The sequence below is a fragment of the Botryllus schlosseri genome, chromosome 14, assembly GCF_051294905.1.
Source record: "Botryllus schlosseri isolate E-star chromosome 14, Bs_hap1, whole genome shotgun sequence".
NCBI classification, from domain to species: domain Eukaryota; kingdom Metazoa; phylum Chordata; class Ascidiacea; order Stolidobranchia; family Styelidae; genus Botryllus; species Botryllus schlosseri.
The window spans coordinates 15807756-16083215 of NC_137249.1; the positions used below are offsets into that span (position 1 = coordinate 15807756).

Here is a 275460-nt window from a genome sequence, read left to right on the forward strand (position 1 = left end):
TTATGACTAAAGCAGCCGGGTAACTAACCTTTTTGCCATTCACGGCCGCATTTCGACTACTCGTGTAACCTACGTCCGCATTTCGGGGCATAGTCGTAATGAACGAGCTGCTGGATGCCAAATACCCAGGTTAAAGTGTTTATGTCCATTTCTGGTGAACTGCGGACTAATGTATTTAATGATCGGCTTACTATGCGCACCAAAATCGCGAGTGGTCACTGGTAATGTTAAGGAAGGAAGTTCGCATAGTCGCGCGAAGCGCGAAAAAATTCAGATTCCCCAATGGATTTCGTCATTTATATTAGTAGTTTATTTACATATTACCCTCAAACATTTATCCTTTCTCATCCCGTGTGATCAGATTCACTGGCATAGAGTTGATGTAAGGGTGTTTACGAAAATTTAAAGCAAGTTATAAATTATGATTCATCTTCGGGTGAACCAATTGGTATTAGTCACTTTGTAGCGTGCTGTTATTTCTTGACCTCCCATCAGGATTTTTAGTATAGTGACGAGCACACGATTCCGAGCTGATATTTCCATGTAAGTCGCATCATTTTCCACTGATGTTCGCATCTGTATTGTGGGGCTCTGATTGCAAAGGGTGCTACTATATTAAAATCGAAAAATGTAATCGCATTGAATCGCGCGCAGCCCAAAGAAAATTCCAAGATTAATCAAAATCTTCCAAGAAATGGGAGTCAATTCGTGAATTCGAGTTGCAAGTCGACGACCACCAACACATACTAATTGAATTGCGTGTCTACGGCCTCACAAATTCCCTCTTACGGCCGCAGGTTGGCCACCCCTGGACTGAAGCAAAGGGAACACTTAAATATGTTTACTTGTATCGCCGGTAATGCCATTGTTTTCGCGGTTCTTAACCTGAACTAATAACTCCCTTCGATCGAAAAAAGACAGAATCGACTCGCGTACCACCTGGAAGACCTTCGCGTACCACTAGTGGTACGCGTACCACAGGTTGGGAACCACTGCTCTATAGTACCATACGTATAGAAAAACGCATGCATACATTACATTTTGGGTTGGTTGCAATTTTTTAAGGTCCACCGGTCCTCCAAATATCGTATGAAATTTTACCGGTCCGCGAGGTGAAAAAGGTTGAGAACCACTGACTTGGACAGTCTTATTCGACCAATCAAATATGTCGCACTCAAAAAAAAAAATGGAGAGAAGGCAATCTGGGATGTATTTTCCAAATGTATCGATATACGCCTGCACGCAGATATCGAACTTTATATAGTTGTCAGCCGATGCTATGAATGGAATGTGTCGCACACGCCCTAAGTCCTAAAGAAATAGAATGCACTAAAGGCCTGATTTTGACATAAATCTCCTGACTGAACATGCTCCGTTGAACGCGGTATCTATAAACCAGTGGTTCTCTACGACGACATCCCTGCCGGTCCGCCAGATATTTCACAAATTTTACCGTAACTTCGAGATGCAATGTTGAAGGCTTGTTCATTGATAAAATAAATGAAACATCCAATTTTAAACTGATTCAGAAATTCCTGAGCTAACATTAGGGCTGGAAACATATACGATTTGACTTTAAGTTTAATGCGTGTCATATGACGACATGCGAGCGATAAGTACAGAACAGATAAGAGCGGACTCTTTGCTAAACAGCGCAGTTTGCGCGACTATATTCGTTTTCGATTCATTCATTTTGTGGAGGACCGTAATTGGGGCACCCTAAACCTCCCAATTGGAGAGGGGCCGAGCTTAAAAGGGGCTCCAAAATTATTTTACAAATTAACATAAATCATAACGTATTTTTATTCTCCAACATTCCTCAATTTCCTTTCGCGCTTTGCGCGATTTAGTGTCACTAGCTGTGTTGCTTATTTGGCGTCCTTCTACTAGAAATAGCCTATACGCATGATTTATATAAATAGGCATTTCTGCATCAGCCATTACTGCGCCACGACATACCAACACATAATGAAGTTCAGGCTAACATGGGACTCGGAAAGGTGTGCCAATAATTCGGCAGCGAGAAAAGTGATTCAGTCATGAATGATCGAAAATCTTCGCTATTGGCGCGATTAAGCTGCATAAACTCTCTGCTTACATTGAATAGAATGAATGTGCTCAAAAGTAGGCTACAGATGAAAACAACCACCCAACTGGGGGGTTCGGGGGAGATGCCCCCGGAAGTTTTGCTTAACGCCCTGTGGGGGCCCAATACCACCGTGTTAGGGGTGGGCTATCGAAGTGCTTTTCGGCCCGGATTTGCGCGTGCCGATATAGCTGCTGTAAGGTGTTTTCGTGCGGCACATTGTATTCGTAGTTGCCAGAGTAGCCTGCGTCTGGTGGTAGTGGGTAATGAGCAAGGTAGCACGACAAGATGCTGGGTTCGACTCCGAAACGCTTCTTCTGCCGATATTGAGAAAAGAATAGAATATTTGAGTTGGCAGTGACGGTTAAATCTACGACTTTCGGCGCGAAAGACTGTAAACTATTCTCGGCGGTAGCACGTTAATCTAGACAAGACAATTTTACCTCGACTTTACCTTCTACATGTCACTCTCTAGCCCCATATAATTGCAAAAAATCCGTTGCATACTTTAAATTTTGACATCATTCCAATTTTTGAAAGTCCATCGGTCCGCCAGACATATTTTGAAATTTTACCGGTCCGCGAGATGAAAAATTTTGAATACCACTGCCTTATACCACAGACGTGCTATCGTTCGTGATGGTACTTGTATAGTTTACCAATATCATCGATGGTATGGCAAATGCCTGGTAACATTGTGCTCATGAGATGTGTCGTTGAGGTGTTGACGAATAAATGCAAATATGTATTTTGGAGCAGCATAACTTTCTTGCAACAGTGTAATGTACTCTCCAATTTCGAGCCATAAAGTATAGACAACTTCGACTATACAGATATATTAAAATATGTAGTAGGCCATACATGGGAAACAGATGCGACTGAGGAATATTGCGGGATCGACGATCCTATTGTATAATCCGTGGATTCAGGGAAATCTGGAAATGATAAAGTCTTGAAAACATCGTGCATATGATTTATCATCTAATAACTACGGGAAATTAGCTTTGCATGGCTTTGCACTGTGTCTATGGGAAACATCTTGTGAAAGAAATCATCGGATGATATTGCGTATATGGCGCAGGCAGAAATTACATTTATCGCAAATTTGCTTGAACTTAAATATGGCACCGACTCCTGTACTCGTATTTGCAAATGTCGACCATAAATATTTGGTCAGGGGCAGGAAAACCAATATATGCTCATTGGTCACTTGAAACAGTTGCACACGGCAAGACTTCATCTCATTGTGCGGTGAGTCTGGCTGCGGCGCTACGTAACCTCGAGCGAGGATTGTTATACAGAGGATTACTCTAATCGGTTTTTCCAGGTTACAAGGTTGCTGTTGTTGTTGTTGTCGACGACTAAATTTGACATTTATACGAACCCGGTGCTCTTGATTGCTAAGATATCAAGATTTTTGAACGAATAATGATGAGGTCGAATAAAAACACTTGTACATGAATTCAGGAAGCTGCTGTCTTCCGTTATTCTACCCTCATAGGGTGCATAGAAGAGCAGACATAGCATTCTGATATAATCCACGTTCGTTTTGTAAGACACAGCTTCCTCAGATCGGATTGCACGGAGGAGCCTATATAGATTTCATTCCGTCCTTTCGGTAGGCATGTGCCCATTTCTGGAGTAGGCCTTGACCGAACTTGAACTGGCATCGCCGTTGCTGGTGCAGTAGTAAAACGTATCACTACGTCACCTCTCTATTGTCAGGCTATGGCTGTAATGATTGGTTGCAGGCAGAAAAATTACTCGGCGACTGCAATTTGACTGGGCAAACTTCCAACAATTAATTTAGTTTCAACCACTATTAGTTATTGGAATCCAAATTTAAGGGCATATCTAGCTGAATGTTGAATTATTCGCGATTATGCGGGAGGGTAGGCGTATAACATCCGGTATCATCACTGTTTTTATAGGGAGATTTCGCGGAGACAAGGTATAACCAAGAGTTTTGATACGACATCCTGGTTTAAGAACCAAGGAAAATGCCGTGTTACGTTAACCTCGTCAGGTCCTATGGTGGATGAGAAGTAGGTATATACCATTCGGAATAATCAGTATCTCTACAGCACGGGTCGGCAACGGCCGATACTCGTGTTATTTGCGGCACGCGAGATGATTTGGCACACATAAGATATTATAACCATGTTTTTGCAAAAAGTGAAACAGATATTTTTTTTGATGTACAAAGCTGGTAGCCGATCCCAAATTATCTCGTAAATCACCATAATGTGGAGTATTTTGGGGCAGATTTTATTTATCTTGGAAAATTTTCCGTAGTTCGCGCGATTTACGGCAACCTGATTTCTTGATTATAATATGGGAACCCCCCAAAAATATATATAGATATATGGAAAATATTTTTTAAATATGCTTTATGTGCAAAAATGAGTCCACCCCTACACTGTAAATATTCTAGTGTCTTTAAAAGCACAAAAGATATCACGTTTCATGTTCAAAAAGATATCACAATAAAATGTGCTTGATGCTGTGTATATTGTGATTCAAGATTTATGTGCTATATATATAGTGCTTCATGATTAAAGCGCTATCTGAGCTGTGCTACGGCTTGATATGGATTACTAAATAATCTGGCGTACTCGACGACTTATCCTGTTCGAAACCAGCAATATATGAACATTTTACTATAAACGAAACAAGTGATGTGCATGCTTTCAAGAAAACATGTTATCAAAACAATGCACTTGTAGACATTAAACGAAATTTACAAATCTTGCACATATACCTGAATGTATAGCATAGAGGCCAAGATTGAAGAACAAACTTGTAAATTAACGGGCTAAGCAGCACTGAACTATTTGACAATACTTCCATTATATCATGTCAAGTCATGCCAGACGTAGAACTTCAGAGGTGCAAAAAGTTGTAGTACTTACTACTTACTGATATCTAGATGTCATGGCCAAAGTGGGAACAAGTATAAACAAAAGATAAGGGACACCGAACCATCAAGTTCCTGGGATACTTTCCATACTAGATTGCTTGTACCAGCCAGCACTAGAACTTCAATAAGTACGAGGTGGTGCAAATTCAAAAGTATTGACTGCCTTCACAGTTAGATGCCAAGCTAAAAGTAGGAACTAGCAATCTAGCATAACGAAAAGATAAACGACACTGCTGGAATATTTGCAATGTCAGATTACTTGCACATTATATGACAAGACGTGAGTAGAATTGCCAACTTCAAATGCGAATGGACCAACGAACGATTGTAAAACCAAATGGAATGCTAACAAAGGTCTTCTGCTGCAGCAGACTGTTCGAATTTATGAAAAAAATCAGATAGTTTGGTGGATACATATTGATTATTCTTGTCACCGACAACGACATACTGCACGAACTCCAGGAGCTGGAATTCTGTGGGCTAAGACAGGTCCCAATATAGATATATCGACTTTCCATTAAATAAAAGGGCAAAAGAACATAAAGATAATCAGTTTTGGGGCCCTTGTTGAGCGCCTCCAGCGTGGACGATCGTGGGCGTCTTCGGGCGATAGCCCGCGTTGCGCTAGCTCGTTCTCTATTGTCGAGCCCCATGTGGTTCTATTCCAGCCACCTCTGCGCCATGGCTCCGTCGGAATGTGGTTGATGATGGCGGCAACTTGTTGATCGTATTGATGCCGCACTAGAGGACTGATTAGGCGGAAGCGTCGTTCAGCAGCCAGCAAACGGCATGGGACCGTTTTTGTGAGTTTGCGCAGTGCATTGGTGGATATGTGCTCCGGGTGGTGGATGCCGAGTGCGTTGCGGAGGAGTACATCGTAGTTGGCGTTGAGCGTCTTAGCCAGCTTTTCTGTCAGCGTGAGTGCTTCTATTCCGTAGAGAAGAGCCTGCTCGACAGTGGCATTGAAAATGCGGGTCTTGAGCATCATTCTTTCGTAGTATGTTCTGATCTCTTCAACTGTGGTTGGTGCGATCAAATTCCAGTTATCTTCCCTTACCTGTAAGAGAATGTATGTGTCTAAAAGAATGATTAGAATATGATCAGATCTATGAATATATTCATACAACGGGGTTGTAATGACTCGAGTCACGATTTTCTGATGACTCGACTTGACTCGAGTCAATATGTGTATCGACTTGACTTGGACTCGAGTCATTACGCATGACTCGAACCTAGTCATATGACTAGAGACTCCGACGGCCAAGAGCGACGTTTCCATATAATCTCGAGAGTAGTAAAGTATAACCACCCAATTGAGAGTTCATCTATTGGTACTGGTACTTGAAAATGTAACCAGATAGATACCAGTGTTGGGATCAAGTCACTACCTTCGAGTCACGAGTCATTGCAGATTTTGACTCGAGTCAAGTCAAGTCAATCGATTTTCAAAGGTGACTCGAGTTAAGTCAAGGCACTCGATTTTTGGCGGTGCCTCGACTCAAGTCACATTTCAAGTCAAGTCGCCTTTTCGAAGTATGAGGCATGATTACATCATTGCATTTTGCTAGCTGTCTAAAATACAGATTGAGTGGTCATTGATTCTGAACCGATGAACGAATATTAAGTTAAATATGCACGCAACAAGGCGCTGTATCGCTCGCATAAACGTAGAACTGTTGAACTACGTAGATAATTGCATAGCCTCAGTTTATATAGTAAACAGCAAAAATAGAGAAACGAATTGATAAGATGCAATACATTACCCATTTACAAATAGATATGATACAATTCGAGCATGCGCTAATGGTTGAGGACAATATAAACCAGTGGTTCTTAACCTTTTTTCGTCCAGCGCCCCCTTTCAAAAATTATCGTGCTCCAGCGCCCCCTCAACTTCATATTGTAAGGAATGTAATAAAGACAATGAGTAAGAGGGAGGGCCGTAACAGCACTTCGTCAACCCCCCTAAAAACGATTGCCTTGCGCACCCATAGCGTGATAAACCGAACTTCTGAGGGCTTCGCCCCCACGAACCCCATATCGTGATTTTGATGGTCAGCAAAGTTTGTGTGGCCTGGTCCCCCTAGGTACCAAAATTTGCTATAATGCACGGTAATTGCATATTTTCTATAATGCATGGTAATTACATTTATAAGTCGCTATAAACTTTTTATCCTCTCAGCCCACGTAATCAGATTTACCAGTAGCACTGAGTGAGCTGTTGTATAGGAAAATAAGGGGCACGTAATTAATAATTAAACATATTCGGGCGTTCCCGCAGGTACAATTATTCGTTACCAGGGCCGTAACAGCACTTCGTCAGCCCCCCTCCCCAAACATAAAACGTTGGTCCTGGGCCCCCATCGGGTGATAAACCAAACTTCCGGGGGACTTCGCTCCCAGACACCCATTAGGCTGTCCGCTATTTGCTGATAGCCTATTAGGTATCTACATTGGGTGTACATTTACTGAGGGAGCTATTCTCGCCTAGTCGCGCGAAGTGCGAAAAATTTCACTAATTAATGATTGAATTGGTCAATATCCTCGGGAATTGCATGTAAATTGAGATCAATTTTTATCCTCTCTCTGCTCACGTAAACACATTTACCGGTAGAGCTGAGTTAGGTGCAATGTTCCCTCTAAGCTGCGCACGTGCGCAGTGCTGACACGGTCTCTGCGCACAGAAAATCTACGTTGCGCACAACAAATCCGGAGTTATTACCTTTTTTTAGTCGTTACGCACTGTTGTCCAAGGGTCAGCGCAGTGAGTTCTTGAGTGTGCGCAGACTCATCAAAACTTAAAGCGAACATTGTGAGGTTTCTTGGAAACTGTAGGGCCCGTTACCAATAATTAAACATATTCGGGCAGGCGAACCCGTTGGTATGACCTCGTTGCATGATGTTATTTCGTGACCCCCTGTCTGCAATATCAAAAAATATAGAATCGCTCAACGGGGATATCACCCAACAGGAATGTCCCTGACGCCCAATCGTACTAAACTATAAGACGCACACGATTTCAGATTGGTATTTCTTCACTGACATATAATTTTTCCCTGCCAGATGGAATTCGTCTTCTGGGGTTCAGATTGCCAAGACAGGAACATTCGGTGTCAGTCATTTAGGCGCCCATGGACAATTAAACCTATATGTATTTTGAAGGCTATATGTAACGAAGTTTTCAGTGTTAATTTGCTCTGAATACTCATTAAGGATATGTCCTATCACCACATCATCTACTGCGAAGCCATTTTTCTCCATCGCCCCCCATACCACCCCCCGAGCCCATCGCCCCCCATATCGCCCCCTGAGCGTTTCCGCCCCCTTCAACATCGCCAGCGCCCCCTGGGGGGCGCTGGGGGCAAGGTTAAGAACCACTGATATAAACTATGTTCAAATTCAATTTCAATAAATTAAGAGGTTTGGTGAAGGTATGAACAGAGAACAGAACTGGACATTTTTCCATTTTATTGGTTTACTACTAGAGTTTACGACAATGTAGCTGTAAGCTTCGATCACTTTGTTTGCGGTCAATCTATTTGTGAGAGAACAATCGAGGCTAAGTGAAACGCTCGACCATTGAATGATTGGTCACTTTCAAGGGTTACACCAGCGTTTCGCGAACCATCCGAGCATATGCAAGATACAGTGATAAATATCGACACCGATTACTTGATGACTTGAAATTGGCTAGTGAATTTTGCTCACGAGTCACGAGTCAATCCGCATTTCTGATACGCCAAGTCAAGTCAAGTCATTTTAGCAAAGTGACTCGAGTCAAGTCATGACTCTAGTCATCCCAACACTGCAAGATACTATTAAAAGTGAGGAAAATTAGTATATCATAAATGCGAACCATTCGATATCATTAAACAGAGATATAACAGTGGGTTTAACAAGACTTTATCTGGAAACTGAGCAGTCAACACAATGACTCAGACTCGGACTTGAGTCATAATTTCCATGACTCGGACTTGAACCTCTGCTTGATGACTTTGACTGGGTGGTGGCAATTGAAAATGACTCGACTGGACTCGAGTCAAAACTAAAAAAGTGACATTGACTTGCGACTCGGAGCCTTGTGACTTGGTTACAACCCTGTCATACACATACAGTGAAGAAACAGCCTTGGCACATAATCTCTATAACAAAGCAATAAGAAGTTGTCATAATTGCATGCATACTCACTAGTCTGATGTCGCCCATGGTAGGGAACGTTCCAAGAAATCTCTTTCTTCGTTAGCTGAGAACGCCGGAGCCCGTATTGATGCTTGAATAGAGACAAGCCTTTGTGCCAATTGCGGTCTACATAAGCTGTACGAGTGTACGTGATTCGAGCGCTTGCTGAACTTTGAAGCTGAATACCAGCAAGGGCATCGGAGCAATGAGTTCAGGGTCTTTGGGACTGCACGACGGCTGCAATATTGATGGAAATATAAAATAGAATCTTACTAGAATTATGCGGATAAATACCATAACATCCACATGGAGATCTGCATTAGTTGCTCCGGCATCTCCCCGAGATATGAGCAGCAGACACAGACAGTTTAGCTCAATTCATAGCAAAATATTACAAAATAATGATTACCGGTATTGGCGTGGCTGAAGGTCCTATATCCTCCCGGACTGATGGCTCTATGGGTAGGGTGGTATCTGACTGCGCGAGTGATTCTACATCAATACGGAGCGACTCATCCACAGGCAACGTGGTGTCCGACTCTGCGAGTGACGCTGATTCACCGCACGGATTGTTTGGGTCTGCGACTGAGAAAGATTCATGGCGTGTATTGTCTGGACCTCCATTAGTTGCTAGTTTCTCCCATAACTGTAACAACAAGATTCAGTTGCATGAACGGAGCTTCCATAGTTAATTAGCTGGTACTTCTTGCAGTCTCAACAGACGCCAGACGATACGTCATTTGGTACGTCATTTGCCAAAGGTCTTTATCACGAAGCTTGGTGAAAATATCCGAATCTACGTCATTCTCTGAGATATGAAATAATTTTGAACATAACATTAATTGACAGAGCTTGCATGTACAAATCAGACTTGACGTTTCAGCAAATGTTTTGTAAGCCGATCTGAACTCCCAACAAAGGGGCACAACCAATAACAAGACTGTCCGTTAGACATTTATCAAAAGTACACGCTAATAATAACCTAAGCTGCATAGTAGCCATTCTAATAGATCACAATTGGCACCAGCATTCAACCAACTCCACACAAGATGTACTGAATATAACTGCACAAGCTGTCTCGATTAGCTAGTTAACAGGGCACATTGCTGAAGCTATATTACTTATATACTTACCTTCCAATGTCTGGATGTGCTGCCATGCAATACCGTTACTCGCCAAGAAAGCTTCAAAATCCGCATGCTGATTCCCTGTCATCGCGATCACACCACATCGCAAAAGAGCGAGAAACGGCCGAAAAAAGAGGAAGTTTAAGAACAGCACTAAAGGTCACTCCCGGTCGTGGCGCTTTAGCACGATATTGTGCTGCCACAAGCGGCAGATTTGGCGATTGCGCTTTATCTCATTTACAGTGTAGTAACTATGAAAGAACGGCAACCTAATATCGTATGACACCGTTCGGACGCTTTAGTGCAGCCTGCGGGAGCGCGACTATAGTAGGCTATAGGAACCGGCATTTCGGCGCTGGGCATTTCCACGCTAGGTGACAAGACGTAAACATAACGAATCTAGTGCCAGACCAACCCTAACATGACATCAAACCGACTTGTTTGATACAGGTGTGGGCACATTTTTCATCATCAGACCACATCATCGTAACGACATTGATGTGCTTGTCAATTAATTATTGGCTATGGTACCGAACACAGCGGATTTGGAAACGACCAAAGGAACCTAGGAACCACAGAATATCGATCATAGCGCGACTATAAAAATAAATGATGCAAATATTACGTTCATTAAGCGTTTATTAGTGCGGGAGCGATCAAACTTTATACCCTTCGCGACCGAAACTTCAAGATTTACCAGCGTAACCGATGCCGTTGCCAACTTCAATTAATCGGTTGGTGGGATTCCTTGCTTGAAACGCTAAATATGACAAAATTATAAATATCTGGAATGCGAGATGGTAATATTTTGACATTTTTCGACGTTTGCCACGCTGCATGCGAAAGGTTGACGAGTCCTGCTCTATAGGAAGTTGAAAAAGTTGCTTAGTATCTTCTGGATTGATGGGTATTTCAAATGATTTGAGACGTGTTCGCAGTCAGTAATATCGCCATTGTATCGAAAATACTATCAGTGTAGCAGCAGAAGACTTAGGCTACAGTCTGATGTTCAGTGGATTGTGAGTCAACATCAGGCATTGAACGACGGACAAAGGGCTATGGATTAGTCTGGTCGAGAAATGCAAAATCATTTTTGATTGCAACTGGCATTATATTTCTTGTTGCTGCGAAATCGATAATACTTGAACGTCATTATTGCTGTTAATACCAGGAGTTTCGTAAATGATCGACCCGAAGCTTATAGTTCGAAGCTCGAGTCGGAATCGAATCCTATTCGATATTACTTGAATCCTACTCGTCATGACATGCATGACCCACAAGCTTCTGGAAGTACAGAACTTCAATATTGCAACAAACAATATGTTGGTTCATATTTCAAATTTGGTTAACCGCGTTTACTGGCGTACTCCCCCGATGAGAATTGGTCGAATAGCTACGAGTGGAATAAATTTGGCATTTTGAACAATGAACACATTGCGGCATAAGTAGCCTAACCATAAATATCATGAATACGTTTTCTCGAATGGTGGTAATTATCATGGTTACAACATGTTAGATATCAGCAACAAGACTTATTCCATTGGGATTTATGCCCTCGAAACTATTCTTTGGTGTCGCTTACGCATCCGTTCAACCTTTTTCGAATGTAGAAATGTGCCCATAAGTTAACTGGTGCTAACAAAAAGACCAGGAGAATGAGTGACGGTAGCCCGAGGAACTCCATTGGGGAAATGGATATTGAGGTAAGTTGGGTCTGTTTGTTGCTGTATAGACGACTACGTGCAATGCTATAGGAATCTATAATGTATATAACCTACGCGTGTAAAGTGTACAGAACGTACTGCATAATAATTGAGATCTTGAGTCTGGCCGAAATAAGCGCATTGCGCATGGCCGCGCCAGCCATCGTGTATTAATTATTTTCATAATCAGTAGGTCTACCGCATTAGCGACACCTCCATTACAAAATTATCTATCTATTACCAAATATCCCCATCATTGTTGCGATTAAAGCACAATGAGACGTGTGATTGACCTGTGTCTGCTATATACAACAGTTTAGGACACTGTGCTGGTACGCCTCGTGGCACCGGTCTTTACCCACCGAACCGCCTCGTAGTACTATAAGTTCTTGGTAAGGCACATGATGCTTTGTAAATGTGTGCTGGAGTGTTTTTTCGGTTTAAGAAACAGCCGTATAGCACATCTTAAACTCTAAACTTGTAATATTATTATAAGTCAAGGCGCAAATGCGAGGTCTGGCTGCGCGGTGTCCGTGCAGTGTGTATCGCTTTGTCGTAGACAGGCCTCATTCTCTCATTACGTCATGTCGCGAAGGCGAGAGCCAGGGCGAGATGCGCATAACGCGATCAAGTCACTGGCACGTTCATGTTCGACAGCCTATAGGCTAGAGCCATCTGATCTAATGCGGAATCATTGTAGGAACCAACGGGTACTACCAGTTCAAATGGATTTTTGGCAAATGCCAGTAGCAGCCGGATCTTCCTTCTGTTTACCGGAGTGCTCGCCGTAGTGGCGGTTGTGACCATGGCCATTGCATTGCCTGTATACTTCTCCAATGTCGGTAAGGATTTTTCTGCATCTTATGCTCAAGCCACTGCACATGTGTCAGTGGAATTATGACAAAATTTCCAAATATTTCGTGAGTTCCGCTAATTCCACAGCATATAAGAGCATGCTTTTGATACTTGTCCTTGCAGCTATCTAGTATGTGCATGTAGCTGTAATGAGCAATGATATAAACATCACCATGTAAAGCTGTGCAGCTGAAACTGCCTTTCTAGTTCATTGAAAGCTGTTCAGCTCATGGACAACGTTCAGATCTTTTCGTTCTTTATATATATATTTTTCAGTGGCGGCTCGTCCTATAGGGCAACTGGGGCATTGCCCCACCTAAAATTCTGTTCAATACCAATTTAACCATTTATAGACGCACAGCGCTCAATATATATCGAGATCACAGCGAAACCCGCGTTCTTCTTGTGCTTTCGCTTGCAAATGCCCATACATAGCGAAGTCTCCGCGAAAATCGAATTCTCTTCTGTGTTTTCGCTTTGTGAATGCCTAGCCGGGGCTTGCCCCGGTAGCGCTCATAACAAGCTTTCACTATCTATTCTCTCAAAGCTGCGCACAATTAAGAAACGTTGCTTTACTCTCTCCTATTCGTAAAATGGCCGAGCAACCGGGGCAAATATGCTTGCTCGCCCCTAAGGTGTGATGTAACAATCGTATCTATATCTGAACTCGGATACCGTGATATGCGTTGAGTCGACCGTTGCTGGTACAGGTCGATTTTGATGGTGTTTCACACCATGATAATTCTTGAAACTTGGTATGTCATGTCGTGATGGTGGTATTTAACACTGTCCCAAGTTTCAGGGTTTCTACTCAAAGTTTAGGGTAGTAATTCCGTTTCCAAAGTCGAGTGTGTGCTGATCGGTCATGTATCGCAAACATATTTCACACAAAGCCGGTATTGGTCTCCATTGATTTTAACGATGCTCCTTAGCTAGATCCGTCATGAACTTTTACATGGTATGTCTTGATTTTAGTATCGAACGCTGTGCCAAGTCTCAAGGTTGACACTCAATGATTAGGGCAGCAATTTCGTTATTAAGTTCGAGTATGGTAGAGATGTGCGCTGATCTGACACTTAGCCTACCTAACGCATTGCGGATTTCACGCAAAAGCCGGTGTATCTGTGTTCCATACTGAGATAGGTGATGAGATGATGATATCATGAAACAGTTTACTAACATCCTCGGTTTGCATTCAAATATTTAGTTTTATTTTATATTCTCCAATGTCAATTTCACCGTGGAATGGTGGCCTTCGGGCCATTTGCTCACAATTACAACCCCTGTCAAGCGCGATAGCTGTTTCGTTTTCGATGGCGGCTAACAGCTGATCGCTTGATCAGCCGATTCCTCAGTAAATATTACGCAAAATTCGGCGTTGATCTGTTCGTATTAATTTTGACAGTGTACCATACCGAAAACGGTCATGAGGCTATACTTCTCGATGATTTCATGTAACAGTGTACCAAGTTTTCGGCTTTCATCCACGTATTTATTCGGTAATATATTTTCCGAAGGCGATTTTGCAGCAGACATATAGACACTATAGACCGTAAGCCGTATGTGTCGTGTGACAGTCTCCAGCCTCAAGGCCAGAATCTCCCAAGCTGTACCGGGACCGAATTTCCGAGGCTGCTATCCGTAGTTCTTCAGAATGATGTTTTGGATTCAATATGACATTTCCTTGTCCAATCTATGAGATAACAATTGCGTATGTGTCCGAACTCGTTGACCTTTCCAGTTAGGCATACGCAATCTCTCGATTTATAGTCATTTCCATTTCTGCAGATAAGTAGTCAGGTCAAGTGCGAACATGAATCGTGTTGAATCTTTGCTCCGTACGCCGTTTAGCCAGCTGCCTTTAGAGCAAAAATTAGAGGTAAAGCGACTAGGTCCGTATCAGCCTAGAAATTGCCCATTGATCCAATCGTACGCCGGAGGAAAACGCACTCGTGCCTTTTCTTCAGCGCATTTCGATAAAAATGAATGGCGTACTTATGGCGAGGATAAAAACGCCTTGTTTTGCTTTTACTGTCTTTTATTCGACAGTGCCGGTACCGAAGCAGTGGCTCTTGTTGGAACAAAATTGGTTATCGCGATCTGAAGCATTAGTCAGAGCGTCTGAAAACGCACCAAAAATCCCAAGTGCACATGGCTAGTGCAGTTAAATATAAATTGTTTGGCAGAGTAAATGTAATGTCGCAGCTCAATGAAAGTTATCGCGTATCAGTCTGCAAGCACAATGAGCTTGTAGATAAGAATAGGCATGTTCTCTCTCGGGTGATTGATGCCATTAAATTTATTGGAGTTCATGAATTGCCCCTTCGAGGCCACGATGAGAAGGAATGCTCTCTCAATAGGGGGGTATTTTTGGATCTAATTAAATACACGGCTTCCATTGATAGCATTTTGCGCGAACATCTCGACACCGTGACAGTAGCTAAGGGTACCTCAAAGACTATTCAAAATGATGTGCTTGATTCGATATATCACATCTATCTACAGCATTTGTTTACCGAGATTGTTGACGCTGAATTTCTATCTATTCAGTCTGACGAAACAACTGACATTACAATGAATGAAACATTTGTTACCGCACTTCAAGTCACGCCACCGGCAAACCTCTCGCGGCACCTACGTTAAAAATCATTGTTTACGGGAAATTCATGTGGCCATCATGAACGTTGAAAAACGCTACTGTGACATCATATTGATAACAAGTCGCTTGCGGCCCTTGCCCCACCACCCGATATTGTCACGAGCCGCCACTGATATTTTTGGTGACTGACCAGAATTACTCAGCTGTTTATTTCGAAGCCACAATAGGTACGAGTTGTTAGTTACTTACGTTACACCCCATGTAGACTGTATGTGTGTCTCTCTACGTCTTTTGGTCTTACTCTGTACGCCACACCCCAACCCCTTTGCTTTATCAATATAATTACACTTGTACATTGTACAATGCACATTGCACATATGCATACCATAATGTGTAGTGTGTACCCGATCACTCAATCGTTGTGCGTTTTACCGAGGCTCCTCCATTCTTATATCACAAGTATATTCACCACAAGCGGTGATCGGACCTTACAGCTTACGTGGTCGTAAAATAGAATGAAGTACCGGTCATCTAATAGGAATGTAGCTCTGTTCTATAAACTGTTCACAGTGCCCATTACTCATATAACCAACCCTCATGTATGATTTTTAAATCGGACGAATATCAGTTATACGTTTATATTACTCGTCAACAATTGGAACAGGCTCAAATTGAATATCATGGATGAGTACGTGGGTATTGTATTGCATCACAATTTGTTTCAACTTTTGAGGTTTTGCATTCCATCCTGTATTTTGGCTGATAATCATATACTGGGGATATACCTGCATAATTTAGCCATTCTGCGTGTGAGTGAGCTATAGGCCTACAACACTTTTTTATGTGTACCATATATTCAACTCTGATCCTCCTTCCTATTTAAAACAGCTAGGAAGACTTTGAATCATGCCTCGTACCGGTACTTCGAAAATTCAACTTGACTTGACTCTTGAATTGACTTGACTCGAGTCACTTTAAAAAACCGAGTGACTCGAGTCGCCTTCGATAATCCGATAGACTTGACTCGAGTCAAAATGTGTAATGACTCAAGAGGCTTTGTGATTCGAAGGTAGCAAATGGGTCCCAACACTGGTCAGGGTCTCTATACTTTATTTTGGCCCTAAATGCACCCCGTAATGTCAGAAATTGAACCCTTTCTCTAGTGAGTTTAGAGGCTCTGACTATCTATATCTGGCAACAACCGAAGAAACCCTAACATTATAATATTATATGACTTAACTTCTTCTTATCACAAATGTGATTCCAGAGGATCCAAAGCCCACTGAAAAACCTTCAACAACAATATCAACAACAGTAGGGATCATTGATGACAACCCAACAACGGCCATGCAAATGCCCAGTGAATACCCCACAACTGCAGCGGAAGTGAATCCGACAGTCGCCGTAACTCCAACAGCGCCAGTTGTTGATCCTACAACACCAATTGTCACAAGCCAAGAACCGCCTACTACGCAAGTGGATTCAACTACAGATAGTGTGGAGACAGTTGCTGAGGATGAGAGATTTGATTGCTACCCCGATAGTGCTGCTGTTACACAAGAAATGTGTTTAGAAAGAGGGTATGTCTCGTCAGTTTTCGATTACCCGACATTAAAGTAATTAGGAATTTGATTTCTTTTTTGTATAAAATCATCATTTCAAATCATCAAAATTCAATGTCGAAATGTTATTTTTAAATGTAATATCACCCCACAACTTGATAAATGCATAGTCTTATTAAGTTCCATATTTGCAAACTTTATTGATACCTGCATCCCTATGTTAGAGTCACCAATTGAAAATGGACTATAAGATCAATGCCATTTAAATAATATTGATTTAATCGACAATCATAGTTGATCATGGTTGGCGAATTCATCCTTAGGCATTACATGTATATCTGCTTTTATGCGCATGGTTACATATGTTATATTGAATGTTGTAGAAGTCTTATAATTGCCTTCCAATATGTTTCGAAATATACTAGTTCACACCATTGTGTATATGTATATGTATCTTTATACTGTATATAATTATATACATTTCTATGGAAGATATAGCCACCCATTGTCAGAGGCAATATTACGGACACAATTTCGCGAAAAGGAATCCTGAGAATATGATTTTCTAATCCTTGTCTCTACATACAGGTGTCGATGGGCTGGTGTGAGCGTTTCGGCACCCAGCTGTGTGTATCAGAGTGGGAACATGTACCAGATAAGTGGTGGACCGTCTGTCAGTCCCAGCATTATTACAAGCAACCTTGAGAGGTCGGAATATGGCACAAACCAGACTCACTTTGGTGAACAGTTCTCTACACTTACCATTGAGACCACTTTTGTGTCCAGTACAACTCTGCGGATTAAGGTACATAAAATGATAACTGATATTACTGAACTGAGCTGAAGTGAAGACATAAATAATGATTAAACTCATCGCACTCCAACAGATCAGTGTTTTGATGACATATACTTGGTGTTAATTGAGAATTACTTGTCTTTAATGGGATTTCATGATATCAACTGATCTATTTTTTGTGTGCTGTGGAGATTTGGTTGACTATACATTTTTTGATTGCTATGTACTGGTTCAGTGTCGATATTACCGTAATTCAATTCCATTCATTTTATTGTGATCAATTTCATAATTTCAAAACACCGCAACACCGCTATACAATAAAAGATAGGAAGGTGTCAAAACGACTTGGAATAGTCTTCGAAATCAGACACCCACCCGGCATAGACGATGTAATGATAGTTGTCAGCCGATGTTATTAAGAAAATATGTCTAAAGTTCGTTCTCTGCGTGACTGCCTTATCGCGTCGAGCATGTGCGACGATGAAGACATCGTGCCATGTCACGGGTAAAGCAGCCGCGGCAGCTGGAGCGTCAAGGTCCCGTGGAAATTTCAATAAATTGCAGCTCCATTACGGTGGCGTTCTGAAGAAAATGACTGCGGCCAAAATATTTTTTTTCGTTTTGCCCTTCAATTTGAGACCACATCATTTTTTGAGTGCAGTGCTCCTTTAAGGATATGCCACAAGAGCGGGCTTGTTTTTCCCAAGTCTTTTATCTTCACTGTTATTGTGGTTACTGATTCGCATAATATATACTTTTAACAAATTTTCTGTTGTTGCCTTATGTACCGTGCGGCATTGCAAATAGTTTGAAATGGATTTTCTATGCTTCGTGTAAGTTAACATTCTTTGCATCGAAATATCAACTCAATATAGCATTACACAAGAGACAGTAAAACAGACACAAAGACTGCAGGCCATCATAAAAATAGATATGCTTGGAATTTATGTAGGATTAATAGTGATCCTAGGATTGATTCTGTAATGTGTCCCGTTTGGTCTGAATCATGTTGGTTAAATCTGAACAAGTGAGTATTGGAATTTTTATGGTTTCATTTCATGACTAAAACTGTTTGTAAACCGCGAAGCTCATGTTCCTGCTAAACTTATGAATACAGCTCAATGAAAGAACTAAGCAGTGTTTTATGAATGTGTATTTCTATTTTATAATATGTTGATCACTACATATGATATGTCATTTTAAGAGTTCAAATTGGATGATTTTAGTAACCTGTATTGACTTTTTGATAGTAAAATTTAACAGATACCAATGTGGTAACTGAATTAGCCTGTTGAATGTTGGATTTGAGTCACTGTTTGTATGTTCATCTCATTATTTGCCTATCAATAGATCTACCCCAGTGAAGAGAGGTTTGAGGTTCCAATGAATCATCCGCCAACTATTGACCTTCCGAATAATGCTTTGTATAAAGTAGAGCACACCGATGACGGTGGAGTGACTGTCTGGAGAGCTTCAACGTCTACTGTTTTGTGAGTGCAATTTATTTGAATGTGTTTCATTATACGGAGTAAAGCTAACGATTTGGATTGATAAGTACAGCAGGTGCTTAAAATTAGTTCCACTTCTCCTCTTCCACTTTTTGTAACTGTATTTTGTGAAGCATTACTTTTATTGGTGATTATAATTCTCATGCATAGTTTCATACACTGCAAGGTCTCGTTTTCCAGGTATCACACATTGCTTTGATGTTGTAAATATAACAAACAAATGTACGAACAGATGGGCAACTCTTTCTTACATTTCAGATTCAATTCCAGCATCGGTCAGCTCATGTTTGCCGATCAATTCCTCCAAATTTCTACTTCGGTCGCGTCGAGTTATGTGTATGGCTTCGGCGAGCAAATGCATCTCAGCTTCAAGCACGATATGAACTGGAAGACGTACGGAATGTTTTCGAGAGACCAAGGAGTGGATGTGAGGATGAGGATTTGATTTTTTTTCGTGCTAAAATTTGTTTTGCATGGCATTTCTGATAACAATTCTTACCTTGATGTCACCAAAGTCCTGTCATTTACACGGACAGACCTAATTTTATTCTGTAGAGAATTGCAATTTATATATCATGACCAGAGATGGTCAGGTCAGTAACGAATTAAACGTGTTTGGAGTACACAAGTAGGTTTGCCAACCTGCTCTACTTATGTATTTATGCTTTTTGAATACTTCCACTTGTACTCGAACAGTTTTGGGGATCAAACTGCTTACTTTTTCCATTCTGGAATTTTGTGCTCAGTTTTCATGACTTTTACAATTGAAATTGCCATAAGAACCTGGTGAATATCCATGTCATTGTAACTGAATATATTTATGAAGATCATCATTATCGTTGCGATATACTGAAAAGATGGGACGGTGCCGAAACGACATGGAGTAGTCTTTTAATCAGACACCCACCTTAGCCTACAGAATGTAAATACGAGGCATTCACGCTGGATTTAAGTAATGATAACATAAAAGGAAGCGACAAAAATGAATGCTGCATGTGTCGGTAGGTGAGGTCGATATGTCAGGTCGTGGTGCGGTAATGTTAAGGGCTCACTAGTATTGATTCAGTAGAAATTGCTTGTATTTCAATTTCAATGTGCAAATGCTCGACAACTGTTGGATAGCCGGCGAGATGCTATTCCACACTCTGGGTGCGGCATACTTGATAGAGCGTTTTCCTGTATTCAGTCCTGACCATACTGCAGTTGTGCGCTTTTGTTTTCGAGGTAAAGCAGTCTTTGAAATTTTTATGATTGTGACCACAACGGAACTGATACATAAACTTGGCAATTTCTAGCTCCCTCATGACTTCTATGTCGCATGCTTTGTTGTGTCATCAGTGATGTTGCATTAATAGCGAAGATACATCTTGTAATTTCAAAGTTGCCATATCTGAGTACCTGCTAAAAGCATTCGACATTTTGAAACTACTTGAGTAGTTTTGAGATCATTCATTCTTTAATTTCAATTAAAGTAGTTATAAAATGTCTTGGAAATTGCTACTTTTAGTTGTAATTGAGTGGGAATGCACGGTAGTACTTCTACGTCTATTCGAGTACTTTGACAATCTATGCTGCTAAATGCCAGCCTGAGTCTCACCAGCAGTTCAGCATACTTACATTGAACAATGTGAAAATAGCGCTGATTCAAAAACTTGGGCTTTAAGGGTTATTTCTGCTTTCCGTTGAAAATACTATTTGTGAAAATACAATTATTCAGTAATGTTCCCACTAGAAGATATATTTTTACACGGTTCCAATAACAAATTGGAAGTTCATTACCGACTCATTTCAGGCGGATGTTAATTTGTACGGTGTGCACCCTTACTTTACTTGTATGGAAGGCGATGGAAATGCGTACGGTGTTTACCTTGTAAATAGTAACGCAATGGGTGAGTATTTCAATGTTAATTGTCAATTGGTGATATGCCTGTTTCAATGATGACATAGCTCTGTGTCTGAATGTTACTGAACATTTTTCTATTTTGTTGTGTTATGTGTTTTGTTGACAAAACTATTTTCGTGCAGATGTAACGATGCAACCCAATCCTGCCATCACTTATCGTAGTGTCGGAGGCATTTTTGATTTTTACCTTTTCCTGGGACCGACCCCCGAGGAAGTGACATCACAATACACCGAGGTGATCGGAAGACCGTATTTTCCTCCGTATTGGTCGCTCGGATTTCAACTGAGCAGATATGGTTATGAGAATTTGGAGAATTTGACCAGGGTCTTTGAACGGAACGTTGGAAAAATCCCATATGTGAGTATCATGTTCTGATTATTTAGTGTTGTCTATCAATCGGAGTTGCGCAATTAAATGATCGAACTGAAATTTCAGGACATTCAATACAGCGACATCGATTACATGGAGAGGCAATTGGATTTTACTATCGACCCAGTGGCGTACGCCGGACTAGAAGAATTTGTCAGACAAGTCAAGAGTAATTATTCGATGAGGTATTTATGCATTGGAATGCTGTGATTTTGTGATAGGATGTCCATTATTCGGCTGATACATGTTACCAGTAGCCAAGTACATTTGTCAACAGCTATAGCTATGCAAATTTCTTCAGCAATGGTGCTGGTGAAAGGATTGTATAATGAAGCAATTTGAACAAATTGGAAAACAAAGGAAACCATGTGTGGGGAAAATACGTAGTAGGCTACATTATTACTGACTACAGCTGGACACTCGGCTATTTAGCCATGGAATTTGTGATATTTTCGAAGCCGTGATATATTACAAATCACATTTGTAAAATTCAGATACATCATCATTCTCGACCCTGCTATCAGTGGTAACGAGACATCAGGCACATATCCTCCTTTCGACCAAGGAGTTGAGGATGGTGTCTTCATAAAAACGCCAGACGGTGGCATTGCTTGGGGCAAGGTCTGGCCGGATTATCCCAATGTTACCGTTGACGAGACCCAAGACTGGGAATATCAAACGGAGGTATAACGGGAGACGTCTATTTGTATCACATTTCACCATTTTTTTTTTACCTTGTCAGAATTATCGAGCGTATGCAGCATTCCCGGATTTTAGCCTGCCCGCCACTGCGCAATGGTGGGGTAACCTCACTGTGGACTTTCACCAAAGGATTGAATTTGACGGATTGTGGATTGTAAGTTGGGAATCAAAATGTCATTGTAATATCTATTCTTGTTCAATCTAGTTAATAGCCAACGGAATCAATTTCAGCTATTTTCTCACTTCAAACTGGATGATGTGAATTGTTGTGACTAGGGCTACTACTGTGACAGCCCAGCACTATTGTAACTGTTAGCCAAAAATATGAATATTCGGTTGATGTTTGTGATGCATGAGTTCACATTAGATAGTGCAGTGTATGAGCCACAAATATGAAGCCATAGAATTTTGGATAAATAGATAATAACACATTAAATTGTCAATGGACGTGTAATTGGTTGTCACAATTTGGTTAATCATTTCTGTTTCATATAAGTATTTATTCCTAGTTATCCTAATCATCCCACTTCTCTCAAACTTCTTGATAGAGAGAGAGAGAGAGTCTTTATTTTCATCAAACCAAAATACATAACACACGGCAGTGGTGGTGGTACAGAAAATATGCATGCACAGTATTCGGTATTAGATAGGAATGATCGATAAGACCGTGAAGGTCATCTAGTCTGATCACACCAGCATCAAACAGGTACACTTGACTCTAAACAGTCTGGCTGTAAAAAATGTTACGGTAGTTGAAAAAATTAAAACAGAAGAAAAATTAAACGATGGTAGCAAATGATCAATGAAGCAATGTCTGGGCGAGGTAGGGCAACAGTGTTAGTGTCACGACAAGCGGTGATCAAGTAGGGCTTTTGCGAATCTATTATAGGGCAATTCACAGATATGTGGTGGTAATGCATTCATTCCAGATGATAGGTCCCAAGTAGTCGATAACAAATGTAATAATAATAATAATCTGTTTTCTCTTTGCTGATGTACATTGTATCGTAATCTTGTGGTGTTTGACTTGATAAAATTCTTAATTAATGGAACTGAAGTGTTTAGTGTTTATACACACATATGATTTTGAGATAAGCTCTGACGTGTCTGGTTACAGGACTCTTTGAGTGACGTCAGTTGGCATCAGACTTTATGACAGATAAATGATGCCATTAAAAACTGTTACGTGGTTGTGAAGAAGTGAAACAAAGCATGTAACTATTAAAACACTATGTTCACCTGTTTTAGATTTTATTACGTTACACTCATACTGACACTGCTACAGTAAGGGATATCGCAGTCTGAGAGAATGGACATACGCACCTTTTTCATTTCTGAATTCGATTTACTCTAGTTGCAATTATGGATGTTGAACTTTCAATGCTCTTTTAGGATATGAATGAACCCGCCTCGTTTGTGCATGGGTCTCCTGACGGCTGCCCTAACAACGCACTTGACAATCCGCCTTATGTACCGAGTGAGTCGTCATGCTGATGTTATCAGTAGTAAAACACCTTGTGACTTTTTCATCCCGTTTACTCGAAGAGCTCGCTTCAAGTACCATTTATGATAAAACACTCTGCATGAGTAGTCGGCAATACGATCCGTTGACTACAAGCGATACTGACCATTACAACATGCACAGCTTGTACGGAAGAAGCCAGAGTCTACCATCTTTAAATGCATGCAGGTAAACTAACTCGTCTAACCCTACATGGGGAAAGCCGATTGACAAAGAAGCAAACTAAATTCTTGAAAACTGACGTATAACCAGTTGATAATTGACTATCACTATCGAATATATACAGTAGCGATAATCACTACAATGGGACATAATCACGCATTGTTTTCATTACAATGAATTTATCGTTATGACTTTTCCTTAATTCTGTTGATGACAATTTTAAGCAATTTGTACACTTTCAGGGCATCGACAGGGGAACGATGCATCGTTATATCACGATCCACCTATCCAGGTAGTGGGAAATATGTCGGTCATTGGCTTGGCGACAATAAAAGCACTTGGCAGCATCTGAGAACGTCCATTATAGGTATAGATATAAGTCACATACGCCTCTATATGTATATTGTATATGCATAAAAGCGAATACGGTTCATTGGAAACAGGAATGCTGGAGTTCAATTTGTTTGGAATCCCGTATATCGGCGCTGATGTGTGCGGTTTTTTCGAAGACGTCACCGAAGAGCTGTGTATGAGATGGATGCAGTTGGGCGCTTTTTACCCGTTTGATAGAAACCATAATGGCATTAATTGGCAAGATCAAGATCCCGGATATTTTGGGGAACAGTAAGCAATCAGTACCAGAGTTTAACTAATGTCTGTTAGCTACACGTAAATTTTGCACTCTCGAAATTAGAACGTAGTATTCTATAAGATGGGTGTGCATGTGTGTGTGTGTATGCTGTTTGGGACTCATACAGTTTGATAGTCGAAAATGAGCTGTTGGTCCAATTGGAATATGACAACACGCCAGGGTTGTAATGACTCGAGTCATGACTCGACTCGAGTCACGATTTTCTGATGACTCGACTTGACTCGGGTCATTTTCTAAAAATGCGGAAATGACTCGACTCGACTCGATTCAATATGTGTATTGACTCGACTTGGACTCGAGTCATTGCGATTGACTTGAACCAACTCATAGGACTCGAGACTAAGACTGCCAAGACCGATATTTTGTCGTAATTTTAAAGAATAGTAGAGTAACCACCTTTCGTCTATTGGTACTGGTGCTTAAAAATGGGACCAGAAACTATTCAAAGTGAGGGACATTAGTATTTTATAAATGTGAACCATTCGATATCACCAAACAGAGTTATAACAGTTGGTTCGGTGGTGAATTGAAAATGACTCGAGTCAAAACTATAAAAATGAGATTGACTCGTGACTCAGAGCCTTGTGACTTGGTTACAACCCTGCAACACGCTTTGCCATACTAGTTCTTATTTGAGTCAATTTCTCCCTGCAGTTTTTGAATATGTCTGTCGCATGCCACCTCATTATGTCGCTTGTCTTTTTGTATTATCTTCTTTTACTTTTTAAAGATTTCTAAATAAATCGTTTTGACACCCTCCTATCTTTTCATTGTATCGCTGTCTTGTGGTGTTTTGAATTGATGAAAATTCCTAATAAACTGAGCTGAGCTGAATTGAACTCTTCCATGAGGGGCATTCAAAGTAGTTGTCAATCCAACACCCATGATTAGTTCAAAGCATACTTATAGCTATCTACCATCGATCAGGTAACACAATGCTGTTATGTGATTGTCCTGCTTTTGCGTAATCATTGTTGTGATTTACTTGGTGACAAACTACTAAGTTATATAATGATGAATTCCATTTTATGTAATATGAATTGATAGAAGGAATGCTCTTTCGCGAAGTTAAGTACTTGTTTAGACACGTTGGAATGATAGCAGTGAAGTTTGCAACGCTAGGAGTTCAAGCTGATGTCGCAAAATTTATCTTTTACGATAGGATATCTTAGTTTGTGTTTGCTGAGAAGTTTGCCGATGTAGTGACGTCTTAGAATATTTCATGATTTGTTTGCGTAAAGCATTTGATTGGCGATTTAAATTTAACAGTGCTCCTTATACAACTCGAAGTAGTTATGTAACACAAATGTTAGCTTATCGCTGCATTCGGTTTACGGAGATATTGCCGACTCGAGTGCGTCAATATTATTTCAAAGGGTGTCTGTCAATTTCATGGCGACCAATCGCAGACACAGATAGGCTTTATCTGCTATTTTCTCGCAGGTTTTTGCTGGATTCGAAAAAAGTGCTGGACGTGAGATACACTTTGTTGCCTTACCTGTACACTCTCTTTTATGATTCTCACATGACCGGAGCCACTGTGGTTAGATCTTTGATGCACCAGTAAGTTTTATGTGGCACTTATTTGAAACTTGCGATGTCTTAACATCAAATATAATATGCCTTATGGTGTACTGACTTGATAGCTTATTGAAATGAACATGCAAAATGCATATGCGGTCTATATGAACATGAAAAATGAAAACAAATGAATACACACTGACACAGCCTGCCATGATAGGTAGATGGGTGCTGTTAATTTGAAAAGCTCTGTCTCAAAAAGTAATACCCAATATCAAGGCATGTCAATTGGTGTTTCTGCTCATGACAAACTGATGTTGTTGTATATATCACAGAATAAAGACTTCCAATTCTGATGTATTTTTGTCAATTTTGTTGAAGCGATAGTCAAGTACCTGAACAAGCATATCTCTGAATCCATCATTCATACACATTTTGCCATCCTAAAATGTATCTTCCTAATAAAAGATTGTACGGCAATAAGATCTCGTAACGTTGATAAAAATTGGAGGAAACTTATCCCTCCAGGATGAGAGATACAATTTGGAGTTTCATTAAATTTAGCGTTGCAGAACATCAAGTCTAGGGGGCCTGTGAAGGAATGGGCATTGACCTTTTACGTTAGAATGCTTACAATCATGATTCGACAAAGCTTTTTCACAAAACTTTTACTACACACAACAAGGGTGGGAAATTCCAGCCCAAATGAAAGAGTTGTTGTGTCAGTGAGTTTCGGGATCGAATTAGTTTAGCACCCCTGCTCATCAACAATCCTTCCCAGTTCTCATTTACGTGAATACAAGAAAAATGAATTGACATATCAACTTTGGCCTGATACAATCCACGGCTCCGAAACTATGCTCAAATGCTGTCCGGCTGTGGTAATAAGAATCTGATGACTCCGATACATATTCTGTACAGCGGTTTATGTCGCAATATATTTCCTTAGATTTCCAGAAGACATTAACACATACGAGGTAGATCGTCAATTCTTATGGGGACAGGCAGTACTTGTCACCCCTGTGCTCGAACAAGGCAACACATTTGTCGATGGATATTTCCCCGCCGGTAGATGGTATGACTACTACAGGTAAAGTGCCTTTTCCGGTCATTTCTCATAATTATATGCAATAGGCCATGTTTTTTTGAATTCAATATCTAATATTTTTATAGCAATGAATGACGCTGTCTAACACAGGTTCCTTCTATTGTCGTGGCCAACTTAAGTTTTTCAAATGTCCCATGTCTCATTCTCTCCAAATTCCGACTGAAATATGCGAAGAATTTATGTGTGTGACATAATAATGAGAAGTAAACCGACTCACGAATGGCATATGACATTATGATCCAAGTCTGATCATTTTATCAGTGATATGTTCGTTTACGGTTATTTTATAACAGAATCTGTGCATGTTACTGTTACTTGTGGATTATCAATGTCATTGCGAGTAAGCTCACTTTTCCTGCATATGGTATAATAATTGTAGTCTGTTCGAATTTGGTTTAGCGCATTTACTGATCTTCGCTCCTGCTGCAGTCAGCAGAAAAGCTTGGAGTTGAACAAATTTGCTATTACCTTTGTATTTTTTCTGGACACACTGGTTAAGACGAACCATTTTCAGTTTTATCGTAATGCTTATCTGTTTAGTCTAATGTGGGATCAACAGCTATGTGTCTCTCTGGATCATAATTAGGAATGTGCTCATACTACTCATATTTTGACAAATGGAAACCATTTCAGCGGTTCTGGAATGGTGTCTCCTACAGGAGGCAGCACTGCCACTTTGGACGCACCATTGGATCATATCAACGTTCATCTGTACGGAGGGAACATCATACCCACTCAAGTTCCTGCCTTGACAACGGCAGAAAGGTTATCATCTTACACGTACGAGTTTTTTGCTTGTGGTTTGAGAGTTCTGTTTTTGCCGCAGCCGGAAAAATCCATTCGAATTAATCGTGGCTTTGGATGAGGCGGCTAGTGCTTCGGGATACCTGTTTTGGGACGACGGCACTTCTGTGGATACGATCGATGGGGGCCTTTACAATATCATCGACTTCACCTGCGAAAATGTAAGGATGTGGCTTTGCATATTTTAGTACTAACAATCGTTCCGCAGTGCAGTGTTTGTAAGTGTCAAATTTATGTTTGTGAATGAGCAAGCTAGATAATAACAGCGACAAAAACGCAGAGATTAAACTGTGCTATGCAAGTTGTAGCGATCAAAGTGTATCAGAGGTGGTAATGCTACAAAGGTCTGTAACTTTTCGCTCAATAGGTCTCTGCTTTGGAAATCTATTTTGTCTAATTCTACCCATTACATGTGCGCTTTTAGAGGATTACAGCTCCGGTTCAAATAAATACTTCGCATATTCCACTTTCGTTAGTGTGGCGAGTTGGCTCAATGCCTTGGCTCCATAACTATTTTTGCTGTGACGCAAAATCATATCAGTAGAAACATGAATGGAGAATTAATAATTGTGACCCAATTCTAGGCGTCTGCGTTTATAACCAACACCACATCCTGAATAAAGCATGAAAAGTGTAAAAATATGCAAACTTGTATTGTCGTGACCATGGTTTTAGAGGTTCACAACGTCATTCTTTTCATTTTTACTAACGACACTGTTTCCGAATAAAGTTTTGGCGCCCTGAATAGAGCCCCCTATTACTAACACCACTTGCCTCACCTATTTTTTCATGTTATTGTTATTATTTATGTTATGCTATGCTGAATTAGATAATCCCAACCAACTGTAACCAAATTTATGAATAATATCTGTAATTGTTAATGCAGGGTGTGATCAGACTAGTTGACCCTACCCAGAGTCATATCGATTACACCCTGTCCTACACCGTTAAGTATATTGTTATAATTTCATGCTTCAATGTTATTTTCGTTTCGGTTGGACGAATCAATAAATATTTCTCTCTTTGTCCCTGAAGATACGTGATATTATCTTTTAGGTAGAAGTTTGAATGGAGCTTGTAACTTGAAAAACGAAGGCCTTGAATAGTTGGTAACATTTTCGCATCAGTTGAACAGTCTGACCTGCAAACGATAAAACTGTTTGAATCTGGCCCGCAACCAAAAAGGCTGACTAAAACTGATCTAAGCATATATAGAAAAATGAGTGGTTTTCGTAGCAATCTGGAAGGCAGCCTGGGAGTTTGCATCGAGCCGAATGCTTTTCCTGTAGTTAACTCTAACCCGGAATGGAATTTCAGAATGAACTTGACGTCAGCCCAAGACCGATTGGTATGACTGGTGAAGACATGGTCCTCGGTAGTGTACGTGTGCTCGGACTTGTGGAAAAGATCACAGAAATACGAGTCGATGATGTCGTACACGCTGATTTTACGCAAGATAACGTAACTTTTGAGGTGAGTGAGATGAAAACGCTTATGGTTGACTAAAATTGAGTAGATATTTTGGATCGTAACACTTCTTGATCTGTGATTCTCAGTTATTTTGATACCGGTATCACAGGGATACTTCCACTCAATTTCATTCATAATCTAATAGAAATCCATAAAACCATTAATCACAGAAAAGCGTCGAGAGTCATACGACTAAAAATTATGTTGCCATTAGAAATTCTAATAACAAAATATTAAACAATATTGTTACCACTAAAAACTGTTTCAGCTGAGAATCAACGGCATGACGAGTGATATGAAGACACAGATAACAGTGTCGTGGACCGGAACAACAGAATTCAGGAGAGTGGATTGCTACCCAGATGCTATGACCGGTAGCAGTGCAGACTGTGAAATGAGAGGGTGGGTGGATTAGCGAATATCATGTCGATGTCCCAAAAATGAAAATTGTACTAAAAAAAGCAAAATAATGATGTCTAATGTCTAATTACATTGTCAGTGGCCTAACCTTGAAATTAATAAAGTCCATTCTTGATTCAGTCGTAAGCTGATGGCTAAAAAAGGGGTCCTAGCTTTTGCCCTGTCCTAACCACGATGTAGTTGCCCAGCATATGAACAAGCTTGCCTAAAATACGGACGCACTAAGGTGTCATAAATAACGACAAATAAGTAAGGACATCGCCAGTTTTGTGAGACATCACCATTCAACATGAAGACAAATCTTAGATATAAAAGCGGTATTCTAACCCTGATTATGTTACTGACTGTTCGCGGACGTAATTTTCTGCACAGGTGCACATACGCGGGTAACATGAATCCGATCGGCTCCTGGTGTATTTACGAAGGAGAGAGTTTGTACGAACTCTCCAACGGTGTGACCACCAAGAACACCGACACCGGCACCGGTATTGCAAGCGTCCTACAAACCACCGACGACAGCCTTTTGGATCATTTTGGAAAAAATTTTCAGCAGCTTCGAGTCGAGACGAGCTATATCTCGGCGACGACGTTAAGAGTCAAGGTAGGGTCATTTATTGATGTTTTTATCAATTCAAAAACACCACAGGAATGCGATATAATCAATCAGTTTAAATAACATTTTGCTCTAATTCGACAATTAAAAAAGATTTATGTAGTTGACCAAGCCTGCCTTTATGGTGGGATGAATTTTGGATTCGGATTTCAATTCGGAATTTTGGATTCCTACAACCATCGCTTGCGGTCTTATTCTGGTATTTATTCCGTGCTCGCATATCATTTCGAATTGTAGATTGTTCCAGACGGTTCCACAGCGTCTCGGTTTGAAGTGCCGATGGAACACCCGGATCCTGTGGCTATGCCGTCCGACCCGTTGTACAATGTGGAGCATGCGATCGGCGAAGAGGGAAGATTTGGAGTTAAAGTGGAAAGAACGTCGAAGCAGCGAGTACTGTGAGTTTAGTTTTAAAGAAATTGGAACGGTGTTCAAAAATTGCCAAAACCAAAATCTGAATCATGACCGCTTTCCAGTGCCTGCTTTTTCTGTGTGTAATTTTCAACTTAATTTGGGAAAATAAATAAGCATTTGGCGATGATGTTGTGGATTTCGCTTGGTTAATGTGAGTGGGATAATAAACTGTACATGAATTACATAAGAAAATAGACCTCGTGAGCTTGTTTTGGTAAGCGATTTGGCTGGAAATCTAGTTTGACATGAGTGTAAAGACTGGGTAAAGACTCTCGAATCCCAAGTGTTGGCTTTTGCTTTTGAATAGACTTTTCGCAATAATGTTCAAGGTTCGACACGTCTGCCGGGGAGTTGATGTTTTCCGATCAATTTCTGCAAATCACGACGAAAGTAGCTTCCGAGTATGTGTATGGTTTCGGCGAACATATGCATTACACTTTTAAACACGACATGGCATGGAAGAGTTACGGAATGTTTTCGCGGGATCAAGGCGTCGGGGTGAGGTTTTTAACCATCGTGCAATCTTTCGACCGGAAATAACTAATTCAGGGCATGGTTTTAATGCGAACGCCATTTTTCTTTTTATCAGCCCAATGTGAATCTGTACGGCGTTCATCCGTATTTCATGTGTATGGAAGGCGATGGAGATGCTTACGGCGTTTACTTTGTCAACAGCAATGCGATGGGTAAGTAAAGATCGCGCAGGTTTCCTTTTGCTATCATACCAGCCGAACATATTTCATTTTTGCGTGATTCAATTCACAGTCATTTCGCTGCGTGTACACAACCAGCCAGTCGTTCTTAGGGACTAAAAACCAATACGATACCTAACATGGCGAAAATGTGTGAAATTTAAGCGATAAATGAACGTTCTATTCAACACAAATTGTGTGATATCTACCACTGAAGTCCCTTGGTAGAGATTTAATGACGGCTATGACCACCTAGATCACGGGTCCCTTGTAGGTCTGCGGACTTGTTTTAGGGATACCAGAAAGGCCAATGTCTGAACTACAACTATAAACTATAAAACCAAATTATCATTATCTAGCTACAAGACTGGTCAATATTTTTGATACAAACACTATTACTTGCACTCCAGCTTGGGGGTGAATGTGATGACCTTTTTTTAAGTCATATGCTGTCCAAATTCAGAGTTTTTGTGGGTCCTTCATTTTTGATCGAGGCTGTATGTTCCAAATTTTTGTTAGATTAAGTCACAATAGGGAGTCCACACAACTGCAGGAAATAATTAGTGGTATGTGCTAAAAGTTTAAGAACTTAAATTATGTCTGCGTTTGATTGTAGCGACCCGTGTTAAAAATTAGAAATTGTGTCATCAGTACACGCCATAGGTATATATATAGCATCAACTTTTACATTTTCATCATGAAATGATGTTGTTTATTATGAATCATTTCAGATGTGACTTTGGAGCCAAGACCCGCAATTACTTACCGAACCGTAGGGGGCGTTCTCGACTTTTACATCTTCCTGGGTCCAACCCCAGAGCAAGTAACGGCACAATACACCGACATTATTGGCAAACCCTATTTCCCACCTTACTGGTCTCTGGGATTCCAACTCTGCCGGTATGGATACGAAAACCTGGAAAATCTGACCCGGGTGTTCGACCGAAACATAGGAAAGATTCCTTACGTAAGTGGTCTCTGCTTACTGTGTGCACTGGATCGGTCGTACCAATGCCGTATTTACTTTTGAAGTTATAAGGGTCCGGAACAAACACATTTGCGTTTATTGGTCCATCAAATGTATAATTCAACTTCTGTAAATGATTAATACCCTAATAATAGCTACTCCGTGTGACAGCTAGCATGTAACCATTGCTCTTAAATATTTCAACTTACGGTGATCAAACAGAAGGCTGTTAACGTTCTGTGTGTATTTTAAAGTTTGATATAATGCACGCTCGAGTTTAGAAGTCAATAGACTATTACACCGGCATATTTTTACTGGTGTGTGTATTTCAAGTCAAGATAAAACATGTCGCTTGTTTAGGCTTGTGGCTGTGAGTAGGTTTTCAGTCATAAGTAGGCATCGGCATTGATCGTGACATCACAAGTCATGATGAGCAGATTGGATGTTGCCATATTGTATGACGCAACTGTTTTGAAATCCAAGTATAAATCCACTTAATATACACAATGGAATCCAGTGGAGCCAAGTCAGATCTGCCCAGAATTTGGAATTTTTCAAAATTTTCAGTTCAAAATCATTCGTAATTCAATTTTGCCGGGACGCTTCATAATCAGGCTATCTTGTGGGTGATCCTGGAATTATGTTTTAGAAATCGCAATTCATGTCAAAACATGTCTTAAATGCCCATGACATGATATCCTAAAATTTCACACCCATGAAAGTATCTCTAGCATTATTACCTTTTGCAAGAAGACGGTCTTCGAAAATTTTCAGCTATCAGACGTTCTGATTTTCCGTTATAAATTCAGGAAATCCAGTACAGCGACATCGACTACATGGAGAGGCAGCTCGATTTCACGATCGATCCTGTTGCTTACGACGGACTGGAGGACTTTGTCAGCAAGGTTAAAACCGAACATAACATGAGGTGAGGCAGCGATGGGTGTATGGGAGCATCTACTTTATCCTCATCCTCTAGTACAGGTGTGGGCAAACTGCGCCTCTTTCAGCCTTTGATTGAGGCCCTTTGATGATTGCACTGCACATGCCTTTCGATATTTTGCCAGAGGTTTAACCTGTTAATAAATTGATGTATTCTATAGCTTATTAACAATATGCGTATTGTTTTTGTGTTTTATCTTACGCTAGACTTGTAAAATTTAGATAAGGTGACACTACGGTGTTAGAATTTGCAATTGAACTCTCGAATCAACTTCACATAAACGTTTCACCCACAACAGTGGATGCCTGGTCATCAATCAATGATAAATCACTGTGTTCAACAATGAACTTGATAATTTAGTACGCCAGCGCTGGCCATAATCATTTCCGGGCTAGCAATGGTGAATACGCCTCTTCCTTTCTATTGTAAAGGCTAGCAATTGCTGCTGGGTTTGGCCAAGAAAATGTCGTCAAGATTACCGAGCGGAAATCGTCCTTAAATTCTTATCAGCAATTGAAGGAACTGCTCCGCATTACATAGACCAGTGGTTCTCAACCAGACATTTTCAGGGGGTCCTCGAAGAGAAAAAGGTTTAGAACCACTGGCCTAGACGTTATACCAACATCGTATCACCACACATTAATAAACTACATAGCCTATATTTCCTTGTGATATCATAAATTCGTAAATTTGAATTTTTGTGTTGTGCCTCCTTTAAAGCTAAGATTTTTGATATGCAACTCCCGCATGAAGCCGGTCTGCCCACCCCTACTCTAGTATGTCGGCACTGCTCACTACCTTTTGTAACCGCATGAATAAGTACTTTTCAGATCATGATTTTGCCACTACTGCTGAAGTACCTTTTACTTGGGTAGGCACCGTTTCTACTGTGAAATTAACGTTCCTACGTTAATCGCAGTGTTTCGATATTTGGAAGATTATAGTATTAGACGAGGGCTTCTCAAACCGAACTCCATTGACCCCTTAGGGGTCTGTGGACTTGTTATCATTAGTCTATAAAACGCCGATGTGGAAACCACAACTATAAAACCACATTGTCTTTATAAGATCTGTCCATTTTTTCGATTTGTGTTCTTATGTTCCCTTTTCTAAGCTAGCCAGAAATAAAAAATACTCAAAATCTTTCAAAACAGTTTGGGGAACCGAAGGTGGCTTGTTATTCTACGATTACATTCATTTCTCCTCAGAGTCTTGCAACCAATTACTGATACTTTTTCCAAGTACTCATTAGGTTTTCTCTACTATTAATAACTGAGTAGAAATCTATGGCGTTAGTCCTACTCCCACTTCTACATGTGCAGCAACGCTGACTTCTTTGATCGCCTCTGGCTATCATCCAGCGATTCGACAAATGTCCGCTTTCAGGTACATCATCATACTGGATCCGGCTATCAGCGGAAATGAAAGTGCTGGAAGCTACCCGCCTTTTGACCGGGGCCTTACCGACGACGTCTTCATCAAAACACCAGAAGGCGGAATCGCGTGGGGCAAAGTCTGGCCGGATTACCCCAACGTCACCGTCGACAGCACCCAATCATGGGAATACCAGACTGAGGTCTTTGTGCAATCATGCTTAGCAACTTTGCTGTATCGTCAAAAGCGTGTTGACTCTGTGCTCATGACCACATAGGCTTAGGCTACCTTATTTTATTCATTTAATTCGTCATTATTTTACACGATGTTGTTTCTATAGATTAATATTTTTGAATACTGGTAATATTCATATCGAAATAACCCCGAATATTTTAGGTTTGCACTTTTCAGGAGGAATCGTCACCAAATAGTAGAGAATTTAAAAGAACTTCATATGTACTATATATATTATTCAATTGGGTATCCTACTGAAGTTCTCTATCTCCAGGAGTCTCTTGTATTTTAGCATAATGTACTCATATTGAAATAAACCCGAAGATTTCGGACTGAACTCGTTGTTAGCAACTATTAGAGTATTTAAGGAACATTGTATATATGTCACTGTCATATGTCAAATATGTCAGTTGGAATTCTACTGGTTTATTTCAATATGAATATAGCATTTATGCATTTATGAATTTATGCACCAGAAAGGGCATCTTCACATATTTGTCGCTCTGTTAGTTAATTTAAAGTTTATAGCGTTAATTTAGATTTGTGAGTGTAACGACATCTATAGTAAGATGCTCCTGGCCTGGATGGCTCGTCTTTGGCAGCACCGTTATGTTGAGCATCGCGTCCATACCTTGCTTATCTGTGTATCATGTTTCATTCTATTGCAATTTTTGTATACACTACTGATCTGCAAGGTTGGCAAATAATGATTCAGTCTGTCTCTTTTTTAGAATTATCGAGCATACGCCGCTTTTCCGGACTTTGCTTTGCCGAAAACAGAAGAATGGTGGACGAACCTCACCGTTGATTTCCACAGCAGGATAGAATTCGACGGACTTTGGATTGTGAGACGCATTCCTTATACGATTTTGTCTAGGCTGGTTGAAGGCGCAAAGCATGAACTCGCAGGTGCCGCGACCTAACAGAATAGTTGCTTTGTCACTCTGATTGCAGTTCGAGTGGTAAAGAAAATATATCTGACGGTAACGCAAACATTCTTTCGAGAATCCCAAGTAGCCTGAATGGCACGCCCGCTTATCAAATGCCGTCGATTATTATTTAAGGCGAAAGATTTGCATTCTAATGTCAATTTAACATTGGTGCGCATTACTTGATGCTCATTGCACAGTTGTATTTAAATTAATGTAAATTGTTTTACTCTTTGTATTTGTTTCAATATTTACTCGATACCCGTGATCTAGCATTAAGTTCATGGTATTTATTTGCTATATTATTGGATCTACTTGTGTTTTGATTTTTTCGTAGGTATACATCCGCTTGAGCTGCCGTAATTTCTTATGTATGACATCTCCATTCCTCAATGCTAATGTCTTTGTTTTGGAATGAATTGCCTAATATAATAGAACGGTGATCATATATGCCAGTGGTCGGGAACCTATGGCTCGCGAGCCTTATATGGCTCTTTTGGGTATAAGATATGGCTCTTTGACAAATATTTACTTTTGTGCTGAATTGATCAATATTGCAGCGATTTGTTGGTAAATTTTCATCATGGGCAGTGTAATTATTCTCGTGCCAGTATAAACATGTCTTTGAGAGGTAAAGACAATGTCGTCTTCAGGTTTAGGGGCTCGGACCCCCTCTTTTCAAAATCATCGAATTTAGGTTACTGTCACGCCTTAGGCCAATATCACTCGCGAATTCTATTCACCCGACTCGAAATCTTGAATTATGCGATACGTTGATTAATCAAAGAGCATAGCATACATGGCGACGCCCATTTCAAAACGCAGTTTTCAAATTCCCATCGTCTTCCTTATCTGCGGCGCGAAATGAACTACTGTGGATGTCACATTGTCACAATTACAAACTCGAATTACAAACAACGTCATAGCTATTCACATCCTTGATTGGTATAGCTTTGTGTAGTACCGGCGATAAAGTGTAGGCGTGTAGCGCGACGTTATGTTACCGCCGAATACTTTGAGATTCGAGAAGTCGATAAGTATTTCGTTTTCAGAATCAGTGTGACAGTCACATTCGATTAATATCAGTTATAATAAATTCCACGCTACTTACGATGAATTACGTTATCAATGGTAAGGCTTGGCCCATTCTTATGCATTACCTCTCGTTGCGAGCTTTATTTTCGTTCAATAAATACCATTTTTACATGAAAATATGGCGCACACAAGGAATCGAATGTACCGAGTTCGAATTAGTGCTATCATGACGTCACGAATTTTCAATTGTGACGTAACAGTTGATTGGATTGGCATGTATGGCTGTTTGGGAATTGAGATGGAAAAAATAGGGCCAATATGACTCTTCTGACAACAAAGGTTCCCGACCACTGATATATGCGATGCTCTACTGTGCTCTGATCATCACAGACATTGAAATAATCTTTACTTCCCCATGAATAAAATTTGACAATTTCAGAATGCTTGACTTCTTGAAATCATTATTCTAATTGCGGCAATTTACGTTTGCCATTTACAGCTTTCATAATGCATATTATTACATGAACATATCAAGTTTACTGCAGTATAGTGGCTGTGTCGCATAATTTCAGCGACATGGTGCCAGTCTAATGTGTGTTGCTATCCTGCTGGGAGAGGTTGACGATGAAATCATCTTGAATGTTAACAGGATATGAATGAACCGGCTTCGTTTACACACGGCTCTCCTGACGGCTGTCCCGACACCAGCGTCCTGGACAATCCGCCATATGTCCCGAGTAAAACTGTTTCGAATATTGACATTTGACCGTCTAAATCTTAACATGAACTGAATTTGACAGACCTTGCATCGGAAAGAATCTACGACAAAACGCTATGCATGCAAAGTATGCAATATAATCCTGGTACCGGTACAAACACAGAACACTACAATATGCATAGCATGTATGGAATTACTCAAGGCCCGCCTACTCTTAACGCTTGCCGGTTAGAATTAATGTTATCACTATTGGTATATTTGTTTCGAATCCAATTTTCCATGTTTTAGAAAGTCAACAGGAGAAAGATGTATTGTGATATCGCGTTCTACTTTCCCTGGAAGTGGAAAACATGTAGGACATTGGCTCGGTGACAACGCCAGTATCTGGGAACATCTCGCTACCTCTATTATAGGTTGGTCGTTTGAAGTTATGTATATTCTGTAGCTGGTAATTTGCCGCGTTCAGGAATGTTGGAATTCAATTTGTTCGGTATACCGTACGTTGGTGCTGACGTTTGTGGATTTTTCGTGGACACGACCGAGGAATTATGTATGAGATGGATGCAGCTGGGAGCGTTTTATCCGTTTGATAGAAACCACAACGGCATTAATTGGATGGATCAGGATCCTGGGTACTTTGGTGACGAGTAAGTTGAAATTGCCGATGTACTAGAATTATGAATTTGCTTCAATTCACATTGCCATATTTCGAAATTGAGTCTTGAATTTTGTAAAGACCCTTGAGAGTAATCAATTATTTGACAGTGAGTATCTTTGCATTAGGGAATTGTTGTTTACAGGTTTTTGGCTAACTCGAAAAAGGTTTTGGATGTCAGATACACTCTTCTACCTTACCTGTATACTTTGTTTCATCAATCTCACCTGACTGGGGCTACAGTTGTTCGGCCGTTGATGAATCAGTAAGTATGGAAATTTAAGCATTGTTTTCCATGGAATTGTAATTTGTGAATTGGCTTGAGCAAAATTGATACCTGAGAGATTTGGTTTGCTTGAGTTTTTAACTATTGCTCACCAGCAAAGGTGATACTGACATTTGGCTTTATTGAAAATAACAGGCAGCGTTTTCCAAGCTGGTCGCACACTTGATTTGATTAAAATGGTGCTTCACAAAGATTTGTTTCTATGTGGTCTCATTTGTGATGTTGAGATAACTGGTTTCGATTGCAATTGAAAGCTTCACCTCCGATTTGATGTTGAAATGAGGTCTAATGGAAAATTCATGTGTTATAGGTAAGTGATTGGCATTGGAGAGTCAACTGGTTCTAGCCATTTCAAATAATTTCAACCAATGCCCGACTCGAAACCTTGGTTGGTTATTTATTTATTTGCGATCTCAAATAATACATATGCCCAAATACTGAGAAACATGCCAATACAGCATACTTTTAATAGAAAATAACAAAAATGATAAGACATCCTGTTGTATTATGCCGAGATTTACTAACACCAGATGTCTTGACATTGATGTCCGTGGTATTTGTTAGATTCCCAATGGACATGAAGACTTACGGAATCGACCGTCAATTCTTATGGGGCTCGGCACTTCTTGTGACTCCTGTGCTTGAACCAAATACCACGTCAGTTGAAGGGTATTTTCCCTCGGGAAGATGGTACGACTATTTCAGGTAAATAGTTTGACTGTGATTACTGTATCTACGCATGTAGCCAGTGTTACGACTTTAAGACAGTAACACTAAAGTTGATGTCTGAATTTCTCCAGCAGCAGACATTATCGTTGTATTTTTCTGTTGCAGTGGATCTGGCATGGTGTCCCCCAATGAAGGGGTCTCCGTTACCTTGGATACGCCGATGGACCATATCAACGTGCACTTGTACGGAGGTAACATAATCCCTACTCAAGATCCCGCGTTGACTACATCGGAAAGGTGATTTCGTGTTGAATTTTCGGCGCATTTTTCTCATAAGCTTGTTAATCTTTTCAGTCGGCAGAACCCGTTTGGGTTGATTGTCGCTTTGGACGCCGATGGGGCGGCTTCGGGGTATCTATTCTGGGACGACGGCACTTCCATTGACACGATCGCTAACGGGGAGTACAATATCATTGATTGTGAGTGTGGAAACGTGAGTGACATTACTTGCATTCAAGCTATGTTTTTTCTCTTGCTTTCCGAAGAAACTGGCAGGTGCCAAACGTTTGTCACGCCATCAACTTTAATTTGAGGCCTTATCGTATTTAGAAGGCGGTGCCCCTTTAAAATATGCCAAATGGCGACAAATATACTGCATTTATTGCAACAGACGTTTCCAAACCTGTTAAAAAACATCCTCGTATTTGTGAATAATGTGTGAAAATAGGTCACACATTATATAAGGTTGTGATGTTGGGTATATTTTCACAAATTCTATTCTCGTTGTGTATAACATAGAAAATCGATTTGTTTGCAATGTAACGTTACCAGTTTTGACCCATTTAAAAAGCAATATTCTGGTACCTTCCCAGTCAATTTTTTAATCCCGTCAATAAATTCGCAATCTTTTTCAGAACCAACTTATCGTGGATCCTACATTCGTGAATCTCACCGACGAGAGTATGATGTTAGGCAGCGTGCGTGTACTGGGACTAAGTGAAAAGGTCACGGCAGTAATGGTCAATGGTGTGGATCATACGAATTTCAGCCAAAATGACATCACCTTCGAGGTGAGCACAGGAAGATAGTAATGAGCTGTAAATAGTACTGTAATAGTTAAATTACGTGGATGTATGGCAAATTTGATACAATATACACTCTGTACAGATTTCAAATAGTCAGCAATGGGTCGCTTGAGCGGCTTTTGCAGTGTAATGTATCTGTCTCTTTTTGCCATTATGTCTCTTACATTAAACATTGCAACATTATTGCTTCAGTCTTAGTTCGATTCGTATTTGTGGGCTTAATGGAAAATCAGATTTATTTGGTTTCTGCGATCAAATTTTAGCAATGTCAGTACTTTTGTCTTGAGTTATTCAAATTGTATTTTGTGTGTTACTCAAGTACTACACTGATGAATAACATTATCTCTCTCTCTCTCTCTAGTCATACATCTTTGCTTGCTCTTGCGTATATCTTGCTGCCTTTGTGTCACAAAGTAGCATATGGAGACAGGTTGTTGCCAGAAGTGTAGGGAATTGTGAAATGAAAGACATCATGGCCTTTCCCACAAAAATTTTCCCTGTGTGTTGGTTGCCGAATTCAAATGCTAATTTATAATAATTCACCTATTTACAGTTGGATATTATCGGCTTGAGTAGCGATATGAAATCAATGATAACGGTGTCATGGACAGCAACGACATCGTTCAGAAGAGTAGATTGCTATCCGGACGCTGACACAGGAAGTAGCCAAGAGTGTGAAATGAGGGGGTAGGGCATTTAGTGATTGCGCAATGACTGCATGTATTCATAGTTGTTTCACTATAATCACTCTTCTTGTGGTAAAAATAATAAAGTACTGTTTACTATGCCATAACCTAACGATAGGAAGTGCGAGCCTGCGTCTGATTTAAGCAGAGAATCGTCTGAATTAAACGGAGTTTTTCACGTGCAATTTTTACTTCTGTTTCGTTCCTGAGCATTTGGGCCGAAAAAAGCGGTTGCCCGGGTTATCCTGTGTATTTTTAATCCGTCTTGTACTGATTTTTTCGAGTTTTGAACATTGAACTGTTGATTCAGAAACATTGCTTTGATCAAAATTGAAAAAAAATCATGGTTCAATTGTCATACAGCCTCCTGTATGGAGTAACTTACTACTTTGAAACGGTAACAGGGTGATTTAAGCGCCGTTGTAATCGAGACTGGCCGCGCTCAATTCCATCGAAAAAATTACGACTTTGATTGCAACGAAAAATAATAACCGCAATATAAAGAGAGTGGGTATTTGCAATAACATTTGGTGTGGAAAAATTGGCGGAAGCGGATTGAAAAACATATGTAGAACAATATCAAAACATACAAACATACCATAAGGTTTCATCATACGTTGAGATTTTCTGTAAAATTCAAGACTCAGTAGCATTACGGGCAGAAAATGAAAACACTGGGCCACTCGTTTCTTCCAATCAGTACATAAATTTTCAATTCTTATACTTTATATCTATTCAATTAAAATTATCGTAAAATGCAGCTGACTGCCTCATAGATAATTTTCGGTTTGGAAAATTCTGTATTCTCGGAACGAAACTCTTCGAAGTAGACTTGAAATTTAATTATTATCATTCTGTCACCATTACGATGACTCAGTAATAGAGATTAATACGGTGAAGTAACCCCCACAACTGTCATGTCATAGGTGCACGTACATTGGGAACATGAACACAGTCGGACCGTGGTGTATTTACGAAGGAGATAGCGTGTATAAGCCAGTAGGATCGGACACTGTTTCGGACGACAGAATCGAAACTGCCTTGGAAGCGAACAGCGACGTTTTGGACCATTTCGGGCAAAATTATGATCTCCGAGTCGAGACTAGTTATATCTCAGCGACTACATTGCGGGTCAAGGTACGAACATCGCATATTCGTGGATTGGAGCAGCAATAAAGTATTGTCGAACATTGTAGATTGTTCCTGACGATTCTTCAGCGTCGTCACGGTTTGAGGTACCAATGGAACACCCAGACACCGTGACAAAGCCTTCCGACGCCCTGTACAATGTGGAACATACGATCGGTGATGAAGGAAGATTTGGAGTGAAAGTAGAGAGGGCCTCGAAGTCACGAGTCTTGTAAGTCGAGTTTTCGAGAGGTTAACAAGCTGCTGCAAAATTGTCATGGTTTCCTTGAACGGGAATCCGGACGATGTATTTTATCACCACTTACCGGCACAATTTTGTATGTAGAGATGGTCAAAGCAGTCATTGTCGCTACTGTAGAACAAATAGAAGTACTGCTGTGAATTTTACTCATTAAAAGTAGAAGTAGCAGCTGTAAGATATGTTGGAACTACCTAAAGTGTAAGTAGACAAAGAAAGATCTGAAAGTCCTCTAGTAAACTGGTTTAGAGAAGTAGATTTGGTCGAGGGGTCGAACACTTTCGGCAGTTCCTGGGGGGTGGCTACTTTGGTGATTGCAAGATGTATCTTTGTGACTAATGCAAAGTGACTAAGAATGCTACAAATCGTCAGAATCTCCCAAAATATATTCTGTTTTTGTGATGCAGGACTATTTCACACATTTCTTTTACTCGTAAGGGATGTATACTTATCCAGAATCTGCTTTTGACTGTTCAAAATAAAAAATTAGAAAATTAAGTAATTTTGCTTAAAAAACTATTCAAAAGTAGAAGTGGAAGTGGTCTAAAACCGCAATAAGTTGAATAAGTAGTACAAGAGTGCAAAACGTACTCGAATACTCTGAATAATTGGAACTACTTGGTTACAGCCATCTCTGTCTGTATCTGTCAGCAGCAAAAGCATAACATTTCTCGCAGTGAACTCCAATTTAATTTGAACTCAATGAGCCTTTTAACCTCATCACAAAACTTCTTGTCGCTGTCACACACTGCTATTATATGAGTCCTTTGCAGGTTCGACACGTCTGCCGGGGAGTTGATGTTTTCCGATCAATTTCTACAAATCACAACAAAAGTAGCTTCCGAGTATGTGTATGGATTCGGCGAGCATATGCATTACACTTTTAAACACGACATGGCCTGGAAGAGTTATGGGATGTTTTCAAGGGATCAAGGCGTCGGGGTGAGAGTTTTACCGCTGCACCAACTTTCGACAAAAAATATCTCATCTAGAACGTAGATTTGATGCAGATACCATTTCGAGTAAAATTATCAGCCTGTCTTTTTATCAGCCTAATGTGAACCTGTATGGCGTTCATCCATATTTCATGTGTATGGAAGGTGATGGAGATGCTTACGGCGTTTACTTTGTCAACAGCAATGCGATGGGTGAGTAAAGCAATATTTTTCTGTTGGCAATATCTTCATATATATCTCTAAGGTATAGTAGTTGAATAGTAAGTTAAAATTAGAGATTGAAGGATCCGTCATTAGTGCTTTCTATAGGCACACTTCCACAGCAATTTGCACGTTGATATTATGAAATGATGCGTGACCTGATACTAAACATTTCAGATGTAACTTTGGAGCCAATGCCTGCTATCACATACCGAACAGTCGGCGGTATCCTAGACTTTTATATCTTCCTGGGCCCGACTCCCGAACAAGTAACGTCGCAGTACACAGACGTTATCGGCAAGCCTTATTTCCCGCCTTATTGGTCACTTGGTTTCCAACTCTGTCGATACGGTTATGAGAGTCTGGAGAATCTAACGAGGGTGTTCGATCGGAATATCGGAAAGATTCCTTACGTGAGTGATACATAGGATTATCACAATCACTGTTGAAGTTATATCTTGTTATTAATCTGTATGGTTTTGGTTATCTTGCTTAAAGCTACAAATGATATTTGTTGGTTGCTGGATAAGGGTACGCACATCACAGTTATTTTGAATCCATATTGAACTTGTCTTCCGTCTTAAAATCCGAAATCATACCTAAAACATAACTGTGCTTATATCAATATGCATATCAATGTTAAGATCGTAATTGAATACTCGAAATTGAGTGAGGCTTTCAAAGAATTGAGATGATGAACCGATGGAAAATAACTTGGACTAACCTGTAAAACGAAATGCTGCTGTTATCTTGGTCCTGCACTGTCAGATATCTTGACTGTCGGAATCTAAATTCTGCCTGAAAGCGAAAAACTACTGGATGTGCGTGCACACATTTCCGATCCATAAGATATCTTGAACGCGCTGTATAACAACTATGTTGTGCAAACAGGAATGCGTTACTAATGTGATCACTACAGACTGACAACATGAGGTTCTGCAACACTGCATAAGCAATGTGTGCCTAAATTTTGTATCAATACTCTCCTGTGCGCACTATGCAAAGGGTATGAAATCAATATGTTGTCGGAGAAGCTAAGCCTGAGCACTATTCTGTTCGCGATTCTTGTCGGCTACGTTGCTGTCTTCCTATTTTGTTGATTTTACGGCAATTTTGTGGTGTCTTGAAATGATCACATTGAACTGAACTGAATTTTGATAATTTTCACCTTAAATCCCTGACTGTCAATCCCTGCCCACAAAATTAGGAAATCCAATACAGCGACATCGACTACATGGAAAGACAGCTCGACTTCACGATAGATCCTGTTGCCTACGACGGATTGGAGGACTTTGTCAGAATGGTCAAAAACGATCACAACATGAGGTGAGGCAGTCCTAAATAAGGGTAGCCTATTTTACGTAGAACACTCTGTTCTGTAGAATACTGATTTTTATTGAGTCGTTTTGTCGGAAAAACAGTATTTTTGATTCCTCGGCTCATAAAACTGTAAATGCAAGCCGCAAATGTAAAGACGAAGGAAAACTTTGTAAGAGAAATCGGACTTATTCAAAGGTGGTCAGAGTATTCAATGTTAGTACTTGGGTGAATTAGAAGCAGCGCCACAAATTTCTGCTCAATTACAAATAGAAAGATCTATTACCAAGATATGTCGAAGCTACTTTCAAGTGTAAGAAGAAAATAAAACTTGACTCAAGTAAACAGTTTCAATAGGTAGATTTGGTCGACATGGCATATACACTTAGCAGTTAACCGGAGGTGGCTTTCTAAATTACAATTGCTTATTGGCAATTATTTCAGGTACATCATCATACTGGACCCGGCTATCGGCGGAAACGAAAGCGCCGGAAGCTACCCGCCTTTTGACCGGGGCGTCACGGACGATGTCTTTATCAAAACGCCAGAAGGGGGAATCGCGTGGGGAAAAGTCTGGCCGGATTACCCCAACATTACCGTCGACAGCACCCAATCATGGGATTTCCAGACTGAGGTACTTTCGTGTTCTTACGCAGTAGTGCAGAGGTAACAAAGTATTTTTGCTGTTTCGGAGCACTCAAGCACATTTTAGCCACTTGCACCGCTAATTCACCCGGCTATGCTGTTGTTCTAATTCCACTCCATCATGAGATGTTTTTAGGCATTGGATTTTGAACAGTAGAAAGTAAATTTGAACAAAGTTTACATCACTTTTACAAGTGAAATTGTGGTGAAAACTGCTTGAAATAGTCTCCATGTCACAGTAGCTGAATATACTATGCATTATAACATTATATATTAAGATTATGCCTACCTCTAGTGCACTATTAATAATTTTTAATTAGTTACGAGGATACATATTGCAGATCCTTGAGTTGTTTTAGACTATTTCTATTTCTACTTAACATAGGTTAGTTTTATTCACCGAGTAGAAAGGTCCATTGAGCTTATATGCTTGGTCAGCAGCGCAGTGATTTTATACTTATTTCATTCAGAGTGCGGAAATAGGTTTGGCCTGATTGCAGTAATTACCTCAAGTGTTTATGATTTAGACTGCTCTTACTTTCACTTCACACTTTTCAGTATTTTAGGCGAAACTCGACCCGAAATGCTTACTTTTTTGCTTACTTAAAAATCACTACTTTTACTGTAGTAGAAATTTACAGCGTCAGCTCTACTTCTGTTTGAGTAGTATCGTTATACACTATTTGAGTGTTAAATCTCCGTCTCCTACAGAATTATCGTGCTTACGCTGCGTTTCCGGACTTTGCCTTGCCGAGAACGGAAGACTGGTGGACCGACCTTACGGTCGATTTTCACAAAAGGATTGAGTTCGACGGACTCTGGATTGTAAGACACGTCTCAAACTTCTATTCTATGCACTGATTGTAAATAAATTCCGTAAACTTCAAAGCGCAGACACCAAAGTTAAATACAATCAGAGGCATGTGACTCAGTATGATTGACGAGACAAATACAATACACAGCCACAATTTAAACAAGATACTTGAAGGAAAACTATTGATGGGTCATGTGTTTGCTTGTCAACTTGAGACGATGTTGATTATGCACTTCTTGAAAACACATTTGCATCCAGAAGTATTCTATTGCCGTCAAACTTATGTTTGCAATTGATATGATATGTTTGTTTGGCTCGAGCTGTTTGCTGATTACATCTATCGTCTACCTAACGTCTATCCAATCCACCTTGTTATCTCAATTGTTCATTGTCAGCAATTCGGAACTACGTAGGGATGCGCAAGCTGTATTAGGCTTTTGCAGATATTGTGTTTCCTTGTAAATTATTACATTGGATACTTTATGTTTATTTCGCAAATTATTTAAACAGGACATGAATGAACCTGCTTCATTTACTCACGGCTCACCGGATGGTTGCCCTGACGACAGTGCCCTGGACAACCCGCCATACGTTCCGAGTAATAACTTATATGTTGTTGATTTTTGACAAAAATTTCTTACCTGACAAATTTCACAGATCTAGCTTCCGGCCGAATCTACGACAAGACGTTATGCATGCAGAGTGTGCAATTTAATCCCAGCACCAATACAAACACAGATCACTACAATATGCATAGCATGTACGGAATTACTCAAGGCCCGCCTACTCTTAACGCTTGCCGGTTAGAAATGATGTTATCACTATTAGTGTATTGTTTCAAATCCAATTTTCCATGTTTTAGAAAGTCAACAGGAGAGAGATGTATTGTGATATCACGTTCTACTTTCCCTGGAAGTGGAAAACATGTAGGACATTGGCTCGGTGACAATGCCAGTATCTGGGAACATCTCGCTACCTCTATTATAGGTGGGTCATTTGAAGTTATATATATTCTGTAGTTAGTAATTTGCCGCGTTCAGGAATGTTGGAATTCAATTTGTTCGGAATACCGTACGTTGGTGCTGACGTATGTGGATTTTTCGTGGACACGACCGAGGAATTATGTATGAGATGGATGCAGCTGGGAGCGTTTTATCCGTTTGATAGAAACCACAACGGCATAAATTGGATGGATCAGGATCCTGGGTACTTTGGTGACGAGTGAGTATGTTTTTTTACAATTATGAATAAGACTTTTTCATCGTGCACAGCCAGAGCTGGAAAATGCTTCATCTGATTTGGTGACGATTATTGGTAATTCAAATAGCAGCTCTTCGAAAAATTGATGTGGTGGGATTTACATAGCATATAGTTCCAACTGGCAGTTGCCCGTCCCTTTTGTATTTTTGAACCATTTTTTTCAGCTGAATCAAGATTTTACGTGAAAAAATGTGGTCAAATTGATTTGAAACTATCGGGTTTTTGTCCAGGTTTATTAAATAGGCAAACTTTTACTATGTACGTACACGTCGCACAGTTACGCAACGCAGCGTTCGAATGTTTGGTTAACGGTTGTGTGAGATATTTAATGATATGTTGCCTGGCACATATGCCAGGACCCTTGGACAGGGTATTTCAAGGCATGGAGTCATGATTATTTTTATGATGCATCCGAGTTTGCATTGTACGATGACTCCTATCGGAATTTCAATAACTTACCAAATTACTATTTTAGATTTTTGGCCATCTCTAAAAAGGCTTTGGATGTCAGATACACGCTGCTACCTTATCTCTACACGTTGTTCCACGAATCACATCTGACTGGGGCCACGGTGGTTCGGCCATTGATGAATCAGTGAGTGACGTTCTTTTGTAATTCCCATGGGTGGACCTGATTTGATTTCATCTGTTATGTTGAATCCATGTATGTATCGGCGTGTGTACTCTTGGCAACTCCTACAAGACGCATTGTTTTGAAGCTATCTGTATAAAACATAGATTACTCGTAGGTTGTTTGAACTACTTTGACCTGACCTTGATATGACGTGTTGCACTGACATCTATATTTTCGTGGTAAACGGCATTGGATATTGTCTTGGTACAAGTGCAATATATTCTGATATTTAAAGATACGTCCACCTCAGAATATCTGTGTGGGGTCCCGTTTTATAAAGAATGATACTGTATCCCAGGTTCCCTATCCCGCATGCACACGCTGGCTGATATTTGAATGCTAGGACTTCAACGGCACGTAATATCTCTCTTGATTCAGCAGATTAGTAATAATTGTTGATTTTCTTGGGAAAACTATCAGTCACAATATCATGATTACGGAAGTAATCACCATGGCTGTTATACGCAGGTTCCCACAAGATATGACCACGTACACGATTGATCGTCAATTTTTGTGGGGTCCCGCCCTGTTAATCACAGCCGTTCTTGAAGAAAACGTCACGTCGGTCGACGGATATTTCCCAGCCGGTAACTGGTATGACTATTACGAGTGAGTCAATTTCATTTGCAAAATATCACTGCAGTTTGTTTAAATATGTTGCTCTTTATTCAGTGGCAAGCAACTCGATGTTAATGGCACATGGGCAATGCTGGACACGCCTTTAGACCACATTAACGTGCACATTTACGGCGGTCACATTATTCCTACGCAGAAGCCCGGTTTGACAACGTTTGAAAGGTGAAGAATGTGACTAACGGCTATTCTTGAATCGCAATTGACTGACTTGGATGGCTTGGTGGTTTTCTTGGAAAACTGGCATTTAGGGATCCCCCTGCTAGGCTCTTGCCAAGGCTTATTACAATGGCCGGCCACAATTCCTATTCTAAATACATGCAGGTACGGTTAACTGTTTGAAGAGGCCCTTGGAGGTGCAGAACTCCAATATGCTATTGAATAATATGATCATATTGTAATAAAACCTGAATATTTTTAGCTGAAACTCGTCAGAGGCAATGGCTTTAACTGCTCTACTAGTTACTGAGAACCGCTTCTGATGAGTGCCAGCCAAAAATAGTTGGGTTTATTTCAATATGAATTCATTATTCAATGACGAATTCTTGTTCTATCACAAATGTCATATTTTTCAGCTGGTTCTGGTACAAAGAGTCATTGATATTAACCGGTATTACTAACCTGTTGCTGATCTCAAAATATTTTGTAAGACACGTTATCCCGTCAGAGTGTTTCACGTCAATCTACCCACCATCTCACTTATTGTATTTGTGACATTTTCAATTCAAACCTTGATCACCTGGCATCATGACATATTTAAACACCTGTTTTGACACCAAATCGGCAGAGGAAGGGAAAGCGTTTTCAAATAAAAACAATAGAACGGAAATTACCAGTATATTGTCAAAATATACAAAGGTTCCTTGTGGCGACAATGTAGAAGAACCTCAGCTGCGAATACGCAGATTTAAACACTCTCGCAGCCGATCGAAAAACACAAGTTTAAGAAGCGTCTTCCCAAACAATTCAAACTACCACATGTCATATTCTACTTGTACTTGAAATATTTTCGACGTGACTTCGAAATCGATATTTCCACTCCTACTCGAGTAGGAATTTATGGCATTACTACTGCCTGTACTTCAGCAGCTAAAATGACCACTATGTCCACCTCTGTGCTAATTTCACAGCCGTCAGAATCCGTTCGGTCTCATTGTCGCTTTGGATGAGTCTGGCAACGCAGCGGGAAGTGTTTTCTGGGACGACGGTACTTCCATCGGTACCATTGAAAATATGGAATACACGCACACAGAGTTTTCCTGCTCGTCTGTAAGTTGAATTTTGGGTAACTGTTCTTGCCTTTTACTCATAACGTACTGCTCGTCGATGCAGAATACTATAACCAACACCGTCAGACATTCGAATCTTCCTGCCGGCAATTTATCACTCTCCACAGTACGTGTGCTTGGCGTGCCTGCTGTAGCGACAAGGGTTACTATTGACGGGGTGGAGCATACTGATTTCGTCCATAATCCAGACACTCTGGAGGTATGCGTTGGGACTGTGTTTTCGTACACGGATTTTACACTTTTTTATTCACTCTTTTGATCAATTTATACCTTTCATTATTCCTATCATTGCAAGATAGTGATACTTTGAAAATATGGTTAAGGTGTTAGCACAACTCTGTAAACTGCGCTTACTCAACGTAAGGGCCTAAAGCAGTCAATACTCGTGCTTCTACTTGAATGGAAATTGAAATATCATTATAGATATTTAAAACATTCCAGTACCTTTAAAAGTAGTTCGAGACTACATACCCCTTGATTTTATATTGGAATACTTGGAGACGATCTTTAAAATTACAATTAGTCCCTTTGGTTTATATGGACGTGGGTATTCGGAATTGTTTTTTTTTTAAATTTGCTTATTTGCTGTTGCAGTAATATAGCAGTAGGTAGGTAGCAATATGTTGACTATGGCTCTCCAACCATATTTGTTTTCTTGGAGTCATGCGTGTGCTTTTTATAGAAGTCATATTGCCAATAGCGTTGCATAGCAGGCTTGAATGATTTCGTTGATCTTTGAACGCAATAAAACAGACAACTAGCTATGGATAAAAGAATTTATATAACCACTTTTTGTCTATACATCTATTTTAATCCTGCATTTATCACTCTTGTGGGCGTCAAACGGTTTGGTCGATCTTTCCGTGTATGCGCATGGACTGGGCCAACTTTTTATCTAGCATTATTACCGTGAACGCTACCAAATATCAGTTTCTGCGCTTTCATCTAATATAATACCATTCATTCTCTGATTACAGTTGACTATAGATAATATCACAACCGTTTCTTTGAACGGCCTCTTTGAAATCAAATGGGAAATGAACGGAGCTTGGAGTGTGGTGGATTGCATGCCGAGTAAAGTGCCCGGTAGGATTTACTTTTGGTAACGCGTCTATAATACAGCTAGCGAATGTGTCATGAAATATGGTTCTTGATATACCAAATTCATTCCTGCCCGATTAATAAAACTCGAAGATGTCATGTCATTTCATGTAGTTGGGAGATGGAATGTGCGAAATACTGATTCATGAATTGTAAGGATTGAAAATGTGTGATATTTCATTCATTTTTACAGCAAGCATCTATGTCTATTTGAATTTGAGTTGAATTCATTGCAGAACCGAACGAGGCTGATTGTCAAGATATTGGTTGTGTTTGGGACGATACTAATGCTATTCCATGCACTTTTCCGTCAACCGAATCAACACCAGCATACGAAGTCTCGGCGACTTCAACAGGGTTAGTTCAGTTGCGATATTCTTCCTTTTGTATGAAATAGAGTTTGTGGCATATATTCAGGTCGTACGAGTTAACTCGCGATACTTCCGTGTCAAAGAGATACGGTGACCCTGTCAATGATTTGACGTTGGAAGTTGAACATCAGACTACAAATAGATTGCATTTCAAGGTATGAGATTGGTTTCATTAGGCGAGATTCTTTTTTTTTGTGCTAGGTTAGTGGGTTTGCTCATTCGCCTTGAAATGAGCTCTACCTACTACCAGACTACTATTGATTTCCTGGTTACAATGATACAAAAAAAATGAAATTACTTGGTGAAGTCAATCAATTGAACACTCCCACCTCGGCGTACTAATAGAGTAATAAAAATGAGAGAGCATGTCAACTGAGGCAAGCGTAACCATTATTGATTCTCGACCATTACTAACCCGGCAAACCCTTGCCCTAATCTGCAAGCTTTCGGCAAACCCCAAATTTTCGCTTAGTCACAAAAACACAAAATCTAGCACGTGAAACATATAATACATTACTATACATTACTGGTGCACAGCATGAACTGAGTATAAATAGCAGTACCAAAAGAACAAACCCATTAAGGTATGTTATTCACACGAAACAAGCAAATATTATAATCGATATTTACTGCAAATCAGCGTCTCTTGATCTCCAGACTAGGGGGTGTGCGTGAAACCCGGATAACTGTCGTAAATGAATCAACACGGTCCTGGACACCCTCCGTATATCTAGACTAGGTCTCTCTGTGGCATCCGCATACTATAGCTATTGTAAAATTCAACCAAGTTTTCATCAATCAGATCAGGGACACTGCCGGCGAATCGTTCGAAGTGCCGGAAGAAATGAATAATTTCCCGAAGGATGTTTTGTCGGACGAGTCGTCGGCGTTGTATTCGTTCCATGTTACGGAAAGTCCATTCAGCATTGCTGTGGCAAGAAAGTCAACGGGAAAAGTATTGTAAGCCGAACCTGTTCTGTGCTTCGAGCCTTTATATCAGTGATTTTTTTCAAACTTTTTCCGATCATGTACCACTAATTTGTTTTTCACTACAACGCTCACCTGGCTCCTGAATTACTTTATTACTTATATGACGCAAACGTTAGTTAGTTATCAATTCTATTACTATACAATAACACCAACGAATAGCAGTAACATAGCTCTAAATATGATGTGGTCTTATATTGAAGATCTCATTGGGAAAACATTTATAGCAGCAGCAATTTTCTTCAGAAATACAACGTATTCGAACTGCAGCTAAAAGATTTTCCTAACTATCCCCATTACACATGTCCATGTTTTGTGGTGTCAAGGTTACTCGGGATATCTTGGTTTTCTTAGTTGTTATTCAATAATACAAACGTGTAATTGTTGCACAGCTACAGTAATTCTAACACTGTGTGTTTGCAGTGGTTATAGCTACTGCAAAGTGCAGCAAATTGTAGACTATCACAATCAAAGACCGCCGAACTCTTTGTATACCACTTGAAAAGTTCTCACCTGCCACAGTTTGAGAACCGTTGCCTCATATACAGTATATTAAACTGCTGTCCTACATCATTAAGAAGCCTTGCATGGTTCTTTTCAGCATCTCCCTGTATAAGTAGTATACATATGTCTGTTGACACGCCTACAAGCTTCTGCGCTCGAAGTAATGCTTGATTTGCGCCCAATTTTTATTTTTGACGTGCCTATTTCAGATTTGACACCTCCGTCGGACCGCTCGTATACGAAGACAAATTTCGAGAAATATCCACCAGCCTGCCTTCAGCGTTGGTGTTCGGACTAGGGGAACATAACCACCAGCGATACAGGTATCGAAGCTACGACAGTTTCATCAGATTACAGGCGAAAATTTCAGAGAAAGCTAGTCAATGGGGCGGTTAATACACGTTTCGTTCACACAGAGGTGATATAAGTAGTCACTGGAAGTGATTGAAAACTATGATCACTTGGAGTAAGTGGGGCATGTAAGCAAAGCCTACTTGAGTGCTCGGAAAAAAGTAGATGTACGTTGTAAGTGGCCTCCTCTAAACCGTTACTGGTAGTATGAATAGGTAATACTCTGCAATGTTGTATAATGTATATGCATTCTACTCATACACGGGTAAAGGTAGTGACAAATTTGACGGCTTTTTCTCGTATGTCTGCAGGCACGATTTTAACTGGAAAAGATGGGCCATTTTTACGCGCGACGTAGCGCCAATCGACGAATGGAATTTCTACGGCCATCAAACGTTTTACATGGCCGTCGACGACGTTGACGCGGGAACTGCGGTGGGCGTCTACTTCCACAATGCGAACGCCATGGGTATGCTGCCTTGGTTTTGAAGCAAATTTGTTGTAAATAAAATCAGAGGTAGTCAAATTAGTCGTCGTTTGTTACTGTAGCAAAATTTTCTACTGGAGTACAAGTAAAAGTAGCTATTTCCGGGTAAGTAAAATAGTTTTGCCGCAAAAAATGAAAACTGGGACGTAGGGCAAACCTAGACAAAATCCACTTGAGTACTTGGAAAGTAGAAGACTTCATTGCTGACCAGCTTTGAAAATAACCCAATTTCTCCTATTACAGATGTCACATTCAGTCCGGACCCGAAGCTGACCTACCGCACCACAGGCGGAGTTTTGGACTTTTACATATTCCTCGGCAACAGCCAGGAAGAAGTGGTGCAGCAGTACCACGCGTTAATCGGTGCGTTGTGACTATACACTTCTGTTAATATGTACGCTAACATGTCGTGTATTTAGGGCCTCCGATGTTTCCTCCGTATTGGGGACTTGGCTTTCAACTGAGTCGATGGGGGTATGAAACCTTGGACGAAATTAAGGGTATTTATAACGAGATGAGGGACGCTCGAATTCCATACGATATACAGGTATGTTGTGCTGATGTAGCATTGCTCATCGTGCGTGAAATTCAATTTTGCACCTATGTTTTATACAATGGAACAGTGACTTTCAATACATTGTTTTCCAGTTTTTATTGCAGACTATTCACTACAAAGTGTTTGGAGATATGATGTCTCTTAGGTTTGTGGCTTCCAAAACGCACCACAAAATGCAAACTTTTCTTTAATCGTGAGACTGTTGAAGTTACAAATGTGTGAATATTTATGAAGGTTTTCTTAATAGCCGCAGTGTGTTGATGATTATGATTGGGTTAGGAAAAGCCTTGTTCCTGGTACCAGTGCAACCGACACAATGCAACATAATCTAGGCATGAGCCCCTTTCTTTCAGTATGGCGACATAGAATACATGGAGGCGTACAAATCTTTCACGTACGATACAGACAAGTACGCTGAGCTTCCGGCCTTTATCGATGAACTGCACGATAATGGAATGAGGTAATGTCTTGTCAAATAACATTCCGTTTGGGAGTGCCTATAGCGCTACTGCCATTTCCCTAAAATGGTTTCTGCTTCCTACCTTGTCGCGGGTTAATATACAGTGCATTTGACAACATTGTCATTGTATTTTCATGTGTCATAAGTGGGGTGATTTTTTTACCTAAAACACGGAAGATTTTGATCTAAAAAATCAAAATTTTGATATTTTTTGCCCTAAAAAATGACTTTTGACAAAATTTTGACCTCATGTATGTAAATTAGGTGTTTTCGCACATAATGTGAGAATTGTACTACTTATCTTCATTACTGGTTGGAACTGTCTGTCCTTACAAAGTAGTTTGGCCTCAAAAAACTTTTGACCTGAAAACTGACTAATTTTTACATAAAAAAAAATTAATTTCAACGAAATCTGGCCCTATGAAAAATTCCAGTAGTTACATCACGTATTATCATAGAAATAATTGAAATTTGTTGTAGTACAACGGAAGATACTTTCCCACATTCTCGGGTAGAAAGTGTCTGTCCTTAATTAGTAGCTTGCCAAGAATGGAGAAAGAACGTTCAACGGCAGCAGTTATTGGCACTGAAGTTGTGCGTACACTGTTGGTGACGCACCGCGTTGCTTCATTCTGACAATGTTGTCTACATCACAATTTTTCATCATGCACTTCTTGATATAAGAACCAATGCCCACGCAGTCTTGCTTCAGTTAGGATATTGCAGTACATTCAACATAACACCATGTAAACCTAGTTGTTTCATTTGACTGTTCATGATTCACAATGAGTAGACAATGGGCCGTCTACAACGGTGGGCCTGTAAAGTCGGCTACAAGCTGAAAGTGTCGTATGATAAGTTCACCGACAGTGCAAACATCTACAATACAAATGAAATGCAGGTTGCAAAATAATTTTGACTTTGTAAACAATTTTGACAATTTTGTTGCCCTAACGCTACAATTTTGACAAAATTTTGACTTATTTTGACATGTCAAAAAAAATCGCCCCTGTCTTAAACAGTCCAAAATTGTCAGTTGGTTTTATGCAGGTTTGTGATCATTCTCGACCCTGGTATCAAGATCGAAGCCGGATACAAGGCCTATGAGGAAGGACTTGAGCAAGATATTTTCATCAAAAACCCCGAGCTTGAGCCATTGGTGACCGAGGTGACTGTTACAATAGAATATCTTGCGATAACATATTGGCATGTCCATTTTCCACCATCAAATTTCTATGTGCCAAATTCCTTGAGATTTATAAGAGACACATAAACATGATCCAAATGGACTATCTGTGACTGAAATATCATACCGAGTTGATAAAGTTATCTGATGTTTTTGTTTTGTAACCCGAAAGTCAATTATTCTTGCAAGTTACATATTCTGATCATCTGCCTCTTTCGAAAAGGATGATACTCCATATTTCCCATTGAAATTTTATTCAAATTTGCCTGATGTGCACAGATTTGTGCAATTTCAACCAGTATGCATAAGTGTGTAAATGCAGGCTGGCCCTAATTTCCAAGCGTACCATAATGACAAACAAATTTTTTTCAGGTATGGCCCGGAGAGACGCATCACCCTGATTACACTCATCCCAACGCCACACAATGGTGGTATGACCAATGTCTGGATTTGTATCAGAATCTAAGCGTGAAGTACGACGCCCTGTGGATTGTAAGCGATGCGATTGATAACAGGCGGACAATGCAAAATTTACTGTCTTTTTCACTGTACTTACAGGACATGAATGAGCCTGCAAATTTCCAACCGGACAATGAAACAAAGTTTCAAATGATGAATTGCAGCGACGAATATAATAAGATACCGTACATGCCGAGTATGCTGTTGTATTTTTATGTATTTACTGGTTACCGCTTTTTTTAAGCTATGCCGGTCATTAATCCAAACTAATCCATCTTGTTATTGCCATTAAGAGTCTTTCCCCACAGCATCCTCTACTTACAAAACTTACATTATATGTATAATATTATAAAATAATTGAATAGTCTATTCATATTGAAATGAACCCGAATATTTTCTGCTGACACTCGTCAGGGGTAATCATCAGCAGCCCTGACGAGTGTCAGCCGAAAATATTCGGGTTCATTTCAATAGGAATATACTATTCAATTGTATATTGAAGTTCTGTACCTCCAAGAAGCTGTTCATTATGAAATAAGCAGTTTGATGTTGAATTTGGTAGATACTCAAGTAGTCTACAAACATAACCACGCTGGAGTTGGTACTGCAATTAGGCGTACTTCTAATTTACTTTTAAAAAAGTACATTTAAAAAGTATAGATACATTGTTATTGAACGTCCTTGAGTTTGCGGTGTTAGAAATCTTACTGCAAGAACATATTATATATTAGCATTTCTGCATTTACTATCTGCTGCGAAGCCATTTGTGTCTACTTGCAAGCTTGGATGTTGTCAATGTGTCCTATGTCATGCACTATTTACTATGACGAAGCTTTGTAAACTTCTCGTATCCTTGAATGTCAGTGATAACATCTTCTCCAGATATCCTCGGATGGTGGCGTGGACTACACGATAAGACGATATGTATGGAGAACGTGCAATATCAAGGCCTTCACTACGACCTGCACAGCTTGTATGGCCACACCATGACGATTTCGACTTATGACACCTTGGAGGTTGGTACCGCTTTTTGTTCAAGTTCAGGTAATCGGAAGTTTCTACTAACGAAATTACAATTGCTGTAATGACAAGACAGGGAGGTGCGATGTCCGAGAATAGATTTAATTATCGTGATACCTGGGCGATTCTGTGCAGTTATTTTGACAATTTCACACATATAGGAGAGACAAAAATACTGTAAAACTGCTTTCTACTTTGCAAAATTAGATGTTTACGAAATAAGTAACGTTGCCTTGAAAACTGTTGAGAAGTAGTAGAAGTTGTTTGAAACATAGTTTCTTGAGCAAGTAGTTCCAAATTCGCAACAAGTAGAATTACTTTGTCACTGACCACCTCTGAAAATGTGTCATTCTGTAACTACATGATTTGGAGCTTCAGCTTTTGAAATAGAGAGACCCCGTTGTATATGTTGCAATGTGAACAGTACCAAATCGGCTACTCGTTTACAATCTCTGTGCAGTATTTCACAGATAATCTTATTAACTTGCTTTTTTTATTCTATTCCACATTCTTAATATCTCTACCACTTGTAGATGATGATGCCGGAGAAGCGAAGCTTTGTAATTACACGGTCTACGTTTACTGGCAGTGGAAAGTATGCGGGTCACTGGCTTGGAGACAATCAAAGTCGATGGAGGCAGTTGCCGTGGCCGATACCGGCAATGTTTGAGTTCAATCTTTTCGGATTCGCCTGGGTGAGGAGAGGAAAATAAACTAAATTTTACTGTGTGTGTATGATCACATTGATATTTCTTTCTCTGATCATTTCACTTGTTGATCCAAATCCGTGATTCCTAATGCAGGAGTGCAAAGTGAATGTCCCCGTTCAAATTCATACTTACTTATCAGCACATTGTCCTTTTGTGTTAGGTGGGCGCTGACGTGTGCGGCTTCTACTTCAACACAACCGCGGAAATGTGCATGAGATGGATGCAGGTTGGGGCTTTTTACCCCTACAGCAGAAACCACAACGCAAAAGGCATGAACGTGAGTTTCTTTTAGTGGGCTATGCAAGGACCGATCTTTCATCTTTTCTCGTACTGTCTGGCAAACAGGAGACAAGAATTAATGTTTGTTTAATTTTGACTTCATGAAACAAGCACAAAGATACAGCACTAATTGGCAGAGCTCTTCCTACCTAAAATATTTTCCAAGTTATTTGCACAAGTGTGTGAGAGTTGCTAGACATTCACACAAGCATAAGGTGATCAAATGATTGATTCAATTTCATGGCAAAATATGTTCTTCTAGTTTTGATCATTTGAGTCAAGTCTTTTTTGTGAACTGGCCAGTAATTACCCACCGAAGAGGCTTTTTGGGGTACAGTCCTTTAATATAGCTTTTAGTAATATATTCACAATGAAAATATATTAAAACCCAAAGATTAATTATCCTCTGGTGCGACAAAGAACTCAGATTATTAATTGTGATCACGTCACAATGAGCAAAATCACGGTTTCTTATGGTTTGTACATCCATCGCCATCGCTATGCTTTATAGTTGGGTTATTTCAATTCTGTTTGTTGGGTACGATATATTGGTATTTCACAACGGCAATCTCACTTTCCTAGCCTCAACATCCCACCGTTTTCGGAGAAGCTTTCGCCAACGCTTCGAGAGAGATATTGGAAATCCGTTACGACATCCTGCCGTACATGTACACTGCGCACTATCACGCAAACGCTAACGGCGGAACTGTTGTCAGAGGCCTTGTGCACGAGTGAGTACCATATAGTGTACTGGCCGTAATTAATAGGGCCGAGTGAAAATATTAGTAAAATATTGACAAGTCTGGTGAAAACTATGTTGATATATACACGTTGGAATAGCAATAGCAAATTATTATGAGTTCAGATAGTAGATAAACGACCAGACTTTTTAGGACGGTACATCGGTACAAGTGCATTTTACAGCTACTCATGGCCCCGTTACACATAGTGGAAGCAGACCAATTATTTTCAATTAGTTAGTATAGCAAACCGTGTTCTCCATTGAAGGCTACTAAAAGTATGAACTAATGAAGTACTTTTGACTTGTTTGATATCGCTAATTCTACTTGCAAGTGAGTTGAAGTTTATGTCGTTACTTCTATTATCAATAATGCTTACTTGAGTACCATCTCTGTCTGTCATATGTGATTCTAAATGCCACCAAAATCTACTAGGCTACCTTGGTTTGGTGGGGTCTTACACAATACTTGTACTGGAAAGTTGAAGCACTTGTGAATGTACAAATTCCTTTGCGCTAGGTTTCCGAGCGATAGAAATGCATGGGACGCAGACGGACAATTCCTTCTTGGAAGCGGCTTTCTGATTACGCCCGTTTTGGAAGAGGGCGCCACTACTGTGACGGGTTACTTCCCTGGGGCATCTCGGTGGTATGACTACAGAACGGTGAGCGGTTGACTCTTGTTACCAATGCGAGTTCAGTATGTTGCAATGTCACGGCGAACAATTCAGGACTTGTTTTGACTTTGAATGATCCTACAATTTGTACACAGGGTGCAGAGGTACTACCATCCGGCAGGTTCATACAACTGGACTCGCCTTTGGAATACATCAATCTGCACGTCAGAGGTGGCACGATCATTCCGAAACAGGTAACACTTTATTAATCACAAATGGTACTGCGATGACACGCGCCACCTTTAGCATCGTTATTGCCTGAAAAATTCCGTAATTTTGTGTATAATCACAAAAAGGATTTTCCGCATTATGCGACTTGAAAATGTGATGCAGCGCGTTTTGAGAGGAATGTAATGGCAGCGGGGATCAATAGCATTGAATTTCAGATTTCTATCTGTGTTATTACCCTGTGGTGGAAGTATATTTTATTGTAATTTAGCAATACTCATAATCACACAGCACGACAGTAACTGCAGCCGGTTTCGCACAAGTCTAATTACAATCCTGCTGCACTATTCCAGCACCACGCCGTGACAACTACGCTGGCGCGTCAGAATCCAATGTCTCTGTTGGTCGCACTGGACGAGTCTGGCGAAGCGCACGGCACACTGTATTGGGACGATGGAGAGGAGAGGAACGTTTTGGATAATTATCTGATGTTGGAATTCAGTTGCAGTGGGGTGAGTGATAGACCATTTTCCATTTTTCGATACCCCACCCTTGTTTTTTGGTTTAAAATACTTTCCGGCATGTTTCATGCTGAATGCATACTTTTTATGTTTGGAATTGTGGCCGAGTAAAAAGTACTTTTTTGGTGAATTTCCATGATCATTGTTAATGACTACGTCATGATAGAATACTGTAAAGGCCTAGTGTAGTGTGATGGAACAATATATAGTGCATAGTGAATAGTGCGTGTATTTCTTCTAAGTTCATCGGTATTCATGGTCTATATTATAATCTGGCTCTTTTTGGACAAACTATGCCGTATATTTCAAATAAGACATCTCGAGAACTCTTTTAGCTAGCTCGAAGCATGGCCACTGAGCAGTGAACACTGTACGTTCTATTCGCATGCCGGTTAGACCGGATAGCTTTACCACAAAATTTGTGGCGCGCAGGAATAAGTTTTCATCTTGTCATTTTCAGTCTGCTGTGGATATCACCGTTTCTCATCCTATCAACGGCATGCTGGACGTCTCTTTGGTATTTGAAGGCGTGGTGATATACGGCGTGACGGGGGATGTTTCAAGCGTAAACGTAGACAGCTTGCCTGTTACCAGCTTCCGTGTTTCGGAAAACGTTCTCACAGTCGATAACTTATCGATGTCGATCGACGATAATCACAATTTATCATGGTCTTGATTTCTTTTTCGTACCTTTTCTATTTCCAATCAAACGCTTTTTTACATTTTCTTCATCTGATCAATTCCATGTATTTTGAGAAATCAATAAATTAAGTTTCATGTGCGATATTGCCTTTTCGTGGTCCAGTCGTGTCGAACTACAGGTTGTCGGTCTTATATAGCGATACGACTTTCTCCAGGCCAATGGTTCCCAGCCTTTTTATGGTCGGGACCCACATCTCATTTGGAAAGTAGAGTGCCAAAAAGGCCGGTGCCTTCGCCCATATCTATGCTCACTGTTCGCGGCTAATTTTGGAAAACTGATTGCTAAAAATGGATCTGATTACTAAGAACAGGCCAGCGTTTTCGCGATCCCCAAGTTGTAAACCACTGCTATAGCCTAGTCTAGACCAAGAGAAACTCGTTGGTAAAACTTATCAGGTGTGAGGTCACTTCCGGCCTGCAAGAGCTCCTCGTTGCACCCGCTAGTGTGAAGTTCCACATAAAATCTTCGGAGAGTTGTGTGAGCCCAGTAGGAACATTCTTTCACTACGGATGTTAGATGTGGACGCGAAATTTTGATTTATCAGGAATCATCAGCAAGGTCTATACTCGATAGTTCCTTTACTAAGTCTCCCTGCGGACATCCCTGTGTTACAGTTAGATTCACCCATTCAAAATACGTAATCCACGATATTGAATTAAAATTCGAATTACCGCAACTCTCATTTCCGCGCGGTGACACGGGGTTAGCGTAGCCTGGTTGTCATCGTACAGATTGCGCTGTGATAGTCATGTAATTCGCATTCAGAAAATGTGCGGTTTACCAGCACAGAGAACAGAGACGACAGTATAGTCTTCACGTCAGCTTGGTTCTATGTGGATAGCCTAGTGATCGTATACAGTTGCAATGACTTGAGCAACAAGTCACCTATATACTAAATATATTGTATAGTTCTAAAGGGCCTACCCAATACCCATGTGCCTATGTTTATATAACTGTCTTACTGTCTATATCGGGTAGTATATCATAGCCTACAATGGCTGAACTTGTAGTAGGTCTACTATGCTGTTTCAGTAAATGGCAATACATACAATCAGCAGAGTAATCGAGCATAGTTCCGATATTTGAATTTGCGTGCTTCCGAAATATACGCGAGGGCGATGAAATTCTGTAGCATGCTTTCGTTCAATAGTGTTGCAGCCTATCGTTGAAATTTCCAGCCGGCGCGCATCAGTCATCACTAGGGCCATTTAAGTCATATTTTTTTCTATGCATCAGTAAGTCGTGCAATCAATTTTAACGTAAAAACCGCATCCCTATGGGGTATAATAAGGAAGTTATAAAGTCATATTTTCCTGGTTAGGTCATATTTGAGTTATAAAGTCATATTGTTGTGTACTTTAAATAATAAGTGCCAATTTAAGCGGTGAAGCGATTAAGCACTAAGTAAGGCAAACTATAAGGTTAGCCTACATAACATTACAGTTACAGACCTACGAGGTCACACATTGCATTATGTGGTCAGATAATGCATCATGTTGCTACAAAATTCATTATACCTCTGTGCACTGAAGTGGGACGTCAGTTGAAGTTCAGTCAGTGGGCAGGCAAGCTAAAAAGCTCAGTCTTGGTCTACTTATGTACAAATACATTACAACTAGTAGCAAACTGAAGAATAAAACAGTTGAATATATACAGTAGGGCTCTTCAAAAATGACTTTTTTTTCTCAAATCGTACTGGCTACTTGATAAAATTGTTAGGTTACCTAATTTAAGCCTACACACAAAATTTGGTTCAATTCCAGCCAGTAACCGCTTTGCTACAAGAGAGGAAAGTTACTATTTATTATATAAAAATAGATAATAAAAAATTTCAAAATTTTCTGTTCACCCCATGAAAGTGTTAGGCTGGCAATAGAAACGATGCTCACCAAATTTGGTTCAATTCCAACCAGTGGCAGCGGAGTTATTGCCGTCGAAAAATTTGGATTTGAATAAAATAGTATTTACGGTGACCGATTCTTTGTTTATTTATTATAGTTGTGCTCACCGTAAATACTATTTTATTCAAATCCAAATGAACAGCATCTTGCAACACTCAATTGGATTGAAGCAATAACAACCCGCTCCTCAGGTCTGCAACAAGCATTCTCTGCAACTGTTATGTTGTGTATGTTTTACTCGTCAGTTCCATGAGTTGGTTACATGTAAAAATACACGATTTTCACATAAAGTCATATTTTCCAAAAAATAAAGTCATATAATCGATTTTTTAAGGTCATATAAAAATGGCCCTAGTCATCACATAAGTTTCTGTTGGCGAGCTAGGAAACGAATTTTACTAAACGGCAAAACTAGGCTCAATATGCCTCATTGTAACGCGGTGTCGATCTTCTTTTGCCTATGATAGTAAATATTCGCATTATCATTGTTCGGCCTCTGTGTTTACTCCAAATGGACTGACGGTATATTGTGCGGATGCCAAGTTACACAAAGGCAATAGGAAAAAAGTGAAGTATCCTATCCAAATCAAGATGAAGAACATGCCGTACTCGCATTTATCGCACATGAACACTGAACAGTGAACAGTGAACACCCGAACAGCCAATGTATTCACGGTCCTGGCAAATTAACCGCTTTCTCGTGTATTCAAATAAAACCAGACACGTTGTGGCCTATTTGTCATATGAATTTGTGTGTCCCGAGAAATGCATTATTCGTCTTAACAATTAACATGACCCAGTGTTTGTAGGCAGTGTTAGGATGAGGTCACTATCCTCGAGTCATAAGTCCCTTCGAGACTTGAGTATAGCCAATTGAAGTCACTTGAAAAAATATCAAGTCAGCAAATATCTATAGGCTAATACTACTTCTCTGTTATTTCTCTGCTCAAAAATCTCAACTATAAAGTTTCCATCTCGCAAGTGACTGGTTGTTGCTTTAGGGGTAGACATTATTATGGTGTTCACAATAACAATACCCATGACACCAAGTACCAAATGCAGATGACGTGACGTAGACAAGGGTTTGACTGCTGATATATTTGACGGCAGCCAATAGTCATCAGATCTTTTTAGTCCGCTATTTTCGTCGTATTTTGCGCTATATTTCTTGCTTGTAGATATATCTTACTCGTGACAGAGGGATCATTAGGTTGAGAACGGATTATCTCCATTCTACAATCTACATGTACCTATATATCTACACCCTGCATGCATTGCGAATCTCGCACGATGTGACATAATTGATTCGATCAGGTTTAAATAATAATGGATACCTCGATCCAGCGCGCCTTGAATATCTTGCACGATGCGACGTATAATTAATAAACGATTTGGTTTGATGTAATACCTCGATTATTATAATCGATAGACGCAGCCCTACAACGCGTTAAACGTGTCAAACGTTTTGCATGTCATTTTGAAACTACTACGTTAGGAGTGACGGATTATTGGATTTAAGTAAGCTCCAGAGAATGCTGATTGCAGGGTAAACTCGAGTCTAAATACTATCTGGGAGTACAATTGAATGTAAGTGACTTTTATTGACTGAAAAGCTGAATGAAGGCTCTATACCAGGCCACACCATCCTTATTTTTGCGTATATAACCTACGGGGTTGGTGCGATTATGTCCACAATAATGTCAGCCGTGTTCAAAATAAGGTCAGTCTCTACCCTCCTCTATATAGCGGAGCAAGAATGTTCTAGCGTGTTACCTAATAATTACTGAATTTCGTCCAAATGAACAAGAAAATAATAGTTCAACAATGCTTCGAAATCACAAATCATTCAACTGAGTGTCGTCCTCTATATTTTTGTGTTTTGCTTGGAGTTGAATGCAACCGCATCCCTATCTCCAAAATCCATCAGTGGTTTCAACTTTTTTTGGTGTAGGATTCTAATATCTTCTTTCTATAACGACAATGCAGACCGGAGGTCACGACATATATAAACAACACGCAACAAAGTAATTAATATAATAATGGGTCCGCCCGAATATGTGTAATTCTATTAATGGCGTTCCCTAAATTTTCGAAGACACCAGCTCCATCGGTACATTCGATCACGTGGACTATGAGAGGATCAAAATTTGATAGTAATATATTCGATTATGCCAAGGTTCTTGGCGAAATTCATCCATAAATTTGAATCAATTTGAACTGTAAGATATGCGATTGATTCCCGTAGTAAGTCGATTAGCCTGTCGCCTCAAGAAGTTTGTTCAATCACCCTTGGGGGTCTGACCAAGTGCTGCTTCGGTCCTGATGCGAGGTCCTATTTTGCGGCCGGCGATTTGATTTCAGATTTCGGAGGGGTGCCTTTATTTTGTACATGCAAGCAGCAGCATTCCATCGAGGTAGAATCAGCTGAATGAATGGACAATTGGGCAATTGGGCATGCTTATAGCCGTGACGTGCAATGACCTGCAGACACTGTCAAGACCGAGACGCTTTCAGTTAGTACAGTGTCTCGCTCGCCCCAATATCGATTCCGGAAAAGCGTTGTCATGTATGGTTCGCAGCTCACAGTTCAAATTAAATTGAACTTCATGATCAAATTGATCAATTGATCATGCATGACCTAATGACATATACTAGTAGACCATGGATCATGCTATTTTTGTGTACTTGTATTTCTTTATTAAATTATTACTTCTGTTGTCTTAACTGTCCCATTCGACCATGTTGCAGAACACGGCGTTGTACTGACCTAGTTTTAAAAAATGTAGTTGCCAATCTGTGCGGCCTATTTTGTCTCTATATTGCATTCTTACGCCCGCGCCCACGGCCTCTACGAAATTTGAAAAGTCGCCCACGACTAGGGCTGGGCACAATGATGAGTACTCGAATCTGAATCGAGTATTAATTTTAATGGTTCGAGTCGAGTAGTAAAAGACTATTTTCGAGTACTGAAATTATACGCTCCTTGACATTGAGGGTTAATTTATCAACGAGAATTACAGTTACAGTCATGATCACAACATTGTCACCAAATGCAATGAAATCGGTCTGGTCTAAAAAATACCAAAGTATCTTTAATGTGATGGATAACAGGCAATATATTCTTTGTGGTCGCATAAAAGGTACATATTTGAACTTTGACATATTACATTTTGTTATGACGCCATAATGAGTGATACTCGATACTCGACTCGAAGCATGTTCCGTGATTCAGAATCGAGTCACTCAGGTAATCGATTTTGCCCAGCCCTACCCGCGACCCGTTTTGAGTTGGTGACCCCGGCTATAAGCCATTATTTTGATGTTACCGGTTTTCAGTAGTGGCCCTAAACTAATATCCGTTATTTTAGCATCGGTGTAGAGAAATAGACAACAACTATTTATAGAAACAGACAACTGCCTATTATATTTTGGTTAGGAATCACTGGTGTATATTCTAATTGGAAGACCGACTGCTGGAACAGTGCGGACTGCAGAGTTTTTCAAAATTATCGGAGCTCGTAAATCCAATTTGCAACGCGCACATATATGGTCCAATATGTATTTATATATTCACTATTCACTTTCAGTCATGTGTGACACACGGTCGACCGCACGGACCGCAGCTATACTGTAGATTCACAAGAACGATTGACCTGCTTAGGTTTAAGACCAAAAAGCTGAGTAATCAAATCACGGATTATAATCATGTATGGTTGTAGTAGTGATGCGATATGCATTCAATATCGTGGTAGTTAAGGCATGCCGAAGTTGTTTCGTCAAGTTATCTGTACATTTTATCACAGTCTTGCGGTGTCTTGAATCGATAACAACAGATATAAACAAATCAATGAATGCCGCTTCTGGTGCTAACCATGTCGATCAAGTACATGGAAATGGAATCCAGTACATAGATGTGGTCACTTATCAGTGCGAGCGAAAGGTTCAGAACGCCTTTGTGAATTGAACGATTTGATGATTCGAAAATTGGACCGGAAATCGAGTCACGAGTTATTTTATATTTCTTATATCATTTGTCATTATCTTCTCGCAATACGCAGAATAGTTAGAAATGGATGCTATTCCCGAAGCCATTCAAAATCCGGATATCAAGTATACTAAGGTTAGTATCACATGGTGGCCTATAGATCCTTAATCATTGTGACAGTAGAATTTCGTATCGTTCATTTCCGTAATATGGTTAATTATATGATGTCTGGTCTATATCTTACGACGGATTATATACAGGTATACGATACAGCAGGGTTGTAATGGCTCGAGTCACGATTTTCTGATGACTCGACTTGACTCGAGTCATTTTCTGAAAATACGGAAATGACTCGACTCGAGTCAATCTGTATATTGACTCGACTTGGACTCGGGTCATTGCGCATGACCGAACCAAGTCGTATGACTCTAGACCAGTGGTTCCCAACCTTTTTCGACCCATCGCCCCCTTTTGAAGGTCAACACCGATCATCGCCCCCCAAATTTTGTGCACCGATAATTGGGCATACAGACTGTAATCACCGGCGGGTTGACTAAAAAAAAAAAAAAAAAAAAAGGTCATCTTTCTCCGCTCAGAGCTGAAAATAACGTTTTTTCGCTCCGCATTGCTAGGTGGATGACTAAAAAAAAAAAAAAAAAAAAAAAAAAAAAAAGGTTTTACGCGTCATCGCCCCCCTATCGCCCCCTTCGCTATTTTCGCCCCCCGTCGCCCCCTTTGTCCATTTTCGCCCCCCTGTCGCCCCCTTCGTCATTTTCGCCCCCCTAGATCGCCAAATCGCCCCCTGGGGGGCGATATCGCCCACGTTGGGAACCACTGCTCTAGACTCAGACGACCGAGACCGACATTTCATTGTATTTTCGAGGAATAGTAAAGTAAGCACACCACACTATTGGGATTTCGTCAATTAGTACATAAGAATGCGACCAGAAGCTGCTAAAAGTGAGGAAAATTAGTATATTATAAATGCAAACCATTCGATATCGCCGAACAGAGTTATAAAAAGTGGAGTTAACGAGAATTTAACTGGAAACTGAGCAGTCAACAGAATGACTCGGACTCGAGTCATAATGCCATGACTCGGACTCGATTCGTAATGCCATGACTCGGACTCGATCCTCTGCTCGCTGACTTGGACTCGGACTTGACTCGGTAGTGAATTGAAAATGACTCGACTTGACTCGAGTCAAAACTATATAAAAGTGAGATTGACTTGTTACTCGGAGCCGTGTGACTTGGTTACAACCCTGCGAGACAATCATTGCAGAGATGCATTATGATTTGTTATATGGGCCTACTAAACCATATAACCATTAGCGACTAGCCTTACGGTTTGGGTTTCTTTGATAGTTGCTATCACGGGAGCTTTACTGTTTACTTAGGACGAGGTATATAACTCGCTGTACTTGAAGCATAGGTGATACTTGCCTAGCCGTCTGTCACACAGTGATAGTATACCTTTATTAGGTGCCATAAACGTGTATCGAATAGTTTTCATTTTCATCACCAGTGGATAATAATTGGAACCGAATAAGGAATCTACATCATGCTGCATTGGTTATGTCCTGAAGCAAATCATCTGATAATAATATGGCACGGAACCTTAGTTATCTATCCAATATGATTGTGATATCTGCATTCTGCATGCATGTGGTCACATCATGAATTCTTGTAATTCATAAACAATTTCATGACAGCTGTTCATCGCAAACGAATGGAGGGCATCTTCGAGTGGGTCGACATTCGCAAGTATTAACCCAAGTACTGCCGACAAAATCGCGGATATATCAGAAGCGAAAGAGGTACGGCATAATACTATAGCTTTCAATAATAGCACATTTTATATTTGCTTTGTCGTTACTTTATTTGAGCTTGACTAGGATTCTGTTCAACACAAAGCAAAATTTTGGTTTTGTGACTAGGAGCCCCACTCGCCTGGTAACTAAATGTAGTGTTAGTGACGCAGTGGGTACTTAGCCAACTTATTGCGGGTGTATGTCCGATTAACGTCGGCTCTACCACACGCCCTAAAATACTGGTGGCTCGTAAAATTTCGACAATTAAATTAAACGAACCTAGGTAACTTAATAGAGGCTTGCTAACAGCAAACTCGCAGTTATTTCAAAAGAAACCCAACAATTAAAACCAAGCTTGTTGCTTTTAACGGGATTTCGCTTCGCAGAAACTTCAACAGAACCAGACATAACACGTGCAATCGAAATTTCGCATGCATTTGTCGTAATTATATTTTGGATCAATTTTGTTTTTGATGGTTCAACAGTGCGCAACATTTTTTGTGATTTTACCTCCGCAAGCTAAAAAGGTTGCGAACCACTGCGCTTGAGTGCGCCAGCTTCAACGAAATACTTGTTTTGCGCATTTATTAAAGAAATATTTTAACGTGACAATATCACGCTTTTAAATGCAGCCTAATTGATATATTTCAGTCCGACGTGGACGATGCAGTCAAAGCCGCAAAAGCGGCATTCTCTCGCAACTCGGAGTGGCGCAGAATGACTCCGTCGGAGCGCTGTAAATTGATGAGTGAAGTTGCCGACCTGATCGAACGAGACGCACAGTATCTCGCAGTAAGTATATACTGGTCGCGGTTCCTGATGACCTTAAACAATGACTACCTCGCGTGAAATTGCTTTCAACAGTCGCTGGAAACGGCGGATAACGGGAGGCCGTATTCTTTGACGTACGGTGACGTCATGACGGTCGCCAAAAATTTTCGATACTACGCGGGCTGGACGGATAAATACCACGGGAAGACGATTCCGTTCAGTAGGAAATTTATTGATGGCTTGTTATTCATCTGCAGCGGTGTAATCGTAATAATCGTCAGATTATATGTTTTCAGCCGCTCAAGACGAATAATGCACAGTGCGATTCACAAGACACAATGCGATTGTAATTAGGATTTCATTTAAAAATAATCAATTTCAAACAAGCACGTGTAAACATATCCCTTTCCAAAAACATGTGTTCATTTTTTTTTTAGTTTTTTCTTAGCTGTGACCTCACCAATCTTTAATTTTGACGTCAGAGTGGATTGAAATTGACATTGAAAAATATGAGGAAACATGGCTTTTATGGCGAAAACGGCGCCTGACCCCTGTCTAAAGCGAATCGAAATAAATCTTTAACCAGGACTACATCGTTTCGTAGCATTTTAACGGTCGGCGGTCATCATCGTCAGAACATTCTATTCCGTACCAATCATTTCTACATGTACGTTAGGGTTGTCCAAAATTTGGGAAATCTCAAAAATACTCCGTGATTGTGTCTCATTCCATAAATTATTGATAAAAAAACAACAATGGCCCCGAAAGAAGCTTACAGGAAAGCCATTAAGATTTCGCGCGAAGCGCATTGTACGTGCTATAACTGTTGAACCGACGACGATTTCGAGGGTTAAAACTAGGGATGGTGTGAACGTGGGGTTCACGTTGGCGTTCTGTGTGTAAACCTCAGAAATTTATACGTTTGCGATCACAAACGAGTCTTGGTAGTTTCCGCACTGTGAACTATTTCATATGTTATAATTTTTCACGTCATTATAACATCGCTGGTTGAAATTCTTTGCATTGCAACTTCGGACCACTTTATGAATGACGCCGACAGAATAAAAAATCAACACTTAACGAGCATGCACCTTACCAAACTCAAAAATTTTACATGCTTCGTTACAAATGTTTACTCGAAATATTTAGCTTTCCGTTGTGAATATATAGTGACTCTCTGCTGTGAACTTGAACCGCAATCACACAATATCATGAACGAAATACACTACATGAAGGTATAGTCAGTGAATGATACTTATTCAGCCAATCTATGAAATTGATATAAAGAATTCAACGTTGTATAATCTTAAATATCTAGCAAGCGTATGGGGTCCATATTGATTTGATATGTTTACTGTATCATAAAAACCAAATCCGTGCGATTGGGGTGTTGGCTACTGTGGAACTTGATTATGGGGTAATATCGGTAACGAGTATAGAAATCCGTTTTATACTATGCTCAATATCAATGTAGCAATATTCAGACGCCGAATACATTGCCCGATCTGGACTACAGACCTTTCAGGCGTGACGTCGTATAGGTTCACATTCGCCTTTACACAGAACCTCTCATAAAGGTTCGCGTTCACACGAACCTGAACCTTTCAGAGGTTTGCACCAACTCTATAGTTACAACCATATTCCCTCATACGTCGACTACATCGCATGTAAATTGTCCGTGTAGGCCCATACATGTTTTTTCGAAGGTACACTATTACAACATTGAAAAAACACAATTTTTTACAACAAAGTGTTTGAAAATACTATTTGTTTAAAATGCAACCTTGGAAGTAATGACAAGATAGGAGGATGCCGAAACGACCAGTTACGGTTTCTTAAGCCGGCACTCACCTCGGCGTAATGCCTGATGTCTTTTTAGACGCTCTGTCATGCTATTCCCGTTCAAATCTTTGAGAGCGTTCTTTTCACGGCCTTTTTCATGGTCTCATTCGTCGTCATAAGAACGAGTGACTCATGGGGGAGCCCAGCTAATCCTCCTACGCTTCGGAACGTTTTTCCGCTGAGAATCGATCCCGCTACATTCCACTGCGCATCTCGTGCCAACCAGACATGGGGTAATCGCGATTAGTAATCGTAATCGATTACGACGATTACAGCATTTTCAAGTAATCGTAATCGCAATCGATTACATTCGAAAAAAATCCGAAGTAATCGTAATCGTAATCGACTACTTCCCTTATCTAATCGATTTCTTTGCGAAAGAACGATTACTTTTTATTTGTACAAATACTAATACATAAACTGAACATTCGTGAACAAGGAAGAAATAATATACCAGGCCAGTGATAGCACAAACGTCTGATTTTCGAACGTCACTGCTCATTATTACGTCAGAAGTATGAGCTTCGCTCGTCATTACGTAAGAAGTATCCACACATTGTAACTAGATATATTCGATGTACATTGTATTGTGACTGAACACCCGCCATGTTGTATATCAGGTCGTCAGTACAATCCAGACGCCACTACCTCTCGCAGCAGGATAATAATCACCACCCTGGCTAGTTTAAAATAGCAACATATACATTGATGTTTGGGTATGTTTAGTGGTTGCTTGGTGATCAGTAGGCCTATGTTGTACGTGCGTACGCACACCGGACAAAGATTTGAAATTTTGTACTCGTCAAATAAAACATTACGACTTCTTCAATGAAGCATTAGAAATCAACAGCTGCTGATATATATGATAACCGAGCCGTTCTTTGCCGTTTCTCGTAACGGCAGTTTGCAGTATCTGTACTAAGTGGAAGGGAGAATATTATGTTCGCTTTATCTTATTCTCATATGACTCTGCTTGAAACGGGCGTCAATCGTTATTTCGCAATTCTTTACTCAACATTTTGACCTGCCGTCATAGCCATCCACGTACATAACATGTCAGCGTGTGTTGTAGCTAGAATCAGGACCAGCAATTCGTCCTCTACTCCAAACGTTGGTCTTGGGCCCTCATAGGGCGGTCAATTTTCAAGTTGAAGACTGAAATTCGTCCATAATATTAGTTATTGCATTATATTACAATTTATTTTTAATCTGCTCTCAGCCCGATGGTCATATTTACCTGTAGAGCTGCGGTCATGTAATTCATAATTATGATGATATCTGGTATGTTGTTATAGTTGCTTTATTGCATTTGTTAATTCGTGCCCTCCGGTATGTTATATAATCAAAAGATATTGTAGTCGTCCAAACGTAGCAGACTAGAAGAAAAACTTTCGTGAGACTCGCGCACACATTGGCACATTTAAAAATCAAAAAATCTAGAGTCATTTAAATCGCAAAGCTCGAAGAAAATTTTCCAAGCTAATTAAATCTCTCAAAAATATTCTATAATTTATGTTGGTTTACGAAGTATTTTTGAGTCCCCTTCGAGCTCGCTCCCCGCCCTATTACGGAGTTTAGGATGCGGTAGTTATAGACTTGGCAAGAATGCAAATCATTGGGTGCGATAAATCGTTCCCTATAAAGTTGGGTACTGGTTACACATTATGACGTAACAAGCAAATGATACGTCATATATAAAGAAAGTTGGTATCCCTCTCATATAAGACCTTTCATCGCAATCCATATATACCTTCTGAGATTAGTGATGAGAAGCAAAATAAATGTAATCGCGAGTAATCGTGATTACTTTTCGAATGTAATCGTAATCGACTACTTCCTGATTTTGCTGTAATCGTAATCGTAATCGTAATCGCGTGACTCAGAAGTAATCGTAATCACAATCGATTACATTCGCGAAGTAATCACCCCATGTCTGGTGCCAACACGAAGTATACAATCTCAGTTGCACTTCAACAAAATGCTTTCATAATTACCAACACGAACTATGAAATATATAGGGCTCTGACCTCTGAGACAATACTGCAACATTTCATAGAAATGTTGCTTCCATGACCGTGTGTCTGTGTGGTCTAGGGTTGCCTAACGTCCGGAATTTCCCGGACACATCGAAAATTTTACTGTTCAAACTGCGCCCGGGAGAAAATTCTAAAATATGCCCAAATGTCGGGAATTTCGAAGGCTTGAAGTAGGCAAAAAATTCCATAAATCAACATCAACAATATTATTTTCAAGCAGATTTATGCTACTTGAAATTTCTTCGCGATTCAGTGTCGCATATTTTGAATTTATTATGGGGTCCACCGCCCTCGCGATATAATACAATAAAAATCAAGAAAAATAACCATAATTTACTGAAACAAGTCTAATTGCAATCGCAATTATAAGATAATGGTATATTCCTAGATTAGGTTTGGATAGCCCTAGTGCTGCGATGTTTATGCTTGATATCCATTTTCCACTCCTGAATAATCGAAAGCGTCATGGGTATTACATATTTGTTTGATTGCGCTGTTCTTTTTCATCGCAGATGGAGATTACTTTTGCTACACTGTCCACAAGCCTATCGGAGTATGCGGAGCTATTATTCCCGTAAGCATAACTTCTAGAAAATTTATTGGGCTAATTGTAGATGGTAAGGTGTAGCATGGGATGTTCTTAAATTTCCACTTTACAGTCATGATATGTTACTCAACATTGGTGTTCTGATATACCCAAAGGCTAAACATATGTAGCTACATATTGGTAAATAGTCCAGAGGACGTCAAAGTAGTCAAGAAAACTACTAAAGTGGAAGTAGAAGTAGCGACGCAAATATCTACTCAACTACGAGTAGAAATAGTCATTTTAAACACAACCTAAAACCACTTGAATTAGAAGTAGATTTCACTGACGTCAAATCTACTCAAGTAAGTAAGTAGTTGTGAAAACGATCGTAATTCGTTCGGATATATACTGACAAGTGTCAAAAGCTGCAAATTGAGCTATGCGAAAGGTATATTAATTCATATTAGTGCATCCCAGGAGGTATGAATTTTCGACAACATAAGCATTCGTCCGTACCATGGGATGAAAACGGTATCATTGATATGGGAATGCGATACTAATCCTCTATTTACTCGAACACCCTGATTTAGAAAATATCAAGGTATGGCGCCCTCTCCCATATTATAAAGACCGTAGTTTGGTCGAAGAGCAACACGGAAAAGTGGTGCCGGATACGGTGTTAACACTTGGCGCGATTAGTAAACGTTAATAAAACATATATAGCTGACCATAGCCATATTTTCGGAAAATAGAGGCATTGCTACGCTTGCTTTTATACTTCAACATGTATGTTTTCGAGACAAAAGAACTGAAACAAATTAGAGCTGAAAGTATGTTACTGGGAATTGAAAGAGAAATATAAATACTACTTCTAAAAAGTGGAAAATATATTTCATGTCTTTTGTCCAGAAAGTCCAGAAAACAGGTGTAAAGCTAAGATAAAGTCAAAATCCACTTTTCCAGGTTAGGACACGCCATTGGCTGCTAGATTAGGATACGTTAATGCTAGATTGCGAAATGGTAGTTTCAAAGGTTATGATGGGACATATTTACCGTGATGAAATATTTCATATGGGCGACAATGCGGTGTGAACGGAACCAGGCGACCCGCTACCTAAATTTTATTCACCGACACTTTCGTGAAATCATATTAGTCTACTGTGCGCGAAGCGCGACGACAATTCGGAGCTTTACTGAACTTTTATGAAAATTAAATGTTGATACTCCGTGAAAACAGCCCCGAAATTCCTCAGGCTATCTTTCTGATTGGAGGATTAAACTACGTCTACTCGACAAACTGAAACTAGCGAAAAGTAAGTTAGTAGATCTCAAAATATTACGAAGTAGAAGTATAAGTAGCAGGAAATTAGATCTACTTGAGTAAGTACCCAAGTAGCGGAAACTACTTGAGTACTTCCAAAAAGTAAAATAACTTCGTTACTGACCACCTCTGGTAAATACTCAAGTATAGTGGTGAGAATCTAAGAAACAAAAATCTTCGCATTCTTATCATATCCATGCTATGCAGTCCATGCGTAATCCCTTCACGATCGTCTTCTTGCTAATAGTCAGCCCCAATCTCATAACGCTACGTCATATATTTCAGTGGAACGTTCCGATGATAATGTTCTCCTGGAAAGTCGCTCCTTGTCTGGCTATGGGGAACGTCATGGTTTTGAAGCCAGCCGAACAATCGCCTCTTACGGCTCTCTATCTTGCTTCGTTGTTCAAGGAAGCCGGGTTTCCGGCAGGCGTGTTAAACGTTATTCCAGGTCTGGTGTTTCTACAATAATTGACAACGGTGATAAAGCCATATACTGTCATTAGATCTGCGTAAAACGTATTTTGTATACATATTGAGATGTTTTACATGTTATAGAAATATGAAAATTCAGTTGGCCAGGATGATTAAAATTGATTCCGTTACCAGACTGAGACTACCGGCGATGTGACTGAACTAGAATTGTGGTATCTGTCAGCGATGGCGTGATATTTTAGATCGGCATTCCGACACTATCGTTACCCAATACGTCACAATCGATCTGTGGCGTCACATTAAAAATGGCCTTCTCTCCTAATTTTACGCCGATCATCCCAAATTTTCATCCTATCCATTCCGATGACTGACTGGTTACGTAATTGTGTAAATGCCTTGAGTTATATACAGGCCACTGCTCGAACCCTAATATTCAATGATTAGTGAAGGATGGTGAACGAAGGCTTAAGTAAATGGCACGTTACCGTTAAATTTCCATTCCAAGCGACCTGAACTACAGAACCGGATTTATGGTTTAGTTCGTTTCCAAGCGTATTTTTTCCTAATTGCTGTTAATGGTAGACACGCATGTTCGTTGTCTTGCGGTGTCTTTTTCATGCTTTAGTTGGTACCAGTCTCCATACCAACTGCTGCCAATTATATACAAAAGGCTATGGAAACGTTGCTGGAAGGAGTCTTGCTCACCACGACGGTGTTGATAAAATCGCATTCACCGGTTCAAATACAGTTGGACGACTGATATTGGAAGCAGCTGCTGCTTCGAACTGCAAAAGAGTGACGGTTGAAATGGGCGGCAAGAACCCGAACATTGTGTTTTCTGATTTCGACGGTGTGTATTCATCTGGTATATTGTGATCTGCGACGAAATGTCAAGAACTAAAGGGTGTCACCGTGACACACACTATATACTACAGGCGTGCCATACTGACCACCTTCAACATTACTAGACAATAGACCAGTAGTTCACCTCCACTGACCTGCGGGGAACACTTACGCTAACCTTCATGCCTTCGCGGAACCCAAAATGTTCGCTTAGTCATAAAAATAAATATCTACCGCCATTCACAAATAACGATGATATCCGCTTGCTAGTTACTTTCAAAATTACCATCGAGATTGTGCGAGCAGGATGTAGCTTAGATTACTTCAATGCCTACCTCGTACTGCAATAGCATAACACAGGTGATCGGTAACGAAGTTAACTTCTACTTTTCCGAAGTTATCAAGTAGGTTTTGGCTACCGGCACTATTTATTCCAATGTGCTATAAGTCGGCAGTTACGGAAAATAATGAACAATATCGGCCTGGTGTAAATGACCATAGTAGTCGACAAACACCATAAAAATCACAAACAAACAAACAAACAGAGTGGTTTTGATTTTACGAAACTTCTTCAGTTTCAGATAAGGTAAACCTAGACCTAGAATACCTCTTTTATTACTTAATTCGAAATCGTCACCTCTACCAGTAGGCCTACTTGAGGAGAAATTTACGACGTTAGTTCTTCTTCGACTTGGGTACAAACGATGAATACTTTGACCACCCCTGATTAGCGATAAATATGATTAAGCCAAAAAGAGAGATACAGCATTTGAAGTACAAAACAATATTATGAAATGGTACAGCATTTTCTTATCGACTATAAAGCGTCGCGTGCTAAACCAAGCCCACCATGCCAAACCAAGCCCACCACACGCCACTATCGTAGTATCACACATGCCGTACGAACCCCCAGACTGGATGGGTGGATGGGTGGTTGGCTGGCTGGCTGGCTTGATTGAAACGCGATCGTTACAGAACCTGATGGAAACAAATCGGTTGCGCTCACCACCACGCAGCATTTATTTCAGTTGACAGAGCGGTGAAGCTCTCTCAAACGGCTGCGTTTGGAAACAGCGGCCAGGTGTGCTGCTCGGGGTCTCGGAATTTCGTACAAGATGACATTTACGAGCAGTTCGTCAGAAAGTGCATCGAAGAAGCGAAGAAACGAACGGTCGGTGATCCCACGGACTTCAAATCCGCGCAAGGACCCATGGTACGGAAGATATAATTCGTCTGCTGTCGAAATACTATTCGTCTGCTGTGAATAGTATGTGCGGTGAACTGTAGGCCTATACTTGAATAGCGAGAGCTGAAGACAGTGGTGATTACAGATAGCGCGGTGTTATTTCGCCACTTCATCCACTGTAGAATCCTAATACAATATGTGGACGTAATTCAAGGCAAATCTAGGCAACCAACATCGCATCTATATACCCGCGGAAGGCATTCTGCTATAAACCTCGGTCGGTCTCGAACCCGCAACGCATTGGTGTTTGTAGCTGTGGTTTGTACCACTACACTATGCGCTATTGAAACATGGATTGGTCGAATCACAGCTTCCAAAAGATGTTGCACAAGACTACGCACTTTGGTGGAAATAACAATTCTGCGTAGTCGTGATAAACCCAGAGCATTGTTCCAAGTGCAATAAAATAACAAATGATCTTTAATGTGATGAAGAACTGGGATTGTTTTCTCGTTGGTATCGTATTTGAACTTTTCACCTCCACACTCTTATGGTGTCACAATGTGTGATATTGGAATACTCAACTGGCCTAGAAGCCTAGTACTTGATTCGGAATGCAAGCCCTACTTTCTGCAAACGCCAATTACATAAATTCCGTGTGTGTTTTCTCAATTTCTTGTACCACAAACCACATTCATGTGAGTCGTCTGCAATCATTCAGATAAGCGAACAGCAGCTCCAGCGAGTTCTCGGTTTTCTTGAACGCGCGGCGGCAAACGGGGCCAAAATCGTCAGCGGCGGCAACAGAATTCGGGACAGAGACGGATATTTCATGGAACCGACCGTAGTGACTGAACTGACGGACGAAATGGAAATTTCCAAGGAAGAAGTAAGTCGCGTCGCGTCAAACATTGTATGTTAGCCACGGCATGCTTTGATTGCGGAAATCCCACATCAATGGCTATGCTGCACGAATGCTATTTCATATCTGATTGTCGTCGCATTTGAGAAAACTTAACTAAAAGTCTGAAAATATGCGCGCACAATACAGTCGTGAAGCATGATCTTATTGCATGACAGAAAGGTTTGCGAGTCATCTTCTTGAGGGTTCGACAGATAGTCAATCATTCAGTAGCATCATCATCATCATTGGTTTATTAGCAATTTTATCAGTTCAATACACCACAAAAATGCGATACAATGAAAGAAAGGAAGATGTCGAAGCGACTAGGTTGTCTATGGAATCTGACACCCACCTTGGCCTAGGCGATGTAAAGAGGAGGCATTCACACTGAATGAAGTAAAGAAGATAGTATAGAAAAAGAAAGCGACAAGAAATAGGGCGGCATGTCATGGGAAGCGAGATCGCAGTTGAATCGTGTGCTGCAATACCAGTAGCAATCAGCAATTTTTGTAACCATAACGTCACGTATATTCCTATGCAGTCGGCTGGATGTGCTGGCCACGTACGCGATCTCAGTGAAACCATGGTAAACATTGCTCGATGGATCATTTTAAGTCATAAAAGCAGGGCAAATACCAACTAACTACGACCAGAGGTGTAGCCACGAAGATAATTTGAAAAAGGCGGTCTTTTTTATTGTTATTATTTCTTTGGGATGGGATATATAATGCCGGGACTCCACATATCCACTGTGGCGTAATGTGTACAAATGGCCTTTCAATTAACAAGTATAATATTTGTATCCTGTGCATTTCAAATACCTGGAAATTGCGGAATCCGTATCCGCAGTACTGTGTGGGGCTGTGGGCGTATGCACACTATTTATACGCGTAAATATCTAACAGCGAATTGACAATATCTATCAGAAATATAATTTCGTAACTAGCAAATCGTAATCATTGCGCGAGACCAATCAGGCGGTCAAGCAATGGAAACAATTCGCATGCTACTATAACTATATATGTGCAGTGCATGAAGAAGGTGACCTACTTATGTCATTGACTATATAATTGAAATCGTGTATTTCAGGTATTCGGACCTGTACAACAGATCTATAAGTTTAAAACGCTGGACGAAGTGATTGAACGAGCTAATAACACGAGGTTCGGCTTAGCAGCTGGCGTACTTACCAATGATTTCAATAATGTAATGGAAATCGCCAACGAAGTTAATGCAGGAGTTGTATGGTAAGTTAGGTTTGCTGCACTTTGAATGGTGATAAATAAGTAGATACTGCAGCTTGGCGTTCTTCTAGATTTCCATTTCGTAATGGAAATCGCCAACGAAGTTAATGCAGGAGTTGTATGGTAAGTTAGGTTTGCTGCACTTTGAATGGTGATAAATAAGTAGATACTGCAGCTTGGCGTTCTTCTAGATTTCCATTTCGTAATTGTGATATCATTCTGTACCCATATCGTATAGTTTTACGCCCCAAAATCATAGTTGGAGCAACATATTTCTTAAATCGGCTCTACTACATATCGATACCATTTTCTTGAAATACTATGCAAGCTGATTAGCTGCAATGTATGAAAGCAAATTGACCAGACGGGTAAATCTAGAGACGGATACGTGGTGTAAATTGACGGGTTGTATATTTTGTTGTTAATTGGAGAGAGCAGATAAGTTGCACAGTTGAACGTTACGTTGGCATTCATGTTGAAATACAATAGAACTTCAATCAAACGACAGAAACCTCATGATACGAAAAGCAACGCATTTTACCTATCCATGGTTGCAGAAATCGGCAAGCTTAATATGGAACGTACCGTGAACTGAAATAGCCTACTTCCGACCATATACCAGTTGAGTTCTTCCTATACTAGAGATTTAGACAGGTTTGCACTTCCAGGGTGAACTGCTATTATCCCATGAGTCCAGGCATGGCTTTCGGTGGTGTGAAGGAGTCGGGATTCGGGCGGGACTTGGGTGAATACGCCGTTCAGAACTACAGCGACGTCAAAACTGTTATTATGAAAGTCCCTGGGCGACACTAAGCTATCGCGTGGCGAACATCGCCCCCTATTACGATGTATATGTCACTACACTACATTAATATATGTTATATTTATATGTAGGTCTATACAAGCTGCATTGTTGAACATTTTCACAATATAGACACTTATTGCAGTACTCTTGAGTGCGACGAGTACGTATTAGGAATGGTGTGAACGTGAGGTTTACGTTCGCGTTCTGTGTGTGAACCTCGGAAATTTAGAGGTTCACGTTCACAAACGAACCTTGGTAGGTTCTGCACTGTGAACCTTTTTTACATATTACAATTTTCACTTCATTATAACATCTTTGGTTGAAATTTATTGCATTCAACTGCGGGCCACTCTATGCATGACGCTGACAGCATAAAAAAAATCAACACTAAACGAGCATGCACCATGGCAATCTCAGAAAATTTACTTTACGCAGGCGTACGGGGTCAATCTTGATTTCATATGTTTATTGTATCATAAAAACCAAATCCGTGCGATTGAGGTGCTGGCTACCGCTGTATAACTTGTTAATGGGGTATTATCGGTAGCAAGTAGAGAAACCCGTTTACACTCTGCTCAATATCAACGCAGCAATAATCAGACGCCGAATACATTGTCCGGTCTGGCCTAGACCGTTAAGGCGTAAACTTATATCCCCGTGCAAGTCCTTGTCGAAATTGTTGGCAAAGCGACGGATGATATTGATTTTATTGGATTATTATATCATTTGAATGCCCCAGTTGGCATTTGGCTACGTTTAAAACGCCAATATGCACTTCAGCATTGTGGCAATGTGTGACCCGAGTCGTCCCAAGGTATCGTGTACATTAATATAGGCTATCACTTCACTGAAATCTAGGGCTGGAATTAGCAATATGACGTCACGTGACGTCATGAGGTTCGCGTTCACTCAGAACCTTTCAAAAAGGTTCGCGTTCACACGAACCTGAGCCTTTCAGAGGTTCACACCATCCCTAGTACGTATACATATTCCTCGCCAATTGTATGCTACTATATAGATAGCTATTATGGACCAGGGGTCACCAACACGCGGGCCGCATGCAGCCTGCGTTCTGTTTTGAGGTTTGGGAAGAACGCGTTTTGAAATGATGAAATTGATTTTAGTTGTTGTTACTGACTAAAAATAGGCTATTTTCTTGTGCCAAACATTACTACTGCTCACCGGCTGAACCGGCTTCAGCTATGGCGACAAAAACAGCATTCCATCGATGGAGAATCAGCTGATGTGAATGCGCATGGGCATATTTCCCTTGACGTGCAATGACCCAGACACTACCAAGACGCTTCGAAAACGGCTTAGGGCTTACCCATAAAATCACGCTTTACGAAGAGATAGTGGCTTCAAGCTTTCTTGGGGAAAGGCGATGGGCGGATGGTTGGTTGGACTGAATATGCACGTGTTATTGAAATTGATTATACTTTGGATGATGCCCCGCGAAGCAATTTTCAGGGTATTGGATGTCTTGTCGCCAATATCCAAGGTCATATCGTAAAAAAGGGCTCTTGCCCTCTCTCTTAAACTCAAGGTTTAAGGTGAGGGTCACGCAACTGGCGACAGTTCCTAAACTTTGTATCCTATAGTCACAGGATGTATTTCTGTAGCATATTATGTCGGGTGCGTGTGACATATCATTAGATGCTTTGCATTTCTTTTCGTTTCGTATCCATTGCAGATGGGCTCGATAGACATCGCATGTTCCAGTGATGCATATTCAATACATTGCTGCTAGATCCGCAGGTCCATGTTGCATAGGCATATGGAAATCAGAAGAAAAAGCCATTATGGGAGAGAGACGTTACCGTAGTGTGGGTTTTGAGCAGAGGTGATCTGTAACGAAGTAGGTCTACTTTTTCGAAGTACTCGAGTAGTTTTCCTATACTTCTGGTACTTACTCAAGTAGATAGAATCTTCGCTACTTCTACTTAGTAATATTTTGTGATCTACTTACTTACATTTCGCTATTTTCGGTTTGACAAGTAGAAGTAGTGTAACCCTCCAATTAGAAAGAGAAACTGGGGAATTCTCGGGCTGTTTTCGCGGATTTCCAACTTTCAATTTTAAGAAAATTTAAGTCAAACCCATAATTTCCATCGTGCTTCCCATCAAGTAGATATAGAGTTACAAATATGTTTTCACGAAAGTGAATATTATTTAGGTTGCATTGCACCGCATTGTCGCCCATATGACATATTTCATCGGAGTAAATATGACCCATTATAACGTTTGAAACTAGCGTTTTGCAATCTAGCATTTACCCATCGTATCGTAATCTAACAGCCCATGGCGTGTTCTAATCTGGAAAAGTGGGCTCTCAATTTTTGAGCGTTAGGTCTGTTTTAGCAGACCACCGTTAAAACTGTCTAGACCAGTGGTTCCCAACGTGGGCGATATCGCCCCCCCAGGAGAAATGACCTTTTTTTAGTCAACCCACGAAAATTTAGTTGCAAAAGTGTGCCGAAAAGTTGACCATTTTTTTTCTTAGTTAACCCGCCGGTGATTACAGTTTGTATGCCCATTTTTCGGTTCACAAAATTAGGGGGGCGATGATCGGTGTTGAGCTTGAAAAGGGGGCGATGAGTCGTAAAAGGTTGGGAACCACTGGTCTAGACGAAAGACATAAAATACATTTTCCGCTTTTCTGATGTACCATTGGTATTTCTCGTTCAATTCGCAGTATCATTGCTTAGAGTTCTAATTAGTTTCAGTTTTTTTTTTGTCTGAAGAACATAGGCTACATGCAGTGATGGCTTTTGGAGTGGGCGAGGTGGGCGGTCGCCCGCCCCCCTCCTGGTCGAAGCCCCCCCTATTCGGATTATGCGCTTTTTTAAGAATAATAACGAATATACATGGAAATCCGTGTACCAAGCAAGAATATGATTCCGTACAGAGGTGTCAATCATCATCAAATCTGTGCATTTGTTAGAAAAGTCCCATATCCCGATAATCGTCACGTCTCTGCATGCGGTAGAATTACTTAGTTTTGATGTAGTCTATATCCTCGCACACATGCAGTAATAGACATTACCGAATCCAGCACCTGGCCAAACCGTTCCGTGGTGAAAGATAGATAATAATAACAGATGGGAAAGGGGGGTCTGCCCCCCCCCGTTCGTAGGGCCACCACTGGCTACATGTTAAAGTTTAAAAGCAAGTGTAGCATCGCCGTATATTTTCCTAAAATGCAATCACACTATATGGCATTTTTACATTACGCAATATTTTTTATCATCGTATACGAATCGCTCAAAGCGTTAACATCGTATCCATACAACTTCTCCGTATTCCTCTTCGAATAAACTAAAGGCCGTAATATGCGTGAGGGAACATGCCATGACATTTTCTAAAACGGGTATTCGAGTAAACAAAAAATTAGTATCACATTTCCATAGCAAAACTATCATTTGCATCTCATGATGCAGTCGAATGATCATGCTGTCGGAAATTTATACCTTCTGTTATGCATCAATATGCATTGTACATGAAGCTCTCTGCACCTTCTACATAGCTCAATTTGCAGCTTTTGAAAGTGCATGCGAACGTATTATGACCGTTTTCAAAACTACTTACTTACTTGAGTAGAATTAAAGCCAGCGAATTCTACTTCTACTTCAAGTAGTTTTAGGTTGCTTATGGAAGAAGTACTTCTACTCGTACTTGAGTAGATTTTCGCGTCGCTACTTCTACTTCAACTTGAGTAGCTTTCTTGACTACTTTGACCACCTCTGGTTGTGAGATATTGTAGACAAAATGGACTCAGCATTTTCGCATCGAAATGATGAAAACGTCGCTGGATCACCGCGTTGCATATTAATCAACTATTTGTTGAAAACTGGACGGGTCCGATATGCCTATGATAATGATCATATTAGTACGGGATATTCCCTATATGTCAAATACAGATCAAATGCACTAATTTCCCCATGGGAATCTAAACTGCAATTTAGCGGAACATTCTCAGGTTAGCAGTCAGGACTAGTGGCAACAGTATGCACGGAACACCGAACCATTTTGCCAGCAGTCGGAGTCCGTCAAATATATTTAAAACAGTGAACGTTGTACTACACCTAATGAAACAAACTGACAGTAAACTTTAATCCCCGCGCTTTCGGCACGCCTCAAGCTATACCTGAAGTCGGATATTTCAACATAATCCCGGTTCGTCATTGCATGAACGGATTAAACCAGGTAAAGTATTTCGTCTCGTCCAGCAAATGTACAGTTAGCCTTCAAATGTAATTAGTTGAAGCAGCCAATTCAAATTCATACTTCGTTTGAGACTCCACGCTCAATTGCTCATCTGCATTTTAGAGGTATATCAACCAGATAGGCCTAGGCACACCTGCATTGGTTTGCTATCAGTTGATTGCAGCAGATTGTTCTCGCAGATCACGCTGATTGCAGCGCTTTAGAAGGTACTGGAGGTTCATCGGTTAAATTTCTTCTTACCGGGCAGGGCTTCGTCTCAGTTACCAGGATATTTAGGAATAGGACAGAACATAATGGATACTGTACCGCCGCCGAACGATAAACCTGAGATCAAATATACCAAGGTGTGATACCAAGGTAGAATCATAGTACTATCTGCCCATATTTCTTCCGTGATATTTGCAGCTGTTCATTAACAACGAATGGACCGAGTCTTCGGATGGTTCCACTTTCACCACGATCAATCCGGCGACGGAAGAAAATATTTGTAACGTGTCAGAGGCCAAAACGGTGAGAGCTGTATGCCCGTTAAGACGTCATTGATACAAATATATATTACGAATTATCATGAATATGTGTTGTGACGTAGGCCGATGTTGATGCCGCCGTTGAAGCTGCAAGGGCTGCTTTTGAGCTCGGGTCGGAATGGAGGAATACCGACCCATCCCAGAGAGGGGTGCTGTTAAACAGGCTCGCAGATTTGATGGAGAGAGATAGAGTATATCTGGCGGTGATTATTTCGTATATAATATTTTCGACAAAGCTGTTGCAGAAGACGAAAGGCAATTGTAACTTTGTAGAGTTTGGAATCTCTTGATAACGGAAGAATCTACTCGCAAATATATCTATATGACATCCCCGGGTCCGTCAAGGTTATTCGGTATTTCGCTGGCTTCGCTGACAAGTACTACGGAAAGACGATCCCTGTCGGTAAGAAAGAAAATGATTCACTGTTCGACTCGCCGTTAGTACACCACCCGTTCTCTCCTTAGACGGCGATTACTTCTGTTACACAAAGCATGATCCAGTCGGAGTGTGTGCTGCCATTATACCAGTAAGTGATATAGGAATGGGATCAATTTCAATTTCGAACTTCTGTACACCATATGTATTGCAGTGGAACTATCCCATATCGCTGTTTTCCTGGAAACTAGCCCCGTGCCTTGCGATGGGTAATACACTCGTGGTCAAGCCTGCGGAACAGAGCCCACTTTCTGCGTTATATTTAGCTTCGCTGATCAAAGAAGCCGGATTTCCAGCGGGAGTTGTTAATGTAGTACCAGGTTTGATTTTCACGACATAATCATTCCAATCAAGACATGTTTACTTATTAATTCCCGCCATTGAACCAGGATATGGCGGCACAGCAGGAAGCGCACTGTCCCATCACATGGACGTCGATAAGATTGCGTTTACTGGCTCGGGCGCGACCGGTAGACTCGTTCAAAAGGCTGCGGCCGACTCCAACATGAAAAGGGTGTCCTTGGAACTGGGCGGGAAAAGTCCGACAATAGTATTTTCCGACGTCGACAGTAAGTCTCATACTATGAAACACGTCTCGTTAATTGCTATTTTTATGTTACTTTATTCATGATGGTGTCTGATTTCACAAAAAGGATTTAGTATCAAGTCTCGTATCGCTAAGCCTGTATAAATACCCTTCCCGTGGTTTTATTTATAAAAAGCTTGGGTTTGAAATTATAATGTTTGTTGGGAAAATCGAATGCTTGAAACCAAAACTAATTTGAACCAACTTCTGACACTTATATCCAGGCCGTGTTATTTTTGGCATTTCAGGAGCCGTATGCCAAAACTGCCAAAAATAAAAATTTGAAAATGCCAAAAATAGTGCCAAATAGTGTATTTCGTTCATGGTGTTGTGTTAACAGGACCGCGTTACCAGCGGGAAGAGCGTTTGTGAAAGGCAGGTTTCTTAATCTGGGTCCAGCCCACCCATTAGGGGTGAAAGCATGGTGTCCTAAATGGTGTGGGCACAGCGTGATTGAACGGCTGACTGCATTTGGTTTACGTCATACTTTCCATTTGTCCAAAGGCAATTTTACGACCATTTTTGACCGGCTTGTCGAGCACTAAATTTGATAAAACGGGTATCAATGAGAAGCTGCCACAGTACTGATTATTAAAATATAAATTATATTCTGCTCATGGAGCTGGAACCCCCAAAATCAACCACGATTTTTGCATTGTGATCGAGTTGAACATTGTGACGCAACAAACTGTCTGGCTATTTCTGAGCTGCATAGTCTCGTTTTGTCAGACAGTCTTGTTGCGTCAATGTTCTTAGACAAACTAACCTTCTCAGGACTCTTCCATGCGAGTTGGTAATATTAAAGCCACCTGAAGTGACAAAAATCCTCCGAAAATATATCGGTAGATTGAAGGAGAAATGATAGTTGGGCTACTAAATAGAATGTGTTGAGAGACGACACAGGAAACTCCTGGAAAAGGATCGGGAAGAAAATTCTTTCCGCGATGAGATCGATGGCACTGGCGAAGTGATCTCTTTTCATGATGCATGGAACCCGGTTCGGCCCTCCAAAGATTTTGAAGCTCTGAAAACCTTTTGTGGATGACTGGCAACATTCTTTCCCTCAACGGCTACTGTTGAAGCCGATATTTCCCAGATTCGCTGGGCGAGAAATGAATTTAGAAGAGACTTATCTGACCTGAGTTTGGAAGCACTGTTACAGTGCAAACGATGTCTATTCCACAGCTATAACAATCAGCTGTTGAGCGCGTTTGTTAGGCTTTTCTTTCTTTTTCTATTTTTGCTTATTGGCACCGAGACCGATGGATACTGCACATTTTGTGGTTTCGTTTGATATTATTAACCTATGAAATCGCTAGGTTTTTCTTCTTATTGTTTGTTGGCACTGATTATACGTGGATGCTGCACATTTTGGGGTGTCTTTTGACAAACTTGCCCAAATAAAGCGTTTTTGTGACTAATTCGAGGTTGAAACTATCTATTTAGAGGACGATGCCAAAACTGCCAAAAATAAAAATCAAAAAATGCCAAAAATAAGTTATTTTTGGCAGTTTTGGCATATGCCAAAAATAACACGGCCTGCTTATATCTCTTCCGGCTTCACACGAGCGATTACGTGAAAACCTATATTTCCTTTGATGCATCTCGGTAAAAATCAACGCTTAGATATATACAATATTATATATGTATGTTGGTTCTATACCAATACCGAGAACGGACATTACGAGAATGGCCAATTCCGAGAATCCAACTGATTGAGACGGACGTTGTCGAGAATTTATACCTGAGAATCGGGAAGCGAGTGGCGCAGTTGGTTAAGCACCAACGCCACGACACCAATGGCAGTTGTTCGAACCCCGGCTTGGACTAACTTCTTTGTGTCGGAGGTTATATGGGCTCCTCATCGCCGACCTCACTGCAATTGCGGTGACTCAAAAAGCCCAGACATGAAAGTGGGTCGAGCTATAAGGCGACGACAAAAAGTACCGATGAAAGCCTAGAAGATACAGAGACTGCTGAGAGAGTGAAAGAGCAATTGAACACGAAGAAATACATTGAACTGTTTGATAAATGTGATGTCGTGGAGCACAAAGCCCTAATCGGGCTATAAGCACCACTGTTGTGTGTTGTAATAATATAATAATAATATTTATAAAAAGCTGGGGTTTGAAATTATAATTTTTGTTGGGAAAATCGAATGCTTGAAACCAAAACTAATTTGAACAAACTTCTAGATATCAAAGTCTAGGATTTCATTATATCAGCAGAAATATATTGATTTCGCCAAAGTTAGTAATTTTAAGGTTCTCGGCTAATGAATTCAATTAGGAGCGAAAGTCGGTAATATATAGGGCTGGGCACAATGATTCGAGTACTCGAATCTGAATGGAGTAATAAAACTGATGATTGGAGTCGAGTATTAAAACGCGATTTTTTTCGAGTAGTGAAAATATAGGCCGACGCTCCACGACACTGAAAGTTAATTTATCAACGAGAATTATAGTTTCGTATTAGTTTCCTCTTCGGAAGGCTGCAAACCTTGATCGGCCGTATCGCAGCCTACGAAACACATAGTACAAAGCGACTAACGTTACTGGAAATAACATATTTCTAAAGTCATATAGACAGTCAACTGAGTCAACCCACAACATACCTCAAAGTACAATGAAATCGGTATGGTCGAAAAAACACAAATAATCTTAAATGTGATGGATAACAGTAGGGTTAATACAACCATAAAGGAGGACACATTTACCAAAGCAGAAAAGTTAGTTGATGAAGACTGAAAACAGCCGATTTCGGTATTTTTCTGTTAAGTTTGGCGAGTCGGCGTATGGTAACCCGAGATAACAGGCACTATATTCTTTGTGGACGCATAAAAGGTACAAATTTGAACATTTACATCCTACATACTGTTATTACGTCATAATGAGTTGTACTCGAATACTCGACTCGAAGCATATAGCGTGATTCAGAATCGAATCACTGATGTACTCGATTTTGCCATGCCCTAGTAATATATAATCAACACGCAGAACGAATTTTCCATCGTGGCGTAATACTGATAAATAAGCTGACTCGTGCATGGCTATATGTGTCACATGACACAACGCAAACAGCTAACGTTAAAATAGACTAATTCAGTTACAAAATATATTTATAAATGAAGTCTTCGAAATGTAGGGACAATCCTTCATATTTCGTGATGAATCAAGTTCACAACGTCTGCTGCTTTTGTTCTGCGATTGGGGGTAGGCTATGTACGGTTAACCTACGATTATTACCATATTTCATAATCCAAAATCCATGAAAAAGTATTGCTGATGCTACTCGATAGAAAGTAATGACACAAATTTTCTACTTAAGTAGGCTATGCAGTGGCGAGTTTTGAGCTATGCCAAATATACTGATGGAAGTAAAATATGAATAGCTTTGAAAAGTTCCTCGTGGATATTGTTTGAAATAAAGAATATGAATAGGAATTTTTAAAAAGTCGTGTGGAATAAGTTCCAGAGAATGAGTAACCGACCTGTATAATAAAACCAGCTGAGTAATAAGTATATAATGCACGTAAAGGATAACCATACCTGAAAATGTGAAACTCCAGAAAAAAACACCTGTTACATTTCGCTACTTTCACTAACATATTGTCTGATTTATGATTTTCTTTCCGAATACCGTTATACTCACAATTCACAAAATTTCCAGTCGACTATGCCGTGGCAACATCAAGCTGCGCCATATTTGAGCACAGCGGTCAGGTTTGCAGCGCCGGGTCGAGGACATTCGTTCACGAGGACATTTATGACGAATTTGTCACCAGAAGCATTGCGTACGCAAAAAAGCTAAAAATCGGCAGTCCCATGGACACCTCCACCGAACATGGACCAGTTGTAAGGAACTACCGTTGTGACATCGTTGCCTTGAATATTATGCGAAACGGGATGTTGTATTCACAACAGGTTAGCAAAGAGCAACAGAAGCGCGTGATGGAGATGCTGCAGAGTGGTGTGGAGCAAGGGTGCAAGGTAGAATGCGGGGGGAATCGTTGTGAAAGCCGAAAAGGATTTTATATAGAACCAACAGTTCTCACCGGAGTCAAGGACGACATGCTTATAACGCAGGAAGAGGTATAGAAGTTGTTGCGAGAATCGAAATTAAATAATGTTCGCAACTTTACTAATGTCTGGCAAATGTCAAATCTACAGGTTTTCGGCCCAATCCAGCAGATATATAAATTCAAAGATATTTCCGAAGTTATCAAAAGGGCGAACAACACTCGCTACGGACTGGCTGCCGCCGTAATCACGAATGACATCGACAAAGTGATGAAAGTAACTAGCGCCTTGAATGCTGGAATGATATGGTAAGTAATAAGTTGAAGTGACCTAATCTGCTCAATACCTGCTCAATACAATTTAGGTGATGTGATTCCTCCTTCCAGGGTAAACTGTTATTATCCCGCAAGTCCTGGAGCTCCATTTGGGGGTTATAAAGAGTCCGGATTCGGAAGAGACAAGGGCCAATACGCTTTGGAGCAATATACAGAAGTCAAGACCGTAATCACGAAGGTCCCCGGATTCTGAAATGTAACAGATCCAATATTTTCTGGGGCCATGTGTTATTCTGCCTATTGACGAAAATAAATCTCTGCATAGGCCGAACGAATCTGGCGTTAGAACATATCAAAAGACCACTTTTCACTACCAAAATAGTATAGAGAAGAACTTTAAATGGCAATCGCAGATTAGCAAAGGAAGCGTGAGGAAAACTAAAGCCTAAGTTACGTACATGCATATTGCATAGGCCTGTTCCAAATGTATTAGCCTACACTAAAACGAGAAGCAAAAATATGCAGTGCTTATGACCGATGGGCGACCTCTTACTATCAGGGCGGTGGAATAGGAGTTACGTTAATTTTTTTCTTGTTGGAGTCGGAGTCGTAGTCACACAATATCTGTAGCATTCCTTGGAGTCGGAGTTGGGGATCGAGGCACATACTGACTGGAGTCGAAGTCGGAGTTTGATAAAATGCTCCGACTCCGACTCCAAGGAGTGCTACATGTATTCTGTGACTACGGCTTCAAGAAGAAAGAACTCCGAATCAGATGTTACCGAAACGAGCGGCGACAGCTGCAGAAGTCGTTTTCGAGCCATCACACAGTTGATTTCTTTCTATGACTATAGTTTTCATAATCCCTGTGAACTATACATGTCTAAAAAATGTAATAGATTTAGCGGGGGTCAGGGATATCTAGAACTTCTGGATGTCCTAGATTCTAGATATCCTTGGTCGGGAGTAGGGCTGGGCACAATGATTCGAGTACTCGAATCTGAATCGAGTATTAATCCTAATGATTCGAGTCGAGTAGTAAAAGGTGACTTTTTTCGAGTACTGAAATCCTGCGCTCCATGTCAATAAGAGTAAATTTATCTACAAAAATTATAACTCGATACCATTTTCCACTCTGGAAGCCTTGAAACTTCGATTGCTCGTATGACAGCATACGTTACACGTATTGCAATGCTACAAATTACCTTTACATGGTGTACGACAGGCTTTATATTATTTGTGGTAGGCTAAAAGTTCATATTTGAATTTTGGCATCTCCCAAACTGATGTGACGTCATAATAAGTGATACTCGATTACTCGACTCGACTCGAAGCAATAATACTCGATTCAGAATCGAATCACTCAGGTACTCGATTTTGCCCAGCCCTAGTCGGGAGTAGAAGGAACCGGCTCTGGGTTACCATTTGATACATTGACAGGGTTTGGATGCGAATTCACCTGCAGTATTCCATACTAGTCCGCGAAGGGACGGAACTAATTTGTAAAGGATAATTTGACGAATGTTATTGGATCGAATGAACTGATGCTGGTGTCGAAAAATGCTTCAGTTATTTTAGATAGGCCTAGCAGGGTCTTGTTAGTTGTTACCACTCTTTTAGGCATGATCCCTAATCCAAAGGTCACTTCCCCTGAATAAGTACTTCGGATCTATACATAAACAACCCCGGCCATTTTTACTTGTTAGGTGTAGTGTAGACGCAGTCTTTAAAAATTAGCTCCAACAGTCAGTGATTGGTCCCGCATCAGCGCATTTACCTACTTCAAGGTTGACCAAGCAAACCATGGAAATATTCGAAGCCGGATAGCGGTAGTCCGTTGATAAACGTAGGGACATTACAATTTAATGTTGTTGGTGGTTACATTTGATTCCTTGAAGACATGAAATTGAAAAGGTTCCTACTGAGATATTATCCGCCTGGAGTAATATTAGAATATGAACAATCTGGTACCGTGAAGACGAAGCCAATCGACTTGCTGGACTTGAAGCCCGACTCGGACGTTGGGAAAGTCGTTGACACTGTTTTCGCTTCGGAACCTCTTATCACGAAAGCTCGCCTTCCGCAAGTTCATCAGCTTATTGAAAGTAAGTAGTATTGTGTCAGTACAAACTTGTTAGCATCAACTTTCATTGGTGTGAAACTGGTATGATTTATATGCTATGGTGCTGATTCCATTTCACAATCTTCTGGGAATGATATTCCGAGTAACTATATTGCAGAATAACTATTTTCTTTTACCACCACCTATTAATATAATTTCTAATTGTTGTGAATATTTTATTTCATTGTAAATATCAGCTCATTCGGCTCTAAGTAATACACTTGTAAGTCTAATTCAATTAGCAATTGAGGACTTGCCTATCATAATAACCAACTGTGCTTCGGATATTAACATTTATTGAACTTACTATCACTTTATTAATAGGATTACTAGTAGACCTACTGCTACTGCAACTGCGACATGAATTAACACGGAACACCTATGTAAATACTGATCTATGTCTAACTGGTGTTGTATGTAAACACTAATTAATTTTCGTTAGCACTGCTTCTATAGTACATGCCATGGGCCTAAATCGCACGATCACAAAACTTCATCAACATGTATCTTCAATATTCCTCATCACTGTGTTATCAAACCTCTACCGTCAATTTGATTTAGCTATTTATTAAACAAAAACTGATTATCAGTAAATGTTAGGCTGAGCGAGATATAATTGATCTTTCTGTGATTGCCTATAGGAATGTGACTTATAAGACCATGTATTACGTAAACCCCGGTTCATACCCCAACAACCTGAAGGTACGTAGGTAGAACTAGCTTTGTAGCTTGGATTACCGTTTCGTGATCATGTCCTTCTTTGTATATTGCAACAAACTTATCACAATTTTTATCACGAAACCTTGACCAACGATACCATTCTCTCTTTTCAGAGCTGAAGTCGAAGTTATCACAGATACGCGATCATCAATTTTATTTGTTCAAAGTTCTTCGGGCGCATATTCTTCCACTCACAAATGTTTCCTTTAATAAATCGGGCTCTTGGTAACTTTGAAATTGCGTCGCGCCTCGAACTCGCTCGCTATGTTCGTCCATTTTATCTAGCTTCATCACGGGAAGCTATGACCGAACCTGTAAAGTGTGGAACACTTCCAGTGGTGAAGAACTCCAGACGTTGGAAGGACATCGAAATGTGGTTTACGCAATCGCTTTTAATAATCCTTATGGGTGGGTTGACGTTAAAAAAATATTCACTCCGTGTACGGTGAAATCTTGTTTTTACTTCTGAAAAAGATCGTTGACTTGTATCATCTTATAGACCACAGGTATTCCTAGTCATCATTTGCAATTTACATCCAAATTTTAGAGACAAAATAGCCACGGGCAGCTTCGATAAGACGTGTAAGCTTTGGAACGCCGAGACGGGCCAGTGCTATTTCACGTACCGGGGTCACACGTCTGAGATCGTGTGCTTGTCGTTCAATCCGCAGAGCACCATAATCGCCACTGGTTCGATGGACACGAAAGCAAAATTATGGGATATACAAACCGGGGCGGAACTATCGACCCTAGCGGTGAGTCAAGTGGCCCGTTGACCGTGCAATTGATAAGAGAACAAACGTGATCAGATTTGGTAAAATTTGACACGACTTTCTCCATCCTGTCTGGTGTCCAGTAGATATTATATTCTAGCAAAAATGTTTCGATGTTTTGGTAATTTTCTGGAACGTTTGTGTCAGTATTGTATTTGATCAGTCCGACTGAAAAGAGAAGAGCATTGGTGCCATTGATTGTCTAAAATCGAATTTTTATTATGCTACACAAAGATTGATTTTTTCTATTGTTTGAATGTGATCCTTCTGGTATTATTTCTGGATAAGCGGTGCAATAAAAGTTATAGGAATTGATGAACATGATTACGCCTCAAATCCTTTCTAATGCTAGTTGCAAATTATTCTGGTAGCGATTCCAAGTTTTTTTCTCAATTCATTGCGCGAACAAAAACTGCAACCACATTCTTTTGTTGCAGGGCCACTCTGCAGAAATCATATCGCTTTCATTCAACACAACGGGTGACAACCTGATAACCGGCAGCTTTGACCATACTGTGTCCCTGTGGGACGTGGAACTTGGCCGACGAGCTAATACTCTCATCGGTCACCGAGGCGAAGTCGCCACCGCGCAGTTCAATTGGGACTGTTCGCTCATAGTATCGGCATCAATGGACAAGACCTGCAAGGTAAGGATATTTCGCAAGTGATTTTTTATCTTTTAGTGCAGAGGTCTCAAATTAACATGTGCTCGTGGGCCGAGGCATCGATAATAGGGATATTCAATGAATAATTTCCAGCTATGCCTTATTTGACGGACGTTGCAGACAGACATTCCACAAACGGAAAAATCACATTTTCAAATATTTGAATTAAATTGTTTTTGTGCCTGACATAATTTTTTTAAGTAATGAGTTATAGTCCTGGACATCATGCGAAAGGATGCATCATGACCAGGAAAACTGCTGTCGGGTTATAATATTGCACCTAGTAGACCTTTGACGTGTCACAATTTGATGTAGAATATTTTAAAATCTACTGAAGATTGATCCGATATCAGAGTATTTGAGTGGTGTAGCCTAATCCTGGTTTTTTATGAAGTTGTGATAAGTATATAGGCTATTGTTACTGTCATTGCCAAAGTCAACTTAAATCAGAGTTAGATTTTGCCTTCGATTATTATTGAAACATATCAATGACAACTTGACTATAATCACTATTGAGCCATAGTACTAACATGGCTTCTTAACCTTTTTAGCTATCGTACCCCTTGTGCTTCCAATGAGATTTCTCGTAGCCCCTGTCCATTTTCAACACAATTTCTGATGGTACCTATATTAAAATCAGAAAGCCAATTCACATAAAATCACTCGTAGCGCAAAGACTATTTTCCAGTTGAATAAATTGACCAGGAAAATGTTCCACAGCATATAGGCCTAATTCCACAATGCATCTCGTACACCCTGTAATCCGATGGGGTCTGCGGCCCTGGTTAAGAACCCCTGGAATAGAAATGTCCAATCGGCGAATAATTCATTGGTGTTATAGCTGTAGAGCGTACTATACTACCTTACTCGCCACCGATAATAACATGGATAAAGAGAACAAACAACACCCAGCATGTTATCAACTATACGTCACAGGGGTCACAGAATGCCAATCGTTTACATAGTGACCTGATTAGATAGCTATATACGCTATGCAACGTAAGCTATGACCTTTTTATATACCGTATTGATATTACCCATGGCAGTTTCATAGATTGTTGTGTCCGTCGAATTACTAATCACCGTTGCGAGTCGCAAGTCCTTCTCTGATTTTAACGTTCGGCCCGACTCAACTCGAGTCATTTTTATTTAATCACCCAGTCAATCCAAAATCGAGTAATTTTACGAGAAGGTCGCACCAAACTTAATTCACAATTTTCAGTCACGAATCATCAACGGGTCATGTTTTATCATCAAGAAGTAAAAATGTGACATATAATAGCTGATCTTCTACCGCATGGTAGCTGCTAAAAGTGATCTGACAGTGAAGTTTGTTGAGGTTCCAGTGGTTTTTATAGTTGTTTTAGGGTGAAATTTAAGTTCTTATATCTAAAAAAGATTATATGGCACTTGAATATATTGTTGAATACTTGAAATTGCAAAATGCCGTCGCGGGCCGCACAAAATGCCTTCGCGGGCAGCATACGGCCCGCAGACCGCGTGTTTTGAGACCTATGTTGTAGTGGGTGTGATTGGTTAACAGGGCATATGTTTTAATTTCTAACTGCCATGGCTATTTTACACCAAATCAATTTTGTCATGTGTATAAATTTGCAACATTACGCTTTCTGCACTTCGGGGGATCTCTTGTCAAAGTTTGGCCCGTCTCACCAAAGAAAGGTCTACTCACTGGCAAGAAAACGAAGGCACAGATTTAAAAAGATTTAATATTTTCCAATCGGAATCGCTCTCCTGATAAAGGCTTTAAATCCAAGTTCGAATCGAAATCCACAATTCATTTCGTATCATTCCCGAACAGTTAAAGGACTCAATTTCATCCAAAATTCTAGTGTTAGTTAAGATTCCCAGGTTCATGTCCCACCGGCAGTATCTTTTCGTTTTTGACACATAGTTTCTTTCTTACGTATATCAGTTATGGGACATCAGAACCGGTAATTGTGTGGGAACACTGAGAGGACATGCAGACGAAGTCTTGGACGTTAGCTTCAATTATTCGGGCCAGCGAATCGCCAGCTCATCTGCTGATGGTGAGATCTGGTCTCGGCGAGAAGTGAACCTCGACAAATAGAAATACTCCGTTTACCTAGGCACGGGACGCTTGTATGATACTCGAACTCAAAAATGCATCTCGAAACTGGAAGGGCACGAGGGCGAAATTTCAAAGATATGTTTCAACCCACAAGGAAGTAGGATACTAACGGCCAGCTCTGATAAAACAGCTAGGCTTTGGGACGCTGCTACCGGTGAGCAACTAAATATTATGGATGGCCACCGAAATGCCATCACTTTTTCCATTCAACTGAGATTGTGAAATATCGGTAGATCCTACGGGTTTATCAATTAACGATAGCCTACTAGTGTTATAATATATGCCTGTAACATACTTGATGGAATATCATAATACGCAATCGGCAGTGACTATTATATTAATAAATAACTATGCTGTTTTACGGACAACAAAAATGTTTTATTTCTGCAAGCTATTTGGGACGTTATATATATTTATAAATAATAATACATATATATGTAAACAATATAGTTTATATATTGCTCCATTAGTACTGTGTTGCAGCGTGCAATAGCTTCTATTGGAGCAATCCCATTTTATGAAGTATAACTTAACATAGGATATGCCATACGGGATATATGCGACAACAGTTTTCATTCTGCACGCTGAAATTTGAAAAATTCATAATGAAAGCAATGAATTTGTATGTGCTGCATGTTCGCCAAGGTTCACTAATCAGTACCATATTGGTGTTGCAGCCGACTGTGCTAATTGCTCGTTATTCACAATCGCCATGCTTTGCTATCATTGGTCTTTCAGGGGAATATCAACAATCTTTGGAAGGGCACACTGATGATATCTTCAGTTGCGCGTTCAACTACGAAGGGGACACGATAATTACAGGCAGCAAGGACAACACATGCCGCATATGGAGATGAGATTCGTCGATCCATAACGGCTGGACAGCCGACGCAATTTCAAGGAAAGATCACCCACTAGAATTTCTACCGTACTATCTGGGTCGCATTTACCTCATCCATAGACAAGAAACTGGTGCTGCTGTAGGTGACGCACGTTTTAGTTTTCATGATAGCCGTCAAGTGCATTACGCGGCATACCATTTTCTGTAAATAATATTCACTGTGTGTAATTTGTCTTCATTCCCGAGCTTCCCATGCCTAACACTCTGGATTTGTGAAATGTAAATTTTGTAAAAAATACTGTATTTCGGTGTTTTCTCTCCATTGCACAATGAAAATAAAGCACTAGAGAGCTTTTTTGCGCTGTTACACGGTTACAGGGTAGTACTCGGTAGGTTCTCATCTGCGGACGATGGGTGTGCGATTCTCGACTGGTACAGTCACCTCCAATCTGTAACTGGTGCTGTTACAGGTGAGGCGGGCCTCCACTTTTGCAAACTTTTCACTTCGTCGATTTCTGCTTGTTTTCGTCGTTCAGCTTCAAGAATTGAATATGGCTTCCTGAATGATTTGTGTTCTCGCGTCAAATGTGAACGGAAGTACAAACTGGCATATATACTTACACTGGGACATTAGGAAGAGGCTGGAGAGGGATAAATGTGTCGGCTTTTTCGAGCTTCATACCCCTGTCAAAAGTGACTGCACAATAAGGCTGTTCAAAAACAATTTTTTATTTCAAATTCCACTGCCTACGTGATAAAATTAATATGATGACTAAAACAACGCTGCACACCAAATTTGGCTCGATTTCAACCAGTAGAAGCGAGATTTTTTCTGTCTACCCCAGAAAATGGTTAGGCTGTCAGTAGAGATGATGCACACCAAATTCGGCTCAATTCCAACCACTAGAAGCAAAGTTATTGCAGTAGCAAAATTTCTAATCCCATGATTTTGTAATAAAATAATTGAAGAGTTAGCCACCGTAAATACTATTTTGTTTTGAAAAATAAAACCTGTTTCGAAGCCCTAAGAAAACACCCACACTACAATGATTAAATACTCACACTCGTGCAAAGATGGCTTTGAATCTTACCCGAAATGCACAACCGGCCGCGTTGACCCAAGTTTATGAAAATCTGGGGAATACTCTGGCGTTTTGTAGGATTTATCTCCCTGGGCGGCCATAGGGTATCCGTCTCTCGAATCGTACACTTCTCCTCTATGACCGAATCGAATAAAATCCGACAATTCCGTATTCGTCGTCTGGCTCTTTTTGTGGACCCCATCAAAAACGGTTACTTTCCCAACACTGTAAGCTGCCGAAGTCCCGTGTGGTGGATAGAAAACATATTCCGTTTTGCTGCGCGAGTTGCAGTTGTTGGGGTAGCTGCGTAGTCGCTGAAGCGGTGGGTAAAATAAAGTGTCTTTCGGGCGGTCTCCGCTGCTCGGAGACGGTAGCCAACGAATTGATGAGCTATAATCGGGCCCACATCTGAATGAATACACAAAAAGTTACTGCATGTGACGCTGAATGAATCTGAATGGAGTCTACATCGATTTCTGAAGTATTGTTGCATTTCTCTTGGCAAAGGTAATCTGTGCCATTTCATATATGCATATTTCGCAGAGGTGGTCAGTAACAAAGTAGTGAAAGTATTTATACTTTCTCGAAGTAATCAAGTAGTATTTGTATACTTGCACCAGTGGTTTTGTATTTAAAATACTTCTACTTCACAGTTTTCATATTTTAGGCAAAACTAAGCTTAAAAAACTTACTTTTTACCTGCCTGAGAATGGTTGCCTCTACTTGCACATGAGTTTGAGTAGAAATTTATGACAGTAATTCTGCTAGAGAACCAACAATGACTCTTGAATACCTCTGGTAATCTGTCCGAATGTCAGGACATAATCCCAATTTAAGATAACTCAAGGGGAGGATCTATACTAAGATAAAATGCGCCATAACGACCAATACCGGCATTCATTATTTGACGTATAAATTATAAATGAATCCTAAGATCTCCACACAACCCAACCACTCAATAAATCACTGCAAATATGACCGTGAGTGTGTGATCATGCAGAAAGATCTGACAGAACTATAAAATATAGCGGTTGAGATTCCGGTTTGCATTGTTTGATACTACCTAGTCAACAGTCAATTAGCTATATTTGTCTGTGTTGTTGGCGGGTTCAAATGACAATGATGCATTATCTTTGCAAGTGACGAGAAATCAAACAAAGCCTACAGTTACAAATTAAAGGGGCGATCGCTCCCCCCAAATTTTTGGAAACTTTTCGTAAAATCAATAAATATAACAGCATTTATGTGACTGGAGAAGCAGATGAAAAACACTGAAATAATATCAATGGCAAAGAAGCAGAAATAGGATGCGTTTTACATACTCTGTATATGATACAGTTATGTGCTTTGCATGTGGTCTGTATGGCTTTTCTTCTCCTTTTCCATGTGGAATATAAGCTCTTCCTCGTTTCTTTTGACGCGCGATTTCGTTAGGATCTATTTCTGTAATCAATTTAGTTTTGTAACGTGTATTGCAGCATACATTCAGTCCTGTATAGGCAAGGCATATATGATACAGTACAGACATCAAAAGGCTATATAGAATAAGATAGCAGGATAAAAACACGCACAATAGATTTACAGTAACTAACCTGTGGATTCAGTCAACTGCATCATATCCGCGGCGTTGGAACCTTTACACGGCTGGTATAATTTTTAAATTAATGAAGATACATATTGATAATAATAGGAGTAATTAGATTATATACAAGAGCGATTATGAAATCTTGTCATTCCTCATACACTTTTGCAACCATAGCAACGTGCTGTTATTGATTGCATGCAGTTAACCATGAAATGTATAGACGCAAGAAAAATTCGACAAAATAAGAACATCGGAAGTGCGCTAATTTAAATCAGGGCCTTACTATTTTTTTCTGATTTATTGATCTATAATCATGCGTTATAATGACAAGGCAAAGGATGTGTACTAGAATTTTCCATGTCACTAGAGACAGCGCATCTCTAGTTACAACGGGGAATCCCCCGAACCAACGTTCGAATGGTTTTGGTTTCTCTAGCTTGAACAGAACATAGAAGACTAGAGTTGAAAGTGTTTTCAATAGATTCTGAGGAAATATGGTTCGTCTACATATAAAAAACGGGAACGAATCTCAATTTTTATATGATGTACCGGGATCGATAGAAATATCAGAGTTACTGCCGCAGCTGATACATATATATAATGCAAGACTGAAGGTTCAAAGAATCAGTTCTGGTGAGTATAGTGTTATATGAAATGCTATAGTTTTACTATGCTAGCCACTGTGCTCACTACTCTGGTGTCAAAATGCCGTAAATGTTTGCGACTTTCTAAATAAACGTAGGTGGCTTAATATGACTAATGGTCAATGGTATATCTGGGTTAGGACCCCAAAAGATCGATAATTGAAGTTGTGTCCTGGACGAAAAAATCAGGGAAAATTTGACAAAATTTCACGTGCTCTGCTTTGTTTTCAGAGTTGGAACTTCTCGCCAAACACGGCATCACATTACCACCAAATATGCAAGGACTTGCGGATGAACAAATAGATGAATTAAAATTGAAAGATGAATGGGCAGAAAAGTAAGATGGATTCTGATATCTCAGACTATCAGTGGGCGCTAGCTACAAATTATGCAACTAGGGGGCGCTATTGACTACAGAAAATTGTTTGAGAAAATTGTTTGAGAAAGTCCGTAAACTATACTAGCACTATTTGTGAACTAAAGTCACATTTATGAAGTGAGAATTATGGATATTAGAATATATATGTTCACGCCTTTCGTGATGGTTTGACACCTGGTTTGCAGCCTGTTGTATAAAAAAGTTTGCGAAACACTGGGTTAGATAATTTTGATAATTTAGTGGTCTGTTATCTTTGGATTTTACCGCATTGGGTCTATGACAAGTAGGTTCAGCACCGCTGATAAGACATCTCATTTGCTCGTGACCAGGCGAAATCATTTTGAAAAAAAATTGCACGCACTCTTTTCACTTGATTTCATTGGGTTCAGAAGTGCCCGTTTCGATGAAAAAATCTTGTTTTCAAGAATCAAATCATGATCAAGTGATTGCCATCTCACCGATATACTCCCAGGTGCATACCGAGCGGAGGTGCCGTATTTTGCAAAGACGAAATCGGCAGACGGAATGGCCAAGCCCCCAATGAGAAAATGGCGGAAGTTCTCACAAAAACTCTGAAAGACGCAAAGGCTAGAATCGATAAGGTGGAATTTCAATCTGGAAAATCTTACAGTATACTCATCGATTTCTGAAATTCTCAGAAACTCGTCGATGCCAACACGTGCATGACAAAGGAAATGGTGAAAGACGCTTTAGATCAGTTACGCGGCGCTGTAATGATAGTTTATCCCATGGGCTTGCCACCACACGATCCGATACAAATGGAACTGGAGAATAAGGAAGATCTGGCAGGTATTCAAGTACTTGAACTTGATATATTATTTATACCCATGTACTTGTGCTAAGACTTGTGGAGTGCCTGTGGAATAGCACAATGTTAGCCAGACCTGTATTAATGGTTCCTAGATCGAATGCCGAATATGTTGAATTACAAGTTTTGAAAGTTTTACATAATATATGCATCTAATGATTTGATGTATAGATGGAATCGGGCTGTATACATTAAGCCCGAAAGCTGCTATTGCAGCCTGATTCAAGTATGGCATTAGATCTTGGCTATTCGATAATATTGGTTAAAGCCATTCTCGAGTTATGTGCCTAGAATAGCTCAAGATTATATTGATGCTAATATGCGTTTCACATAATTATTTACAATTCCTACTCCGTCTTGAGAATTACGGCTCTATTTTAAAGTCCTCATTCTGCGGGGAATTTTTGCATGCATCAAAAGTTCAGAGCATCATGTAGATTAGTTAGCATTGGTAATCAAATTTAAATTAAAAAAAAATGCAGAAAATAGATACTCAGTTCCGAGTAGAGTCACTAATAGCAATTTCTGGAACATGTCAATGCTAATTCATGTGGAAGTAGAGAACCAAAGGTTTGAATAGTACATAAGTAGTTGTGTTTGATTCGTCCGAGGCGTTATATTTGTTGCAGTCAATCTCAGATGACTGCCTTAAAAATTCAAAGTCGAATCCTGGAGACTGATGAGTGATGACACTAAACAATAAACATAGGGGTAATCTTTGAAAATATAATCGGTTACCATGATACAGGTGGTATTTCATGGGCAAACTCATCTCAAACTGCTCTCTGCTTTTCAATATTTAAACGTAACAAGTGAGAAATTTTTTCCTAAAAACAATGTCAAGTGGAAGTATGTTAATAACATAGCCATACGAGAAAGTATTTCAAGTAGGCAATACCTACTTGGAAACTCCGACAAGTGACTGACTAACTCCGGACGGCTTTGACTGTATTTTAAAATACTTCTTGTTCCGAAAAAAAAAATCAGGTACTCAAGCGTCGATGCAGATCATCTCGGAAGACAAGGGAACACTGTGGTGGGCCGGCAAAGAGCTCTTGCCCGGAAAAAAGCTGGAAGACTACGTCGGCAAGAATGATAAAACCAAAATCGTAGCGAAGCTTCAGAAGAAAGGCACGGGACCGCCAGGACGAGAGCCAATTGTTACGGAAGATCAGAAGAAACAAATGATGCTACACGCGTACAGGAGGCAGGAAGAATTGAAGGTAAATAAAAATCCAAAGTTAATCGCTTCTATCAGCGATGTGGATTCAGTATTAAATGAGTAAAATAGTGAATGGGCTAAGACAGCGGTTCTCATCCGCTTTTCCGCGAACCGGTTACAGTCCGTGTCAAGTTTCCTGCCGGTACGTCCGAAAGGCAAGAAGTGGAACGCATTATTTAATTAATTACAGAAATGATTTACAAAATTTGTAACATATTTTTCAACGTGGTATCATAATAGTATACATGGTCTACTTTGGACTTTCCGCACACATCGCAATACTGCAAATGTTGTGTGCATATGTTTCAAAGTAGCCTGCCACTCGTATAAGACCAGTTATATATGTGTAAGCTAAGATGACTTTTTACCAAAACTCATTGCATTTCTACAGTACAGTTGAGCGACATTTGGTATTATAATAGAGGGGAGAAAACAGCAAATGTCTCAGTTCTTTCAAAAGAAACCGCACAATGAAAATCTAATATATGGTTTAAACGGGGTTTCGTTTGAAGAAAATTTTATATAAGCACACGACTAACAGCAAAAGGCAGCCTAAATGAAGTTTCCAATATTTACTTTCAAGCAGCATTTATTTGTCGTCGTAGTTACATTTATTGGTCTGCTAACTCAAAAAGGTTGAGGAACACTGGCTTAAGGCAATACCTGTTGGTCTGGTATTGTAGTAGAGATCTTAAGATGTGATTTAGGGAGACTTTCATTTGTAGATAGCTTACAATTCCTTTTGCTTCTCCCGTTTGAGTGGTTGTCTCAGTGTATCAGTGCTTAGTGATATGTCTAAACTTTTTTTGCTGGATGTCCTTCCTTCTTTAACTCTGCTAATCTTTCCGATGTCGGGGATGGCACTAGGTTCACTCGTGGTAGGCAGGGCTCTAGGGTCAGCCAGCATGGATGGAACATACAATCTGCAAGGTTGGAGGTTTTACCACTGAGCTACTGAGCTAAAATCACCAAATGCGTCAACTTAACCGAAGCAGTAATATTACTGGCGACAGCACCGTAACTTCCGCACCCCAAATCGCCCTAACTGGGGGGGGGGGCGAGCTCGAAGGGGGCCCAAAATTGTTTCGTGAATTAGCATAAATCATAGAGTATATTTTGAAAATTTATGCAATTTTTTCAAAATTTTTTTGCGCTCCGCGCGGATTCAGGTAGCTGGTTATCTTTATTATTGGGTATTGAGCCATTACCGCGCCACGACCCACTAAGACATACAATCAAGTTTTAGGCCATATAACATGCGACTCCAAGAAGTGTGCCAGAACGATCGGCACCGAGAAAACCTTGGCCGATAAGGTCTATGCCCTTACGCTGACCGAAGACTTCGTTATATATACAAAATACATATAGGTTTAATTGTTCATAGGCGCCTAAATGACTGGCGCCGAATGTTCCTGTCTTTGCAATCTGAACCTCACAAGACAAATACCATCCCGCTGGGAAAAATTTCATGCCAGTGATGAAATACCAATTTGAAATCGTGTGCGTCTCTTAGTTTAGAAGCCTACGTTTTGGCGATTCTATATTTTTTGATATAGCAGACTGGAAGTCACGAAATAACATCATGTAACGAAGTCATATCAACGAAGATGTTTAATTATTATTTACGGGCCCTCGCGTTTTCAAGACACTTCTCTCAGCTCTACCTGTAAATCTAAGGGTGGAGGCCAAAAATATAGATCAAATAATAAATCTGGCGATTTTGCACGTTGCTGGATTTTCTGCGGACCAGAAAGGTGGATTAGTAAGATTCTGCCACAACCAACTGAGTATAGACTGCTGCTTCTTGATCCTGGTCGCCACCAGGATTAAAGTCTCGATTAAGGTACACAAGCATATAAATTTGGCGAGGTTTGTAATAGTTAGGACATTGTAGATTGGAATTGCTTATCTGAGGTTCGTTATAAAGATAGTGAAGATTGCATGTTGACGATATTTTGTTAATTATTATTTACGGGCCCTCGCGTTATCAAGACACTTCTCTCAGCTCTACCTGTAGAGAGGACAATAAATTGATAGCATAATATATATGCAATCGCCGATCTGATTAACTGATTTTATCATAAATTATCGAAAATTTTCGCGCTTTGCGCTGACTTACAATACAGTACAGCTGATTTCGTGACAAACGCGAACAGCGTGAATGGGGGGGGGGGTCGTTTTATCATCCTATGGGAGCCCAAGACCAACGTTTTTTGGGGCCTGACGAGGTGCTGTTTCGTTCCTGCCAACGGGTATACGCCCGAAGATGTTTAATTATTATTGAGTCGTCCTACCTTTTCAAACACACCTCACTCAGCTCTACCGGCAAATCTGATTACGTGAGCAGAGAGAAGATAAAAATTGATAACAATATATATGCCATTCCCGATCATACTGACCGATTCAATCATGAATTCTAGAAATTTTCCACGCTTAGGCGATAAAAGCTGATTCACTAAACCAACTCCCAATGAATATGATAAATAGCGGTAAACAGTGTATCGGCGGAGGGGGGTCTGGGGGGCAAAGCCCCCCAGAAGTCCGGTCTATAACCCTATGGGGGGCCCAAGACCTAAGTTTTTTTGGGGGGCCTGACGAAGTGCTGTTACGGCCCTGACTGGCGACACTGGTAGAAAATATTTGCAATTTGACACTAGTATGTAGCTACTGATTTAGTGCAGAGGGCGAAGCTATATATATTTCGCCTCATATATCGTTTCAAACTGTCATACGTGAATGTGTTTATGCTTTCTTCTACATTATAGAAACTGGAGGAAACTGAAGATAATACACACATGAACTCAGCATGGGCTGATCCTAGCAGTCTAAAAAAACAATTTCAAGGCATGCAGAATATCAAGTGGGGGCCTCGTTAAATGGAATGTAAGAAAATGGACGATCTCTGATACCAGCTGCAAATGATGCCAAATAAGACCAGCAGATGACACGACGGCATTCAGAGACAAAGGACGATCTGATGCATTATTTATTGATGTATCGGGTTTTATTGTGTATATTGAATTGTTCCTTTTGCATTACAATGTTAAATCCTCAATAGTCATCCTGATGCGAACAGCCGACTATCAATTCATGTATTACATCGCGTTTAAGCTCAACAGTCAGACATTTAGGGAAGGATGATTCAGTATCGAATATTTCATCCAGAGAGGACGACGCTGGTACTGACTTTCTAAACCTGACGGGACATGTGATTAGGCCGTGAATTATTTGGAAAACAATGGAACAAATGCTGGTTGCTTTAACAACACTTCACTTGTCGATCACTTTAAGATGTGCGGGAATACCCTGTGTTGATACCCGGATATCATTCATTTGAATATCCGGGTACTTTCCAGTCGAATTCGGGGGGAAACACCGTCGCGTTTTCATGAAAATTTGTTGGATTTCGATCGAAAATGGTAAGGGATTTCCCAAAATTTGACTGGAAAGTACCCGGATATTAAGACTAACGATATCCGGATTTCGGTGCGGGGCATTTCCCTGCCTACATAAAGCACGCGACAACCCTTCAACTGTTTAAAGCTGATGATAGCTCTCTCCGGTCATTTAAGATAACATCCTCCAAGCTTTCTAACTAATCTTCTAACTTGAAATATCTCAACGACGCACTTTTACAAAGCATTCTCTATTTCACCAATCAATCTTAAAAGTAGAATATCTATTCATATGAAAAATATAGGCTCTCTCAGAGATGTCAATCCACTTAGCATTGGGCTGCTTGAATATATTTATCCAGATTCGAGTACGAAGGGCTAAGGAAAGGACGTAGTTTCAATTTTGTCCTTGATGTTTTTTTTGCGGCATATACACCGACTCATGATACACAATACACATACACACGATCTGTGCATATGCATTACATGAGTGCATGATGTGCATATGCCGCTGGACAAGGAAGTGGGCCCTTTGTCCTCCAACGCAGCTCGATGATCGTCCTGTAGTAGACACAGTAGTCAAAGTATAGCAGAAAGACCTGGAAATTACTGTTGTGGAGTTGCTTTGAATACCACGATCGCAGAATCCTTCAACCATCCTGATCAAAGGATTGGCAAAATTTGTACCAGAGTTCTGTAGAATTTCCGACAAACCACACTATATATAGTATCATAATTGTTTCCTCAATAATCTACCGCTTACACGCCCTACAATCATGACTGTAACCAGCAGTCGCCATAAAGCACAAAGATTAAATTGAGTAATATATATTTCAAACCTGCAATAGGTGTATGCATATATGTATGATCAATTCATACATATCGTAAAACCGTCTGAGTGAGAATTCATTCATCAGTGCATAAGATTAAGCATTATATGCCGAATCCCATTAGAATTAACATTAGGCATGTGATTGCTTGCCGGGATCCAGTTGAGTTTAGTTTACTAATAATTTCATCATTTCAAAACGCCACAAGATTGCGATAACATGAAAAGATAGGAAGGAGCCGACAAAACTCGAAGCAGTCTTTCAACCAGTACCCACAGACCTCGAACATGCAAGTAGGTGGCATGTGGACTGAATTAAAGGTACCAGAAGATGACATGAAAAGGTTTAGCAATGAAAATAAAGGTAGATAAATTAATGGTCAAGTAATCGTGAGCGCTGACTAGTATTCATTCTGTAGAATCAGTTTGTACTTTGTCTAGAATGTGGCCATGCTCGACGACAGTGAAATGACAACGCCACAAAGATGAGCTACATATCATCACATCATTAGCAGTCAAACAATGAAAAATAACTGAACATCTGTAATATGCTAGAATTAAAGAAATCTTTGAGTCGATAATTATCATCACAGGAGAAAATTACAGTAATACTTTACTTTTGCATCCATTTCACTGAGAAGATGATACAGGGTTTTCGATGTGAAGTCAGGTCACGAATCACCACCAGCAGTCAGAACCAAAACGATTGGTAGGCCTAACCTCTTGAACATTCTGTAAAAATTTCTTCAAATTTGCGGGCAGTGGCAATTTGTTAACGGAATGGGTGGTCGGGGGCGTCATACTCTTCAAAATCACGAAACGGCATATATCCTTGAGCGTGCCTGGAGATTTTTTGAGCATCAGCATTTCGTGACCGGTGAACACGAATTCTCGACCAGAGTATGGTACATAAAGGCAACGATGACTTCCATGTATCTTTCCAGGTCTAAAAACAGGATTCTCACCATGACAATATCCCAACCATACCATTTCCACAATACCTAGTCATACTCAGTAATTGGTTGAAATAGGATATTGCTGCCCAACCAAGCCATCCACCTGATAATATCAATGCTTATTTAGTGATGAAATCTTTCAATTGGTGGACTCATGAATGTTGCATGGTACCAGCCAGTCATATGATGTGTCTGATGAATCTCCATTTCGAAACATAAAAAAATCATCCCACCATGTGCTCTCAGAAGCCAAAATATACAATTGAATAGTATATTCATATTGAAATGAACCCGAATATTTTCGGCTGACACTCGTCAGGGGTAATCGTCAGCAACTAGTGGAGAATTGGAAAGAACATCGTATATCAACAATCGTATGACAAAATATGACGTCACCAGCATGAAAGAGAGAGCGTTCAATTATAGATAACTAAGGTAAACTAAGGTAACAAACTGAGTTTAGAATTTGACAACATCCGAAAAATCTTACTTGATAACGGTTACCCTGAACACTTCATCAGCCGTGGCATAGAGAGGAAATTAACGCAATTCAACACAGAAAAACAAACAGAGCCCACCGAACGAACAATAAAAGATTTTTATATCCATCTACCCTGGATTGACCCCATTTCCACCCGCTATGAAAAACACTTGATTTCTGCGGTCAGTAAGTGTTACGACACAGTCAAAACCAATGTGATTTTTACAACAACATAACTGCTCCCTTCAACACGCAAAGATGTTCTGCCTGCGCTTCAACAAAGTAATGTAGTGTACGAATATAAGTGCCACTGTGATTGTGGCTACGTGGGAAGAACGTCAAAACGTCTGCAGGAGCGCATAAACCAATATGTCCCCGGATTTATCAGAACACGTGCATCACGATCAGTGAAAAGCTCACCCTTGACTCATCCGCTTAAGATTGATGCTGATCGATCAAAGGCCGTTAATTCTGCCATCGGCAAACATCTGTTAGATTGGTTATGATGCTGTCAGCATTGTGTGTCCTGGAGTTGAAAAGTGGAATCAGCAAACCTATGAACAGATTGCTGTTCAGAGATTCAAATTTCCATCTTGTTCTAAGAATCGGACAACCGACTTTCACCCCTAGTTTTGATAAATTGGTTATTGAGTCGACCAACTTATAAAATCTTGCCAACATTTCTGACCAGTGTACGTTATCATCAAATCAATGTCTCCCCTTATTTTGAATACACATATATATGATCTCCATATCCTCACTATATAATCAAGTACTAGTACCAATGTTGTGTTTCGGTTTATAACCCCAATTGTATATAGTGCGGCCGCGAATGGATTCAAATGTTGAATGCGGCCCGCGAGCTAGAAAGTTTTCCCACCCCTGCTCTATATTATTAAACAAATAAACATTAAAATGCAAAATAGGTTAGCTCTGGCAATCAACTGCTGCACAGCCTCATATTAAGGAAGGCTTCAACTCTTTGTATTTGTATCGCTGGATGATTTGATGGGGTTAAAATACTAATGATATAAGAATCGTTCAATGATACCTGCAAATATCCGTGCCAGTGAGTGCGAATCTTGTGAGTTGTATGGAATCCCCATCAACAGTCCTCCCTTCAATTAAAGGAGTGCAGGTACGCCCAACAATCATACTTTCCTCTGCCCCATCTGGTTCTCGAACCATTAACGGTTCATGCAACCCATCACTTGGACAGAGCCCATTGGAGCACCTCTGCCATAGTAGCACTTCTTCTTGATTCGAAACGATCAGAATTTCAAAGTTAGCAGTGACATGTTCTCTACAGCCATACGAGGCGTGTAGCTGGCGGTCTTCGTCTGTGAAGAACCCGGACGCATCTTGATCACGGAATCGTGTTCGGCCGATGTAAGAAATCTCGCCCGTCTCCAGTTTTCCGCCGCGTACAGCTTCATGTGGTATGGGGTCACTGGGGCTCGGGCTAGGAACCCATTTGTATGGTGGTACAGTCTTCGGATACTGCCCAAGATGTATTGATTCTCGATGCATATTCACGTATCGCAATTTGAACTGATGAATGGAAGAAAATAAATGGAGTTGGACTATGTAGTTTGATCTAAAATGTTCATTCAATTAATCGAAATGTAGCTGACCTAGATGATCTCCTGATCCACTTGCCACAACATCAACAAGTGTTGGCTGGTACGCTTTTTTCGTTGTGTGCGAATATTGAACAAAATTAACAATTGATTATGATTCAATATTGACAATGACGTGTTGTTTAATTGCGATTGTGAGGGAAGATATTGTGCTGACTGCTGATCATACACGACTCATAAAAAAACGAAATGATATCAAAATAGAACGTTAGACCAGACGCTAGATATATAGATTCTCGAACGATCTTGTATTTATTAGGAATCATGTCTGAGATATATCCAAGTCTGCCAACCATACCGACTCTAATCTGTACAATAGTGGCGTGGAAACGGACGTTCCATGTCGATATCCAATTCTAATCCATTTTCTCAATGCAAATATAACGCACCAGCATTAAATTTCCAATAAAATATGACGGATGGCGGAACATAGAAATATATTTAGGAATTGAAACACATGAATGGATAGACTCTATCACATAACTTCTTAAAAAACTAGAAGATACTTCTGACTAAATTCGTTAAACCTGAGAGCCAGTACAAACGGGAAGTCATCATTCAATCATCTCCATCTGAATATTCCGAAATACATGTTATTATTATCCTGCTACATTGCAAAGCGCCACTAAGTGGAAGGAGATTGCTGCAAGAGGTTCACGTCTTGTGTCCTGATGTGATCTAAACTATCGAAGCGTCAAGTTTTTTTATTTTAAATAAAGCGAATTTTCTTGTATTATTAATTTTAGGATACCTGCAATAATTTGACTCGGCAATCCCCGGGGGAAGCCCCCATCATGCAACTGCAACTGGTGAGTTCGCTCACGAGCAGACTTGGACAACTAGAAAATTTTCAGCTTTTCTGAATTAGATTAGAATTAGAATTATAGCTCCACAGTTTTTTCAAATTAGATTAGAATTAGAATTAGAGCTACACAACTTTTTTCAAATTAGATTAGAATTAGAATTAGAGCTACTAAGCTTTTTCCAGATTAGATTAGAATTAGAATCAGAGCTATATACTTAGTTCGCAAAAACTTGGAAATTGAATGAAATTGTATATGGGAAATGAATACAGCAAAATGCAGTCATCATCAACACATCTAATCACAGTGCGTGGTGCAAAAGGCCGTGAGGCGATAAGCGCCACATATTTTTGTTTAATAAACAACAACAACAGTGCATTCCCATAACATGAGAATGGTTAACTTCTGTACACCAAGCTTGGCTCGATTTTTACTATACTTTAATGAAATATTACTTCTTTTATGGTAACCGTGGGCATCGCCCATGTTAGTCAGAATGGCGATGTACTAACGTAAAGTTTTAGAAACTAGAATGTTGTTCGCAGACTACAAGCTACTCTAGCATCCTATATTCGTCATAATATCTACTATGACTGTACGATGTAAGGCGATGGCGGCTTGGCACTGGATTTTCCTGCTCAAGCGGGATATTCTTGTTAACTCACTGCAATAGTGCAATATGCCTCGGACAAAGAGGAATTTTCAGGAAAACAATTAGAGAATACGGACATTTCACAAATTAGATTAGAATTAGAATTAGAGCATAAGAACATTTCGCTAATTAGATTAGAATTAGAATTAGAGCATAGAAGCATTTCACAAATTAGATTAGAATTAGATTACTGGCATTTTGCTCTAATTTAGTGAAATTAGACAACTAGAATTATCTAGTTGTCCAAGTCTGCTCACGAGGGAGTTTGTTGTAGTAGTGCTCTGTATGTCAGTGCAGGGGTGTGAAGGACCGAATGATTAAGCGATGCTACCGATGTTTCTGTATTAGCAACAACGCTTTGTTTTCAATTTTGACTCTTTAGGAGATATGTGTAACATTCTCTTTTGATATCCATATCCGTATATTATATCTCGCATCTGGTAGGCTATGCGTATGTCATATAGTGACAAATATAGTGTGAGCTGTGAGTAGGTGTAGAGAGCTTTATCATATTTGATCTGCTTAATCTGACCTAGTTATAAAACTAAAAATGTAATTTCTTGAATTCAAAAACCCAACATTGCAAAAGGCTTGAAGGCCTGCTCTGCTTTGGAAACATACCGTATTAATATTACATTCATAAATTCACTTTTTCGTGCTTTCCAATATAATAAACGGTTTAGTAATTTGGGCTATCACTGGGTTTGGCCATCATTCCCTATTGGTACTACCATGCTTTTCCGGCGTATTGTGGTAAACTGTGGTCTGCGTATTGTTTCAATACTGCGCTGCCGGAGTAATCCACAGCAGCATTTTGCATCATCCTATAGCAACAAGAGCACAATATATGCTTTGTCATCAGCCCCCGGAAAAAGCGGTGTTGCAGTGATTAGAGTCTCCGGTGACGAAAGCGCAAATGTCATCATGAAAATGACAAGATTCCAAACCTTACCGAAACCTAGACATGCAACGGTCACCAATATTTTCAATCATCATTCTGGCGAGCATCTAGATAAAGCAATGGTCATCTGGTTTCCTCGACCACACAGTTTCACAGGCGAGGATGTTTGTGAGTTACATGTACACGGTGGGAATGCTGTTGTATCTTCAATATTTCGAGCCTTGTCAGAATTACCGGGATTGAATCACGCGGAAGCAGGAGAATACACAAAGCGAGCATTTTTAAATGGAAAATTAGACCTTACAGAGGTAGAGGGACTTGGAGACTTGATCCACGCTGAAACGGAAGAACAGAGGAAGCAGGCTCTAAAACAAATGGACGGGCTTTTAAAATCTGTCGTGGAGACTTGGGGTAAAGATCTACTCAACTGCCTCGCCCATTTAGAGGCCTACATCGATTTCGGAGAAGATCAGCACATTGATGATGATGTCATCGACGATGTCACAACTAAAATAAATTCGTTAGCCGCACAAATTCAAGAGCACCTGAATGACAAAAGACGTGGTGAGCTTCTGCGTTCCGGAGTTCGTTTGGCTATCGTCGGAAAACCTAACGTGGGCAAAAGCAGCTTGCTGAATCTACTGACAACCAAGCAGACAGCCATCGTATCTCCGATTGCAGGTACGACACGAGATGTGCTACAAAGCACGATAGATGTCAACGGGTTTCCTGTTATAATCAGTGACACAGCTGGTATCAGAGACACAACTGATGTTATTGAAAGTGAAGGTGTTCGTAGAGCGAAAGAAGCCGCTTTGATTGCTGATTTAGTAATTTTTGTTATAGATGCCATGGAAATTATTCAGTCCAACCTTACTACGTATGTCAAAAGCATCAACAAACAGTTAGACTGCATTAATGAAAACCAGCGTACATTAATTGTCATTAATAAAATCGACTTGATGAAGTCTTCTCAAATGGAAATTCTAAAATCAAGTCTCAAAAACTGCGATTCGGATATGATGGTGACGACCCTGTCTTGCACAACTCAAACCGGGTTTAAGCAGTTTTTGAACGATCTCTCTAACCAAGTAAAAATTCTTTGCTTGGGCGATGATTCGTCGCCATTCAGTCCAAGTCTCACTCAAGAGAGGCACCGTGCTCATGTCGCAAATTGCTTTACGGAACTGTGTCATTGTCAAAGTGTTTTAAAGGACGATGTTGTCATCGCCGCAGAGCACTTGAGACTTGCTATGAATAATTTGGGCAAATTAACTGGAAAGATCGGTGCCGAAGATATTCTTGATGTTATTTTTCGTGATTTTTGTATCGGGAAGTAGGCTTAGCGATATGAAGCATGTCATGTCATTGTGGGAATGTTATTAGACATACAGCTAATATCAATACCTAGTAAATGTTGGATAAATAAACAGTTGTTTTCAAAATTTAATACATCACGTAAAACGGTTATTTTCAAGGATCGATTTAAAAGATATTTTCCTGTACATGCGGGTTTTTCATACGATAGAAAAATTGACACCCTGCCTTGGAATTGAAGGTAGCGTGAATCTGTTTTCAACGGAGAATGACGCCGCGGTTTTGAAATTACATTTAGTTATCATGATGTCCCATTGTTGTTACAATTTCCGTCCGCCAAAAATTACTAGTCTAGAAATTCCAAAATATTATAAGTAGTTCGACTTTGAAAACTGTGGAACATACTTGACCGTTTTAGTAAGTATCATCAGTGAATTTAGCTGATGGTATCGGTTGTCGGGCCACAATGCAGTACTTCCCATACTGCCTATCATGAATGTCAGTATTGGCCTGCCTTTGAAGTCACTCGTTTTAATAGTATACAAATATAATTCTATATAACTCTTCTAACCTTTCTCAATGCAGCAACTTCACACTCTCCGAACCTCTTCGAAAAGACAGCATAGTCTGCGACCAAGACCATCAAGCCAGTAACTTAGTTGTAACTCAAGTTTTATTAGATAATCAATTGGATCCAGCAGTAGAAAACCAAAACCAAGTGACAGTTGCATAGCAGAAATATATTCAGCAACTATTATCATGGAAGAATTTTCAGCCTTGACTTTCATACATTTACATAAAATTAAGTCATCAATTCAACTTAAATGCAACCGCAATTGAAAACACAGGGCATCATTATTTCTAACAGGTCTACGAATCACGCAAACCATAAGCGATAAGTTCAACAAGTGCATTCAAGTGGATTTGAGAACTATAAAAGTTCTAGCGACTATACACATTTCAGATCTATACTACAAATAAAGAGACACGTACGTAGGCTGCTTAAAAGGTTCTCAATTCGGAACTTTGCTACAAAACCGACAACAAAAAGGAGAAATCGTAATTCAAGTTGACACTTGAATCAGAAACATGGACACAACTCTCTCAACGCAAATACTTAGTACTACGAAAACCGTTTGTCATACTCGAAGTACTTGTAAGATGCACCTGGCTAGGCCCATGTAATCAGGGGCCAATTTGGTACACAATTGCAGAAGATACAATGTTCAATTGTTCATGCTTGAGACACAGTGCGTTTAGGTTGACAATGACACTTTAAAATATGTTTGACATCAGGGAGTTGTCTCAAGATCCACAACTCTCATTTGAAGTGAAGTTGTACTTGAACACAATCAACTTGCTCTTTTTGATGATGATTGACAGAGATCGTTATTGTAGAATGTAGAGCTTGCGGGGCTAGTTATACTCTTTTTCAATGCTGCATTGCCAGCATCACGACAGGGTTTTCATACATACGTCAAAGTATGCCATAATTGATCGCAAAATATGAAAATACATTGTTTTTACAAGCGAGACACATATTTTCCAGCCAATTAATTAGAAGAAAGCGCCACGCCGTACAAACATGAACTGCAGCACACAAGTCGACCCCAGACAGCCTACTTCCCGTGGTATTATTTAGATCAGGATGCTAATCTCACATTGAAATGATTGTCTATGTACAAACTACCTCAAATGTGAATAATGACCGCGACATATTTAGGCCGTTATGTCGGTAGGCGTACTATATCTGCACGGGCAGCATGGTCCTTCCAAAACTGCAGGTACAGACAGGTATTTGAAACGATCCAGCAATGGTGATTGTCAACAGTGCCGATAGATCACGCTCTCCAAGTTAATATAGAAGTCTTTTTTTTGCCAGTGGTTCGGTGATGCATATAATGCGAGCACAACGGACCCAACACAAATCATTGCTTCCGCCTTTGCTCGCTTATTATGGCGACGACCAATTTTTCGACTGTGATCGCCAGGCCTTTATCGAGAAGGTCGAGTACGCCGCGTTGTAACCATTTCGGGATGGTGGTGCGCGCGTGTTGGAAGCCGAGTTTCTGTAGAATGTAGTCGACGCCGACCGGTTCGATTCTGCGACCAGCCCACGATATGAGGCTGTGAATAGGAATGGCAGAAAATAAGTCACACGATCCGACATCAGAAAATATTCGCTCCTGGTAGTCCGAGATGGTCAGAGATGTAGCCTACTCGCTTTTTTCGGAGTGCTGAAGAAGGTTAAGCTTTTGGAGTAGGCTACTTCCATTTGAACGGTTTTTGGGCTAAACAAATTACTTTTCTCAAGTTGGATTTTGAAAAGTTGGATACAGTGTTGCAGCTGTGAAATTGTAGCAAGAACCGAGTGAAATAGCCCCTGAATCACGGTAGACAACACCTTGGAGTCTTACAAAAATACCTTTTTTTTCGTATTCCGGGGATTCACTGATTAATTTGTTAGGTTACCTACATAAACGCTGCAGACTAAAATTGGCACGATTCCAACTAGTAGATGTGAACACACAGGAATTTGAAAATTTTGAATTCTGAAAATGATATTTTTTAAAATTTTACCGTCAAACCCATGAAATCGTTTAGTGGTCTACAGAAACGATGCAAAACAAATTTGACGCAATTCCAATTCGCAGAAGCGAAGTTATTTGAGTTCGTCATTGAAGAGGCACCGCGCTCTAAAAATGAAGTGGTCTCAAATTGAAGCGCGGATCGAAAAAATATTTTTGGCCGCGGCCATTTTCTCCAGAAAGCCATTGTAATGGAGAATGGAGTACGGTGATTACGCATATGTTGCAAGTGGCAACGTGAGTCCGTGCTGCTGTATCAGTGAAAGAAAACCTGAGTGTCGCAGCATACGTTTACCGCATACTACATAAAGGAATTGAGCTACAATATGGAGGTCGCGTCAAGCAAGTGCAACGGTGAAGATATCGTGCCAGAAATTTCGCAACGGGTTAAGAAACGTGGTAGCTGGAGCGGAATGGGTCTTATGCAACATACATTGACTTGCAGCTCCATTACGATGGCTTTCTGAAGAAAATGGCTGCGGCCAATTTTTTTTCGATGTGCGCTTCAATTTGAGACCACATAATTTTTAGAGCATAGTGCCCCTTTAATAATTCCAGGATTACATACCATCCCGGCTATTTTTGTGAATCGAAAATTTTGAACTGCAATAACTTAGCTTCCACCGGTTAGTAGCGAGCAACAACCGTTATGTTTTGTTCTTTTTAGACAACTTGCCAGTTTCATGCGGTTGAAAGTAAAAATTCTTTTATAATAAGTTCAAAATTTACGAACTCCTGTTCAATATTTAATGCAACCTGGCGAGTCTACTGATTACTGGAAGATTTGCAAATAGCCTATCAAAACAAACGGTTCTTACGTCACAGTGGGCTCCAGCTGCCAATTCTTGCAAACAAACTCTCTCATATCGACCGCGTCGACGGGGAGGGGTTTCAGAACGGATGCTTCCGACGAATAAGATCCGGTGCTGTCTTCATAGACGCCCACGTTCAAGGAGGACAGCTTTGTCCTGCTGCTGAGGGCTTGCTGTTTCTCCTGATTGGACGAGGAACGGCGAATTGTGAAAATATTGACAACGTGTACGCAACGCAACCGTGAAGACTCACTTTTAGGTAGGATGAGATGAGGTCGTGAAGAAATAAAAGAAGTTCCACGTCCATTGTGACGCAGATGTGGTCGGTGAATTCCGTTATGAAAGTGCATTCCACCAAAGGCTTATTCTCAGTATCTGCAAAGCAATTGAATGTACTGCTACCTTAGTGGACCGATGATCATGCACCACGATTACAAAATTGTGTCACGAAACTTCAAAATCCTGAATAGTGGGAACAGTATGGACAAATATGTCTCGCCAGTTACGAGTCTTATCCATCGCATCATCAACAGTATGAATGATTGAAATTAGACAAGTTATTACATGGCTTTACAAACTGTAGGTCACAATCCTGTTAGGGGCGCCAATATGTTACAATAATTGGTATAGGAATGCTATATAGGCTAGCTTAGTCATTGCCGAGTCAATGAGCCTTGTTACTCAATAATATCATATCCCCGGGGGTAGACTAAATTTGAATTTTTCAACAGTGATTACAGAGCATAGAGTTTGAAGTCCATGCCCCAAGAAACATGTTTGGTGACAATTGTTCTTTCGCCACATTCGCTACAAAATCTCGAACAATGGGCTGGTAAATTGGTTGTGCTGATGTCCTGGTTTATGCACAATTGCGTATATTGCGTCGGTCGAATAATTCTCTAGTATATTGAGTGGATTCTCATCTTTCTGAAATTCCCCCGTTTTGGCTCGAATAAAATTGCAGTAAGTTTACTTACTTGCGAGTACGAGTATTGTCTCAGTACACACACAGTCATCTCTGTCTCTCTCTCATCACATAAGCACAATATACTCACCATTTGGATCAGGCTCGGTCGGTCCTTGAATATGCTCACTCTTGAAATCCAGCTGCACCTTGGGCAAAGCGAATATAATATCCGCTTCGTGATTGTACACAATACCACTGCCGCTAGACTCGGCCTGCTTCCCAAACTGTGTCGACGCGCTCTCGCCCACAGAAGATGCGTTACCCCCCGCGGAAGCCCCGATGTTGTTCAAGGTACGCAGCATTTTCAGTTCTTCGTTCCGCGACGCAGTCATGAACGCGAACCATTCGGCGATTGGGGCCGAACCGGGCGGCGGGTTTTGATTTCTGGACCGCGTCACGCGGCTGACGGTGGCCAGGGGGTCGGACGACTTTTGCGTGCGGGACAGCCACTTGTCGTGGCCAAGGGTGACGGTCAGGCTCTGGATGGCGAGGGTCGAAGTCTCGCGGCCACGGGCTGATTCTGTGAGGGGAGTATGGAAATAAAGATAAAGACTTAGCTCTGAATAAAAGTTCCCTTGGAGTTACAGAACTTCAACATACAACTGAATAATATCTTTGCGATGAAATGAACAATTATATTCGGCTGACACTCATTAGGGGTAATAGAGGATTCAAAAGAGCTTTGTCTATCAACAGGTGCATCACCAAATTGAATGTGACAGGCTATTAATTAGAATATCCCACTCCAGCATATGGCCCAAGTGTTTTAATAACCAAACCTGCAGTCATGCAAGAGGCAGAATTCTAGATCAACCAATAAGTTATAATTGTTGAAAAAAAACATCAAAGAAAAAATACAAAGTTAATTGAATAAAATAAGGTGCCGGAAACTTGCTAAACTGCAATCCGCCCAAATCCATATTTTCTTCATCAAAAATCATAATATTTATCAAAATGTTGGAAAAATCAGTCGCTTCTACTTCAAAGCAATATATAGGAAGCGAAATAATCAGATTGGGCATCAATGAACGACTAGTGATATCAGCAGACCTAGCAGGATGTCAGACCGATAGACCATACACGATCGTTTCGACATCATCCATTACATTGTACTGTTGCATTGTGCAGTGTGTGTATCGTGCAAATAAAAATACAGAATCACTGACTATGATTATTAGGGTTGTTCAGATTTGAAAAATTGTCAGGAAACTTCGACCATTGTGATCCAAATGATGGTTTAGTACATAAAAACACTTTTATGAGCTATTATGGTCATCTTCATCGTGATCTTCCTATTCCGCAAAGCCCCCAAAGATCAGGGTCCAATTCTCCTAATTATTGGGGATTCCCCTGACTGTGTTTACCTAGCTCATAATGCAAAGCAGTTCTCAGCGGTGATGATTGTACCTTTAGGAAAGCTTGCAGTTGATAATAACAGTATATATGCGGGAAATATCGAGTTAATATATATCTTTTGACAATTGCACTGAACTACATATACCTGAGCTACCTTCAGGAATATGTGTTGTAATCTGTAGGCCTACTGCTACAGCTGTTGTATGAATGAAACAAATGCATGCATTTCCAGGTGACTTTTACTTTGCGACTGTTGGTGAAAGAACTATTAAGTAGGAATGTAATGTAGGAATGTCAGTGTCTCCGCCTCAAATTCGGTTCATTTGCAAAATACTGAGTAATCTCTTTCTGCTCGAAGACGACGAAAACGCAGGACTCTCCTGTTGCCATAGAGTGGAATATGACAAGGATATCTATGGAGCAACATTGTGAAAGCGCTACAAGTTCATGATACTAGGCTTGCTCTTGAAACAAGAATAGAGTCAAGTGAAGAAGATGTATGTTTCTGAAACTCAATGAATTTATTGCGAGAACATTTTGCACAATCAAATTATGAAGCAGATTATTGCCAAAAATATCAGTAGGCCTACATCATAACATTTTCGTGGCTTGCGACAATTGTTATTATCACTGAAAATATGTTATGAATTAGTAAGCATAAAAACCAAAAAAAAATGGATCGCGGCATGCTCCAGTCACTTAAGCAAGTTTTAGGCAGGGCTTAAATGAATTTTAGTGCAGATTTTTTGAAGCTCTGATACTTCTGGCGGTGTTGCGCAACAACTTGCAGCAAACTTTTCTTCTGAAGTTCATCATCTGTGATGATAGCAGCATAGTCGGTGTTGAGTTTGACTCCTCGTTCCGCAGCGTCGTTCACGACTTTAACAGTACTAACAAAACGACTCATGATCTTGTATGATTCATACTCAGGCCATTGTTTCACAGGCTGATTCAACCATTCTCCAGAACACTTAAATTCGATGAACAAATGCCATGACTGAGGGCCCACTAAATCAGCCAAAGTGGTGCTCCCGTCTATAGTCCTCTCCGACGAGAAAACAGGTGGTCCCCGTCGATAGGTTTGCGGTTTTTCAACTTCCAGTAGCCGGCTTGCAATACTTTTTCTGGTATGGTAACTTTCTTTTTCCGAGAATAGGGCATAAACCACAGTTTCTTCCACAATGTACCATGGATGTTTCATCAACTTATTGCAAGCAGATTCAGCAACCTCTTTGTCGGTAGTTGTATATCCGTGCATCTCTTGAATGAAACGCAAGTCGTTCCCTGGAGCGTCGCGCCCAATGCTGCAATCCAGCCAAGCGGGAACATAGAATAAACTTAGAAACAAGTTCATGCGTTTCAGTTGACGAATGAAACATTCTGAATATTGCATCTGATCAGCCCACATGAACATATTCTGAGAATATAGAATAGTTCCCATCCACCTGGCATGATGAGTGGGACCCGGCCTTTGATGATTTGCACGAAACGGAGCACCTAAGATAGCTAAGGTGTTGATGACGCAGAGTTTATAGTCATCCCTAGTAAAGAAATCTTTTTTGTTGAAGGCTTGTGTCAAATGAGCTATGACATTGGCAGCTCTCTCACTGTAATCCTCTGGGACTACCAAAATTCGAGTTGGAACAGTTCTGTCTATTTTTGTCCATTTTTTTTGAAATTGTTGAATACTGTATTTTCGGGACCCGTGGTTTGACATCCAAAGATACATTTCCAAACACTCTTTACTACCAACTCCAATACATGATGGCGACAAGCATGATACAACATTTTTTTACCTATGAGGTCTTCCAATAACTTTGCAGCCCCCTTTTTCCACCCACTATTGCTCGATGTTGTGTCAAATACCAATGCAGAAATGGAGTTCTGCAGATTCCAATCCGATATCAATTGAAATGCAGTTTTTGCTTGAATCTCGCCTGTTGCATGATCAATCTTCTGAATTCCAAGTAACATCCCATCTGTATGCTGAGGATAAGAAGACAATATCACAGCCAATGCTTCATAGCTTGTTCCAAATCTGTCTTCTGTCAACTTTCCATCCCAGTGTATAGCAGCATGATTGGGTAGGTCTTGTTGGAATGATTCAAATATTTCATGCGAAACCTCAAGGCGATTAGCCTCTCTATGTCTCTTTATACTTGATCTGGATAGCACAAAGTCGTCAATATCCCCTCCGCATGCCTGTATGAAAGCACTAAGTAGCATAGTTGCTTGGTTATCAGTCAGTTTTAGACGGTCCAGCACATCACTAATATGTTTGTCATCTAACAAGTTTCTTGGGGCTTGAAGTTTAATAAATGATGGATATTTGATTGCAGCATCATATTCAGAGGGTGGAGTACTGGTTTCCTCCCCAGATGACGAGGACATTAATGTGACAAATTCATCACTAGAACTTGTGCTCGCAGATGCTGAAATTGGTTCGTCACTGATCTCAGTTGGAATCTATGCCTGGCTTCTTTCAAAGATCTTATCTTTTCCTGCGAGTCGTGCACTGCGAGAATGCTGTTGGTCCTCATAAAATGCGACGTCTTCATTCTTTTGAGATGGCGACAACTGCGAATCATTTTTTATAAGTGATATTGCTTCGGAATGTCCAATGTCCCACAAATTATCGAGTTTATCACAAAATGCTTGGCGCTTCCCCCCAACATCACCTGACCGATCCTTGCTCTTTTTAAGATCATACCAAGTGTCATGAACTTTTCGCAGCATCGGAACAATGTTCTGCAATTGTTTCATGGGTATTCTTGCCATATTCCATACTTTGGCAACCTCTTTAACAGTTTGAAGAAGAACTTCTTGCGTTTTGGTAGTCTTAGGGCAGTTTTCTTTCAGATATAGCAAATACTGTAGAACCTGACGTAGAGTCGGTAACTTGGAATGACTTATACACTCAGATGAATATCCGATCAAGTAGTGACCCGACTTTGATCTTGTTTTTGGTGGGTCTGACACAACCTTTCTCCGCTTTTCTTCAGACATTCTTCTTCAACTAAATTGCACTATACCATCAAATGATATAACTTGTTTTTTTAAAGATACACTAAAATTGAGAAAAATATTACTGACATTACACATTACAGACCTTTCAATAGCATTTACTGGCTAAAAACTAGGTGCCTTTGTTCTCAACTTGCAACCCAACGGCGCTCACTCGATGTACGATCCATAACAAACAAGTGTTACCCGTGCAACTAATACATGCTTCCCATGAACACGATAGACAGATTTTGAAAAGGAAAACGGAGATACATCTGACATTTATAAGTCAGCATTCAAGTACAATTTTGAAAACAAATATATTACCTTGCCCTTTCTTATTTCTACACAACCGTTTTTAACTGACAACTTCACAAAAGCTACAAACTGGTTACACGGTCAACACTACGGAGCACTGCGTGAACGTAAACACTCTGGTGTATCAGCTGTAGTAAGGAGAAACGACCTCAGGATCTTTAGGGGCTTTGCGGAAAAGGAAGATCACGATGAAGATGACCATAATAGCTCATAAAAGTGTTTTTATGTACTAAACCATCATTTGGATCACAATGGTCGAAGTTTCCTGACAATTTTTCAAATCTGAACAACCCTAATGATTATAGTTGTGTAACAGCGCAAAAAGCCCACGATTGTTGTAATACGAGATGCCTGAATCCGAACAACGAATCTCACCTTTGATCTCCTGAACCTCCGTCGAAAACTCGATGTTCGGCTGCAGTATGTTGAAAAGCACCCAAGACTTGGATCGAAAATTTGTGCCGTGGAAACAAACGACGATCAACCCATCGCCGTGGAGATAGGCGCTTCCGCCTAGCAACAAGGACTTGTTCTGCGACTTCCGGCTGCCCTCGAGCCCGGCGACATTTCCAACCGCTTTCGAGATGGCTTTGAAAACAGGCGGCCAATGCCGGCGATGATCGTATTGTTTGCCTGTGCGGAAAAAGAACACGGTAAAAATTCGCCGACAAACATCATTTGACAAATGTAGCAGGTAGCAATCGGTTGAGGAAAAATACACATCGTCACAGCACTTAAAGGGGTACTGTACTCGAAATATGATATGGTCTAAAACTGAAGTATAAATTAAAAAGAATTCTGGCAGCCATTTTCCTCAGCAAGCTACCGTATTTGAAATGCAGCTAAAAGATTTCTACGAGCTGTACCATTCCACTCAACCTCTATGGCATCGAGGTGACATTCTCGCAACATTTAGCCACAAAGTCGATCCGTCTGTACCTGATTGCTGCAACTGCTGCTTTGTGACGGCCGCCCTTGACCTGACCGGGGAACTTGGCTGTGAACGGCTTTGCGTGAGCGAGGAAATGGCCCGGACCGAGCTGTGCAGCTGTTGCGCAAAGAATTCTTCCAGCTTGGACAGCATCTTGATCACGTCCGGGGTGCTCGATCTCGATATGGAGAGCTGGAAGACCCGCCAACCGAGATCGCACGCGACGTACACGGTTCTATGCATCAAGAAAGCACTTGTAACCAAAGACTGCCGAGTGGAAATGCCTAGCGACACATTACGTTTATATTACACGTTATAGTTAATTATGGTATATATTATTTTTTAATATCAATTATGGTAGATTTATTGCACATGCAAGATTACGTGCAGCGTCGATATGGATAAGAAATGACATTGCCAGTCAAGGCGGTAAGTGAAAAAATTTCTAGCTGGATATGCATCGATTCAATTTCTACTTACAGGGTAGGCGCGATTATGTTCACAATAAGGTCAGCCTTGTTCAAAATGAGGTCAGTCTCGTGTGCACAATAAGGTTAGTCACGGCAAAGAGATTTGTAGAGAAAATCATGATCATCCCACCCCTTGTCGATATCGCTCGGAAGGCTTTTCTCCGGGTCGCACCATTCGTCCTTGAGCTGAAATTTCAGCTGCGTAAGCTGGCCCATCATGACGCACGCGCCCATGTACTCGATTTTCCCGTCCAACGAGTCCGCCACCATTTCCAGCTTGTGGGAAGGCTCGCCTTCGGCCGGGTCAAACAGCCGGCCTGAAAAAAGATGGACGTGTAGGACGGAGTGGGGCACAAAAATTCACAACACTCACAGTTTGCTTGGAACTGATTCAGCTCGATCTGTCCGCCGATAATTCCGCCTCTCGCGTTGATTTGCGAGTTATCCAGCCCGCACGTTAGATAGATGTCCTTGAGCGAAGGGGAAATATTAGGATTGTGTACTTCCCGAATGTATATTAGGATTTTTCGTTGAAGTGCTTCTTGGAAGTATATTACTTTAATATACAATTGAAAAGTATATTCATATTGAAATAACTCGAATGTTTTTGTCTCGTGGCTTTGCCTACTTGCACTGTCCTGTGCAATCAACCACAGGAGAGACAATATAGGTATTTTCAGAGAAGAAACACACGGCGCAACATCTGTAAGATACTCACCCTGTCGCCGTTACTGTGAAACATCAGCCGGCCCGTGCTGCCCAAGGAGTCGCACGACCAAACCGTGTTCCCCATGACATTGCTCATGTTCATCTCCACTTCGAGACGCGACATGTTCATCTTCAACATCACCAACGCTTGCCAGTGATTCGGCGATCCCGTGCCGGAACTTGCGTTATCTGAGCACCCAGGTTCTCCATCACGTTTTGGCGACTCTGCGTTACAACCTCGATTTAGATATGTGTTTAGCAACACAACTCATCTGGGTAGTGAACCAGTTACATAACTCCTATTGCCAACAAAAGAGTTGTGTTTCATTGCACACACATACTTCAGTGCCGACATAACAAAAAGAATTGGGTCACAAAAACGATGACAGTCACAAGATACTGTCTGGTTACACTTCACCGCAAAGCCATTGCTCGTAGCGTCGAAAGAAGATGCAACTGGAAGAAAATATTGTGGCATGACTTTGTTAGAGAAGGCAGATTCTGCGGTTATTGTAGCGAGAAATATCAGGGTCTCAACAGGGGCATTATATTAATTAAAAGGCCTAAAATATTCAAAATGTATAGATTGGTTTTTCCTGCACTGCACATTGTCGCGTGAACTATTAGGGATGCTCTAATTCAGGTGTTTGAATCAGGAGGGAGGGTTGCATACCACAAGAGGGTTGTCTGCCTTATTTCTGGTAGTCACGAAGTTGCTGGGTTATTTTATTCAGTAAACGTAATTCAGTATTCAGCCGTGAGTAGCTCTGTGTGAAGGTGCTCATTTCTTTTTGTTTTGTAATAAACTTCACAAATTTACAAATTTAAAATTGTGCCGCAGTCATAAAAAGGTGTCAGTGACTTCATCATCCTCGTTCAAAATAATCGAACATACAAAAATTTCGAAATTAATATTCTTTTACACTACGATACAGCAATAAGACATGGAAACAAACCTGATTTTCCTGTAGCTTTGACGCTTGTCTGCCTGTGCGAAGGTGACAGCGGAGTGTCTGCAGTCAGGAAACTCAATAGGCTGTTTTCGCCCGGAGTAGGTAGCTGTGTTTTCGCGTTGGAACCTGTTTTCTTCTCCTTCCTGTGCGGATGAGGCGAATTCCTAGTGTAACAAATAATTGGAGCATGTCTCGAGGTGCTGACGTAACGCTCAAAATAGCGGATTACGTGGTTGGTTTTTCGCTTGCGTCGCCCAGGAACAGTCTTCTGGCGATGCTTCGCCGGTACCACGCTTTTGGGAACGCCAGAATTTCGTTGAGTCTTCTCATGTCGTATTTGAAAGCGGCTTTGCCTGTAGATGCAACGGGAACACTGTATAGCGCGAAACGAGCCAAGCCTGCCGTAATTTGCTATCCTCGTGTTTATAAGAATGAGCTATAATTAGATATTAACGAAACTTGGTTCAATGTCCCAGTTTTTCGAATTCAGTAATTCTAATTTAATTTGGAAATAACCGTGTAGCTATAATTCTAATTCTACTCTAGTTTAAAATAAACTTTGTAGATGCTATTCTAATTCTAAATCTGCTTTACGGGCCCTGAAAAGGAAGAAAATCTCAAAAGAACCTCACTCTCCAGAAATTGGCAGAGAAACAGCTGGTGAAGTACCCGTTCGTCAAACTATTGATTTTCCCAAGACAGGCTTTAGGGCTGGGCTAAATCGAGTGATTTGGTTTAGACTTGGGTACTAGGCCTAGAATCAAGATTTCGAGTATCACCCATTCTGCTATGACATGGTTATGGACGGAAATTGTTTAAAATTCAAGTTTGCCAGCTCTCCACTACATTACAGATAAATTAACAGTTTCGAACACACCTATTTCTTGGCACTTGTGATAATGCTGTCGCTTGTTCACAACTTTGCAGAAATGTTATTTCCAGCTTTGTACTAGATGTTTTGTGTCTCAGATATCACTTACCGATATCCAACAAACCGGAAACATGCATGATCGCGTTGTCAATTTTACATTTCGTACTTCCGGACGATGACATCAAGTCGCCGACAAGAATCGCGTCACCTTTTCTACTTCTCACGAGTGTGATCTGTAAGAATATTTTCGCACGTTGCAAGCGTGAGACAAGGTGGCAAGGTGAGACAAGTAGACGTCCACCTGACTTAAACAGAGGTATTCAACCTATGGGCCATGGGCAAGTATTCAATGGGGCGCCGACCTTGCTGCTATGTATATAGTCGGGGTTGCCGTACAGTATTCATTTATTAAGATTACAGTAATTTTCCATGTATAATGCGCAAAATTTTACCGATTTTTTGCCCTAAAATAGGGGGGTGCGTATTATGCACGGGTACAGCAAGCCTTGAAAAAAAATCCCTCGATCAAAAACTTGAAATCACACCTTTCTTCATGTTTGTTTAAATCGCGCATCACCTCTAGCCATTGGGCCCCGTAATTCGTATTATAGAGTGTAACGCGCTGCCAAATAGAGAAGCGTGTTGCCAATTAACGAAGAGCGAGTTTCTAATTAACGAGAGTCGTCTGCGAAGCAGGCGATCACGCGTTGGTTTGCCGTTTGTACGCGAGCGAAATTAGGTCGCTGATTGCTGCAAGCGTGCTCGGCAATCCTTGATGATTCATCGCGTTAACGACCGGCCTTAACAATCGCATACACATTACACAAGAGGCCATGTGCGCAAGATATAATCGCTTGCGTAATCAGACGCATCTCCAACAGGACTGGTGCGCCCGACATAACCGTTGGCCTGAGCAATCGCATCTGTAATTGTAACAGGCCACGTGCGCAAGATGTCATGTGTCGCTAGCCTGAGCTATCGCGTCGCCGACCTCACAGGCTTTGGCTACTATCTAGTATCGTTTAGAGACAATGCCGTTAATTGTATTATGATTAGCGATCGTTATGTCACGATTGTTCGACAGTGACATCGCAAAACAGAACAACATCGAATACTAAACCGCAACTATTCATGTACTCATGTACTGCGAATGCAGGGTGCGTACCATACATGGGTACAGGCTTTTCCCCAGAATATATACGTCATTTTAAGGGTGCGTATTATACATGGGGGCGCACTATATTCGGAAAATTACGGTAGTTCTTATTTGGAACGGCAACGTCTGGCGGTAACAGGGGCTTCTTCTAACCAGAGATTTTTTTTCCGACCATCCTCCTAAATTTTTCACTGAGCGTGACTGAGCAAACGCCATGTTTGAAGCTATTTAGTGGGGCATGAGCAAAAAGAGATTGAAATCTCTTGCCCTAGAGCAGTTTTTCACAAACTTTTGTTGAGCGCGTATCGCTGATTTGTTTCTTGCTACTCTGCGTAGTGCGTACCACATACCTTTTAAATCACTTATTTGACTCAAAAGTGTTATTACTTATTTACTGAAAAAGGTTATTGATGATAACACCAATGATAAACAAGTAACACAATTTACTGTGTTGGATGCAGCTAATTAATCTGTAGAAGCACGTTTATCTAAGCCAGGGGTCGGCAACCTTTTGCTAGTCGCGGGCCAAATTTCAGGTGCACAATATTTTGGCGGGCCGGACCGGAATTTTTCTTAATACTATAGTTAACAGTCACGTCGGTATATTACCCTACAATGCTGCAATCTCAATCATACAAATCACAAAAAGAGCAAAACACATGTATTTACACTTCAACAACGCAGGATAAATGTGACACTTGGCGCAGCAGCTTGCTTTGTGATAGATTTTCAACTTCTGGCAACAAGTCAGATGAAGCTAGAATCAGGCCATATTCAGAATGTGTGTTGGGATACGTGATCTTAGCTTGCTCTTCGTGAATTTCATTGTTGAAAACTATTGTTCACATGCGCACGTGCTACCAAACGTCGATGCTATTTCTTTTGCATTGTTGGTCAAGCTGGGATGAAGACCCATTTCAAGAACGTACTCTTTGTCAAAGTCAATCAGCGATATGCTCTTTGTATGAAATTTGTCATTCAATTCAACTGCATGGCATTTCAAATGGGCCCATTTGAAATTTTCTGGCAATGGTATTGGCGCCCACATTAACCGGTGTACTGGGTAGTCAGAATTTATTTTGTACAGAACGAATGTCGGAAAAGTGGATGGAAATTCATTAATTAAATTTGGTATATCACAGTTACAAATGTATAGTGCTGGTACTAGGTTTACTCTCCTCCAGTATAGGAAAGTGAGCTTATTTAGTTGTTTCCCCCTGAAGTTGCAAATTCAATTTGTTTAGATGTGACGTTAAATGTTCTACGAAAGCAAGATTAGATACCCATTTTCGATGACAAGATTATGAGTCGGCGATGTTTGTATTTTCAAGGAAAGTTGCTATTTCATTTCTCAGTTCATACACTCGTGCAAGCATCTCGACGTAACAAAGCATGTACCCGTTTTGCCAGTGACACTTGCAACCGACGGGTTTGCCCAAGACACAGAAAACTTCAGAAGAACGCATATTGCTTGGAATGCCGAACAGCTTCTTGTAGTTGAAGTGCTATATGTTTCGTTGTTCTTGTGTTTGAAATATACGTGACAAAGCAATGCTTATTGGGGTAGGCCTATCTTTACTATTGCTTTTGGGTCTTCATTCATTACAGTGGAACGTATTGACTCAAAGGCTTTTCGCGTGCGCCTTGTCAGGAGTTAGCGACACAAGAAGAGCTTACTGAAATATAGACATACGAAAACCAAATTGGCAAAATATGACGTAACAATGTAATAATAAAAAGGATCGCTAACAGCTGTACCGGTACTCCGGTAGTCATAACAAAGTGACAAGAGAAAATCAAATCATACAAAACACAGACAATTAGCGGTATTTTATTTAATATTTTAGGATTGCATAGATAGGCCTACTCTTTGTGCTTGTTATTGTGCCGTTAACTCTTTGATGGGGGCACACGGGGGATCTTTGAGGTGATGGATTCTGCTGTGGTGAATGTGGTTCTGAGAGCAATATTCAAGTTCAGTACCGCCAGTAACATTTGAGGTATCTCTGCGTTGCTCTGAGAGCTATTAAGGTGATTAACATTTAAAAAGTGGTATTCTGTGACTCACGCAGCAGCCTGATTCTAAAATCGGAATATGACGAACCGGACCAGTACGGGGCTCGTTCACTTTCGGACCAAATACCCTTTTTCTCCGTAACGCTGTACTGAGTTTGGTCCGAAAGTGAACGAGCCCCGTAGGTGCGTGAATTACATGTTCCGGAATCATCATCCGTAAGTGGAAGAAAACATTATAAATTTTGACATTTTTCGAAGCAGTGCTGCATTGCAGATTGGAACTCATTACGAAACGGCGGGCCGTATTCTTGTGGTAACTAATCATTTCGTCGCGGGCCGGACGATTTCGCTTGGCGGGCCGGATCCGGCCCGCGGGCCGTAGGTTGCCGACCCTTGATCTAAGCTATAGCATTACTCAAAGCACATCAGAGATTATGTCTAGATTCAATGTGACGACCTCAGCACTTGGCTTAATGGCCATCAATAGTGAGAATTCTTGTTCACGCACTCATGTCATAAAAATTGGAGTTCACACACACAGTTCTACACTGACGTATGAATATAAGCCGGCGGTCTTGTTGGCAAAATATATATGTAAACCACTTCACCTTGACAAACTCCAAATTCACGCTGAGAGAGTCACGACGCCCGCTGCCGGTTTTGGAAAACGGCGAATCAGAAGAGCCGGGACTCCCGATAAAACTGGCGCTCAGGTCCAAGGGGTATGCCGAGCCAGTAGACTGTTTGCCGCCATACGGGTGGAAGACGTAGATCGAAAAGTCCGATAAAACGGCCGAGAACGTGAGGCCTTTTTGGTGTTCTGTGAAAAAAAATCATGTAACCGAGATATCAGGTGCAGAAATAATCAAATACTCGGAAGTAGACAAATTGATACGCCATCACAACCATCAGCTTAGCATTATTTCAGAATATCAGGTAAAGCTATCAAAATCTAGCCATAGTCATCGCCATGGCTATCAAATGGACAACATAACAATGTTACATCGTTTAACCATGAAATTTTTAAACAGAGGACTAAAAAAGTCATCACTTTCGCGAAGTCATAATCATGACCTCAGTACTTGAAATGTGGACAAAAATTCAATTTAACTCAAACCTTCTTCGAGTGACATTTACTAATCACACGATCTGTGACGACTGATTGACGTGTATTGTTGTGGCCAGACTTGGACAACTAGATAATTGTAGTTGTGCAGTAAGACCAATTGGTGCAAAATACCCATTTTAATTTTAATTTATTTGGGATATGTTTTTATGCTCTGAAAATACTAACTGCCAGCTGTATCGTGCGAGCCAAGCCTCTACAGACATTTGCCACTCTTAAGCTTATCAGTGTTCTTCTTACTGTACTGTCAAATTATGGTCTGTAAGTGTCAACACTGACGCCTTGATATCCAACATTTTTTCTCCCTCCCTATGCACACATTGAAAATATTGCTTATTCATGTTTTCGTAGTGGGACAAATTTAGTTCAAATTCCAACAACCTATCAATCTCTAACGACATGTCGAATACGTACGTCCCCCTGCCGAAAAGCTGCTTTCCGATTGGTCGCTTGACTTCGAGTCTTCTCGCTCTGAAAGAAAATCAAGTTGAGATCGAAGTCAGACTCCCTACTATGAGACGTTACTTTTTTCTCTCGTCTCTTCGGTAGAAAAAGGCAGTTCTGCTATGTCCTCCGCTATGCTGCTGAATTTCAAATCGATGTTCGGTATCTGGAGCAGGCATTCGACACGGGACATGGGGACGCAGTTGAAGCGAACCTGGGAATGAGACAACGCGAAATTTACACATAGGCAGAGACTCGAATTTACCGCGACATTTGGAAACGCATTCACAAATAAAGCGTCGGATGGTGCTACTTCACTTTCATATACATTTCATTGAAATGATCGCACTGAGAATGTACTATAAAATAGCATCTTGTGCGTTAATAATAAACAGACACTTGGGAGCACAGAAGTTTATTTATTTCCTGAAGCTATTAACATCACTGTTGAGATCAAGTTACTACCTTCGAGTCACGAGTCATTGCAGATTTTGACTCGAGTCAAGTCAAGTCAATCGATTTTTAAAGTTGACTCGAGTCAAGTCAAGTCACTCGTTTTTGGAGGTGACTCGAGTCAAGTCAAGTCACGAGTCACGTCACAATTCAAGTCAAATTGAATTCAAGTCATTAGATTTTGCTAGCCGTGTGAAAGACAGGATAATTGGCCATATCTTGAATCAAATAACTAATATAAAATTAAATATGCCTGCAAGAAGGCATTGTATCCCTCACGCACACGTAGAACTGCTAATAAAATACGTGAGTAACTGTACATCATGTACCTACATGCTACAGTTGGTTATTAGCAGCAAAAATATAGGACCTAATACGAAGCTTCGAGAAGTTGTAACAAATTGATATGGCACAATATCAATAAACACTACCCATCTACACATCCGTGAGAATATAAACGCACAAACTATATTTGTTCGATTTAAATCATACAAGAGGGTTGGTAAATATGAGCACTGTGCAACGTAAGCATTGAGCCGTCTAAGAAACAGAGACACATTGCTACTACGTTGCCACCCTACAATTTCAACAACGTAAGCTGTGATCGTTTAGTTTGCGGTCAATTTATTTGTGATCTAACAATGGAGGTAGTATAATGTCGAATCAGTGAATGAGCGGTTGTTCTCACAAGTGACACCGGCATATCTCGAACAATCCGAACATACACAATATACAGTCATTTATTTGATACCGCTTACTTGATGACTTGAAATTGACTCGAAAATTTTGCTCCGAGTCACGAGTCAATGCACATTTTTGAAGCTCCGAGTCAAGTCAAGTCAAGTCATTTTTCCGAAGTGACTCGATTCAAGTCAAGTCATACAAAAATGTTGACTCGAGTCTGACTCGAGTCAAGTCATGACTCGAGTCATCCCAACACTGAATAACATGATGAAATCATTCTAGCTGGTCCAAAATTTTTGGTCTTGAAATTACGGACATGCATGCAGTGCTGATTAATAAATCAAATAGTCGGCTTTTGGTGGGCACAGGCAATGTGAATGTGAAGTAATGTTATTCTTTAGATAAAATCTCTGTCCCAGTAAAACTGTAACCAGTTTTGAGCGTCCAAGCATTCGAACAGGACTATCACTTATTCAAAACATCTAAACACCGTTATTACCTGAGAAGGCTGCACGTTAACCTCAACAACGACATCTAGAGGCAGGGAATTTAAAGACGACTCGGAGGACAGGACTGATCCTTCTTGCGGCGATGGTTCTGCTTCCTCGTTGAGTTCGATATCAGAAGTTTCCTCTTCCGAGTAGCCTGACGATCCATGCACTGATCCTGAAAATACGGCGAAATAGTCAATTCCTGAATATCTCAAAATCAAGCAGATTATTTAACCATCAGAGTGTTATAACTGGGGATTGTCTAAAGAGCTGTGCTACAAAAATACAGACGGCGATCACCACAAAACTTTGTGCCAGTTTTTTTAGTCTGATATTGGACGATGCTACTCTCGTGATTTTTTGACACTGTTTGTGGTCAGTGTTTTACAGCCCAAAGTCAAATTTGGGAAAATTCACAACAAAAAAGCCATCGAGACTGATGGAAGAATAATTATTTTTGGGTGAGATAAGGCCGTGAGGATAGAGTACAGGTACCATGTTAGTATGTTTGAAATTCCTGATGTTTTTTCAAACTTTTGACTTGCTAGTCCCTTTAAAACCGAACCCAATACCTTGTCTCGAAGAATTGACGGACGGCTTCTGCGAAAAGCTACCCCTCGGCGTCCCTGGCGCGACGACTTCATTCAACGTCTGCTCCAAAAAGTCCAAAAGGTACGGGCTGATCACCATCTCCGGCAGAGACTGCAAATTCAGCTTGGCCCGTACGCACGCGCGTTTCGACCCAGTCACAGAAACTGCGGGCTGAGGGTCTTTCTCCTCGGAAAACTGCGACGGGCTGGACACTTCGATTTGGGGTATCATCGGGTTCAAATGACCTGGCCCGGGTTGAACCGGGGGTGTCACGTATTCCGGGGTGTTCTCGTTTTGTTCGGCTACAGTCTCCATGGGGCCTGGGGGGAAAGCGAATGCCGCCCCGTCTTTTTTCGGGGGTGTCGAAACGGTGGCAGAGGACGCGGAGTTGTATTGGACAGACACGTCCAGCCCGGGGATGTAGAACACTGTGGTGTTTTTGACGAAATTGCGAGTTTTAGACGCGGGATATGTGGACTGCCTGAAAATACAAAAAAACAAGACGGAATTTACAAAAAATTTGTCAATGTCTCAATGTTCTACTGTATCACTTCGGAAGCTAATGCAACTGTCTGTAAATGTCGACCAGGGCTGATTATGGCGCAGTGTGACGCCACAAGTACGACTTCACGCGTATAACTGATATGGCAAGTTCAAATATGCACCAAATACGTGACCACCAATAATAATAAATTGCCAGTTCTACATCACATAAAACAATGTTCGGTAGCTTTTCGCCCCTACCTATTTCATTGCACGTTGTGACAATGTTATGGTTTGATTACGATTTCACATATATGTCATTTCTAGTAACGCGCAAGGCTTTGTATTACATGTTTTGTATGCCGCCATACGACTAATCTAGGAGAAAATGATATCAAAAGTATAATTCTCGTTGATAAATTAACAAGTAGTGATCATTAGAATCATAATAATTCGATTCATATCCACAATTCATATTTGAGTACTATAATAAATATAGTGCCTAGATCTGATTTCTGAAAATATAATTAGAATTAGCTTTGCGGGAGCGATAAAGATATGTCGAGCTAGATAAGGGGGTAATGCGTCGAAAATGTTTGCTCTACATCGTTATCTTGGTACATCCACAATCACGGATCCACAATCGTACACGGTGAATTTCCAATCGGAATGCGGCCAGCCACTCACATCATTCCATAATCGGGCCTTGGCGCTGGATCGATTTCTTGCAGATGTGGGTGACACTCGATTTTCCCACCGTCTACGACAGCCTTCACCTCCAATTCCAACTGGATTTCGGCTTCCGGCGGACAGTTCTGCAAACGCAAATAAATGCCGCATCTGACCCTGTTTTCACGCTGTTTACTTTCGCCCTAGGTTTATACAGAAATTGAGACGAAATTGATATACTTTCTCGACTACTGAGATCATGTAGTTACAAACAAACTTCAGTTCTAACATGGAAATCATACCTGCAATTCCGATGCGCCAAACATAACTTGACTTTCAAAACCACATTCACTAAGTATCGACGGCAATTTAAATTCATATCTCTACGTAACTTGACTTTGGAAACTACATTTGTGCGATATTGACAATTTAATATTCATATCGCTACATGGTGCTCTTCTCTATCAATTTTCGTTTCAATGTCAAGAAATTTACAAATCAGGCACACAAAAATAGTCTCTAACGTGTCGAATGAATATATCGACGAGAATACAGCTTTCCGACTAATTTTGACAGATCAAACGATGCATACAACACAGAAATCACAATTTGAAAGGGCAAATACCTGAGACAGATTCGCGAGGCTGGTGTCCGACTTTGTCGACGGAAATTGCGTCTGATTCTTTACTTTCTTCGAAACTTGTTCCTGGCCCGTCAGAGGGGAAATCGGCCCGTCCACTTCATCTGTTGATAGTTGACGAATTCAACTGTTGAGCGAAATGAGCATAGGCCTAATACCAGACAGCGTGACAGCGACGATACACAGTAATCGTGTTAAGTTAAGCGCATTAAAAATACTTGACTCATACTAAATTACCTTCACCAGTGGATGCATCGGATTCGGTGTAGCTTGACGTCTCTTGTAATCTAAAACAAAAGTCCCCGGTCATCGGTAGCAAGAGATTCACGCAGCCAGCATACGATCGACTTGTAATTCGTTCTCACATTAATTAGCATAAAAGCTTCATTTCGGCACAACACACTGGTTTTCAAGGTCATGGCCTTTGCCGACAACAAACTCGGCATCCTGTCCCTTTCCCCAGCAATTTAATAGCAGTTCCTATGCCGTTTTTTTAGTAACAGACCATCAAGGTATAATAAACACATCTTCCATAAAATGCTACAAGACTGATTTGCTTATGACACAGTATGACAGGACGAGTAAACAATTTTTAGCAAATGTTCGATTACACAAGTCATCAGTCTATTATATCTCCAATAATGACATAATAGAATAATTTAGTCATATAAATGCAATAGGGTATAACAAACTACTTGTTATTTAAAACACATTGATTTTGTTAAAAAATTCAAGTTGAGTAGCCCTGCTATAAAACCACTATTAACTGACCCATAATTTTCGTCACGAATCCTTGAGTCCGCGCCGAGGAAGTCTCCACGCGTGTCCAACGGCGGTCTGCCAGCGACGTGGTGTGCGACGGAGTCTTCGGCGCTGCGGGAACCACGTAAGTCGCCCGCAATTCGCCCGTCGCCGAGGTTTCGAGGCAGCGTTGAGTATTCCGATTTTGAATATTTTGCCGACACCTCGTTCCTGTCATGGAATTCAGGCTAACTTCTCCCCAAATCACGATACATATATGAACTTTCCAAATACACCATCCAAACACTCAGAATTTTGCAGGTAAAATAAACGTACCCTGCGTTAAAGACGGTGGCAGATTTTGCTCTGTGGTGGGTATGCTTTTTCTTTTGATTCTGCACGAAAAAATGGAATTAAAAATCATTGTATCCAATCCAAGGTTTGGTCCAGATCACAACAACAACAACATGTGACAAAAGCATTGAAACAGTATATTTCAATGCTTTCTCCATTCATCCAAGGGGTCAGAATCGGACTTGTGTGCAGGCCGGCATGGGCTCTTACGAAAAAAAAATGACAAGATGTGATATTATAACAAATCACTCCCCAGCTATAATCATTGTGGAGCAATACAACTGTGCAACAAGCGTCATCGATATGACAGAAACAGCCATTAACTGGTCGGGCAGTACCGATCAATAGAACACTCCAATAATATCAATCAAACTTTGAGCAAATGTCAAAATGCTCGCCTGTGCATTTCCCCGTGTGCTCGACCTTCTCAATCGACTGCGCACGACTTTACGAAAATTCGAAGACAGAGCCGCCTCCAAATCGTGCAATCTCTTCTCTTCCTCCGCTACAGTAGATGGCTTTGCTCCAAGCTCCCGTAAATCCTTCACCACTTTTGCCTGCATGTTTACAAAATCATAACCGTGCACGCGCTTGACAGCCGATTATTAAGATAGCCTGAGCGATATCAAATTTCAAACTAGGACCAATGTAACTCATTTTGCTGATAAAACCGGTATTTTCTGAAATTACCAAAACGTAAAATTCTTACGACCAGAACTTTGAATTGGTGGCAGTACCTAGAAAAGGTCATCAACAGGCTCAATCATAGACTCAATACCGAAAATAAGGAAAATCCAAGGACACAAACATAAAGCAACAAATTTGAGAAATGCATGAATTATTGTCTTCAAAATAAGGACAAATCTGAGAAATAATGACGGTATGGCAACCCTACCTGTTCGTTAATCTCGTGTTCGATCCAACGGTTTTTCTCAACCTGCGCCGACAAGGGCAGCGGCTGGGCGCTTGACGAAGACGCGCTGGAATAAGAGAACGTTCTTTTCACTGCGCTTGGAATGCCGTCGATTTCGTCTTCGTGGGCCGCGGCCCTGTCTTCTTCGGGTTCCGGGCTGCCAAAGTGTCGGATTGTTATGCCGAGAAATTAGGAGGATAGGGACGAATTTGTTTTGACCGACCGCAAGCAAAGTTTGTTAGTAGGGTTACCAGAAAATTCAGCCCTAACCCGAAAACAATAATACATATATAGCAAATTCCAAGTGCCGAATTCACCAAGTGCCATTCATCATAATTCACACTCATATTCAATGAAACAATCATTTTCTAATTTCACGCGACAATATTGATCCACGGTTTCATAATAATAATAGTTATTAAATTTCTGATGCATAATTCACAGGGTTGTAATGACTCGACTCGAGTCCGACTTGAGTCACGTTTTTCAGATGACTCGACTTGACTCGAGTCAATTTGTGTATTGACTCGACTTGGACTCGCGTCATTGCGCATGACTCGAACCAAGTCATATGACTCGAGACTCAGACGACCACGACCGACGTTTCATTGTAATTCGAGGAATAGTAAAGTAATCACACTATTGGGATTTCGTCTATTGGTACCGGTACTTGAAAATGCGTCCAGAAACTGCTAAAAATGACGAAAATTAGTATATTATAAATGCGAACCATTCGATATCACCAAACAGGGTTACAAAAAGTGGATTTAACAAGCCTTTAACTGGAAACTGGGCAGTCAACACAATGACTTTGACTCGACTCGAGTCATAATACCATGACTCGGACTCGACCCTCTGCTGGGTGACTTGGACTAGGACTTGACTCGGTGGTGAATTGAAAATGACTCGACTTGACTCGAGTCAAAACTATAAAACTGAGATTGACTTGTGACTCGGAGCATTATGACTTGGTTACAAGCCTGATAATTCACCAAATGCAGAATTCAGCATGCCAGTTATAATGGAATATATTCATTATGCCATTTCATAACCCAATGAAAAGATAGTAAATGTAGACAAACTGCCACCATAATCTCAAGATATGAGGAATTCCCAAGAGGCACCCAATATGACTGTGAAGAAGTGCCTCACCTTTATACTATGACATTCTAGTATTTGCATGAATGAAATGATTATATCCGCAATCATATACAATTGATATTCATTCCAATTTATGGTAACTGAAGAGTTATTCCGTTAGAATGATTCCAACAACGTGGAAGTGTCATGGTCTCTGTGTGTGCAAGACAGGCTCTCGTATGTTACGCGGACGAGGTCAGGTTCGTCGAAAGACAAAAATATGCAGCGGAGTAGCAATACAGCCTCCTGGAGTCATATTGCACATGAATGACATCGCATTCACATCATCGCTCTATGTTTCAAATATGAATCATTTTTTGCTTTGCTACCGCAAGGAAAATATTGCAAGTCAACCATCATCCAAAATAGTTTAGTATTTCTCAACCGTGAACATTGTGGTCACTGCTCGTTCCCTGAATATATTCGTAGTCTTGTGCAATGCGTTTTCCGTTAGAAAATCGTTCACTGACGGGTCTCTGTTCAAACCTCAAGTTTCGAGTCAGATTCGCGCACTCTGGTTGAGATATTTTTGAAAACAACGTTATGCAACTATGATTAGGTGACTTATATCGTTAAAATATGACACAAAGAAATTGGGAATGGAACTGATAATTTCATCCGAAATAATTCAATTGTAAACGCGGAAGAATTTCCACACAGTATTTGAGATATTTGCGCAACCGATCCATACCATACCAATACCATACTATGCCCTGCCTAAAACATATCGACGTACATGTTGATGTCAAGTCCCTCGTCGTAAGAATGCCCGTCTTCGCCGGTGATCGCAAGCAGGGTGTCGGTGAGTTGGGAGAAATACGATCCAATTTTCGTGTCGAAATGGAGGTCCATGCCCTTCATTTGCAGAGCGACGCTGACCGACGTTTTTGCGATGGACGGAACGCCTATTTGCGTGTTGAACGTTTGCGTGTCCGAGCTGATCTGTGGGTAACATTTGATGATTTGATGCAAGCCTAGTATTTTAAAAGTGCAACGAAAATGGAGAATCCATGCAGTTGGTATACACTTAGGAGTAAGTGAATGAACTTAAATGATGTTGGATGTTGTTTTGCCCTGTTAGAAGCGTGAATATGCCGTAGTCAAGTACGTACAGCAAAAGATTGCGACATGCAAGTATAGTGATGTCATGCTGTCGCATTTCCTTGTTACGTCAATCAATTCGAATTAAGAAAGGTTCGATGGCTAACATTAGTACCGCACAAATTCTCATAAATTATTGAAATAAGCAGTGACATAACATATTTAACATGTTTAACACGATGACTGCAATTCTGGGATGTCACTTTGCGTCACTTGAGATCGCTTTTAAAACTGCATTCGCTGCAGAGTATTTTCCGTTTTAAGGCATACCGGAGCATGCCACGAGGAATATAGTTGAAGAAAACAGAGAAGACTGTAAAAAACTTGCCTGGTAAGTGCCTTCCGGAACCACCAACGCATTCATGATATAATCTGCAGACGAAGTGTTCTCGCCGCACGCGTTGTGCTTCCAATCGTCCAACGAGGTTTGGAAGTCGTCGGCGAATCTCAAGCAGAAACCCTTCAAGAAACGTGACCTTGTTAGACATGCCAACTATCGAATCAATGGAATTGAATCAATGAATAGGCTCCAAGAACTTGCTTTATACGAGCATCACGTTAATACGACAAAACTAAGTTCGAAACAATGCCGTGAATTAGTTGAAAAATGCGATACACAAATGTCTTGGTCAAGCCCAGATGTCATCAGTAACGAAAGACTACGTTTTACTGAAGTATCCTTGGTGCTTTTACCAAAGTATAGACAGATGGTCAGTGGTTTTACTTCGAGTAGTAAAAGCAGTTTACTTTTACAAAGCATTCAAGTAGTTTGACATGTCTTAAAAATCAACATTGATTGAAGGCGTCAGTGTGCTGTAAATAACTGGCTTACCCGCATCTGCCCTTTGGTTGTTAGAGACTGAGTGTACGATGCGCTGATCAACGTATTGTCGATTGTCAACACCAAAGCCGAACGAAGCTCGTCTTGGTCTTTCACCTGAATCGTGCAATGAAGGATCAGAGAAAAATCGATTTACAAAGTAATAGAGCTAGGAATGGGACGGACAGGAACGTCCGAACTGCATGAGATTGTGAAATATCGCAAATACGAATCCCGGTTTAAAGTACATCAAACACAACAACTTACCTTATGAAGATATTCAAAATTAGAAGAACGTTTTGTGTTTCTCTCATCGAGAGGTATGCAGTGAGAGAGATGTTAATTTCAAACGGAAAACTAATATTTTCAGGTAAACCGTATGCAAGTCAATTTAAAAATGCTAAAGAGAGATTCTGAAATGCAATGATCGCGATAACACAGCCAGGTGAACCGTGTGTGCAAAGTTTTGACATTAACGAGACAATAGGACATAAAACTCGCGTTGCAACTATTTACAGACATCAGGAATATTTTATTGAATAAATTCAGATTCCAGGAGTCTTCGTCAATTCACAATGACACTCTACATCGAGCTGAATGCAATTTCACCGCACACCGACACACAAACGATAAACGAATTACCTGTTGTGTGTTGACTTTGTGGGCCACGGGCAGACATATGCCGAGGTCGTTGACGGAAAGCTGCAGGAAAACAGAGTTTTTCCGATCCGACCGGGACAGTGTCTGCGAAAATGACGGGGCGGCCTTGGCTCGGGCGGACTGAATCACGTTTCGAACCTGGGCAAAAAGAGGTGCATCATTGATCGAAGCGTACCAGGGTGGATCGTCGTCAGGTGTAAAATTTCAGCGAAACTGCTATACAGGGGATAAGTTACAGGAATGGTAAGTGAAAAGTAGTACGGGTTGGACATGTTACCATCAAGTTTCTGAGTGAAATACAAGAACGGGAAACCTAAAAAAAAATCAAAATTTCAACATTTTTTATCTGGTTGGAACTGTGTGTCTTTACTAAGTAGTTTGGTCTGAAAAAGCTTTTTTGACTTAAAAACTGACAAATTTCTACATTAAAAAAATTTATTTCAATGAAATCTGGACCTATGCACAATTCCAGTAGTTACATCACGCATTATGGTAGAAATAATTTAAATTTGTTGTAGTACAACAACGGAAAGACGCTTTCCTACATTCTCAGGTAGAAAGTGTCCGTCCTTACTAAGAAGCTTGCCAAGTAAGGAGAAAGAACGTTCGACAGCAGCATATATTGGCTGGCAGCACTGAATTGTGTGTACTGCTGGTGACACACAAACATCTACGACACAAAACGGAATGCCCGTTGCAAAGAAATTTTGACTTTGTAAACAATTTTTACAGTTTTTTACATAACGCTACAATTTTGACAAAATTTGACTAATTTTGACATCGCCCTAGTCATCAGCCATTTTGCATCAGCAGCAAAGATGTAAGCGATTAACTCGTAAAAGTAAGCGTTACCTTGAAGGAATCAAATTTTTTCAACTATTTTCCAGATCTTCATTTTTTCTTTTCCAAGTAGCTTTGATATAGCTTGGAAATCACTACTTCTACTTATAATTAAGTAGTAACTTTTCACATTAGTTATATTGGCGGCATAATGAATGATTGGAGGTAGTTTAATTTGCATCAAAATACATTTCAACACCCGACATCGGGTCATTTGAGTGAATTGTCTTCGTTTTTTTCAAAACAGCCGAGTATTTCAAGGCGTTCCATGAAGCTGGCTGGTTCGATTTCAGGTACATGACGTCCGATTGTCACTCTACCTGCTTTGCAGTTTGTAGCACGGCGTTGCGCTGTTCCTTCCAATCTTCGTAAGCGTTTTTATACGAGAGATACACCAAGATAGCTGTAAAAACACGAGGTATTTTCACACGATAGCCCACAGACAGCACCGAAAATAAAGACAACTTACCTTTGTCAAAAGCGGTGGGTTGCACGAAAAAAAGCGGTCTCGTCAGAGAAATAAGTACGATGCTATTTTCGCTCTCGTCGGGTTCTGACAACATAAAAAGATTCCTAATCAAGTACAATTAAATGACGCCGAAAAAATAAGCATACTTTTGATATTTCTCAAACGTTCATCCAGACTTTGCATGGATGTCTTCATCGGTATTTTGTGGCCGGGCATCCTTGGATTGTAACCGCTGGTCGTCGAAGAGCTCGCTGCAGAAAAACAGTGATTAAGATGTCACAATTTACAATGATATAACAATATTGACGAGTAGCATTGGCTCTGGCGCGTCTGGTCAAGAGTTGACAGTATGATCAATTGGCCATTGAACAGTAGGGCTCTTACAAAATGACTTTTTTTCTCAAATCGTACTGCCTACTTGATAAAATTGCTAGGTTACCTAATTTAAGCCTACACACCAAATTTGGTTCAATGCCAACCAGTTGCCGCATTGCTACAGGAGAAGAAAGTTTCTATTTATTATATAAAAATAAATAACAAAAAATTGGAAAATTTTCTGTTCACCAGATGAAAGTGTTAGGTTATCTATAGAAACGATGTTCACCAAATTTGGTTCAATTCCAACCAGTGGAAGCGGAGTTATTGCCGTCGAAAAATTTGGATTATGAATAAAATAGTATTTACGGTGACAAATTATTTAATTATTTATTATAGTGGTGCCCACCGTAAATACTATTATATTCAAATCCAAATTTTTCGATGGATATCACTCCACTTCCACTGGTTGGAATTGAACCAAATTTTTTGTTAATTATTTTTATATAATAAATCTGAACTTACTTCTGTAGCAATGCGGCTACTGGTTGAAATTGAACCAAATTTGGTGTGTAGGCTTAAATTAGGTAACTTAACAATTTTATCAAGTAGCCAGTACAATTTGAGAAGAAAAGTCATTCTTGAAGAGCCATATTGACCAGTCGCAAATATGAGTTAGCTAGGCAGTAATGTGAGCCAACAGATATGAATTTTACAAATTTTGATTTGGAACTGCAGCACTTTCGAATGATCTTGGAAACAGATTTCCTGGTTCATTTTATTCAAATATTATTTTTTACACCATGGTTTCTCAACTTTTTTGCTACACGGGCTGGTACCAGTGGCTAACTTCACGCCGTGACGGCTATCGCGAAACTCTAATATCTGCACACACACTGCAAGGATTTTGTCAACTTCTACCTCTATAATTGTTTCACCGACCTTTTGCGGCTGGGTCATCCTTCCCTTCCCTCGTGTTTTGCAATCCGATTCGCGTCGTGAAGTAGGCCAATTCCCGAAATTCGGCTTCGGCTTCAGGGTAGACCCTGTCGTGAACGAGAGTTCCCAGAGACAGCGTCAGATCCACTTGCGCCTTGCCGAACATTTTCAAATACTTTGGCACGTCGATGCCTGAAACATCCCAGAAAATCCGGTGACCCGCGCGAGACGGCTCGTAGTTAACGTCGACACAAACCTTTCTTTTTCCTTCTCGACTTGCGCCCCGCGTTCTGCATCACTCGATTCGACAGCTCAAACATGGTCTCACCCGTTTTTAATCTCACCGCGTTGAGCGAAGGCGTGGCTGCCGTGATTTGAATTCCCTGCATTTGCAAAAAAAGAGTGAAAAAGTAGCTTTACGAAAGGCGATCGGTTATAAAATAACGATACCTTGCTTAAAAATGATATTGAATCGATAAATTTTCGGATACTCAAGTATAAACACATAAAACTTCAACATTAACTCACAGTAAGTGGGAGACACCAAGTACTACTACTTTTCCAGAGTACTCAAGTGATTTCAAAATACTTGCACTTCAACGTGACATGTTTGTAGGTAAAAACTGCTCGCTTATTACATTTTCAATTTAGTGATGTAAGTAGTTATGAGAAATGTTTGCCTTATTTTCACGAGTAAAATTGTCATATCCACTATGAAAATACATTTTCGAAAAATTTAAGCGCCTTTAATCATTTTTTGCGGTAGTCCTAAAGATGAATCGCGAGATCTCAAACTTTGTTGACAGGTGAATGTCTGCCATCCTCGACCAGATCTAGAGCAATCTTTGTGTCTTTCTTTTTTTATTTCCACTTGAAATAGTTTTGACGTCTGTTGAAAACTGCTAATTCTACTTGCAATCGCGTAGAAATTTACGCCCGACAACTTTGACCTTCTCAGCTCTTCAATAATTTTTCTTCGCATATCCGAGGCACAATCGATACCTTACCTTCAGCTGTATTTGGAGCTGATAAAGCATCGGAGGTGAAGGCTGCTGCGATTCCGATCTCAGCGTGGTCTCGGACCAAAGCGGGACCGGCTTGCTTGTTTTCGAGACTTTTTCAATCATTTGGTTTATCTGCCGAGAAGAAGTAAAAATTTAGGTCACTAGGCATCAAAACGTTGAAGAATATGAAAAGCATGACGCTGTTTAGTAACAGTGCATGCGTTTCAAAACTGTTACCAATACACGATGTACAGCAAAAATCTTTCTGGTTTCTAGCAAGTAAATGTCAATAAACTATGTTCATCTGCTGTGTAAAATAACATTACTGTGTTGATACACAGTATTTGGCTAAAACACTCCACTACAAATAGTCAAGTTATGTCTTCTCTGCGCACACACTCACACCTATAAGACTGAATCACCAGATTGATTGCAAATATCAACAAACGCATAGCCTGAATTAAAATTTAGTAAGATTAGATTAAAGTTAATTTGAAAACAATACTTTTCGAAGCAAGCAAGGCAATCTACCTCTTTCAAGAACACTTCCTGCAGGAATATCAGTTGGTTCAACAGGTCCGTCGTGAGGCTGTGTTCGAAACTGCCGACTTCAATCGACAAGAAGAGATAATCCCCGGAACGAACCGCCACGCCTGTCAAAAAAATTTTAATTGTCAAACGCAAAAATCCAATTCACAGCGGTAAAGCGGTATCAGTGGCGGCCTTCAATGACGATTATCTCCGAGAGATTATGGCTTTTTTGTCTCCGACTTATTCCCCAATCAATAAACACAGATAAAAGTCCACAATCTGGCGTCTCACGTTCAGGGGTGCGTTGAATTCCATCGGACTTCCACGTCTCCATTACCGGGGTATTCGAGTCCAGTTCCCCTTGCTTGTATTCACCCTCGATTTCGATGGCTGGCAATCTGATCAAGGTGGAGGTCGGGTCGTCGTAGTCCTTCAAAAATGGGCAGAGGGGGTCAGTAACGAAGAAGTTCTATTATTCGGAGTACCAAGGTCTTCAACGACCAAAGCAGTGGCTCGTAACGGGAATCAAAACATTGACTCACGGTAGCTGTAAACTCGAGAACGTGGTCCGGCAGCGCAAACTGGAAAGAAGCGTCCATGCCAGTGCGGCCCTCGCCCTTCAATAACCCGGTCTTGTACGATGCGTGCAGTGAAGGAAGCAGGGAGGCCATGATAGCGACGCCGTCGCAGGTCAAACGAAACCTGGAGGCCAAGATCAGACCAGATAAGGAAAAGAAATGCCTTGGTTGGTAAGCTTTGTCCAAAAACCGCTAGGCCTGGTTTGAAGCCCGAAATTGGGGCGGAATGAAGTTTTTTTACAGATCCCGCAAATGTGGGTGCACATTTCTGGTTGAATCACAGAGGTGGTCTTAAACAATGAATACTTCAAGGTTTCCACTACTTCCGCTACTTTATCAAGCAGTTACGTTTTAGACTGTTCGAGCCTTTTTTAGATAAAACCACTTACATTTAACACTTTCAAAAGTAGAATGAGGTTTTCGGGGTATATTTACAAGACCAAATCTACTTTTGGAAACTGCTTACTAGAGCACTTTTCTGATCCTCATTTTATATTTCCGCATGTCAAGTTACTTTTCCTTTTACTTGATTGGCCATCTCTGTTTCCAGTCGAGTTCACACTGCTACCAAACTCGGAGTCTGTCTTCTTGTAAATCAATAAATGTACGCGAGTACCGGTACGTGGACATATGAGCATACCACAATTGGGATTAGGGTTAGCACACATGCTCAAATGTCGTGCAACCTCAAGTAACATTACCAAATACCCGAGACTAGAGAAACAAATAATTTCACTTACTGCGCGTTGACTGGAGAACTGGTAGCTGCCGACGAAGAATCTTGCGACGTTAAATCGATGAGAGTGGTCAGGGCGCTCGGGGTGACTGGGGTCATCGGCGGATTGACCGAGGACACGATGGATTGAGCGGGAGTGACCGGCGTGCGGGGCGTCCCGGAGTCCACCTGGTCGAGCTGATATGATCTACAATGAACAGTGTTATCTGTTATCCAATGGGACTAACGTCAGACGCAAACGTCCCACTATTTAATGATTTTGAAGTTGGGCCAACGTCCTAAATGTTGAGAATGCATGGTTGAAGTGGAGTCATGAATTTTGGTAGTAATAATGAGTAAGGCTGCAAGGCACAGAAAATGCTGGCATATATTTATACAAATAGAAGATTTCATCAATCTTTTAATGCGAGATTTGCCGTTGAACTTCATAAGTCAGTTGTGCGAAGCAGGGCAGCAGCCTTGTTTTGGTGCATGCAATAAACTCACGATCTCATGGTGGGCGTCATGGCAAACTCGGATATGTGAGCGGAAAGCTGTCTTGAGCCTCTCGATACAATATCGTGAAGAGACGCCGGATGCTGGGTGAGGTCAAAGTTAATCGCGCCCAGGTGAAGGTTCGCGACGTTCTCCGAAGACTCTCGGCAATGGTCTGTGCTCGCGTCCAACAAACTCTTCTTTATCGAGGCTGTGGCTATCTGAAATTGCAATCACCAACACAGATTTGAATAGCAATGAAGATTTCCTCGTGGTCATATCAAAAAGAAATTATCGAGGCACTAAACAACCAAACAATTACTGCCAGATATTTTTGGGACAATACGATGATGCGTTTGAAATCTTTCAAGCAAAAATCCCACACTCAGGCTACTTACTACTGAAGATAACAAAACCGGAAACCAGCACAACAATAATGTCACAATCCAGGGTCATATGCCGTATAGAATTTAGTTACTTTTTACTATGATATAATAAAGACAGAATTTTTCAATATCTTACACAGAACCTTGAGAACTAGGCTACGGGATATCAAGTGGACAATGGGCCACGGCTATAAAAAGATTAGGAACTGCTGCACTAAAAATATGTAATCTGTTATCAAAGGAATAGTCGAATTTGCAAGATATTATAAAATGTAGTAATCAGGCAAACTCACAGAACCGTAACAGTTCTAACAATAATTATACACAAAGCAAGATCCCAGAACGCCTCACGTTTCTTATTTGTTTGCTCGCTAGATCCATCAAAGTGATGCCGACGCCGTTGAGGGTGGTGGTAAATTTCGAGGAAGCCTGACTCTTGTAGGCGCTGACTACGTTTTTCGAGTGATTCACCCGAGTCAACAATTCAGAAAGTTCCGCGTTCAGCTTCAGATCTCCCACAGCCGCGTGCATGTTCACCTGGACGGAAAATCGTTGGTGAGTAACGCTATTGAAAACATGGTACATTCAAATACGGCTTTCCGAGTGTTCTAAATCAGTTCCGAACATGAATTTACGGCTTATGAAATATCGTAGGCAATCTACATGAAAACAATGAATTTCCAATGAGAAATCCAAAGCCAACGTATCGCCGGGCGTGTTAACGAAAAGAAAAATCATTACCTTTTTCACCCTGGCGGTAACACGCAGGGCTAACGCTAAAAACGGATCATGCTGGGGCAAAGCCAACGTGTTTCTTCTACGAATCGTACTGAGGCTGATCGTGTCGTTGGCAATGGAGAGGTTTTCATTTTCGACATGCATTGTATCTGAAGTAATGATGTGATTTACGGCAACGAATCGCGACCGACCGAAGTTAAATAAGGAAACACAACGCCATGCTAGAAATATAGAAGTAGATTGGCACGATCCTACATAAAAATGAACTGAGAAACAGCAGAGAATGTGTGAGTGTCATAAACCTGTGTTTCTGCGCAATACTCATCACCAGTGACTATAACTAGACTTCGACCTTTATCCGCCTGTGTGGAAGTATTGGTACTGTCGGATTGCTTTATGGCAGTGGTTCTCAAATTTGTAGAGTGCAACTCGAATCTTGAGTTCTACTTCTAATGTAAGTACCGGTTTACTACGTTTTTACAGTCACATACTCGTAATGTAACCAGGAATCATCGATATTGGCGATTGATTTTCCAAAACCAAGCAGTCAACAACATACAATGTTGATACGCTCAGATCTGAACCTTTTTCGTTCTAAAACCCATTTTACAAGCAAGGCGGTAACTTATGACATAATTTTGAGAACCACTGATTTACGAAGAATGAGAGAAGTTGTGTTTCCTGAACTACAATTAGGCCTGCTAGACTGGAAGTATCAGCTTCTTGACGAGTTGCAGTGTTATTGTATATTGATAAAGTTTATGGGGGATACATTTTTCAATTTACAGCTAGTCATTACAAGTTCAAATTGAGACTACACATTTTCATACCAACAAAAAATAGCGTCTTTACGGTGAAAATATGTTACCAATATCAGAATTGCTATTTCAATTCTCCTATATTTGTAAGGCTCTAATTTGGACCGTGTAAATTAACGATATCGTACCTGCTTGCCTCTCGAACACCTCTACGTTATTGTCCGGCAGGCTCTCATACAAGTCCACCATTTTGTACATGACCTTAAAAACAAAATCCTGTATCAAACTAGCCTCTAACGATCGAATCTAGTAGTAGCAGTAACAACGCCGCACCTGCCAGCAGTGTGGCACTTCCGTACTTGCGGTGGATACAGAATCACTCTCGCCAGATGAGGAATTGTCATTTTCGTCGTCTTGTGTGACGTCTGTATCGTTTTTGACGGACGGCTGAATATCATCTGGGGGCGGTAGTGCTTGGATCATTTCAGCAGATAGTCTACAATACACGAGAGGTGTTATATATCAAAAAGAATTAAAGCAGGGGTTGTTAACCTGGGGGTCCATGAAAGTTCAATGTTGAAACTTCCACTATAAACTATAAAACTGACCGTGTTGTCTTAATTATAAGATCCAGCCTTATCTTTGACTTACGTCCATATTGACTTATTTCAAGTGCCCATCACACGTCACAACAGACACATGGATAATATGTAAACTATTAACTGTACTTCAACTAGTAATCAGTAATATCTACCGAATGCTCATCACTAGGGCAAGTTTTTGTAGCACTAAAATCGCGAGGAAGTTGCACAGGATTTTGACAAAAGTTGCATTTATAATTTTTGCTGAATTAGTAGGGTATGAGATACTCGAAAGGTTCCGTTGTATGACCTAGTTCCTGCAGAGCCGTCAAATTTGTTACTTTGCCATTTCACGGACATTCAAAATTACATTTTTTGCCGTTGCACAGGCATAAAAATTACATAATGCGGGAATACTTTTCCCCCAAAAGCCAAACCGTATCGCAATAGCCCCCTCCCCCTAAAACAAGTCGTATAACACACCCTAAACCCTCCAGGTCTGCAAACTTGGCCCAAGGCATTGCAGAAAAAACTTTAACAAAGTCAATAGCCTGAAAAAGGTGATCCAGTGAAAATGTAATTTTCAGCTATCTCGCCTAGGCGTTGGTGAAATGGGAATCCATCTCGAATTTTAACGACAGAAATAATAGAGCAATCTATTTACATATTGTTCGAGCACGGTCGTGCTTGGCAGGGGTAGTTGAACTTCTTGCATGCAAGCCATTGTGTCATATATTACAGTGAGATGCAGCTAACTCATCATACAGCTCTTTGTTATGCAAATCAAAGAGTATAGAACCATACTAGAAATAGTTTATAGCAGTGGCCGGGAACCTTTTTCGTCTGAAGAGCCATGTTAGCCATATATTTTCCATTTTAACTCTCAAAGAGCCATAATGTCAATCAATTGTTACGTCACAATTGAAAATTTGACGTCATGGTAGTACCATGGCCTACTAAAACCATGGTAGTAGTAGCAGTAGGCCATGGTAGTACTAATTCGAACTCACTACATGGGATTCGTCGTGGGCGTCATACTTTCTTTGTAAAAACTCGTAGGTTACTAATCATCGTGTGATAACGCAATTCCTCGTAAATAGCTGATTCCGAAAATCTAAATATTGATCGACTTCTTAATTCGGCGGTAGCATAAACGTTGCACTACACGCCCACATTTTAACGGCAGTACTAAAAAGCTACTTATCAATTTGGATGTGGATAGCGAAGCGTCATTCGTAATTTGGATTTGTAATTGGAATGTCACTTCCAAGGCAGTTCATTTCTCGGCGTAAATCAGGAAGACAATGTGTATTTGAGAACTAGATTGTCATATAGGCGTCCCCATGTCTGCTATTCTCTTGATCAACCAACGTATGGTGCAATCCAAGATCACGCAGCCCAGCGCGCGATGCCGGGTACACCGAATTCGAGAGGGATATTGGTCGCTATAGCGCTACAGCACCTTAAATTTGAGGATTTTGTAAAAGGGTCCGAGCCCATAACCCTGGATACGCCACTGCCTTTACCTCTCAAATACATGTTTATGCTGCCACGTGAATAATTATTCTGGCCGTTAAGAAAACTTACCAACAAGTTGCTGCAATATCGATAAAATTAAGTACAAATTTAAAAATATATCAAAGAGCCATATCTTATAGCCCAAAGAGCCATATATGGCTCGCGAGCCATAGATTCCCGACCACTGGTTTATAGCATGTTTTCAAATCACTTCTTTACATTTCTACGCAATATTTGATAAAAGTTGCAGTAGAAATTGGCATGAAATATACAAATATTTACATGATTACAGACGACGACGCTAGCAAACCATTCCTAATTAAGTGCGGTATCTCACTTATTGATCCTGCCCGAGCTGATATTGGAAGCTTCCGATAACAACGAAGTGGTTCTCCTGTGCAGAATCTTGAAATCTGGCGACACGGAACCGCCCGTGTATTTATTCACCTGCGGTGCCACATTGGAATCAATAAGGGCTACAGTTAGATGCTGGGAGTTAGCTCAAGGAGACGCGATCGGGTATTCGCACATATGAAACTGGTATATCAAACTATAGATAACTAACCTATGGACGGATACGAATTAGGTGACTGCACACAGCACAGTAGGGCATCCGGATATGATAAGCAATTTTCAGTAGTAAACAAGTATTGTATGGTAATGTTAGGTGGCGAGTTCAAAATTAATTAAAACTGCCCTCAAACGAAAGCTTCTATTACACTGATTGCAACAATAAAAATTATAATCTGGTAACGGCACCGAAAATCCACTGTAATCCCTCTCAAACTAAAAAATCACCATTTTCCGAACAACCGGAGTGCCGCAATACAATCACCTATACATATTGTGTCGTCTAGTACTCAAGTTGCTCAATGGCGTCATAAATATGTGGCGACAGCCAGCGATAAGATCACCATATCTGTTTAAGAAGCTGCCAGAAATGGTTTCCCGTATCCTGATACCTCCACCATGCAGTCATATGCTTTGCATCTATCCATAGGTTGGCTATCTGTAGCGAAACCCAACCTGGATATCTGTCTTCGCTTGCTGTACGTTGTCGGAAATCTGCGAGACCTGATGAATGAGCCTGGCCAGAGCCACGTCGACGTTCTGCATGATATGGTCGATGGATAACTCAGCTCCAACATTTAATGTTTTTCTGCCATACAAAAAATGCTGATTGAAACGCTTTCACTTGCGGAAAAATTCTGGGAATTGACAGTCCTAGCTGGAGTCACGAATTTTGTTTGTTTGTCGCTTGTTTTCATCATTAAGACAGCACGGAGAAAAATAGTTCTTATACTTTGAATTTACGTTTCGATTCACCGTGTTACTAGCCTTTGCTACCAATGATAGTCTATCAAAAACTTTCTACCGAATAAATTAACAATATGAAGTTATTGTTTGATGTAATTTTAAAGTTATGTGCCTGAACGCGCCTATGAGGTACATGTTTTTCGTGTATTGGTAGTGACGATTGAGGTTTCAAGGCTCCAAGACTCTTGAAAATGTTGTCTTTCACTACTCTTTTTAAAGAGAATAGCAAAGACCCAGAATTCATCGTTGTATTACCAATAGCTCCATTCAACACCTACTTGTTTTTCAGGTGATGATTGTTCGACGCAATTACGGCAGCCTTCACCAAGTCATTGCTGAAATAGATTACAACATTATACCGAAAACCCTCACAAGCGGATTCGGAATCGACTACATAACACTTGCACAGTTACAATTTAAAATCCCTCACGAAAGCATATTTTCGTGCACGACACAGGAACTTTGACGATCTTTGGATACATGATATCCATCAGCCACCACAATGTATCTGATACTTTACGCAAAAGAGTACCTTTCTTTGAGGCCGATATCGTTTTCCACAATAGAAGATTTCAACTCGATCTCTTGGCACATCAGTATCGGCGGTAGATTCACGGGTAGCAGGGCATGTCCCGGGCTGGCGTGAGGCCAAGTTGACCCGCTCGTATGATACTGTTCCCTGTGGAGAAGATACCAAGTTGTGCGAAAACATGAACTATATCATATCCCGTATAATGTAGGGTTATAATGGTTAGGAATTTTATGACACGATCACCAGATTCAACGTTACTGCAAACAAGTCATATTGGGTCCTAATACTAATATATCATCTGTTTTTTTCAAAACAGCAGCAAGAAGGCTTGAGTTCTATTGATTGCTTGGATGTGTTACTTCCCTGCGCCTTCCCTCAGTTGATAGACGACCATGTTTGATAATAAAATTCATCACATCGTTTCCCATGTTCTCATAGTATCTCAATCTTGTAATTTTTGTAATAGCTACATTATTGACAAAATAAACAAAATGAAGCAGTTGAGGCGACAAAATCCATTCCCACAGTCAAAAATAGCAAAAATTCAACTGATGAAATTTGCAGTTTCATTCAAACATTTGCCATGGACAAGTCTCCAGCTGAGTCGTTTACATGCATCCATGCTAGTAAATATTTGTGCCCCACAATTACAGTAATAAATGGACAACAATCAGAACACATTGTGTGATAACAAACCTTGCATCACGGTTGTGCTCCAACGAAGAATAGTAAGATCTTGGTTTCCGGCTTCTCATGCTTTTTCTTTTACGCCGCATCTGCCCGTCCAGGTTATACAACGGGTCGGCTTCTTGCTTGTCGACTCGCAACATCGTCAGTTTCACGTTAACCGACAGGCTGCCAAGACATACGCCTTCGATGAAGCTTTTCTCTTTGACCGATTTGATCTGAACCGGCGATTCCACGTCTAGGCCGACATTGCGCAGGAAAATTTCAAAGATGTCCTGTTTGTAAATTAATGAATGGAATAACGAAAGGAATAAAACAGGGGGTTCTTAAAAACCAGGGTACGCGAGAGAAATTTCAGGGGCACCTTGGCAGTTTTCTCCACCAGCGTTTATGGGACAAACAAGAAATGTGTTGAAGCTTACTGACTGCAGAGTATAAGGCGTAGACCAGGGGTCTCAAACTCAAATGTGCTCGCGGGCCGAATTCCTAGTTCTTTATGAAACTGCATCAATAATAGGGTCGTTCAATGTCTTTCCAAGTAGGCCTTATTTGACGGGACCTTGCAGAATGACATTCCACGCCCATTGAGAATATGTGATTTAGTGTGCAGGAATTCATGCCTGGCACAAAAAAAAATCGCATTTTAAAAAATTTGAATAAAATTGGTTTTACACTTGCTTTCGACGCTAGCCGCACAAAATTCTCTTGTTTGCCACGTTTGAGACCCCTTGCATGATAAATGACAAATTTTGTACCACACTTTCTATTGAACAGAATTTACGCGTGTGCCTTTCCCGAACACTTCTAAAAATAGTCGCCATCGCATTAAATGTGTGAAAAAGTATTTGAAAGTGTAAATGCACAGTTTTTTTCTGTTCAATTGCCTACACTCTATGCTACATTATTTTCAAGGATTGCGGCAGTTAAACTGACAAATTTGACAGTTTGAGAACTCCTGGCCTACATAGCCCTGGAGTAAACAGTTTCAAAAAGTAAGATTTAGTCGAGAGGGCGCATATGTCTAGCAGCCAAGAAGAGGCGAAAAGAACCAAATCAGGAAAATCTCCTTCACATTATACCAACTGTGTATGAGTTCTCTCAACTTGTAGCAACTTGTGTATTCAAAACAAACTTTTCCCAAGACGATATCAAAATACTGTTGAAGTAGAAATAATATACAAACGAAACTACTCGAGTAAGCGAAACAAGTAGATAAATATATTTGAGTACAGAAAAGTATGAGTTCTTCGTTACTGATCACCTCTGGCATTTAGAGATACGTCCAGCTTGCTAAGTGGGCGATGAGTCAATAAAGTTTGGGAACCACTGAGCTAGTGTACAATCACACGAAAGCGACTGCGTCACAGTAAAATACACGATGGGCCACAAAATTCCTAACCTCTGAGTTTGTAACAATAATAGCATCTCCTTTCTTGGCCTTGTTCTGCTTTCGATTGGTCGGCGGCGTGGGATTGACGAAGTCGCTGTAAAGAATTTACGTAAATTGAAGAGTCGAGACGCCAAGTTCGTGCACACCGAAACTTACGTTTCTTCGTACGCGCTGGGCTGCCGCATGAGAGGCTGCGATTCTAGATCGGCGGCGTTGACCGGAATGTCGGGGCTGGGAGGAGGGTTCGTTTTAGCCGCATTCGACATCCAGCTGAATGAAAAATTTAAAAAGGAAAATAAATAAAAATTTTTGGTTAAAAGTCGGTGATCTTTCGTTCCAACCGCAGACCGCACTCACGAAATAGTGTCACCCATTCCGACTACCAATAAACTAAGTGACAATTTGGGTTTCGGCATTCGAGGAAACACGTAACCAATCTCTCATACGATGATGGTTACATAAAAGGTGAACTTTCTACATTATCCATACTCGAGTAATGTCACAATGAGTGGTACTACAATACTCAAAGAGTAATACCGTACTCAATTTTGCCCAGACCTAGTTGTGATATTGAACTGTATTCGAGATAATGCCAATCCGACGATGCTTTAGTTTGCGTAACATGTAGGCTACATAATTATTATTGTGGACAGCAAACATAGTCCAGTGGTCACCTGTACATGCTCTTTTGCTGCTCCAAAACCAATTCTTCCGCCGAAGAAACTTGCGGATTCGACTTGCTGGTCGGCGACGCCACTCTGACCTCCGACCGTTGACCTTTTTCTGGATCGGCAACAGACGACGCGTCGTCTTCAAACACAACGATTTTAAGATGTCTGAGGTGTCGGTTTCATCATAAAGTGTGAAGTAACATGGTTTGCGAGCGAAATTATCTCAAAGTTTGCCAGACCTATGAGCAATGAGCACTACTATATAACGTCAACCTCAACCCATAAATTAACCCTTACCCAAACCTTAACCTTTGTTTCATGGTGACCCCTCATTTTGTTGGGTTATTGTATGGACCCCTAACGGCAAAATTTTGGGAGCTGATGGCAAAACAGGCCCCAATACTTACACACCTGTCTACCAGTTAGAGTACAATTGTTAGTGTTCGAATTGTCTCAGTAAAATGGTTATACTTAGTTAAACAAGGTTTGAATGGTGCTGCTAGAATAGAAGTATATACACTGGACACAGATTTGATAATTTATACTCGTCAAACCGTAATCGCACGATTCAGAATTAATCGTAATCACAATGTCTGATCATAACTACTGTGTTAATGTTCAAGGTTGATGGCAATTTTCTAACTGATTGATTCAAGGACACACTGAATGCCTATTGGTTTCAAATTAGTACCTTTTTTAAACACCGGACGCTCCACGCGTATGGGAATCGCATCCATTTGTACAGTTTCTAGATCTCCCTCCTGCCTGATGATCGGCGGATCGATAGTTACTACGAGAGAAGGTGATTTCGGTCGGTCGTACTCTTCACTTCTGAAAAGGAGATTTCTGACTGGAATTGAAAATTTCAGGAGGATGTCGACAAAAGATATTTGAGCGCTGTAAGAGTTGGCGGTCAAAAGAAGAGACATAAACGTACAACATAAATTCGTGACAGCCCGATTTTGGTACAACTCTGGGTGAAAATATTACTTGTTAGAGGTAATTTACTAAACAATCAGGTTGACGGATATGATACAAGGCATTCCTACCGAATCTCACGTTCTAAAGTTCGAAACCGATGTTCAAAAACACCGTACCTGTTGAGAATTTCGTTCCTCTTCAATTTTTCCGCCTGCTTCAACTTAGCAGAGTTGAACACGCCAGAGTAATTGCTGGCTAATTGCCGCAACACCGCAAACACGCCCTTTTTGAGGGTGGAAAGAGCGGGTAAATCCGGAGTCTGCCGGTCGAAACTTCCGACTACGGACGACACCATTTGCCTCCCGTCCGGTGTGCTGACGAGACGTTGCAACTCGTGACTGAGAAGGAAGTTTGGATCCTTTCTCAGGAGTCTGAACAAACAAAAAAACGGAAAACTTGAGAATTATTCAAAGCGACGCTTGTGACTGATATTGTGGCGCTAGGTAATGAGTTGTTTAGAGGGTCGCTATGATCAAAATTGGGGTAGTGGGATTGTGCAATTGCAATTAGTTCAGTGGCCAACTATCTAAATGACTCCTAGAAATAACCTCATATGAAAAGTATGGTATGTAATGACAATTGGTACAGCGCTATGAAAAATTTTGCTTCACTTTTTGAAACTGTAAAACATGACCTTAACGGGATGCGAAACCAACAAGTAATGTATCTTTGGGTTCAGAATGTCAACGCCTGACCAACTACGCCACTTGTGATAAGTTTCCGGCAAAAGTATGAGCGCAATTGTCATCAGCATCACTTGAAATACGGTAGTTCCTGCGCCGTCACTCATTTTGCATTAGTCCAGATACATCATTTTCAATTTCGAAAATAGTCACCTATCACCTGCTAAAAGTATGACAACCGTCGACTAAATCTAGTAACAGTACTGCAATAGTTTTCAGACTTTCATTTAATGGAGTAGAAATTCATGGCGTTATATTCAATCCCACTCGAGCAGAAACACAGAACACTTGGAAATACAATTCACTGGGTTTACACCTGATTATATAGCTACGACAGCAACGTATAGATCGCGAAGACGCAATGCCCTCTATATAGGTCACCTATATCTTCAGTATCACTTATAAATTGTCAGGCAGAGGTGCCTGTGAGCAACACAGTCTCTTTATAGCAATACAATGTCCAGTTCTTTCGTCGTATGTAGATATCACTTGTAAAGTGTCAGTTTATGACAATTAGTGATAAATCAGTGTCCAATTCTTCCGTCGTATGTAGCTACCTTTCAGGCGTAGCTCACACACAGCTTTTATTCCATCGTATGGTTACCGTTCAGACGTAACTCATACAGCTTTCAACCAGTAATTAGTCCAATTAGTAGCCAATTAATAGGCCTATCAAGCTTAATACAACCAAATACTCCAATGTATTTTTGTCAAAATCACGATATGGCAATCGGCTCACTTGGCTTTCTGCGTCAGCACGTCGTATTTCATCTTCATCAGATCCATCGGCTTCTCCGGGCCCTCCTCCCCGGTAGTGACGCGGTCCAGGACTTGCGTCAGCACGCACGCGATCACCGAGCATTGCCTCGTCAGTTTTTCTTCGTTGTAGCGCGACAACGACGTGGTCAACTGATCGGCCGGGTCCAGCCAGGACATGATGCTGGAGCTGACACAGGTAAGCAGGTTCCAATGGCGCGTTGATTTCCTGCAAACAAATCAAATTCGAATTCATGGGGTTTAACGGGATGCACAAGCTGGTGCAATGAATGATAAGACTGACCCCGGCGAAAACTTTTCTCGCGGCGGAGCTGGGACATTGATCCAAACTGATCCAATAAAGAGATCTCCTTGGCTGGCGTGCAGATTGCTGTCTTTCACAGTCCATTCGTCTTCAACGACTGGAAAATGCAGAAAATCGAGATCTATCGCATAAAAAATAGAGCTTCCAACTGTGACGTCGAAAAAGATATCAATGTCACTCATTTTCTGTTGACATTATCTATATTGATATATTTTGTATTGATCAGGTGTTCTTATCATGGTGTCCAAGAACTTTTCGGGGGTCCACGTACCAGTTTTAAGGGGTCCCTGAAAGTCTAGTGTTGAAACTACAACAAGAAACTACCTTATTTATAAGGTCTGTCCTTATTGTTAACTTACTACCAAATATGTTCATATTTTTGTGTTATTTCCAGTGCTCACCGAAGGCCATGATGGCCAAGCGAACGCTACAAGCCCTACAAGGTCTTGTCATGGAATGGAAAACTGCTTAGTTGTAGTTTTGAGATAATTTACGGTTTGAGGAATTTGGTGTAAATATGCCAGGCCAACTCCGCAGTCTGAATAGGGATGGGTGCAGGAATGGAATGTTCGGTAATTGTAGCAGCTCGAGATCGTCCGAAATCAGACAAGAGAACTTGGTGAGCGAAATATAAGAGGCCCAAAATCTACAATTAAGATGAAATCAGAGCTACTTTACTACTCCTCAAAAACAATTACGGCTTCTTTTTAACACTTGTTCGTTTGTGAATATGTTGACTCAAACTGCGCATTTTATGCACTTACCTTGATCGGATTCGGGCATGGATTGGATGGATTCGTCGACGAAATGGACGTGGAACGTCTCTTCGAAAGAGGATTCTCCGGTCGGATTATCTCGACGAGCTGAGGAAAGACAAATAACCATTAATCTGACACGACGCAAAATGTAAACCGCAGAGGTGTTTAAAATAGTCAGCATTGGCACTGAGTAGAAATAAAAATATCACCATAAATTTATACTCAATTACCAGTACATACTGCTATTTCTAATGTAGGTTATCGTCGAAAGATTAGATACGTTTACCAGTTAGTTGTAGTTGTAATTCCAATTCTAATATCCCCCGGAAAAGCTGAAAATTTTATAGTTGTCCAAGTCTATCGGTAACCCTACAATTACTCCCCTAGCAACCCATTCGGTTTTCCGTCACGTAGCGACAATACTTCACAAACTCACCCGCCAAATCCTGATTCATTTCGGAGGCCGTGGCAAAAGAGAGACTCTGCATTCCAGACTTGCTGTCCGCCGAGCCCTTCACGGACATTTGCTTAACGACGTTCAACCGCACCCGGTCTATCCCCGCCTCCAGCATCACCCAGCCCCATGGCTGCGGCGGGCCTGGGGCTTGGTATCTGTTCACTTTTCTCTGCGTGGAGTCGTCGTTTTCTGCCGACGAGAACAGGGTTGTCAGTGGCTGTCAACGTTTTTCTGCTTGCTGGCCGGTTAAATTTGAAAATAATCTACAAACCCGAAATCTACATATGACGCGTGTACGCAACTCGAAAGAAAGTATTGGAAACTTCAATTGGATGACAAAACTTCTGTTGCCTTATTGAAATTACATGTGTTATAAGTTGGGGGAGATAGGATTGTAACCAAGTCACAAGGCTCCGAGTCACGAGTCAATCTAACTTTTACAGTTTTGACTCGACTCAAGTCGAGTCATTTTTAATTCACCACCGAGTCAAGTCTGAGTCCAAGTCATCGAGCAGAGGGTCGAGTCCGAGTCATGGTATCATGACTCGAGTCCGAGTCCAAGCCATTGTGATAACTGGTCAGTTTCCAGTAGAAGTCTTGTTGAACCCATTTTTTATGACATTGTTTGGTGATATCGAATGGTTTGGATTCATAATATACTAATTTTCCTCACTCTTTGCAGTTTCTTGTCGCGTTTTCAAGTACCAGTACCAATAGACGAAACCCTGATAGGGTGGTTACTTTACTATTCTTCGAAATTGAAATGAAATGTCGGTCTTGGCCGTCTGAGTCTCGAATCATGCGCAATGACTCGAGTCCAAGTCGAGTCAATGCACAGATTAACTCGAGTCGAGTCATCTCCGTATTTTGAGAAAATGACTCGAGTCAATACAACCCTGGGGAGATTTTTTGACTTGTCCCAAATAGTCGAAAATAAGTCAATTATCCAGATAGTTAAAAAATTGTCAAAATTCTTTATAAAGTCATTTCATTTAACCAGTTGTGCTTGCTGTCAGTGTGCTCCTCATTTTACACCTTGTAGCCTACTTTATACCATTGTAAATACCCATTGTCTACTTAATATGAATAATAAACGATCCTGTGATGAGAAACATGAACAGAGATACTCACCAGAATGCCATTTTTCCACCATTTCCATTCTAGCCCGCGGCACTGCAGACGGATTGAAGCAAAACGGCGCCCGGCATGATTTATTCGGCAACGCTGCTATGGACGTCCTCTCTGGCACTCGCCCGTCCACGGTCATGGCTCGCATTTGCACGGCGACGGACTTGGCGGTGGCTTTCGCGTTTAGCAGAACCAAGAAGTGATGCTGATGACTAACGTCGGAAGATACGCTCAATTTCGACTGTAAAACGAGACGGGGCTGGTGATTAGGTGTACATGTTTGTATAATATATGTTTACAATCAGGGTTTCCAATCGCCATACCTTCCTTATTCATAAGACTTGCCCTTATTTGAAGGACAATGCCTCATAAAACTACGCTTTCTGTATTAATAAGATCTGTCCATATTTCTTTTGCTTGTGTCTTGGTTTGTCTTATATTCATGAAAATTTATGACCTACATTTTTTCAATCAGCAGGTACTGAAAACCTACCAATACTGAATGAGTGTGCACTTCAGAGTTTCAGGAAATAGCTGAGCAGTCATGCCACAAAGCCACACGATCATTCACGGTAAATTCATTAAAGGAATTCATTCAAGGAATTTACTGTCATGGAAACCGTTGAGGAAAAACCTAATTCATTTTGGGCTATATCACAAAAATACGGATTCCGATGCGTGTTACAGTTTACAATATCATAACCCTTTGGGAATGTGACAAGAATCGCATTACGTCATAGACAAATATGCACATTGTCGCTCACAGGTCTACATGGTGATTTTTGGAGATGAGATGATTTGATATTTTCACATCTAAGTTCCAATGGAATTTATTTTGAATCGTGTCCGAATCCGTAAACAGCTATGAAAAATCGTTGCCACTAATTCCCATCTGCCTAAAATGCCCGAAACTTCAAATTTGTGTTAAACTCGGTGAATTTTATCAAACGCACATATCAAGTTGAAACTGTCTACAATAACACGATTCACCTTCCCGAACGACGTCGAATCGGAATCGGGTAGATTCGGAACGTTAGTGCCGGAGTAAGACCTCGATATCTTCCTCAAATTCTCGATCATAAGACGATTTTTTCGTCTACTGTTCATATCGACGGATATGTTCAGCATATCCAATCTGCAAGGAAAAGAATATCCAAAAGTGGATTTGTAGAATGGGATGAGCATTGGATTCCTTAGATTAGCAGTGGACATAGTCTGAATTTACACGTGACGTAAACGATTTCAGTTTTATCCCACACTGGAGACATATAAATCAGTATGAAGTCAAAATAGAATTGCAAACATAGGTTAGTCTTGGCTTTCCAAAGCATATTTGAATTGATTAGCAACATCAAGACGGCATCGTACCTTGTCGACAACACAGTGACACAAGGAACAGGTAGAACTTTGCCGTGTCCCACACCGAATATCTTGTCGTTGCCCAAATCACTTTGCAGAACGTTTATCCGGACTCTGTCGACTTTTACACTCAATTTCGTCCCGGGCGGAGGCTTTGTAACCGTGAGTGTTTGTTTCAATTTCTGCAGGCAACGGTACAAGACAGTGATATCGCATCACAAGTCACTGCTTCATATAGGACATACTAAAAAGGGCTTTAGGTTTCATTTTGAAGAGTCATGGTCGAAACCGGGGGTGAGGGTGTTCAAAATAACTTTTTTATTTCGGAATTCCGCGGATTCACTGATTAAATTGTAAGCTTGCTTAAAAAAAACAAATTTGGCTCAAAAAACCAAAATATTCTACTGTGATAACTTTGCCTCAGCTGGTTGGAATTGAGCCAAAATTGGTGTACAGCGTTCTTTCAGGTAATCCAACAATTTTATCAAGTAGCTAGTAGTACGATTTGAAAAAAAGGATATTTTTAAACAGCCGTAGCATACATTGCTCGTAAAAATATAGGAAGAATTCAACTTACGTTTTCTTCCTCCACACTGCCGTCCATCCTTTTCTGCCTTTTCAAGGAAGGCCTTGCCTTTTCAATCTTATCATTCTTCTTTTTGCCAGCTAACAGACAGCACAAAGCAGTTCAGGCACGAAAAATGATTTGTTTTCATCACATCAACGCACGCAAACCTTCTTTTACATCGGATTCGTCCGAATCTTGGTCTTCCGGTATCCTATCGGAAGCGTCGTTGACGCAATGCATCTCCAATTGTGAGATGACACTTATAGGGTCGTCGTGTTTTACGACAGGAGTGGCAGCATCGATGAAATGAGTTAACGTATTCAGTAGAAACGGAGTCAATTGCACGTCCAAAGATTCCTAATGGATAAGATTGAAAAATATTTTCATCGGTTTTCAACTGCCAGTCCGTGGACTAGTACTGCAAATTATATGAGATTGAAGTTTCTCCATGAATTAAAGTTATAAAACGTCAAATTTTCAGCATAGTTAGAAATTTAGAACACGGTATAGTGGCATGTACCGGTAGAGTCCATGCTTGACTTTGAACATATCTTATATCACAATACGGTAATTAGGCTATAGTAACCAGACATGGGGTGATTACTCTATGAATGTAATCGATTGCGATTACGATTACTTCGGAATCACGCGATTACGATTACGATTATGATTACAGCAAAATCAAGAAGTAGTCGATTACGATTGCGATTACATTGAAAAAGTAATCACGATTACTCATGATTACATTTGTTTTGCTTAGGACTATAATCTTAAATGATATATCGGAAGACAATACAAGGATTGCGATGAAAAGGCTTAATGAGATATCAACTTTCTTCATACATCATGCGTCATTTGCTTATTACGTCATAATATACCAATTGCCCAACTTTATAGTGGATGATTTATCGCATCCAACGATTTGCATTATTGCCAGGTCTTTACCTGCCGCACCCCAAATTCCTTAATAGGATGGGGAGCGTGCTCGAAGGGGACTCAAAAGTATTTCGTAAACCAACATAAATTATAGAGGATTTTCGTGAATTTAATTAATTCTTGAAAATGTTCTTCGATCTTGGCGATTCAAATGTCTCTAGTACAGGGGTCACCAACGCGGACCAAATGAGTCGCCCACGGTCGCTGTAGTGGTGGTGACTTTTGCGGTGGGCGAGGTGGGCGGTCGCCGGGGGGGGGGGGGGGGGGGGGCTGGTCGAAGGGCTCTCCTATTTCGATTATGCGCTTTTTTCAAGTATAATAACGAATAAACATTGAAATCCGTGTAAAGCAAGAATAGGATTCCGTACAGATTTGTCAATCATTATCAAATCTCTGCATTTTTAGAAAAGTACCATATCTCGATAATCATCACGTCTCTGCATGCGGTAGAATTACTTGGTTTTAATGTAGTCTATCCTTGCGCACATGAAAAAATAAAAATGGCCGAATCCAGCACCTGGCCAAACCTTGATAGATGAATAATAATAACAGACGCGAAAGGGGATCTGGGGGGCGAAGCCCCCCATAAGTCACGGATAGATACTTATAGCGGGGCCCCTGGTAAGTCTCGCCTAGGGCCCCTCATTCGTAGGGCCACCACTGCGCTGTAGCAAATATCCAAATGAGAGATTTGAAAGTTGAAGCTAGTTTCATATGAGCAGCAGTTAAACATGGGTCGGCCGACCCCAAGGAACATACGAACGCATTAGCTCGGGGCATTGCTTGTCTTCGCCCACGTGGCGGCTCAACAGGAATCTATAGTTAATATTCCCGAGTCTCGACGCGGAGATTGGCGCTTCGGCGCGCACTGCAGCAATGCAACTGAGCTTGGAGGAGCTGGTTTGAGTCCCTGCGAGTGATCGTTTTTTGTTCTTGGTAAGGGGAGTACGTGGTTACCCGTCGGTCGTCGCAATAATCAGTACACACTACACAAGAAGTAGCTTTTTGTTTCAAAACAGTTGGTGACCCCTGCTCCAGTAGATAGCTGGGTTTGAAATGCATACCTCTTCCCCTCAAGAAAAAACATACATAGGCTATTTCATGGGAACAGGCATTTCGGAGCCGGTCATTACTGCGCCACGATCCCACAACACAGCAAAAGACATATGCAGTTTCGGCCAACACGCAACTCCACGGGATGTGATACCAAAGAAATAGCTTGGCCGAAACTTAGGGTATTCGTCCATTGTCAATAGCCGCGCTGCATGGGCGTGACTAATAACTCCTGTCCTTCCAATCTTGGCCCACAATGCAAATGTCACCCGGCGCATCCACAAAGGAATGAAGCCATGACAATTTGTGTGTGCGTCTCACAAAAGATATTCTTTTAGTCTGCTACGTTTGGGCGAGTACAATATCTTCTGATTATACAACGTCTGAATATGAATTACGTGCCCCAGCTTTACAGGTAAATCTGACACTCGGGGCTCAGAGAGGGTATAAATGAATAGTAATATAATGCAATTACCAATCTTATTGACGAAATTCAGTTTTGAAAATTGACCAACGGTTGGACAGGGGAATTGCTGTTTGGGCTGAATTGCTGATTCTAGCTACAACCCACGCTAACATGTCAGGCTATATAAGCGGATGGTTATGGCGGCAGGTCCAAATGCTAAGTAACGAACGGTGAAATAACGATTGACGCCCGTTTCAAGTAGTTATATGAGAATAAGATATAGTTAACATAAAAATTCTGCCTTCAACTTAATACATATACAGCGAGCTGCTGTTACGATAAACGGCTAAGCACGGCTCGGTTATGATATATATCAGCAGCTGTTTATTTGTAATGCTTCGTTGTGGAAACTGCAGTGTTTTATTCGAAGAGTACAAAATTCCGAATCTTCGCCAGGTGCACCTGCACGGGCGTACGTCGGCCTCCTGCTCGCCAAGCAGCAATGGTAAACTGCGTTTAACTAAGCACAACCAAACATCAATACATAAGTTACTATTTGGAACTATAGGCAGAGTGGTGATCAATATCCTGCTGCGAGGTAGCGGCTTCTGTAGTGTATTGATAACCTGATATACACCACGAGAGGTGTTCTTACAATCACACTACAATGTCCATCGCATGTCTGTTTACTATGTGTGGATATGGATACTTCTTACGCAATGACGAGCGGAGCTGATACTTCTGACGTAATAATGAGTCAGTGGCGTTTGAAAACAGACGTTTGTGCTATCGCTAAAGTGGTATATTATCTCATTCTTGTTCACGAATATTCAGTTTATGTCATAGTCCTTGTACAAACAAAAAGTAATCGTTCTTTCACAAAAAAATCGATTAGATATGGGAAGTAGTCGATTACGATTACTTCGGATTTTTTTCGAATGTAATCGATTGCGATTACGATTACTTCAAAATGCTGTAATCGTCGTAATCGGTTACGATTACCCCATGTCTGATAGTAACACACTGTTCGAAAGTAGGCAGCAACTCATCAATCGTTAATACCGGGAACATGTGAAAGAAAGGAAGACTTCTTAAACGAAATTCGACAATTTTCGGCTCTACAAATTGGCAGACTTTGGTAGTATGATAGAATCTAGCAAACACTAGAGTCACAATTCTTTCAAAAGAAATTCAACAGTCAAAAATCGAATCGGTGGTGTTCAACAGGAATTTGCCTTGAGGAGACTTCAATATAATCGCACACAGCATAAAACTTCTCATTAAATTTAGGTTCCACTTCTTTGACTCTAGTTGCTGAATACTTTTGGCATTTTGTTGTCCATGGCTAACATTTGATTGAACCCAATTTGGACGGATTCAATCTAGCCAGATACGTTACATACCTACTAGTCCAGTGGTTCTCAACCGGGGGTCCGCGTACCCCTGGGGGTCCGTGAAGCATTTTCAGGGGGTCCGCGAAGCCTCTAGATTTGTAAAATAATTGACAATCTAATTTTTATTTTATTTTTTAATTAGGAAAAGCATGAGCCTGTTTTTCTTTATAATAGCTAAAACTTTAGGATTCACATCATTGAAAATGGTTGTCTGAGATGAAATATCCGATTGTACAAACTCATTTTAATTGTCAAATTGCCGATAGCCTGCTGATGCAAACATTGCTGTATAGAGATGTTTCGTCGGGGTTTGTGGAAAACTTAAATGTTGGAGATAGCAAGGTCAAACGGGCAAACATTTCGGATTTGTAGTTCTCAGTCTCAGCAAATTAGTAAACAGTCGTATGAGATGGAAATTCCTGAATTTTTTTCCGAATCTGTCCCAATGAAGGAATTAATACTGCGCCACGAAATCCATTTTCGCCTGTCCTATAAACTACCAAATAACTTCCATGTGAGATGCTAGATAAAAATGACTACTGGCTGGACGTGATATGTTCAAACTCACACCAAAAGCTGTCGTTGGAAGCGTTACGCGTTAATATTACATTTTACATCTTTGTGGAAATGGTTTTTCGGCACTCATTCATATCACATCGAAGGCGCGGATTTTCAAGGCAATAAATACAGCTAGAAAATTCCCTTCGAAATAATCTAAGTCTACCCAATTTCAAGACATAGCGTGCTGTTATTTTCAAGAAAAGTCTTTTTATCACTATTTACTATTTGCACAAGACAGTTGACGGTTGCACGATAATTGAGCTAACTTTGAACGAAATCTTGAGGAGGTCCGCGGGGTCCGTGACGGTCAAAAAGGGGTCCGCGGAGCCAAAAAGGTTGAGAACCACTGTACTAGTCATTACCCTGTATGTATCAGCAACTATGTGAAGAGCTTCTTAGAGGTACAGCACTGCAATATACAGTACTATGGTACATTGATATTGAAATTGTCAGCAACTAGTAGAGAAATGGGAAGAAACATTGTATATCAACAATCATATCACCAAATATGACTTCACCGGAGTGAAATTTCGAAAATCGAGGTGTAGAGTGTATGAACAATGAACATACCCTTCAAGTGTATGTTAGCAAGTACTTAACACCACACCTGCCATCTGATAGAGTTTATTCTATCGAGGAAAGAGTACATTGCAACTGGAAATTTACAAAATACCTACACCAATGATTCTTACAAATGGTAAGCTGTGAATTTCACAATAGCAATTTCAAGCTGGCTACAGGTACTGATTTTGCCTCATCAAACTTTACACAATTGTAAAGATATTGAGTAAAGTTAAATTACATACCTGGAGATGCACCGCGATACTAGTGGATTTCCCAGAGGAATCCAATTCATCAAAAGTAAGCTCCCGGTTTGTAGAGTCGATCTTATGTGCGTGTTTTTTCTCCTTAGCTTCTTTATCGATCATAACAGACGGACGAAGGCCGTTTTTCACCACAACAAACGGGGGCAGACGATAAAAACTCTCGTCAAACCAACCGTCGTTATCGTCGCGATTATCGCCCTCCACTTTCGTAACGGAATTTAGAGTGACAACTGTGAGATAGGATTCGTAGCATTTCGAGAGAGAATGACCGCAGTCTGGAAACAAGGGCGGGGTGACGGAGTCTCTGCGTTCGGAAGAAGAGCGTTCGTTGCTGCAGTTAGACCCTGGCGACGTGGAAATCGTTCTAGCTACATTGGGAGTGAGCAGATTGTTTGCAGACAACGGATTGGTTGTCATATTGTCGTTTTCTAAAGGTAAACTACCCGGTCGTATTGGGATTTCCGTATTACTCTCATTTTCTCCGATTGTCGTCTCGGGGACCAAATCTTTGTTTCCACCGTCTGGTTCTTCTAAATCAGACTCGGCCGAATAGAAGTCACTCGAAGAGAGAGACGTAGTGCTGCGAAACTCTGATTCCGCCGAGCGGTAGAGATTCGAATCGCTGGATCGCGCGCGTTTCATCGATTGCAACGACGTGTCCCTGCCCACCAAATCTACGTCTGTTTGCGAGGAGCTTTTCTTCAACGTGCCACGTTTCTCCGGGCTGGGAGCGAAAGACACTTGTGGCTGATAACTCGTTTTGTGCCTTGAGTCGGGAGTCTTACTAGTCGTGGACTTGAGTTTTTTCAACAGGCTAGACTTTCTAGAAGGCGAGGAGGAGTGTAATTTGTAGATCTGCCCGGTGCTGTTGGTGATTTTACTCTGACGTATCAAACTCGGGCGTTTTTTCCTGGAGATATTTTCCATGCCGGGTTCCTCATCGATAGCAGTGCCGAGTACACCACCCGGTTTTCGTATCAACTCGATTATCCTTGAAGCTGCTTCGTCCGAGGAATCCAGCAATGATGTTTTGCTGACCGTCGAAACCCGGCTTCTACTCAACAGGCATTTTCCAGGAGCTAAAAGACTCATCCCGTACTCCATGCCGGGATCAAAAACATCCGAGTCACCGTCGCTATTACGTTCACCTGATGACGAGGACGACTCGTCGAAACACGGATCGGACGGAGTGGCCGGCCCATCAAAGACGGTCTCGTGTTGGGTCGAGGTGTCCGATCGGTAAAAGTAGGTGGGGTGTTTTAGGGTGTGGGGTGTGAAGAAGGCGCAGCCCCACGATTTCAAACGTCGCACGGAGGTTAAAGGTGATTTCGAAGAAGTGTCTTGCTCGCCGAGCGGAGTTCTCTAAAAAAACAGTGTTTTTAACGTTTACAACACGTACCCTTCGAGATTTCCGACAGAATTAATGGAATTGTAGCATTAGAATTGATACAAATGTATTTATAAGTTACGTAGGGAACGTGCGCATTGAAAACAATCTTGTAAACGGTGATGGGATATTGAAAATGTAACTTGGGACAAGACGTCGCAGCCGTTTTTTGTTCCATCGCTAGTGACGGCTGATATTGCATGATGTATCTCAGTTACAAACGTGGAACGCCTCTGGGTGTAGGTGACAACTAACAGTGAGGTCACAACACATATCCTGTAGAGCAGAGGTCACCAACACGAGGCCCGGGAGGTCATATTTTGCAGCCTACGATCTGATTTCAGATTTGAGAGGAACAATAAGCATTTAGAAATGCTGATATTGATTTCAGTTTCAATTGTTGTTGTTGCAAAATAAGCTATTCTCTTGTGCCCAACATTGCTTCCCTCACTAGCTGAAACGGTTTCGGTGGCAGCAGCATTCCATCGAGAGGGAATCAGCTGATATAAAGGGACAATTTGGCATGCATATTGCCTTGACGTGCAATGGCTTAGACATCGCCAGACCGCGCTTAGAAAACGGCTTGGGGCTTCCTGCTGTAGAGGTATGCAGAGGTGGTCAGTACTCATACTTTATTAAAGTACTCAAATAGGTTTTTCTCGAGGTTTAACTTGAGTACCAACGATGTATACTTTGACCACCACTGACAGTACATGGATAGGAATATCAAAGGATTACTAACCCTTATTAAGAAAAAGTTTTGTTGATCGGAAGAAAAAATTGAAATTTGCCCTGTGGGCAACTGCACATTTACTTGTCTATCTCCCATTTTTAGACGCAATCAGCGGTCCTAAACTAATTTCATTATCACCTGCCATAGGAAAAGCAGCCGCCTCGTCTTTTTGTCGTGGAAATGAAGGAATTTCATTTGCCTGAAGCTCATTTCTCGTTCGGGCGTTGCCACGGTTACCATGGCATGCAGCGAACCAAGACGGATCTCGCCGGCTTCGATCCACAAGCCGCAGTCTATCGGCGAATCTGGAACAGAATGCAAATTGTTGGTGCACCGAAATTTCTCAGTTTTCCATCGAAATCACGGTAACTACAATGAACTACCGTGACGATCAGAAATATCCATATTTCAATGGTGCTGTTAATATATTTCAAAATTATGTTAATATCTAACAAAATTTTCACTGATCGTTTATCGATATTCGAATACATTACAAAATTGAACATAGCAGATAAAAGATAATGCGGAAAATGTCCAGCAATGTCGGAACAATGAGATCATTCAACAGTTTTCCAATCAAATTGCAACCAAACAATATGGGCGCTCCTTTGATATACGCCCATAACAAACCAGTGTTCCCAACTAAACCAATAAATGTTTACCATGTACACAGTTCATCGATAACCCGACATGACATGACCTTAAGACAAAATTACAGCATGGCGCGCTTCATCCCATCAAATGCAACTATCTTTAGACAGAAACACTTGACACTTCAGCACAGCACGCAGCTAATTGAAAGCCAACGTTTCTCTACCCGATGATGGTGAGGTCATCTTTTTCACGCTCTGCTTGACTAGGACTTCCTGAATTCGTATCGACGCCGCCTCCTTCACTCCTGGAAACTGCACGTTCCCATTGGATATCAGGACAGGAGACACGGACAGGTCGAGCGCAGAATCCATTTCTGTGACGCGCAGCTTCACAGAGTCCAGTTTCACCTGAGCCATCAGGTATTTCACGTCTCCTTCCGAGATGTTTTCTCCGCTCTAATAATATTGTAATAATTCAACAAACATTACTGATGTTAGGTATAATTCCCACCATTGGTAACGAAATATATTAGCAACATCAAACTCACCAGCGTATTGTCGTCCCAGTTCATTCCGGTGGGAAGATATCGGTTCGGAAACGCGGACTTCATTTCGTGCAAGTCATTTTTCAGCAAGAACACAAACATTTCGGCCCATTGCGCAAGAAGTTGAATCTGCAAATTAAACGATAGCGTGGACTGCGGCGTTCTGGTGATTGGAATGTCAGTGAGAATATGACACTGGTGCCACTAGCACATTCCTACATGCATCGAAAAGTCTTAACAAATGCATGTAAGCAGCTGGGGTATATTTTGCCTTTACAATAGTATTAATTGAACGCAGAGCATATGTATTTGTTACAAAACTCTTTATATTAGAAAATTTCCAAGTAAGATGAAACCACACTACTGCAGAGCCACTACTGTATAAAACAGTCTGTTCCAATTTCTTGTATTCACCACCCGATAAGAAATTCAACAGCCACACACTCACTTGAGGTATCGATAGGTTTCCGACAATGGGCCCGACTAACACTTCTGTGAGCCAGCCATATTCAACAGTGACAGAGCCGAGGGGTAGACCGGTCCCGCTAAATAGGGCGTGGCCCCGAAGCTGCAAATCTGACAGCATGACCCAGCCTTTTCGTCGGTTCATATCCTGGCCCGCGATCGAGCCGATAGCGGCATTTTCCTCTGCATTTATGGCTAACTTGGACAGCAGTAACTGAAAAGTAAAGGGAGAATGTCGGTTGTACGAAAAAGTAAGAGATAAATGATCAGGAACGGTGAATTCCACCGCATCTCAAATAAAAACAACTCCAGTATAAGAAGATAAATAGTATCAATGAGTTATGTAACCAAATGAAGCAGCCAAGATTTCAGACCAAGTATTTATTCTTTAGATGATGCAGTTTTACAAAGGGTTTCAATCAAGCTATCATACATATATTCAGGTCTGGACTACCTAACCCAAATTTCCTAACTGTTTTCACAATTAGGTTTTCATGTTTTGGTTACTATTTTTCAACGCATGAATATATAAGTGCCGTTCAGGAAAGAGCATAATATTTTATCAGTACACTTGTGCAGCTTCTATTTATCGTAATTGCTGGTTAGGCCAATTTTATTTATTAGTCAAGATCACCGTAATTAAAAAGGTAAGAATCAGTCCCTAGCTCTGTAGAAAACAAGAAAGGTTCAAACCAGACTTTACATATTCGCAGAAAGAATTTTACTGTGAATTTAGGACAGGATTTCGGGTCTCGACAGAAGAAATCAAGAAAGTCACCATCAAACAGTTTCACCTGGACATGGTCAAGCATGATACATAGCAAAACTGGTAAAAATCAATACACGAAGCCAAACCTGTAGTCTCGTCTGATGATAGTTTTTGTCCATTTCGAAAGTAAGACGTTTCAATTTCACTGTGGGACAGCCGTTAAAATTCGGATTGTAATGTACAGGAAGCACCCCTCGAACATTGTGCAAATTCACATTTACAGTAACTTGAAGCGTCCTGAAACGAAGAATACAATCTGTGCTTATGCCGCTAAGGTAATTGCCATTAATAGATCAGCTCACCTATATAACAGTGGATTGCTATTCGGTTCTGGTGGGTTCACAGCGCCGTCATTTTGACCGTCTGTGAAGTCAGTGGGTTTGTCATCGATTCCGAGGTAATTTTCCTGGTGAATAATAGTTTTTTTTTATACCATGTACGAGTTTTGGATTTGGCATCTTGACAATGCGTGCAATGCTGGTGCAAGGGATGAATTAGTAACCTTCAAAGGATACTTGGCATTGGCGATGCTTTTAGGTAACACTGGATCGTGCTCATATAATTATAGATCAGTTTTTGTGTTCCTCATGTATCTTATTCCAAGGATATCATTCAGAACCAATTTGTGTGGCTCTTTGACTAATCATGAATATACCTCAAACAAATATAGCCCAAGTAGCAATTATGTAAAGGAAGTCAGCTATTTCAATGGGATCTGAATAATGTCTGCGTCGACATTCAACAAGTTTCATTCGTAGTTAAGGATACGAAATCCCAATGTTTTACAATACTCACAACGCTTTCACAACTAAAAAGCGTTTTGGGATATGTTGCCATTAGCAATATTTGATGCCAGCCTCCTTTCCACCTACATACTATACCAAGCAAAATGTACTTTGAGCCTTGGAATCAGGGCTGTGGAGTCAGAGTTTCGTCAAATTTACTCTTCACGAAATTGGAGTCACGGAAATTTCGTAACACCCTATGCTGTTGGAGTTAGTTGAAATCCAATGTTCTCAGATGTCACGAAAAGATATCGTTGCAGTTACAGATATTAATAAATATTTCATGGATGCGAGCATAATCTTTTGTTTTATAATTTCTCCGATCATACATGTAATTTATGCAAACGTATATGTAATGGTAAATAATACCTGAAGAAATGTAATAATGGGTATAGTTACAGGCATGTAGGGGTTCTAATGGAATTGAATCAACATCTCAGCTGATCAGAGAAACCGAGAATATTAGTCACAGTCACCGCTTTGTATTGGTTAACGTTGATATATCCGTTATTGGCTTAACAATCCCTACCCCAGCATGACACTCACCTTCACCGCTACAAAATGATGCAACAGTGACCCGTACAGGTACAAAGTGGACCCGGGCTTCAACGTAAACTCGACGGAGATCTCGTCAGGATCAAGCGAAGTGGGATCGAATTTAACCGAAGGCGTCGATTTGATTTTTGACTGATGCTGCAACGTGTCCGACATGACCGAAAACGACTCTGAACCAGCAACTGATTCAGCGCCGGACATGGTCCTCCGAAAATTTGGCCTTTTCAAATTTTTCACAGATCGTTGCACGGGCTTTTCGGGGTTGAAATCTCCCGGTCTGGCAGTATCGCGGACTGCCACTACCGGGTGCCACGTGTACGAGATGACCAGCTCCATTTCCGGCGCGTCCCAGCACTTCACCCATTCGCCGTTTACTTCGCCCCATTGAGGGTTTTTGCGGAGTTTATGGGCGTTGTGATAGAATTCCCGGTAGTTGGTGCCACTGCTGTATCCGGAAGTGTGAGGTTTATGGCTTTCCGGCGATAAATGAGCTTCTAAAACATTAAGTTTGACATATTATATATGTAACTGTATAAACTGTATCTGTGGTACATCAGAACATGTGCAAGATAAGTTTATAAAAACTTCCGTAAGCAATGTAATATGAAGGCTACTATTGATCGGTTTTATGAATATACAACCGTTTGATCACAAAAAGCAAAGTATACTTCTACAGTCTAAAACTAAATCAACTCTGGCGGCCGTGAGTCATAAATATTCAAAACTTGATATTGCGAGATCAAGTTCAAACTGCTGATAAAACCAGGAAATTGAGCGCGTGCAGACAGCTTGACAAATGCAGCTTGAATGCGGGTAACAGCATTAAAATTGGCTACTGATGGTACAAAACTTCAATATCGCAACAAAAGATATGAACACGTTAAGATTGTTTGCTTCCAATAAAATCAGACCGACTCATTTCACTTTACCAATTTAAGGATACTGTCTTATGGAGAGTTTGTGTGAGCCTCAAATAAAGAATGGTTTGATCTATTATCCATCTATCACCGTTTCGTGTTAAAACTCGATTTCCGGAACTACCCTTTCATAAATCACAAACTAGAATAAACAGTTCAAATGAAGTCTTGGTATTCAAGGGAGATTATTTGCAAATATTTGTATCGACTAAAATATTGTAATCTAAGAACAGATGGCATGCAGCAGACGAAGATGTATTACTGGTAGGCTAAATTCTTTAACGTCAGGGAGAGCTTTGCATTAGCAATAAATCCTTATCAGATATGTTATCTAGATAGATTACCTGTTGTCTGATTGGTTTATTCTGCATCCTTCCACTTTAAAACAAAGCGTCTCACATCTACCACCATGCTTTCTTACTGATTGACAATTATATTACCGTTAGCGAGGATTGGATGAATCGATATTGAATTGAGATCAATGTAGCTAATCAAAATATAACTACATAACTTCAATCAAAATTCGTAATCCCGGATCAAAGCCAATATATCATAACGTCAAAAGCTGAAAACATTGACCGATACTTAAAAATAAGTTGCTTAGTGTCAGAAATAGCTTTTTGACTGAGAATTCTGATAGCAAAGTGATTAAAATTTAAAGTAAAATGACCTCTTGATTCCCTACTAAACAGTGGATTAAGTATTAGATCAGAACTGTACGATGATATATTGACTGCAATATTGAAGTCTGCAATTGTCTCGAAGAGCCATGTTAATTTCACTTGCAGTGACAGGACGCGCCTTATAGGCTACATCTCGGTGGGTGAACTACTTTCTATTTTCCCAAAATTTCCAAATGTCGATTTTTCGTTCACCCTAATTTTCATGACGTCTGGTCCCAGAATAACTTCCCGTTTTCCATAAAGTCTTGTGTGCGAGTACACACATTGAATAGAATGCGGTAATGCAAAATTCATAAATACCTGAATACCAAGAATCCAACCCATCACGTAGGTTTAGGAGGAGCGACCTTGTCGGGTTAGACTGAGGTAAAAACAAGCATAGCTCAGCGCGACGCACGTGGAAATAGAACGGTATGGTGTAAGTTGAAGGAAGAAAAGAACCAAAAGGTAAAGTGAAATCGATCTTCAGCGTTTCTCCCGCAAGTACAACCAATGCTGAACAAAATACAAACGGATTAGTGTAAACATCGTCAAAGCAGTACCGGTATGCAAAAAATTCAATCAATTGTCCTTTATCGAATTAAATTATCTTGATACTCAAGGGATTAGGATTACTCTACCATGCACACGCCATTGGGCACATGGCACTCACTACCGCTGTAGAGAATGTGGCCAGATAGCGTAGTGGTATAATACACAGCTGCAACACCAATGTGTTGACTCTGAGATTCCTCCCCAAGTGTTGGAGGTTTATCAAGGCTCCTCCTCGCCATATCATCCGTGCAAGCGGTGTCTTCAAAAAGCCTACAAGTGTGCCGTGCTACAAGTTGGCAGCTACAGAATCAGAAATAAGGAATAACGGCCTGGTGTAAATGACCATTGTAGTTGACAAACACCATGAATTACACGAACAACAACCGGTGTGGATTAGGAAAATTGTATCAGAGTTATGTAAATAATTTCTAGCAATTTTGCCAACCAAGTCATTCTAATAACCCTTTATGACAATATTTCCAGATGAATGTCAACAATAGACACATAAAACATGGTGTTGGGTGGAGTTTTGCAAAAGACTTGATTTTGGGCAAGTTCATAGTACAATTTCAGGATAGGCACAACTCTTAGGAAAACTTGACCCTACTACGCTGACTTCAAGTGTTATCCAGTTATAGATTAGTAGATATATTTATGCTCTCCATATATTCGCTGTAGTCTGGTTTGCAATTGTTCAATTCGAAGCATTGCCTCTGATAACTGAGCTGAAGTAAATTTAAAAACATTGTCTCATCTTTACTTACATAATTGTGATGAATTCAAAGTTTTGTCAGTTTGTATTACTATGGAACTGGTAAAGTAAAGTTGAATACCGTGACGTGACCACAATTCACAAAAAGCGCAATCTGCAGCCCAGCAATCATTATTATTTATTGAAGGCGAAGTCTCAAATTATCGTCTTGCTTTATGCCCTCTTTATATTAATGAATAACTTGAGTTCTTGAAATTTTATTGTTAAAATGGACATTGTTCATTTTTCAATGATTGTTGAGCAAATACCAGCGGTGGGTTAGTACGCCACATATTATATCGTACGTAAATCAGTGTGGGAAATGCGTAAGTATAAGACCTGGCGGCTTAGCTTCATCAAATGACCGTTTCAAAAGAAGAATTATAGCACCGGCACTGTAAATTATCAGCATTGTACAGATCTCGAATTCCGTGAAGATAAATGAACAGTATATAGTGTGCACTGTGAGTAAATAATTAAAGAATAAACATGAACACATAGTTATGTGGAATTCCAATTAGGTTTCTTAACAATGTAGAATAATAACTATCGATAAGAAAGCCCAGGTACGGCAGGCAGACGCAAACTCATGCTGACATTAGGCCCTATAATTTTGCACTATTTTGGGGAGTGCTAAATAATAAATACCTCCAGTTAAGTACGATACCGTCTCAAAGACAACGAAATAACAGACATCAGAAATGTATGATATGAAATTAGGAATCAATAGCACATACCAAATACCAGAAAGCCTAATGGGGCATTTCAGTTGAAAATAGATAGTGCCACCAATGCTGTATGCACAGGGGAGAGTAAAAGGTCCCTTGACATGCATATACGATTATTACCATGGGGCTGCAGGGCATTAATGCGCATCAATCGGTTATATCATGATATGAAGGGGAGTCAAAACACCAATCAATCTTGCCACGATCCAACTTAATTGGAAAATCATTCGGAGATCGCAAAATGAGAAATGAAAATCGGAAAATTTGGATTAAAAGCAATCATAGTCAACCAATCATACTTCCATTGCAATTGTAATATAATAATCATCTAAATTGGAAGAATGTAAACAGACATATTTCAAAATTCAAAGCTTTTGCAATTATGCTTTAGTTTAGAGATGCTAAAGATACAACAAATAGGGGATTAACTCTCAAACCCAATTAGCGATTTTCCGACTAGTAATCTCACAGCAAAGTTATAGCTCCAAGCAGCAGCAGGAGTTTCAAAAACATTAGGTGTATATGACTTCTTCAGTGATCTAGTGACTGAAATATCTCAACCTTCGTAATGTATAGTGAAGTGGGCCACAGGAGCGTTTTGACGAAAGCCATGTAACTGTTGACAAGTTGTTAAGTTGGTGAAAAGTGTAGTTTTGTTCATTTCAATATTCCTTTAAAAATTATCTTCATATTGCCAAATTAAATCTGCTTCAAACCATAGGCGTGGCCAGGATAAAATTTGAGAATGGCGAAATAATGTTCATGATCTCAATAGAAAAAATTATGTTGCTGTGTCGCAATCATGACCAGTGAACAAGCCTGTGTGTGCCACATGACAGCCCTGTAAAGGGAAATAATTCAAAGATACAATAGCAGGAAACCAAACTAACGCGGTAGTAACTATGTATTTCCACGTTCATGTGATGTGTACCGTTTAAAACGGCATTCGTTGAACGCGGAAGGATGTAACCTGAGGCGGAAGTATGTTTGATGTATTAAAAGTAGGGTCATGTTGATTTGACGTAAAACCAGCAGAACTTGTCAGTTATGGATCTATAAATTATATTATAACCACACCCCGATGGAGCTGACGAGTGTCAGCCGAAAATATTCGGGTTTATTTCAATATGAATATACTATTCAACAAGAGAACTATTCCTGTTTTTTTCCCCACTCTCTGATACCAACTAACCGTACTGGTAGCCTATGTAAGCATCAGAACGCCATGTAGGAATGTCACGTACAGTCATATTCTACTACAAAGTGCAATAATTGATTGTCATGTATACTGTGTAGGGTTACCACAAACCCAGAGGATAGCCTTATGTTGAAATGAGGCCTCTAGTCCCAGATAACTGGCAATCTTCGAAAGTATGTTTACTACTCATCTTTATTTCTGTCTAGGATGTCATGGAGACAAATGTCGATCTCTATTTCGAGCAAAAGATCTAGAGGCAGGCCACGGGAGAGTGGAAACAACTATGAAAAAGGATAAATGGTGTATCTGATACAGTTAAGACTGACGTTTGCGTGATATTCGAGCTCTACTTTCCAGTCTCTAGCTACTTCCTGCTTCCTAAACTTTTCTAAATATATTGATTGGTGGACCTAGGTGCAATTACTCTAATATTTTACAGCCCTATAAAGATTAAAAATAAAAAGATGCAAAAAATGCCAATGAAAGACAAAGGTAAAATCTATCAGATATGGAAAGTGTTTAATGGGATGGGAGCGCTTGTTTTGCTGCAATTAAGTCATCAACGTTTGGTTTGGTTTCGGACAGCGCAGCTCTCATGCTGTATACAACATCTAATATGTATCGTCATTCACTTTTCATATTGACTAAATTTTCATTGCGAACCCTCTCATACTGATGTACAGAACCCAGTTTCGGGAGCGCCGACTTAAAGTTTCGTAGCACACATCAATGTTGGCATAGAAAAATTGAGTGATAGCTACCGTTCTCTTTTCGTTTTGTGGCGCAATCGATCCAGTTGTAATCGTTGGCGGGCAGCGCGAGTTCAAAGTCCTGCAGGTCGAAACACAACTTCATTTTGTAGGGAGCGAAACTGAGAATATCGGGCGAATCCTTGCTGGACCAGTCCTCCATCAGATCGGCAATGAAATTTTTGTGCTCAAACAGCAACGAGGCCGAAACCTGGTCAACAACGTTCGGCCTGTTATTAACATGATCAAAAATACAAGTAATGCGTAATGCGAAAATATACGTACTTCACACTATGACTTTTTTTATCAACAAAAATTACAGTCTCGATGCTTTCTTCCCACCGTGCAAGCCTCGAAACCTCGGTTTGTGGTATCACAGTATCCAAAACATGTGGCACAAAGCTCGGTATAGCATATATTAGTTAGTTATTAGTAGGGCGATTTTTGAACCTAAAAACGGAAGATTTTGACCTAAAAAAAATTTACATTTTTTTACCTTAAAAAACTTAATTTTGACAAAATGTTGCTCTCAAGTATGTAAATTAGGTGTTTTTGCACATAATGTTAGAATTGTACTAATTATCTTCATTTGTGGTCGGAACTGTCTGTCGTTACGAAGTAGTTTGGCCTGAAAAAAACTTGTTTGACTTAAAAACTCACAAATTTTTACATGAAAAAACTTTAGTTGAACAAAACCTATGAAGAATGCCAGTATCAAATTATCTTTTGTGTGGTGTAGAACTGGGAATATTTTCATTGCGGTTGCATAAAACGTACAAATTTGAAATTTCCACCAAACGACACCATAATGGTTGACACTCCTCAACTAGAATCTTAATACTCTATTTGTAATCGAATCACTTGGATAATCGATTTTTACCAGCTCCAGTAATGCCATCTCATCAGACAAGTTCGAAAAGGCAACCGATACCTTGCTAGCTTTAATATCGCAATTCCACACTTGTTCGTCATTCCACACTCGAGGATAGTTGGCAGTGATGTTGAAGCTGAGCATCTCCGCATTCAAGAGCGGTCGGTACGACATACTCGTGGAAGCGTTCGGATACATGAGTTGCCCTGCAGTAGAATATGCTCAGTGTCAATACCAGCTAATTAATAAGGTCCACCACAGAACTGTATACTGCAGAGTGGATGATATAGAAATTGATGTAAAAAGGCAGGCTCACCCATGACATGCGTGGTAAAACCGTTCTCTGATACAATCATCGGCACCCGGAATTCAACACAAGTACCCTGAAATTAAATAAAAAGACTGAAGATCGACCTTTAACTAAATTAAGATTGCTCACTGAAGTCGCAGTGGCAAAAAGATTGGTTTTCGCCCAGAAATATACCAACAAGACCATTCACCATTTACACTAACACCATTTTATCAAAAATAATGCAGCTTTTCCTATGACACGCTTCTAGAATTCTATAAGACGTCCAATCCGGGGCCTAATCTTTGTTACAGACAGTCGGGCACAAACTCACGATAGCCTACTAATACAGAGCCTTGGATTTGCTATTCACTGTGTCATAGAATCCTCAACTCGCTTTTAAAAGATATCGTATGATTTCCAGATTAAGGAATACTGTATAGTACCGTGGATGTAAAAGCCTTGTGCAGAGCACAAATTCTAATTCGTAAGCAACTTTAGAATGTAGGCTTGAAAAAGCAATAGGAAATATCGGAGGGACGGACATCGATCCAACCGTGGATACTTCATATTGCTACCTCGCAGACCCGGACAAGATAATTATTTGCCTTTGCCGAGCGTATCTTAGTTTAAAATTTGATACAGCAACATTTACTGGATTGTTAACTGCTACATTTCTCACCTCTCCTGTAAAAATGCAAATAAACATACCTTGTTAACATTAATATGGATTGCACTTGGTACGTCGTCTTTCAAGAACAGAAGATCAATGTCGGCCGGCTGCAAAAGGCTGACGTACAAATTGAAACCGTTGGCGCTACGCAACTCTCCTTCCTTCCCTTCCTCTGTTACTTCCTGCTTCTGATAATCTGGCGGGTAGTAAAACTTCCACAACTGGAATATTTGTCTGACAAAAATAGAAAATATTGGGCTTCACCGATAGAAAAGATAAATGCCACCACAAAAGATCTACCATCTCGCTTGCATCTGACATTTAAAAAACTTCTTGGAGTTACACAACTTCAATATACAATTGCATAGCATATTCATATTGAAATGAACCCGAAAATATTCGGTTTCATTTCAATATGACATTTACAACATGCAAGAATAAAGCAGGGCATTGTAAAACGTAGGTGGTTGAAATAGTCATCATTGGTTTCCAAGTAGAAGTAGAAGCAATGTCGTAAATTTCTACTCGAGCACAGAAATGACAACTACTGAGTGCAAGTAGAAGTAGTTTGAGTTCAACCACTTATGTTAGCAGTGCACTACTTGAGTCCTTTGAATAAGTAGAAGTACTCTGTCACCACCTCTGCTTAAAAGTAGTGACTATTATATCGTGTCGTAAAGTTAACTTCACTCTTCTGAAAGATAGCTTCAATGTCATTCCACTCACAGACGTTGTCTCTTTTAAATTGCTTTGACCGTGAGTAATAATGATGCAGGCCTACCTTAATACCCATATTCTATACAACCGCACACCTACAAAACATTCAATTACATTAATTAATTACGATACTTATGGTACACAGCCAAATACGTGTAACAGACACTCTTCTCTAAAAGCATTCGACGTTATTTCTGAATTTTAAATTAAGAAACACATATTTATTAATGCGTATCAACAAAACTACTGTCACCTAATCGAAATGAAGTTACAAACCATTCACCATATCAGCCAGGAGATTTATTAGATATACATGATGTGACTATCTGTACCGGTATAACAAACATTATAATAGAGCAGCTTGAACTATCATTTCTTACTCCGAAAATATACATACCGGTCAGCCCAAGGTCCATAATTCAAAGTAACCCTTCTGTCGCAACGTACTTCCAGCTCCCATACGGAGCTGTCATCTTCGATGTCGTGATCGGTGGCCTTGGCCTCGTACTCGGAAAAATTCGACTCAGCCGACGGCACTCCTGTTTTTCCTGATTTACGTATTCACAGAGAAATAGGTCAGCACGTTCGTCAAGAAACAACGCGACAGCGACAAAAGTAATTGAAGTAATGAAGAGATGAACAGTCTTGTGAAGATAATAGGAAAGCATTGTACAAGACGGGATGGATTTGCAGTTTCGAATTTGTTGAATTCAAGAATCCTGCATTATTATTGAATGATTCAGTATCCCAGATGTAAATGACGAAGACTTGCAGTCACACTAAATGTTTTCAGGGCTGTCCTCTGGATTTGAATTTCTAGGTATAGCTTTTGTGGGTAGTCAAGAGTGTTGGTTGATAGTGGCAGTCCCAATTTTAGGTACAACAGACGACAAGCTAGGGTCGCTAATACATTATCGATTGAGTCGCCAACATTAGTCACAATCAAACTTTTATAACTATGGTTCACAATTTTGGATCCATGAGAGTCGGTAACGGAGTCTAATGCAAGTTTACGCAATTTGTCAGCTTAGAGCTAAACACATTCGAAGTTTGAGCATCACCAGGGAGTAGCAAAGACCTCAGAGAAATACACACCTGGTTCGTCCCAAATGTATTTGAAAAACACATTGCTCGAATGCACGAGGTTGTACCCCTCTCCCATTTTTCTAGGCGGCGGATCGGTTCCGCGATTTTGTCGATGGGGCGGCAGTGTCGCCGGGTCGTATTTGGGACTATTGACGAGCATCACTTTCACAGACCCCAGGCTACCTTCCAGCACATGCATGAAGAGATCGTACACGTTGCTAGCTTTGGCAGTCTTGTACTGCGCGTTGACATCCTCATAGGCAGCAACTGTGACGAAATTGAACCAAATAAGTCGAGAAGTATGGCAATATCGATTGTCACCTATCAAACCTAGCACTGTCTGATAACGTATGTTTGTCTAAATATAGAGTACGGTATCTATTAAGTAGAAAAGATGACATTGAGATGATAAGCCTCGTAGGCCTAGTACAGTCACATAGTAAAAAATCCTGTGATAATTCATGGCAACTTAGAGTACAGTAATTAATGACTTAGGCGTTAAAATCACTTGATATATATGTCCACTTGTCCAGATGATAACATAGTAATAACGGCGTTCGATTAGATGTGAAAACGCAGCACATTTCAAAATTTGATTCATCGCAACAGTTACAAAAGTCAGCTTAGTCGCCTACATGAATTCCACACATTTGCAGAAACATCCTACCCATAAAGGTACTATATTCATTACAAACATGTTTGTAGTTTTCAGAAAACCCAATAGGCTACTGCTCAAACCGCTACCTTGCAACTGACGATCGGAAAACTTGGTGACGAAAAAATTGAGTGACCGAAAATGTAGAATGCACTCACCTAATGTTGATGGGAGAAGTTTGTTGCCAAATATCACTTTTCCATATGATATCTGAATCTTAATAACTGGAATTAGATTCCTCCACTGCGATATTTTCTGATCAACCGGCTTCTGTTCTTGAGTTTTATCTAAATCTGAGATGGAACAAATTATTTCTTTTGTCGGAGTCATCTTATCCTATATCTAATGTAGTCAGGCAAAGTCTTGACCAGAAAGCAAGTAGTAGTTATGTTCAATTGTGCAAATTAGTCATCTGTAAAACCTGGTGAAACAGTCATCAACAGAGCCACCTGTTTACATCGTATTTCAACTGTTAGCATAAACCACTCAAACTGGAAAGCTTTCATTGCAAAATATTTGTGGTTTCTGAAATATACTTTGAGTGACTGTTATCAAGATCTAAGAACACAACACCTGGACAAGTGTTACAGATTAATACTCAAATTTGCAGTCTACGGGGAAGAGTGAATCATATAGACACTGTATAATGTATATGTTCAATGTCTCTCGAGAGAGAGGAACTTTGTCATGTTGACCACCGCTTGTTCTCGTATAACATTCAGAAGCCTACTTTACAAAGTATGTTTCATTGAAGAGAACGAGAGAGCGTGAATTTACTTTTCTGGTACTACATATTTGAAAACGCTACCGAACCAAATTCCCTCATACCGATACATCAACACATAGTGGCTGAAGCTGACATAAGGCTTGATGGCCAACTAGATTGATATTTTTATCTTTACTTTCCATTCAGTGTACAGTACATGCCTCCTTTTTTACATTGCCTAGGCCAGGTGGGTGTCTGATTTCGAAGACTACTCCAAGTCATTTCTAAAAAACTTCCTCTCTTTCATTGCATCGCAGTTTTGTGGTGTATTGAAATGATGAAATTTTTAGCAATAAATTGAATTGAATCTTGAAGTAAAACAAAATTCTTTGGATGAACCATGGATTTCATGTACCGGTATTGAATATTTTGCAATCCCCTTAATGGTCAAATATTGAAGGCCAGTAATGTAAAAATATCCAGAGAACAGTCGCTTAGCATTGTCACAAATGACGAATTCACGATTTATAGTGACTGAAATGTATGGTGCATAAATGGTGTTGTTACATAGCGGTGGTGAGATAATGGTTTTAATTATAATCTGCCCTTCAACGAGACAGTAATTTGATGTCCTACAAAGGCTAATGATAAATTTTTAACTCCTACAAATAAATATGAACCAAGTAATGCAGCTTTGTAAACCATATTATCATCAGTGTGGATGGATGGAGGCCTACTGGAATTGCTCTTGAATTTACAAGTGAATCACAAATACTAATCAGATTTTGAGCAGCTTCTTGGAGCTACAGAACTTCAATACACAATTGATTATTATCTTCATATTGAAATGAACCCGAATATTTTCAGCTGACACTCGTCAGGGGTAATCGTCGGCAACTAGTAGAGAATTCAAAAGAACATCGTATATCAAAAATTGTATCACAAAATATGACGTCACCAGCATGAAATGTCGATTACGAGAGCGTTTAATGTAATATTTTTAGATGGTACACGAACTGTTTTTGTTGACACAGCCTTCGCTGGTGTATTTCGATAAAAGTCGACTCCAAGGCACACAAATGAAAGTGTGAACGGCCCCTTCCGATGACGCAAGTCAGATTTTGCAATGCACATTAGCAGGTCAATGTGCAACGACATTACATAGGGCTGCACAACTACAACCAAATATCAGGAAACAAGTGATGTTGATCCCAGGTGAAAACAGCGAAACCCCACCACATTATTCACGTAATCAAGTTGAGCATTATAAACCTTATTACAGTTATACTACAAAGAATCCGAAACCTACTTGATTTGTCAACAAAGGTTTGTGAGTCAATACCAAACAGCTTCTCAAGACGGCCATATACACTTGATCTGTTGTACACATGGTATTCGAGACCGGATATGAATACACTCAGCCTTGTGTGTCCTTCATTCAAGTCTGAAATAAATTTATATGCCAAACGGTTTAGTGGTGACACAACATCCTGGAGGCATATAAATAAGAAGCGCTGGCTTTTAAATGCCGTAATGAGCTAGAATCGTTTCAAAACAGCACTGATGGCTATCCATTATTAGATATTATACAGAGCCAATGATTCAGAACTATTTTGTTGCATTTTCCCCTTTTTGTTCCTCTATAACACAGAAGGAAGTTGTCAAATTTTAACCAATTCATATTGTTTCCAATCGATTGCAACAGCTTGTCATGCCTTTATAAAGACATAGAGTGATCAAAGTATGATATTGCAACAGCCAACAGCTATACCATAAAATTAGATATAGACCAAAGTCATTGAGACGTAGATGAGTATGTCAACATAGCTTTACATAGCAGTGATCATTACCAGCAATATAGTTATAAAACAAGCACAATCATTTAGCTCCCACTGTTATGATACATGACATGGCTACAATCTAGAAAATTGAAACTACACCTTTTTTCTTTCTCCAGTGACTAAATTGATACGGTCTCCACCATCGGAAGATGCAATATCCATCGTAAATGAAGATGGAATTGTCGGTGGTGATATATTCCACATCGCGAAACATAATTTTTCCAGAAAGCACAGATATAGAAAATGATCCGAGCTTCAAGTAACCATCTGAAAAACGGAAAAAATTCACGCCACGTTCGCGTTAGAAATGCGTCGTTCCACAATCATGGATACACACCTTTGATGAATGGATTGAGACATTTGGTTAAAATAAATCCGAAAATTCGCGCATTGTAAAACGTCAAGTAGAGGACCCACAGAGCGGAAAGTATCGCAACGGCAAAAAATTGGAAGAGTGACGAATTGGCATCTTTCAAATCTCGGTCTATACATTTCAAATCTTGCAGCACCTGGTCCCCGCTACAATTCAGAGCCGGGGATAAATCCACAGTTGTGACATATGGCTCGCTTGAATTCTGTGTGTCGCTCAGTGAAATCAAGGAAGCCCATAGCAGGATGAGGCGCATTGTAGCACAGAATCTAACCTACTGATGCTGATATTGTAAGTCACATTTCTCTAGAAAAAGACACAAGTTATATTTACATCGAAAGTAACAAAAAATAGTGAACGAACAGGAATGGCAATCACTCTGAATGACATTCAGTGATAAAACAATGTAATGTAATGAAAAATATAATGAGTGTCAGGTGTCAGTGTCCAATTCGAATGTGGCAATACATTGACACATGAAAAACAACGCCAATATGGCTCTGACTACAGGCAGTATGTTACAAATGTTAGGGGAGGCTATGGGCTAATTCAATATTTATTCAGCAGATGATTGATATCAGGCAGAGAAATGTGACAAGAATAAGACGCGGTTAAGCAGTCGGCATTTGTTGATGCAATGGTAATCTAGCGATAATCATGAATTGCTACATTATATCGCTTGTAGAACGGATCATCGATTTTGAATCTGTTGCTAATGCTCTTGGCTTACATAATTCAAATCATCATATGTGGTTTCTCTTTAATGGGAGGTATCCATTCTATGTTTATAAATTAATAACTCTCAATTTCAATTTCATAGCATACTGCGATGCAACATCAGTATCAAACACTAATGATTCTAACTGGGCAGTACTTTCCTCGAGTACGGTAGGAATAATGTACCGAAACTATATTTCTCATTGATAATATAAATCATAGTTTAACGGGCATATTACTACACTACTAGATAAAAAATTGGATGTCACTAAAATCACCACAATTGATACTGGACTCGGAATCATGTACTCAAATTGTTGTACCCAGCGCTACTAACGACAACAAGTTAGGAATCAGCACGACAATATCAATTATTTTGGCGATTTTGCCACGATGAACAGAACATTCTTGATATTAGTCAGCAAAGATCAGCTTGCTTTTGTTGATTCCGAATCTTGGTGCAATTCAAAGATTTTTGAGATTATAACTCGTGGGTCGGTCGAATCAAACTTTTCAAGGTATCTGTCATAGAGACGCTGGTTAATTTTTTTGAGCTTTCGTGTTTCTTCCGCTTTGAGAAGTTGGAAATTTTCAACGAAATTACCGATCACAGTCATAGAGTAGTCAAATTTTCTCTCCAACTCCTCTATTTGTTGAGCTTGATGCTGATGCTTGACTGGGACTTCGAACACTTTCGAATCTTCATCTTCATCGATCTCAATGTTTGTATCCCTTGGGTTCCGATACTTGTCAAGTAGTTTCGTCCACTCGTCCAACTCCCCTTGTAATTGAGAGATGCATATTTTATCAGCCTCGTGTACTATCACATTACTTTTCTCCTCGGGCTGTAGGCTCGCGGGGTCTTCCTTGGCTACTTTTGCCTTTGGCTCATCCGTGGCCGATGATTGTGCATCAACAGGTGTTGGTCGATTATCGTCGCAGCCTTCGTTAGTTAGATTTTGAAGAGTCTCAATAAGAGATCTTCTCTTTGAGGAGCGACGCTTTTTTCGTGAGGAGGAACTCGTATTCATTATGCTACATAAAGCTAGACAGAAAGGGTGATCTGAAAAAATGACATGGTATTTAGGCTAAAACTAAACGGCATACCAACCAGACTGCATAAATTACAACACTCCTACTTTCACTTCCTACTAACAATTTTCAAAGACAGGCTTTACTTGGCTTACTGGCTAACAAAACTACGCAAGAAGAAATGTTCCTAGAAGTTCATACTCAAGTACAGGCAATCGTTTTGAAAGCAGATCAAAACTGCTGCAGCAGGAAGGAAGTAGAATACTACGGGGCTGAAATGTTTCAAAACTGAATGAATATTAGGCATTGTAGAATGACATTATTTGACAAATGTTTGAAAAAGTGAATCATGTTCCAAACCAGTTGCTCTCAGACGTTATTGCTCTGAGACCGATGAAATTTCAAAAAAATGCAGACCGGTGAATGTAATTATGACAAATGTATGAAAAGAAAAATACTGTCAATTTCAAATCACTTAGAAATTTGCAACTGCGTTATGACATTAAACATATTGGATTGTCTACAAGTCAGAGTCCTGCTAAAAACATTAATTTGATTCTGAATGTTTGGTTTCTTTTGAAAGAACTGCAACTTTCCTATTATGCTACCAATACCAAATGTTGCTAGATCGTAGTCCTATATACTGTCAAGATTACACAGATTTTCTTCGGTTATGCTGGTCTTGAACCAGCTGTACTGTAGGATAATTTCAATTATTTTGTATGTACAACACTTGCAGCATTGTGTGAGACGTAACACAAACCACAAACTTTATGAGACAATTCAGAGAAAAAATCCACAAAAGTCGTTTCGACACCTTCCTATCTTTTCATCGTATCGCAGTCTTGTATTGTTTTCAAATGATTAAATTATAGAATAAACTGAAACTACTTCTACTTCTACTAATATATTTGAAATTCATTGATTGATTTTAAATTTGAAGTTTGTTTTCTGTAATTGATGCACAAGCGTTCAAATTTTTTCATTTTCCAACTGAGATGTAAATTTGCTATGTGATGGTGAACTGGAAGGAAAGTAGTCACAGAGTCTGTGTCACAGACCAGTACCGTAGTCTGCCGTCTGCGGAGCGGGGGGGGGGGTGGCTGAGAACACTGAGCTACCGTATATAAAAACACTGTTGTAAACTAAATGAAATCAGCAAATATTGCATCGCGATGCATAAATGATCTTGTGTCGTCGTCACTGATAATCGCTTCCGAACATCTGCCGATCTGCTAAGAACTTTTCCGCTGCAATAAGAGAAAATAAATCTGGCCAGCAAGTCTGTTTATATCGGCGATGCATTGAGGCTCCGCAGCTAGAAGTGCCCAACCAACCGAAACATTAATTACGGCAAGATAGCGACATCTCATGGTTTAAGAGAACGCGAAACTACCAATGAGCTGAACAGAAGCCACAGAAATGAGTGCGCGAAACTGCATGTACATTGTACATGTACATTGTAAATTGTACAGACTTGAGTGTGCGCGTTGAAATGCAATCTTCAGTCGTTTATTAATATTTATGTCCGTTGGATACACCACAAGACTTCCATGCAATTGACAAGATAGGAAGGAGTCGAGACGGATTTGAGTATCCAATCAATCAAATCGAACAACAACCTCGTCCTACAGATAATCATAAAAAACGAATATGTGAAATGCACAGTTCTCGCTGAGTGAAAAATTACAAGAAAAGGCAGAAAATGCACAAGCAACCGAGATTCGGAGACGAGGTTCGGAAGGTGTTATGTCAAATCGGGAACCGGTAATCGCAAGCGCAAGCAAGTATTTAGTGAAAACAATCTGCTCTGAATTTTATCTTGAAGGTCGCACAACATAACTAAAAGTCTTCCTGTCCGTAAATCCAGTAGCTCGCTTCACCATAGTTACCTGTTAACTGTTCTAAACTCTGTACGGTGATTGATGCACCGCGTCCATTTGAAAAGTAAACGCCTTTGCAGCATTCCGTGGCCAGTTGATTGCAGCAACCGCATTGCATCATTGCTGTCTCCGCTGTTCGGAGGCGTGGTGTTGGGCGGATCTACAATGAGTCAGCCGATATAGGACATATATAACGTTGCCTACTGCCGTCAGAGCTTGGTTTTGGAAGCGCAGGAGGGAGTTTCGTAATGTCAGTGGCTGCTCGCATGATTTGCTATGAATGCTATGTAAATATGTAATCGTAATCCATCCTGAATCACTCGGTTCCTTGGATTGCTTGAATAAATTAGTGAATCGTAAGAGTTGGTCCAGGTTTGCATTCGTTTGATAAAAAGCTCAAGTGAAAATAAATTCCATAGATGATATGCAGTTAGAACTTAGAAGTTTCAATATCATTTGTAGTAGGCGTATTCCTTTTCATAAACCTTATCAATATCTACATATTTTTATCGCCCCATGAAGTTATGAAGTCATCAGTACCAAAGAACTTCTAAGTTTTTGTAGCACTGAAGTAGGTTTTTATCTGCTCTACTGGTTTCACTTACTGAAGTATAGTCTTCTTAAGTTACCACTAGGCACTAGGCACCAGTTTTTATGATGAAACCGTTCCTTGATATTTGTGAAAATTGTTGTTTGAATGCACTTGAACAACACGTTGCTACGGCCTGTATGGAATCGGTGACCTGTGATCACACAATTTTCTATTTTTTATTAAATTAAACTTAAACTTGGAGAATCATCACTGCTCACCTGTTATATTAGGCAAAACGTAGGTACCAAGATTCCAGTAGGGTGCTACATCCGTTGATTATAGATTAAACTTGGCACTACTTATATATTCAATCAAATTGATGTCCAATAATCTGTTGGAGCACGCTTGATGTCATTTACGGTAATTAGCCGACTCAGGTAAGCGGAATGGCAAACTCTAGTTCAGCAGACCAACTTCTTGTGATTCAATGTTAAGTCTTAGCATTTATTCAATTTGCTACCGTAGGCATACTGAATGTACTGTCACGTCTTTACTGTTATTGTCTAATGCTGACTAACTACCAATACCGTACTTGTTACTTCTGTAAGTGAACCAAAACATGCATTGAGAATGACAAATAGTTCGAAGTTGATATGTACGATCTTAATCGTGGAAATGTTTATGTTGATTTCAGCCTCTTGCAGCTTCGATGATATGGCGTAATATTTTCTTGCCGGCGAAACGTTCAACATTGTCTTTTTGTAAGCGTATGTCGAGCGTAGATACGGCAAAAATGGCACAAGGGGGAAGTGATGCTCACCCGTTGTCGGGACTCGAGTTTGATAATCTCGCTCTCCGTGCTCTACCTCTGGACACAAGCAGAGAACCGGGTTCGAGAGAAGTCAGTGGTGCGTGTTTCTCGCTTGTAACGCCCACTCCAGTCAAAGCGCCTAAAGTTGTTGCGGCCTCAAGGGATGCTTTATCTTTAATGAATATTGATGATCGGGGGATAAAAAGTGATGACTTTGCAGAATACTTCGCCGGAAACAAGGTCCTTAATGGTAGCCAACCCGCCGCTCATTGCTACTGTGGCCATCAATTTGGATATTTCTCCGGCCAGCTCGGTGATGGCGCTACTATGTACTTGGGTGAAATTATTAACAAAAAGGGTGAACGCTGGGAACTGCAACTGAAAGGTGCCGGGTTAACTCCCTACTCCAGAACCGCAGATGGTAGAAAAGTTCTGCGCTCATCTATCAGGGAGTTCTTATGCAGTGAAGCAATGCATCATCTTGGAATACCGACGACGCGTGCTGGAACCTGCATAACCTCAGATTCCAGAGTGTTGAGGGATATGTTTTACAATGGGAACGCGAAAAACGAAAGGAGCACAATCATATCGAGAATTGCAAGGACTTTCTTGCGTTTCGGTTCATTTGAGATATTCAAACCCGTTGATATACAGACTGGTCGTGCCGGACCCAGCGTGGGTCGAGATGATATTCTCAAAACTATGCTGGATTACACATTGACAAACTTTTACCCGGAAATCAAAGAGAAATACTCGGACGAGGAAGCGTACGTGGAAATGTTTCGAGAGATTTGCCACAGGACTGCGTCTCTGGCCGCCAAGTGGCAATGCTTCGGATTCTGCCACGGCGTATTGAATACCGACAATATGAGTATAGTAGGAATCACTATCGATTACGGACCGTTTGGTTTTATGGAGAGATTCAATCCCGGCTATATATGTAACGGATCAGATGATGGCGGGAGGTATTCGTACAAGAAACAACCTAGTATCTGCCGTTGGAATCTGGAAAGGTTGGCGGAGGCGTGGCAAAAAGTGGTTCCCATTGAAAAAACTGAAGCAGTCGTCAAGAGCGATTATGATGCTGTATATAACAAGGAGTACATGGGCACAATGAGAAAGAAAATCGGGTTACAAAGTGAACGAGAAGGAGACTCTTCGTTGATTGAGGAATTACTGGCAACAATGAGAAGAACTAACGCTGATTTCACGAACACATTCAGAGCTCTGTCTACTCTACAGCTGCCTGGAAGTCCGGAATTCGAACAATCCAAATCGAAAATGCTCACAAAAGTTTTATCGACGTGCCTGAATTTGGATGAGTTGAAGGCCACGTTGAAACCTCAAATGTCAGGCAACCAGCTGCAGTCACTCGTGGCGATGCTGAGACAAAATCCTGCGTTTTTGAATATGCTCGGCGGGGGTAGAATGAACGCCATCACTTCAGAGTTGCAAAAGCTGGAAAAACTTGACGCCCTGAAAGACACTACAGAAGAAAGCCTCATTGAAGAATACACTGCAAAGTGGAACCAGTGGTTAGATGCTTATGTGACTCGTCTCGAAAAAGAGGTACTCGATAAGGATTTTGATGCTATGAACATGAACCGTACAGAATTAATGAACTCAGTAAATCCACACTTTGTCTTGAGGAACCACATAGCACAGAACTGCATTGATGAGGCCGAAAATGGGAATTTCGCAGAAGTGCAACGCGTCCTTGAACTGCTGAAGTCTCCTTTCAAAGACTGTGTGAGTGAAGCCAGCAACACTACGCCTGCCCCCGTTGATGGGGCTTCTGCTGCAGAATTACCAGCTTCACATGGCCAGTATACTGCAGTCAAAACGCCTCTGTGGGCACTTGGCCTTGTAGTTACCTGATCCTCGTAAATGCCTCCTGTGGAGGCACTTACTTTGCCCTTGGATCTGAAAGTATCCGATTGGCAACCGTTATCCAATTGATGTCAGGCGTTTGCATGAAGCAAGTCATTGACGGCCGGTATATCACTCCATAATATGGACTGTACCTGACCTGAGAACCGCCTGTGTTGTTGGATTGTGTGTTTAAACTTATAAATATCTAATTCTTCATGTTATTACGTGAACATTCAAATATAAGAGCAATAATATGGTAGCAAACTGGTAATAGCAGTAATCAGTAGAGGAAAGCCTAGGTTATATCACAAAATTACACAAATAAAATACTAACCAACCGTTATTGTTCAGCATACTCGCAGGCAGTTTTCATGGATGCTTGTTCGTGGGAGTTTTCAACACCACAGCCATATTGGTCGTGTGGAAAGAAAACTTCAGATGAACCTTACTAATATAATACTGCTTACTTATGAATATGAAATAATTTGCTGCACACAGAACTCACTCTAATCAATGTAATGCAAGAATACCATGAAATACACTGCTTACATCATCTGAACTGCTCTTCAGCCACTAAAGCCCACCGACATAGTATCCCGCAACCCAGCACAGCATCAATTCAGTGATTATAAGCAATGTTCCAGATTTTAATACCAAAGAGTAAAAAAATCCCTTGGGTAATAGCACGGTGGTGTAGCAAATGGCATCGGAATGAATACACCACAAAGACAGGAATGAGCTTTAATCACTGCTTCCCTTCATCCGAGCCGAGTCAGCCGACAGTTTCTTTTTCGGGCTGATCTTCATTTAATTTTGGTTTTTTGGCAGTGGGCTCTTCGGGCGTAGCATCAGAAACCTCAGATTTCGACTCTTCCTGACAAAACATTGCAATCAAGCCAAGGTCATTACTCGTGTTAAATTTGAATAAGCGTGACAAGAGTTTAGTATTCAGGTGGAAGTGAAAAGGACTGATCATCACCATCATCGATGTCAGTTTGTTATGCATTTTGGTTGGATGAAAGACTCTCTCTCTCTTTTTACTTTAGTACAAATTCCAATTTGCAAGTCACCTCCAACCGAATCCAAGTAGAAGAACAAAGACATGCAAAATTTCTAACAAGTAGTATTAACAAAAATAGTTAGGTGGGCATCAGAGCAGTGCAGTAAATAGTACCACAAATAATTCCTATTTCTAGGCTACATTTTGTTGTCGTGACACAATCGCTACAGCTCTCGGACGCAGTTCAGTTTATACTTGTAAACTACTTTCAAGTATGGAAATCCTGTAAGGTAAAAAGTGCTAGTGGACGTGGAAAGTTTTAAAAGTACCAATATTTGGGAAGTAGTGCACGACTGCACATTGACAGAATACACTTCGGTACTCCCAAAATAATACAAGTAATTCGTTACCAACGAGTTCAACCACCAATGTGACTTTAATTATAAAGCTTATGGATGGATTTGCATTAGTTATAGTTGCAGAGCTGCATGACGATCACGGAAATATGTCTCGGCATCAACTACTTTGGGAGCACTAGTAGCAATTTTAGACATTGTAGTGGAGGAACATCACAAAATTGTCATGAACTAACTTCAAAACTGCATACGTGAGCACTTGTCAAACCGCTCATTAATGACTTCAGCAAGTACAGCATTATTGATAATACTATCAACGGGAATTCTTTATGGAAATTGAACGATCTATCTCTCATACTAACCTGTTTCGGTTCTTGAATGGCTTCCTTCGGTGGTTCAACCTCAAACTGGATTGGAACTTCTTTGAATTCTTTCTGCTCATCTTCCTTGACTTCAGGATCAGCTTTCTGTTCACGCTCCACGCTCTTCATAGCAACCTATAAAAAGAGTCATCCTTGATATGATGTAGACTACTACAGTGCTTCTGCCAAATCTGTCAGTGTAATTCAGTGGTTCTTAACCTTGCCACCAGCGCCCCCCAGGGGGCGCTGGCGATTTTGAAGGGGGGCGGAAACGCTCAGGGGGCGATATGGGGGGCGCTGGGCTCAGGGGGGCGGTATGGGGGGCGCTGGAGAAAAATCGATTTGGCAGCAGATGTGGTGATAGGACATATCCTTAATGAGTATTCAGAGCAAATTAACACCGAAAACTTCGTTACATATAGCCTTCAAAATACATATAGGTTTAATTGTCCATGGGCGCCTAAATGACTGACACCGAATGTTCCTGTCTTGGCAATCTGAACCCAAGAAGACGAATTCCATCTGGCAGGGAAAAATCATATGTCAGTGATGAAATACCAATCTGAAATCGTGTGCGTCTTTTAGTTTGGTACGATTGGGCGACAGGGATATTCCTGTTGGGCGATATCCCCGTTGAACGATTCTATATTTTTTGATATTGCAGACAGGGGGTCACGAAATAACATCATGCAACGAAGTCATACCAATGGGTTCGCCCGCCCGAATATGTTCAATTATTAGTAACGGGCCCTACAGTTTCCAAGACACCTCACAATGTTCGCTTTAAGTTTTGATGAGTCTTCGCACACTCAACAACTCACTGCGCTGACCCTTGGACAACAGTGCGTAACGACTAAAAAAAGGTCATAACTCCGGATTTGTTGTGCGCAACGTAGATTTTCTGTGCGCAGAGACCGTGTCAGCACTGCGCACGTGCGCAGCTTAGAGGGAACATTGCACCTCACTCAGCTCTACCGGTAAATGTGTTTACGTGAGCTGAGAGAGGATAAAAATTGATCTCAATTTACATGCAATTCCCGATGATATTGACCAATTCAATCATTAATTAGTGAAATTTTTTGCACTTCGCGCGACTAGGCGAGAATAGCTGCATCAGTAAATGGACACCCAATGTAGATACCTAATAGGCTATCAGCAAATAGCGGACAGCCTAATGGGGGTCTGGGAGTGAAGTACCCCGGAAGTTTGGTTTATCACCCGGTGGGGGCCCAGGACCAACGTTTTTTGTTTGGGGGGGCTGACGAAGTGCTGTTACGGCCCTGGTAACGAATAATTGTACCTGCGGGCAATCGTTTTTAGGGGGCTGACGAAGTGCTGTTACGACCCTCCCTCTTACTCATTGTCTTTATTACATTCCTTACAATATGAAGTTGGGGGGCGCTGGAGCACGATAATTTTTGAAAGGGGGCGCTGGAAGAAAAAAGGTTAAGAACCACTGGTGTAATTCAATAGAAATACCTAGCGACAATCGTGACTGCTTTCAGCGGTCTGATTTGCCTATCATTTTGAAGGATTCGTAGGAATGCAGCGGTGTTCAATTATGTATTGTATGAGATAATCACCACGCTTTTCAGTGGAACTAGGCAGGACTATGATGTACTCCAATACAATAAATCTCACCTCTTGCTGCTGCATCTCCCTGATGAACGCAAGATACATGTCGTAAGCGTACTGGGACATATGCGCCATGTCCTTAATCGGAAACTTGACGGCATTCTTGTTGCGGGGTGGGATTTTCGCAGAATACGTCTCCCCTGGCACCAGAGACAGCTCCTGCGGCCTCTGCGTTAGCTGTCGGAAAGCCTTCGACAACTCGTAACAATTCCTGAAAAGTGATACCCTCGCAAAGACGTACAACCCCAGCCTGGCTCGAGACATCGCGACAACGAGACGCCTCACATCCCGAATATGCCCCACCGTCTTCGTACGCACCAGCGACAGGATGATGTAGTTGTTCTGCTGACCTTGAAACCTGTCCACTGTTGTGATCTTATCCGGCCATCCTATATACGGTATGTTTCCACACCTCTGCTTGACAACATCCCTGATCAAATGCTTCTGTCCGTTGTAAGTGGTGAGGATGGTAATCTCAGACGCAGGATACCCGATGAGGCGCATGTACATGAAAAGGGCCACGCAGTATTCTGCTTCCGCCAGATTTTGGTAGAAATGCGGATTGGGCTCCGATTCGCCGACACCTTCGTAATTCTCGACGTTGATGAGCTGGTAATCGTACTCGAACCCTGGATTATGTTTTTGATACTCAGGCTGCGCCAATACATGCGGCAAGTCGCCAAGTTTCTTATACCTCCAACTGTACAAACTCCGGATGTCCGGCCTGGCTCTTCCTTGCGCATCCAGATCTACGGTAGGCACACCGAGTCTGACCAAACGCGAGAAAAGAGACTGTTCCATGTTGCATAACTTCTGAAAAGCCATATTTTTAATGACAGGCGGCAACTGATGATGGTCTCCGATCATTATCCAGCGTTTGAGACGGTTGTACCCGTCCGAAGGATTCTGCAGCAGTAAAGGGATGAACGTTTCTATCTCCAAAATCTGTGCAGATTCCTCCATCAGGATGTTGTCGTATTTGAAATCCATTTTGGTCAAATCAAACCTCTTCAACGCCGCGTGTGTGCAAGTCATGGCGATGATTTTCGCGCTCTTTATGAGGAGATAGTGCGATCGGTCCAGACCGGATCGCAGAAGTTCGAACGGGCGGAACTCTTCCAGTTTCTCGAAAATCTTCTGTATGTGACGATAGCACCCCTGCGCAATGTCCCAATCCTCCTCAAAGTCTTTTTGCTTAAAAAGAGGTTGAGGCGCATTGGAGAAAAACGATTGAAACGGAAATTTATCTTTCACACATGCGGCCGTCTTGTCTTTTTTAACTTCATTCGCATACTCTTCCCATCTCGACAACACCTGGTACTTGTAAAAATGACCGGCCGTCTCACAAGTGTACGACACATCGCCTGGAACCCCCAAACTCTCTTGCAGTCTCCCCACGTCTTTAAGAAGAGCTAACCGTTGCGCCAGAACGTAATTCACGCGTCCATACCTGGAAAAATCTTTCTCCGTGTCCAACTCCTCTTCTCCGTGACCGAGACGGAGCAGATGTCTCTCCTCTATGTCGAGATGCATGATTTTTTCAAACAGCTGGTTCAACGCTTGATTGGAATGGGTCACGATGAGCGTACGCTGTTCCGGGAAATTGTGGTAAATGTTCGAGATGATTTGAACGGCCACGTCTGTTTTGCCAGTACCTGGCGGACCTACCACCATAGTCAGCCCAGGCTGCATGCCGGAGCGTACCGCTTCGATCTGAGTGGGGGTGAATTTAATGGTATTTTTCTGCGGCGCGTCATACGGATAAGGACCTCGGTTTGGGATAACATGGGGATTGACAGTGATTTTCTTATCTTCGGTAAAAGACAGCCTGAATGGCGGAACAGCGCCTTCTTTTGGTCCGTTCACGATGACTTCATGCCCCGGAAAACTATCTTCCAAATGCGCCAAGGACAAAAAGGTATCGTTCCAATCCAGATTGTCAATGATGCGACCAAGTTTTCTGTAATTGGCAGCGGCCGGATCACCGTATCCTAAAAGCACATCGTGAATCCAGGTCGGCACGACACACTGAACATTCATCAAGCTTCTGATCGTGGCCAGTACGGCTTTGAAGTTGTTTTCTTTCGGCTTTCGTCTCATTATCACGTTAAAAGTCTCGTAAGGGTCCTGTTCTCCGCGTTTCAAAGCTCCTTCCATATCGTCCTGGTATTGATTTGTATCCAGCCATACTCTGTACGTTCTCGTGTTACCCTCGAGAGCAGGTTTCGGTTCAGGACCCTCCTCTATCACCCTGCCTTCCGGATCTAACATACCTTCGATTTCACAACCCCGCACGATAACGTTGTACTTATCCAAAAACGGGACTTTCCGATCTTTACGCATTGATTCTTCGATATCGTACGCGCGCACGCTGATCAGAAAGCAGACATCGTGTTTTCTAAGGTTCTCCCATTCTGCTCTCAAATTCTTCGGCAAAGCGACGGCAATTGACACGTCAGCGCGGACTTGAGATGGGGCAGTCTCAGCAATATCAGGTTTGGCCACTTCCACAATCAAAAAGGACTGAATAGGCAAAGCCATTCTTGACCAGCCACCAAAAGTGCATGAGCCCCCACTACTCGGGTAAGGTTGTAATCTGTTAATCGCGTCCTCCACATCATTTTTGACTTCGTACGCAGATTCTAATCGGAACAAATTGAAGTTTCGTAGGAGATAATCGTGCAGCGTCAAGAATTGTAGATTCAGTTTCGGGAGTGCCAGAGTTTTGTCTTGGAAAAAGTTCTCAGTTTTTGTTAAATTTTCATCCCATAATACAGCCTCGGTTGGATATAACGGCATTCTATTAATTGCTTCAAGCTGTGACGGTCTCCTTTGATACTTATTGATTAGCATCTGAAGTATAAGCTCTTTGTCGTCGCCTTGTTCGACTCGCATGACAATGAAATTAGCCAATTGCTTCAGCTCTGGCAAGCTCAACGCTCCGAAATGCTTTTTCAACGATTCTTTCTTATCGCCTTGCGACACAGTACCGAGTGCAAATTCCCTCAATGGTGGGAATTTCGAGAAGGCGCACCGTTGCAATTGTTGCATTCGCTCGTAGTGCGCGGTCATCATCTCCTGAAATTATCAAAACCAACATAAGATTGAGAAGGGGACTTGATATGAATAATAAAGTGAATGGTGACGCCAATCAATTTTTCCTGCGGGTAAAATATCATTGCACACAAATGCATCTCATCTCATGGCAGGGTAGTTTGCTGGTAAGTACTTTCAGTAGTTGGTATTTACAAAACTTCATCGACTTCTGGTACGTAGCTGACAAAAAAAGGGTGCTTTAATAGAACTAAATCATCGCAAATTGTATTATAATACAACAGATTCCGTATTGGACATTTGTAAAGTTTGGTATCACATCAGGGCTAGGCCTCGTATATATTTGAACGCAAAATAGCGAGATCTCCAGCTGCGCTGTAATATGATCGGGAAATTACCCTCGTTGTCACAGATGAGAAGAATAAGAGCAAGGTGTATAGTCGCATTCATTATTCGGCGGAAACGTTCATCATGCATTTAATCTGCTGAATTTGGGATTCAATGAGGTAGGGTATTCCTGGAAGATGGATGAGGTTTAATCACCTCCCCTGTATGCCCACACAATTTTCCAACTGTAACTGCCGAGACTGTCATATTACCATATGCTGCAGTGTTAAAATGCGACACTCCCTTGAATTGTTCAGTAATTCACGGTTTAGCACAAATTATGGAATCATTACTTCTGCTTAAGCTCAAGCTTCACACCGCGCATGCAAGTGACAAGAACATACAATAAGATCATGAAAGTATACCTGTTCAGTCAAGGCCTCTCCAGAAAGATCGTTAACTTCAAAAACCACATACGCCGCCAGATTTTCAACAAGTTGAGAAAACACATCGTCTTGCTGATACAGCTTGGACTGGCGACATCGCACAACAAACTGCGCATCGTCCAGGAGGACGTTGAAATTTCTTCGCGTGACGAGACAAGAATCCAGATCGAGAATCAATTGGACGAATCGTTGACAGTACTCTATGCCAGCCTCGTCCATCTCTGCCGATAACAGAAATTTCAGAAAGGAATTCATCAATTTTGAGAGGAAGGTTCGGTCGAACTCAGCCGATTCACGGTCACTTTCAGATGCCTTCATATCTCTTCTTGCGATAGATTTCCACAACTTTCTAAGTCGGGAGCTTCTTCCAAGCTCACTTTCCAAACGTTCCGGAAGCAAGCACTTCCAGGATGCTAATGTCAAAGTTTTTAGTACTCTCGACCGTACAATATCGACTTCGATGCTGTTATAGCAATGATTCAGAAACACCAAACACACAGAACGGCGTGGCAATGCGATGTCTTCATTCAGGGTTGTCTTCATGACTTCAGTAAAGAGGAAACCAAAATGCTCCGGCTTCTCCTTGAAGATATCCCAAGCTGGTACGCTCTCACGTTTTTTCTCATTTACCATACAAACCACAGACATCAGAAAAGCCTGATTACATACCTCGGGAGCAAAGTTTGGCCACAAATAATTCTCTAAATAGCGACTGAACTCCAGCATCATGATCCTCCGTGCATTGAAGTCTGATTTCACGATCTCATTTTCGAAAATCCGTGTGACAATACTTGCGTCAAATGCTGTTAAGTTCGAGTCAGATGACCATGTCTTGAATGCTAACTTCATGAGCGGATCAGACATCATTTGTTCAGTTGTCGGAGCTGTGGCTGTACGGGACGCCATGATTGATATCGATTTCTAGACTGCACTAGTCCTGATAAAGCAGGAAAACGACATTATTAGAATACGTCGGCAACGGTACAGTACGCCGGAAACACGGTCTGATACGATACAGGGTCAAAGGAAAAACAATCATAAATCGAATGAATTGTCCTGCCATCCCAAGCGTTAATATAGATAATTAATATAAAGTTATCATCGTCCCCTGATGTCCTGCTGAACGCTGAGCAGTGAGCACTGAGCAGCGGTGATGAAAAGTTTACGATTTTCGTGCGTTTACATTGCATAAAGCAAAGCCACTCAACCATGACTTAACTACGTCATAGTTGAGTGACTTTAGCCCAGGGGTTACTATTTTATTCAAATCCAAATTTTTCGACGGCAATAACACCGCTTCCACTGGTTGGAATTCAACCAAATTCACGCGATGAGTCGAACAAGGTTGGAAACCGCTAATGTAGAGGGTTGGTTTAACTTTAAAACAAGAGGCACTTTAAAACATGGCTGAAACCGTTCATGAAACAAATGCCATCTCAAAATATTTCTTTTCCCAAAAGTTGTGTAATCAGCGTGTACTCAAATGTGGTGTGGAGTTTTGACACTCGAAAAATCACGTGACCGTCACGCCCTGATACCTTTTATGACTTTGTTATTGTCGATCCGTCTGCAGCACTAATTAAAGGCAGAGTCGCTATAGGTCTTTGTTGATTTTGACTGTGTTCCATATCGAGTTGGGTAACAGTAGGCTTACCATATTTTGAAAATCTAAAAAGAGGACACTTTTTCAGAAATTTGAGACTTGCAAAACCGGAGAAGAATTCTCAAAAACCGGTGAATTTTTCCCACTCTGTGATCGGTTGACTAAAAAAAAAAAAAAAGTCATTTCCGCCCAGAGCTCAAATCACCGTTTTTCACTCTGAAATAACCGCCGCAGCGTCACTTATGAGCTAATTTACGGCATATCACTCGCAATTTGCTCTAATTCTGACCTAAATTTTCAAAAAAGAGGACAAAATCTCAAGAAAGAGGACAAAAGGGCGTCCTCCGAGGACACTTTCAAAAAAGTCAGAAAAGAGGAAAAATCCTCTTAAAAGAGGACGTATGGTAACCCTAGGTAACAGGATTTAGTACGGTATATTTTGATGCTGTCATCTAGCACTGTACCAAGTTTGAAGGCTGCGACTCAATGACTAGCGTAGTAATTTCGCTGTCAAAGTCGAGTATTTGGTAGATGAGCGGGCACCGATATATTGCCGACTTTGATAACGGAATTACAATGCTAATCATTGAGTGACAATCCTGAAACTTACTGCGAAGTTAGATAACACAACCAAGATATACCATACCGAATTTCGTCATCCATCTCGGTATGGAACACTTTCAAAATTCACATATACCAAGATCAAATTTTGCGAAAATTCCTTTATGTGGTAGGCTCAATGCCAAATCAGCGCACGAAGGCCCTGGATACTCGACTATGATAACGAAATTGCTACCGTAATCATTGAGTTACAGCCTTGAAACTCGATACCGTGTCAGATGTCTCCATCAAGATACATAATACGAAATGTTGTTATCCATCGTGGAACAAGACACATACAAAACCTACATATAGTAATTCCGGCCTTTGTAAAAAATCTGTCATGCGGTAGACTGGATGTCAGATCAGCGCTCAACCTAATATGCTCGACTATGAAAACGAAATTACTATCCTAGTCATCGAGTCACACCCGTAAAAATTGGTTCAGTGTAAGGTGCAATCATCTGGCGTGCAGCCAACTGCATATCAGATTTTACGCGAAATACAGGATTAATATGTGTAGAGTTTGATTGTGTTCTATACGGCGATGGATAACAAAATTTCGTATTATATACCTTGATGACGGAATCTAACACTTCACCCAGTTTTAAGGCTGTGATCTAATAATTACAGTAGTAACTACCAGAGTTGGATCAATTGTAATTTGTAATGTAATTGAATGTAATTAATTACATTTTTCAATGTAATTGTAATGTAATTGTAATTAAAGCATTTTTATTTTGTGTAATTGTAATTGTAATTTGACAAAAATTTTGCTCAATTACAATTTCAATTACATTAAATTGCTATTGAGACCTGACAAGCACAATATAAAATAATTGACTTATAATGCCTTCTCTTTAAATGTCGACAAGGAATTTGGTGGATCCATTTGCGGAAGCCCTTGACTGCGCCCTTGCGGGCGAAGTTTTTTTTTATTTTTTCCACTATGCTGGCCTCGGCTGTCATTGTATACAATTTTTAGATTACTAACCAACGGACGGATTCGCAACACGTGACTCACGATTGAATACGCCAAGAAGCGAATTGCTGAGCCGGCTAAAAGTAGCAGAATTGATAGTCCCATAGCTGGCGATCCAAGCGTCGAAATTTGATATGTATGGTCCTAATCGAAAGCTAGTGACGCACTGATTCCGCAATAAAAGTATATTTCCAGGCAATGGTACCATCCCAAAATAGTCGTGAAAGTCTGGGAATCGGCATTGTTCAGAACAATCGCTGGGCGTAATTGGTCATTGTTCTGGTCATGCTGCAGAGGCGCTCTCACTTTTCAGAACAGTCGGCCTTAAACGGCTATTTTGGAGCAGTTACATTGCCCTGACGAGATTTTATTTTATATTTTCGGAATTAGTACATCAATAGCTTACGATAAAGACCAGATGCATCAAATTTCGACGCTTGGATCGCCAGCTCTAGGACTACAAAGTTTGCTGCTTTTAGCCGGTTCTGCAGTACGTTTGTCGGTTCATTCATCCGTGACTCACATCTTGCGCATCTATTCGTGGGTTGGCAATCTACAATACGATTTCAGATCACGATGCTGCATCGTTACTTCGTCTGGCTAACTAACCAGACCACTGGATATTATATAACGTCTTATCTGACAAAGCACGGTTTTGTTTTTACTCCTCATCTTAATTCCTACGTCCCTAGATAAAAATAATATTATTTCTTTAATTATATAGTATATACGCAAATCCAACACGTTCATATATTATACTTTTTTCAACGACATACTGCACCCTATCCTTAATCCTAACCCATAGGAAATTAGGTAAATAACATTTTACATTTCCAATTACGTGAGCCATAATTACCGAGCATACAAAACACGCTTATATTACGTCACAATGACATCTTACATAGCATACTATGTACGCACATGAACGCATTTATTACTACACAATCTGAACTAGACTTGAATTGTTGTTAAATACGACGATGATTATTCAATTACATGTTCAACAGCTGCAATTGTAATTGTAATTGTAATGTAATTGAAGCATGCAAGGAGTAATTGTAATTGTAATTGTAATTTGATATTTTTAGCATGGAGTAATTGTAATTGTAATGTAATTGAAACATGCATGAAAGTAATTGTAATTGTAATTGTAATTGAACTGAAATAATGTAATTGATCCAACTCTGGTAACTACCAGTGGCGGCTCGTCCTATAGGGCAACTGGGGCATTGCCCCACCTAAAATTCTGTTCAATAACAATTTAACCATTTATAGACGCACAGCGCTCAATATATATCGAGATCACAGCGAAACCCGCGTTCTTCTTGTGCTTTCGCTTGCAAATGCCCATACATAGCGAAGTCTCCGCGAAAATCGAATTCTCTTCTGTGTTTTCGCTTTGTGAATGCCTAGCCAGGGCTTGCCCCGGTAGCGCTCATAACAAGCTTTCACTATCTATTCTCTCAAAGCTGCGCACAATTAAGAAACGTTGCTTTACTCTCTCCTATTCGTAAAATGGCCGAGCAACCGGGGCAAATATGCTTGCTCGCCCCTAAGGTGTGATGTAACAATCGTATCTATATCTGAACTCGGATACCGTGATATGCGTTGAGTCGACCGTTGCTGGTACAGGTCGATTTTGATGGTGTTTCACACCATGATAATTCTTGAAACTTGGTATGTCATGTCGTGATGGTGGTATTTAACACTGTCCTAAGTTTCAGGGTTTCTACTCAAAGTTTAGGGTAGTAATTCCGTTTCCAAAGTCGAGTGTGTGCTGATCGGTCATGTATCGCAAACATATTTCACGCAAAGCCGGTATTGGTCTCCATTGATTTTAACGATGCTCCTTAGCTAGATCCGTCATGAACTTTTACATGGTATGTCTTGATTTTAGTATCGAACGCTGTGCCAAGTCTCAAGGTTGACACTCAATGATTAGGGCAGCAATTTCGTTATTAAGTTCGAGTATGGTAGAGATGTGCGCTGATCTGACACTTAGCCTACCTAACGCATTGCGGATTTCACGCAAAAGCCGGTGTATCTGTGTTCTATACTGAGATAGGTGATGAGATGATGATATCATGAAACAGTTTACTAACATCCTCGGTTTGCATTCAAATATTTAGTTTTATTTTATATTCTCCAATGTCAATTTCACCGTGGAATGGTGGCCTTCGGGCCATTTGCTCACAATTACAACCCCTGTCAAGCGCGATAGCTGTTTCGTTTTCGATGGCGGCTAACAGCTGATCGCTTGATCAGCCGATTCCTCAGTAAATATTACGCAAAATTCGGCGTTGATCTGTTCGTATTAATTTTGACAGTGTACCATACCGAAAACGGTCATGAGGCTCTACTTCTCGGTGATTTCATGTAACAGTGTACCAAGTTTTCGGCTTTCATCCACGTATTTATTCGGTAATATATTTTCCGAAGGCGATTTTGCAGCAGACATATAGACACTATAGACCGTAAGCCGTATGTGTCGTGTGACAGTCTCCAGCCTCAAGGCCAGAATCTCCCAAGCTGTACCGGGACCGAATTTCCGAGGCTGCTATCCGTAGTTCTTCAGAATGATGTTTTGGATTCAATATGACATTTCCTTGTCCAATCTATGAGATAACAATTGCGTATGTGTCCGAACTCGTTGACCTTTCCAGTTAGGCATACGCAATCTCTCGATTTATAGTCATTTCCATTTCTGCAGATAAGTAGTCAGGTCAAGTGCGAACATGAATCGTGTTGATCTTTGCTCCGTACACCATTTAGCCAGCTGCCTTTAGAGCAAAAATTAGAGGTAAAGCGACTACCGACTAGGTCCGTATCAGCCTAGAAATTGCCCATTGATCCAATCGTACGCCGGAGGAAAGCGCACTCGTGCCTTTTCTTCAGCGCATTTCGATAAAAATGAATGGCTTACTTATGGCGAGGATAAAAACGCCTTGTTTTGCTTTTACTGTCTTTTATTCGACAGTGCCGGTACCGGAAGCAGTGGCTCTTGTTGGAACAAAATTGGTTATCGCGATCTGAAGCATTTGTCAGAGCGTCTGAAAACGCACCAAAAATCCCAAGTGCACATGGCTAGTGCAGTTAAATATAAATTGTTTGGCAGAGTAAATGTAATGTCGCAGCTCAATGAAAGTTATCGCGTATCAGTCTGCAAGCACAATGAGCTTGTAGATAAGAATAGGCATGTTCTCTCTCGGGTGATTGATGCCATTAAATTTATTGGAGTTCATGAATTGCCCCTTCGAGGCCACGATGAGAAGGAATGCTCTCTCAATAGGGGGGTATTTTTGGATCTAATTAAATACACGGCTTCCATTGATAGCATTTTGCGCGAACATCTCGACACCGCGACAGTAGCTAAGGGTACCTCAAAGACTATTCAAAATGATGTGCTTGATTCGATATATCACATCTATCTACAGCATTTGTTTACCGAGATTGTTGACGCTGAATTTCTATCTATTCAGTCTGACGAAACAACTGACATTACGTGTTTGTCACAACTAGTCGTGATTTTTCGGTTCACGAAATTTGGTATGCCAGTCGAACGATTCCACAGCTTTGTGGCTGTTGACGATCGCACTGCTGTCGGAATTTCTTACGTATTAAAAAAAACATTACAGCCCTATTCAGTTGAGTCGAAACTTATTGCGCAAACCTACGACGGCGCAGCAGTCATGAGCGGATCGCGACATAGCGTACAAGTTTTAATGAAAGAAGTTTACCCGCATGCGCATTTTTTGCATTGCTACGCGCATCAGCTCAATCTTCCATGGATAACAGCTGGCTTTTTATAATGTTTTACGTTTATGGGTGCCACCGCTTTGATTGCCTATCCCCTGGTCGTAACGCATCAGGATCGCGTACCAAACACTTTCGGACGAGGGCAAATCGATTTGACTCGCTTTCGGGACGAGAATCCATATACAAATCGGGTCGGAGGCGCTGCAGCACTTTACAGAATTGCTGAGCATGGAACGATTAAAACACCACAAGGTGTCATGCGAATGCTCTTTGTAGGTAGTTGGTCTGTGTATTTTTGGTATAGTCTTACTCAGCGCTTGCGTAATCTCTACCACGAAATCATAACGCATGCTACTAAGGATAACCTGATGATTGATTCGTGGCATGGGAACGATTCTTAGTTCGCGTACATTTTGTAAAATAATCATTTGAATAAAAAACAATGAATAAAACATTTGTTACCGCACTTCAAGTCAAGCCACCGGCAAACCTCTCGCGGCACCTACGTTAAAAATCATTGTTTACGGGAAATTCATGTGGCCATCATGAACGTTGAAAAACGCTACTGTGACGTCATATTGATAACAAGTCGCTTGCGGCCCTTGCCCCACCACCCGATATTGTCACGAGCCGCCACTGGTAACTACGTTATCAAGGTGGAGTATCCAGTGTCTGCGTGCGCTGATTTGGCTTATTTGTGTCTACCGCATAAAGGAATTTTCGCAAAATTTGCTATTGGTATATGTGAATTTTGAAAGTGTTCCATATCGAGATGGATGACGAAATTCGGTATGGTATATCTTGGTTGTGTTATCTAACTTCGCAGTAAGTTTCAGGATTGTCACTCAATGATTAGCACGGTAATTCTGTTATCAAAGTCGGCAATATATCGGTGCGCGCTCATCTACCGGACACTCGACTTTGACAGCGAAATTAATACGCTAAACATTGAGTCACAGCCTTGAAAATTGGTACAGTGCTAGATGACGGTATCAAAATATACCTTACTAAATCCGATCATCCAACTCGATACGGAACACAGTCAAAATCAACAAAGACCAATAGCGACTCTGTCTTTAATTAGTGCTGCAGACGGATCGACAATAACAAAGTCATGAAAGGTATCACGGCGTGACGGTCACACCACACCACCTTCGAGTACACGCTGGTATAATTATGTCATAATTGTGAAATAGTTTCGAAAAAAGCATTTAGCATGAGTCTTCGGAAGACGTGCACTAGACATGACGTAGCCTATACGATATGCAATGGTTGTAACCGTATTATGGCGTATATCATAAATCATATCACATTAAGCGAAAAATTCGTTTTTCCAGTCAATTTGTACAATATTTTTTACATTGGTGATGGCGAATTCGCTAATTGGAGAATTCACTGGTAACCTTCAACGATGAGTTATTATTGATAATTGTAAGTCGATCTTATACAATATTCGCCCGCGCCGCCCCTTGCACAGTTCTTCGCACCTAATTAGAGCGGTATTGCTGTTAATGGAATGACAAGAAGCAGAATCGTTTCACACTGCGTTATTTATATCTACCTTCATATACGACCTTACGAAGTCGCAGCGTCCAGAAGTAGATAGCGCTTAGTCAGAAACACACAAAGTCTACCTTGCAAAATACAAAATGGAAGCTATCAAAAAAAAAATGATGATGTTAAAAGCAGACAAGGAAAATGCGATGGATAGAGCGGAACAGGCGGAGGTCGATAAAAAGTCCATGGAAGACAAAGTTAATAAGGCGGGTATCACATGCAAACTTACTATCCATATCTTCTCCCGGATGAAATATTTCAATGACTATCTGTCTCAAATTTAAAGGCAGCAAAGCTATCAATCTTTTTCGACGTAAAGGAAGGTCATTTGGATTTAGTATTTGCACATGGTAGCGAGTTTTAAAAATAGAGAATGTTAGCTACGTTGCTTCAAATCTTGCGATCAATTTGATGACAAAGAATACGTTCTGCATGCCACGACTGGTCTGCTCAACTCGCGTCGCAAACATTCCAACAAATAATCTCCACGAGAAAAATCATTCGTATATTTAGTACGTATCCGCGCACGTTTTAAAGTCTCTGTTGACCGAATTTTTGGTTCTACAGTTGGACGAAGAGTTACATAGTCTGGAAAAACGATTTAAAGCCACAGAAGACGATTTAGCGACGGCCCGAGAAAAACTAAGTGCCAGTCAAGACTCCCTAACTGCAGCAGAGAAAAAGGCTTCGGATGTAAATAATGCCGTTTTAATTGATTTGATGCAAGTATGCTATCACACACATTTCCTTTGAGGCTGAGCAAGAAGTGGCGTCACTAAATAAAAAGATTGCTGGTCTGGAGGACCAGTTGGAGAGTGACCAAGAGAAATTGTCTATGACACAAGAAAAGCAGGAAGACGCTGAAAAAGCGGCCGATGAGAGCGAACGGTGAGAACGTGAGATGAAGTGAAATGAAACAATAGATTCGATACCAATAAAGCGCAGAATATCTTACCTAACGTGTCGATCTCTGCTCTACTTTAATTCGACCGTAAGAGATCTGGAAATAGTTGAAAACTTGCTATTTACGACTCACACATGTAGGCTAGACAACGGAGAATGGCGAGTTTTTTTTCATTCCAAGTTATTTGGTCAGCTTGAACCTCAAACCAAAATCCTACAGCGAATCCAGAAAATTGACAAAATGACCATGATCAATATAATTAACCGCATACATTCAAAAGCTGCATAAACACAGCGCAATAAACATTGAAGATCATTGTTACTTTACCCATAGGCACGCCCACATGGGGAGCGGAATTTACTTTTCAGGGTGAGGAAGGCTTCTCGTAGTAGTATTAGTTGTTGTCGTTGTTATTTATTAAACAGATAACTTTGTGGTTATCGCCTGTTGGTCTTTTCGAACATGATTACAAATTAAGTACAGAGATGCACTATAGGGTCAGTAAATATCATACAAAAATGAGATATGGAAATGAGCTTTCGGCACGGTAAGATAATGCAATCAAGGCTCAAATATTATAAAAAATATTTATGGCGATTACATGATAACACCAATCGTGCTCTACAACTTGATCTCAGGTTTTGGGTCACGCACCCATCAGCAGACATGTATCCATTATAAGTGTTCCAATGTAATCGATTGTGATTTGTGAATAATAATAATTCTTAATAACGCGATTACGATTACGACTACGGGATATTACGTTTACATTGAAAGTAATCGCGATTAGTCAAGATAACAATCATTTCGCCTCCTTGAACTTGACTTTGAATAGCCTACACATTCAGAGACAACATACGAATATAGCGATTGAGATGAGACTGTATTATCATTGGAGATCAAATTTGGGGACATTGTGTCTTCATTTGCTTTCACGTCACAATATATCCTGAGCTGACGATTGGTCACTTGAACCCTCGAAGGCTCCGTGACAATTCATATTAACATGGCATAAGCGACTGACTGACCGTATAGTTTCAAATCTGAAGCAAATAATGGTGAAATAACGATAGGTTTCTTCTCCAAGTAAAATGAACACGAAATTCGATCACAACGAATAAATTATACTGCTGTAACATAACACACGTAGGCTAGGTACACTAGGGCTCTTCAAAAATGACTTTTTTTCTCAAATCCTACTGGCTACTTGATAAAATTGTTAGGTTACCTAATTTAAGCCTACACACAAAATTTGGTTCGATTCCAGCCAGTAACCGCTTTGCTACAGGAGAAGAAAGTTTCTATTTATTATATAAAAATAAATGATAAAAAATTTGAAAATTTTCTGTTCACCGCATGAAAGTGTTAGGCTGTCTATAGAAACGATCCTCACCAAATTTAGTGCCATTCCAACCAGTGGAAGCGGAGTTATTGCCATCGAAAAATTTTGATTTGAATAAAATAATGTTTACGGTGAGCACAACTATAATAAATAAACAAAGAATCGGTCATAACCGCACAGGCGCACATATTTTTCATGACATAGCGACAGTGTCCGCAATCCACCAGCAAGGCATTGAAAAATATTGAATCCAGACTTGTCAGCTGTCAGCTATAGCACAGCACTACCTGCTGGTGACCAAAATTGCGACAGAGGGTAGTTTTCTCGATTATGCTAGTGCAATTATTCCGCAACCTTATCAATTGATCTACTATTGATATAGTGTAGGTAGGCTAACTTTCTTCCGATTATCTACATATCAAGTGTTTTTCAAGTCCGAGTAAGCTCGGACAAAATTAACTTTTCGAGTATATTTCATCATATGCTATATACTATATAATTTCATAAACGTAACTTTCGTATATTCCTATATGTAATCAGAAAGCAGTAGGCCTACTGCCCTTACCGACCACTATTTGAGGTTCGTCCGATCGTCTATTCTGTTGCGTCACTATCCCATGCATCTGCCGTACCACCACAAAGCTGTATTTGTATAATCTGTGAGTGTAATCGGCGGTTCTATAATTTTAATACGCTGAAGACACGCTATATGTTACCATGCAATACACAAGACACAATGCGATGTAATGAACAGATACGAGTTTGTCGAAACAACTAATTACGGTCTCCCAATCTTCGATCAGCCGAATGCCCATAGTGCCATGATAGCAGCGTTCTTTTTAGAACTTCCACGCTCTTTTCATTCTCTACCTTTCCGGGCTTCTTTTTGTAGAGTCTGTGAGCACAGCGACGTAGATCATGAACCCAGTACGACACTTCGAAACTTGCTACCGCTTTTGATGCAATCGGGGTATTCTACGCCGCTCGCTGATTTCCCACTAGGCTGCTCCAACTGCCACAACCAGTGACTGAGTAAACTATTCGCGTGTCAACAGGAATAGATGAGATGGCCGATACCCCGGTACGGCAGCTTCGTATTTCGCTATAAGCAGGTCGTTACCATACCATTGGCATTCTGTCGTCCCGTGCAGTATTAGTTAGTTCTTGTCTCCCCTCCCTCGTGCTATCATTAACACCACTTGAATATGTGAAACCATATGTGGATAATTCCTTACAACACATGTGATTAGCAGAGGTAATGATCGTTCTGTATGATGAGCAGTGATCACCTCAAGGTTCACAAATCCGACACCGACCGACAGCACTTCTACTGTCAATCGCACGATACATCGAGACTCCAACTCGCCTATAAACCATAATAAGGAATGCCGGCCTGGCATAAATTACCCTTGTTGTCGTAAACACCATGAATACCACAAACAACAAACATCGCAGTGTTTCCTGTTCGGTTTATGTCATAGTGCCTGTAAAACAGTGCGGTGGTTCTGAAACTTTTTTGACACGCCCCCCTTAATGACAGTTAAAAATTTCACGCCCCCCTCATCGTCATTTACAAAATGAAACCAGAATGGTATCAATCCCAATGGATAGTTTGATAGCATAGAAGGTTATGACTGCTGATGAGAGAATTCTCAAATATTAAATTCGGACTATGCATTGCACAGAGCAATAACCCTGAATTGTAGGTAAATCGCTCATATCGCGCAAATTTTGTTCAGGTAATCGCAGCTTCGCGCCCCCTTTCAGATGCTTTCACGCCCCCCAGTTTAAGAACCGCTGCTGTAAAACTATAAAATGCTCTTATAAGGCAATCCATTATTATCATTATTTTGCAAAATATTCGATTACTTCATAAGGCTTTCAAACGTAATCGATTACGATTACTATTATTCGACAATGTTCTGGACTGGTTAGATCCACGTCTAAACATCAGACTGATGAAAAACGTAAATAGTTATTGTGTACTTCGAAAATGTGGACCACCTATGCTAGGGTTGCCATAAGTCCGGAATTTCCCGGACATGTTCGAAATTTCACTGTTCAAACTGCGTCCGGGAGGTAATTCTAAAATATGCCTAAATGTCCGGGATTTTGAAGGTTTGAAATAGCATGAAATTTTTTTCGTAAATCAACATAAACGATATCATTTTTGGGCAGATTTATACCACTTGAAACTTTTATTCGCGCTGTGCGCGATTTAGTGTCATATTCATAGATTTTAACATGTGACTTTATAGTGATACATGGAGGAAGCCAGATGAATATAGAAAGCCCCCAGAAGTTGCATCGATTACCTTATGGCGGGCTCAAGATCAGTGTTTATTTGGACGAAAGAGGACTGAAAAATGTTTCTTTGGTCATGGTTACAACTCGCTACCTCATAAATGCATCGACGGCTCCTGATCCGGATCGCGACCACCTCTCGTCGATAGGCAAAGTTTTGCTAGTGTAACGACATATTGACAGACAATGTTCCATACCTCATTTTAAATTCCGCAAATGGGCGCTAAAGCGAGTCCCCAGTTAAGGAACCCTGCTCATATCTGTATCTCAAACATAGCGCTATATATTGACCGTTTGGATCCGGATCGGTCTGACCTCCTATATTCTTTATAATAGGGGACGAAAGGTTATCGAAAACCGCACAATCAAAGACGAAGAAAGGCTGGGTCAACAGGAAGCGAATCTGAAGGAGGCGAAGGAGATCGCCGAAGACGCCGATCGGAAATACGAGGAGGTCGCGCGAAAATTGGCCGCGGTTGAAACGGAGCTTGAAAGAGCAGAAGAACGAGCCGAGCTTGCGGAGGGGTAAAGTTTGTTAGGATTGACTTGTCGTGATTCATATTCTAGGAATATTCCTGATGCTGCTGTTGTTAATTATTTCACGATACAACATTTTGCAGAGGTGGACAAAGCAGCTAGCTTTACTACTCACGTAAAAGTCGAAGTATTGCCGGAAATATCAGATCAATTACAAGTAGAATTAGTGATTTCCAAGATGGCAATTGGATGTATCAAATGTAAGGTTTGAAATGTACTCAAGTAAGCAGTTTGAAAGAGTAGATTTGGTCGAGAGGGTTCGCTTACTTTTATGGCTATTATACTTTCGGAATTAAAATATGGATCTTCGCGACTAACGCGAAATCGCTAATGATGACGCCACAAATCTGTAAAATATTTGGGACAAAGTCGGATGTTACTGTGATGACTATTCCACACGGTTTAGATTACAATTTTACGCATACCAGTGATGCAAACCTGTCTCAGAATTCAGAGTCATTTACGCCACGACAACGAAAACTATATAATATTCATAGGTCTTCGATTTTTGTACTTTTTTCGGACGATCTCCATTGTCTCTCGTTTCCGTGAGTCCTTGTCTATGTCTTTTACTGTCGACATTAAGCTGCCACTCACACCATTAGGCTCACACCGTCTGAGCTTTTGTATACACTGTTAACGCAGTGACGCCATTTCCTTTGATGGATCTTGGAAAAAATCAACGCTTAAATATATGCAATATTATATATATATATGTTGGTTCTATACCAATACTGAGAAAACATTACCAATAATGGACATTACGAGAATAGCTAATTCCGAGAATCCAACTTATTGAGACGGACGTTGTCGAGAATTTATACCTGAGAATTGACACCGAATGTGGTAACGCCGTGATGCACATACACAGACACACGACCTATATATAAGCAGAACATGCCTACATTGCATACATCGCATGCTCAATGATGTCCACGGTAATTTCCATTCTCTGTCGTGTCCATTCTCGGTAATTGTCACTCTCGGTGGAGTCCATTCTCGGTAATGGCATTCTCGGTAATGGTTTTCTCGGTATTGACCCGGACATTATGTATGTTAAAGGAAAATAATTTTTACAGACGATCAACTGAACTTGATGAGGAAATGAAGAATGCGGCTAACAACCTTAAGTCATTGGAAGCTGCCGCCGAAAAGGTATGGCGATATAAATATTCGTGAATGAATATTCGTACAGGCTGATTTGGAAAATAAAATGATGCTAATAAAAGATTGATACTACGGCGGGTCGCCATAAGGGACAAAGGCGAGTCATTATAGCCTATGGGCAGTGGGCACGCCATTTAATAATCCATATTATCGGGTATGCCTGCACAGTGCACATTGCCGTGACGAGGAAAAGACGAGACCAATGCTTGTGTACTGGCTAATAACATTGATCATGATTCTATATAGTATCCGATCGTTGTGTCTTTACCAAGAGTTGATACTTGTAGTATGGATACTTCTATTAGTCTCGGTTAGTGGGCTATGCTACTCGTTAATATAATGGTCGTCGTCAAGGTCCAGTACACTTGTCACGCTGGTTACTAAATATATACGCCCAATACTTCATATTGTTTTGGAGTCGAGGGCCAATGTTGTTTTAAAAATGACATTGAGAAGGCTAAAGACTAAAGCCTAAATGCTTATTTTACAATTTTCTTTAGTTTTCCGCAAAACAGTTGCAGTACGAAGACGAAATAAAGACTCTGAATGAAAGACTAAAAGACGTATTTCCATTGCATTGGTTATTGTGCTCCTAGGTCAATACGCTAGTGCCATGTGAAATTTTCAGGCTGAGGATCGCGCGGATGTGGCTGAGAAATCGGTTGTCGATCTGGAAAAAACGATCGACGAGTTGGAAGGTAAGATGTTCCTTAATCCTTAGCTTCATTTAACCAGATCCAGTTGATAGTCGGTCGCTGACTGGCGTGGATGTTGCTAGTTTTATTGAAAATGTCATCATCAACAACAAGCTATTGCTTTTCGATAAAATCTAACGGAGTACTATAATTTCAAAATTTGTTGGTATTGTGAAGGTAAAACTGTCGCGGAAGTTGTGCAGTTAAAGGACCACCATACTATTTTGTTTATGACCATTTCTGCAAAATTGATTGGGAGTGAACCTGATGTAACATATCGTGCCTTTTTATCAAGATGAGCTCCACAGTCAAAAAGTCCGTATGCGAGATGTCAATGAAGATCTATCAGCCTATTGATGCTTCAATCGCAGTGCAATACATGGATTGCTGTTTCAATCACGAGACGATGTGATATTTAAAATTTGAAATGAAAAACGCGAGGGCGTCGGTCGGGTGTTATATTTATTATCCAGATCCATAGACTTCAGTAAGCTGGAGGTAATTGTACAATGAGCCGTTATGCAGCCGAGCGGGTTGTGTGTAACGGTTATTCGTGATCTAGTCGGAAGAAAAGTACAGCCTTGGCTGGTCGAGTATTATATGTCACACAAATACTGCGGGACCACACAACTATACCACGGTCACCAATGTAGTCGACACTTGGTGTCGACTATTCCTAGTTTTGACCTACCACTACCCTAACTGCAAGCCCTTAGCTCATATTCTAATTCGAACCCGAAAAGGCTACATTCATACTAAGTGTCGAATGCCGAATCCACCATGTATCATACATCACAATTCGCGCTCATATTCAGTGAAACCTTCATTTCCGAAATTAATAATACAACATTGTTGCATCACTTTCATAAAAATAATAATGATAGTTATAATTCGAATAAACAAATTCTCCAAGTGCCGAATTCAGTGGTAACCGAATGAACTACGCCAGTGGTTATAAACCTGGGGCCGCGACCCCCACTGGGGTTATTTATTTTCTGGGGGTCGCGAAGGTGCTGACATTCTGCTATTTTATTTTTATTTTAGTAATCGACTTCCCGAATAGGCCGCGAGAGGTCTGGGCGAATATGCGGGCTTTTTCAGTTATTGAACAGTCAGCTTTCAAAATAAACCGTGAGAATTGATGAAGGTGCTCACCTTTTTTCATTTTATATTTTAGTAATCAGCGGATCAGCTAATGTCAGTCGCGGAGCATTTTCAAATCGGAAACCTGATCGCGACTATAATGGGTTGAAAACCACAGAAATACACTAAAATATCACAGTCAAAACGCAACAATTAATGTTATCTTTTTGCACGTACAACAATAATAGCCCATTTCGCCTAAGGTCATGTGCGCCACGACAATCAGTTTAGTAATGTTCGGAATATTTTAACTTTGCAATCGTTCGGACGACTTTTGCCCGCGAGTAACAAGCTTATATTTTGCCACATCCCGTTGTACATTCCATGCGAATATGTAGGATTCATCTTAGCAATGTGACACCGAATGTATAGTATACTAAAACTGTATAGTCGGCGTCATGTCGCGTGCGTTTACTCGCCGAAGAATTGAAATGTCATTAAACACGGCGATCATATCTCAAACCGCAGCACAGCCATTCGATATTTCAGTCATCGATGTGGTTTGTTGGTAAAAGTAAATTGTCAAATGCTATTAACAAAATCGAAACTAGAGCAAAGTAGAGATCTTTCGTTTGGTATAAAAAAATTAACTTGGGAGAATTCTCTTCATGGTCTCAGAGGCTTTTGCCTTTTCTTAGCCCATTACATGGGAGATAGAATGGATTTCCTATATCGTTACGGGCCTATATGTAACTATTTCACACATATTCACTGGCATATTTCGATGCTTGGTCTAAGTATCCTTACGAAAGGACTTTCCCGCGATCTCTATACGATGCTTGTAATTTTCAATTCTAGGAAGCGGTGCAGGTTTCACAAACAAACAATCGGGTATGTGATTGAGTACATATAATCACGAATATTTCTCACTGGTCTAGAGAGACCACCACATTTTATGTACATTTGTGATGGGAGATGCTTACTGATGAGTCAGCGTTATCTAATCAGATATTAGGATATATGCGGAAGCTGTCAAATGGTGTAGCTAGGGTTGCATTTAAAACAAAAATCAATTTAAAACAAACATGTTTAAAACAAGGCCCTAATTTAAAACATGTTTTTTATTGTTTTTTTTTCAAGCCATGGCGTCACGAATATTATATTGTGACGTCATAGTGGATTGACATTGACAATTGAAAATATAGGGTAAATAATAGTTTCCTTGACGAAATATCTGTACTAATAATGTTTAACTTACTATTTTAAGAGTTCCGACCGTCCCATATGGATACGCCGGCTATATCGGGTGGTAATTGTCCGTAGGCTCATACAACATGTTTTTGGAAAGTATTTACACAGTTATGGCATAATTTTACAACTTAAAAAAATCACAATTTCTTTCAAAAGGCCCTTATTTAAAACACTGTTTAAAACATGTTTTTAGCAAAGTGTTTTAAAACACCGTTTGTTTTAAATGCAACCCTAGGTGTAGCCCATCGATGAGAAATCTACTGCGGCAATCCAGCTGCAACGTGAAATGAAAAAACGTCTTTCGCTTGTATTGTGGCCATAGAATTATCTCATCCATATACTATTGTGTATTCAATAATATGGTGCTACTAACACAGCCAGGGGAGGCGAAAACGCCTGTCATCTGAAATTTTGAATTCGGATATTTGTTTATAATGTGACATGAAATCTGTGTGAGATCTCATTAGTGATATTTTGCGTCTGAATTTCATCCTTGTTACCTACTTTTACTATGACAGGCTAATTATTTCTCGGTAGATCATTGTAAGTACAAGTCTATTACGAGCGAGTGAAGCGAGTGGCCTATATTGGTTACTCGTTATACCACTATCGCGACAACAATGGTAGCTGGTTCGCGTCACGGCTCCGCGGGAAGTATATCTGGACTTCTCAACACCAATCCCGCTGTACCAACAGTGTCTCGAAATTCTCAGCAAGAAATTGAGTCTTGCTGAAAGTCGACAGCAAAAGACCACGACTGAAGTGCGACGCATGCGTGACGAACATTACGAAGGAACATATAACAGAGCTGTAGCCTATATCAACGTCGTGATGCAAAAGTACTGAAATATGACGAGCGCAACTGTACAGTGTACACTGCAGACATGGGGTGATTAGTTCGTGATTGTAATCGATTGCGATCACGATTACTTCTGAATGACGCGATTACGATTACGATTACGATTACAGCAAAATCAGGAAGTAGTCGATTACGATTACGATTACATTGGAAAAGTAATTACGATTACTCACGATTACATTTATTTTGCATCTTAGAAGGTATGTTGAAAGACAATATGTGGATTGCGCTGAAGAGGCCTAATGAGATAACAGACTCCATTTGAAAGAGATGCGTCATTTGCTTGTTACGTCATAATGTGCCCATTGTCCATTTTTATAGAGGTCAATTCATCGCGCCCAATGATTTGCGTTCTTGCCAGGGCCATAATTGCCGCAACCCAAATTTCCCAATAGGGTGGGGAGCGAGCTCGAAGGGGACTCAAAAAGTATTTCGTAAACCAACATAGTTATAGAGTATTTTCGAGAGATCTAATTAACTTGAAAATCCTCTCTCGATCAGTGATTCCCAACCGCGGCTCCGAGCTAGCCTACTTGCGGCTCCCATTGACGTTGGAAAATCCAACAAAAATATTATAAAATCAATTAAGAACAAACAAGAAAATTGATATTCAAAAATTACACTTGCTTGGCTTGGAATCTGGAGTTTGTAATTAAGGGTGGAGACCAATTCCTTCGCTGTCCAGTAGCGATGCTCTACTCAGCAACGATTTCTTTACTCAACTCACGTTAAAAAGTATGCTCACACTCAAATGCGTTTGGATCGTCACTCAAATTCAAGTCTGCTCATCATCAGACTTAATTAAGTGCAGGTGGTGTTGCGACACGTTTTACAACGCTATGTGACCATCAAACCAATGGATCATTTGACTTGATTGTCAAGTTCAACGGCCGCATTGACAGAATGATTGCTTTTTTCCCATTATGAAAATGTTTTCAAGTCCTATTGTAGTTAATGTGACCACTGACCCTGGTAATTTACAACTTGAGTTGCTAGAGATGCAGTCAGATGTAAAGACATCACAATTTGTTTGTGCGTCTCACTAAAGTTTTTTCTTCTATAGTCTGCTACGCTTGAGCCACTAATATCGTTTGATTATATAACAAACCGGAGGTCACGAATTAACAACATACACTAAAGTAATTGTAACAAGATACCAGAGGTTATAATTATGAATTACGTGCCCCCGGCTCTACATGTAGGTAATTCTGTGGCGAGATAGCGCAGTGGTATAATCCACGGCTGCAACACCATTGGGTTGCGGGTTCGAGTCCGACCGAGGTCGACTTCTGAATTACTAGATGTTGGAGGTTTTTCTAGGCTCGCGTAAGCGGTGTCTTACAATAAGCCTAGAAGTGGGCCGTGCTACAAGTCGGCAGATACGGAATCAATGATGCAGAAAATAGGCCTGGTGTAACTGTCCGTTGTAGGGGAGATGTGGTAGGGTAGAGTGGGGCAAAACGCCTATCGTAAGGGAGAAACGCCATAAAATCCTCCGTGCTATTCGAGTTGGTCTAAATTTCATAGTATCAACGCGAGATGTCGTACCTTATCCAATATGAATGTATGGAAAGCTTATGTATCGTTTATCAGCAGTAAAATCATGATTCATCCATGTTCGTCAAAATGCCGTTTTGCCCCATGGGTGGGGCAAAACGCACACGAAGGCGTTTTGCCCTACTAGGTCTTACAATTTACCCACTGATACTCTGTTAAGGATTTCTTTTTCATTCGTATACAATTATACATGCTTACTAGCCCACTATAAATTGAATCCTGTACAAATGTTGCAACCCAAACATGTATTGAACAAAAAACAAGCTAATGAACGAAAATCTAAAATCAGATGTGCCAAGGCAAATATTGTGTTAAAGTCAGTCAGAAAGGTCGTCGTCCTCAGAATCACAATTTTGACAAATGAAATGGCGATCTCCAAGCGTACATTCTTGATGTGCCCATAAATGGCAAATCAGACACTGAATCCATTTTTCCCCGGGCCTACTATTACGGAATGGCTCAACGCAAATGAAGCAAGGCCATTCTTCGTCATCTCTTTTGTTTTTGGGTGGACATTTATCCTTAGGCACCTTCTCCTTTTTCGATCTCTTTGTAACCGGCTTCGGTGATTTAATTTTTTTTTGCAGAGCGTTTTTACAAGGTGATGACGTAAGCACTTCTGAGTTTTCTGCTTTCCTGGATCTTTTTCGTTTTGTGGCTGATTTAACCGGCGAACATAACTCGTCTATAGCTTCCCTTGCCTCTGAATGTTTTGAAGTCGAAGCCATGGTAGTTGATTTAACTACCTCGCAATCCGTGTTATTGGTGGTTCCTCCCACTTCAACTATACTTGGGTCGGTAGTGGAGGAATTATCTTGGCAGTTGTCAGCATTTCCGGCATGTGGGTCTGGCTCATCGGTCATTTCGGACGCGATGAAGTCTTCGTCCGAGAATATATCTTTATTGAATGGCCAAAGTCCACAGGCCCTGAAGCCATTGACGGATTTCTCTACCGTAGCACATCTGTTGTAAGCAACAGCAAAAATCTCGGCCATATCGAAAAATTGGACCCTCTTTCCTGGATTTGTTACCATCCAATTGTCCACCGATGAATTATAACTAGATTTTAAAGATTTAAAAAACGTTTTATCGAGTGGTTGCATTTTGTGGGTGCAGTGAGGTGGTAACGTCAAAAGTTCGATTCCGTTCGAACGGGCATAGTCGATTGCAGCAAGGGTTTTATGGCTATGATGACCATCCAAGATGATTAAATGTTTTTCATCAACTGTGGGTTTTGCAATTGAAACGAAATGTTTTAGCCAAACTAAGAAACTTCCTTCATCGGTCCAGCCGTTTGCAGTGCAGTGGCCAATTGATCCAATGGGTGCATTTCTCATTAGCCCGTCCGCCATTCGTTTTCTTGGAAATATAATCATAGGGGGTATGTATGCTCCCGCCGCATTCGTTGCGCAAATTATCGTGACCGTTTTCCCTCTTTCCCCGCTCGTCATTTTCCCAACTTCTCGTGCACCTTTCGTCGCAATGATGTTGTCAGGCTTTTGGACATTGGTAATTCCGGTTTCGTCCATATTCCAAATACGAGTTGGCACGTAACAGTGTGAGTTTAAAACGCCCCGATAAGCCGTGTAAAACTTTTCCACTAGAGGCTTATTAAATCCCACTGCCCGTGCTATACTGGTAGCTTCCGGCTTTCGAATTGATAATTCTTGATGACGTGATAAGAAACCACGTAGCCAGTCTTTGCTAGCCATTTTAACGTCGTCATTAAACCGATGTTTCATTCCCATCTTTGTGGCAAAGTCATAAGCCAGACGGCGTACGTCCTTCGTAGTTAAGCCAAATAAGGCCTTTTCCATGTCCTTAATCTTCGATACTATTTCACTTTCATATTGAAGATTTATGTCTGGTTTAAACCTCCCCAATGAAATAGAACCCGGGTTCGATACTTCTTTATTCGTATGTCGACGGAGCGTTCTAGGAGGTATCCCGTAATATATTGCCGTTGTCTTCAACGCCGCGCCTCCTTGCACGGCGTCCATAGCTTTGCGCAAGTTTTCTTCAGAGTACGACGCCCTGGATGTTTTCCTTTTATAAGTCCTCACCATGTTTTTGTTCTGCAGGTAAATAATAATTGTAGTGTTTTGATTAGACTGATTAGTGAACACATTTAGTTGATTCTTGATCAAACTCCCCAGAGTTCCTGTTCGAGTTTCACACTCATCTCGCGTCTTTGCATGCCATTTAAAAAATAGTGATTAATTTACAGACCATAACCGTTTAAAAAAATCTACCAGTACTGTATTGGATATTATTGGAAATTCCTTATCAAAGAACATGATTTTGATCTCCTGGGTAATGATACGAATGCGAATCACTTCAAGGGGTAAAACGCCCACTAGCGGCGTTTTACCCCGCGTATAGGGTGGGCGTTTTAGCCACGAGGCCGCCATTACTTTCGAAACACTAACAAGGTGGTTATTTTGTGTATCTGACGATGAAATTACACTAAAATCACATCGAACATAGTAGGATCCTAAATAAGATGAGAAAGATTCATTCGGCGACCTCAATAGTTACGTTTCATCCAGTTATATTACGGTTATTTTTGTAAGAAACAAGTCAAAAAGTAATATATTATCGTAAAACTCACCAAGTCCTCTTTCAACTTCAGAAATTAAGGTGACAGCTCCGTCTGACCATTAGGCATACTTTAGGCTATTGTGACTCATTCAACAATCACTTTGTTTGGTAATAGCGATGGTGGGCGTCTTACCTCACAGGGGCGTTTTACCCCACTCTACCCTACCGATGGATCACTGGGACCGAAAATACTTTGATAATTCCATGATTGCACTCCGTGAACTTGTCTACAATTGCATGCTGGCAAAATCTTTCCTCACATACAAAAAAATTCGACGTGCGCGAGCAATGGGGTCTCTCACAGATGATTTTTGTTTTAGGGGGTGTAAACTAAATTTAGATCGACATATACATTTTTCTTTGTAACCTTCAACACGAACAAACCAGCAATCATTTTTATTGTGAAGTGTAGGGCTTGTATCAGGCTATATAATGGCACCTATTAGTTTTTTCAGTACTTTCCTTGACTGGACTTTTTTTCGATTTATGTATAAAATTCGTAGGGTGGGGACCGATAATACAATAGCCAAATCAAGCAAAATAATCAAGCATACTAATCACGAAACAAATGAAACATGCCTACGTATAGAAAATCTTTATGTACTAATTGCATATGATGTTTTATCGCTATAACGAGGTATTTGGAAGTCACACTGCCGATTTTCATGCAATATGTATGTACCCTCAAATTTATAAGTCCGAGCCTAAATCGAAACGTGATTTTATGACAACATTTGAGTTAATATTTATTCTATTTTTTGACAGTTGCGACCAAACATTCTTCTTTGGCTTGCTGCAGCTTAGATTATAATACTGAGAAAGAAAAGTAGTCACATTTGAGTTTTTTAGGGTATATGTGTCATAGGTCCCCGGGTCATGTGTCATTGGACCCACCGGGTGGGGACCGATGACACGTTCGAGCAACAAATTTTGAACGTCCATTAATATTTTTTGAGAAGACGGATATTCATGTATATGTGCGCGATAGGTAGAGCATGTATCAAAGTGCTGAGCCAGCAAAAGATCTGCTGATTTCGGCTGAACATTTCAGGGTCAGCGATCATTTTCCGATTTTTGATCCATCGGTACCACATCTCCCCTAGTCTACGAACACCAAGATTACCTCAAACTCTACAGGTAAATATGACCATCGGGGGCTGAGAGCGGATTAAAAATCAATAGTAATATAATGCAATTATTAACGAAATTCAGTCTTCAACTTGCGGTTATACCACCCTATGGGCGACAAATTGCTGTTTTAGTCCTGATTCCAGCTACAGCCCATGTTAACATGATATATAAGCCTATGACCATGGCGGCAGGCCCCAATGTTGAGTAAAGAATTGTGAAATAACGATTGGCGCCCGTTTCAAGTAGAGTCATGTGAGAATAAGACGAAGCGAACATAAAATTCTGCCTTCAACTTAATACAGATATTGTATTGCAAGCTGCCGTTACGAGAAACGGCAAAAACGGCTCGGTTTTGATATATATATATCACCAGCTGTTGATTTTACTGCTTCGTTGTGGAAATCGCAATGTTTTATTTGACGAGTACAAAATTCCAAATTTTTGTCCGGTTTTTGTACGTATTAGATAGGCCTACTGCTCGCCAAGCAGCTACGGTCAAATTGCGTTTAACTAAGCATAGGCATACCCAAACATCAACCATAAGCTACTATTTTAAATTAGGCAGAGCGGAGATAAATTATACTGCTGCAAGGTAGTGGCGTGTGTAACGTGTTGATAACCTGATATACAGCACGGCGGGTGTTCCTACAATGACACCAATTTACGACGTACGTACATCGAATATCTATTTAGTGTGGATACTTCTTACGCAATGACGCGCAAAGCTAATAGGCTGCTTCTGATGTAATAATGAGCTGTGGCGTTGGAAAAACAGACGCTTGTGCTGTCACCAGCCTGGTATAATATCTCTTCCCTGTTCACGAATGTTCAGTTCATGTCATAGTCCTTGCAAAAATAAAAAGTCATCGTTCTTTCACAGAGAAATCGATTAGATAGAGGAAGTAGTCGATTACGATTACGATTACTTCGGAATTTTTTCGAATGTAATCGATTGCGATTACGATTACTTGAAAATGCTGTAATCGTCGTAATCGATTACGATTACTAATCGCGATTACCCCATGTCTGGTACACTGTACAGCGTCTTGGATCAATAATAGTAGTAATAATTATTATATTAATGTATCCGCGACCATTTGGCATTTTCAGCGTTGGAAACAGGTTGACCAGCGATGTTAATGGTTAGGTTGTCTCTGGAATTCACGACCAATAATTGGGAATTCGCGAGGGGATGAAAAAACGTCGGAATCTTAACACTAACATCAACTTTGCTATCTCCATAAAATCATTTGAAATCTCGAACAAATAAAGAAAAGATTTTTAGATTATGAATTTTTCTATAAATTTATGTAAAGCATAAAATATTTTCCAGACGATAGACTTTTATACTGTACTTTGACCCAATTGTGATTCGGAGGCTCAACGGCGTATAATCTGTATAGACATAAGTTGACATCAAAGAAGGTACTGTCAATACAGTGACAGTATAATTACAACGCTCCGACTGGCCTGGCGCCCATCATCGCAACAAAAGATCAGCTATCTTCATAATCTGTTTCATTAACGTTTAATTGTAATCGTTAATGATGTTACATATCTCTTCAACTGACTTGCGAGCGATTTTTTTTCTCGCGAAGGTATCTATTGAACCAATGTTGTTTTCATTGAGAAAACGATTTATCGGTACATCAAAACCGAAAGAATATGATAAACTTGGGGATGCTCACAGCGATTGGAGAACTCGAATGTGAGACGCAGGGTTGTAATGACTCGAGTCATGACTCGACTCGAGTCCGACTCGAGTCACGAATTTCTGATGACTCGACTTGACTCGAGTCATTTTTTCAAAATACGGAAATGACTCGACTCGACTCGAGTCAATCTGTGTATTGACTCGACTTGGAGTCGAGTCATTGCGCATGACTCGAACCAAGTCATTGACTCGAGACTCAGAGGGCCAAGACCGACATTTCATTGTAATTCCAGAGCCAACACACTATTGGGATTTCGTCTGTTGGTACTGGTACTTGAAAATGGGACCAGAAACTGCTAAGAGCGAGGAAAATTGGTATATTTTAAATGCGAACCATTCGATATCACCAAACAGAGTTATAAAAAGTGGGTTTACCAAGACTTTAACTGGAAACTGAGCAGTGAACACAATGACTTGGACTCAGACTCGAGTCATAATTCCATGACTCGGACTCGACCCTCTGCTCGCTAACTTGGACTCGGACTTGACTCGGTGGTGAATTGAAATGACTCGACTTGACTCGAGTCAAAACTATGAAAGTGAGATTGACTTGTGACTCGGAGCCTTTTGACTTGGTTACAACCCTGGTGAGACGAGTATCAATTATAATTATTCGACTCAAGCGGTAAGTGCAGCAGGTGCAGGCAGTGCACATATAGCAAGGAATATTTCCCAAATTAAGAGACTTGATTGGTCGCACAAAACATGAGGCATAAGCCTACGAATACCTGGACACGATATGTCTGTGACATATAGCGATCGAGCCGTAGCAGCATGTTGTCACAAATCGCTATGAAATAGTCGTGGCCAAGAAAGGAATAATTAATTTTTATAGTGTGACTGTAGCATTATTGCCTTTGTGACCGCCAAGATATATCAGATTTCTACTCAATATTTCTGATCACTGTTAGTGGTACTGGTACTCGTACTGATTCATTCTTCGCCTTAGCTGAATATACGACTGGATTTTTATTTTTATTTTTTTGAAAAACTTGATAATGACGAAGAGTGTCTGGTGTTACGTCTTGTCTATGCACTCACGTCGACCGTTGTGACCTACAACCGCAGGACTCAAGTGACTACCATTATTGCAAATACATAGTTAAAAGTAAAACATCGCTAATACAATTTCCTAATACAAAAGTTACAAGTAGGTGCACATTCGAATCAGAATCCTACATGTAAGCCTTGCCATATAAGTCTAGTGACCTACTTAAGTAGCCCCCGCTCAGTCGGATACATATTTGTGTAAGATGTACGAAAAACAAATAAATGATATTGGACGGTAGAGATATCATCTGAAGATTATACATATAGATCGTATCATTCTCACTTTTATAATCCTGAAATTTTTCTATTGTAAATAAACTTTGTTGCTCGGAAAATGCTTAAATTCGAACGAACGGAGATATTTCTCAAACAGAAAGTCGTATTTGCGCTGGCACTGGCAATGTCGGGATTCCGGGATTCCTCATCAAACTAGGGGTTTCATCTGATTTTGTTTTGGATTGGATCTCAACCTTCTCTGTCCTAATTTATATGCGTATACCAGCAGGTTCTATCGCATATACGCGTGGTATTACGTCGACCCCTATACATTGGCTGCCTTTCTTTTCACCATTGGAAACTTACCGAAATAAGAACACACATATATTTAAAAATGGTTAAATTGATCATCATCATCATCATTGGTTTATTAGCAATTTTATCAGTTCAATACACCACAAAAATGCGATACAATGAAAAGACAGGAAGATGTCGAAGCGACAAGGAGTAGTCTATGGAATCTGACACCCACCTTGGCCTAGGCGATGTAAAGAGGAGGCATGCACACTGAATGAAAGTAAAGAAAATAGTATAGAAGAAGAATGCGACAAGAAATAGGGCGGCATGTCATGGGAAGCGAGATCGATAGGTCAGTCGTGGTCCGGTAATCTTGAGGATGGACTGTATTTATTTAGTAGTAATTGCTTGTATTTCGACTTGAATGTGGACATGCTCGTCGACTGTCGGATGGCCGGTGGGATACTGTTCCACACATCAGGTCCGGCATATTTGATGGAGCGATGATCTTTTCGGTCGATCATATGATATTTGGACGACGTGGACGCGCGTGTGTTGTACTTGTGCGCTTTTGATTCAGAGGTAAAGAAGTCATTGAAATATTCGGGGCAACGACCGCAGTGAAACTGATACATAAACTTGGCAATTTCTAGTTTCCGCATATCTTCTATGTTTAGGACGCCGAATCTCTTCAGCAGCGACTTATTGGATGGGCAGCCAGGCCCCTTTGGTGTTGCGAAAACGTGCAATGGTTAGAAAGACGTGATATAAATGAAGTCATTTAGCGAATAGGAATAGCGTGTTGGTATTTTAGTCCTTTGTCCATATACACCGACTCATGAATCAGTAAGTGCAGTTTAACGACATAAGTTCATGGATTTCTAGTTTTCTTTCAAGTCTATGTATTTCGATTGTAATACCGCGAAGCGGAGACGCAATCATCATAGATCACTGACCCATGCACACAATTGTTGTTTCACAATAGCTTACGCATAAAAATGCGAAATAAATATATACAAAGATTTACATCATACTTTTATACTGTCACAGAAAGTTTATTATTTTTGGTTACGCAATTATATTCGTTATAAAACTTTCTACTGCAATATGTCTTGTGTCCGATACTTCGTTGTAATGGTGCTCATTGTTCTCATTTCACAAAGTTCTGAATGCAATGCATATAAACTGGAAAAGAAGCCGACCGGGCAAGCATGGAGGTGAGCTCGAATAAATTATTACTCCTACACAAGTGTAAAATAACGAGTATAAACTTTTTTGACTTCTTCAGGCCAGATGGATGTCATAAATGCTATGGGTGGAGACGCCGGCGTCGTAGTGTCAGGGATTCAAAATATTTTACTGCAGAAACAAGTAAGAATGAAGGACCTGATATATATACTTCACGATATCTTTCAGTCATGGGGAGCCTGGCGACTTTATTTAGCGGTATATGGTTTTATGTTGACAAGATGGATTCGCACCGGTTGGTGTATTCGTAATCGGGGTGCAAGGCCAATTCATTAAGATCCGAAAAAGAGTCGACACTTATTTAAAGAAAATGGGTAATTTGGAGATTTTTACGGCTAATGTTATTGGTTGACTAAACAACAGGTCGTTTTCTACGTCTTGGCTCTCGAAAGACCCGTTCCTACGTATAATCGGTTGGAATTGACCTTTTAAGTCAACCCATCAGCGTTAGGTGTTTACTATGTAAAATTCCTCCTACCATTACTTCGATTCAGTCCTGTTTTCAAGTTTTCTAGTTGACTTTTGTCTTTGTATAGTCGCCTAACTCTCAAAGCTATAAAAAGAGGACGATTTGCGAAAAAATACGTATGGTATCCTTAATATTACGCCTCAACGACAAAATACTTGACGTATTTCGAATTGAATGAATGCCTTGAAATGACTCATGAATATTCTGAATTGAATATCAGCAGTGTGAAAACTTTGTGCTTCCAGCACTGACCCCGTCCATGATTACATTTTTAACATACTGAACTTGTCTGACGTACACACGCCATATTACTTTAGCTTGAACCCAGTAACTTTTTTCAGGGCTTCAAGAATTTTTCGACTAGAGCATCATCCAGAAGCTGCGAATCTACATTGCGTCCACAGAATAATTTTGCATTAATATATACAATACATCAGTGGCATTTTCAACGTATTGGCGATGAAATTTGATGGACGATCGACAAAAATCTATAAAGCAATAAGAGTTTCACACGGCTTTGATGACTCTGTTGTATCGAGCGTCCAGTCTATATCTTGTAGCCTATATCTAAGTATCGCATTTCACCGAATTGCATTTTTGTAATGAATGATATTGATTTGCCTGGTCTCCTAATAAAGACTCTGTCTCTCTTAACCCAGCAAAGTGTGGAATATTTTGAACTTGCCAAATGTGAAACACATGGCAAACTCACTTACAGCTACTCAGAGGTGGTCAAAGTAGACAAGCTACTCGAGTAGAAGTAGAAGTAGCGACACAAAAATCTACTCAGGTGCGAGTGGAAGTAGTAATGTTAAAAGCAACCTCAAACTACTTCAAGTAGAAGGACAAATGCCATCCCGCAGGGCAAAAAAATTTGTCAATAAAGAAATACCAATTTGAAATCGCGTGCGTCTTTTAGTTTAGAACGTGTTTGCCGATTTCCATATCTTTTGACATAACGCAGTGCTTTTCAACCTGTGTGACGGTTCGCACTAGTGCGAATGAAAAAAAATTCAGTGCGAATGACGAGCGTGGTGCGAATGGTGCGAATGAAAAATCCGGATGAGTGCGAATGAAAATTGTGCATGTTTCTCACTATTTCCGACGTGGAATAATTCAAATAAACACGATAGTACAGTGAGCCCGTAAATTTTATCGTTTGGAAGCAATTCTAAAGACTTGTTGGTAGCTAGGCTTTTCTAGTTCACAAGTGAGGAACGCTTCCGATGCGTGTATAATGCAAAGTTTGAGATAATATTTCCGCGCGAGAGGATTACGTCACTGCATGGAAAAAAGAAGGAGTTGAGTCGGTCTCGGTATCAGTTGCTCACTTGTTCGGAAACATCCACCGCGTATGGATATTGTATACGGACCTTGTAGGAATGTAGGTAATAGTAGCTGATGCCAGTGTTGACATTTGGCATATTTGAATGCAAAATATTGGAATTTTGGCACACATTCATGTTGGTTAACAGCAGAATTGAGCGTTTCTTCAACTATAACAATTAGCACATTAGATCTATAACAAGTGTTGTTTACTCGTGTACCTAACCAAGGATTAGAGGCTGTTATAAATAGAATTATTGTTAGCACATTAGTGTCTTACGTTCAATGAACTTTTATCTTGCATCACATCGAATTATTAAGTCACTGGGCAGTTTATCTACTGACCAGTGCAATGGCCTGTTCGTAATGCGAACTCCACAATTTAGGCTTAGACTTTCCTGTTCTTGGACTGATGATCTCAGACCAAGTCTAGATCGTAAAGGCATAGGCCTATATATAACATATTGGTGATTCCAGTAAGCTTTCTGGTCCATAGGAAAAGTTTGCCTAGTTCGTGTTCGTACCGCCTTTGTACTACAAACTTTGTAATACTCCGAACTCCACTGGTTTAGCTTGAGAAGTGAGCATCCTCTGCACAGCAAAATCAATCCACCAAGCCGTATGTCTTACGGTATTCCTTATGCAGCCTAATTTAAGCTTGATTAGACTGTTGAACCTTATTACTCTTTATGTATAAGGATAAGTGGGATAGTAAAGATAATTAGGCATTATTTCAGTCCGTTTTCCAATATTGTACGATTGACCGAAGAGCCATCCCGCAGTTGGCTACCCGGGCCTATGTAACTGTGTGTTAATCATGAATCTTATGTGAGTAATAATTATTGAAGAAGGTGAAAGTGTTGGCTGTGACAACACAAGGATGCCAAACGTTGTTATTGAAAGATATGTTGATATGTGTACCAGACATGGGGTGATTACTTCATGATTGTAATCGATTGCGATTACGATTACTTCTGAATCACGCGATTACGATTACGATTACGATTACAGCAAAATCGTGAAGTAGTCGATTACGATTACGATTACATTGGAAAAGTAATCACGATTACTCACGATTACATTTATTTGGCATCGTAGTAGTTACATTGGAAGACAATACATGGATTGCGCTGGAAAGGCTCAATGATATAACAACTGTCTTTAAAAAAATGGGACAATTCCTTGTTACGTCATAATGTACCCATTGCCCATTTTATAGAGGATGGTTTATCGCACCCAATGATGTGCACTCTTGCCAGATCCATAACTGCCGCACCCCCAATTCCCCAATAGGGGGGGGGGGGACTCAAAAGTATTTTGTAAACCAACATAAATTATAGAGTATTTTCGAGAGATTTCATTAACTTGGAATTTCTCTTTGAGCTTTGTGATTTAAATGTCTCTAGATGGCTTGATTTCGAAATGCATGCGTCTCCCCCTCAAGAAATAAAGCATGCATAATTCATAGTAATAGGCATTTAGGTGCCAGTCAATGCCGCTGCTCGACACATCAAAAGACATAAGTAGTTTCGGCCAACATGAGACTCCACGAAGTGTGCTATTAAAGAAAGACACTAGCCAAAACTTAGGGTATGTTTCCATTGTTAATAGCCGCGCTGGGTGGGCGTGACTAACAGTCCATTCCTTCCAAATCGAGCCCACGATGCAAATGCCACCCGGGCACCCACAGAGCATTAGACATGACAATTTGTGTGTGCGTCTCACGCAAGTTTTTCTTTTAGCCTGTCGTTTCGGCCTCTACAATCAATATCTTTTGGCTATATAACAGACCGGAGGTCACGAATTAACAACATACAATAAAGTAATTATTGCAAGATACCAGATGTTATAATTATGAATTACGCCCCCTGCCCCCCCCCCCCCCCCGCTCTTCAGGTAAATCTGACCATCGGGCGTTGAGATAGGATTAAAAATGCAATTACCAATATTATTGACGAAATTAAATCTTCAACTTCAAAATTGACTACCCGATGGGGGCCCAAGACCAAAGTTTGGTTGGGGAAAGCTTTTGCTGTTTTGATCCTGATTCTAGCTACAACCCACGCTAACATGGTATATAAGCCGGTGGTTATGCCGACAGGTCCAAATGTTCAGTAAAGAATTGTGAAATATTGGCGATTGGCGCCGTTTTGAGTAGAATAATATGAGAATAACAGAAAGTGAACATAAAATTCTACCTTCAACTTAATGCAGATAGTGTAATGCAAGCTGCCATTACGAGAAACGGCAAAACAACGGCCCAGTTATGATATATATCAGCAGCTGTTGATTTTAATGCTTCGTTGTGGAAACCGTAATGTTTTATTTGACGAGTACAGAATTTTAAACCTTTGTCTGCTGTACGTTCCTACCATATAGGCCTAGGCCTACTGCTCGCCAAGCAGCAACGGTGAAACTGCATTTAACTATAGAATTAGAACTATTACATTCTATAGTTTAACTAAGCATAACCAAGCATCAATACAAAAGTTGCTATTTTAACTTAGGTAGGGAGGTGATTATGATTAATTATCCTGATGCGAGGTAGTGGCGTCTGAAATGTATTGATAAACCGATATACAGCACGGTGGGTTTTCTTACAACCACACTAATGTACATCGAATATCTATTGACTATGTGTGGACAATTCCTACGCAAAGACGAGCAGAGCTAATAGGCTACCTCTGATGCAATAATGAGCAGTGGCATTTGAAAATCAGACGTTTGTGCTCTCAATAACTGGTATAATATTTCTTCCTTGTTCACGAGTGTTCAGTTTATGTTACAGTCCTTGTACAAATAAAAAGTAATCGTTCTTTCACAAAGAAATCGATTAAATATGGGAAGTAGTCGATTACGATTACGATTACTTCGGGATTTTTTCGAATGTAATCGATTGCGATTACGATTACTTGAAAATGCTGTAATCGTCGTAATCGATTACGATTACTAATCGCGATTACCCCATGTCTGATGTGTACTGCATAGATAAGAAGTGAATGAAGCCTAAGCTTATCAATAAACAATACAGTCATCAATTACTCGGATTGTGTGGGTTTGTATAGCAAAGCATTCCTGATTTTAACGCCCACTGTACCATCCAATCGTCTAACATTAGGGTTACCATATTTTGGAATCGGGAAAGGAGGACACTATTTCAAAAATTTTAAACACAGAATACCGGTGGAAAATCCTGAAAAACTGGTAAAAAGGTCAACTTTCGCTCAGCCGCCGGAGCGTCACTTCGGTGCTGATTTACGGCATCTCAGTCAAATTTTGCTATAAATTTGACCAAAATTCCTAAAAAGAGGACAAAATCTCAAAAAGGAGGACATTTAGGCGTCCTCGGAGGACATTTTCAAATACCCGAAAAGGAGGACAAATCCTCCTAAAGGAGGACGTATGGTAACCCTATCTAACATACCTTAGTACGCGAAGCGTCTTTTCGAATGTTGGCAGAAAAATGAACCAAAGGTGCTAGACTCAACATTGATGCTACGATTCAAGTGCAGTTTCACTATTTTGTGCGTTCTAAATGCAAACACATTCACATCACGGTGACGTAACATGTGGATTTAGTGGCAAAGTGATATTGTTGCGAGCAAGGCTTTGGAGCCGGAGCCGGACCCCGGAGCCGGAGCCCGGAGCCGTGCATTTTTACCGGAGCTGGAGCCGGAGCCGGAGCTCTACATAAAATTCAGCCGGAGCCGGAGCTGGAGCTGGAGCCAGTTATTTGGGGGGTAGCTCCGGCTCCGACGTATTTCATAAGATGCTATTATATTTGCAACAACCATATCTGCTGATTTCACATAATTCAACAGCAGACCTTCGCGAAATTAAGAATCTTTTCCTCTTTGGCGCTACCTTTTCCGACTCGTTCTTTCGTGTTAGTTCTTTAATCGCGCCGCAAAATTGGACAGTGTTATTGAGTATGCAATTATGCATGCTAATTGGCATTCATTACTGCGCGTGATCGTCATTCACTCCAGTAACGATTTTCGAGCGTAAATAGGGGATGGCAGAAGAGTAGCCCAAAAACGCCGTTACACTCAGCAAACAATTGTCACGGTGCGAGCTATTCAATGCGATATCAGGAGTCAGGACCCCATGGTATTTTATGTTGGAGACAAATTACTGATTTGATACGCGATTTCCAATTTGTAATCATAACTGTTTCGTAAATTCATTCTTGATGTCTGCTTGATACTCTAGTATTCTCGGATTATCGCGCACGGTGACTTGTAAATGTGCAATGTGTATACTGCATAGTTTAATTCGTTATGGGCATGGTAGTGTGTTTAATTCGATTATTCGATTCGTTTCAACGGGTAAATATTATATTCCGATAAACTTGATCGACACCGATGGACTGGTAGCGAGTGCACCAATATCGAACGTCAAACCATTGGCCCTTTGGTACAAATCGAATTTATATTGATCACGTCGTGATATCCGCCCATATTGCTCTTACTAGGCTTCAGTGTTGGGATCAAGTCACTACCTTCGAGTCACGAGTCAACTCGAGTCATTGCACATTTTGACTCGAGTCAAGTCAAGTCAATCGATTTTCAAAGGTGATTCGAGTCAAGTCAAGTCACTCGTTTTTTGGAGGTGACTCGAGTCAAGTCGAGTCAAGTCAAGTCAAGTCACGAGTCAAGTCACGATTCGAGTCAAATTGAATTTTCGAAGTATATGTGATGATCCAAAGTCATTACATTTTTCTAACTGTGTGAAGGATAGATTAATTGGCCATTTATCTTGAATCAAATGACGATTATAAAGTTAAATATTCATGCAAAAAGGTGTTGTATCGCTCACGCACACGTAGAACTGATCATAAAATACGTGAGTAACTGTATAGCTGATTTTATCAGCCAATATAAAGGATCGAATACGAAGCCTCGCGAAGTTGAACAAATTGATGTGGTACAATAGGCACTACCCACTTACACCTCCGTGAGAATATAAAGGCATAAACTATATTCGTTCGATTTAAATCATACAAGAATGTTGGTAAAGATGAGCACTGCGCAATGTAAGCACTAGACTGCCTAAGAAACAGAGATACGATGCGATTAGATAAATCTACTGCTACGAGGATAACGTAGGTGTGATGGTTTCGTAAGCGGTCAATTTATTATTTGTGATGTAACAATGGATGATCAGTGAAACTTACAATTACTGAAGACTAGTTGCTCTCGCAAGTAACACCGGCGTATCGCTAACAACCAAAACATACGTAATATAGGGTGATTTAATCGACACCGTTTACTTAATGACTTGAAATTGACTCGTGAATTTTGCTCCGAGTCACGAGTCAATCCGCATTTCTGAGGCGGCGAGTCAAGTCAAGTCAAGTCATCTTTGTAAAGTGACTCGAGTCAAGTCATACGAAAAAGGTGACTCGAGTCTGACTCGAGTCATCCCAACACTAGTCTTACTACAGTTACAGTTGAATAATAATCGCACATATAAGGATTGAATTGAGCTGTGTGGCTTAATGTTAACGAGTACAGTGCCAGTGTTAAAACGCCGCATCAGAATTTTAATGCTGTACACAGCAATGCCACCGAGTAAAGTGCGTTCTTTGATGTTCTATGATGTTATCGACAATTGACAAGTATTCAATATGACGTCACAAGCCGGCACGGCGGCACCTATGCCTTCGTCGCTGCATCCGATGTTACTGACGGTTGACAGAATCTAGATTACTATAGATAACTAACCTACGGGTAAATTAGTAATCTATATAGACCAGGGGTGGCCAACCTTTTCGGCTAAAGGGCCACATGAAATTGACGAACGAGTGCACTGCCCACTAGCCGCGCCAGGTGCGTGAAATTTTCAAAGTTAATATTATTATTACTTGGGTATATTGCGGCTCGACTGTATACCACCCGCTGGCTCAGTTTGCAAGGACAGGACTATTCGGCATCTGGACATATCGATATCGAATATTTCCGCTGATATACGACAATCATTTTGTGCCTACATTTCATCGTCGACGATCTTTCTGCGAGCGCAAACGCGAAAAGACTTTCTCTCGTAATTGCGAATATAGTTAGACTCAATCGGCTAAATCAGGCGTTTTTTCATTTTCAGGTGGGGTTAGGCCACAAAGCAAGAAATCGTGTGACAATAAAACACGCGAAGCGTGAAGAAAAATTTTACTACTTTTTTAGTTTATTGTAATGTACGACGATTTACTAAAAATGTGACTGGACCCTTGATCTGCCAATGCGTCGGAACTGATATTTTAGTCATCAACATCTCAAGTGTCGCGGCCAGAATAATCATATTTTTGGTTGGCCTTGTAAGTTCACAATCTGAGCAATTCAATTTCGTTAAAAAGAATTTCGATAATATAATGGGAAATTAGCTCGCTGGCTATACTCAAAACCTTTTCGCGGGCCACATATGGCCCGCAGGCCGTGGGTTGCCCACTCCTGATGCAGACACCTTCGATAGTTTTCAGAGCCGGAGCCGGAGCTGGAGCCGGAGCAGTGGTAATAATGCGGCTCCGGAGCTGGAGCCGGAGCTAATGTATGATAGAAGAAAGCTCCGGAGCCGGAGTGGAGCAATGCAAATTTACGGCTGCTCCAAAGCCCTGGTTGCGAGTGAATATTGTTCTCGGGTTCGCCCTTTAAGCTTCCAAGGAAATCACTGCACGACACCCCTGGAAAATGCAACGAACTTCTTGAGGACAACGGGAGTGCGATATCTGTGATTTTTCTACTGCAGTGATTTTAGTGCTTGATTAGTCAATAATACGATATGCTGAATGCCAAGTAATGAAGCTCTGTACCTCCAAGAAGCTCTTCGAATACAAAAGTGATAATTTTCTTCATTTTCTTTTCGTGTAGTAAATTTCGGCTGACTGGTGCGAATGAAAATATTTTTCAAAAAAAAAGTGCGAATGGAGCTCAAAAAGCACTGACATAGCGGATATAGGAGGTCACGAAATAGCATCATGTAACGAAGTCAATATACCAAGCGGTCCGCCCGAAAATACTAAATTGTTATTTAGGGGTCCTACTTTTATCAACCCACCTCACTCAGCTCTACCGGTAAATCAGATTACGTGAGCAGGGAGAGGATAAAGAATTGATAGCAATATATATGCTATGCAATCCCCGATCATATTGACCGATTCCAACATGAATTATATAATTTTGTTCGCGCTTCGCGCGTTTAGGCGAAACCAGGCGACGTGCTAAACAGTACAACCAATTTAGCTGATAAGGAGCGACAAAAAGGGTACAGGCTGAGGCGGGTCTGGGGGACGAAGCCCTCCATAATTCCGGTTTATCACCCTATGGGGGCCCAAGACCAACGTTTTTGGGGGCTGACGAAGTGCTGTTACGGTCCTGGTTATTCTAATATAGTTAAACGCAGTTAGAACGTTGCTGATTATGAGGGCCTACTTGTACAAATGTAGGCTACATGTAGGCTACAATTATACAGCGTTGTACACCCGATAAAGAAGTTAAGTTTTGTATAATATACTTTAGAGAATACAAGACCGCTGCTGATACAAACCATAATCGACCTGTTCTTTGTCGTTACTCGTAACGGCAGCTCTCATTGTCTGCAGTAATTGTTGCGGTGTAATACGCCAGTAATCAATTTCGTCATATTTTATCATTTCTTGCGCTTACTGATTGCATGGTGTCTTTGCGTTGCTTATAAGCAGGGCCGAATCAGCATTTCGTTGCTCTTGGGCCCCTCATAAGGTGTTAAACCGAACTTCTGGGGGCCTACGCCTAGGCCCCCCACACCCCCTTCAAGTATACTTTTTCACCACTATACTTGTCAGCGAAATTTCTTATACTGAGTGAATATGTCAGTTAATGTGATGTAATCGCGCGAAACGCAACCATTTTCCATAATTCATGACTGAATTGGTCAATAATATTGGTAATTGCATAAATATCGCTGGAATTTTTTATCCTCTCTCAGTCCACGCAGTCAGATATAACGGCAGAGCTGACTGAGGTTGTGCCTTGGAAAATTGAAGGCCCGTAATAATAATTAAACAAATTCGGGCACACTGAATTCTGTAAGTTGTTTTTTCATGACCTCCTGTCTGCTATGTGAATAGATGTTGAAATCATAGTGTCCTATTATAGATAACTAACCTACGGATAGATGCGCATCACGTGATTCAAGGTCGAGTGATGCTGCAGTCGCAGATTTGTCGTCGCTTCATAGCATGAAACGGCAACGTAATTGCTAATCCCATAGATGACGACCCGCGAGCTCTCAAATTTAATAAAGGTGATCTTATTTGAAAGCTACAGTCGCGCTGATTCTGATAATATGCATCAAAATCTGATCAGGGCAATATAAATGCCAATTTTCTGACTTTAAGGGATGTTTTGAGGTGGTTCCATTCCATTTCTCTGACAAGATTTTAATTTGTATTCTCAGAATCAGTGCGACAGTAGCTCTCGATTAAGACCAGTTTCATTAAATTTCACCCCTCGGGTCGCAAGTTATAACACCACCAATTATGCTGCTTTTAGATTGCTCAGCAACAAGTGTAACTGCTTGCCGGAGCGTAACGCCGGGACTTGCGTATCTATCCGTAGGTTAGTAATCTATAATAGGACACTATGTTGAAATCGTCCAAACTTACTAAACTAAAAGACTCACGCGATTCCAAAATGGTATTTCTTCACTGCCATTCTGTGGGATGGCATCTGTGCTGTGGCGTTCTGATTGCCAGGACAGGAATATTTGGCACCAGCCATTTAGGCGTCTATGGACAATTTGACATGTAGGCCTATACCGTATAGAATATAGATCGAAGCTTTCGGTCAACATAAGGGCATCCCTTACGACCAAGGTTTTCTCACTGCAGAACGTTTTGGAACATTTTCGGCGTCTCGTTTTGGCCTAAACTTAATATATGTCTTGGTGCGGCGTGGCGCGGGAATGGCCGACGCAGAAATGGCTTTGCACAAATCCTTAAACGCTAAATCGTGCATAGCGTGAAAAAAATTGAAAAAGGTCGTACAAATTTTCAAAAAAAAAACTCTCTAATTTATGTTCATTCACGAAATAATTTTGGGTCCCCTACGAGCTCACTCCCCCCTTAGGGGGTTTGGGGTGCTGCAGTTACGGTCCTGCTTATAAGTGCTCGGACTTTGTGTGGTTGCTTTTTGGTTATGTGTATAAGACATGAATAAAGTCACAACATTGGCGACGGAGATGTACGAACAACGACACTCCTGCGGCTGGACGCCGAGGATACGGGAAAGTCGTAAGCTTGTAGCTTTACTTTGAAGCTGATCAAATTACCGAGGAGGGTAAAATAAAAGCTGTCTTGCTAACGGTATGTGGGGCGAAAGGATATAGCCTCATTCGAAATCTCTCGACAGCAGAAAAAAAAGAAAGATAAGCTAGAGTTCCTTGCATTCCTTACTCAGGAGCATCCTTTTCAAGTCTTTCTTCAACACAGTTGCTCACAAATAGCGAAGCCAAAAGTTGCCGCGAGAGGCTTTTGTTAACGACAAAGGCGCCGCCCCGTTTGAGATGGATCGTTCTGCGCCTACATTTAGAAACCGTCATGCGCAATGTGTTTAACAGACAACAGCGATGGGCAGAAACCACAAGGCTGTCCGAGACGCGAAGCCCTATAGTGAAGATTTGGCGGTCAGGCGGCCCTTTACTGCTATCAGGTGCCAGCGTTATATCAGTGATCAAATGTGGTCAGGAATAGCAAAACGGTTGGACAAAGGGCACCCCCGATAGATGACTACATTATTCGTACGAGTAAAACGATGTAACCACTGCGCTATGAGATCATCGACGTTGACGCAGGCCCTCGACGCGACAGATATAATTTTGCGACTATTGCTTCAACTGCTGCCTGAGCACGGGTTGCGGAAGTAAGCATATCCTGCGTAAAAACTTCAGTCAAACTGTAATATTTGCAGATCCGCCGTGGCAAACGCGAGAAGCCGAATAAATTAGGGAGACCGGGCAATCTGGCATTGTATTGAATATTCCATTCCATCAATTCGACTACTCATCGACGCATTGATGCAGTAACACGTAAATGATTTCCCGTAACGCAATGTATATTAGAAATGTACGCTAATCATTCCTGTAATGCAATATATATAAGAAGCGTAAGGACCATGGCTACAACACAAGTGCAATATATCATGCAATGCAAAACAATAAGACGAGACAAAACGTCAATTCATAACATGCGTTACTGCATCACAAAACATCCGACCACTTTACGAAATCAAACTCTTGAATTTAGTAAGATAAGTAACATTGAGAATTCAGTAAGATAAGTAACATAGCAACTGTAAAAACTTAATTATTGCAATGACAAGAAATTCATGAAAACTGACAAAACGGCAGTGTCTACTTGGATTGTAAGAAAACAACAAATACAACGCCTGTTATCACAGTCCGCATGACAAATTTCCACTGCAGACTCGGGCAAGGATATTCGATGATTGTGTGAAAGAAATGTGTCGGTTCGTGAATTCATTGCGGGGAAGGAAAATATAAATGTAAATTCCAAGTAGATGATTCAAGGCAGACACTAAATATCAGTACCGAAAATAGACGTTGTCAAAATCGCGGAGCGCATTAGCCAAAAGTAGTTAATACCATCTGCAATAGTGAAGTCGTGTAGAAAACACATTATTATAAAAGCAATTGTTCGACTCAATGCGGGAATTCACGATCCGGGAAGCAAGCAGGAGCTAGCAGAGTCCACAAGTAGATAATGATTGCAGCCCACGAGGAGGCTATTTCAACCCACATCGACGCAATGCTGCCGTTCACGATATTGGTCTCCAGCCCTGCTGCATACGTAGGCCTGCGAACACGAGCATAACATGGAAGATAACATCACTCTACAGTCTACACATGATTTGTGAGGATAATATCCAGGAAAATTTCAGCAGAGGTGGTACAAAGTAGTCGGTGTTTGGTATTTCGAGTGGAAGGAGAAAATTAATGTTTGAAAAGTACTCAAATGACAGGTTTCAGAAAGTAGAATTGGCCGAAGGGTCGCAGTTCACAAGAAGTGGCTACTTTTAAAATGGCATGATGTATCTTAGTGTAACTAATGGCGCTACAAATACATGAGATTTTAGAAAACATACCGAGTAATCGTGATGCAGGGGCTACTTCGCTCAGTTGTCGTAATTTCGCCCAGCTCCCGAACTATATTTTACTTTACAATAAGTAAAGTGTACATCTTCTTGGAGGTACAGAACTTCAATATACAATTGAATAGTATGTTCATGTTCATATTGAAATGAACCCGAATATTTTCGGCCGACACTCGTCAGGGACGATTGCCAGCAACTAGTAGAGAATTCAAAAGAACATCGTATACCAACAATCGTATCACAAAATATGACGTCACCCTGCCACTATGATGTGACATATTTGAAATCAATGATTAGAACAGGAAGTTCATTCGTCTATGTACAATTGGTACGGTACACGTAAGCTACAGGAATCACATTGCGGCCATTTTCCACTTTCATGGCAACAGTTTGAAAGGCTAGAAGCAGGGTTGTAATCAAGTCACAAGGTACTGAGTCAATCTCACTTTTATAGTTATGACTCGAGTCCAAGTCGAGTCATTTTCAATTCACCATCGAGTCAAGTCCGAGTCCAAGTCATGGAGTAAGGTGTCGAGTCCGAGTCATAGTGTTTTGACTCGAGTCCGAGTCCAAGTCATCGAGTTCCGAGTTAAAGTCTTGCAAAACCCATTTTTTTACAACTCTGCTCGGTGATATCGAATGCTTCGCATTCATAATATACAAATTTTCCTCACTTTCAACCGTTTCCGGTAGCATTTTCAAGTACCAGTACTGATAAACGAAATAACAACAGTGTGATAACTTTACTATCCTTCGAAATTACAATAAAATGTTTGTCTTGGTAGACCCGGTCGGCAGTCTCGAGTCATATGACTTGGTCCGAGTCATGCGCAATGACTCACCGAGTCATTACAACCCTGGCTAGAAGTTTCAGCCGCCGCAATACACGTAAAATCACATACTACATACAATAAGGGATACTCACTCAAACCAATTGGTCAGTGTCATCATCACATACAGGGTCGTCAAAAAATAAATGAAATGAAAGAAGGAGTAGGAATACGTGCAAGCATCCTCGTCATCGTCGATAATGGCCTGACCACCTTTTTCTTCATCCACTGAAAGTGACATATAACCAATTAAATACGACCTCCTTTCAAGAGAACGGAGGACGAGATCCAACGACAAAAGCTATTGTAATTCGATTGAAGTCATTTGACACAAGTCGCTCTCCTAACTGAATTATCCAATGGAAATCACTCACAAAGAGTAAGACACTTTCAAATATTTTACCCTCATGAGGATGCCATTATATGTTGCAGCCTAGTTTAGTGCCCCTAACAATAAAAATATCCTAGGAGAAGTTTCGTCTATTGCAGTGGTCATCAACCTTTTCTGAGTCGTGGCCTCCAAGTCCCAGCCTGTGGGTTTAAAATACTGTGGCCCCCTTTGAGTGAAATTAAAATGTCTATTTCATCATCGGACACAGCCGAAAGGGTATCCCACCTGTGGCAATGCTGTCATTTCCACCAACACAGCAGCAGCAACAGCTTGGCTCATCAGGTTCGGAACGGTCCCCGCGTAGAGTCATGCGACCTTCTTCGCCCGCAGTACGAAATCTAACCCGAGTAAACAGAATTATGAGCGCGAAAACATACCACATGATCACACATTAGTCACAACACAGCATGCAAACAAATGGAGAAGCTTGCAGCAATGAAATTGGGACAATGATTCCTTAACTAATTGGTTGTGAATATCGAAAGAGAAATCAAAAGTTTTCCTATGGCTTTGCTACCAAATACTATGAATAGGCTGTTGTGCATAAATTATATCTATACTCTCGAAATCTAACCAAGCTTATTATTCTTCGCCAAAGTGGTTCAGTTTAAAGCAACACAGCCCTACCCACGACATATATAATAATTTTTGCAACTACAGAAGGCATAAACAAAGATTTACTTTTAAAGCTTGCTACCGATGTTGAAAATCAATCATTGAAAGTAACCTAAACCTGATTACCGCCAACATTTATGATCACATTTTCGAAGCGTGCACATCTGATAGATTCGAGACAGTACAATACTTGGATACAGTGACTTACGAAACATAACAGATAGTGATGAAGACAAAAACCAATCCGCCAGCAATCACATATTTGTCAGTCTCTTGACTTGGGTCTCCAGTGAAGCACGTGGTCCTGTTCGTGTATAACTCGCCAGCAGCATTTGTTTCAATAACTGAAAAAGTACGGAGTTTCAAAATCACACCTTGAGACAGTACTGCTATGAATGCAAGAACTAGGGTACGGTATATCTCTTTCTACACTGACCCGGATCACCAGGATTGCTGGAAATTGCGGAGGCAGTTAGGAAGCAAACATAGGCAGCAACAACCGCAGACTGTAGAAGACCAGACCCAGGATGAACTGTGAAAAAATAATATGTTATATAACTCGCTGATCTTAAAGGCTTCACAGTCACTGGCGCAACTCCACATGCATTCAAGGTATTTTTTAAATGTAATGCGCATCGAGCAAATAAAATGTGCAATTAGCATGCAACATCACAACTTTGGCCAAAGTGCGCCGTAATATTTACCCTTTTGGATGCATGGCGTGATGGCAAGAATCGATATTATAATTGAAATAGTCCAGTTGACGCCGATGAATGCTTTGTTAGTGCCGCATCCCGTGGCATTGGTATAAAAGACGATGAGTAGTACGTATCCAACGACAGCCAATGTAAAGAGAAAAATGGTGGACAATAGTAGGGCTGCAAATAGAGAGATGTAAAAGTCAGAGAAATATGTGGACAACGGAACATATTTCGCACTCAAGCAACTCATTGGAGCTGTGGTACATCACTATTTTATCAAATAGCGCCTCTGAATTGGCGACCAGGGCATTTAGAGGTGGGCCAAACAGCACGGTGGGAAATTGTGAAGAGGATGAAATGCTTAGTTTTACTCTAAACATTATTTTATTCCGGCAATCAAAGATATTACCATACCAGATACCACAATCAATTGTATTTCACTATAACATTTTTGACTCACTCTCATAGTGAGCAAACGTTACTAAATAAGAAAATTCATAATATATAAATGTGATGAAACGATGACTAGCAAACAAACTACAAATGTCAACTACAAATTACAGTGTGTCGTCATATGCCATTTGATGAGGAAGCCGGCATTTAATAAATTATGCTATCAACATTTCGGTGTGGCCAAATACATAAACAATTGAACATGCTGCTTCCAATTTGAAAATTTAGTCATGTGAAAGGCCTTTTTTGCCATGCATGTGGATTGTTGAAAAAACTTGTTTGAGGATGTCATGCATCGAACCTTGAAACTTTACAACAGTGTTTGTTTGTCCCAGTATCCAGTTTATTGATTCACACATTATGGTTAGTACAAATTATACGTGAGTCACAACTGTAAAAGGTATAGAACCCATGATCTATGTGCTTATCGGTTGCATTAATATGTAACATGATAGATATGCTATTAAGCGCCAAATTAAAACAATGCAGATAAGTCTACTGACAGCCCTACACACAACATACGCACTGTAGTAAAGAGACCCTCGGACTTTTTTATTCCCAAAATAAAGTTCATCACAAAGTTTTTCTTTTCGAATTTCTCATCAAAACGAGCAAAAACACGACTATCCTCTTGGGATAAGGTTCAACATTTGAGTTACTTGCTATAAGAAGGCAATAAGCAAGCTTATGTTGGGCTCACCACGTCCAATTAAACAGGAGCGAATTGTTATGTCAACGGCATTGGCACAAAATATTTTTGTTGTTCTTTTTAGCCTACATATTTTAACACACAACAGTTGAATTCCCATGAGCCCAACTTTACGGGTAGAGGCAAGATGGGACAGACAACCTAAAATAACCGCATGCATGACAGATTTGCTTACTAAAGACATTGTATTTCCGTTATCAATATTGAACAGGAAGAGCACAATCAGAGCGAAACAGCAGAATTTCCTGTTTCTCATGCATTTCAACGGATACTGTACAATATCATTTCAGCTATCATACACTGCGTATGCAGACGAAGCAAAGGTGGGTGTGTTTCACTTTGATTTACTAATCTGTTCATTTCAATATGAATATACTATTCAATAATCTGTCTTTATGACCTCACAGAGACTTTGTCACATGCCTTGATACCATTAAGAATGATTGGTTTCTTCATTAAACACTGCCCAGTACCCAATGTCACATCGCCAATGTAATTAACCATCGCATAGAATAGACAACCATGATCAACACTACCGCAGTGAATACATAGGTGTGCATGAATGCATACTTTTAAATGACGTTTCAAGGAGCGCGAGGATAACGAATAGCAATATATCAATTATTTTACTGGCAGTGAAACACGGTTTCAAACAGTTGCTACAAATACGGATACATTAATAACTTCAACTACGGAGCAAATTGAAAGCTGACATTATTTCATCAACTCCACTACTCAATTTTAAATGCTTCGGTCGTAACATAACGTTGCTATACAAGCCTACTATATTGACAACGGTGTTCCCAGCAAGTTACCTAACAATCGGACATGCGGATGGCAACTTCGATTTTCAATTATTCAAACTTAGCATGGCACGGATTGGATTTATGGAAGTAGATCCTGATATACCTATCCCGTTTTTTCAAGATGAGAGAGAGACGATGGGGAAAATGTAGATATGGTTAACACAGGCTATAGCTGAATATGTAACTGTTCACAAAATTAGCAAAATAAAGCGGCGTTATTGATCGGTTCCTGTCAACCAGAATCTTTTTTTTACGTAATTTCAAAATTATGAAGGGGTTTATTGACCCCTTAAATGATGAGCAGTCATTACATGAAATATCTGACAGTCTAAAACCCCCCTAATGTCGTACAATCTTGATGAAGGATTCTCCAAATTGAGAAAATAGGAAAATGCAACAGATATGCAGATATAATGCACTGAAAATGGTAGGCCTAGTCGTCATTTATTGACCAAGAAACAAGACATACCAACAAACCAGCACTTGTTGTTCTCAACGCCTGACATCCAATTTGCATTCCAGTTGTGGGCAAAATCGATCAGCAAGATTAACTGCAGCACAATATAGAGCACACCGCCAACCATGCCAATGTACATCCAAGCCTGAAAAAAATAATTAATAGATGATGCAACGTCAGAAAATCTAGTAATATTTATTATGGTCAAGATTTAGCCAAAAAGCAGCCTATACATTGGAATATCATCAAATGTTGAATTTTCTGGGAGTTTGCACTAAAATGACAAAGAACAACCTTTTACAATGCTTCACAACAGTTGTAAATATATGACTTGACTTTATAAACACGATAGTGAAATTTGTTAGGCCCCAGTTTCACTCCCTTGCACTTTTGCTAAATATTTCAACCAATTCAATAACTCAAACACATTTATGTCACAGCATAGGCTACTATTACTAAAAATTTGTCACCATAGTGATAAATTGGTTTACATGATTTCAAACCAGATTGATTGCAAACTAAGTCAATATTCGGCAAGATGAAGCCAAAAATCGGAACAGTAGCAGTCAGGATGAGTCAATATATGATGACAAGGTTTTTCATAACCTCAGCATCTCTATCCATGGGTGATGAGTCACAAGACGAGTAGTCAAACGGAAGCAATTCGGCCAATTCTAGGAACAGAATACACTTCATACCTTGATAAATGTTAACTGGTTTGGAATCCAGAATGCTCCAACACATAGCCCAATCAGTGCAAGAAACTTGAAGAACCAGAAACTGTAGAATATTGTGAACATTTAGTTATTGGTATTGAAGAGGCACATTGAAGAAATCTTGATTATATATCATCTTGCAGTGTGGAAATATGGTAAATATTAATTTGTGACCAGCTTGACTAGATAATGTAATCATGCTCAAACTACGAATATTAACAGCTGATAGATCATAATATATAGATTTTGGGATTGCCTAACTACACCATATTAGAAAAGTTTGCAAATGTAAAACACTCACCCATTTTGAAGACCTGCTCTGCAGTCTTTGGAACTCTTTATTCCAAATGTAAGTATCATCATCAGGAAGAAAAAACAAGCCATTCCAAACATAATTTTATAAACAGCAGCATATCCTACAATCTTCTCGCAACCTTGACCGGCGTTGATGATTTGTTCACATATATGTTTGTAGAATGTACCCTAATAACAGAATGAGAATATCATCCATAATATTCACATTGCCAAATAACAAACAACATGACTGTTGTAGCCAACTGATAATATAATTTCGATTAGGTACTTACCGTGCTTAGAGCATGTTGTACATGGGTTGACAGCATGACCATGCTAAGGCCAGTCACCAAAACAAGGAAGAGCATGTACATCAACCTCGTACCAGTAGAAGTTTTGATGCTGGGTAGGCATGCACAGCAAAGAGAGCAGGCTGCTGAGCCAAAGCAGCATGCTAGCTAAAATTTGAAAGCCATCATTAGAACTGATAATATAGCGGTTTCCTGTATCATCAAATAAACCACTCACCGATCCTAAACACATCTTGATGTGCAAAGTGCAGATAGAATGCTATACCGATCTGGTGGCTGGTGCTAATCTGTCTAAAGTAAAATACAAAATAAAGAAAGAACTGAGTTAGTCTACATAAATATAAATGTAGTTGGGCTCCACGGAATTGGTACGGTACCCCATCCAAAACAGATCTAACTCTATTGTCAAATATCATACTTGTACTTGTACATAGTGTATACAGTCATATATATGGCTGCCTGTCCGGTGGCCAGTAAATCAACTCGGCTTGTGATAACTCGAATTTGAAGAGACTAGCGCTGAAAAACTGTAGTATATAATTACGTACATATTTCAAACTGTACCTGGCGACTGGCGTGGCGTACCACATTAGCACATAAATAATCATTAATAAACTAGACTAGACTAGACAACAAGACACTTATGGAAAACTGAATGGGTTAAGTTTTCCATGCTTATACGATATCCATGCAAATATTCACTGGATTTTTCGCGCACACTAACGCAAATCCACGAATCTCAACAAACCTATCGCGGTTTTGCTCAGTCGCTTCGCTTTATGCTTTACAACAAATCATATGATGTATGAAATGAAAACAAATAATTTTCTAACGGGAAATATTCTTTGTTCGAATATATTTATCAAACAGGTTGATGGAGGAGAGTTGGTTCGATTTGTTTGAAATAAGGTCAGATTTGTTTGAAATGAGGTCAGTATCATCATAGTGTCCTATAAGGTGTCAACACAAGCAAATCTCACGGCTCAGTGAAATTGTAACACGTCACAATTTCCATTTGGCTACAGGCAATTTGACGGTCATTTTTGATCGGCTTGCCGAGCATTAAATTTGGTAAAACGGGTATCAATCGAAAGCTGACTCTGCACTGATGACGAAAATATAAATTATATTCCGCTCGTGGCCTTGGAACTCCCACAATCAGCCTCGAATTTTTCATTGTTATGGAGATTGGCATTGGGACGCAACAATGCTGTCTGGCAAACGAGAGAGTAGCTCATGACGCAACAATGCTGTCGGCGAAACGAGAGAGTAGCTCAATAGAAAAAGAGCCAGAAAGCATTGTTGCGTCCCAATGCCAACCTCCATAACAATGAAAAATTCGAGGCTGATTGTGGGGGTTCCAGGGCCGCGAGCGGAATAAAATGTATATTTTCGTCATCAGTGCAGAGTCAGCTTTCGATTGATACCCGTTTTACCAAATTTAATCCTCGGCAAGCCGGTCAAAAATGACCGTCAAATTGCCTGTAGCCAAATGGAAATTGTGACGTGATACAATTTCACTGAGCCGCTTGTGTCGACACCATATAGGACACTATGGTATCATGTTTGAAATGAGGATAGTCATGTTAGAAATAAGGATAGTCATGTTTCAAATAAGGATAGTCGTTATATTCATTATAAGGTCAGCTGCAGTACTAGGCATGATTTGCCAGTGGTAGCCCAGTCCGAACACATCCCAGACCCAGTCCGAACACATCCCAGACATGATGTCTGAACACGCCCCAGACACCATGTCTGAATGACAACACAGGCCAAACACATCTCAGATACCATGTCCTAATGGCAGCACATGCCGAACACACCTCAGACACGATGTCCATACACGCCCCAGTCACGATGTCCGATTGGCAGCACAGGCCGAACACACCCCAGACATGATGTCCGAACACGCGCCAGACACGATGTCCGAGTCTTAACACAGGCCGAACACACCAAAGACCATTTCCGAATGGCAGCATAGGCCGAACACACCCCAGACATGATGTCCGAACACGCGCCAGACACGATGCCCGAGTGTCAACACAGGCCGAACACGCCCGTGTTAGGCCTGTGTTGACACTCAGACATCGTGTCTGCGGCGATCGAGCTCGGACAACATGTCCGGGGTGTGTTCGGCCTGTGCTATTGCCATTCAAACATGGTGTCTCGGGTGTGTTCGGTCTGTGTTAACGCTCGGACATCGTGTCTGGCGCGTGTTCAGACATCATGTCTGGAGTGTGTTCGGCCTGTGCTGCCAATCGGACATCGTGTCTGGGGCGTGTATGGACAACGTGTCTGAGGTGTGTTCGGCATGTGCTGCCATTAGGACATGGTATCTGAGATGTGTTTGGCCTGTGCTGTCATTCACAAGCAATTACTACTAAATAAATACAGTCCATCCTCAAGATTACCGGACCACGACTGACCTATCGATCTCGCTTCCCATGACATGCCGCCCTATTTCTTGTCGCATTCTTTTTCTATACTATCTTCTTTACCTTCATTCAGTGTGCATGCCTCCTCTTTACATCGCCTAGGCCAAGGTGGGTGTCAGATTCCATAGACTACTCCTTGTCGCTTCGACATCTTCCTGTCTTTTCATTGTATCGCATTTTTGTGGTGTATTGAACTGATAAAATTGCTAATAAACCAATGATGATGATGATGATGATGTTGTGTACTGACTATACGTTCATTGCATGACATATCTAGTTAGTGGGTCACCTGTGAAGTGCACATGTGATAGTATGGGAGTCGAGCTGATGCGATACTGATGTATGCAAGCATTCCGTAAATAGCAATATCTTGGATGTAAAAGACGCGTGTATTCACTTGTCTGTATCCTTAGCAAGTTAGTAAGGATAGAACAATTGGCGACGAGGATTAAACTTGCCAAGTCAGTTGGATTACGATTTTGGCGGAAGAAGAATTGCTGAAGAACAGAGAAACAATGGCTTCAACGGGTAAAGGTTTGTCTTACTTCAATACGAATAAAGCTGCTGGATGGCCGAGCTGGATTGATAGATTTGAGATTTGGATGGTGGCAGAGGGTATTACAGACGCTGGCAAGAAACGTGCAAAACTGCTACATGAGGCCGGCGAAGACGTGTATGACATTCTTAAGACCTTGCCTGACATTGAGGGGGATGAGGATGCGTATGTGAAGACTAAGAAGCAGCTTACGAACTATTTTATCCCGAAGCGGAATAAAATCTTTGAAAGAGACCTCTTCCGGCAAACAAGACAAAATGCTGGTGAGCCCATTCAATCGTACATTACGAGACTGAGGAAATTAGCTGCAACATGTCAGTTTCACAATACCGATGAAGAGATTGTGCATCAGATAGTCTCTTGTGGTTGCGATTCTCGTGTTAGAGAGAAGGCACTGCGGCGTGACATGCCTTTGCAGCAATTGTACGACTATGCACAAAGTCTGGAACAATCAAGGCATCAATCGAGGCTGATTGAAAACCACCACCAAGAAGTGCCTGACGCACAGAAGCAGGTAAATGCACAACGTCAAGCAGTGCCATCCGATGGCGAAAGTATGAACAAGCAGAGAAATTATGCTCACGCCTGTTTCCGATGTCGCAGTACAAAACATTTTGCTCGGGCGTGCCCGTTCAAAGAAAAAGACTGTTCGTTTTGCGGAAGACGAGGGCACAGTGAGAAGGCTTGTCGTTCGAAAGATTCGAATCAATCTTATCGAGAAACGGCTGGCTCAAGCAGCCAGAATAAAGTGAAAACGCTTAGCGCGGAAGAAACGAGGAATGAAGACTTGGAAGAGTACGATGACGGTTACGTCCTGAATTCTATTGGCAAAGAAGAAAATGCAGTTTCTGCTGATTTGGACTTGGGAGATACAAAGCCCTACTTTGTTTATCTGGAAGTCGACAATAAACAGCAAGAGCTTGAATTGGATTGTGGTGCTGCTCTCACAGTGTATCCACAGCATGTCTTCAGAGAGTTGTGGCCCAATGCCCAACTGAAGGCGTTACCAAGGAAGCTTTATACTTACACGCGGCAACCACTGAAGGTCGCTGGATAGATGGATGTGTTTGTAAGATATGGAAACTTTGCTGGATATTTGCCATTGATCGTTGTCGACATGCCCAATTTGTCTGAACGCCCGTTGTTGGGTAGGAATTGGATAAGAAGCATCAAACCGAGTTGGATATCGATTGACAAAGTCGATGTACAGGCTGGAAAGTCTGATATGGATGTACAGCAGCTGCTGAAGAAATACCCTGGCATATCAACTCCTGGTTTGGGCTGTGCTAAGACGACAGCTAAGCTGGAGATTAATGAATCAGTATCTCCGAAGTTTTTCAAAGCTCGTCCAGTACCGTTGGCTTTGAAGGCTGCATATGATGCGGAGATTGACCGACAGGTCAAGATGGGAGTACTGACAGCAGTGAAAACTGCGGATTGGGCTGCGCCAGTGGTTACAGTTGTAAAGTCTGATGGAAAGTCAGTGCGCTTGTGTGGGAGTTATGATCTTACAGTGAACAAAGCAAGTAGACTTGAGCAGTATCCTCTACCGAAAGTGGATGAACTGCTTACGACATTTGCTGGTGGACAGAAATTCTCTGTTATTGACTTGAAGGAAGCTTATCTTCAGTTACCCTTGGCAGAAGAAAGTCAGAAGTACACCGTGATCAATACTGCTAAGGGGCTGTTTTCAACTAATCGTCTGGTATACGGAATATCCAGTGCTCCAGCGATATTTCAGCGGTATTTGGAAACACTGCTGAGTGGATTACCCCATGTGGGAGTTTTTCTGGATGATATTGGAGTCACAGGAAAAGACGATGCTGAGCACATGGCGAATTTGGAAGAAGTATTCAGACGATTGGAAGATGAAGGATTGAAGATCAACACAGAGAAGTGTAAATGGATGGCTCCGGAGATTAAGTATCTGGGCTACAGAATTAGCAAAGATGGAGTGAGTCCGACTGAGGATAATTTGAAAGCAGTACTTCAGGCGCCAGAACCTGAAAATGTTGCACAAGTACGATCCTATCTGGGAATGTTGAATTATTATGGAAAGTTCATCAACAACCTTTCGACGATTGCCGCACCGTTATACAAGCTGTTACGTGGTGATGTTAAATGGACTTGGGGCAAGGAAGAAAGAGACGCTTTTGCTTCTACAAAGAAGTGCTTGTGTCGAGCGCCAGTCCTCGCTCATTTTGATATGAGTGCCGCAGTTATCGTTTCCGCAGATGCTTCACCGTATGGGGTTGGCGCGGTTTTGTCGATCGTTTCTAACGGTGCAGAAGAAAGGCCCGTTGCGTATGGCTCACGTTCTTTGACAAAGGCAGAACGCAATTATAGTCAGTTGGACCGGGAAGCGTTGGCATTGGTTTTTGCCGTGAAAAAGTTTCATTCATTCCTTTACGGAAGATCGTTTGCCCTCGTGACTGATCACAAACCTCTTTTGGGTTTGCTGGGCAAGGAAAAACCTCTTCCTGATAACGCATCTCCTCGTTTGATACGATGGAAAGTTCTACTTGATGGGCACGAGTACAAATTGGTTTACAAGCCAGGAGTCCAGCAGGCCAACAGCGATGCGTTGAGTAGACTGCCGCTGCCGGTGAATGGGAAGACGGAACCATGCGGAGAAGTAGTGAAGTTGTTGTCAACTATGGATGCTCAGTTGATCAAGGCGGAAACCTTGCGATCCTGTACGATGAAAGATCCAGTGTTGTCAGCAGCTGTGTCTTACAGCCAGAGAGGCTGGCCAAAAGCCTCAGACTTGGAATTTGAGTTGCATCCGTACAGGAATAAGGAAGCAGAACTCAGTGTTCATGAGGGACTTCTGTTTTGGGGAGGCAGAGTCGTTGTTCCTTCTCGATGCAGAAATGAGATGTTGATTCTGATGCATGATGGTCACCCTGGGATTTGTGCTATGAAGAAGATTGCACGCAGTTACGTATGGTGGCCTGGATTAGATTCAGATATCGAAGATTTTGTAAAAAGCTGTAACCAGTGTCAACAACTGAAACCGCAAGCGGCCAAGGTTCCTATGAGCTCATGGTCATACCCTGATGCTGTTTGGGAAAGAATTCAACTGGATTATTGTGGTCCTGTAGATGGGAAAATGCTGTTGATAGCAGTGGATGCATACAGCAAATGGCCGGAAGTTTATATAACGAATGGTGTTACCGCAGAAGAGACTATTAACAGTCTGCGAGGTGGTTTTGCGGCATTTGGTCTACCCAAAGTATGTGTTACGGATAACGCAGGCTGTTTTGCTGGATCTGAATTTGCAGAGTTCATGAAGCTGAACGGGGTAAAGCATCTGTTTTCACCTCCCAGGCACCCTGCTTTTAACGGTCGGCAGAGTCCATGGTTAAGCAGTGTAAACTTGGTTTGAAGAAGCAAAAAGCAGCGCCGTTGCAAGTGCGGTTACACCGTTGGCTTTTCCGTTATCGGAATACACCTCACAGTTTTACTGGTCAAACGCCATCGGAAATGATGTATCGTCGAAAAATCAGGACTCACCTGGACTTGGCGGTCTCCACATCTCGGTTCTCGAAACCAAGTACAATATTTAAACCGAGAGAAAGTCGGGTTTTCAAAGTTGGAGATCCTGTTTACCTTACTGAGATTGTTGGCTCTCAGTACAAATGGCTGCCTGGTACAGTGATGGCCTGTGAAGGTCAATGTTGCAGGATTAAACTGAACGATGGGAGATTTTTCAGGCGACATTTGGATCATATTCGGCCTCGCTATACAGTCGAAGAAGAACAGGTTGTCCGTGACGAAATTGAAATGGAAAACATTCCAGAACCGTTGGTGGAAAATTCAGAGAGAAGTTACGAGTCTACTCCACCGGAACCCAACAGCTCGAGCGAGGAGAGACAAGTTCCTGTTCCTACCTCTGATCGTGAGCTTGAATTGACGAATGACGATGTACGAGGACCTCCTTCATCTACTGGTGGGAGTTCTACAGTTACCAGATCGGGCAGGATCTGTAAACCTCCCGAAAGACTGAATCTCTGAGTTTTTTTGTCTGGTGACTAAATCTCGTTGTGTTTGACTTTTTCTTGTCGGATTAGTTGTCACCAGAGCGTGTTTATTTTGCCTTGTGAATACTCGCTTGTGTGTTTTGTTTTCTTTATTCGCTCTGTTGCTGTTGTGGGTTTCTCATCCATTAAGGGGAGGAGGAGTTGTTGTGTACTGACTATACGTTCATTGCATGACATATCTAGTTAGTGGGTCACCTGTGAAGTGCACATGTGATAGTATGGGAGTCGAGCTGATGCGATACTGATGTATGCAAGCATTCCGTAAATAGCAATATCTTGGATGTAAAAGACGCGTGTATTCACTTGTCTGTATCCTTAGCAAGTTAGTAAGGATAGAACAATTCAGACATGGTGTCTGGGGCGTGTTCGGACATCATGTCTGGAATGTGTTCGGACTGGGTCTGGGATGTGTTCGGACTGGGCTCCTACCACTGGGAAATCATGCCTAGTACTGCAACTGACCTTATATTGAATATAGCGACTATCCTTATTTCAAACATGACTATCCTTATTTCTAACATGACTATCCTCATTTCAAACAAATCGAACCAACCCTGTAGGGTTAATGAGTCATTCGCTGTTGCAGAAGAAGTGACGTCGTCTGATAACCTGCTAGAGTTGTAACCTGAGTCCCACGTAATGTGTGGCTGGGTAGATATACTTAGCTCTTTAGTAGTAGACGCACGTCCCTGCGTTAGTCCTGGATCTGACAACTTCAACGTGAATGCAACGACAGTATTGCCTCAGATAGATATATTGGTCGAATATGTATGGAATATACAGTAGGATATCGCAGATGAGTCTCGTTTTGTAATTGAAATGCACGAGCTGATAAATGGTAAGTCACGTGGTAGCGAGAAGAAAGATATAAGTCACGTGATATACAGATATGGCCGATGTACCATAATGATGTTGTATCTTACAAAGTGTATGAACCGTGAGAGGGCGCAGGGCGTCCTACATCGCCTCTTGCTAGAAAGGCGCGATTAGCGACAAAACAAAATGACATTTACTACATGAATTGAATAGCAGTACGATTACGAAACATAGTAATTGGAACATAAAAAACATAGGGTGTGGTTAACGTGGTAAGGTTGAAGTATGCAGTTAATAAAGTATTGGTAGAAAGGCGATAACGTCAATTTAAATGCGATATTGTATGGCTGCACTATTTATACAACATGATAGCAATGAAACCGCATAGTGTATTGATAACACGTTAAGGCTAGATTAGATATAGTCAAAATGGCGAATTGGTTATATCTGAGGCAATTTTTGTGTTTTAATAAAAGAACAATACGAAAGAAAAGAAAGAAAAAAAATATGTACACAAATGAATTGACATTGGGTCTGGCGAATGCGTCATACGCTAGAACGAATTGTTGGTAGCTCGAAAATGAGTGTATGTTATTTGTAAAGGCAAAATCCTATAAGTGGAATCCAGTTTATGGTTTGGGAGCATATTAAAGTCAAAACTACTTTTCAAATTAATCGAAACACGAGGTATTAGAAGATAGGAAGTAACGAAAGTAGGAAACTGATGTCTGGGTTTTCTAGCGACCAGAGACTGCTTTTATGAGTCAAAGGAGTTGAATAGAAAAAATTACTCAAATGATGGTCTGGTAGTCGAACCGCTTAAAATGGCGAGATTTGTGGGAAATTTCCTGAACTATTAAGATTAACGACCATTGAAATAGTCACAAAGACCGGGGCCCGAAATTATGCGAGCCGTATATATTTTCGGCGAGAACAGTCGTATTGACGCATTCTCTAATGGATAGCCTATAAGAGTGAATTTTAAAATGTTAATAAGTCCGCATGGGAGAGATAGATAAAAGTACATGAATCATAATCGCGTCTATAGGGATTACGAAATTCGCCGCGTTTGAAAAGTGAACAGTCCATCAGTCTTTCGAAAGACCGAATAATTATTTATATACAGTTAAGCCATGCACCGTGGGCCCGGTCTTTGTGACTATTTCAATGGTCGTTAATCAGACGACGTCACTTCCTCACTCGGGGCACCATGCAGAAGAAGTGACGTCGTCTGATAACCTGCTAGAGTTGTAACCTGAGTCCCACGTAATGTGTGGCTGGGTAGATATACTTAGCTCTTTAGTAGTAGACGCACGTCCCTGCGTTAGTCCTGGATCTGACAACTTCAACGTGAATGCAACGACAGTATTGCCTCAGATAGATATATTGGTCGAATATGTATGGAATATACAGTAGGATATCGCAGATGCGTCTCGTTTTGTAATTGAAATGCACGAGCTGATAAATGGTAAGTCACGTGGTAGCGAGAAGAAAGATATAAGTCACGTGATATACAGATATGGCCGATGTACCATAATGATGTTGTATCTTACAAAGTGTATGAACCGTGAGAGGGCGCAGGGCGTCCTACACTGTATAGCTTCGTGAGCTGGGGCAATGATATATCATCATTATATCATTGCCTGAGCAATATAAAGAGCTAGAGGTCAATAATCACAACCATATTCATCGTAATCGTAATACGCAACTTGCAAGGCCCAAAGGGGCCTGTTTGCCCATCCAACAAGTCGCTGCTGAAGAGATTCGGCGTCCTAAACATAGAAGATATGCGGAAACTAGACATCGCCACGTTTATGTATCAGTTCCACTGCGGTCGTTGCTTCGAATATTTCAATGACTTCTTTACCTCGGAATCAAAAGCGCACAACGGCACAAGTACAACACACCCGCGTCCACGTCGTCCAAATATCATATGATCGACCGAAAAGATCATCGCTCTATAAAATATGCCGGACCTGATGTGTGGGTGGAACAGTATCACGGTGGCCATCCGACAGTCGACGAGCATGTCCACATTCAAGTCGAAATACAAGCAATTACATTTAAATAAATACAGTCTATCCTCAAGATTACCGGACCACGACTGACCTATCGATCTCGCTTCCCAGGACATGCCGCCCTATTCTTGTCGCATTCTTTTTCTATACTGTCTTCTTTACTTTCATTCAGTGTGCATGCCTCCTCTTTACATCGCCTAGGCCAAGGTGGGTGTCTGATTCCACAGACAAATCCAAGTCGCTTCGACATCTTCCTGTCTATTCATTGTATCGCATTTTTGTGGTGTATTGAACTGATAAAATTGATAATAAACCAATGATGATGATGATGATGATGATGATGTAGCCAGCCTTCAGGATTACCGGAACACGACCTAACATCGCCTTCCGCCACATTTTGTCGCTTGCGTCTCTGCATTACTTTTCATTCAGTGTGCATGCCTTTTCTTTACTTCGCCTAGGCAAAGGTGGGTGTCTGATATTAAAGACTACTCCAAGTTGTTTCGACACCTTCCTATCTTTTCATTGTATCGCAGTTTTGTGGGGGTGCCTTTATTTTGTACATGCAAGCTAATGAAAAGCTAATGCAGCTAATTAAGCTAATGAAAAGCTAATTAAGCTAATGAAAAGCTAATTAAGCTAATGGAAAAGTAAGCTATTGAAAAGTAAGCTAATGAAAAGTTAATTAAGCTAATGAAAAGCTAATTAAGCTAATGAAAAGCTAATTAAGCTAATGAAAAAGTAAGCTTATGAAAAGTAAGCTAATGAAAAGCTAATGAAGCTAATGAAAAGCTATCTTAGCTAATGAAAAAGTAAGCTAATGAAAAGCTAATGAAGCTAATGGAAAGCTAATTAAGCTAATGAAAAAGTAAGCTAATGAAAAGCTAATGAAGCTAAAAGCTAATGACGCTAATAACTATATGCTGTAGCACGGGGGCCTTTCGACCCGCCTGGCGGGAGCAGACCTTTTAACGTGGCTCGTGCATTTCAAAGGGGAGTTTGGACTTTGAAAATTTTCGAGTTCGCCTATACTTTAACGTGGGTGACATAACTGCCACAACTTCGCCGCGCGTCGCCTACCTTAAAACACGCGGCCCTATGGCAAACCGGCTATACTTGCTCGGATCGGTCCCAGATTTCGTGTGAGCCTAGTCATGAGGGGTGTTTGGCCGAGAAAGATTTAAAAAAATTTATCCGAAAATTATTTCGGACTTCAATTTTTTTTCAATTTCGTTGCCATGTTAAAGGATAGGGAAGTTGGAGTTACAGACGTTTTTTCGATAAAAAAAATTTAAATTTTTTTCTCGATTCCCACTTTTCTGGTATCGTTCGACGCAGCGGACGCAGTACACGTAGAACACGCCGGTACCCTCGGCGTGGCTTTAGGAGGTCGCAGAAATATTTCAGATTTTTATCCTCGTTCTGTTATCAGGAGCTCGAATCGACTAGTCGCTTAGCTTTACGACGCACATGAGCCGAGATACGACGTTTCGTGTTATAGCTCGGCTCCTGTGATGCCCAGCCCCAAGCTCGACCCCTCGTTGGAAGCGCCGCAACGAGACGAAGCCGAAAGTTTCGGAAAATTAAAAAAAAAAATTCTTGGCCGATGCAGACTGAAAATGATGACACCGACGACGAGGCTAGCGTAAGCAACGATTCTGCACCTGTCGAAAACAGCATCGTTTTTCATGGCTTTGCACAACTTCATAATAAAGTGTTTGAAGTTGAGGATCAGTTGTTGTGTCCTGCCTTACAAGATCAAGCAGGAGGTGCTTATGACAACCTCAAAAGCACATTTAAATGCAGTCAGCGAAAACTGAGACAGGTGACATTGGAAGTCAAGCAACAAAGAATGCAAAATATGCATTAAATGTCTGTGCGCGATATGTTCAAGCAGTGTTTTCCTGACATTCAGTTATGGTGATTGCTGTTGAAATAGTAGAACCCAGAAATTGTGAATAATTTTTGCGTACTTATCTGGGATGCGAACTTAAACGGGTGCGTACTTAAGCGGTAGATTACTGTACTGCGTCCGCTGCGTCGAACGATACCAGAAAAGTGAGAATCGAGAAAAAAATTAACAATTTTTTTTATCGAAAAAACGACCAATTCCAACTTCCCTATCCTTTAACATGGTAACGAAATTGAAAAAAAATTGAAGTCCGAAAAAATTTTCGGAAACTTTTAAAAAAAATTCTCGGCCAAACACCCCCCACGACTAGGCTCACACGAAATCTAGGACCGATCCGAGCAAGAATAGCCGGTTTGCCATAGGGCCGCGTGTTTTGGGGTAGGCGACAAGCGGCAAAGTTGGGCAGTTATGTCGCCCACATTAAAGTATAGGCGAACTCGAAAATTTTCAAAGTCCAAACTCCCCTTTGAAATGCATGGGCCACGTTAAAAGGTCTGCTCCCGCCAGGCGGGTCGAAAGGCCCCCGTGCTACAGCATAGTTATTAGAGTCATTAGCTTTTAGCTTCATTAGCTTTTCATTAGCGTACTTATCATTAGCTTACTTTTTCATTAGTTTTCCATTAGCTTCATTAGCTTTTCATTAGCTTACTTTTCATTAGCTTACTTTTTCATTAGCTTAATTAGCTTTTCATTAGCTTAATTAGCTTTTCATTAGCTTTTCATTAGCTTAATTAGTTTTTCATTAGCTTAATTAGCTTTGCATTAGCTTAGTTAGCTTTTCATTAGCTTACTATTTCATTAGCCTAATTAGCTTTTCATTAGCTTAATTAGCTTTTCATTAGCTTTTCATTAGCTTGCATGTACAAAATAAAGGCACCCGTGTGGTGTTTTGAAACGATGGAAATATTAATAAAACTGATTGATTGATTGGCCTACTGATTCGATAAAAGCATCTTTCACTAGGGTTACCAATACCATACGTCCTCTTTTAACCCTTACGAGGTGGGTGTATCATATATGATATGGCATGTCTATGACACTGATTTCTCCATGTTGACACGCCCTAGACATCGGGTACTACGTTTTTTGAAAAGCTGAGACTTTTCCGGTGCATTTGGAACCTTACTCAAAAATTTTGGTTTGTAAAAATAAATAAAAAATTTAAAAAAAAATGAAAATATGGTCATCACCTAAAATTTCCAGATATTTTCCGAGTAGGAAATATTGTCGGAAAATCTGCCAGAACATCAGAAGTCGACATGTACGGTATTCTGTGTAAATTTTCATCGTTTCAAACATCAAAACGTGTTCCGGAGAGTTTTCTGAGGGGGATTTGTTAATTTTGGTCACGCTTCAGTGATTTTCAAAATTTAGGTTAAGTTCAAGCGCAAATTCAGTCGGCATATGAGTCATAAACAGGTTTACTATGCCTGCAAATGGTTGGATATGACAAAAGAATGCATATCGAGTTGTTTTATGCCATAAATCGGACTGTAGGGGCTGATTGAGTCTTCATCATGAACTTGACCTTGATGACCACTCACTGACCACGCCCATTTGTAAATTATATATATATTTTCCATTTTTCGATAACTGACGAACCGCGCGGTTTATAACCATGGTTGACGGCTTGTTTGAAACCAGGCAACAGTGGTTACGCACTGAAGCATCATATTCCTCTCTCTGACGCTATCCTGAGGGTCGGCCTTGAAAATTGAGAGAGAGAGAGATTTTTTTTGGAAAAAATTTGTTTATTTAATCTTATTACAAAACCTCAGACATGTCATGGGGCAGGCCGTGTTATTTTTGGCATTTCAGCAGCCAGATGCCAAAACTGCCAAAAATAAAAATTTGAAAATGCCAAAAATAACCAATTTTTGGCATATGCCAAAAATAGCACGAACTGCCGAATAGTGTATTTCGTTCATGGTGTTGTGTTAACAGGACCGCGTTACAAGCGAGAAGAGCGTTTGTGAAAGGCAGGTTTCTTAATCTGGGCCCAGCCCACCCATTAGCGGTGAAAGCATGGTGTCCTAAATGGTGTGGGCACAACGAGATTGAACGGCTGACTGCATTTGGTTTACGTCATACTTTCCATTTGTCCAAAGGCAATTTTACGACCATTTTTGACCGGCTTGTCAAGCGCTAAATTTGATAAAACGGGTATCAATGAGAAGCTGCCGCAGTACTGATTATTAAAATATAAATTAAATTCTGCTCATGGAACTGGAACCCCCAAAACCAACCACGATTTTTGCATTGTGGTCGAGTTGAACATTGTGACGCAACAAACTGTCTGGCTATTTCTGAGCTGCATAGTCTCGTTTTGCCAGACAGTCTTGTTGCGTCAATGTTCTTAAACAAGCTAACCTTCCTAGGACTCTTCCAATCGAGTTGGTAATATTAAAGCCACCTGAAGTGACAAAAGTCCTCCGAAAATCTATCCGTAGACTGAAGGAGAAATGATAGTCGGGCTACTAAATAGAATTTGTTGAGAGACAACACAGGAAACTCCTGGAAAAGTATCGGGAAGAAAATTCTTTCCGCGATTAGATCGATGGCACTGGCGAAGTGATCTCTTTTCATGATGCATGGAAGCCGGTTCGGCCCTCCAAAGATTTCGAAGCTCTGAAAACCTTTTGTGGATGACTGGCAACATTCTTTCCCTCACCGGCTACTGTTGAAACCGATCTTTCCCACATTCGCTGGGCGAGAAATGAATTTAGGAGAAACTTAGCTGACCTGAGTTTGGAAGCACTGTTACAGTGCAAACGATTTAAGCCTATTCAACAGCTGTAACAATCATCTGTTGAGCGTGTTTGTTAGGCTTTTCTTTCTTTTTTTTTGCTTATTGGCACCGATTCCGATGGATACTGCATATTTTGTGGTTTCGTTTGATATTATTAACCTATGAAATCGTTAGGTATTTTCCTCTTCATATTGTTTGTTGGCACTGATTATACGTGGATTCTGCACATTTTGTGGTGTCTTTTGACAAACTAGCCCAAATGAAGCGTTTTTGTGACTAATTCGAGGCTGAAACTATCTATTTAGAGGACGATGCCAAAACTGCCAAAAATAAAAATCAAAAAATGCCAAAAATAGGTTATTTTTGGCAGTTTTGGCATATGCCAAAAATAACACGGCCTGGTCTTGGGGTGTCGATCAAGGGTGGAATCGGTAGAGGGCTATACTCCGCCCATTTTTAAACTGGAACGGCCCAGATTCAAGTCCTGGTGGGGTCACGGTGAGAATTTGAAAAGTGAAGGTCAATTCTGCGAAATATGGCCCCACCTCGTAAGGGTTGAGGATATGTGTCCTATTTTTTGACTTTTTTGAAAGTGTCCTGGGAGGACGCCCATCAGAGATGTGGGGTCGGTAAATTTTACCACCGACTCCGGCTCCGACTCCGACTCCTGAGTCTTTAGACGTACCGACTCCGACTCCAGCTCCGACTATTTTTTCAAGAGAACTCCGACTCCGACTCCAACAGTATTACCAATTTACTTCGAAAATTATATGACAAGTGACGGTTAAATGACTATCATATAACCATTAAACTTATGCAAACATGATTAACGGTGGCATGCAAAATTGTTTCATTGTTGCTATGGTGGCACTATGCAATTAACATGAGAAAATGCCTTTCTAATTATCCTTCCTTTTTTATATTTTATAAGTTTTTATAACAGGGCCATTCCCTAACTGGACAACAAAAGTTGGAACCACCACATTCTCAAATCTTCTGAAATTTGGTACATGCATAGATGAGTTAATTTCGAACGAAATAAAGTATATTTGAGGAAAATTGATCCCCGGGGTCAAGAGTTTTCTGCTCATTTCAGCTCTGCAGCATTCCGGTTTATCAATGTAAAATTCAAAAAGGTGTAAACAAAACAGATGTTGGATTACAGTTGAGATTTGGTACTGGGTTTTCTGAATAGCTAGTCTATTGGTCTATCTATAATCCCATGTGGTATTAAATGTCATGCGGTGTATTGTTAAAGGTTAAATTGAGGCGAAACTTGATCGATGATTGGAAATCGGTCAAGCGTTACACAATTTAGAATGGGAATTGAGCAAAACTTTATAAAAATATTCAAGCGAGTAGGGTATCATATGAAAGCTGGTTACAAAGACAATTTAACATAGCTCTTTCATGTTGGTTTTTTGACTGTAAGGTGGTGAAATTGCATTCTCTAGAGTACATTGCATTTGTACATGAATATCAGTGATGAGCATCGGAGCGGAGTCGGAGTGGATTCGGAGCGGAGTTTTGCCGATTTTGTGACAGTCGGAGCGGAGTCGGAGTTTACTACAGATATTTTTTCGGAGAATTTCGGAGTATTGTAACTTTTGTCTCCAATATCTTGGGATAGGTTTGACCAGAATACACTATTGATTGTGGGATAGGAATTTTCGCAAAATTTGATATTTGTGTATGTGAATTTTGAAAGTGTTCCATGCCGAGATGGATGATGAAATTAGGTATGGTATATCTTGATAGTGTCATCTAACTTTGCAGTAAGTTTCAGGATTGTCACTCAATGATTAGCATGGTAATTCCGTTATCAAAGTCGGCAATATATCGGTGCGCGCTCATCTACCAGATACTCGACTTTGGCAGAGAAATTATTACGCTAATCATTGAGTCAGAGCCTTGAAACTTGGTACAGTGCTAGGTGAGAGCATCAAAATATACCATACGAAATCCTGTCACCCATCTCGATATGGAACACAGTCAAAATCAACAAAGACCAATAGCGACTCTGCCTTTAATTAGTGCTGAAGACTGATCGACAATAACAAAGTTAATAAAAAGGTATCAGGGCGTGGCGGTCACGTGATTTTCCGAGTGTCCACACCACCTTTGAGTACACGATGGTTCCACACATCAGGTCCGGCATATTTGATGGAGCGATGATCTTTCGGTCGATCATATGATATTTGAACGTCGGGGACGCGCGTGTGTTGTACTTGAGCGCTTTTGATTCCGAGGTAAAAAAAAAATCATTGAAATATTCGGGGTAACGACCGCAGTGGAACTAATACATAAACTTGGCGATTTCTAGTTTCCGCATATCTTCTGTGATCATCACTTTCATTCTATTTTGAACTGAGCTGTGCACGATACCTGACAAAACTTTTCAGCAACTAAAGCACGGATGGCCAAACTTTTTGCTCTTCACGGCTGCATTTCGATTACTTATGTAGTTTGGTCGCATTCACATGCATAGTCGTAACGAACTAACTGAAAGCCAAATACCCACGTTGAACTGCTGTCCATGTCGATAATTGTCCAATGTCCTTTGCCAGTGAACTCCGGACTAATCCAATGAATTTCCTTACTTTGACATTCAGAGCATTATCGGTATAGTTTCTCCTCTTTATTAAAAAAATATAACTCTGAATGTCAAAGTTGAGAAATTTATTGACGGAAGGGTAAACGGCGCTAGCAATGGGTAGCTATTCTCATTAATATATACCCAAGGAACAGCTCTTGGTTTCAAATAGGTTGTTGGAAATTGACATATAGTCTTCTGGGGTAGGGATGAATATAAGTTGAGCTTAACAAGGTTTGTTGAGCCAAAATATTATGGGAACCAAGGTCTACCATATTCCAGACTTGAGCATATTCATGTACAAATGCAGTGTACTCTTGAGAATGCAATTTCGCCACCTTACAGTCAAAAAAACAAAATGAAAGAGCTATGGTAAATTGTCTTTGTAACCAGCTTTCATATGATACCCTACTCGCTTGAATATTTTAATAAGGTTTTGTTCAATTCGCATTCTAAATTGTGTAACGCTTGACCGATTTCAAACCATCGATCAAGTTTCGCCTCAATTTAACCTTTAACAATACACCGCATGGCATTTAATACCACATGGGATTATAGACCAATAGACTAGCTACTCAGAAAACCCAGTACCAAATCTCAACTGTAATCCAACATCTGTTTTGTTTACACCTTTTTGAATTTTACATTGATAAACCGGAATTCTGCAGAGTTGAAATGAGCAGAAAACCGTCAATTTTTCAAAATGACGTAACTTTTGACCCCGGAGATCAATTTTCCTCAAATATACTTTATTTCGTTCGAAATTAACTCATCTATGCATATGTACCAAATTTCAGAAGATTTGGGAATGTGGTGGTTCCAACTTTTGTTGTCCAGGTAGGGAATGGCCCAACATTGACTCTCTAATATCCTAATATGTATGATTCATTCAAACATCACATATATATAATCCTGTCCAATAAAATGTATATAAAAAAATCGAAGTGTATAGCTTTTGTGTATGAGTCAGCAACTAATACAGAGATTTAACTTACTAATTTTCTCATAACACACTATACCAGTGGTTCCAAACCTTTTTGTCTTCATTCCCCACTTCAGATATATTACGAGCCTTCATTCCCCAGCAGGACCGTAGCAGCTCTTTGTCAGCCCCGCCAAAAAAACGTTGGTCTTGGGGCCCCCAGAACCCCCTCAGCCCCGCTGAGCCTGTACTCTTTTTCCCTGCTGAGCCTGTACGCTTTTTCCCTGCAACTTATCAGCTACATTGGGTCTGCTGTTTAATGCGTCACCCGACCTCGACTAAACACGAAAAATTTACATAATTCGTGTTTGAATCGATCACTATGATCGGGAATTGCATATATTTTGCTATCAATTTTATCCCCTCTCTGCTCACGTAATCAGATTTACCGGTAGAGCTGAGTGAGGTGTTTTGGAAATGGTAGGACCCCTAAATAAGAATGGGCGGACCCGTTGGTATATTGACTTCGTTGCATTATGCTATTTCGTGACCTCCCATATCTACTATGTAAAAAGATATGCAAATCGCCAAAACTAAAAGGCACACACGATTTAAAATTGGTATTGCTTTACTGGCAACTAATTTTTCTCTGCAGGATGGCATTTGTCCTGTGGGGTTCAGATCAGACATGGGGTAATCGTGATTAGTAATCGTAATCGATTACGACGATTACAACATTTTCAAGTAATCGTAATCGCAATCGATTACATTTGAAAAAAATCCGAAGTAATCGTAATCGTAATCGACTACTTCATATATTTAATCGATTTCTTCGTGAAAGAACGATTACTTTTTATTTGTACAATGAATATGACATAACCGAACATTCGTGAACAAGGAAGAGATATTCTACCAGGTTATTGATAGCGCAAACGGTTGATTTTCAAGCGCCACTGCTCATTATTACGTCAGAAGTATTAGCTTTGCTCGTCCTTGCGGCAGAAGTATCCACACGTAGTAAATATATATTCGATGTACATTGTTGTGTGATTGTTAGAACAGTGTAAGCCATGACGTATATCTGGTTATCAATACGCTCCAGACGCCACTACCTCGCAGCACAATAATAATCACCACTCTGCCTAGTTTCTAATAGTAACTTATGTATTGATGTTTGGTTATGCTTAGTTAAACGCTGTTTGACCGTTGCTGCTTGACGAGCAGTAGGCCTATCTATGTAGTATACGTATGTATTGTACGTACACCGGACAAAGATTTGAAATTTTGTACTCGTCAAATAAAACATTACAATCGCTAAAATCAACAGCTGCTTACATATATCATACCCGAGCCGTTCTTTGCCGTTTCTCGTAACGACACCTTGCAGTATCGGTATTAAGTGGAAGGTAGAATTTTAAGTTCACTTTACCTTATTCTCATATGACTCTACGTGAAACGGGCGCCAATCGTTATTTCACAATTCTTCACTCGACATTTATACCTGTCGCCATAGCCATTCGCTTATACACCATGTTAGCGTGGGTTGTAGGTACAATCAGGACCAAAACAGCAATTCGTCCCCCACTCCAAACATTGGTATTGGTAGGGTTGTAACCAAGTCACAAGTTACGAGTCACAAGTCAATATCACTCTTATAGTTTTGACTCGAGTCATTTTCAATTCACCCCGAGTCAAGTCCGAGTCCAAGTCAGCTAGTTTAGGGTCGAGTCCGAGTCATAATGTTTGACTCGACTACGAGTCCAAGTCTTTATGTTCACAGATCAGTTTTCAGATCAATCCGGTTCAACCCACTTTTTTCAACTCAGCTCGAGTGATATAGAATAGATCGTATTCATAATATAGTAATTTTTATCAGTTTACACAGTTTACGGCCCTATTTCCATATACCAGGACTGCATGATGATAGACGAAATACAAATAATGTGGTAACTTTACTATTCTTCAAAATTACATGGAATGTTATTTTTCCATCATTGTAATATTTCTTGCATGATAAGTTTGTGCATTTCTCATATGCATGCTATGGTGTGACGCAAAAGGCTTTAATGTGAAAAGCGTCACTATCTTTTCATCGTTTTTACCAAAAATAATAATAATAATACATGGAATGTCTGTCTTGGCCGTTCTAGTCTCGAGTCATATGACTTGGTTCGAGTCATGCAAAATGACTCGAGTACAAGTCGAGTCAATACAAAAATTGACTCGAGTCGAGGCAATTTACGCATTTGAAAAAATGACTCGAGTCAAGTCTAGTCACCAAAAAATCGCGACTCGAGTCATTACAACCCTTGGTATTGGGGCCCCATGGTGGTAAGTTTTCATGTTGATGACTGAATTTCGTCATAATATTGGTAATTGCATTATATTGCTATTCATTCAGATTTACCGGTAGAGCTGGGGGCACGTAATTCATAATTATAGCATCTGGTATGTTGTTATAATTACTTTATAGTATGTTGTTAATTCGTGACCTCTCGCCTTTTATATAATCAAAAGATACTGTAGTCGCCCAAACGTAGCAGACTAAAAGAGAATTTTCGTGAGACGCACACACAAATTGTCATGTCTTCATTCTTCTGTGAGTACCCCTGCTAGCAGTTGCATTGTTGGGGCTAAGATTCGAGGGACCGGATTATTCGTCACGCCCACAGAGCGCGGCTACTGACACATACCTAAAGTTTTGGCCAAGGTCATTCTTTGTGGAGTTGCATGTTGGCCGAAATTGCAGAGGTCTTTTAGTGTGTCGTGGCGGGGTAATGACGGCCACCGAAATGCATATTCCTATAAATTATGCATGCTTTTTTTCTTGAGGTGGAGAGGTATGCATTTCTAAATCAAGCTATTTAGAGACATTAAATCCCGAAGCTCGAAGAAAATTTTCAAGCTAATTAACTCTCTTGAAAATACTCTATTATAATTTATGTTGAGTTACGAAATACTTTTGAGTCCCCTTAGAGCTCGCTCCTGGTCCTATTGGGGAGTTTAGGGTGTGGCAGTTACGGACCTGGCAAGAATGCAAATCGTTGGGTGCGACAAATAGTCCTGTATACAGTTGGGCAATGGGTGCATTATGACGTAACAAGCAAATGACGTATGACTTATAAAGAAAGTTGTTATCTCAATAGACCTTATTTTAATCGCAAGTGTTATATTGTCTTCCAATATCTCCAGTATATTAGTTCTAAGAAGCAAAACAAATGTAATCGTGAGTAATCGTGATTACTTTTGAAATGTAATCGTAATCGTAATCGACTACTTCCTGATTTTGCTGTAATCGTAATCGTAATCGCGGGATTCACAAGTAATCGTAATCGCAATCGATTACATTCGTGAAGTAATCACCCCATGTCTGTTTCAGATCACTAGGACAGGAACATTTGGCGCCAGCCATTTAGCCAATTAAACACATATGTATATTGTATATATATCGAAGTTTTCGGTCACCACAAGGGCATTCCTTCTCGGCTGTTGATCGTTCTGGCACACTTCTCGTAGTTGCATGTTACATGGACTATAGCGTCATATGCATTGGTGTGTCGTGGCGCAGTAATGGCCGACGCCGAAGTCTCTATTTCTATAAATTCTACGTATTTTCGTGGGGGGAAGGGTAGGCCTACCCAATTATCGGATATTCGGCAATATTAAATCGCGCACCTACCGCGAATTTTTTTTTGGAAAAAGTGGCATATATTTCAAAGAAATGCTTTAATTTACGTTTATTCACGAAATAATTTTGAGCCCCTTCGAGTTCGCCCCCTTACCCCATTGGGGGGTTGGGGGTGCGGCAGTTACGGTCCTGTTCCCCACTACCCAGTACTTTTGTCATCACAGAGCAGCTATTTGCTGGTTTGACTACACAGCCACACCGGTACCGGTACGCAAGACAATCGCCTATAACTGCAACATAAAACGTATTGTGAACCGATACCAGTAACGTTAAAAATTTCGAGAAAGCGTTATTTCACGTCAAACTAGTCGTGCTGGATGCGTTTGTGACGCCATCATTGGTCAACACTCATATAATTTTTGATACGCTCATTCCAGAGCAGTTAACTGGTAACGGTAATTGCGCATGTCATGTGTCTCCGTGAATATGTAGACCGTCCTGTATATAATTTTGAACAAATGCGTCTATTCCCCACCAGTGGGAATTCCCCCCCATTTGGGAACCACTGCACTATACTGATTAAAAGCACACATACTCTTACTACTAATAGACATTGGTCATTAAATTTGGGAAGTAGTCAAATAGTATAGCCTATGTCTAGTCTACATGTAGGCCTACTTAGTTAAATATTCAAGTACTAGAACTTGCAGTCTTTATTCTTAATCATTTGTTCGACCCAAGCAGCTAAGCTACACTACAAATATTTTTTTAATTTTGTCAAGTGGGAAGCATAGTTTGGTTATATTTACATCAATTTTACAATTTTATAAAACCAGCCGATCCATTTGCTCTGTCACAGTATCATGGACGATATAATTCCAAAAATTGCATCAGTTTGTGACTGGATCGCGAAGATGCATATTGCGATTTTCTTCCTCTATGCAACTGAATTGTAATTTGCAAATAATGTCCAATTTTATCTATATCAGGGGTGGCCAACCTTTTCAACCAAAGAGACACATTAGATTTAACGAACCATTGCGCAGCCAACTGGAATGTTGTTGTTGATAACCCTTTTTTAGTCGTCCGATAGGAGCAAACTGAATAAGGTAATATTGCAAACAAGACTTATATTACTACGCTTTAAAATTGATAACAATTATGACATGCAACTGTATATTGCGCAGAGCGAAAATTTGGGCGATGAATGATAAAGAAGTTGGAGTCGGAGTCGAGTCAGGGTCATTTTTACAAACTCCGACTCAAGTCAGTATTTTTTCCACGACTCCGACTCCAGCGACTATTGTTTTCACGACTCCGACTCCGACTCCGACTCCATCAAGCCAAAATTGGCAAAACTTCGACTCCGACTCCAACTCCGACTCCACAGCCCTAGTCTAAATGTCCTATTTTTTAAAGTTTTTTTCCTCTTTTTTGAGAATTTTGGTTACATGTAGGGAAAATTCGACTGAGATGCAGTAATCAACACTGAAGAAACGCTCCGGCGGCTATTTCGAGAGCTGGGCTGGAAAGTTGACCTTTGTTTTAGTCAACCGACTACGAAGTGAAAAAAATACAATTTTTTAGGATAATCCTCCGGTATTGCAAGTCCGAAAATTTTGAAAAAGTGTCGTCTTTTTAGATTTCCAAAATATGGTAACCCTAACTTTTACAGTTTCTACTTATTTAGCACGGGGATGGCAAACAAATCCCAGATGTCAGTGGAATGGAGACTGTTGACGGACTGCCTATGCTAGTGACAAAGTGACAGTCCCAAAGTTACCATCTAGCTAGGTCTAGGATATAAAAAGCACAAACTTTCAAAGGTCTGGATGTTTCGTTCGTAGTTTAACTAGTTATCGAGCTAGCAACGCGGGTTGCAGGAACTCTGCATATTCTATTTCGCATTCACGTTGAAGCATAGGCAACAACCAACATTAATGTGAAGGTATTATAAGCGGCTGAAGCAGCTGCAGAAGTATCATGCTTTTATTGTAGACCAGTGGTTCTTAACCTTGCCTCCAGCGCCCGCCCCCCAAGGGGCGCTGGCGGTTCTGAATGGAGCGGAAACGCTCAGGGGGCGACAGGAGGGGCACTGGGCTCAGGGGGCGATACGGTGGGCGCTGGAGACAAATGGCTTCGCAGTAGATGATGATGTAGTAGTAGGACATATCTTTAATGAGTATTCAGAGCAAATTAACATTCCACAAAACATGTGAAATCTAGAAATTTTGGTCGCGCTACGCGGCGACGTTTGCTACATGTGTTTTCATATATGTAGTGGGTTATTATAATTCATGTAAAATGACTTTCGCGTACTTTTAGATCACCAATTTCCCGTCAAACATCACCGTCACGCTTTGCTAGGGTTATTTTCAACAAATGTTTCGAACTAGGTATTATATCCTGCAGCGGACAGCGCGTGGAAATCGAAGGAAGCGGCACTGTATATCACTTATGAGAGTGAGAGCCCCTTGCACATAAAATATGTTTAGTGCACGAAATGAATAACTGAATATAATTGTATTTGAGAGCTACAAAATTAAATCGTCAGAATATTTCCTCATCGTACCATAAAGGAATATACTATTGTTGTGGTCCACAACCTCGCATGAACGTTATATAATATGAGTTGCTTTGTTTGGAATACATACATGTTAAAATTAATAACTGAGTTCATTACTAAATTCAATTTGAGCAGATATATGCATCCCATTCGCAGTTGACTTACTTAGTCACACAAAGCACTAAAACAAAATCCAATAGGGCCTACCATTAATTTCCCCGTATTGTTATTGTTATAACAACCTGGATATGGCCCTGAATTTACCACATACAATTATTATATGATTCATTATAGTCGAGTGGTCCTCGAGCGCGAATAAATCGCGAAATATTTAAAATACGTAAGTCCCAAAAAGACCGACCGGACTTTCACCTCTAACCAGGACCGAAACTGCTGCAACCCAAACCCACAATCGAGTGGGGTGAGCTCGAAGGGTGCCCTAAATTATTTCAGTGAAGGAACATAAATTACACATCATGTTTTAACGACTCCCCCACGAAAAAATACGCATAATGATAGAAAATAGAAATAGGCATTTCGTCGGCGTCGGCCATTACCACGCCACATTGCACGAAGCCATATTAAGTTCCGGCCAATATGGGACTCCGAGAAGTGTATCAAAAGGATCGTCAGCGAGAAAAACTTAGCCGAAGAAGATTGCACTTGTGTTGACCGTAAACTTCGATTGTATATAAGTCTAATTGTCCATAGGTGCTTAAATCGCTTGTGACGAATTATTATGTCGTCGCAATCTGCACCCCACAGTACAAATAACATCCATCAGAGAAAAATTATTTGCCAGTGAAGAAATACTAATTTTGAACTGTGTGCTTACTTTAGTTTATTACGTTCATGCGTTTCAATATCTCTTGACTATGTAGCAGACAAGAGCAGGGAACAAAATAACAACATGTAATGAAGTAAGTTGTACCAACGGGCCCGCCCGAATATGTTTAACTATTAATTACCTGGCCTTTATTTTCCACGACTACAGCTCACTTAGCGCTACTGGCAGCACCGTACCAAACCCTCCAATTGGGGGGGGGGGGGGGGGCGAGCTCGAAGGGGGCCCAAAATTATTTCGTGAATTAGCATAAATCATAGAGTATTTTTTGAAAATTTATGCAGCTTTTTCAAAATTTTTTCAATTCAAGTAGCCATTTATCCATATTATTGGGTGTTGGGCGATTACCGCGCCACGACCCACCAAGACATACAATAAAGTTTTAGGCCATATAACATGCGACTCCAAGAAGTGTGCCAGAACGATCGGCAGCGAGAAAAGCTTGACCGAAAAGGTCTATGCCCTTATGCAGACCGAAGACTTCGTTATATAGGCTATACAAAATACATATAGGTTTAATTGTCCATAGTCGCATAAATGACTGGCACCGAATGTTCCTGTCTTTGCAATCTGAACCTCACAAGACAGATACCATCCCGCTGGGGAAAATTTTATGCCAGTGAAGAAATACCAATTTAAAATCG

General features: G+C 40.7%; 15 protein-coding genes and 1 long non-coding RNA gene across 21 annotated transcripts; 10 read left to right on the forward strand and 6 right to left on the reverse strand.

Moving 5' to 3' along the window:
• Positions 1-5983: 5983 nt before the first annotated feature.
• LOC145456376 (uncharacterized) lies at positions 5984-10556 on the reverse strand. Of its 5 annotated transcripts, none has more exons than XR_013920591.1 (4): positions 9889-10284; positions 9480-9831; positions 9195-9422; positions 5984-6063 (listed from the first exon to the last, which is right to left on the reverse strand). XR_013920591.1 is itself a non-coding variant. In XM_080334451.1 (4 exons), the coding sequence occupies exons 1-3, from the start codon at positions 10398-10400 to the stop codon at positions 9312-9314; spliced, it is 369 nt and encodes a 122-aa protein (XP_080190577.1). In that variant the 5' UTR covers positions 10401-10556; the 3' UTR covers positions 5984-6063; positions 9195-9311. The 5 variants fall into 5 exon arrangements, 4 of the variants coding, with proteins under 4 accessions (XP_080190577.1, XP_080190575.1, XP_080190578.1 ...); XM_080334451.1 differs by lacking the exon at positions 9889-10284 and adding an exon at positions 10319-10556 and having other exon boundaries at positions 9595-9770; XM_080334449.1 differs by lacking the exon at positions 9889-10284 and adding an exon at positions 10319-10556 and having other exon boundaries at positions 9595-9831.
• A 1303-nt stretch (positions 10557-11859) lies between these two features.
• Positions 11860-61765, forward strand: LOC145456375 (maltase-glucoamylase-like). The gene is made up of 76 exons (XM_080334448.1): positions 11860-12015; positions 12716-12857; positions 16737-17049; positions 17620-17836; positions 19178-19317; positions 19594-19762; positions 21128-21224; positions 21361-21596; positions 21675-21793; positions 22103-22292; positions 22351-22464; positions 23703-23787; positions 23856-24000; positions 24237-24361; positions 24438-24618; positions 26090-26209; positions 27117-27257; positions 27909-28040; positions 28102-28240; positions 29397-29552; positions 29818-29951; positions 30342-30570; positions 30820-30980; positions 31326-31494; positions 31586-31682; positions 32420-32655; positions 33465-33583; positions 34985-35174; positions 35938-36051; positions 37820-37907; positions 37971-38115; positions 38177-38301; positions 38355-38535; positions 38689-38808; positions 39394-39534; positions 39664-39795; positions 39853-39991; positions 40413-40568; positions 41137-41270; positions 42196-42406; positions 42466-42629; positions 43430-43598; positions 43708-43804; positions 43991-44226; positions 45021-45139; positions 45575-45764; positions 46487-46600; positions 47100-47187; positions 47247-47391; positions 47452-47576; positions 47630-47810; positions 48325-48444; positions 48952-49092; positions 49156-49281; positions 50247-50385; positions 50449-50604; positions 51383-51491; positions 51743-51863; positions 51924-52032; positions 52680-52837; positions 53578-53691; positions 54031-54188; positions 54450-54569; positions 54626-54753; positions 55116-55222; positions 56273-56390; positions 56781-56900; positions 56967-57063; positions 57750-57883; positions 58421-58582; positions 58758-58874; positions 59459-59607; positions 60136-60280; positions 60388-60486; positions 60814-60972; positions 61442-61765. The coding sequence occupies exons 1-76, from the start codon at positions 11968-11970 to the stop codon at positions 61655-61657; spliced, it is 10980 nt and encodes a 3659-aa protein (XP_080190574.1). The 5' UTR covers positions 11860-11967; the 3' UTR covers positions 61658-61765.
• Positions 61766-67050: 5285 nt separating this feature from the next.
• LOC145455753 (aldehyde dehydrogenase, mitochondrial-like) lies at positions 67051-83053 on the forward strand. Its single transcript, XM_080333732.1, has 11 exons — positions 67051-67705; positions 69286-69390; positions 70036-70176; positions 70249-70375; positions 74546-74607; positions 76169-76334; positions 76989-77168; positions 78190-78374; positions 79069-79236; positions 80341-80498; positions 81164-83053. The coding sequence occupies exons 1-11, from the start codon at positions 67655-67657 to the stop codon at positions 81306-81308; spliced, it is 1488 nt and encodes a 495-aa protein (XP_080189858.1). The 5' UTR covers positions 67051-67654; the 3' UTR covers positions 81309-83053.
• A 2661-nt stretch (positions 83054-85714) lies between these two features.
• LOC145454966 (aldehyde dehydrogenase 1A1-like) lies at positions 85715-91705 on the forward strand. Its single transcript, XM_080332895.1, has 11 exons — positions 85715-85871; positions 85933-86037; positions 86117-86257; positions 86328-86457; positions 86520-86581; positions 86645-86810; positions 86880-87059; positions 90746-90930; positions 91000-91167; positions 91246-91403; positions 91482-91705. Exons 1-11 carry the CDS (start codon positions 85821-85823, stop codon positions 91621-91623), a joined length of 1488 nt encoding a protein of 495 aa, XP_080189021.1. The 5' UTR covers positions 85715-85820; the 3' UTR covers positions 91624-91705.
• Positions 91706-93166: 1461 nt separating this feature from the next.
• LOC145454967 (uncharacterized) lies at positions 93167-98956 on the forward strand. Its single transcript, XM_080332896.1, has 8 exons — positions 93167-93475; positions 94326-94437; positions 94498-94620; positions 94760-94967; positions 95423-95632; positions 97584-97698; positions 97759-97914; positions 98499-98956. The coding sequence occupies exons 1-8, from the start codon at positions 93271-93273 to the stop codon at positions 98615-98617; spliced, it is 1248 nt and encodes a 415-aa protein (XP_080189022.1). The 5' UTR covers positions 93167-93270; the 3' UTR covers positions 98618-98956.
• LOC145454971 (spermatogenesis-associated serine-rich protein 1-like) lies at positions 98886-101435 on the reverse strand. The gene is made up of 5 exons (XM_080332899.1): positions 101276-101435; positions 101006-101126; positions 99693-100091; positions 99223-99285; positions 98886-99160 (listed from the first exon to the last, which is right to left on the reverse strand). Exons 1-5 carry the CDS (start codon positions 101298-101300, stop codon positions 99040-99042), a joined length of 729 nt encoding a protein of 242 aa, XP_080189025.1. The 5' UTR covers positions 101301-101435; the 3' UTR covers positions 98886-99039.
• A 239-nt stretch (positions 101436-101674) lies between these two features.
• Positions 101675-107397, forward strand: LOC145454968 (cilia- and flagella-associated protein 298-like). Its single transcript, XM_080332897.1, has 6 exons — positions 101675-101901; positions 102144-102249; positions 102764-102893; positions 102951-103101; positions 104108-104343; positions 107108-107397. The coding sequence occupies exons 1-6, from the start codon at positions 101763-101765 to the stop codon at positions 107216-107218; spliced, it is 873 nt and encodes a 290-aa protein (XP_080189023.1). The 5' UTR covers positions 101675-101762; the 3' UTR covers positions 107219-107397.
• Positions 107398-109099: 1702 nt separating this feature from the next.
• LOC145454970 (pfs47 receptor-like) lies at positions 109100-111586 on the reverse strand. The gene is made up of 2 exons (XM_080332898.1): positions 111055-111586; positions 109100-109512 (listed from the first exon to the last, which is right to left on the reverse strand). The coding sequence occupies exons 1-2, from the start codon at positions 111531-111533 to the stop codon at positions 109245-109247; spliced, it is 747 nt and encodes a 248-aa protein (XP_080189024.1). The 5' UTR covers positions 111534-111586; the 3' UTR covers positions 109100-109244.
• Positions 111587-112644: 1058 nt separating this feature from the next.
• On the forward strand, positions 112645-116039 carry LOC145455872 (5-taurinomethyluridine-[tRNA] synthase subunit GTPB3, mitochondrial-like). 2 transcript variants are annotated; one of them, XM_080333893.1, is made up of 2 exons: positions 112645-114680; positions 115902-116039. In XM_080333893.1, the coding sequence occupies exons 1-2, from the start codon at positions 113831-113833 to the stop codon at positions 115940-115942; spliced, it is 891 nt and encodes a 296-aa protein (XP_080190019.1). In that variant the 5' UTR covers positions 112645-113830; the 3' UTR covers positions 115943-116039. The 2 variants fall into 2 exon arrangements, with proteins under 2 accessions (XP_080190019.1, XP_080190018.1); XM_080333892.1 differs by lacking the exon at positions 115902-116039 and having other exon boundaries at positions 112647-115504.
• LOC145455873 (bridge-like lipid transfer protein family member 1) lies at positions 115972-188290 on the reverse strand. The gene is made up of 81 exons (XM_080333894.1): positions 187999-188290; positions 187761-187928; positions 187130-187264; positions 185273-185407; positions 184469-184726; positions 183771-183921; positions 182695-182890; positions 182011-182077; positions 181755-181900; positions 180836-181034; positions 177164-177358; positions 175255-175757; positions 174226-174329; positions 174010-174160; positions 173138-173368; positions 172693-172818; positions 172369-172600; positions 171690-171856; positions 169411-170793; positions 164416-164611; positions 164264-164352; positions 163696-163868; positions 163318-163462; positions 162331-162568; positions 161179-161388; positions 160749-160847; positions 159964-160081; positions 159643-159888; positions 158337-158591; positions 157931-158070; positions 157243-157378; positions 156725-156838; positions 156578-156662; positions 155188-155453; positions 154492-154638; positions 154238-154294; positions 153669-153801; positions 152980-153089; positions 150877-151039; positions 150732-150804; positions 149789-149934; positions 149399-149584; positions 148674-148882; positions 148192-148374; positions 147416-147575; positions 147165-147303; positions 146874-146995; positions 146346-146474; positions 145595-145721; positions 145342-145530; positions 144231-144335; positions 144085-144168; positions 143936-144018; positions 142758-142913; positions 142128-142232; positions 141624-141755; positions 140931-141136; positions 139037-139211; positions 138540-138698; positions 138124-138182; positions 137818-138018; positions 137284-137333; positions 137032-137150; positions 136425-136552; positions 135236-135735; positions 134672-134838; positions 133117-133249; positions 133006-133062; positions 132074-132285; positions 128403-128526; positions 127652-127775; positions 127426-127586; positions 126480-126694; positions 126135-126231; positions 125892-126078; positions 125300-125526; positions 124736-124993; positions 119772-120203; positions 118970-119091; positions 118723-118898; positions 115972-117443 (listed from the first exon to the last, which is right to left on the reverse strand). Exons 1-81 carry the CDS (start codon positions 188285-188287, stop codon positions 117245-117247), a joined length of 14772 nt encoding a protein of 4923 aa, XP_080190020.1. The 5' UTR covers positions 188288-188290; the 3' UTR covers positions 115972-117244.
• A 4560-nt stretch (positions 188291-192850) lies between these two features.
• Positions 192851-195136, forward strand: LOC145455870 (protein adenylyltransferase SelO-1, mitochondrial-like). The gene has a single exon (XM_080333891.1). The coding sequence runs from the start codon at positions 192905-192907 to the stop codon at positions 194882-194884; it is 1980 nt and encodes a 659-aa protein (XP_080190017.1). The 5' UTR covers positions 192851-192904; the 3' UTR covers positions 194885-195136.
• Positions 195137-196443: 1307 nt separating this feature from the next.
• On the reverse strand, positions 196444-203021 carry LOC145455628 (RNA helicase aquarius-like). Its single transcript, XM_080333607.1, has 3 exons — positions 202038-203021; positions 198238-201309; positions 196444-196731 (listed from the first exon to the last, which is right to left on the reverse strand). The coding sequence occupies exons 1-3, from the start codon at positions 202962-202964 to the stop codon at positions 196459-196461; spliced, it is 4272 nt and encodes a 1423-aa protein (XP_080189733.1). The 5' UTR covers positions 202965-203021; the 3' UTR covers positions 196444-196458.
• A 7541-nt stretch (positions 203022-210562) lies between these two features.
• On the forward strand, positions 210563-217956 carry LOC145456254 (uncharacterized). Its single transcript, XM_080334329.1, has 8 exons — positions 210563-210762; positions 211124-211249; positions 211311-211444; positions 215443-215631; positions 216723-216798; positions 217311-217373; positions 217439-217508; positions 217801-217956. The coding sequence occupies exons 1-8, from the start codon at positions 210649-210651 to the stop codon at positions 217860-217862; spliced, it is 834 nt and encodes a 277-aa protein (XP_080190455.1). The 5' UTR covers positions 210563-210648; the 3' UTR covers positions 217863-217956.
• Positions 217957-230305: 12349 nt separating this feature from the next.
• LOC145455021 (uncharacterized) lies at positions 230306-231781 on the forward strand. The gene is made up of 3 exons (XR_013920264.1): positions 230306-230481; positions 230553-230635; positions 231323-231781. It is a non-coding gene; the product is annotated as an uncharacterized LOC145455021 (long non-coding RNA).
• A 10634-nt stretch (positions 231782-242415) lies between these two features.
• Positions 242416-250058, reverse strand: LOC145455917 (serine incorporator 5-like). Its single transcript, XM_080333949.1, has 11 exons — positions 249952-250058; positions 249717-249881; positions 249431-249612; positions 249112-249193; positions 248426-248558; positions 245992-246165; positions 245724-245819; positions 245496-245631; positions 244898-245010; positions 244377-244509; positions 242416-243153 (listed from the first exon to the last, which is right to left on the reverse strand). The coding sequence occupies exons 1-11, from the start codon at positions 249964-249966 to the stop codon at positions 243000-243002; spliced, it is 1383 nt and encodes a 460-aa protein (XP_080190075.1). The 5' UTR covers positions 249967-250058; the 3' UTR covers positions 242416-242999.
• Positions 250059-252684: 2626 nt separating this feature from the next.
• On the forward strand, positions 252685-253782 carry LOC145456021 (uncharacterized). Its single transcript, XM_080334053.1, has one exon. The coding sequence runs from the start codon at positions 252685-252687 to the stop codon at positions 253780-253782; it is 1098 nt and encodes a 365-aa protein (XP_080190179.1).
• Positions 253783-275460: the final 21678 nt, after the last annotated feature.

What these genes read in the sequence shown, in the direction of transcription:
- LOC145455917 (XM_080333949.1), bottom strand. An exon ending in CACGCCATGCATCCAAAAGG is followed by an intron (nt 245,820 to 245,991) that starts GTAAATATTACG and finishes ATTTTTTCACAG; the next exon opens with TTCATCCTGGGTCTGGTCTT. An exon ending in ACACTGACCAATTGGTTTGA is followed by an intron (nt 243,154 to 244,376) that starts GTGAGTATCCCT and finishes TCGTGTTCGCAG; the next exon opens with GCCTACGTATGCAGCAGGGC.
- LOC145455628 (XM_080333607.1), bottom strand. Translation starts at nt 202,964, where the DNA reads ATGGCGTCCCGTACAGCCACAGCTCCGACAACTGAACAAATGATGTCT. An exon ending in GAGAGGCCTTGACTGAACAG is followed by an intron (nt 201,310 to 202,037) that starts GTATACTTTCAT and finishes TGATAATTTCAG; the next exon opens with GAGATGATGACCGCGCACTA. An exon ending in GGGAGATGCAGCAGCAAGAG is followed by an intron (nt 196,732 to 198,237) that starts GTGAGATTTATT and finishes CTCTTTTTATAG; the next exon opens with GTTGCTATGAAGAGCGTGGA.
- LOC145454968 (XM_080332897.1), top strand. Translation starts at nt 101,763, where the DNA reads ATGGTTCGTCTACATATAAAAAACGGGAACGAATCTCAATTTTTATAT. An exon ending in GGTTCAAAGAATCAGTTCTG is followed by an intron (nt 101,902 to 102,143) that starts GTGAGTATAGTG and finishes CTTTGTTTTCAG; the next exon opens with AGTTGGAACTTCTCGCCAAA. An exon ending in AAAGATGAATGGGCAGAAAA is followed by an intron (nt 102,250 to 102,763) that starts GTAAGATGGATT and finishes ATATACTCCCAG; the next exon opens with GTGCATACCGAGCGGAGGTG.
- LOC145456376 (XM_080334449.1), bottom strand. Translation starts at nt 10,384, where the DNA reads ATGCGGATTTTGAAGCTTTCTTGGCGAGTAACGGTATTGCATGGCAGC. An exon ending in GCACATCCAGACATTGGAAG is followed by an intron (nt 9,832 to 10,318) that starts GTAAGTATATAA and finishes TTGTTGTTACAG; the next exon opens with TTATGGGAGAAACTAGCAAC. An exon ending in CTTCAGCCACGCCAATACCG is followed by an intron (nt 9,423 to 9,594) that starts GTAATCATTATT and finishes TCAATATTGCAG; the next exon opens with CCGTCGTGCAGTCCCAAAGA.
- LOC145455873 (XM_080333894.1), bottom strand. Translation starts at nt 188,287, where the DNA reads ATGCGCCTCATCCTGCTATGGGCTTCCTTGATTTCACTGAGCGACACA. An exon ending in CACAAAACGAAAAGAGAACG is followed by an intron (nt 177,359 to 180,835) that starts GTAGCTATCACT and finishes TATTTTGTTCAG; the next exon opens with CATTGGTTGTACTTGCGGGA. An exon ending in AGTTCTCCAGTCAACGCGCA is followed by an intron (nt 147,576 to 148,191) that starts GTAAGTGAAATT and finishes CTTGGCCTCCAG; the next exon opens with GTTTCGTTTGACCTGCGACG.
- LOC145455753 (XM_080333732.1), top strand. Translation starts at nt 67,655, where the DNA reads ATGGATGCTATTCCCGAAGCCATTCAAAATCCGGATATCAAGTATACT. An exon ending in TATGCGGAGCTATTATTCCC is followed by an intron (nt 74,608 to 76,168) that starts GTAAGCATAACT and finishes CATATATTTCAG; the next exon opens with TGGAACGTTCCGATGATAAT. An exon ending in GTTAATGCAGGAGTTGTATG is followed by an intron (nt 80,499 to 81,163) that starts GTAAGTTAGGTT and finishes TTGCACTTCCAG; the next exon opens with GGTGAACTGCTATTATCCCA.
- LOC145454966 (XM_080332895.1), top strand. Translation starts at nt 85,821, where the DNA reads ATGGATACTGTACCGCCGCCGAACGATAAACCTGAGATCAAATATACC. An exon ending in CCACCGAACATGGACCAGTT is followed by an intron (nt 90,931 to 90,999) that starts GTAAGGAACTAC and finishes TATTCACAACAG; the next exon opens with GTTAGCAAAGAGCAACAGAA. An exon ending in TTGAATGCTGGAATGATATG is followed by an intron (nt 91,404 to 91,481) that starts GTAAGTAATAAG and finishes TCCTCCTTCCAG; the next exon opens with GGTAAACTGTTATTATCCCG.
- LOC145456254 (XM_080334329.1), top strand. Translation starts at nt 210,649, where the DNA reads ATGGAAGCTATCAAAAAAAAAATGATGATGTTAAAAGCAGACAAGGAA. An exon ending in CAGAGAAAAAGGCTTCGGAT is followed by an intron (nt 211,250 to 211,310) that starts GTAAATAATGCC and finishes ATTTCCTTTGAG; the next exon opens with GCTGAGCAAGAAGTGGCGTC. An exon ending in TGGAAGCTGCCGCCGAAAAG is followed by an intron (nt 216,799 to 217,310) that starts GTATGGCGATAT and finishes AATTTTCTTTAG; the next exon opens with TTTTCCGCAAAACAGTTGCA.
- LOC145456021 (XM_080334053.1), top strand. Translation starts at nt 252,685, where the DNA reads ATGGCTTCAACGGGTAAAGGTTTGTCTTACTTCAATACGAATAAAGCT.
- LOC145455870 (XM_080333891.1), top strand. Translation starts at nt 192,905, where the DNA reads ATGATATGGCGTAATATTTTCTTGCCGGCGAAACGTTCAACATTGTCT.
- LOC145454970 (XM_080332898.1), bottom strand. Translation starts at nt 111,533, where the DNA reads ATGCATCGAGAATCAATACATCTTGGGCAGTATCCGAAGACTGTACCA. An exon ending in ACTGGCACGGATATTTGCAG is followed by an intron (nt 109,513 to 111,054) that starts GTATCATTGAAC and finishes TCCTGTTTTTAG; the next exon opens with ACCTGGAAAGATACATGGAA.
- LOC145455872 (XM_080333892.1), top strand. Translation starts at nt 113,831, where the DNA reads ATGCTTTTCCGGCGTATTGTGGTAAACTGTGGTCTGCGTATTGTTTCA.
- LOC145454971 (XM_080332899.1), bottom strand. Translation starts at nt 101,300, where the DNA reads ATGATGCAGTTGACTGAATCCACAG. An exon ending in GCAGTTGACTGAATCCACAG is followed by an intron (nt 101,127 to 101,275) that starts GTTAGTTACTGT and finishes AATTGATTACAG; the next exon opens with AAATAGATCCTAACGAAATC. An exon ending in CGGCCGGTTGTGCATTTCGG is followed by an intron (nt 99,286 to 99,692) that starts GTAAGATTCAAA and finishes CACTTTTGACAG; the next exon opens with GGGTATGAAGCTCGAAAAAG.
- LOC145456375 (XM_080334448.1), top strand. Translation starts at nt 11,968, where the DNA reads ATGAGTGACGGTAGCCCGAGGAACTCCATTGGGGAAATGGATATTGAG. An exon ending in TGTAAATAGTAACGCAATGG is followed by an intron (nt 21,225 to 21,360) that starts GTGAGTATTTCA and finishes ATTTTCGTGCAG; the next exon opens with ATGTAACGATGCAACCCAAT. An exon ending in TCTGAGAACGTCCATTATAG is followed by an intron (nt 24,362 to 24,437) that starts GTATAGATATAA and finishes CATTGGAAACAG; the next exon opens with GAATGCTGGAGTTCAATTTG.
- LOC145454967 (XM_080332896.1), top strand. Translation starts at nt 93,271, where the DNA reads ATGAAATTGAAAAGGTTCCTACTGAGATATTATCCGCCTGGAGTAATA. An exon ending in GCTTTTAATAATCCTTATGG is followed by an intron (nt 94,621 to 94,759) that starts GTGGGTTGACGT and finishes TCCAAATTTTAG; the next exon opens with AGACAAAATAGCCACGGGCA. An exon ending in GCTTTGGGACGCTGCTACCG is followed by an intron (nt 97,915 to 98,498) that starts GTGAGCAACTAA and finishes TTGGTCTTTCAG; the next exon opens with GGGAATATCAACAATCTTTG.